Source organism: Pelobates fuscus, chromosome 3 (genome assembly GCF_036172605.1).
Source record: "Pelobates fuscus isolate aPelFus1 chromosome 3, aPelFus1.pri, whole genome shotgun sequence".
NCBI classification, from domain to species: domain Eukaryota; kingdom Metazoa; phylum Chordata; class Amphibia; order Anura; family Pelobatidae; genus Pelobates; species Pelobates fuscus.
In genome coordinates, this window is record NC_086319.1 from 260,521,949 (window position 1) to 260,810,306 (window position 288,358).

Below are 288,358 nucleotides of genomic sequence, written 5' to 3' on the forward strand. Positions count from 1 at the left end.
TTTTACCCCTTTTCCCCTTTCCAGAGCCGGGCGGGAGGGGGACCCTGAGGGTGGGGGTACCCTCAGGGCACTATAGCGCCAGGAAATACGAGAGTATGTTTTCCTGGCACTAGAGTGGTCCTTTAACAGCTAATCTTGTTACTGCTGATTGGGCATTGCGAGAATGTTTGTCTTTCTATGCACAGCAAAAATACTAAATAAACACAAACATATGCAAAGTGTAGGACCTGTAATTGATACAAATATTCTAGCTTGTGCACTGCAACAACAAAACAACATCTGCCAACATATATACTAGGAACCCTACGCAAAAAAAGTGGAAGTGGAACTTAAAATTTAATAAGCGAAAACAAAGGGTCATGCACTGTTTTACTCCCCTGTCTAAAATGTAATAAGTTAACACTGGACTGGCTACTAGCCATAAAGGGTGAGATTTGTGACATTTAAAAACAAACATTTTTTTTATTTCAGAGATTCTATAGCTAGATAATGTTCTAGAGTATAAAAAGCAACGGATTTATTCCTGCACTTGTGTTTAGCTGGTTGAGTACAGTGGCAATAGATGTCATAAAACCTGCTTTATCCCTTGAGTGCCAAGAACATCACTGATGTTTATCAGTTTATATAGTGCACGTGTTGTAAAACTAATATTTATTGGCCCCTGGAGCATGCTGCACAATAGGAACAGGAAGATGGAGTGATAAACGCTGCAGGCTCTCTCTGCTGACTGACAATAGGGAGTCTGGACACAAAGAACACCATCTTTAGCCATGGTGGCCACTGGCCCCCTTACAGGGAGAGAGAGACATAGCCAAATCATTCCCCCACTAGCCCTGCATTACCTTGTTAGTGGCTGGTCACAGACTGACGATAGCTGATAGAGAGGATGGAGACCTGCTGTGTTAGAGCACAGTCAGAGCAAGCCCCGTGGAATGCCACGCAGTAACCCCGTGCAGCTGGCTCTTATCATGGCTGGAATGCTGGAGATCTCTCACAACCAGCCTGACAGCATGTAAACGACGCTTACGTCACTCATTACGCTGACCAGCACATCTTAGCCCCGCCCCTCTGCACACGTGGCGCTCCCCGCAGCCCTGTGACCTAGGAATCTCCAGCCACGCTTCTTATAATATATAGACCGCGAGAACGAGAGGAGACGAAAGAGAATCTCCGAGGAACAGTGAATGCGTGTGCTGCCACCTGTCTGCTGCCAGAGGAAGTTCACGTTAGTGCTACTGCTTGTATTCATGCAGACAGAGAGGAAGGTGGCTGGAAGGAAAACTCACAACTAAACAATTTTATAATAATATTCCCTTAACACTGTCTGACCCAATGTGTGTGTGTGTGTATATTGCACTTCAACCTATTGTTCCTTTAAGTTTTCTTGTAACTGTCCTATTTATAGTTAAATCCCCCCCTCTAATAATATTGTAAAGCGCTACGGAATCTGTTGGCGCTATATAAATGGAGATAACAATATATAGCTAAAGGATCCAGTCATATACTAAAGATACAGATTCGTGTTCCTAACACTATATTGTCCTTTTAATGGGCGATTGTCAGGTCCAAGATATTTATTTTGCGAATACACATTATGACACTTTAAACATGATGTGGATAGTGAACAGGAGGATGATGATGGCAGTTACTAATTGGATGGAAAGGGGGCAAACCAGAGGAGTTACCACTCATTTTCTGGACTTGACACCTGGCTAGAACCTGAGAGAACTCTGTTCATTTTGTTCTAGGAACGGCTATTCAAAGAGATCTTGAATGAGCTTTGTGGATTGGAATATGAAGATAAGCATTAACTTGTAACTGGTATTTTTTACATAGGATGATACCAACTACCAACATTCCCATTCTTTAAGACATCACTGGAAAATCATAATTTGACTTCCACAGAAGTTCTCTCCAAATACTAGTTACCACACTGCTAAATATACACTGAAAGGACATCCCCATGCACTATAACCCCTACAGCCTGCCAGGAATAGTAGCCAACATTTGAAGAAAAAAAAAATCCCAGGGACTCTATGCAGCACAGCTATCCATTACTACCTTAAAAATTTACCACACCCACTGCCGCAAAACTCCACCCACTACGTCCAACCCACATAGTTAATCTCAGCCTACTTATAGTGCAGATTACAGGGAATGGAGATGGAAATTTTAAACTTAAGGCCAAAGTAGCAGAGTTGGAAACATTCTCCCATTCAGCTGCACTATTTCGACCTAAAGTTTGAAATTCCCATCTCAATTCCCTGCAATTCTCTCTTTATTGAGTAGAATTTATAACACCAAGTTCCCACCAACAGAACCATCATCCTAGGTATGCGATAGATACATTCGCAGCACAGCATCTATATCAGGCAGGTACATTTTATCACTTTTAGGTGAGTTGGGTATCAGTGGTGAACCCTGTCAGTACAAGGACAAATATAGAAAGTCCTTGTGCAGATGTGCTTCAGTCAGTTCACAAACAGACAAGCTCAGTGACAGACAAGCTCAGTGACACACAAGCTCACTAATTACAAGCTCAGTGACACACACATGCTCACTAAATGCAAGCTCACTGACACACAAAAGCAGTACCATCTTAACAGCGTTATGGGCCCCCGAGCAAAGCAGTGCACTGGGGCCCTTCCTACACAACAACTCACAGGAAAAAATTAAAAATAAATTCTGCTTATATTTATTGGTACCTCCAACAAATGCCATACATTCAAAGACTGCTGAACACACACACACACACACACAGACTGCTGAGTACATACACACTATACTGAATACACACACACACACAAACAGTCCCACAGAGACAGCTAAATACACACACAGACTGCTGAATACACACAGATTGCTGAATATACAGAGACTGCTGAATATACACACAGTGTAATAAACACACTGCAGTGAGGGGTGCTGTGTGTGTGAGAGGTAGTGTGTGTGTCACTTTGTGTCTGGGGTGCTGTGTATGTGTGTCAGAGGTGCTGTGTTTTTGAGGGGTGCTGTGTATGTGTGTGAAGGGCACTTTGTGTGTGGGGTACAGTGTGTGTAAGGAGTGCTGTGCCCTGGTGGTGGTGGTGAGTTATCTAGAGCCTTTAGCTCCTCTGGCTTCAGGCTGTCTTCACACCTCCCACAAGCAGAATGCTGTCGGAGCATTGCCATGGTAACACGCGGCAACGCTCTGCACAACATACTCGCAAGAGGAGTGCTCTGCCCTATTACTAACGAAGGTCCTTTGTGCAGGTGAGGGAGATCTTTGATATCCTCACCGGCCCGATAGTGCCCACAGCAAAAAAGCAGGTCTCCTTTGTCTGCTTGGGCACATGGACATAATGTTGGGGCCCCCATCATGCTTCTGTAGGCCCCAGGCAACTGCCCAGCATGCCCATGCGGACAGACGACCCTGCACACAAGTTCACTAAAGACAAGCTTGCTGACACACACAAGCTATCAATAGCAGGCACAAACACGGCTGAGTATATCAAGTCTACCTAGCACACACACGGCTGTTGCTGGGAGGTTAGGTAGCAATCTTGGGCCTCTTCCTCTTGCAGCAAGGTCTGCTACTTAGCAGGGGCGAAGCTTTCATGCGGAGGCGGAGCTAACATCCATTGGCGGCGCTTGCGTCGTGGGTATGGAACTTGTGGCCGCGAGGTGGAGCAGGAGCCTGTGTGTCAGGGAAGCGGCTGGGAATTCGGAAGGGAGACTGTCAGTGCTCCCTCCAGCCCCAGCAGCCTCAATGCAGCCCTCAGCAGCTCTCTACAGCCCCCAGCACCTCCCTACGACTAGACTAATTGGCCGGGACAGACCCCAGGTTGCCGCAACAAAAACGGGACAGTTGGTAACCATGCCAGTTGGTAATGGTACCAGTGATTATGGTGCCAGGAGTACCCTAGGCTCACTCAGAGTAAGTAGTCAAACCTTTTGCACAGTTTGACAATGTACCTGGGGTCCACCAGGAGCTTTCAGCCATTTCCTGTGGAGGCGGAAGCTCCTTGAAGTAACTCCATTGAGCTAAGCTCTGTCATGTACTGCACATCATTTGAAAAGAGCATCAACTGAGCGTTCTCCCCCAATAAACACCTGCAATGCCATGCTTAGTTCAGTGGAGAGCTGTCCGGCAGCATAAGAGGCAGCAAAAGACATCCAACAGACTCCAAGAAAGTTGCTAAACCTTTCGTAAATCGTTTGACTGCTAATCCAGGGAGGGCACAAAGAGGCGCTCCTTGTGCCATTACCACTACAGCAGGCTGTAGTGGCTATGGTGCTGGTTTTCAATACTAAAATTTCTAACAGAAAAAACACATAATTTTTACGCTTTGCATAGCAAAATTCAAACACCTTACCAAAGGTTTGGACCTGTTAAAAAGCTCAATCACTTTGCTAGTGAGCAAAAAGTGTCTCTGCCTAGATGTCCGAACACTGCCTTAAAGATGGGATGCCATTCCAGTGTGAGAGGGAAAGACTTTACCTAGATGTAGACAGTAGTTTAAAAGTGCAATAATATTTACCAGGAAGGATGCATTTACCTTTTAGTCATTTTCAAATACATCCTGGAGAAGAGTGCATGTACTATAAGAAATACAGGAAAGGTTATTCTTTATCAAAAACTTTGTAGCGGAGTTCCAGTACCCAACATAGGTATCTCCGCTATTCCTTACTCAAATTTTAAATTACTTACGTGCTCATGATTCCTGGAGTAACCCTTTAATAAGATTTCCAAAATATCACTAAAAACATTTCTGGAGCCCTTACTTATAGGCAACCCCCTCGCCCTCCAAAAAAACCAAAACAAAAACCAACCACACTTTAATCAACTTACTTATTCTAATGAATGGACAATTCCTTTAAATGTGTTTTGTTATACATATGTATAACAAAATATACATAATATAGCTTTTGAACAAATACTGTGTGTTAGTCTATTTTTTGCCTTCATTTTTCAGCCAGTAAGGCTATTTCTTTTATTTATTTATTTCAAATCTAAACACCTCACCTCAATGACAGCAGAGCAGGTTTCAGTAACAAGCTGGACTGTCAGAAGTATCATATATATATATATATATATATATATATATATATATAAACACAACCAAAAACACTATCAATTACACAGGTCTTGTGACACAGTCAAAATGACTGCCCTCACTGGCAAACTGGCATCTGTGAACATAGTAGCCCATTTTATTAAAACCTACTGAAATGTTACAGGGTTTAAAAAAGTGACTTTTTTTTTTTTTTACATTTACCTTCCCATAAAATAGAAGTGTCAGTTCAAATAATTATCTGGAGATTTAAAAAAAAAAAAAAGTTTTTTTTTTTTTTTTTTTAAATGAATAGAACTAAACCACGTTCAAATTTAAAATTTGGGAGACAAACATAACCAAAACAAACTATTTATGCTTTTTGAAAAACCCTGGAGAAATAAAAATTCACAGAAATATACATTCAGAACAATTTTTATTTAAGTCAACGAGCAAACTCTGAAATCAGCGGAATGTCATAAACAAAACAAAAAACTTTTTTCCTTTTTAATTTGAACGGCTAAAACACACATTTAAAACTGAAAACTTTTTTTCAGTAATGTAAAAAAGAAAAAAGAAAAAAAAGGCAATGTATTTTAATGTACAAAAATGATATGCACAGACATTCAGTGATTAGCTAAAGTGGTACAGGCCATTCTAAAAGTACTAGTGTAATAATTTTCTCTTTATATACAGTATAAATGGTCAGTCCCACTTAAGACAAAGAATTGCCAACGACTGATAAGTTTAACAAGTTGAACTTTGGTCAATTATGCTATTTGTTTATAGTACTTTAACTGATTTTATGTGCAAGTTTATATTATACATAAACTTATACACAATGCTTTACTATTCCCCCCAATGGAAAATGCAGAAGAAAACTTACAGATAATTAAAGTGCAATCGTCACAACTCTTTGTAAGATTTATCCCACCACATTAACACTCTTCTTTATACATTGAAGAGTACACTGCTTCTTTATACATTGAATAAAGTCTCTGGCATAATCTTTTCCATTGACGGGGTAGAAACAAACCAGATGAAAATGGATGGGACTTTTTATAAATATTATTGCCCTGATGAAGATGGGAAAAGTAAAAGTAAAAAAAAAAAAAAAAATAAAAAAAAAAAAAATAAACCAGCAAAATATTCTCAGGGATGTAATAGCAGATAATTTGTTTTTTTTCTGACCGCAACAATTGCCTATAATGACTGTTGTAACCAAGGTACAGTTACAATGAAATTCAAAGTTGTGCTTTTAACGAGCTGTTTATATACATTACTTAAAATACAAAGTAATAAATGAACCAAACGTCCAAAATGTACAAACATTTCAAAACTACAAAAAATGCTTCTAATTAAAATTTGCGTTAAACATCAAGAATTCTTTTACACACATCAATCTCACCAGTTCTCTTTAATCCTATGTGGGACTGACCTTAGAAACAAGCATAAATGACTTACATGTTGCAAGAAAACAGTTAAACAACTACAATTCCCCCCCACCCCATACACTGTATATTTTGAATTTTAATGCGGTAACATCAAGTCAAAAATACAGAAAAATTACACCCAGTTTCTGAATTATTTTTAGGCTAAATAAAATTTGTAATTAGTGCCTCTACACACTGTTAACACTCAAGAGTAGACAATCAGCCTTCTTAAGAATCTTATTTGTAATAGTTAACCAAATTAAGATATTCAGTCATGACATTAAGAAAAGTAAGAGCTAGAGTGAAATAGAGTTTTTCATTTGAAGAAGAAAAAACAAGACACTTTGGGGCACATTTAATTCAAGTTTCTAAAATCTTTAAGGTTATTCAGTGTACCAGAATATACCACAAAGTGGCCAAGGATTACAGATGTTAGGCCAAGATAGCGAAACTGTAAAAAAAAATCTCCACCTTCTCTATATTACAGATCTTTAATTTAGGCTAATATTAGCAAACCCTTGGTCAAATCCACATCGTTACTGGTCTGGTGAATAACTGCATTGCTGTAGTCAAGCCAGCTATTCTAGACTGATTTTTGGACCTGTTCTGACAGTTATGCAGACTTGGAAAAAAAAAAAATATATATATATATATATATATTAGAAGTGTTCGCAATACAATAAAAAGGTTTGTGATACACGGTTAAAGAAAAATAACATCGAAAATAGCAACACTCCATTGACATTTTTTCCTATTGACATTAAAGTCTAAAACATCATGTGTTGGGCAGGAGAGGACCTCAGGGTAATAATTAGTAAAAAGTAAAGATTTGGATTATGACAAAGTAACTCAAAATAGGGAATATTAAAATGGTGATACACAAGGATACAAAAATATATATTTTGCAAAGAAATGTGATCTCTAAGCCTATTTGTAGAAGAAACACAGACAAGAATAGTATGTGCAGAGCTGACATGAAAATGGTTATTTGAAAATGAATGGCGTTTTCCCATGACTATCATTTGTTACTTCATGAAATTGAAGTGTTTTTAGTATTTAGACATAATCAAATAATATACCTGCTTTAGCATGGTGTGTTGCCTTATCTGTTCTCAAAATAGCAATTGACATACTTGAACTCACAACTCTATGCATTGTCCCAGTTTATGTAGTGCACCATTATTATTTTCTTATAAATTGCAACTTGTCGATAATTATAGAATCTACTACTAAAGCAACCATCAACAGCAACAACATTGTATTAGCACTGCCTCATTAGACCTGTAAAGTATATTATTCAAACACGATGAGGTATAGGGTGCAGTTCCAAAGGAAATGCTATATTATATATGGAGTGTCAAACTTCTCTGGAGAACCAAATCTTTAAAACATAAATGGAAGGCCAAATGAAAAAAAAAACAACATTTTATATATATATATATATATATATATATATATATATATATATATATACACACACACACACACACACATACATACATACATACACATATTTCCAGTCCCAACAGCCGTATGGATACCCTTCGTGCACACATTCCCAGCATGCACAAACACATTCTCAACACATCCACAATTACAAATTGCACACAGCCACACTCAAAGATAAACACTAAACATACGGTACTCACAGGCATAAATACACAATGCACACATTTGTCATACACAGATACAATAACTCAGAGAATAAATGCAAAAAAAGAAGATTTAACAGCTGCTGAGCTAAAATCTAGTATTGACTTCTAAATGCCTGCACCCTTGCAAGAATTTACTTTTTTTTAATTATGGCACTACCAAAGTATCCATGTTACCGCTAAACTAAACAATCCACATCCAAGTACACATGTAAGGTTAGGGCCTGTGTCTTTATTGATAGGGTAACAGACTTAATTATTGGCAGTGTCAGTATCAATCCATAATTCACAGTGGAGCTCACTTTGTGGAAGAAGAGACAGAAAAGAGGAAAATCGTATTCATACAAGAATGGAGATATCAGGCAATATTTAAATTACACTTTAACTTCTGGGGTTTAACTTCTTTCTCCCCAAAACACAACTAACCAGAAAGGCCAAGTAGTCCTCAACTTGTCACTTTCTAACTAACCAAAATCTAAAAGAGACTACAGGGAGAATCAGCACCACCTCATATTCCAGTAGCTCTCCCTCTTCATTCTCCAGCCATGAGTACAAAGCACCACTGGGCCAACTATCTGGAATACGTACAGACAGAACCACCACAGATGTGCCAATACAGCAGGAACATCAGCAATAATCAGTTTAAGGAAATTAATCTTGAAAAAAGCTAAAGATCAAACATTTAGGCAGAGGCATCATGAACGAGCTGCAAGTTACCCACAGTGCTCTTATGTTAAGTAGCCTGGTGGATATTTTTTGTACTTCTAAAGTAGGAATAGGCTCTCTCTCTGCCAGTACTTGCTTTGGTAAATATGATGGTAAAGATGCAGCCCACACTATCTGGAAGGGCAAAGTTGAAGAATAAAGAAATTATTTAGCGAGTTTGCCTAGTTTGAACAGCCCCAGTGACAATATACCTACATTTTAAAATGGTATATTTAGAGTAAAAACACAAAACCAATTGAATTTCTGCCAAATAGTACAGAAAAAAGCAACAATGGCTGGGCAACTTAAGGCGCAAAAGCTCAAAATGGTCACGTCTGAAGTTATTTTATACTCCTGCACTGTACAAAATATAGATAAAGAAAAATAAAATAAAAGGCTGTGTTCATGTTAACATTTTTCTGTTTTATGATTCACTTAGCAGTGAATCCTGGAATTGCACTGTAACAATCAAGTAATTTTCATACAAAATCAGTAGTGTTTTAAAAGTATGCACAGTTTGCAGATTTAGATTTAAATCTACAAATGTTCTAAAATCCGCTCCACGTGCACAGTGCTCGTCATGGAAGTACAATTCTAGACTAAAAGCAGGTAAACACAGATTAAAGGAAATAAAAAAAAAACCCAAACAGAAAATATGGTGCAGGTATTAAGCAAATATGTGTTTGATTTGTTACTTACAAAAATCTTGTAAGTGGAGTTCACTGAAATAAAGCCATTATAGGTCTTGTTGAATAGAAATGTGACTATTGGGTTATATGCCAATGTTTTCAGTCTAAAAACCTGACCTCTATCAAGGAAATAAACCAAATTTAGCACCTGAAAAAATCCAAAACATTTATCTTAAAAAAACAAGTCTTGCAGTACCTCTTACATAGCAGCATCTACTGGTTCTTATGTGGACACTGGTTTTATTAAAACAAACAGAAATAACAGAGACCTTAACACTGTTCATACATCACAAAAACAAGACAGGATATGTATAATCTTTACAGTGAACTTGTACAACGTTAAATGGCACATTATTGAGAAACAATATTCAAAGTTTGCCCCTTATTAATCTCGGCTTAAAAGGCTGGTGTATTTGGCACAATGTGGACAGGATCTGTAGTTTTTATTTGCCATTTTAACTAAAACTTTTTGCACAAAAAAAAAAAATGATTACCTGCAAAATTTGTAGAATAAATGAAATAATATTCCAGTAAATTTGGCTGTGATTTAACCTTGAAAATGTTTGCAGCACAATGATGTAAAACAAACAAACTGAAAATACATTTGCCTGTAAAATAGGATGTCATGAAAATTTACAAAAGAAGCAGAGAGAGGAATTGGTTGGAGGAAAATTATTATGTAACATACCCTTATTACTTAGCAGCAGCCTGGGATGAATTTCATGCAAGGCAGATTAGACACTAGTATATAGCACCACTTATTTAAGAGAGACAGAGGTAACATGGGCATATCTTAGTGGTAAAGTCATCTGCTTACAAACTGTGGCCATTTAAATAATGTACTGTCACAGTGTGTATTGTTACATGCATCTATTTTCAGTGATGCCCGACAGACTTATTTAAAATATTTTTTAGAATCGTGTGTGTACATGTTATGGAAAGGACCTATTAATAGGTTTGTCTAAGTGCTCCTGTAATATAATCATAGCACTGGCATTGTGACAAGATTTACTATATCTTTCGCTCCAATAATCAAAAACAAAATCAAGGAAGACAAACGGCCTGTCTGGTGCAAACATGTTACGGTCGCAGATACACTCCATTATAAACTGTGGGGACCTAAGCAGGTTTCAGCCGATCTCAAAGTTTCTCCATGCTACTGAAGTCTGCTTTATTTTAACATAAAATCACATTATTGAAGACGCATGCTACATAATGATGCAGATGCAGCTCCAATGCAGTGAAAAAATGTCATGTATAATTAAAATTCATGTAATTTTATTACAAGAATATGCATATTTGACTATTAAAAATACAAAATTAAAAAGAAAAACGTTTAAAGTCTCTGTAACTGTACATTTTATTTTACTAGACTCACTGGGGCATGCATTTAAAACAAGATACCTGTCAAACACAGGAAAAAAAACGCTTTTCCTCAAAGGGATTATACCAGATGCGTGTATTTTTCAACTTTGACTAACAGACATAAACATAAATGTGCTTTAGGGGCTATCCATCAATAGCCATTACAGAATAGATATCTAATTATTGGGTTATAATTTGGGGGTGGATGGTTTTGGCACAGTCACCTCTAGTCTATGTATGACATAGGCCATTTGGAAAGTTGGGGGAAGCAATCTTCAGGTAAGTATCTTTCAGTTTCTACCGTGTCATGTTATATTACCAGCACAGTGCATAGAGCACATATATACTTACCACACTCACTACAAGCAAGTTTTGTGTTTTAATTGCACACATTTCCATAAGTTTACTTGATGGTGGCATACATTTCGAATATGATCCTGCCTTTTAGGATTACCATGCAAGAAATTCCATATTGTGATGTAAAGTATGATTTTGCTTAGTATTCTTGAAAACACACATAACAAAAGCAAATGTATGAAGCAAGTTTCAACCTGGACATTAAAAAAAAAAATAAAAAAATGTAATTCCAACCGCTAGTAAATACAGTAAAGGACTGAAAAACTCACTCTTGCAACAGTATTCTACCTACAGACTTCTTCTGGGGACATGCCTGCTTACAATGTATACTACTTGCCCCCTGCAGTATGTTTTTAAATTGCCTCACTGGGGAATAGGGACACTCTGGTCATTCCTTTTATGGAGATTTGTGTTTGTAAAGTGAGGGCGTCAATATCTGGCGGCTTATATGCTGGGAGCAAACATGGAGATATTTATGTGATCTAGGAATGGAGTTACTTTAAAGAATAGTAGATGATAAATGTACATTGTACGTTTAGGTAACTGTACACAGGTGCAGAAAAGCCCACTATGGAAAAATGACAGGTTGGGTGGTATGTCAATTGACACCTATTAAGAAGGCTGCCTTCCTGAAGGAATGTGACCAACATATTCCTCTTAACGTGGAAAGGAGGAATTCTGAATGACCTTGTTTGGTTTCCTGATTTCACAACGGTCACCATTCCTATTTTAAAGGGAAACTCCAGTGCCAGGAAAACGATCCGTTTTCCTGGCACTGGAGGGTCCCTCTCCCTCCCACCCCCCAATCCCCAGTTGCTGAAGGGGTGAAAACCCCTTCAGTGACTTACCAGGGGCAGCGACAGGTCCCACGTCGCTGCGTCCTCCTCCCCCGCCGCTCCTCCTTCTGCTTACGTCGGCCGGTGGGCGAGACTGATCTCGCCCGCCGGCCGAGGAGACCTCGGCCGGCGGGCGAGATCAGTCTCGCCCACCGGCCGACATAAGCATCCCATAGGAAAGCATTGAAAATGAATTTCAATGCTTCCCTATGGGGAATAGAGCGACGCTGGAGGTCCTCACACAGTGCTGTGCTATAGAGCAGGAAGTGTCCTCTAGTGGCTGTCTAATAGACAGCCACTAGGGGAGGACTTAACCCTGCAAGGTAATTATTGCAGTTTAAAAAAAACTGCAATAATTACACTTGCAGGGTTAAGGGTAGTGGGAGTTGGCACCCAGACCAATTCCAATGAGCCAAAGTGGTCTGGGTGCCTCGAGTTTCCCTTTAAGTATAAGGGCAGTAAACAAATAGGAAACTATACAACGTTGTTGTTGTGCCAAAGAAGTCAGTTAAAGCTTAATGCACACCACAACATTCTAATCTGCAATAAGGTGCGAGAAAGATATTTATACTCCACAGTAGGGCTATCTACCAAAAAAGTTTATCATCTTTAGTCAACTGATAACAGGCAACTTTTGGAGACCTGGACTTCCAGTGTGAGGTCACCTATAGAGCTCATGATACTTAAGAATGCAGATATATATATATATATAGAAGTAGGCAAACAAAGCGTAAAACATTATTTCTCAACATCTGCAACGTGCAGCTATGGGGTAAGTACCTATTTAATACCCATTCAATTGCAAAACATAAAAGGTACATCAAAAACACATCTCTAATTTGGAATACTTATTCTTGAAAAGTACTTTGTGAGGAACTTTATGGAAAAGCTTAGAAACACTTGGAAAAAAAATATCATTCAGTCATATTATAAAAGTGATAAAAAAATAACTGGAGACACACATTCCACTGCCCATCCTACTGTAAACCCTCAAAAACTAAAATAGCAATGAGGATGCTTGTTCTAGAAAGAATAATATCTTGAGGGGAACAAAAACAAACAATTAACTATAGATTGTTCAATTACAATACATATGTTTAAAATCTAGAAGTAACAAGATCCCAAGGCTTAGTAAAACAGTTCTATTATGTGTAGAAGGCAGTTGAACTGTTCTCTTTCCTAATTTTTAAGCAGTCCGGTGGTGTATCAGGTTGTTTAGTCTGGAACTTTAATGGAAAATGGCTGGAATTTTTCTTAATAAGATGGGTCAGGAAGCTGAAATGTCACTACATTGCAATTCCTCTAGAAGAATGGAATTTTCCACTGCATGTTCTGAGAATCCACAAACCTGCACAGAGCTAAGATGCTACCACAGTTGTCTTCCATTTCTTGAACAATGCTGCTTCTACAATGAATGTTATTTTCTTGGAAATCCCAGAAGCCACAAGGTGCTGAGAAACGTGTTGCATTTCACCTCAAGAACCAAAAAAAAATGGGACAACTGCCTGTGAGTCCCAAAGCAAGTCTTTCAGAAGGAACCATGTGATATGGAGGAGGTTGAATCTCTTGTTACAACTTGTTCAATAATATTTGAGATGCACTGAATCTCAACATGGTTTATCATCAACACTTAATCTGTGAAGCTGGTTACCAGCGCCAGACAATTTAACAATCCAGATTTTTTTTTTATAATAAATATAATAAATACAACATCTGCTTACCACAACCTTAGGAGAAAAGATCAGGGGACAGATTCACCATAAAAAAGAAAGACGAAAGAAGGAAAAAAAACATCCCCAAAACAAGAGGTTGTGTTGTCAATAACAACAAAGACACAGGCAGAATATGTAGGATCCAATCCTGACTCTTACTTCTAAAATACGATGTGCGTATTAGGAGTCCCATTAGAAATGAGGGAGACTTGTCTGCATTGTCCTGACAGAATACAATTTAATCATTAAGTGCATCACGCCCTTTAGAACTCTTGGGGAAACGAGGGATCTTCATGTTCTGTTTTGCATTTGATTTTGTTCCTATCCCCGTACGCCAGTGGGCATTTAGGGTCATGTTCAGAGCAGCAGAGTCTGCTTTCAACTGCAGAGACTTTCAATGCTTCCTTCTCATGTTCCTTGCAGAAAGATGCTGGGCAGAAGTCGCAGAATGAGGAAGAATTGGCCCCACAGATATCACACTGGTGCCACGGGCAATCCCATTTACCTGTAGTAAACGTAGGAGAGATAAGAGATATCGGGTTAACAGTGCTTAATATACATATGTTTGGGTTTTCTGGATACAAACAAAAACACACACCTTTCATCCCTAATTACATTCCATCATCTCCAATTACTTTTCCCTTTCGGCAGATGCTCAGGATCATGGTTTTGAAAGGAATACCATAGATTATCTAGCTACCTCTTATTTCTATATACAGAACTTTTTTATTTTTTTTGGTCAATCTTTCTTTTATTGAGGCAGGAGTTAAATGGGGTACAGAATAGAGAAGAGGGGATGCACAGTATTTGTACAGGATGGGATCACTTTAACACAATAGTACGCCTCATTTTATATTAAGCAAGCTTTCCAAAAAGGTAATAACACGTATAATGTAGCAGTTATGAAGGTAGCTTTGCAAAGACATATGGTGAATCTTATAACGTGTGTAACCAACATGTTTAGACGTCAAGGTAGTTATAGGGCAATCTACGAGTTAATTAGCTGGGTGCTCAAAACAGTAGCTAGATGCGTTCCTAATCACGCAGAGTATTATAGTGGGCACCAGCGTATATAAATGGATATATGACCACCTAGCCCGCCGGGTTTCCTTGCCAGCTTGGTGTCAGCCTGGATGCAGTAGCAATCCGAAATGTTTATCTCCATTAATGTATCTATAGTAGTAAGTCAGAGATGTAAGTTATACAATTATGGCGGCAAGACAGTCAAAAATGCCACCTGGTGGTCGCATGGTCTAAATATATATCTTCGAGATTACGCGACTGGCACAGCTAATGCCCCTATGAAAAATGGTTATAACTAGTAAGGCTTAAGTGCAGTACTTGGTAATACAAAACATGGGGATATTCATATCACGTAGGCAGGTTGCTTGGGTAACATTGCGCCAGGTAGTAAGTGTTCGTCAGCTTGTGGTCTGGCCTTTATGTCTGGGTCTTGGTTTCATTCAGCCGATCCCTGTCAGCATTATGGTTGATGTTGGTTGGAGGAGTAATCGGTTGTTCAGCTGCAGAGGTGTCAGGTGGGTCAACGTGGAGGAGAATGGAGTGCGGTGCGAAGCTTCTCCCCAGCTCCAGGCTTTAGATTGGGCCCACACTTCGTGTCCACAGACTCTGGTACCTCTCAGGGCCGGGTCTTTCCCATTGTGGGCGCTGTGGAGGGCCCTGATGGTTCTCCGCCGGCGGCGGCGGGCGACCCTCCTGCGGTGTGGTCGGTGTTTTGGAGTGAGTCTCCTGTTGGGCCCCTGCCTAGGAGGGCATTCCGCCAGCAAGTGTAAGGCGGCTGTGCCCGGGATCTGCCCTCTCCGTCTCGCGGCCTCCAGCTGCCCCATTACCTCATGTCGGTTGGGGGTTCGTTGAGCCCTCCGCTGCTCCAGTTTCTCCCAAAAACTTTGCAGCAGAGCATTCAGGCGTTCTTGAAGAGGCTGAGGGGACGCAGGCTCGGCGTTAAGGTTTGTGGTCGCCATTTTGTGGTACTCAGCTTGCTGGTTCAGAGCCTGCTGTGGAGTGTCGTCAGCTTTTGCAGCGTTTGTGGGCCGGCAATACATGCTAGTGGGGACCGGTATAACCCCCGCCGGTCCTGGGGGGGGAGGGAGGTCCGATACTGCGGGTGCTGCATGGATTGGTGAGCTGGGAGAGCGGCCGTCTCTCGTCAGCCCTGTGAGATGTAGGCCTCGGTCCTTCGGTCCAGCATCACAGCAGGCATTTAGGCATGCGAGGTGTCCCCCGGTACCCCTTCCCTTGTGTAGCAAGGCAGGGTGAACTGGGGTGCAGGATCTGTCGATTTCCCGCTGATTTTCGCCGAAAACCGGGTGCAGGCTCCGGAGCCTACAGTAAGCGTGTCTGTGCAGCTCCCCGGTCAGGCTGCACAGGGTTTTCCATGCCATACAACATGAAGAGAAGCCTACATGAAAGTTCATTGTTGAATCCACCCCAAAACCTCTGGTAAAGTGCTGGGGGGGGGGGGATTATGTACTTCCCAATACAAATGCAAGCAGGATACCTCCAGGAGCAATACTCTTGACAGTCGGTGTATTCAAATATTTAATTCAAATGATAATTGAATATATTAATACCAGGGGTTGAGTTTATTTTTATTATTTCTTATATTAACTGCCTTTTGCCTTATGTTAGTAAGAAGTGAGAAGCAAGTGCACATACATCAATAGGTGGTAGTAATATGTGCATCAATACTATATATTGTACAGACAAAGAAATAAACAAGATACAAATCACTGCTTAGATGAAGTGCAGAGAGGTAAGATACATAAATTGATATATCACAAGCTAAGATACAGCTCACCAAAATAAAAGAACAAATATGTGACCAAACACCTAGGCGATGGGGGTAACCTCAGGAATAAACTACTTAATATCAACAGGTAAGAAGGAAAAATACATAAAATATAACTTTTAATCGTCCACTATATTTAATATAACAATATATACACAGAAAAATTGTTACATATATTTAAATGTCCATGTATCAATATCATACAATCACATCCTTAATTTATTTATTTATTTTTAAATACAAATGTCTAGTAAAAGGGAAGGAATGGTAAAATTAATTGAACTGTTCTAGAAGATTATTTATTGTAATTTCATATATACTAAGAATTCATGTGTCCAGATTTCACATCAAATGGTGTCACAGTTTTTGATAAAATTATTAGCCTTAGCATATGTGCCACATGTAACAATACTCAACAGTTATACTATGTTCTAAAAGTATTACTATTGTATTTAAATGTATTGGCAAACTTAGTAACAATTCTAGTTTAATCCTTCATGTAGCACGAGGGGCGAGAGATTTAGAGTATATAAACTCCTTAACAGGCTGTATACTGTGGTCAAGCTCCTATATCGCAAAATCACAGAAAATCCCCTCAACACACATGTACTAGAAACAGGAGATATCCCCTAAATAGCATATTAGCCCAACGTTAAAGAATGGGATACAATTACCATAAAACTGATAAATAGTGATAATAAACATCCACTATCCGGATGTAAGTTAGTGTCAAAGGGATAGCAATATAGTGCAAAGATAAAATGGGAAAATAGGGTTTGAGAGCTTTTCCTCTTGTCTTTATTTTGTTGTGGATATATATTTAATTTTTAATACAGTGCAAGATTAAAAGGCATATTTTATGATTTTTTTCCCTTCATACCTGTTGATATTAAAGGAACACTATAGGGTCAGGAACACAAACATGTATATTGTTAAACCCATCATTGGCTAAAATCGGCAAGGGGGCATAGCCAAACCCTATTTTGGCCAATCAGCACTTCCTCATAGAGATGCATTGAATCATGCATCTCTATGTGGAAAATTCAGCATCTCCATGCAGAGCGTGGAGACGCTGAACAGCAGTGCTGCCTACTGTGCAGCACTGAGCCAGGAAGCACCTCCAGTGGCCATCTGAGGAGTGGCCATTCGGAGGTGTCCCTAGGAAAAGGCAATGTTTACATGAAAATGCCTGCATACAATGATTATACTCACCAGAACAACTACATTAAGCTGTAGTTGTTCTAGTGGCTGTAGTTGTTCTGGTGAGTATAGTGTCCCTTTAATTGCAAATGGATAGGTTGCAAGCAAACACATAATGTAAACATTGACTATTTAACAACTCTGAATAATTGACTACGCTCTTTAAATGCTTTGCACTTTTACCGTAAGGAGGTTGTGTCAGGTTAAGGCAGAGGAGGTGATAAGCTTTTGGACAGTCTTTCTTATCGCACATCACCAACTCCCCTCCATCTCCACAGCGGAAACAGAAATCTTCATGCATTTGCTTTTGTTCAGTCTTTATTTTCCGTTTTTTTGCCTTTAACCGAGCATTTTTGGCCTTCTCCTCAGTAGCTGTTGCGCATGCAGTCTGCAGTAACAAGAGAAAAGAGAACAAAGAAACCCCCCCAAAAAACCAAAAAACAGGTCAGCCAAAAGGACAAGTCTCTTTAAACCAATTCAGCAAAATAGCTCAACAAATCAACTTACCACAAACAAAATCTTAATCACATTATTATATATTATATTTTGGTAAATGTGCACTTTGAATTCTTGACAATATTCTCTTTAACAAATAACCCTGCATTTGTCTCGCCACACTAATCAACATCACGTTAGTGCTATTGCTCAACCAAAATAACCATACATAAAATTAATCCTCAAATCGAACCCTACACTAAAATAGCCCTTCCCTCAAATCTAACCACAACATTAACCCTTCCCTCAAACCCAACTCTACGCAAACATTAACCCTGCCCTCAAATCTAATCCTACACTAACATTAAAGGGATCCTATAGTGCCAGGAAAACAAAGCCGTTTTCCAGGCACTATAGAGTTAATAAGCCCCCCTTCAGCCACTTACCTGAATCCAGCACCGATGTCTTTCGGCACTGGGTCAGGCTCCGCCTAGGCTCCTCCGCCGCCAATGTCAGCCACGCGCTCATTAGACCTCCCCATAGGAAAGCATTTATTCAATGCTTTCCTAGGGGGTAAATCTGACACTGGAAGTCTTTGAAGATGTCCAGCGTCAAATAACGGACCAAAAGTCCGTTTGGATTCTGGAAGCGCACCCAGTGGCTGTCTGGTAGACAGCTACAGAGGGCAGACTTAGAGCTGGAATGTAAACATTTCAGTTCTTTGGAACTGCAATGGTTTACATTGTAGCACTAAGTGAAAAAGGGTCACAGCACCCAGACCACTTCAATTAGCTGAAGTGGTCTGGGTGCCTACAGTGTCCCTTTAACTCTTGTCACTGCTGACATTAACAGAGACTCCTCTGCTTACACAGTACAGAGAGCTCTACTCTGTGTGATTGCAGCATGACAGGGCTAGACCTTTTCATACTGCAGATTCATGCCATCCCTGCTGATCAACACAGAGTTGTGCATGCCACGTAACGTCGGGCACTGTGATCACTTTTGCCAGACGTATTTTGGGTAATTTCAAATATTGTGGGTATTCTCTCTCTCTGTGGTTGAATGTTATCCAACCAACGTGAATAAATGTATATGTAGTACTAAGGAATTTGAAGCCAACTATTTCTAGGAAGCAACGAAATGTTCCTAATTCCATAAAGCAACTAACAAATAGAAAGCCACTTCTTTTTCATGGGCTAGATAGCCGCTAACAAGCAGGACCCTCAGACCTTTGTATTGGTCTGTTGATATTGTACTGTCTTTCCCCCCAATTGTACCGGAATATGTTGGTGCTTTACAAATGCTATTAACAATAATCATAATAATGTTCGAAGGACCATAAGCTTTTCTTTACTTGTGTAAATTAAAATTATTTTCTATTCACTGAGTGAAATCACCTCACTTATGTACTGCAAGGAACAATGTATATGAACACTTTTCCCCAAGCCTTCTAAGTCTGGTGTGAGGTATTGGAAATAATTAATTTTGAAAGAGAAATTAAAGTGACGGATTTCAACAATCATCTCTGTTAAAAGAGGCCCATCATGCATTAAAAACAACAAGTTCCCTTTCTGTTAAGCATGCACATTAATATAACAGTATGCTAGAAGAATCTGCAGCAAATGCAAAGATACATACTTGAAAATGACATTTACCTCTATCAAGACTGAAAATGCAATACCATATTTTCAGTATTTTAATAAGGAATTAGCAATGCCATAGCTTGCATGACACAACCCTTTTATAATAAGCAAAGTGGTCCTGTGGAAACTGGTCAGCTTGTCATGTGGTTACAAAGGAAGTGCAGAAAAAGCACATTTTAAAGCATACCTTTGGCCGCACTCCTAAAAACCCGCTACAGTTCTCTTCCCCACAATGACATTCCGTCCGACCATACCCCAGGCAGTCCAAGTTGTAATTGAACGTCAGCTCGGTTCCTAGAATGAGGAATTTAGAATTTGCATATATCTGTTTCACTGGACATCAGGCATCATAGAGGACATTTTGTAACTACAAGATTTCATCAAAATAGCACAATTCATCTTAAAATTCAAACTTGGCAAATCTCATAAACTACATAAAAAGGATAAAAACATCACTCACATTACATGTCTTTTATGGAAAGCCTTTCCAAGTTCTGCCATTTAGGCAGACTACTATATAAAAATAAATTGCATACAATATTTAGAGGGATATAATGATACAACTGTTGCTTTTATTGCTGGGGATAGACTAGACATTGTAATGCCTTGGGTATTTCCTTTTCCCTTTTTCCCAGTGATCCATTGCCTATGCATATTATAAAAATAAAAAGAGTGCTAAATATGTTAGCACATTAAATATGACATTTTAACGGTTTCACATTTAGATGGTGACACAGGATTACTGAAAAGTTCCAAATAATATTTTCTTTGCAGAAGTAGTCAGTGAATATTTGTAAAGAATGCGATATTTTTTAAAATCACGTAAGCAAGAAAGGCTTTACCTTGAGGTATATCACAGAGTGCAAACAGCCCCACTCTGATGTCACCATTGACTGTCCACTTCTGTGTTTCACAGTTGGGATTACAGCTGTGGTTTATAAACCGAGAGTAGTTGCCCTTAGGGCCGGCATCAATAATACGATCCTGAAATTGGAGAAGATTAATCGTAAAAAAAAGGATGAAAGTAAAAATTCATCTGTATCATAAATACAAGGATAAAAATAAAGATAGTCTTGCATTGAACAATAGTTTAGACATAAATACTTTTTTGCTCCTAATACATAGTACACAGAGTTCTAGATGTTTCTGTAGGTTCAAGTTCTCACACCAAATAATGGTAAGGAAGCACAAGGGCTTAGAGAGTCCCAACAGCTATGGTCTATGCTAGAGCAGGTCACTGTATACAAAGAGCAACTGTTACTGACTCTTTGGAGACAGATTTAAAAATAAAAAATACAAAGTGTACAGTGCATAAATCAATATAGAGTATATTATAAATCCATATCCTTAACCATAAAGTGCATCACAGTGGCCCTAAAGGTGTATAAGTGAAGATGTTTATACCCTGTGTTCTGTGGCAGGTATCACTCCAGGGATTAAAAAAACAAAACAAAACAAAAAAAAAAACACTAATAGGGCAACATGGTTTTGTAATATATAAAACAATCACAGTTGGAGTCTTCTAGTTATCACACTCACATTTTTCTGAGCCTGTCTATATAAGTAGCTCAGGTAATTCAGCTTTTTTGTGTGGTACTGGAATTTCCACTGAAGTGTTAGGAATGACTTTGTCCTCAATGATAAGACACAGGAAAAACAGGTAAAAGTAAATAACATTTATTTCAAACAAATATAAAAACCCTACATTAAGGTAACTGGTATGCCACAGTCCAAATTCACTGCAAGCACAACGCGTTTCAACACTCGTCCTGTGTCTTCGTAAGGTGCATAAATTGATGTGTAAAGTTCCTGCTTTTAAATGTTTTTGCGCCATATTCAGAGCTAAGCTCCGCCCCCTGCTTCTAATTACTTAGAGCTCTATTTTGTACACTCAGGGCCGCCGTCGCAAGTCTCGCGAGTGTGCTTGACATCATTTCTGGTTCCGGCGGCCATTTTTGTACACATGCGTTCCATTACGTCTGCGCTTGCGTTCCAGCGGCCATTTTTTTCGCCCCCCGAAAGAAATGCCACCCCACACCATTACTGACCCACTGCCAAACCGGTCATGCCCGAGGATGTTGCAGGCAGCAGAACGTTCTCCACGGCGTCTAAAGACTGTCATGTCTGTCACATGTGCTCAGTGTAAACCTGCTTTTATCTGTGAAGAGCACAGGGCGCCAGTGGCGAATTTGCCAATCTTGGTGTTCTCTGGCGAATGCCAAACGTCCTGCACGGTGTTGGGCTGTAAGCACAACCCACACCTGTGGACGTGGGGCCCTCAAACCACCTTCCTAGAGTCTATTTCTGACCGTGTGAGCAGACACATGCACATTTGTGGCCTGCTGGAGGTCATTTTGCAGGGCTCTGGCAGTGCTCCTCCTGTTCCTCCTTGCACAAAGGCGGAGGTAGCGGTCCTGCTGCTGGGTTGTTGCCCTCCTACGGCCTCCTCCACGTCTCCTGATGTACTGGCCTGTCTCCTGGTAGCGCCTCCATGCTCTGGACACTACACTGACAGACACAGCAAACCTCTTGCCAAAGCTCGCATTGATGTGCCATCCTGGATGAGCTGCACTACCTGAGCCACTTGTGTGGGTTGTAGACTCCATCTCATGCTACCACCAGAGTGAAAGCACCGCCAGCATTCAAAAGTGACCAAAACATCAGCCAGGAAGCATAGGAACTGAGAAGTGGTCTGTGGTCACCACCTGCAGAACCACTCCTTTATTGGGGGTGTCACAGACTTCCTTGCACCAGTGATTATGTGGTGTACAAACTCGTTTGCCCGTGCGGTTTTGCATATGTGGGCAAAACTGACTTACCGTTAAGGGAAAGAATGCACAACCACCGATCGAGTATACGAATTGCATACAGAGACAAAGGGTCTGAACAACCTGTGGCGAAACACTTTTGGGAAAGTAGCCATCCCCTACCATCCATGAAGTTTATAGTGATTGATCACGTCCCGCAACCAACGAGAGGAGGTGACCGTAAGAAAATCATATTACAGAGGGAACTACATTGGATCAGGACTTTGGACACTGTGCAGCCCAAGGGCTTAAATTAAAAATATACCCTGGGTATCTTTTTATAAGGATACACCTTGATAATATATTTCTGATTGATCTAACTCTGGACATTTGAGCTATATTTGTACCCTGCCATATTTAGCTAGGGTCATTGATAACTTTGTACACTCAAGCTTGTGTTCCATATGTGCACATTGTGACCCCTGAGTGCCGTATACCAATAGTCAGTCCTTGGACGTAGCAGCTCTTAACACAGTAACCTGACAATTATGTATTGACTAACTTGACTATATTATACTATACTAAGTTTTTGATATAGTCCTCCTATTCCATTTCTCAATGGATATCACCATATTATCCTTTACATCATCTACCCTTCCAAATAGTACCATTCATTAATCCTTCACATAGGTTATGATATTCTCAGAACCTTCATTTATACAAAGGTCTAACTGGACTATATATTAATGCTTTGGTATGCACATGATTCTTGTAGTTCCTTAGTACTATTACCTATTATGAATTATGTTGCAATAAGTAGCAATGGATTAGCCATTTGGCTATGCAAATCTCATTTTGTCAGTGGGTATACTCTTAGGTATATCCACTCAGAGAATGCATGTATAATATGTATCTAAGTATCTCTTGCATAAAAAGAATTGTGTTAATCCAGCCTCTCTAGACAATACTACTATTACTCTGGTTCCTCCGGATGCCATGAAGGACCAGCTGGTCTTGTACTATATTGTTATGCAGTACTGTGCCTCCCTTCACACTTCCCCTGGGTTCTGTGATACACCTTAGCCCTTGGAACCAATCGCAAGTGCGATCGGGTTGTCGTCATGGCAACATACAAACATACGCCCCCTTGCGTCCCGGCCGGTTTCCCAGGCAACCGCTGGAACGCAGGGGTTACACAGCAGCAACAGCTGCTGAATACATGTAGCAGGGTCATTTTTGCCCGCGTTTTTTGCCGTTCAGGGAGCTGGTGTACACAGTAACTCAGCTGAACAGAATGTACATGATTTGATTGAGAATGTTATTTATTTTGTCACATTTGTTATGCACTGGTATCCTGATGAAAGTCCTGACATAGGACTGAAACGTTTATCACTTTTGGCAGTTGCTGAATAAAGTTTATTTTTTCACTTTATACGAAGTCCTTGGAGTGCTATATATATATATAACCAATCATTATTATGTATATATTTGTATCCTATGTGCATTATCACTATCTTGATAAAGACCCTGAAGGGTCGAAACGTTGATGCTGAGTTGTGATTAAACAGTTTATTCACATTTGAAAAATCCAAGCGAGTGCTCCTGATTTTCACCTCTTTATATATATATATATATATATATATATATATATATATATATATATATATATATATACCAAAAACTTTGTTTAAAAACCTCATTTTAGAATTATGCAAATACCTAAAAAGCTATGGGCATCAAACAGAAAAAATACAAAATATATTCTTAAAAGCAAATATCAAATCAACGTATCCTACACAAAATACTCAAAAAAATACCTGCGATACAGCAAGGAATTACTGTCATCTGTGGTGACTTTAATCAGGTTATAGACCCCAAAATGGACACCACCCTCTCGCTTCACAACACTAGATACAGACCCCTACAACGCCAGAGCAAGCCTATATAAAAACTCCTAGCAACACATCACTACTATGATGTGTGGATACTAATGAACGTATCCGAAAAATCCTACTCATTCTTCTCACCAGTACACAATTCCTATTCCAGAATCGACGGGTCTCACACAGGGAAATTCTCTTAACCAGATTGTCAAGTGTCATACAGGAGAAATTACCTGGTCCGATCATGCGCCCATCACCTTAGATATGAAGGACTTATAGTACTTTAAGCACCGCAGCCCATGGAGACTAAACACCTCTTTACATCATGAAACACAATTCAGAGACAAACTGAACACAACTCTCCAATATTTTTTCGAACACACCACCACACTGGACACCCCACATAGCACTTTATGGGTTGCACATAAACCAGTGATCTGGGGGCTGCTCATTAGGCAGGTGTCATATTTAAAAAAGCAAGCACAAGCTAAACTACTGCAATGGCAACAAGACTTCTGTCACCTAAACACGAAAAACCAATTACACCCCACTACCACACTGAGGGACCAAATTATGCACCTCACCAGGAAAATCCATCAACACTAGAACGCACTAATTTCTACCTTAAAAAACTGAAGGCCACAAGCTATACTCAGGGCAACAAAGCAAGCAGATTTTTAGCCACTAGACTTAGAGAGCAACAGGCCAAACATAAAATAGCATACCTCCTTAAACCAGATCTGACAAATACCATGAGAAATCAGTAATGAGTTCGCCAGATATTATGCAGGTCTCTATAACCTCAATAAAGACAAAACGACCCACCAACCTCTGGAAGACAACATTAACGCATATCTAGACACAATCAATTTACCACACCTGACCCCAACTCAGCAGGAAACTCACTAACCCGGTAGACGAAATGGAAGTTCGGGAAGCCATCACAGCCCTACCATCGGGCAAATTGCCAGGGCCGGATGGACTAGATAATTCCTATTACAAAACATCCCAGACAACACAGGTCCCACACCTAGTTAGGGCTTTCATGGAAGCAGTATGCTCAGAAACGCTTAGGAAATAAATATTGGTATCCAGGCAAGTCTCCCAACGTGACCCCAGAACTTTAGACCAATCTTGCTCTTCAACACGGATGCAAAGTTGTTCGCTATAATCTATGTATAATGATCAGGTAGGATTTGTTGACGGAAGGCAGGGCACGGACAAACCTGTAAGGTTTTATATATATTGCATAGCCTGCAGAAAAATAACGAGGGTGTGCTGGTTCTTTCCCTTGATGCGGAGAAGGCCTTTGACTGTCTACATTGGACATTTTTGGAGCGGGTACTTCTTAAGCTCGGATTCCCAGTAGAATTCCTATCAGTGGTTAGGGCATTGTATAGTTCACCGTCAGCACAAGTGCTCAATGCAGGCTTCACTTCTAGCCCATTTGATATTCCCATCGGAAAAACAACAGGGCAGCCCACTGTCCCATCTCCTGTATGTCATGGCACTAGAGATGCCCGTAGCCAGAATCAGGAATAACTCAGACATTCATGGTGTTCGGATTGGTACTAAGGAATGCAAAGCAAACCTATTTGCTGACTATGTACTGTTAACCCTGACACAGTCCCAGACATTGTTACCGAGCCTCATGGAAGAAATAACAGAGTATGGAAAACAATCGTAATATAAACTAAATGCAACCAAAACACAAGCCATGGGGGTAGGCCTACACAGGGATGTCATGACAGCACTACGGCCACTTTCAACTTAGACTGGAGGACAGACAATGTCACCTTCCTCGGGCTCACCATCACCAAAAACCCAGGCGCGCTATTCCAAAGCAACTACAGAAAACTGGCGGGTGATCTAGCAGCCACACTAAAATCTTGGGAGGGGAAATTCCTCTCCTGGCTAGGACGACTAGCTGTGTTAAAAATGACACTCATACCAAAACTCCAGTATCTACTCTGAACCTTACAAACCACACTTCCCAAATCATATATAAACAACTTATAGAAAATAATTACACAATTTATCTGGGGACACCGCAGAGTCAGGGTGGCGTTGACCACACTATACAAATCTCTAGGGGCAGGGCATGCCTAATGTACGCCTCTACTATAGAGCAGCTCTGCTTGCAACAGCGATTACTTCACATGCAACAGAAAACAGATCACAGTGGATGGACATTGAGTCCCACTAGTCCAGGCCACTCCGACGCAATACATGTTTTGAGTGCCAAAATCCCAGACACCCACAATGCCGGAGAGGCTGCCCACCACTGACCTCTTGCTTAAGACATGGGATACACACGGGAAGACCTTATGCTCACAAACTCACTGGTCCTTGGCTACCACCCCTCCAAAGTATACACTTGGCAAATCCCTCCTTCGACCATAGGCAATGGGTATCCGGGGGATGCACACACAGACACCTATATGAAAATGACCAACTGCTGCAATTTCCAGATCTACAAACACAATTTAACTTACCCTCGAGACTATTGTTTTCCTATCTACAGGCGAAATCCATGGTTACTGAAGCCGGCACAGACAACGCACAAACAGCGGACACAGTTGGAAAAATACTCTCCATGACCTATAATCTACTGAACGGTAAGGGCAGACAGACTTGGGCCAAACATATGACACAAACGACTGGAAAAGGGCATTCCCAGGACACAGAGGTAGATCTAGGTGCACATCGCACCTAGAGTTTATGCGGAAACTACAATACCGCTGGTATATGGTACCAGACAGACTTGCCAGGATATATGCAGGTGCCACCGACCGCTGCTGGAGGTGCTTAACTGGAATGGGGACCATGTACCACATATGGTGGGCATGTGCTAAAATTCAGCCATATTGGGAGATGGTGGGTAGAATGGCCTGCAGCAACCAATCACCCATTTTTCTGAATTGTGCTTGCTCTTCATGGCACTAAATAAGTATAAGAAACCAGATTACACACTACTCTTCCACATCTCGATTGCTGCCGACACGCTCATAGCAAGGGCATGGAAACCTACAGAGATACCTCTGCAAAGCCACCTAACAGAGCAGATATCCACAAACTTAGATTATGAAATTATGACCATGCCCCAGACACAAGCTTCCTAAGCACCAGAAAGAGATGGGAAACATACCTCTCCTCGCACAGCAGGGTATAGGACACGAGTTTGACTGCGTGACTTTCGGAGGAGAAGTGAAGTTCTAAGAGGGGTAGGAGGAAGAGGGGGTGGGAGAAGGAAAGGGTGTGGCAATTGAGGGAAAAGAGACAGACCAAGGGGAGAGGAAGCAAGGGCAACCACTCCTAACACTGGTTTATCTCCTGCATACCCAAGCTGTTGCAAAAGCTATTCAACGGTAGCACGAAGCACTCACACACACAGTGAGATCCCATGAAGAAATCCATAGTGTATATAGTTTTACTTTATTTTACTATTGCACTATCACTTATTATGATGCGCAAGTTCTGTAGCTTGCCGCAGTTACATAGGCCAAAGCCTAATACCACACAGTCATTGTAAACAAACTGGCAACTGATAAGCTAGGTCTACGCCAGAGCCACTATGAGTTCACTGCAATAAATGTTAGATTGTTGACTGCCAATGTCTAGGGATCGACCGATAAGCGGTTTCACCGATATTATCGGCCGATATTTCGTATTTTTGGCAATATCGGCCAATATAGATACTGTTGTGGACAAAATAAATAGCTTAGTAAAATGCCTATTTACTCCATTTAGTCATAATCAGTATTATTCAATAAATTACTAAAATGGGCATTAGATGTCACTCAGGAGTACCCCACCCATCAACTAAACACTCTCATTTTTAAGATGGCGCTGGAATCCGGGGGAGAGCTTCATGGCGGCAGTGATACCATATGACGTTATGCTTACTATATTTCCTCCCCCCCCCCCCCTCCTTGCTAAGAAGCAGGGAGGGGGGACTAAAAACATTTAAATATTTAAATAAAAAAATTTAAATAAAAAAAATGCCCCCCCATTTTACACAAATTACATCTCTACATGAACACACACACACACACACACTGCATTATATATACACACACACACTACACACTCAGTGCATGCACTATACACACACACTACATTCACTATACACACTACACAAACACTCACTGCATTCACTATATATACACACACACTACACAAACACTCACTGCATTCACTATACACACTCCACAAACACACTACAAACACTCTCTGCATTCACTATACACACCCCACAAACACACACACTCTGCATTCACTATACACACTCCACAAACACTCTGCATTCACTATACACACTCCACAAACACTCTGCATTCACTATACACACTCCACAAACACACACACACACACTCTGCATTCACTATACACACTGCATTATATACACACACACTGCATTCACTATATATACACACTACACAAATACTCACTGCATTCACTATACACACTACACACAAACACTCTGCATTCACTATATATACACACACTACACAAATACACACTGCATCCACTACACACACTACACAAACACACACAACACCCCAAAATCCCGGTATTTTATTACTTACCTAAAATTCACAAGGATAAAGACAGACCTCCAGGGAGACCAATAGTCTCTGGGATAGGGTCAATCTCAAGCAAACTATCCCAATATATAGATAGATGTCTACAGCCTATAGTTTGCACATGCCCCAGTTACTTGAAGGATACCATTAATATATTACAAGTAATTAAAGATATACAATGGAAAGAGGATTACTATTTGGTAACGGCAGACGTCAATTCCTTGTACACAATAATCTCTCATACAAAAGGCTGTGAAGCAACTAAGCACTTTCTGGAAGTCTCCAAGAAATTCCAACAGAAACAGATAGATTTTATCATAGAGGGGATCAATTGGATTTTAACGAACAACTATTTTTGGTACGATGATTTATTCTTTTTACAAATTTGCGGTACGGCGATGGGCACGAGGTTCGCGCCCAGCTATGCAAACCTGTTTATGGCGTATTGGGAGGAAACATTTATCTATGGTGACCATAGATGGGATGCGAACCTCGTGACCTATCGCCGCTACATCGATGATATATTTTTTATCTGGAAGGGAGACGAGACATCACTCACGTCTTTTTTAAATCACTTGAACAATAATGAGTGGGGTATAAAACTTACAAGCAATTTTAATAAGAATTCTGTGGAATTTTTAGACCTGAATATTTATGTTGAACAGAATATACTCAAGACCTGCACCCACTTTAAAAAGGTAGATGTGAACAGTTATATAGGGGAGAATAGCTGCCATTTCCCCCCTTGGCTGTTAAACGCCCCCAAGGCGCAGCTACTGAGAATGAAGAGAAATTGCACTGATTCACATAAATTTCAGGAACAGTCGGAAAAAATAATGGAAGACTTCAGGGAAAAGGGTTATAAAGAAGAACTCTTAAGACAAGCCCTTAACGAAGTAGAAACTGTAGATAGAACAAAATTGATAGAGTACAAAAGAAAAAAAGAAAATATGGAACCTCAGAATGTAAAGTTCATTTGTGATTTTAATTATAACAATAGACGTCTAAAGAAAATCATCCAAAAATACTGGCCACTCCTAAAAAATGACCCTATATTAAACTCAATACTCCCAGATACACCGGAGATTGTCTATAGGGGAGTACCGAATCTCAGAAGGACATTGATTAAAAATCACATACCATCTAGGAAATTAAGAAACCAGTTTTTTAAAGAAAAAACTGGATTCTACGGATGTGGTATGTGTGGGGCCTGCAAGGGCTCCAACAACAATAGGAGGACATTACGTGAATTCTGTCACCCACAAGATAAAAACAAAAGTTATAAGATAAAACAAATTATCACGTGCCATACAACCAGAGTAATCTATATGATCACATGTCCTTGTGGATTAGCCTATGTAGGTAGAACTAATAGAACTCTGAACACTAGGATTCAGGAACACATCAGAAACATCAAGAAAGGCTTCCTGAATCATAGTGTATCCCTGCATTTTAAGAATCAACATAACAGTAACCCCCAATTAATGGAGTTTATGGGAATTCAAAAAATAGTAGGTAATTGGAGAGGGGGCGATCTCAATAAACAAATTGGACAAACAGAGATGAAATGGATTTTTAACTTGAACACTATGCAACCATATGGTCTTAATGATGACTTCGAACTATGCCACTTTTTATAATTTGTACAATTTTTACATATAAATTATTTATATGAAAATTGCTATTTTGCACATATTTGATACTTTTCTATATATATTTTATATTTCTATTTTTAAGATTTAGTGGCTTAAAACATCATTAACACATATGTATCATATTATTAATCTTTTAATATACCCCCTTTATGCATTTTTGAATTTTTGAATTTTTTAATCTTTTAGCTTGTAATATGTCCCCCTCTATGTATAGATGTGTAGTATCACCTTGGTATATTTATAATCCATTAATGCACTTTATTGTCTGTCACCTATGCTCATTATGAGCATATTTCTAGGATTGAAGGATATTTATAATGCTATGGATGACCTTTCCGGTCTTCCAGGACTTTTGCCATCACTTAAAATGGACGTTTGAACTGTTATAAACTGACTAAAGGAGAGAACCTACGAGACCGGAAGTGACACGTATAGAAGAAAATGATTGAATCTCATAGATCAACAGGAGAAATACAACCCTTTCACATTCCCGGAAGTGACGCCGTCCGCACGATTATACGTGCGTGCGTGATGACGTCCGCATTAAGGGATAAATTAATACAGCTGGAAATACTCTGCCCTCTCTCGCAGCGACGCCCGTGATTGGATGACATCAAATTTTCGGCATCCAATCAGGACGGAAGGCGGGGTTTATAACCAGGAAGTAAGCAGGATGGAAAATACCGATTGAGAAAGCCGGACGGAACCGGCGAAACGCGTTTCGGATTCACCTCATATTGTATGTATCAGTTGATTTTATAATTTGTGGAATAAATAGTTTTTTATTAGAATACATATTTGGTGCATTTTCCATCCTATCAAAGAGGGTAAGAGTCATCCCTAAAAGGACTCATATGCTGATCTACTTTGAGCCAGGTCACAGGCTCTCTTCCAGGTGAGAAGCAATCTTCACCTATGTGCTTTTAAACTTGCTACCAGAGTACGTTAAAGATTTCAATACTAGGGCGATTTTCCCCTGTCTTTATCTCTCCCTTTTGAGGAAAAAATTTCGTTTGGAGAGTAAGGTGTGTGTCACCTAAAAGGACACAAGGCGCAAGTGATCAGAGCCAATCCTAATAGGCTCTAAACCACATTATCAACCCTTTATACTCTGAGGGATCTCCTGTGGAGTAAGTTCACTAAACTAAGCGCTACACACTCTCACTATTTCATACTGTGTATGTAAATTAGTGTATTTTTTACACACAGCTCCCCTGTCTAAACACACTGCATCCACTACATGTGGCATGTATATTTCGTGCATTTACGTTTAGAATTAAAGTTATCGGCTATCGGCCTGAAAGTTCACAGATTATCGGTATCGGTGTCGATCCCTACCAATGTCCTATTGTACCACAGTATCATTGTACCGCATGGGCCAAATGGATCAAATACACTTGTATTGATTAATGCCAACACGATGGGTAACTACTAATGCCTATGTGAATGTATTTATTAATGTGACTGAACTTGCTACGAAAACCCAATAAAAATGGTCAAAAAAAAAAAAGTATACAAAATAATTACAGAGATCAAAATCTATATTTAAGCCATTTGGAGAGAAGATCCATTTCCTCTCTATTTTATTAATTATCTTCATATGGTCACCTCCTCTCCATGGCTTTTTAACTCTCTGGACTCCAATAAAGTGCATTTGTCTAAAATCACCATTGTGAAATTCATTAAAATGTGCAGAGACCAAGTGATTTAAAAGTATTTTTAATATTCATCATGTGCTCTCCAATCGTTACTTTTAATGGTCTTGGGGTTCTCCCTACATATTGGAGACCACATGTACATGTCAAAAGATATATAACGTTGTTTGTATTACAATTAATAAAATCCTCCACTTTATATTCTTTATTCGTTACACTAGAAGATAATTTTTCTGTTTTTCTAGATAAAACCTTAGTATTCTTACATGCGCTACACTGACCGCAATTATAAAAAAACCTCTTAGAGCTTCTCCCGGAATATCTCTGTCTCGTTTTTCTTTTCCAGGGATATAACTAATTTTTAAGACATTTTTTTATTTTTAGGTCCTCTATATACAATCTGAGGTTTTTCTCCAATAAAAGCTTTAAGATCCTCATCTTGCTTTTAAATATACCAATGTTTAGATAAAACGGACTTTGGGAATTAAAATGTTGTTGTTCTACCTCCCCTTTTTTAAGAAAGAAGATTGTTCTATAAAAGGTACTTTCTTCCGTACAATTCATTTTAAGTCTTGTAAACTTAAAAAGGTTAAAATATCTCTAAAGCGGCACGGGCTCCTTTCCAAATAAAAAAATATATCATCTATAAATCTTTTATAGAGGACCAAGTTCGCCACCCAATCAAGTTGGGAAAAAACAAGAGTTTTCCCAAAAAGACAAATAAATTAGCACAGCTAGGTGCTAACTTAGTCCCCCGTGGCCGTGCCTCTTTTCTGTATTCACTCTCAAACCAATTTTTTTATTTTTTTATTTTTTTTTATTAAGGATGAAAAAAGCTGAATTACTTGAGCCAGTTATATAGACAGGCTCAGAAAAATGTGAGTGTGATAACTATAAGACTCCAACTGTGATTGTTTTATATATTACAAAAAACATATTGCCCATATATAGTGGTTTTTTTATTTTTTTATCCCTGCAGTGATACCTGCCACAGAACACAGGTGTGATAGTCCGCCTGGAACCCTGACTGGGTACCTCCGTCAATCGCTACTCCCTAGTCCTGTGAGCACCATAAGCATTGTACTGGAACACCATAACCACTGTAGACTCCCACAAACCGCCGCAGCTTGGTTGGGAATCTCGCAGTCCTCCACCCACCCTGGACCTAAGACCAGGATCCAGCTTCCAGTGTGTAGACCTCTCCTAGTCCAGAGAGCATAGCAGGAACAGCTCTTAGAAGAGCTAGTGATTATACTCAGGGGAGCAATCCCCAGAGTGAATGTAGATCTCCAATCCCCTAAACATGAGCCAAGACTTCATGAAGGGGTAAACAAAACACTCTTTAATGGGAGCCACACTTGGCCTTTTATGACAATCCCCATGTAAGGGATACACCCACACAGACCAATAAGAGCAGTGATTAAATGCACGACACTCCTATACACAGCACACAATCCCTCCCTTCTACTTGTAGATAATTGGATCAGTAACTGTACTAATTCTAATCTAATTATCTCCAAGCACAGAAAAAATACTCTTTTAAAAAATCCCCAAAAGTACATAAAATAGCCCCTGATAGCCCTGATCTGAGTGACCAACATACCCAAAAATCACCCAGATCAGTTTCCTGGAAGTCTTATTTTTGACCGACCGTGCAAATGGTCCCATGCCCAAAACAGTGCCAGAGAATTAGGGCTAACGGTCGGTCTCTCTGTCTGGAGTACAAAAGTACATATTTCACATTAACTGGGAGTTTTAAAGTGCATTGTGCAAGGTATATTGCAGGGCCCACAGTCCTGAGACAAGAGGCTTCTAGCAGGCCCCTCCAAGAACCCGTGACAAGGTTCAGTTCGTCACAGGGCCATGATCACAAGGTAGGAGGCTGGCAAGCAGGCCCCTCCAAAAGCCAGTGACTAGGTTACTTTCGTCACAACAGGGTATAAACATCTTCACTTATATACACCTTTTGGGCCACTGTGATGCACTTTATGGTTAAGGATATGGATTTATAATATACTCCATATTGATTTATGCGCTGTACACCATTTTGTATTTTTTTTGCTTTTATTTCTGGTGGGGTCCACGTGATTAATCCCACAGTGTATTCTAGCTGCATTTTCAACTTTTCGTAGCGCTATTTTATTACACACCAATATTTTAGATTTAGAAAAAAGTGTTTTGCCAAGTTTTTTTTTTCTATAATTAGAGAAAATACAAAAATGTCCATAGGCTAAAGGCTCATATATAGAGCTAATATAATATAACCTAAAAAGGTTTAAATGTCCATTGTAGTGAACCACTTGTTACTATAAAAGAAGGCAACATAAAGCCCTATGATTCAACACCACTATTATGGGAAAAACTGCATTGAACTAATGTGTAACCAATATAACAGTGTGGCAACACCAAATGTCAACTGGAAGTTTGTCACCAAGAGAGGGGTGCTTATATATCACCTCCAATAAACCATTTGTGGTTAGGATACAAGGGCAATTAGAAACCCTATAGAACCTTGCCACTATTATAGGTAAACTGTGTGCATCAAATGTAACCAGTATGACAGTGTATCAACACACCCTGTTATTTAAATAAATCTTACAAAGCCTGGGTTGTATATTGCAGAAAAGTAGAAGCCTTCTATAGACTAAGTAGAGGATCGACTTCATGGTCATTAGCTAGAAAAACAGAAGCAAAATAAAAAGGCTAAATGCTGCCTTACACCCAGATGGAGTAGATATAAGATACTCCCTAGATCCCCCAGCCCATCAGCCAAATTCCCTCCAATAGCATCCACATAACAACTAGTCTAGAGTCAAGGATATGCCCCATCAATTTATTTTAACTAAATAACCGTGGTGCTGTATAAAATAAAAGTAAACCAACGCGCGTTTCAACGCTACTAAAGCGCCTTCAACCGGGGCATTTAATAGAGTCGCTCACCAGGTCTCCTTATATTGGACAGAGGCAGCCGGTCACATGATAGCAGCAAACAATTGCAGCTCGAAGGGCGTGTAGGAGGCGTGCAGATTTTCATGTCCTAGATCCCACCCTTTTGTCAATCATTACACGTATCCCTGTGCTGTGTCAATGCACGGAGGAGGGTGGAAGGAGATCTGTATCGGCGGATAGGCAAATAAATGTATTAACCCCTTATAGTGTATAAGGGGAGATTAAAAAAAAGAGATAAAATGCTTATATGTGTATTGCTCGGTATATCCTGAGAAAAGGGAAGAGTTGGATGTATGCATGCACAAGCTGGTGGATCTGGGACACAAATACGGTGAAACAGCCTTTTATGACTGCCACCGTTCCTTTTCTAATAAAATGGCTGCAGCTCAGACTCCGTTTAACTACAGCATAAATTGGAGTAAGTTAGATACGGAGTTATTCTGCAGGCTCTTTGCATGCCGCAGGACTCCGGCTTGTGCATCCACAGCACATAGTACCAACCTATGTCCTAATACAGCAGAAGTTGAGCAGGGCCACTCAGGCCCCAACTCTGCAAGACCAACCAGAGTTTTGAAGGATAAGCTGGGTAGGGACAACGTCTTCCTGGGCAAATCCCAAATATGCAACAATTTTAATGCGGGCACTTGTGGTTTTAGTTCCTGTAGATTGTTACACATTTTTGCTCACTATTTCCGGGCTCACGCAAAAACCATGTGGTCTAATAAAATCTTTCCTAAACCATACCCAACTTGCATCAATGTCATGTTATTTGCTGTTCTGTTACGACACCAACCCTCACAACCCTTGGTTAAATTTCTCACCGAAGGGTTGTCTGAGGGGTTTCACACAGGTATCATTCACTTGCCATCTGTTACACTGGAATGCAATAATCTACAAACTGCAATGACAGATCCAGAGTTAGTGAGTGATCTTATAAAAATTGAATTGGAACAGGATTTTGTGTTAGGGCCATTTGTTTCCCCAACTTTCACTTCATGGAGAACTAATCCTATTGGGGTCGTCACGAGTAAAACACATAAACCCAGACTGATCATCGATTTATCAGCACCACATTCCTCCACTATCCCCAGTTTCAATTCCCTCATACCCTCTGACGAATTCTCTCTGCAACATGTCACTATTGACAATGTCATCTGGGCCATTTTGGCTGCTGGGACAGGAGCATGGCTCAGTAAAACGGATATTGTCAATGCTGTCACGTTACTTCCCATTCACCCCTCACTTTGGCATCTGCACGGCATTAAGTGGCAGGGTTTATATTATTTTTTTCTCTTGGCTCACGTTTAGCTCCAAGAGCAGCCCCCAAATATTTGATATATTCGCTGAAACCTTGTGTTGGTTGCTACTTAATGTGTGCAGCTGTCCGACTGTAATTCACTATTTAGATGACTACCCCTCACTACTCACTAGCAGCCTCAAACACATAAAAGAAAATGGTAGGTCCGGACACGGTTATGCATTTTATGGGGATTCAACTAGACTCTATTCATATGCAGGCAAGTCTTCCTCAGGACAGCTAGGTTCTTGTAACCGGAAAGAACTTCAATCTCTGCTTGGGTCGCTCAATTTTGCCATGAAGATCATTCCCCAAAGCAGAGCTATCATTTCCCGCCTACTTTCTTTATTCCCGGACCTCATCTCAGACAAATCGCGCATCACTTTAGACACTCACGCAACAGCTAACTTACTTTAGTGGCTAATTTTTCTCACATCTTGCAATGGGCAAGTCATGATCATTCCCCCTCTTTCCGACAATTCACCTACACTCGGGACAGATGCTGCGGCCAATATGGGCTTTGCACCCACATGTGGCAATAAGCGGCTTTGGGGTCCATGGCCTAGAGAAGTTAAGTCCCTACCTAGCTTCTCCACTACATCGGCCATGTTTGAATTATACCCAATCGTGGCCGCTGCTATTGCCTGGAGGCCAGACTGGTCTGATCACTCAGTCAGTTGTTTTTCTGGCAACCTAGCAATTTGCCACATTGTCAATAAAGGCCGGTCATCATCTTTGGTAATTATGTGGTTTTTAAGGAAACTCACATGGGTAGCGACCACTTGCCAATTTTTCATCACCTACATTCACGTTCCGGGTGTCACAAATATATCAGCTGATCACTTGTCATGGGCAGAGTCTGGAAGCCTGAAATCGAAACCAACGCTGGCTACCCCTGCCCCTTCATTCCAAGACATGCTCCTGGATTAGATGTCTTATTGATTCATGCACGTAATCATTGCACTTTCGGTTAACTGTAGGAAAACCTAGGATAGGGCCTTTCACATTTTCACTAAATTCATAGCGGAATTTCAAGTTCAGGGCATGTTTGCTTTGGAAACTATATTGGGATTTACTTCTTTTTGCCACCTTAACTTAAAATTATCTTTTAACACGATCAAACTTTTTCTAACGGGCATCCAACACCACATGCTATTACAACATCCTACTAAAACAGGATTCCTTTCATCATACCAGATAAAGACTTTAATGAAGCGAATCCAAAGGACAGATACACATCTACCACCTCAAAGACTACCCACCCACAAAAAAATATTCCAATCATTATGCGACTTGTTAAATACAGCTCCATTCGAACATATAACCAATATGGTAATTAAAACAGCCATCTATCTAGCCTTTTATGGATTTTTACATCCAAAGGAATTCACCACCAGTAATGTAACGGCCACCGACTACATTAAAATAGCCGATATCAACAAATCCTTAGATCATTACATTCTGTCACTTCATCACTCTAAAACTAGCCAGATGGGACACACGGTTGACATACCACTTTTTCCTAACTATAATAAATGGTGCCCCGTTTAGGTTTTGGACACCTATTTCAACACTTTCCATAAATAACCACACCAACCACTATTAGAACTACACAGCTCCATTCTCACTACCGCTAAATTTATGCTTTATTTCCGCATACTGTTGACTAGACTTGGCCTAAATGCGAATCATTACTCAGGACACTCCTTCCACATAGGGGCAGCATCATCTGCTTCCTCCAACCACATTCCAGCTCATATAATCAAACTATGGGACGCTGGAAATCTTCTGCTTAACACTCTATACATACCAAACCCAGTTAAAGAGTTTTTGCCCTCTTTATTACAGGCCTACTGCATTGTGGGTTCCGGCACACCACAACCGACTGGTGTTATTTAACTATGTTATTGTTCATTAATTATATGTTGCCTTACCATTACGGCAATATAGCCCTGACCACATATATATATCCCTCTTTTGGTGACAAACTCCAGTTGACAATTGGTGTTGCCACACTGTTATATTGGTTACACATTAGTTCAATGCAGTTTTTCCCAGAATAGTGGTGTTGAAAGGGCTTTATGTTGTCTTCTTTTATAGGTTTTTCTACTCCCATTCCCATCATCCTCAGCCAGCTTCCCACCCAGTCCCACATTGATTTTCCCCTTTAGATTTCAATATAGACAGTTATTTGAATATGACTCTTCTTGATGGGTTTATGTTGTTTGTCGTTTCTCCTTCCAATTAAATAAAGTTCATAATTTTTAAGATTATATTCGCTCTAGGTATACACAAGTAACGTTTTGTGCCCATTGGATTTTTATCCCATGGACATTTTTTTTATTTTCTCTAATTGTCTAGTTTAAAGGACCACTATAGGCACCCAGACCACTTCAGCTTAATTAAGTGGTCTGGGTGCCAGGTCCATCTAGGGTTAATCCTGCCTGCTGTAAACATAGCAGTTTCAGAGAAACTGCTATGTTTACTTTAGGGTTAATCCAGCCTCTAATGGCTGTCTAAGTGACAGCCGCTACAGGCGCTTCTCACTGTGATTTTCACAGTAAGAAGACGCCAGCGTCCATAGGAAAGCATTGAGTAATGCTTTCCTATGGACTGACTGAATGCGTGCGGAGGAGAGTCCCCAGCGCCAAGGGAGCCCGGCGCTGGAGAAAGGTAAGATTTTAACCCCATTCAGCCCGGTGGGAGGGGGGCCATGAGGGTGGGGGGGGGGAGGGGGGACCTATTAACACTATAGTGCCAGGAAAACGAGTTTGCCACTCTAAATTGTGTTTTCAGAAAAGCATATTTTTCAGAAAGGGGTAGAAACCGTTCACACCCTGTTACAACTATGGTTTTCACAAATGCATGACTATATCTCCCACATTTACTGACCTTGGTGATTGTTAGCATGTAGAAGTTTGTGATCCCGGTTTCATGGGCACGCTTCATGCGAAGTCGACACTCCTCTTCGTCAATTAGCTCACCCACGTATTCGTTTACAAACTCGCCCTGAAGCCGATAGGAATCAAGAGGTGTATATTCCAATTAGGTGGTGGAAGAAAATAGATACAGTATACACGTATAGGCAACATAGAGTAGAGCAAAATGTGAAAAAAACACAATCAATCCTGTACCACTCCAGCAGTAAATTACATAAATAGTGAGTGCGCTGTGCGCCTCAATATTACTCAAACATATAAAATAATCAAAAAATGAACACAGAAAATGAGCAATAACCCCAATATAAAAAGCAATCAGACTGTGCAAAAATAATCTAATTCATTTTTAAATAACACATTTATTATGTATATTATAAGTAACCACTAGGGAATGCTACAATTTTGTTTGATAGTTTTTTTATATTGGGATTATTAACCATTCTCTGTGTTTCTTTTATAAAGTAATTCTTAAATTATTTAATGAGTTTGAGTAATTCTGAGGCACACTCACGATTTATGAAATTTGATGTTCCATTTATAGTCTCTCTCATGGTGTGTTGCCCATTTTTTTTTTTAATGAGTTAACCACTGCAGTACCAAACTAATTTTTGCAGAAAGGGCAAATTAATTTTACCACATGACAGGAGGCTTCATATTTGCATATCTTTCTTTACTGAAAACTCCAGCAGCATAGAAACATAACCAATCAGAAAAAAAGATATGGTGCCCATAAAAGGCCCTGTCTATGACACCACTTCCTCTTTCTTTGCTGCTCCAGCCATACAACAGGTCAGAGTACTTTTACCTCTCTAGTATACTTATATGATTTGCACTTTATTGTCACTTTGTACTTAATATTACCCCTGGCTATCTATACCTGTCTCCCTTTCCCCCATACTCAGTGTATCCCCTGCAATTACTTTATATTCTTTGTCTCCTTTAATCTCTATTGCTGGTCTGGCATTCCGCGGGCGTCATGGCTGTCTGTGCCGCGCGGACCTGCCCTTCAGACACTCAGGGGACTGGGTGGGGATGGGTGGAGGGTGGCCGGGGCTAATTTTGCTTTTTTTCGCCGCGTTTCTTCTCACTCGCGGCCGCGAGCGAGTAATCTCTGCACACGCAGCTGGCGGCCATCTTGTATCTCACGGCTTGCGAGACCCACGACGGCCACCTCCCCTGCTCACACGGCGGTTCGGGAATCACCCGATCGCCGCACCCTACATCTGGATTAACCCCTTATGGGTCTCCTCCCCTCCCCCCCCATCCAGAGGATGCCTTACTCTGGATGATTATATATGTTGAAAGGGGTGGAGAAAGCATGCACACAATCTATGTATTATTATGAAGGCTATACAATATCACAGTTATACATTACATATACTGTACCTATAACTGGACCTACTATCTCACTGTACCCTACAAAGGGCATATTGTGTTACTGTACCCTACAAAGGGCATATTATATTAGGATACCCTACACAGGGTCATATTACATTACTGTACCTGAGGGTGCAAATTTATGTGGGTGTCATCTGGGTATTTTTTCATGGCACACCACCTGGGGTGACCCCCCCAGGTATGCATGCAAGGGCGCTGACAGACCATTTCAGTTGATGTGGGTGTCCTCTGGTTACCACGGCACACCACCCGGGGTGAACCCCGATTATATGCACAAGGGCCTACGCCATAGTGTCCGAGATACACGCATATAGCCCTGATTTTTCTTATTTACGTGCATACAAACGCCTTCTACATACATTTCACCAACTGGGCGCACCCCGGTTGTACCAAGAGTCTATCACTATATGTAAATGACTCTCCACCCACTACTTCCACTGACTTTTATGTTCGCCCAACAGGACGAAAAACACTGCAAGTCAGGGAAGACACCCAAGCAGTCAAGATTTCCAGGCTATGATCAATGCTGCCGTGGCGGCATCTGTGGAAAAGGCCCTCTTGAGGGCTCTACCCCACAGCCAAGGCGACACAAGCCCCCCAGAACGTATGGAAGCTTCGGGCTCCGAAATGTCTAAGGCAAAACAACAACGAAAGGCTTCGAGCCCCCCTTCCACTAAGACTAAGGGCAAATTGCCCGTCAAACGAATTAGGAACGCGGAACGACGACAACCCGCACCCCTCCCACTTCAATCCTCGGACGAGGAAGACTCCTATGTGCCACATACCTTAGACGTGGTTGACGAGTGGCACGGGGATGGCTCACCTTCAGATGACGAAGAGTGGCAAGACTTACCGCCCACCTCCTCGGCAACCAAGACAAGGAAAGCAACAACGACATCCCCACTGGTCAGACCGAAGACGGAGTGTTTCTGGATGACCAGGGGACACTGCTCTTCGATCCACGCATGATCCGACACCCACGGGTCCTCAGAATGGACTCTGCCGGAACACCTGGCAAAATTCATACACTACTGGCTGCGCAAACCACTGGAAAAAGAGGTACGGGCACGCCTCAGGGCCGAATGCCCCAGACCACTACTTCCCAACAAGCTTGCACTTACGTCTGAATTTGATGATACGATGGTGGTCTTCATGTCACGCTCGGGCCGAGACCCTCGTAAGGGGGTGGAGAACGGCATGAAAGCGGCACAGGACAAAGTGCTAGACTTGCTCGGCCCCATCGCTAAGATGCTATATTTCGCGGACCTAGCCCTCAGCCAGGATTCCCAACTGGACCCTCACGTCATACGTGAATGGGCTCAACGCGCGGTGTGCCTGCTGGGCAACGCAAATGCCGCACTGTGCATCGAAAGACGCAGGTCGGCACTGATTCGCATTGATAGCAAGCTCCTGGATCTCGGGGTTAAAGAATTCGGACCGAAAGCCCAAGGTCTGTTATTTGGCGATGCCTTCATCACTGAACTTAAAAGACACGTGAACCTATTCACCACCTTGAATAAGGCCCAAACCTCTCTCAAGCAGGTGTTCCACACCCCGACTACAATAGGTGTTTTTGGAAGGGCTGGTCGGTAGCGGAACCGTGCCACCAGCCGATTTTGGCCCTCAGGTTCCAGATAATTCCCGCAAACTCTGAGTTTCTTCCCGTCTACAACACGAAGACCCTCATCGTTCCGAGGGGCGGGAAGGACTAGAGGTTTCAGAGGTCGAGGACGCGGCCGCTTCTCCAATGGTGAGTCCACCTACATACCAAAATGTACCAAATGTTATAGCAGGCAACCTGTCCTTTTTCTTCCAGAATTGGGAGCTGATTACCAAAGACGCCTGGGTCCTCCAGGCGGTATGCGGTTTCGTCATAGAGTTCTCAGCACAACCCATACAAACCGCCCCCCCCCGATTCACATGTCTACGGAACAAAACCACCTGGTGGACGAGGAGATCCACGCACTCTTCGAGAAAGGCGCAATACAAGGTAGTTGAGGATCTAGGTTGAATAATTAGTCATGTACCTTGAATTATGTGGTGCTTTTAGTTTCTTACATGTCATTGCTTTCGAATTTATTTCTATATTGATAGGTTACACATTTTATTATCCATTGGTATATCAGATTCTTAATGTTTATTGTGTGCGGACATGTTATCACGCCAGAGACCTTTCACCTTTTTCTTTTTCTTGCAGCGTGAACGTCTTCTCATCAGGACAAAGGCTCACCTTCCATACCGCTGCATCATGGAGCTACTGGGAGTTGTTTATCCTAATATGTTGTTGAACTGTTGACGTAATATGGTTATTTTTTTTGTTGTTATTTATTGTTCGCTTCAAAGAAAGAGGAAGTGATGTCAGACAGGGCCTTTTATGGGCACCATATCTTTTTTCTGATTGGTTGTTATGTTTCGATGCTGCTGGAGTTTTCAGTAAAGAAAGATTTGCAAATATTTGCCTCCTGTCATTACTAAAATTAAGATTATTAGTACACTAAAGCTAATATAATCTTCAATTACATGGTTTTTATTTAGATTAATTTTACATCTTGGCAATAGACCGTATATTCATAAAATAATTATGTTGAGTCACCGAATCCATATGAAAAGGAGGAAAAATACAATTGCTATTTAATTTTTTTTTTTTTTTTTAGCAAATCTGCTGATCATGTAAAACTTACACAAAATAGTTTTTATTTTTTTATGGGGTCTTCCATTCACAATGGACCTATCATACTGTAGTATTATAGTTAATTCTTGTATCATGACACATTATGTGAATATATAACAGTGCTTAGAGACCAAATAACTCAGGTTGAAATGTACCATCTTGACATTATCAAACTCCAACCGGACTCTAACACGGTCACAATACCTTGCGGATATCCTTCTTGGTTTTGAGTCCCCAACCTCTCTTGTCTGTGCGGATAATCTCAGTCTCTGGGTAGAGTCGTTTGGTGAAACTCTGGTTTTGGCATTGTTCACCTGCTGGGCAGACTTGGGGATGACACTCATATTGTAGCATACGATTCAGGCATTGAGACTCCAGGCCACAAGGAGCTTCATCAGAGGGGCGGCAGTTGCAACGCGGGATTTCAGATATATCTGCCAGTTGAATCTGCACCTTTCCCACTGCTTTGTTGGACTAAGCAAACAAAAAAAGTTGGTTAAAAGGTTAAAATGTAAGTAGGCTAATAAATAACCGGCGTTCAAGAAAGGGAAACAAAAAAGGAAATTAACCCAAAAATACATCAACAAAAACAACAATGTGGTAGTTGACAGCAGTCAAACTGAATGTTGCAAATAATAGTTTAGTAGAGGAAGTAATTAGAGAAGTGTGGGAAGGATTATGTAAAAGAATAAAGATCTAAAATATAGGACGAAGAGTTAGAGATCACTAGGCCAAAGCCGAATTATCTACATATTGCAAGGCCAGAAAAGAAAGATTTCGAATGTTTGTGAATACCACCTAAATTAATTCAATAGGAACATGAACAAATTGCACACCAGCAGAAGCTAAAGGAATTATCCAAGCAGCATAACCACTACAGACCACTGTAGTGGTTATGGTGCCAAAAGTGTTCTCCCACAGTAAGTAGTAAAACTGTTTCAAAATGGTTTAACAACTTATCAGTGATCCGCTGGGTGACTGTTACCCTCTTCCCTGAGGCGCAAAAGATCTGCAAAGAGCTTTTATTAGCTCCACTAAGCCAAGCCCAGTCTTGCAGGGCCACACTGAAAGAATCAGCTGAACACTAAGCCAGTGGTTCCCAAACCAGCCCTCATACCCACCAACAATCCAGAATTCATGTATATCCCAGTTTTATTCCAATGAAGATACTGACAAAACCTGGACTGTTGGTGGGTCTTGAGGACTAGTTTACGAAACACTGGTCAAAGCCATTTAATGCCTCCTTGTGCACTGGAGGCTTATTTCAGTGGCAGAGCTTCAATTCAAACGGTATAACTACAATTGGTTGCAGTGTGTTACAATCGCAGTCATATGAACCAATTGACATAAGCCTTTTACAGTTCTTTTACGTTGGTAACAGGAGTACTAGGGTTAGGCTGTTGTGCATACAACTCTTTCTATTGACAAACTCAATACATGAGTATCTTTGTGTGTCACAGTCAGCCATAGTGAACCTGCTTTTCAGTTTCAAAGTACCCAAACTAAAATAGGATATAGCTTTAAAACCAGATGTTTAATAGACCTTACTGTCTGCAAAGAAACCTAAGGCTAGATTTAGTATCATCTGGTATTTAATATTCCCTACTAACACATGCTAACACAGTACTGGGATACAGAGATTGCTTGCAGTCCTACATGCATGATACATTAGCTTGGGATATGATTTGAGGATAATCAGGGTATGTTTGCTATTGAAAACAGGCTACTTCTCTTTTTTTAAGTAATGAAAGACGTAGACCAGTGAGGTAATGTAACATGTGTTCCATTACTCCCTTACCTTTATGTGCTTGTAAGGAGGAGGTTTTCTTGAATTCCGTTCCACTTCTATAGCCTCCTTACTTTCACGTTGAGCTTTCAACTCCTGGAATCTTTTGGCGGCCTCCTCCAGAGCTGAGGAACAGCAAGTGTGACATAAAGTAGGGGTAACACTTCATGATTAATTAGAAATTAAACCAACAGTTTTAGTGTGGACAGTCTGATAAAGGTAATATCTGAACAATATGCATGAAAAGATGCAATTTTTTATATTTTCCTAACTTTTTTTTTTTTTTTTTTAAATACAGGAGAGGCAACAGAGAATGCACATAATTTGAAATTGTACAAAGTATTCTGTTCACTGAAGAAATTAATAATTTCTACAACGTACAAACTTCCTGCACTTGTTTTAGCTTATCCTACCTTTTTTGAAGGTTTTATTAATACTGGTCTGGCCTTCGGCAAAACTTTTGTCCCCTTCAACGTAAGGGAACACCCGACCTTGATGCACCCAGTAGTAATCGTGAGACCCAAAGAAGAAGACCGGAAAGTCCCCTATATCGTGTTTTAGGCCCTGGATATTGAGTGGGACAGACCGTGGGTTGCAGATCTCAGCTGGCCACCACCTAGAATTCACAAACATGGCTTTATTGAGACTATACGTGGGAAGATCTAAACAAGTATAAATGAACAATTGCTAGCAAAGGTGGCCTTGTAACAATTTGTGGATGGTAGATCATCTTATCCTGGCTGAAAGTGAGCCTACGATAAAAATTAAGCTAACGTAAATTAAATGGGTAGTCCATCTGAGTCAGACTGAAAATGGAAATTTGAAAAGTATCAGAAGATGTATAGAAAAAAAACAAAACAAAAAAAAAACCCACCAGGATGGGAAATGGAATCCCCTCCCGCCCCCCACGACCATCACTTTTCTGTATACATTTTGTAATTTGATCCTTTATTCACCACAATTCAGTGTTTAGTGTATAAATTGAATTAATCTTTTACTGCTTTTTCTAAAAATATAAAATTTCAGTTAAAGAATTTAAAACCGTTGATGTTAAGGAACATTTTTTACCTCATTTACTTACAGTGTCCTTTTAACACATTTTACAGAATGGGATATATTATATTTTCTATTTATACAATTACCAACCATTCTTATCCCAGGTTTGAATGTCTGTTAAATGAAACTGTCAATGTCTTAAATTGTGAACTATTAGCAGCCCTTGAGGACTGGTTTGAGACACTCTAGTTAGAAAAGAACATGTGTGGTGAAGAAGCAGACCCTAACTGATTATATAGCATAACAGTTGTGGTTATAAAAAGCTGGGGATTTATTTCCTGACCCCTTCTGGGTCTTGCATTCAACACTAATAAACAGGGTGTAGAACCTGCCTGTAGTTGCCCAGCTTGACCCACACGATCTGCTTGTAGTGCAGTTTCTTCCCGGTCCTGCAGTCATTACAGCTCCAGGATCCTTGAGGCATCTCCATGTTGAGACAGGATGGGTGGAAGGCAGCCGGGCAGGATTCACAGCATAGGAGCTTGCCGCCTCCTCGGTTGAATAAAGAATAATCCGTTAAGTCTACTGTCTGGGTTGGCAGTGCAACCCTTTCACTGCTTAGGATTCCCTCTCCAAGAAATGGATAAGAGTTGGTAAATCAAAGGAGAAACCACTTATTTAATTGGAGGGCAAATTTAGCAAGACAAGAGATAGCCAATGCCTTTATTAAACAATGGGATGTCCAGAATGATCAATAAAGATAAGATTAAGACGAGGCTGAAAAGTATTAGGCAAATTAGAACCAGACCTTCAGAGGCAAGGTAACAAATAATGTTTACTGAATTAAACTTATCAGTGTTAATAATCAACAAATTTTAATGCTAGGGAAAAGGGATTCTGGCAAAGAAAGCATAAGTAATCTATACAATAGAAATATAATAAATGTATATTCATTTGTAAAATTATCTTTTTTTTTTTTTTTTAAGCCCGTTTCTCCATAAATAATAGATTAGCACATACACGACAACAGTGAGCAGGGTTTTAGAGAGACTGGTAGTTTATGTTCCTTTATGTACATTTGGAAACCAGGTAGAAAACTAGAGCAAACAGGGGTCATACATTATTTATCATTCTTGACAATATGAACCACATCTACGAATCACACATTTTACAATACCGTATTGCTAATACGTTGTTTTACTATTATTATGCATGTGATAAAATCTGACTATGGTCAGTGTGAGCAAACATCTTCACTACCTTTCTTGCAAATTTTTGATCATTTATCACCACTGCCGTAAGCCATAGGAGTGGGACTGAGGAAAATGGCAGGGAGATTATAAGTTATTTTGGCAGAGGAAAAGTGCTATTAAGCCGTTCACATATTGGGGAGCTGTATGCAATAATACGAATTTGGAAACAAAAACATTGATGTGGCACTGCAATAGCAGAGACTGTGTGGAGCAGCAGGAGTTCGAATTTAAGACTATCCATGACAATAGAAGGAGATATAGGGAAGAATTATGAAGCTACTGTAGGATTTAAAGACGTTTTTTGGCACTAGTAAAGGAGGATTACACACAGAAGCTTTATGGAGAAATGTAAAATGACTACATACTCGAAGTAGAAGCAGGCAAAGCTATTTAATTCTGTCTCCTTGAAAAGTCAACTTTGCCCCATAGGGAGAGAACTGAGCAAATAGATTATTGGCAAAACCTTAGAGCTAGTGCTGGTAGACATATGTAGACAGCAGTGTCAGAGATACTAAAGACATATTAACACGAAGAAGGCATTTCCAAAACCAGCTAATATTTTTGTGTTTCATTTAGAGCAATTATTGCCAGCACCATTTATAAATATATACTTGCACATTTCTGAGCGTTGTCCAAGTTCCACCTGTAGATGTCACTGTTGTATCACATTTCTCCCTGTTTTAACACCCTGTGCAATAAAATGAATATCCCCCCCCTCTCCAAAAAGAGACACGGGACAATTTTGTGACAATAACCCCTTACCATAATAAAGAAAAATAAATCAATATTCCCATAAAAATTATGCTGATAATTGCAGATTATTTCAGATTTATCAGGAATGTATGTCATTTTGATGCAGATTTTAGCAGAAATATATTCAGTAAATACACACCATAACAATGAACATATACACAGCTTTACAAACTTGCAGTTTTGCATTTAAAGCGAGATGCAAATATGCACAAGCAGAGGGCAAAAAATAATTTCAACTAAAAATAATTTTTTTTTATGTCCCAGTAGTAGAGAGAATTGTTCAACATTGAACAGAACCAACAATGCCAGACCTCTGTTAAAAAGAAAAAAAAGTGTGGAATATAATGGAGCTAACAAAAAGGATGTTTGATTAAAGGGATACTATAAATGCCAGGATTACAAAGCTGTATTTATATAGCTCCCTCTGCCTCCCCCCTTCCTCACGCACCCTCCAGTCAGTGAATAAAGGGTTAAAAATCCTTTATTAACTTGCCTTACCACAGCGCTGAGACTGGGCTCTGCCTCCTCCTACGTTCCATAATAAGCGGGAAATAAATCGCATGCAAGACAAAGGCCGCGTGCGCAATTAGCCCACCCCATAGGAAAGCATTGAATCAACGCTTTCCTACGGGGAAATAGCTGATACTGGATGTCCTCATGCAAAGCGTGAGGACGTCCAGCGTCAGTTACCGGACCAAAGGTCCGTTTGGATCCAGGAAGCGCCTCCTGTGGCTGTCTGTGAGACAGCCACTGGAGGCAGACTTGGTGCTGCAATGTAAACATTGTAGTTTCATTTTAGCATGCGTGGGATAGGCATAAGGCTATCCCTAACTATAAGATAAGGCCAGGGACTAATGAAAGTATTTAGAAAACTGGGCAGACTAGATGGGCCGAATGGTTCTTATCTGCCGTCACATTCTAAGTTTTTATGTAATGGTTGGAAAAACTACTTTGTTCATTCTATCTTTGCATAAGGTTAGACCCAATAAATGAATTTGCTGATTTCCTGATGTGTTTCTCCAGTTTGAACTTTTGATTCTCCGCCTCTCTGTCATGACTTCCGCAATGACATAGCGTGCATTTATAGCGTGATGTCATATGCACACCTACGTCATACACCGGGTGCACCAAAGACGTGCCTGGGACGTTCTTTCTTTTTGTAGGAAGTGATAGAACGCGAGTTATGGCGTCCCTATTCCCTATTTTGCATTATTCATATTTTTACATTCCCTGCATTTTATTTTTTCAGCCTACAGCCATGCTGTATCAGAGATGTTACATTTTTGTACATACAGTACAAATTGACACACAGTGAGTACGAAGTAGTGCAATTAATTATTTGGTGAATTTATTCACTAACTGTTTAAATGTATTATTGCATACTTTTTCATTGCTGCCTATAAATAGTTTGCAACTTACAGTGTGAAGTAGCTTGACAAAGACCCATTTGTAGGTCAAAATGTTGTGGTGTTCTCCTTGATCCAATAAATGTGCCTATAGAGCATCAGAGTGCCTGGACCTTCTTTCTTTCATTAGCATGTAAATTGGGACAATTTTGGTACATATTTCCAAAGTTAGATTTGTGCAAAAAAATAGTCCGTGGGATGATATTACAGATTCTCTTGAAAAGACAAGTATTTATTCAAGAAAATAAATTACTATCTAAAAGAGCACTATAGGGTCAGGAACACAAACATATATTTCTGACCCTATAGTGTTAAAGCCACCATCTAGCCCTCATGGCCCTCATGGCCCTCTCTTGCCTCCCTAAATATAGTAAAATTTTACTGGTATTCAAGTCTGAAACTGCTAGCTCGGCCCGGTCTGCCTCAAACCTGCAAGCTTCTGCTGACATCATCAGAAGTGTTGTTCTGAGCCAATCACAGTGCTTCCCGATAGGATTGGCTGAGACTGTCAAGGAGGCAGATATGGGGCAGAGCCAGCACAAGTCAAACACAGCCCTGGCCAATCAGCAACTCCTCTTTGAGATTAATTGAATCAATTAATCTCTTATGAGGAAAGTTCAGTGTCTGCATGCAGAGGGAGGAGACACTGAATGTTTGGATGCATTTTAGGCCGCCATGACCCAGGAAGGATCTCTAACAGCCAGCTCAGGAGTGGCCAGTGAAGTTATCACTAGGCTGTAATGTAAACACTGCATTTTCTCTGAAAATACAGTATTAACAGCATAAAGCCTGAAGGTAACGATTCTACTCACCAGAACAAATTCAATACGCTGTAGTTGTTCTGGTGACTATAGTGTCCCTTTAAAGCCTCAGTATGTTCTTACCCTTATTAAACCCTGTGACCTCATGGGGAAGCTGAGCTTTCTCTGACCAGTGCAAAACCTAGAACGGTATTACTTGCTCTATATTTCAAAATTTAAACAGGGTCATTTCACAGCTATCCTCAAGATTACCGCAAGAGGCAAATAGATGGTCGTAGAACGTTGTTCTTGAAAAACATCAACTTAGCCATTAAGCAGTTTTATATAAGCAGCTTCCCACAGGCTGCGGTTAGTCACAGTTTCTCACACAATGTTTAAAAACATTTAAATTTGCTTAATTCATATTTAAAAATAAAAAAGGTAATTAAAATATTCCAAATAGATTTAAAAGCAAACAGATTTGCTCTTTTGGAACATATTTATTTATTTTATGCATTCATTATTTTAAGCCCTTCAAGCCATTCCACACTCACAGAAATGTCAAAATTACACAACCAAAACACATTTTGCATTCATTACAAATTTGCGTGACGTGCAAAGCGATAAAGCTAGCGCAGGGGTAGTTTGCTAGGAAAAGGATTGAAAATAAATAAATCAAAAGACTCGAAACTTAAATAAAATCATAGGGTAGTTGGTTTAAAAAAAAAAAAAGGAGGGAAAAGCTATTTTCAGTTACCTTTCTCAGATTTCTTTATGAAAGCTGGCGAAGAGGAAGGAATCATAGGTATTTTCATCAACTCTGCACGCTTTGAGTCAGTCAGTAGAAAGTGGGACTTAAAGGACATAGAACTGACCAGGGAATATTCCTGAACTATCAGCCCTATACAAAACAAACAGAGAGATGCGGTCAATGAAAGCACCCATGATTCCACAAGGAGAAACAGAAGGAGGAAGAGGGTGAGGGGTAACAATGGAAAACGAGAAAATAAAAATAAATAAATAAAAAGAGACACAATGAGAAATTTGAATGAAAAGTGATTTAAAACGATGATATGAAAACACTCTAAAGGAAAATGATAGTGAAGTGTTACACGTGGCTCTAGACAAGGAAACTATTGGGAGTACTGTTCATTTCTTTTGTCACAAGCTAGTCCTATCTCACATTGTCAGCAGATGGACCTCTGCTCCAAATTTCTACTGGATATCTCCCTTTTCTCCTGTGTAATAAAACCTGCAGGTTTACGGCTAGGATTTAGACATAAAGTGGACAGGAAAGATAGATATCAGGTGTATAGAATAAAGAAATATTAGGACTGGCGGCTACATACATGCACAAGCGTCTAAAACTGAGTGGTAGCTCAAAAAAGTATACAGAAGTATGTGCGCTCAAGAAAGTGGACAGGGATGCAGAGCGTAGAGTTGCTACGCTCATTAACTAAATATTAAAGTACTGCCCATAGAACCTGTGGTTAACTGTGAAAACTAGCAGGTCCAGTGTATTTACTGGAAAGGTTATTTGTAGGAAATGGGGAAATAAACCTAGGACAGTGTCAAGAACTGTAAATTATTTCTAAAGTATGAGAAATTAAGTCTAAATTTGCTACACAGAATATAAAAAATGAAAGCTACAAATTGCAGAGTCAGTGATCCTACCCATATGTGGAATTGGCTGCCAGCACCAGAAGACCAAAATATGAAAATATATTTATATTATAGATAATATAAATCTTAATGCCATGGTGGAGACAGTACACCGCACTCTGCCATAATCCCTTCCAATAAACTATACACAACAGAAACAAAAATGTATGCTAAGAATAAAAAAAATAGATTTTCAAATGATGTGTATACACATCCATATCTTTTAATGTCCAGTTGCACACATCAATACAGTGACTAGATTTAAGTTCCTTCTAATTCTGTCAAAATTACACTAGGGATGAAGCTTTGCTATGCCACTCTACAGAAATATATTCGTGGGCGGCAAATGAAAACAAACCATGATATTTTATGTAAAACCTTTACAGGCAAAAAGGTCTAATTTTGTGGATTTTGGGCTCCAAGATCTCATTTAAGCTGATGAACCAGAAATCACCCTAATTTTGTCATACTGACTGTGGTGACAATAGTTGATTAACATGTCAATGCCAAGTTTCAAAATGGCACCAATTAGGCCAACTTATCACATCTACACTAAATACATGGGAAATGAGCAATTACAACACAACTTTAGAAATTATCTTTGAAATTCTCTGCCTTTTCTCAAAACCAATTAAGTCTTTTGGTCATGGTAAATCTTATTCTAGAGCCACGTGTGAGACAAACAGAAAAACTAAATATATATATATATATATATATATATATATATATATATATATATATATATATATATAAAAAATATAACAAACTGTATAGTAAACCAGTACACTTGATAACATTAATATAGCCTAACTCATATCTACCTATAATGTTATAAGTTTATTTGAAGCAGAAGGCAGAATCATCATGCAGATATTAAATTGTGTATCTATTTCATTGTATTCATAGATTTTATTTTACCATCTAGATTAATTTCAGCATAAAAGTGAAATGTCACCTCAACAGTACTTTTTAATACTATAACCCTTTCATTAAGTGTTGACAGATTGTGTATTAAAAAACATGCCTAACTTTACTATATGACAGGATCCTTCAGCCATATACATACACCTTGGGTCAGACAGTGTTTGAATTTGCCAATTAGTCAATCTGATGAGGTCACGCTGCACAGTGCAGGAAAGACCATAGAGACGGTCAGTTTTCAAACACTGTCTGACCTAAGTTGTATGTATATTGCTGAAGGATAATTTTTTACAAATACTTCATTTGACGAGTTATTTCATTTCGAAACTTGTTGACAGGATAATTTTTTAATCGAGTTGAGGTGACCTTTTTCTTTTAAAGGACCACTAAAGTCACCCAGATCACTACAGCTCAATGAAATGGGGTGGGTGCAGTGGTCCTGTCAACTTAACCCTTCAAGGTAAAACAATGCAGAAATAGCAATATTTAACTTGAAGGGTCAAACACACCTCCAGTAGCTGTTACACTTTCAGTTACTGGAAATGCAATAACCGAGTAAAGCGGCCACGTGGCACATAAGACCCCATAGGATGTATTGATTCAATACTTTCCTATGAGGAAGCTTGAATGCTTGCCATGCATACTGTTTCTATTGCTCCTCAGTGATGAGCATTGGATTGGAAGACGCCAAAGGAGGCCATGCTTCCTCCATGAAGTCACAAGAGGAGAGGTAAGCAGCACTGGAAAAATTGTAAACCTGTATTTTATATTAAAGGACCACTATAGTCAGCCAGCCCACTTCAGCTCAATAAAGTGGTCTGGGTGCCAGATCCCCCAGGTTTTTAACCCTGCAGCTGTAAACATAGCAGTTTCAGAGAAACTGCTATGTTTACATTGCAGGGTTAATCCAGCCTTTAGTGACTGTCTTCCTGACAGCCGCTAGAGGCGCTTCTGCGATGCTCAATGCGAAAATTGCATTGAGCACGCAGAATGTCCATAGGAAAGCATTGAGAAATGCTTTCCAATGTGCGTTTTTAATGCCCTTGCGGATATTGCCGCCCATGCGCATTCGGCTCCAGTTGGGAGGGGGAGGAGAGCTCACCAGCGTAGAGGGAGCCCGGCGCTGGATTAAGTTAAGTGGCTGAAGGGATTTTAACTCTAAGGATGATATAGTGTCAGGAAAACGAGTTTGTTTTCCTTTAATTTAGTACAAAGGAGTAGAGAATTTAGATACTAGTAGTAACATTACTGAAACATTTTTACACTAAAAGGGCACAGTTTTAATTCAAAGCAATGCGCCCCCAGTTTGCCATGTACAAGACAGAACATGGCACTGTTGGCACACAAGACTTTTGTAAGCTAGAACTTTGGTTCATTCAAAGAATGGTGACAATAAGGGCTGCTCATAATCCAAAATAATCTAAAGAAAGAGTGCAAGGATAACCAAAATGGGCTCCATTAATGTGTTCAAGTGGTTTCTCAATGTTGGCCTTCAAGCTCAAATATCATGGTTATTGAGTAGACTTATGGACAGAATTTAAGAAACCCTGGGTTGAAGGATGACAAATATATCCTGAACAACCACACAGCTTTAATAATGCAAACGGAATCCAGTGATGGAAAGTGAGGGTCACTGTGTATTCCCTGTCCCACACAGAAACGTTGAATTCTCACGTTAGTGAATAACCCTATCTGTGTGGAAAGAGAATTTTACATGGATAGGTATAACTAGATATACTAGAAATAAAAAAAAAAAAATCCTCTAACTCGGCTATGATTCCAGTTTGGCTTCGACTTTGAAGACCTTGCTGGGCACCTGCTTTACATAGGTACTGCCACCACAGAAATCAAGCCTATGTTCCAACTAAAGCTTCGCCCACAGTGTTAAGGACATTGTGGTGTGTGTTTATATATCTAACACACACACACACACTTGAACATGTGTGTAAACTACTCAGTTGAGCACATATTACTCTCACAACTCTTTTCTCAACACACAATGTACATTACTATAAAATATAAAAATATAACATGAGCACGGTGTGATACTGTTTGAACTATTAAAAAATCGATTTACAAAAAGTTAAAATCTTGTTAGGAATTAACTGGAAGAAGTGTCTCTAAATGTTGATTATGGATTTTGTAAAACCCCATTACCACCGAAATGACTGAAAAAAATAGATGCACACACTAAGCACCGACACACGCAACCTTAGACAATCACAGGGGGTATTCCTGACTGAATGAGTCTGGCAGTGTGTTCTGGTATTTGTGTGTTCATGTCTGACTTTGTGAATCTATGTATGTGCCTGATAGTGTGTGTATTCTTGTGTGTATCTCTGTCTGTGAATGTGTATCTCTGTGTTTGTGAGTGCATGTGTGTAGGGAGCTGCTTGCAGTGTGTAATGTTCAAGCTCTTGTAATTTCTCGCATTGATTAATGTAATGCTCTCCTAACTGGTCTATTCAGACACCATACTGCCACTCTAAAGTCCGCAATGAATGTTGCTGCCTGTTTTATTTTTCTCTCCCATCGCTCCTCTCACAAGTCACCTCCGTCAATCATTACATTTGTTTCCTGTATCCTATAGGATTAAATGTAAAATATTGGCTTTTAACTTCAAAGCTCCCAACAAGTCTACCCCCACTACATTTCTTCCCTAATTCATAGGTATGACTCTTCCCGGCAGCACTGTCAGCGATTTTCTTCTGTCTGCTGATCATACTGCTAACGAGCACTCACTGGACTTCTCACACATGGCTCTGTCCTCTCTGACCAGGAAAGAGCATCGGCAGTGATCTGCACTCACCCAAGATCTATGCCGAGATACAACTTCTGCTTTGACAAGATCAAACTAAAATGAGGTTACATGGCTACCTGTCTACACTGTATCACTAAGATTGTTTTTTATCTTTCATGGTAGTTTTACATGATATGTTGAGAATAGATTTGTAAGTAAAATACATACTTGGTGGAATGTGTGAAAAGGACACAATGTATATTTCACAGTTTACACTGTATAGCTGTTTACAGAGCACCTATCTGTATAATTTTTACAAACAGCACCTACTTGCACACATGTCTACATTAATAAAATATACTATACAACCATTACTTTCTATGTTAATGTTATCAAGTGTAACAGAGCTTTCTATTGCAAGAAATGACTGATGGATCAAACCATGGAGGAGAAAATAAACAATGACAGGAAAATGGATAAATAAGAATAAAAGGTTCTAGAATCTTCAACTGCTCTGTGGTTTTAAAAGACTGGCATGTACGCTGGGTCTACAACTTGGGGTATAGCTAAGATAATCATTTAAAGGGATATGGCCAACGACTGACAATTGTCATTATGCCACAGTATAATAATCTGAGAAGTAAACTGATTGTTCAGCCACCTCAAGTCATTCGAAGATTGAAAAGTATCCACGATTCATGAAGTAGCTTTACTAAATTGGTGACAACATAAAATGCAAATGCCTTCTTAATTCTTAACCAGTGAAAATAACCTTTACTGTACATAGGCATACATATTTCTTAAATACACAAGCATCATATCGGGGTAATATAATAGCATACTCACATGAAACTAATAAGTTTATTACATTTATACAGTGACTTAACATCTGTTAAACGATTACACAAATTCAAAGAAGAAAAAAAAACAAACATGAAATAAAAATACAAAAAAGTACATAAGACTAAAGCTCTTTCCAGATTCAGTATTCTATTTTCCGCAGTCCTGTGTCTTTCAATTATTTTCCCCACCACCCTTTGCCTGTTTTCTATTCTTGCCGTCTCCTAGTAAACCCACTGCACACATTCTGCTTCTCCTTTACATAAATTAAAGGATTCAGATAATGTCCTACATATAACTATTTTTGTTTAACAAGACCTTAAGACATAATGAATCACAAACCCATAAGGACCACCAATAAATCTATCTTTAAATCCTGCACTGCTGCTGGTCTTTGAGAACCACTGAGCTACATAATACTCTTAAGAAAAGTACTAGCCATCCCAAATAACACTGCATAGAAAAAGCTTACCTCGAGCGCACACAAAACAGAAGCCCACATTGACGGCACAGGATGAGTGTCCACTACGTTTGGAATGGTTGCTGCAAATAATGAGGCTGGAGGAAAGAATACGACACCCTGCAGCAACACAGCTATCCCCACTGTGGTACGCTACAGGACACCGAACGCAGCAAAGCATGCGGCCTGAAAGAGAGAACAATTAAATGGCAAGGGATGAGAGGTTTTGGTTTGCAATGCTATTCAAAAGAAAGCCCAGAATGATTACACTAATTAAGCATTAGTACAGAGTCTAACTGTAAACTGGTCACAGTCCACTCTTGTAAATATCTTGGTATGTGGTAAGATCTCAATCTCTCATTAAGATTTCATATTGAAAAACAATTATCCAAACTGTATCGCAAACCCGGTGCTCTGTACACTATAAAGCCAGCTTAGAGCTTCCCACGAGAAACAGACCTTACAATAACAAAACAGATTGTGCATCAAATGTTATTGCCAGTCAGACTAGCAGGGTGTAGCAAAGACGTCACACTGGACACATAATGTTGTTCTCCAGTATAACAACTGTACTGACATACAGTGATAGTTGAAACAAACAAGTTGATTAACACTCAAGGCCAGACAAAATCTACCTTTCTTGAGCATTTTCAAGAAACAAAAATGTGTACTTTTCTTGGTGTGGTGGGAAAATTATTTTATTTCTACTAATTCTACTGGGAACATGATGCTCAATTCTGTAGGTCTTGACCACTTCCTGTTACTTACTTTCCATTCCTTACCGCTAAAAGACTGGATGGCTAAACTGCTTTCCCCTATAGAATGTCAAGTACCTGCCAGTGAGAATCAAACCTACCACCTGTCTGCATCCATCTATCTCCAGTCAAAAAGCAACGTCATGCACTGTTAATAACACAATTACAGGTCTATTGTATTTTATGTGTAACAATGTATATTTGTATGTGCTCTCCATGACGTACTGTTGAAAATAAAGAGGAACCTGGTAAAATATTTTAGAAATAAATAAGTCCACACATTTTCTCATTTGATTTTCATTTATAGCAAAAAAAAAAAAAAATTGGCTCACCTTTATTAGCTCTATACGTGTCCTTGTCTGCAGTGCAAGAACTGCAGCAATGGTGTGGGCAACGAAAGCCCTTGGAATCGAAGACTGTGGCTGCATATAGTCGGGCACAAGTTTCATGGTAAAACTTGCTGCAGGATGCAACAGAGCAGCGTTTTACACTGGTACTGGGCAACTTGCAAGAGAAGCAGGTGTGGTTCCCTGTCCCAAAAAAAGAAGCACATATATAACATACAAAAAAACAAACCCATACAGTACATTTGATGATTTTAATATAAATAACCACACACCTGTTTTACACTCCATACATATGAATTTTCCTCCATCTGGCAGTGCATCCATCCCAAGACATTCAAGATGGAAGAGACGAGCGCATTCTCCGTCACATGACACCAGCGACTCCCCAAAACACTCACATATCTGATAGGAAAAACAAAAACAACCAGAGAATATATTGTATTGTTTTTCTTCTCACCTCCAACTCGAATAGAAACCGTGTCTGATCCACAATAGAGTTAAATAGATGCAGCTCAATGGGTTGAGCTGTCACTTTACAAATATTTTTGCGATACCATCAGCTTGGATTAGCATACCAAGTAATTTTAGAAATTAAGAAAAACAATGTTCTCCATCAGCCATGGATCCACACACTGTTTTTGTTTCCTTTGGCTTTTTTTTTTCAACCTCTTTTTTCATTTATTCCTAGTTTTCCCTGTCTACTGATTTCTTCTCCCTTTTATATATTTCTTGAAACATAAAACCTTGATTGGAGTCGGACATTGACTTCTCATTGTTTGAATGCCTTACATTTCAAAGTTGTAATGATAACCTAAACCCCAAACTTTTATGGGCAGAGACCCACTTTTGAAAAGTGTATTTTTTCTAGACCCACTTGCTTTTAATGCATATTTTAAAAATGAACACCATGGCAATCCACTTTAGAAGCATACAATTGGCACACCAGGTAATCAGCTTTAAATGCATACAATTGGCAGCCCATGACAATCAGTTTTAGATGCATAAACTTGGCACATCATGGCAAACAGTCTTAGATGCATAACGTTGGCACATGGCAACTTTAGAGGCATACAATTGGCACACCATGGCAATCAGCTTTAGATGCATACAACTGCAACACCAGGGCAATTAGCTGTAGATGCATACAATTGGAACACCATGGCAATCTGCTTTAGATGCATAAAATTGTCATATGATGGCAATTTTAGAGGGATAATTTTAGATATCATGGCAGTTTTAGGGGCATCATTCTGGGAAATCATGGCACTTTTAGTGCAATAATTTTGGTATATCATGGCAGTTTTAGAGGCATAATTTTGGGTATCACCACAGTTTTAGAGGCAGAAACTTGGTACATCATGGTAATCTGTTTTAGAGGCATACAACTGCTTACTCACAGACTCAGAATAAGAAGTGCTGTGTCCTGCGCTTTCATCCAGGCACCTCACGTTTATTATCCAAGTGGTGGAACTAATGTAGAGAGGGCCATGGTGCAAGTATGTTTTCTGCCCCCTCCCAATTCAAGTGTGGCCAAAGGTAGATCCCCATCTGTCGGAGAACTTCAACAATGCTATGTCATCTGGGGATCTACCATTTGCCTATTGTTGCAGGGTTATATTTGTGAGCAGTGTTTGAGCGTTTGCAAGCATGTATAACGTATATGTGTACATGTATGGGTGTATATGTTTGTACTGTTGTCATTGGAATGTAGTGGTGTCTAAAGTTTGCGTCTGAATGCAGGGGTATTTGTATGTAGTGTTGGACTTTAAATGCAGGTGTTCGTTTTGTGTGTAGTGTTGGTGTTTGAATGAAAGGGGTGTATATCATTTTAGTGTTTTAATACAGGGGTGTGTTTGTATGTAATGTTTGCGTTTGATTGCAGTATGTGTGTAGGGCTACAATGGCAGGGGCAGGGTGAGAAGGGGTTACAGTGTGGAGGCGGCAGGGAGAGAAGGGGTTGCAGTGTTGGGGGGCAGGGAGAGAAGGGGTTACAGTGTGGAGGCGGCAGGGAGAGAAGGGGTTACAGTGTCGGGGGGCAGGGAGAGAAGGGGTTACAGTGTTGGGGGGCAGGGAGAGAAGGGGTTACAGCGTGGTGGGAAAGGGAGAAAAGGGGTTTACAGTGTGGCGGGGACAGGGAGAGAAGGGGTTACAGTGTGGGGGGAAAGGGAGAGAAGGAGTTACAGGGGGGAGGAGGGCAGGGAGAGAAGGGGTTACAGTGTTGGGGGGCAGGGAGAGAAGGGGTTACAGTGTTGGGGGGCAGGGAGAGAAGGGGTTACAGCGTGGTGGGAAAGGGAGAAAAGGGGTTTACAGTGTGGTGGGAAAGGGAGAAAAGGGGTTTACAGTGTGGCGGGGACAGGGAGAGAAGGGGTTACAGTGTGGGGGGAAAGGGAGAGAAGGAGTTACAGGGGGGAGGAGGGCAGGGAGAGAAGGGGTTACAGTGTTGGGGGGCAGGGAGAGAAGGGGTTACCGTGTTGGGGGGCAGGGAGAGAAGGGGTTACAGTGTTGGGGGGCAGGGAGAGAAGGGGTTACAGCGTGGTGGGAAAGGGAGAAAAGGGGTTTACAGTGTGGTGGGGACAGGGAGAGAAGGGGTTACAGTGTGGGGGGAAAGGGAGAGAAGGAGTTACAGGGGGGAGGAGGGCAGGGAGAGAAGGGGTTACAGTGTTGGGGGGCAGGGAGAGAAGGGGTTACAGTGTTGGGGGGCAGGGAGAGAAGGGGTTACAGTGTGGAGGCGGCAGGGAGAGAAGGGGTTACAGCGTGGTGGGAAAGGGAGAAAAGGGGTTTACAGTGTGGCGGGGACAGGGAGAGAAGGGGTTACAGTGTGGGGGGAAAGGGAGAGAAGGAGTTACAGGGGGGAGGAGGGCAGGGAGAGAAGGGGTTACAGTGTTGGGGGGCAGGGAGAGAAGGGGTTACAGTGTGGAGGCGGCAGGGAGAGAAGGGGTTACAGTGTCGGGGGGCAGGGAGAGAAGGGGTTACAGTGTTGGGGGGCAGGGAGAGAAGGGGTTACAGCGTGGTGGGAAAGGGAGAAAAGGGGTTTACAGTGTGGCGGGGACAGGGAGAGAAGGGGTTACAGTGTGGGGGGAAAGGGAGAGAAGGAGTTACAGGGGGGAGGAGGGCAGGGAGAGAAGGGGTTACAGTGTTGGGGGGCAGGGAGAGAAGGGGTTACAGTGTGGGGGAGGACAGGGAGAGAAGGGGTTAGAGTGTGGGGGGGACAGGGAGAGAAGGGGTTAGAGTGTGGGGGGGACAGGGAGGGAAGGGGTTAGAGTGTTGGGGGGCAGGGAGAGAAGGGGTTAGAGTGTTGGGGGGCAGGGAGAGAAGGGGTTAGAGTGTTGGGGGGCAGGGAGAGAAGGGGTTACAGTGGGGGGGGGAGAACGGGGAGAGAAGGGGTTACAGCGTGGGGGGACACTGAGAGAAGGGGTTACATGTGGGGGCTCTGTCCTACCTTGATTAAAATTCCCTGTTGGTCCAGTGTCTCTCCCTGGTGGCCCGGTGGGTTAACTCTGCGGTCAGCAGCTCCACCAGGTCCAGAGCTGCAGACTGCGTGATAGAGGTCTTGCGAGCTCCCAGTGTTGCCATGGTAACGCTCTGGGTGCTCACAAAACTTCTATCACACGGTCTGCAGCTCTGCACCCAGCGGAACTGCAGACCGGAGGTGCTGGGCAGACTGATTGGAGGGAGACCGGCGGCATACAGGGCAAGCCGCCGGGGCCCCTCCTTGTGTTGGGCCTTTGATCACTGACCGAGGGCCTGACTAATCAGTCTTTCTGCCTGTCTCTTAGGTCCCCGTTGGCCCTGGTGACCTACACTTTGGGAAACCCTGACCTAGACAATACCTTTTGCTTTTTTGTACATGTAAAGGGACATTCTAAGCACCAAAACAACTTAATGAAGCAGTTTTGGTGTATAGATCATGTCCCTGCAGCCCCACTTTATTTCTCTGCCATTTCGATGTTAAATCACTTTGTTAATGCCGCTCTAGTCATAAATCCCGACTGTGACTCACCATAGTCTCTATGAAACAAAAAACAAAGATTACATTTTTTCCAGCACAGTCAGTGTTATTGACTAAAGTTGGGAATTCAAAGTGAATTTGAAATTTAAGGCCAAAATAGCTGAAATGGAAAAACTCTCCAAGTTGGGTATGCTTCCTGCTCAGCTAATTTGGTTGTAAATTTGAAATTGATTTTGAATTCCCAATAATTCTTATTTTAGTAAACAGAAAGGCGTGTTTTTACTTTAGAAGTTATTATATCTACTGTTCTTTTAACTGAATATCAATTACACACCAAAGACTGGTGTAGACAACAGCAGGATATAAGAAATTCTAGATTAAAAAGATGGTGCAATAAGGGAAGCTTCAAAAATGGGCCTCTTTTTCAGAAAGTGTGTAAAGGAGGCTGTGAGAGTTACAGCCAAGGGAGGAGTTGCTTTGTGTGCCAAACTTTCCCTCGATTCCTTCTTTTTTTATTTCTATTTTGTGATTACTTATTTTCGGATTAAAACACTTTTTAAATTTTTTTATTTACAATCCTAGGTACCTGGCAAACAGTGTCTCTTCGGCTTGACCTCCTTGATGTGCTGGAATCCACCGACTGGACATCAGAGGCATCTGCATCAACTGCTGCAGACGGACTATCAGATTGTTTCTCAAAACATATCTGTATAAAGCAGTGAATCAAGAAAAAAAAAAAAAATACATGTAAAACTTGTGTTGAAAAACTACACGGAATCTATAGAAAATGTGGAGATTTGAAGGAATGTACAATAAAATTGAATTGAAATATTAAATTAAATTTTCATACCTCTAATATAATAAATCTGTCAAACGAAGGATAATCAATTATGTTATAAATGTCCAGAAAGAGACAAAAAATTAAAAAATAAATAAAAAATAAAACTTATTGTGCTATATTGATTAAAAAAAAATAATCAGATTTATATTTGAGTATGGTGTGCTTACATGCAGTATTTCTAAGCAAGACGTTGTTTTCAATAATTAAACACTAGGCGTGACACCATTCCTTTTCTGTTCTAGGTAAATCTGTTGTACAGCTGATTACACATGTATTATAGCTTCTTACACCTCTACTAAACTTTCCCACTTGTTATTTGCACTATCGCAAAAGTATGTGACTTTTACTTTATATAAGCCTGATACAAATGACCATGCTTTCAAATGTGTAGCTTTTTAGATATTCCTTGTTGCCGTTTAGCAGAATTTTTACTGTCAATAATGGCCAGTAGAGGTTAGCCACTAAACTAAAGAATACAGAAAAGGTAAGGGGGGCGGAGCCTGGCAGCTGAGCTACACAGACGTGTGCTGCATGAGCTCCCGTGGCCAGCGCTTTAAACTCGACGAATACTCAAGCCACTTGTTTACCGGGCCGTAAGGCTACATCAAACCTTGTTCCTGACATGCCGGCGGTTCCGGGGATACCTCGTGCAGGACTCTCCTCCACTGGCAAATACACCTTGAGGCTTTGCGGCCTACCAGCAATCGGACCGAGGGGAGACGGCCGCTCTCCTACGGCCCCAACTGGCGGTGACAAGCGACTACAGCTATCCCCCCCCCCCTATGGACCGGTGGGGGTTATCCCGGTCCTCCTTGGCAAGCGGGACACAACCGGGCAACCGGGGCCTGCCACAAGCAACCAACATCCACAAGATACATGGGCATCTAAAATGGCGGACAAGGGCAACTCACTCACCTCACCATACTCCACGGAGGGGATGCTCCAACGCCTGGACGACTTGTTTGCCCGATTCTGGGCCAAGCTAGAAAAACGGGCGACAGTTACCAGCGCGCAGCGTGAGCTGCAAAGAGGAGTCCAGAGGGGCGCAGATCAAAGCATGAAAGGCCCACAAAGCGGCGCAAAACGCACCCGGCACGCCGTCAAACCCAAGCCCCACTCGTACAGAACAGGGGCCTCAGGAGCACCCAACCCGCAGCGCACACAGCATAGACGGAGAATAGCCCGCCGCAGGCGGCATCCAAGCACCAGGATCCTCCACCGCCCACACGGCGGACGGGACTCAGACTCCCCAGGTACTAAGGCTAGAGGCTCAACGAAAATGGTCCCTAAGCAAGCCCGAGACCAAACGGACGAGAGATGCAGCCCCCAAAACTCAGCAACCCGAGAGACGCTGTCAGCCCTCAGTGAGCATATACCCAGGATACACATGCACGCATCCAGCCTGCTTACAACTGGCGTGGGCTGAGAGGACTGCCTCCACCCGGTTCGAGACTTTATACAGGCCACGCACTTATATTTTCTGCCTCACAGTTTACCATTGTTTTACTTTACCCTACACGCTTGACTCTTACAACCCTGGCTAACCATCGTTCCGACCACAGAACTCTTGCACAGATGACCTGGCGGAGAATAGCCTGACTACACGGAACATAATGTACTCAAATAGCTAAGGTTCACTGTTTAGCATTTCACCCCAATTGGATAAGGGTCTCCCATAAACCTGTATGTGCTTTAGCTCGGGGTCCATTGAAAGCAGATCTTGCTAACTCCTCCCAACTAGTCTGACCTGTATCTAACAACTCACAGGCCATCATCATACTCTTCTTTAAATCTGTGTCCTAGTTCAACCTGACAATCACTCTGCCGGGCTGTAGCGGGGCTCACTCAATTAACAAAATTTTTGGCGCCTGGGTAGGCTCAGTTCCCTTAGTTTGCCAGAGTAACCTAACATGTGGCTGTCTTCAGCATGACATGTATGCCTTACATATAAGCGACCCCGGCACATTAGTTCTGCCTAAAATATGAGTGCTTTTAACATGATTTGCCTGCATAGCATTTGACAGCTTTTAACATGTTATGCCTGCCTAGCATATGACTGTTTTCTCCATGTAACTGTTCTCACCAGGATATATCTGCCTAGCATATAACTGTTTATACCAGGATGTGTCTGCCTAGCATATAACTGTGTACATCAAGACATGTCTGCCTAGCATATAACTGTTTATATCAGGACGTATCAGCCTAGCATATAACTGTGTACATCAGGATCTTTTTCCCTAGCATATAACTGCTCTTAGCGTGATCTATCACTCTAGCATAACTATTTTAAGCTGGAAAAGCCGGCCTAACAATTAACTGCTTGCCACACGACATGTTCCTTAGCATTTAGTTATCTCTTGTAACAATCTACGACCACCAAACTATTAAGGTTTCAACTCATGTTAACTTGTTTTAAACAATATGTACAGTTTTACTGTTACCCTTCTTTACTACAATTGACTATACCTACTCTTGTATTCACTTAAAAAAAAAAAAAAAGGTGCAACGAAACTTGAATCTGTCGCCAAAACGCGCACGATTACCAAATAATGTAACACCCATTGACAGCAATGTAACTTGTTATCTTCACTGCACCTTCAAAAATAAAGAATTAAAAAAAAAAAAAAAAAAAAAAAAAAGGTAAGGACAAATGAACTGAACTGTTGATATATTTAAGGAGGGGAATTTGTCATTACTATGAAGCTACTGCTAAACTGCATTGAATTTCCGCTAACGTAAGCCAAAAGAAAATCATGGTACACTAGATTATGATAAAGAGCTTCTAAGTTATCATATGGAAATAATCAAGCTGTATTGCTAACCTGTGTGTCATTAATGCCACGTGAATCAGAGTCGGATGCATCACGGTAAGAAGAATTGGCAAGCTCCACATCAGTGGAGGCTCGGCTCCTTTTCTTCAAAGGCTTACACGAATCAGAAATTTCACTGGCCCCTAGAAACATAGCAAAGAAATTGCTATTTTTAGAATGTTGACATAAGAAATAAATAGGACGTAAGGTACGGGTTATTTCTATGAATATTACTACATAAAACATTGTATTTGGCAAACATCCAAAAAATGCAAAAGGACTACATTGCATGGATAGTGGATTTATTAATGTAAATAATTGCTTAGTTTGCAAATGCCACTAATGAACAGGCATATAGATTTGTGGAATCTGTCAAATACAAAAATGGTCTTTCTTCTAAAACAGATGGATTATAATCCCTTCGCCCCTCCTACGAAAAAAACCAAACCAAAAAAAAACCACACCACCCCAAGAATGAAATGTTAAAAGCCATTGGGTGGATGTTTCACTGTAACAATACTCCAATATAAGAGCAAATAAAAACATCAAAACTCCCCACTTTTGAGATTTATCTTGACAATGGAAGATGAACTTACACTTTAGAGAAATGCAGTGCTACTAAAGGTCTGATTTAAATGAGTTCTGATACAGGACTGTTTTGTTTTACATTCACAAAAAAAATAAAAAATAAAAAAAATAAATGATAGAACATTCCTGAAAAGCTGCAGATTAAAAGGTCAGAGGATTAGATCTTTAATTATTGAAGACTCTTATTTTAATTTTGTGTGAATATAGGCCAGTAAAGCCTTTGGAACCCTTCTCACCTTTTTGCAATCCTATCTGTACCGCTGTAAGTGGGGATTCCTCAACCTAAAAAGATAGAAAAGCATAGTTCTCATTGAGAAATTAAAATTGCATATTTATACTGTGCTACGCAATATTCTCTTTGCCAAGTAAGCAAATTATCTATTAACATGCATTTTCTAAACAATACACTGCAAATAATCTACAATTGATTTGTCAATTGAATAATAACAATAATAGCGTTGGAAAAATGCATTTGTAAGCTTCCGGCAGTGCTTTGCAAAATATGCAAATTTGCAGACAATGCTGTTGAAGGATCACTATAGGGTCAGGAACACAAACATGTATTCCTGACCCTATAGTGTTAACACCACCATCTAGCCCCCCTGGGCCCCTCATGCCTCCATAAATATAGTAAAAATCTTACTGTACTCAAGCCTGAAGCTGTAAATCTGCATGCTGTTAGACTCAGAAAAACAAGCAGTCTGCTGACATGTGGTAGCCTGATGCAATCACATTGCTTCCCCATAGGATTGGCTAAGCCTGACAATGAGGCAGATCAGGGGCAGAGCCAGCATGATTCAAACACAGCCCTGGCCAATCAGCATCTCCTCATAGAGATTAATTGAATCAATGAATCTCTATGAGGAAAGTTTAGTGTCTGCATGCAGAGGGAGGAGATACTGAATCACAGGATGCTGTGCACAGTGCTGCCCTGTGCTCTGCTGATAGCAGATCTGAGTGGATGGAGGCATATTATGCCTCCATCAACTCCGAAGTCCCTCTGGTTCAGTCTGAGTGACTGCAACTGGAGGTGTTCCTAGCTTTCAATGTAAACACTGTATTTTCTGAGAAAATACAGTGTTTACATGAGAAAGGCTGCAGGGAGCTATAGATCTCACCTGAACAACCTCATTAAGCTGAAGTTGTTCAGGTGACTATAGTGTCCCTTTAATATTTCATATCCAAAAATCTGTAGGCTGTCTTCGCAATTACCTGCTGATTCAAAACATAGCTTTAGTTTAATAATAAAGCAACAAAAAAAAAAAGACCAAAATGATTGTCAGCTGTAGACACTGCTTTTGTGCATGCTATACAAAAACTGCACACTATAATTCAGAGCTTGTAATGCTCATGTAATGCGCATATCAATGACATTGGAAACATGGAAAATAAAGTGTCTGCATGTCATCTGATCATTCAGTGTTACCAAGCTTCTTGCCAGCCAGATGTTTTTGAGCAGTTGGGTGATCAGACATACGCTGTGCTTAATATAATGATATGGGGTGGTATGTTAATTGGAGTACTCTTTTAAAGTTATGGTGACTTTAAAAGTGACAACTTCTTACTGTTTAAAAAAACAAACAAACAAAAAACTATTTAATGTCAGCAATATGTTGCTTTTCACAATCAATAAATAATAATGAAAAAAAATTAGACAATACAGCTATGAAAAACTGTCTATTCAAAACAATCCAAAATGTCATACACGTAGAGACTCAATATTTGTCTTCTTGTGAAGTTCAAGAATTCTAGATTTTTTGGGCCTTTTATTTTATTATTCTGGACCATTGCTGGTAATATCCATCACAGTTCCGGTGTTTTTGCACGATAGATCACGTAGAGCCCTATCAAGAACCCTGTTCGGTATAAGCAGTCTTTTTAACATGTGCACTTTGTATTTTTGTGCAATGTGCTTACAATTACATGTTGTGAAGGAGTAGTGGGAGTTAGCTGCTGATTCCAGCGGCTTGTTAAGTATCGTGCACTTTCCCTTACTATAGTGTCTTTTGCCCTTTAGCAAACGCACTTTATAAAAGTACATCTTGTGTCATGTTTCATTAAAGTTGCTATCCTTAAGGTTTTTTTTTTTTTTTTTTTTTTTCAACTTTGGCTTATATATTGCGATATTTGCACATGTTTTGGGCTATTGCCTAATTTTTTATCCAATTAACCCCTTAACCCCTTAAGGACACATGACATGTCTGACACGTCATGATTCCCTTTTATTCCAGAAGTTTGGTCCTTAAGGGGTTAATAAATTGCATGTTATCTTTTTATTGATTGTTGCTTTTTTCTCACTATTTTTTTTAATGAAAAATCCTGTAAACATTTGCAACTGAAGTGACTGTGGCGCCCTGTTATCTGGTATTGATTTGATCTTATTCAGTTTTGGTTTCAAGTTTATTTTAGGTTAGGAGTGACCTCTAGACAGTGGCTTGCCTGCATTTTTCCCCTAACATCACTCTTTCCACCCACCTATCTATTTATTTTTATGAATATAATCTTTGCCCACTTCTGGTGGTAGCAAGAGCTCACACCAGCTAACCAATGAGCCTTGGGAGCTTAAAGCCCTACATCTCGGAGGCTTCCACTGAGTCCTCTGTGTAGGAACTCCACGCCTAGACCAGGGTGCATCCGTACAAGTTGGAGACACCTGTGCTGGTGCAACATAGAGAGGACTGCACAATTTACCTCCGGGTCAGTTCCAGCAGTGGACTTGTCCTGCTCAATCTCAAGAGGCCTCTGGGCTCATTTCCACATATTGTTCTGAGGCTCCTGAGGCCTATGCCATGGACCTTCCCACTCTATGAACCCACCAGGGACCTATTGGGTGTTAGGCTGATCGCTAGCAAGTCTACATATCTTGCTTGAACCGGAAAAAAATATGTGCAGCTTCTCTTGACATTTAATGCTCTAGTTATAAGCCTGTTTTCTCTCATTCTATTTGTAAATCAAATGTCTGTTAGTACCACTGCACTTCACTTGTTTTGTCATTTATTTTTGTTTATTTCTGCATTTAATTCTATTATCACACCTTACAAATACATATTTGTTAAAGGAAAACACTAAGCACCAAAAGCACTACATTTTAATGTAGTGATTTAGGTGCATGAAGCTTGTCCTTAAAAAAACCTCAGTTAAGTTTTTGTTTTCCCCTTTAGATTTAGGCCCTACTTTCTATAATAAATAAATAAGATGTGGGGGGGGCTGACCGCGGAGCCAAGCAGACGTGTGTGCCTGCAACTCCTACACTACAAGCCGCATAACAATGAGGGGAAGCTGTAAACCGACAATTTTGGCACCCAAACGACAGGGGACCACAAGACTTACTCGACAATACCACATACGTGGACCTACTCACTGACTCCACCAAAACGGATCTTGCGGCCTACAAACATGGATGGCGCGGGGGAGACTGCCGCTCTCCCATTGCCACAACATGCTGTACACTCCAGCCTGGGTCTCCTTTACCTCCCCTATGGACAAGCTGGGATTATCCCAGTCCCCAGCAACCCAATGCACAAGTCACCACAGGCCCCGGCTGTACTCTATAGCCCAAGTTACAAAGACAACGGACCTAGCAAGATGGCGGACGTGCCCCAACTGCCAGTGCCCACACCAACACAGCCTGGTGGAAACGGTCACGACCTGTTGGAGCACTCACTTCTGCAAATAGACTAGCTGTTCCCACGATTCTGGGACCGTCTGGAGCAACGGATCGCACAGAAATCACCTAACCCTGAGAGAGATGTGAGGGCATAGTCTGCTTCTTTTGGGCAATTCCTACATCCCTGCATCCACTACTCATTCCAAGTGCTGACCTGGCCCAAAGGCAACACTGAGAAAGCAGCATCGCCCACACCGCCGGCAGAACATCTGGTCCTTCCATAGCACCCGAAAGGGGGAAGACACGGTTTGAAAGAGCTCCCGAGTCTGTGGAACACAGGTGCTGGCCTTCCAGAGCGCATGGGGCTGGAGGGTGGCCTCCTCGCACCTGCGACTTGCCATCCCCTCTTGGAAACCTCAGGTTCAAAGTGCATCCATACACAGTATGGGTTTTGGTTGACTGCGCACTTCCTGGCCTGCAGAGCCTGCTTGCTGCCACCCTTAATGCGTGCTCCATTACTAGGATCGGACACCATCCTTGCCTGAACTGAGGAACTTTCCACTCATGGCAAGGAGACCCATATATTCATAAGGGGGGTGGGGGGTGAAGAGAGAGAGAGAGAGAGAGGGAGGGAGGGTGTGTGTGCGTGTTCAGTTTTTTTTTTTTCACTCACAGTTCATCTTAGTGCATATGATGATCCTATGTTTTCATATACTAATTTTTCACACATGCATTGTGTTTTTTAATATTTTTACGCTTTTTTTTAATCGCAGTTAATCTTAAGAGCATAAGAACATCCTATGTTCCCATAAATTCCTGTATCACACATGCATTGTTATTCTATAATTGGGGGTGGGGAGGAATGAGGCTGTTCTTCCTTGGAGCTTACTCTACTAGATTGTCTTTATTGTTCATGTCCTATAGCTCCTAATGTTATCGTATACTGTGTATTACTCAAATGCCTCAATAAAATAAAGACTGACAAAAAAATGTAAATAGTAGATGTGTGTTAACATTGTTCAATATGTTGTGTATGATGAAGACAAAAGACAAAAGAAGACCTTTCATTTGCATAGGTCTGCATGTGGAAATGCCCCAAGTGGATGCCTGTCTGACATGTTCTTGGGAAAGGTTTTACATTGCCACACAATGTATGTATCATTATGCACCAAAATAATTTTACAAAAAGTTGAATGTTTTCAGGTAAACAAAACCATTTATAATCTATGATGGTTTTAATTGCTGTATCGTCATTTGCAGATTTGGTTTAACACTGTTACTGCCAGCTCGCAAATGGTTTATATTAGAGGGGAGGACACAAACAAAACCCTATTCAGCACAAGGGTTAACCATGTGGTGGCAGACAAAAGCTTGGAGGCAGACCAAAGCTTGATAGCCAGTCGTCAAGAAAATAAATATATGGGAGTGGGCATAGATGCTAAACAGTGTGCAGCCATTATTACTAAATTAGTGAATGGGCAACTACTGCTGCCAGTCGCTAGAAAGGCCCCATTTCCAAAAGGCGGTGCTTGTAATTCCACTTAAAAAAAAAAAAAGGTGTTGCACAAAAAAATGTATTAAACTTTGCCACCTGAGGGCTCTGCGCTGAGTGAATCAGGAAAAGACTCATATTGACATGCCAGTCGGAGTGCTCTGATAGGCTTGTCTCTCTGGAAATATTCAGCAGACTAGCCCACACATAGTGGTTACGGTGCCAAGAGTCCCCTGGTGACCCCCACCCTCAACTAAAGTTGTCAAACCGCTTCCAGTTAGATTTCTTACTTTGAGTCCACAAGTCTCAGAGAGCCAGAAGCTCTCTGTTGAGCTACGGTGGTGCAGGGGTAGCTCAGGAGAGCTTCTAGAGGCCCCAGATTATTTTCCCATCTGACAGTTTAACACTTGGCCTACATACAAGCTGCTTAGTAAACCTCACTTATAAGCAAATCCCATGTCATGTTTTAGTCAGGTCACGTTAAGCAAACAGCTAATGTTTGCTTTCAGGGAATTGGTTAGTCTTGCCTAATAAAGAAGCAGCCTTTTAGGTGCGAAATTCATTATATAATTTTCTCATTGTGATCTGTCCTAGTTTTCATGTAGCTTTTTTTTTTTTTTTGGTGGTGTCACACTTTTTGAATAGGTTTTAAATCAAGGGAGAAAAAAAAAAATACAGTTGCAATCAAAATATTCAACCCCCATTGAAAATCAGGTTTATTGTCAAAATGGACAGACTTTGCAATGAACAAATCAAATATAAGCAATTGAAATAGCTCAATCCAACAAATGCTTCAAGTGGGTTCCCCAAATTCAACTGAAAATGCAACTTATAATGACTTCTCAAGTCTCAAAATTATTCAACCCCCATAATAGAATCCTTCACAACAGCACACATATGCAAAACAGGTGTTGTTTCAAGCACACCTGATGCAACTAATCAAGGGCTTCTTTAGCTGCACCAGATGTGCTTGAGCTGGAACACTCGAAATACCTGAACAGGCTAGGGGTTTGTTGACTGCATATTAGAAATATGGCAAAAGAATGGTCCACAAAGTTAAGAGAAGAGATCATCGCCCTTTTCTATCTTTTTGCATCCTGTTCCTTGTTTGTGAAGGGAGATGATCTCTTCTCTTAACTTTGTGAAAAATTATTTTGACTTAGCCATATTTCTAACATGCAGTCAACAAACCCCACTGAATGTTTCTAGAGACACCGTTGGAAACACAGTTTGCAAGTTCAAAGTTGAAGGAACAGAGGTTACACTACCTGGAAAGGGCAGAAAAAGAATAATTTTGAGCCTGGGAAAGTAATTTTAAGTTGCATTTTCAGTTGAATTTGGGGAAACCACTTGAAGCATTCATTGCGCTGAGCTATGTCAATTGCTTTTGTTTCATTTGTTCATTTGTTCATTGCAAACCGCTGAAAGTCTATACATTTTTATTTAAACCTGATTTTCAATGGGGGTTGAATAATTTTGATTGCAGCTGTAAATATATTGTAGTTTTACTACATCTGCCATCTGCGTTCAGGTGGACTTGGGTGCAGGCTGGGACGCCAGATCGAATTGTTTGAGTCATGCAAACAGCCAATCTTACATTACATGTCCATTTAAGCATATTACAGGTATCAAATGTTTATTTTGCAGTGTTTTTCTTTTTTTAAAGTTAATTTTACTTCGGTTACCCACAAAAATGTGGGTAGTTTATATTCCCTTTTCCTCTTTTCGATCCTCTCATATACCACAGGGTACTATAGAACGTTTATCCAATAGTACAGTATGATGCACCCAAGTAGGATAACACACAGGAACATCCTTTAGCTTACATCAACCAGAAAGTGCAAACCCAGGAAGTGCACTACACTGCAGAGTAAAAGGGTTCAATTTGGACTTTTGGACTATTTGTCAGGATTAAGTAGCTGGACCGTAATGGATTTGTTACGAATACCCTTTTCCCCTTACCATTTTTCTTCTGTCTTACATTGGTACATTCATTCAGAAATACTCATTGTATTTACGGTGGTTCATGGTATGACTGCATTTTACATTGCAATGCCAGGTGTTAACAGAAATGTTTGTTCGTGTTCAATACCCAAACGGTCCCGGTTGGATAGGTGGCCTTGCACCTTTTGCCTCCCAACAAGATATTTAACACAGCCTGGAGTGCTCCTAGATTTAAGCTCTACAAGTGCTAACTGGACTCTCTCCTTAATCCCTATGTATATTTAGACAAATAGACAAATGGAGGTCATTTAGTTATTCCAATGGCCATTGGAGGGAATGCCCGCCTGTCAACGTCAAGGCAGGCCCCCCTAAAGCGGGTCCAACACTGACCCTTCAGCCTGCTTCCTTGGGCTTCTGGCAAAGATATCTCTAATGAGACACAGAGGGATTTTTTGTATATACACCCCCATATACTTATTACCCCTTAACCCCTTCAGGACGTAGTCAATAGTACACGTTCTGATCAAAACAAAACGTAAACAAAAACTGGAATTTGCGCTATATGTCTGTTCAACCGTAATTCACCTCTTTCATTTTAAATGCACCCACACTTATTATATATCATTTTGTTCAGGAGAAACAGGGCTTTCATTTCATATAACATATTTATATATGAAACAATTTATTATAAATAAAATTAAAAAAACTGAGAATTTTTTTTTTTTTTTAATTTGTAGTTCCGCCTCACATTTTAGCTGTAAATGTCATAATACTGTTTTTACTGCAACAAAATGCACATATTTGTAATCAGCGATGTCTCACGAGTACAACAGTACCCCCCATTAACAGGTTTTATGGTGTTTTGGAAAGTTACAGGGTCAAATATAGAACGTTCCATTTTCAAATTGAAATTTGCCAGATTAGTAATGTTACCTTTGAGACGGTGTGGTAGCCCAGGAATGAGAATTACCCCCATAATGGCATACCATTTGAAAAAGTAGACAACCCAAGGTATTGAACGTGGGGTATGTTTAGTCTTTTTTAGTAGCCACTTAGTCACAAACACTGGCCAAAGTTAGCGTTCATATTTGTTTTTGTGTGAAAAAAAGCAAAAAACTAATATTTGGCCAGTGTTTGTGACTAAGTGGCTACTAAAAATGACTGGACATACCCCATTTGCAATACCTTGGGTTGTCTACTTTTGCAAATGGTATGCCATCATGGGGGTAATTCTTATTCCTGGGCTACCATACGGTCTCAAAGGCAACATAACTAATCTGGCAAATTTCAATGTCAAAAAAATGAAATGCAAGCCTTATATGTGACTCTCTAACTTTCCAAAACACCATAAAACCTGTACATGGGGGGTACTGTTATTCTCGGGAGATTTCACTAAACACAAATATTAGTGTTTTAAAACAGTAAAACATATTACAACAATAATATAGTCCATAAAAGTGCCGTTTGTTTGTAAAAAATGCAAAAAACATCACTTTTACTTAAAATATCATCGTTGTAATACAATTTACCAGTTTTAAACACTAATATTTGAGTTCAGCAAAGTCTCCCGAGTAAAACAGTACCCCCCATGTACAGGTTTTATGATGTCTTGGAGAGTTACAGGGTCAAATATAGTGCTTGCGAATATAATTCTCTGCACTTTCTCCCTGTGTTGTCAGGTATGTCAATCAAATTTTAATCAATCAAATGACATAATTATGTTAAAAAATTACTTAAATATACACGTAGAAGTTAAATATATATGCATTTATAGGTATATAAATTCTACGTGTATACTAATGTAATCTTTTATGTAATTATATGTATTTATCTCTATATATATATTTGCGGTTATTTGTATTTTATATATAGATAGATATATATAGAATGTCATTCTAAGTGTATTCTGTTTCCAATATATATATATTAATAACAAAATACATTTAGAATGAAATTACATATGAATATATAATTTATTTTACATTTTGTTTCAATATTTTATTTATTTATTTAATTATTTTATTTATTTATTATTGTAATTATACATACATACATATATATATATATATATAATATATATGTATATATCTATTATATATATAATATATATACATATTATATATATGTAACGTCATTCTAAGTGTATTTTAATACTAATATATATACTAATATTAATATTAAAATACATTACGTATGACGTTACATATATATAATATGTATATATATTATATATATAATATATATACATATAAATACTTTTATTTTATTTTAACATGTGTATTTAATTTTGTTTTATACTTTCCTACCAGCAGGGGGACTGTCTGATATTTTAGACAGTCCCCCTGCTGGCAGATCCATAGCCAGCTATAGGGGGCCATGTGATCGCTCTTTGAGAGCGATCACATGGCCCCCGGGGGCCTCATTTGCCGGAGGGGGGCTGCCTGGGCTCTCAGGCAGCCCCCCAGAAGAGGATCGCGGCGGAGGTGAGTACACCTCTGCTCCTGGGGCTGCAAGCCGTTACGGCGTTCTATGCCGCCGCAACGGCTTTAAAGCCCTTTAAAGCCGCGACGGCATAGAACGCCGTAACGGCGTTAAGGGGTTAATAGGGAACACATGGGATGGGCGGCAGCATTGTAACAAGGCTGTGTGATACAAAGTAAATACAAATACAAAAAGAGAAGTCCTGCGCTTACTCCCATCACTACTGGGCCGGCAGCAATGACTACAGTACACATCAGCCCCAATATATAGTAAAAAACAAGGTTTGGTTTTTACTATATATTGGGGCTGATGTGTACTGTAGTCATTGCTGCTGGCCCAGTAGTGATGGGAGTGAGCGCAGGACTTATCTTTTTGTAAGTGCTAACTGGAACCATGCCAAAACTCACTCAAATGTAACCTCCCGTCCCCTCTTCCAATTCCATGTATTGTACAAATATACTGGTGCAGGTGATGTGTTGGTTCCAGACCTTTTCACAGATTCTTATTCACTTTGTTAAATCACTATGTACATATAAAGGCCACAATGTTCCTCAAAGTGTGTTTTTTTTCCTCTTGCATCAAGTGCCTGGCTGAGGTTTGGTGGGGACCAGGAAACAGCCAATACCATTAAGAAGGAATTACTACAGGAGACTAATAACTTACTTGCCACTTCTTAAAACGATTCCATTAGCAAAGCACCTGTCATTCAGGAAAACAGGCAGACATTACGCAAGGCTACAGACTTGCACCGTGGTCTAACTAAACAATTCTGTTACAAGGCGGCTTGAATGGAGGGCTAAGTGTACTATATCTGAAACTACAATTTCCACAATGCACAGCCAAGGTTTAGGCCAGGGGTGTTGAACCTTTTCATGTTGGAAGGCCATAAATAAATCCACATTCAAGAAACTTCAGTTAGATATACTTACAAATTTACATTATTTTGTAAAAGTCTAACTACTTTGTACTTAATAATGTCAAAAAAATGAAAACTAAGTTAATTTTAAAGATAACTGACTTTTTAATGACTTTGCGGTCTCTGCTTTTTGTTGGAAAGCATTTGCATATTTGGTTGCAGGTCCACAGTTTCAGATGATCCTCTAGAGGAGTTGTTTGTAACTTACATAAAGTAAAGTGGTGGGGGACGGTAAAATTTGAATTCAGTCAAAAGGTCGCACTTAAGGAGTCATAAGGCCACAGGTTCCTCAAACTTGGTATAGGCTTTATTAAATAAGTGTTTTGCTGAGCGTTATACGGAAGGACCATGTCACCCTACTACCTAAAAGAAAATTTATCCGACCAGACAAACTTCTTCCATTGCTCCATGGTCCAGTTCTGAGGATCACGTCTCCATTGAAGGCTTTTTGGAGGTGGACAGGGGTCATGATGGGATCTCCGAGCCCCATAGCAAACTGATGTACTGTGCTCTGACACATTTCTATCATGGCCATAATTTTTTTCATCAATTTGAACTACAGTAGCTCAGGGTGATCAGTTCAGCTAGCTATTGCTCCTCACGTGGTTTAATGACCCTTAGGCACCAATGACCCCGATTCGCCAGTTGTCCTTCCTTACACCACTTTTAGTAGGTACTATCCAATGCATACCAGGAATACCCCTTGCATTTTGGAGATGCTCTGCCCAAGTATTCTAGCCATTATTATCTGGACCTTATGAAAGTCTATCAGATCTTTTGACTTGCCCATTTGTCCTGCTTCCAACACACAAAATGAACTGACTTAATTTGCTGCCCAATATATCCTTCCCACCCCTTGACAGGTGCCATTATAATGATATAATCAATGTTAATTACTTCACATGTCATTGGCTTTATTATTGTGGCTGATAAGTGTATTGGCGGTCCCTTTTTTTTTTTTTTTTGCAAGGGGAGAATAAATAAATACACACAGTTTTGATATGTTATCATTTAGCAGATTGGGGGCTGGAGGGGGAAGGTTGAGTAGCAGTGTATGTGCTAGTGAAGAGCAAAATGTATTGTTATTTGCCAACCTAATTTGCCACCTTGCTTGGATGCTTTGAGTTGACTACATAATATTTATTAAAGAAATTTACTATTTTTTCTTTTACTAATAAACAGTCTGCTACAGGTGTTCATGATATTTAAAATGTATCAATTACCATGTGAAGATGGCTTTAACCTCCCTGGCGGTATTCCCGAGCGTGACTCGGGGTTAATTTTCGCTGCCAGAAGCGGTAACCCCGAGTCACGCTCGGGGTAGATAAGATTTACTTACCTCCGCCGCGATCCGCTTCGGGAGGACTGCCTCACAGCCCAGGCAGCCCTCCCACGGCAAATCAGGCCCCCGGGGGCCATGTGATCGCTCTCAAAGAGCGATCACATGGCCCTCTATAGCTGGCTGTGGATCTGCCAGCAGGGGGACTGTTTGAAATATCAGACAGTCCCCCTGCTGGTGGGAAGTATAAAAAAAATAAAAAAAGACAAGTGTAAAAATAAATTAAATATATTTTTATATATATATATAATATGTGTATATATATATATATATATATTATATATATAATAGATGTACATATATATATATATTATATATAAATACGTATAATTAAAATAATTAAATAAAATAATAAAATAAAGAAATAAAATATTGAAACAAAATTTAATATAAATTATATATGCATATGTAATTTCATTCTAACTGTATTTTGTTATTAATATATATATATCGGTAACAAAATACACTTAGAATGACATTCTATATATATCTATATATATATAAAATACAAATAAGCGCAAATATATATATACATAGATAAATACATATAATTACATAAAAGATTACATTAGTATACACGTAGAATTTAAATACCTATAAATGCATATATATTAAAATTCTACATGTATATTTAAATAATCTTTTAACGTAATTATGTGATTTGATTAATTAAAATTTGATTGACATGCCTGACATGGGGGCGGAACTGGGCGGGTAATTCAAATGCAAAAAAATGGAACCGCTTTTGGTACAAAATTCTTGACATAATCATACCGCCAGGGAGGTTAAAGCTTACAGTTATTTACAAAAACTAGATTTTTGGGGAAATGAAAGTGAATTTCAATTTAAGTAAATTTTAAAAAAAAAATGAAATTTGCCAAGTCAGCTATGCTTCTTGTTTGGCTGCATTGAAAGGTGAAAGTTACTTTGACTTTACGAGTATTGGTCCAGGCCAGGCATATCCTGGTTCGGTAGGATAGGTACCATGAAGATGACTCTTCTACCCCGAATACTCTTCTTATTCCACACAGTACCCATCATGATCCCCAAAGCATTCTTCACTACCCTCCACACACTTGTACTAAAATTTAAATGGTGCAAAACCAAAGCCAGGATTAGCCACGACACCCTCACACGCCCCCAGGGGGCAGAAGGTGGACTGGCCCTGCCTGACTTTAGACAATATTACCTGGTGACGCATGTGCATAGAATAACGGAATGGACCAAGCAAGGAGTATCTAAACTCTAGAAGTCTGTAGAGACAGCACTAGTGGGACAACCAGTGGAAGTCCTACCTTGTCTAGACCCTATCCACTGTTCGAGAATAGCAGCCCCACATCCACTTATCAAAGCCACAACACATCCTTCCCCTCCCCATTATACCCAATAGTACACAACACAGCATTTCCCCCGGGACTAGAGGCGCGAGTATTCCAAACACTACTAAGACAGAGCCTCCCCCAACTTAGACACGCAATGGTACCATCAAACCCATGACTGACCACCCAGAACTTCATGCACCACTTCAGACACCAACAGCTGGCAAAATTTGTTCCCTCTATACTGCAAACACACTTCGTATTGGGGGAACCCACAGACTTCGAGGCACTATGCATGGAACGTGAGCCCATGGAGAGAGGAGTCTCCTTCCTCTGTCAATTTCTTATGCAATGCAGGAAACTGCCTACCCTGAGCTTCATGGGGAAATGGGAGGCCGCCCATACAGTGGTCACAAATCTGCACCTTCACACTCCACTGTGCACTATCCAGCAGGACACAAGAAACAGCGTACAGGTGCTAGCCTACTGGTATAGGACACCCCTACTACTACAAACCATAGATCCCTCAGGCACTGACCGCTGCTGGAGATGCAAACAGGCCACGGCCACGCTGCTGCATATCTGGTGGGATTGCCACCTGATAAGACCCTACTGGGCCATAATCCACAGAATTATACAGAAATTCTCAGACGCCCCCTCACCCCTGAAACCAGCATCACTTCTCCTACAGCACACCAAACTTTGTACGTTGATCTATAAGAAATCACTCACTATCAGAATTCTCAATATAGCTAAAAGTCTAATCCCCTTTACTGGAAACTGAGCATGGTTTAAAAAAAAAAAAATCTAGATTAAACAGACTGTACAATAAAGGAAGTTTAAATATTTGATTTCTCTTTACATAAGTGTTTAGGAAGGTTGTGGAAGTCACCTGCAGGGAGGTGCGACTAGACCTGTATAAAAATAAAAATACAAAAATATAAAAGTCTGAATGGCAGAGAATTAAGCAGAAAAGACCACAGTGGCACAATCTATACACTAAAACGGCTTACTTAACCTAAAGTTGTTTTGATGCCTAAAGTATCCCCCTTTAGCCTTATTTTACCTCCCCCAGCTGTTATTCAGATGTGCCCTTCTTCTCTGAATGTCCATTTTCTGAGAGATTTGACCCTCCTCATATGACTAGCTTCTGGTACCATGGGAAAATACGAATGGACAGTGAACAATTGTGGCTTTCAATAGGAGGATTTACAGTGGTAATTTTTTTTTTTTTTTTTTTTTTTTTTAAAAGGAAGCATGCAAATGCTATTCAAAACCGTGAACTAAAACAAAAAGTAAATAGTAGCAAGTGTCATTTTAGATGTGCAAATGATATTCCATAGATCTCCCTTCCAAGTGAATTGTTGAGAAGAATGGTGATAAATCTAGCTTGTCTCCCTCTTCCCCATTATATAAAGATAGGGGTGATGTTAAAATTCTGAAGTTTTCTTACCAGTTCATTTGAAAACCAAGCAGGATATCATGAAGAAAAATAAATATGTATGGTGTTTTTTTGTGTCATTCAAGATATATGAATACTCCCTTCAGAATCAGAAGTGAAAATAAAGTGTGTTGGCTTGTGAGTAATAAAATGAAAAAAAACATACATAGAAACCGATAAACACACCAACAACAAAAACCATAGTTGTTCTGAGTGAGGGGTAGGGTATTGAAGATGTGAGGTGGCAAAACAGAAACTTCCATGCAACCCACCTGCTCCTTTTTTATTTTCTTCTTTGGCACAAAGTCCATGGACTTCTCAGATTCTGACCGAGTCCTATTAGACCGCCGCTGATGTTTCTTCTCTGAGGTGCCTGACAAAGAAAAACTCTGTTGTGTATTAATCCATTAATGAGGGAGTCTTCCTGCAAACACAATGGACCCACAATATATTAATGTGTACCAATTATAAAGTAAATTTTAATGCTTCGCTTTTAAAGATGTCCATTTCTTTTAGTTCTTCCACTGTGTGCAGAACTGGTCATTGACCACACTGTACAATATACTCCGAAAGTAAAATGTTGATTGGTATAACCAAAGAATTTACAACAGGCACAACCCCGTTAAATAATGCAATTTAACATTTTAAATATTCGTTTTCACATATGGAGTTTCCCTCCAAAATCACAATACCCAAATATAAAAGGTACACCAAATGGCAATATTGGTTTCACAGCACAACACAGTTTCAGATTAAATCAAGGGTGTCCCGGCTGTAAACATTTCAGTTTAGACATTCACTAAATGTTATTACAATATGCATGGTTGTTTTTTTATACTGCAAGTTTCTTACTTATTTTAGAAATAGGTCTATAAAATATATAAGTAAAACGATTGCCCCTATAACAAATTTGCTTATAGTATAGTATTTGAGTTTTCTGTTTAAATGGTGACTCCTCACATAACCAGTACAGACCAATGTATTGGTTATGAATCAAGGTGTACCAAGGGACTATATCTCAGGTAACAGGGCAAACTGTTCCAACTGGGCCTGCTCTAAAATCCTGGCTATGTGCCTCAACTTCTGCTGAGCTGCAGAAGTTGATTGCAGATCCCAAAGTCATTCATAGGCTGAAAGAGTCACCTGAGAACAAGGGACCATGTACAATGCAAACTATGGAGGAGCTGTCAACATTTAGTTGGCGACCGTTCCTCTTTATCACAGTAAATGCTATTGAATTACTAAGATGAAGCGAACATGCAAGTGAACGGTGCTACCACACAGAGATGTGCACGCCTGGGCATCAGGCATTGTCCCATAACTTCCAGCATGCACATTTAGCCATATGGAGGCATATTCAGTATTTGTATATAATCAGGCTGATATTTCCATTGAGGGGATCAGAGATATGAATAGTTATTTCTGTTCAGGTTTACACTGTTCAGCCACAACTTTAAAAACACCTATCGTGCAAAACAGCTTTGATGCTTTAAGGCATGGACTTACAAGACCTCTGAACGTGTCTGTGAAGAAATCACCAAGTCATTTTGTTTATTTTATTTCTCTTCGTTCGGTAGCTGTAAGTACCGAACAGAGACCACCCCCCGTGGCTCGTTAACTTCAAAGCGTACCGTAATTAAGCCCTCTCCCTGTTCGTATTGTCGAACGCCACGTGGCTGAGAATATGGCGGCCATCTTGTTTGTGCGACCAAAGGCAGCGGGAATGGTAGTCGAGTGTCTGGAACTAAAAATCGGACACTCAACTTCCCGAACACCAGTCCGAACACACAAACGCTGGATCTTCATTTCCCAAACAGCAATAAGAGCGCTGTTCGGTACTTTTGTGCATTCGAATGAGGGGAACAATCGCTGCTAGGAGCCAGGGGGTACAGTTCGTGGATTTATTCACTTTAAGACTTTTTGAATGAGACCGTCAAAACCACTAAAACTTGTGGAACTGTTTTCAGCAGAAGCCTCGTGGGTAACCGGTCAACTAAGACATCCATGAAATTCGAAAACCCCTGAACTGATCTGGGTGATTTTTTGATATGTTGGTCACCCAGATCAGGGCTATCAGGGGATACCTTATGTTTTAAGGGGTGTTCGAAAAGTTGGGGAAAATTTGATTTTTCTGCCTGGAGATAATGAAGTTACTACTTTATCAGCCTTAATTATCTCTAGGTCTAGGGGAGGGAATTATATGTTTGTACTGGGAGTGTTTAACTATTTCTCTGTTTATGATTGGCTGTATGATTTATGTTCCTGTGGGAGGTCCCCTTGCACGGGGAATTGCATAAAAGCCAGTGTGGCATCATTAAACTTCAGTTCCGTTATACCCTTCATCTAGACTTTGGCTGATGTTTGGGTACTTGTCTGCTTTACTAAGGGAATCTACTTGGGAAGCGGTTATTCGTATGGGAATTGATTATTCTATTTCGTTGAACGGAGAGTTATAATTTACTGCTACTTTGGCCGTTCGGGAGGAAACTACTGAATGGGTATTGGTTATACCAGGTTTCCTTACAGTGTCCCGTGGATTCTGGCACCAAAACATTAGCAGCAGAGCCTTTAGGACCTGCAAGTTGCAAGGTGGGGTTTCCATGGATTGGATTTGTTGTTCCAGCACATCTCACAAATGCACAATCAGATTGAGATCTGGAAAATTTGGAGGCCAAGGCAACACCTTTTAACTCTTTGTCATGTTCCACAAACCATTCCTGAACAATGTTTGCAGTGTGGCAGGGTGCATTATCCTGCTGAAAGAAGCCACTGCCATCAGAGAACACCATGCCATGAATGGGTTTAGGTGGTCTGCAACAATTTCTAGGTAGGTGGTAGGTATTAAAGTTACATCCACATAAATGCCAGGACCCAAGATATCCAAGCAGAACATTGCTCAGAGCATAACACTGCCTCCACTAGCCTGTCTTCTTTCCATAGTGCATCATGCTGCCATCATTTCTCCAGGTATAAAAAACACACATGTACTCAACCATCCGTCTGATCTAAAAGAAACCTTGATTCATCAGACCAGGCAACCTTCTCCCATGGTCCAGTTCTGGATCTCATATCTCCATTGAAGTACTTTTGGTGGTGGACAGGGGTGTTCATGGGCACTCCAACCAGCCTGTGGCTATGCAGCCATGTATGCAGAAAACTGTGATGCACTGTGCCCATGATTAAGAGTTTCAGCAATTTGAGTTACAGTAGCTCTTCTGTGAGATGTGATCAGATAGCTTGTCTTTACTCACCACATGCATCAATGGTCTTGGGCACCAATGACCCTATTGCCTGTTCACCAGTTATTCTTTGCACCACTCTTGGTAGGTACTGGGAACAACCCCACAAAGGCTTGTTATTTGGAGGTGCTCTGACCCAGTCATTTATTGGGCCCTTGTCAAAGTCTCCCAGATCTTTTTGCATGCCAATTTTTCAGGCTTCCAACACATGAAACTCAAGAACTGCCTGTTCACGTGCTGCCTAATGTATCCTATCCTTTGAGAGGTAACACTGTAACAATATAATCAATGTTATTCACTTCACCTGTGCGTTGTTTTAATTTTGTGGCTGATCAGCAAGTTATTCACAAAAGATTGAGAAATTGGTAATGAAGGTTAGCTTACTTCTTACAAAAACAAGGCACTGTACAGTACATAACTAAAGCGATATAGTTCAAGAAGTTAGTAATTATACAGCTGTCAAATAACATTTTGTTATCAAACGCCTGTTTTTAATGTTAAAGGTTTTATTGTAAGCCCTACTGTATGACTGGATAATCATCCAATCATGGAACAGTCAGGGAGGAAGAATGAGAGAACAAGCATGAACAGTTAAAGCCACTGAAAGTGCATTCAACACTCACTTTATAGTTTGAGAATAATCGAGTATCGGAACACACACACACACACACACACACCTTGATGCAATTCTCAACAAGTAGGTATTAAACGGTACTTTGTACTACAATGGTTCTAATTATTATTATTATTTTTTGCTATACAATAATCTTGACAGGTTTATTTAGCAAATATAGATGACTGGGATAAATGCAGATAATGTAGTCATGGAAGGAAAAAATATATTAAGTCTAACAGTTTTGCAATCATGCTTAATATGCTACTTTTTGATTTCTCAACAAATTGTGCTTCCCCTCGATGATACTAAATGGTTTTTATGTCCAAATATTTTGGTATGACTCAATTCCTTTGTATTAACTGCTCATGCTGACACAGACTGTCAATATGGCATGTGTCCAACACTGGCAGCACTTAAAGAAATAGCAGCACATAAAGAAATAGTCTACCCCTATTTGTTTGTATTCCCGAAAATGATGCCAAGGAAACAACAATACTCTAAGTGTTGCTGGGTTCCAACTCATAAATGTTGCTAAATGAATCAATTCCCACTACCTGGTATACAGGGTGTTTCGAAGCTTTAAATGTGCACTTTTAGTACAATGTCCACCACAGCTCAATGCAGCAGTTCTTTGTATCACATCATTTGAACAGTAGGCAAGAAAAGATTTATATTTAAAAAAAAAAGAAAGAAGGGGGGGGGAGGGGGGCGGGGGCTTTCTGGGTTCCTAAAGCCTGTGCCATCCGACTCAAGCAGGACCATGCTACATCAAGTGGGTCAAACTGTAGGCCCCCTTATGGTTAAATTCCCCGTTAAATAATTAAACACACAAGAGATGAAGAACCTGCTAAATCATGTTTAAAATCTAGGAGGAAATAACAAATCTAAAATTGCCAGAGGGTAGGAGATGTAGATAGATCTGATGCTGGTTGCTAGTTAAGCTTGTGAAAGTGATGTGTGGCAAAACAGTGTTTCCATTGTCCATTTTACACTCCCGCTTTCCATTCTGCCAAAGTGTTGAGGTACAAGAAGGATATTATAATGATAAGAGTCAGCCAGGAGAAAGTAGGCTAAACTAAAGAGGAAGGTTTTCAGTAGCTTCTTGATGGATTGAAAGCCAAGAGAACTCCTCCTAGGGCATTTTATAGGAATGAATCATCCCTTAAAGTAACCCTGTAACCTCTTACCTTGGCCTCCGTTCACATGCTGTGTTCTAATTAGAGAGGTCCATCTGCACTCCTCTGCTCTTCACCGATTTGCCCTGCTTGGAAACACTCAAACAGAGCAAACCTCCTTTAAGGATGCAGGTGCACTGGCTTCTTATCAGTAATAGCATGTGTTTCCATAGCAACCTCATCGCATGCTATGGGTGGACATTTTTGCTCTCCATCAAGCTAGAATAAATGTATAGACGTAAATAAAGATCTAAAGTTGTTTTGGGCCTACAGTTGCTCTTTAAGATATCCTGAAGGTGAGCGTTTACAATGTGGGAATGAGCAGAAAACAAGAATTAAATATAAAGCCCTCAACAGTGACAGTTAGCATTACATTTGGTAAGTTGGTATCACAGTTTGAGGTCCGTTTCGATACAGGAAGCCCTCTAGTGGCAGTCTGGTAGACAGCCACTGTAGGCAGACTTAGTGCAAAGAGAAACTGTAATGTTTACATTGCAGCTCTGAAATGCAAAAGGGACACTGCATCCAGACCACTTCAGTGAGCTGGAGTAGAAGTTACATGATCTGGAGACAGAACTAGATGTGTGGAGAAAAGGCGAGACCTGAATGGAGAATAAACACAGGAAAGCAAATTTGGGAGTTGAGATAGTAGCGTTCCATTGACCTGCAGGGAGATAGAGGTGGAATATTTGTTCAAAAGTAAAAAATTAGAAGATTGAGTTTTTGAAAATGTGCATGGCACCCAAAGACTCTTTGTGCAATAATCATTACAATGAGCTTAATCAGCTCTAGAGATTATAGTGCCTCTTTGAATGGAGCATTATTAAATACATCTTGCAAAGACTTCTCCAGTCTTATTTTCATATTTTGGGTTACATCTTTGCATTATTTTACCATTTAATTATTACAAAATTGTGTCGGTGCAAAATAAAAAAACAAAAACAAAGAAGTAAAAAGAAAAGAAAGTACTCATCTCTATACCTAGAAAACATTTAAATAAGGGTCATGTAATTAGTTGAATGTAATTTATCAGTGTGTATTTTCTCAAAATACATAAATATGCTTCTGGAAGGCCCCATAGATTGAGAGCCTATCTTAAACAGCATCACAAAGATTAAAAAGCTATCAAAGCAAGTCTAAGGTTAAAGATCTAGAGAACTGGTTTGGTTATAAAGAAAATATCCAACACTTGTAGATGGCGGTTGCTCCGCCCAGTGTCTAAATAAAGTAAAGCGTAGGAAAAATACATAACACAGGGAATTTATTTTAATTCGAAATAGATAAAAAATAAAAAGAAAAGAAAAAGAGAAAGAGGAAGCGATTGGGAAAAAAAGGCAAGTACAGCGTGACTGTGCCGCCTTAATAAGCAGCATCATGCCTCTGTATAGATGACTACCAAAACTTAGTAAGCAGAAAGGAAGCACTAGTCAGAGAAGCAAGCAAAAGGCCAATTTCGACTGTGAAGGAGCTGTAGAGATCAGATAAATTATCCATGTGACAGAATAAAAGAATACAGTGTTTTGGTTAGGGAAGGAGGAGGCCTGTGAAAGTGACCAGGATTTAAGGAAAGATTAAGGGCGCAACACAATTCAAAATGAACCAGCAGGATAATGATTTTAAAAAAATGATTTAAAAAAAAATATATATATATATATATATATATATATATATATATATATATATATATATATATATATATATATATATATATATATATAGCCTAAGCTACTTAGGTCTGGGTTAAAACAGTTAACGCAACAGAATAGCTAGGTTAAAGCACAGAGCTCAGTGGAAACGTAAAATATGTGAAAAGCAACCAACTTGCTGTTCACCAATGGACCCCACTTGATTTAATAGAGCTGAAACAGTCTTGCATTATCTAGATGTACAAAGCTGGTAGAAGCTCGCCACAAAACATTCTGAACTAGAATTGCAGTAATGACAATTCTACCAAGGAGTATCACAAAGCAATTACATTTAAAGTTACTAGTTTTACCGACACCTGCACCTATTTCTATGTTAAGTACAAAGTCAGTGTACATCAGATGAACTGGATATTTTACAAGTGTCAATCATCCAATGCCTTCTATCCTTCAAGTATTACAATTACCCGCATTATTTTTGACCCATCCAGTGCCTGATGGATATTACCGCCACATCTCTCAAAGCCTGATCATCACCCCATGACATGTATATTTTAACCAGTCACAAATTCTCTGTAAACCTTTGCCATACTTCCTCCTTTACACACTTTAGCTATAATTCCGTCCTCATTCCCAATACGACCACTACATTATCTCTTTCAAATGTTTATTATAGATGAATTGCAGGGCAGCCACCAATGAAGGCGGCAGAGCATCTAAAATAATTAGAAGGACACATGTTCTGGTATACAGTGTTCAGTTTTCTATTATATAGGAGTCACTTTGTTTATACTGCCCTAGTAACAACTACCCCTGGCTATGACACAGCAGGGGCATGATCCACACACCAAAATGGCTTCATTATTGTAAAGTTGTGTTCATGTTTAGAGTATCCTTTTATCTTAGAAAAACTTGTACTGAAATTAAGAAAGAACAAGTTTAGGGGAAGCAAAAATGAAGTGTGCTCTTCACGGACAATGTGTAAAATCATACCCATTTTAGGAGTAATACACTAGGTGAAAAAGTGAAGCCTATAATCAGGCTAATACGGTATTTAGTACTGCCAAGATCACTTTCAGAAAAAGAAAACTAAAACTTGGCAGAACTCCCAGGCTGTTATAATATTAACACTTGGTAAATATTACAATATTAGTTTTGGAAATGTGTACTCATTTCAGTTGCACTCTGTGATACACAAATTTCAGAAACCAAGAACTGAAAGACTTGCTCAAAGTACAATGTTTTATAAAGTATTATTAGGTTTACACATAAGGCAAGGTGTTACTTGGAATTACTCATAGTTATATAGCTGAAAAGAGACTTGTGTCCATCAAGTTCAGCCTTCTTCACATATGTTTTTGTTGTTGATCCAAAAGTAGGCAAAAAAACCCAGTCTGAAGTGCTTCCAATTTTGCAGCAAACTTGGAAATAAATTCCTTCTTAACCCCAAAATGGCAGTCAGATATCCAATGTCAGCTTCAATCAATAGCAGAAAATGTCAAGGAACATGTGGTTAATGAGACTAGATGGACGTATTGCACCATCAACTTGTCTTGTGCCAAAGAAAGTCGGGTGTTATTGTGTCCTAACAATATTTGCTCTATTAATACTGATAAAAGCAGGTTTTAAAGAATACTTCCATGCTTAAAAGAACCACAGAGCACCTGATATGTCAAGATTTAGTGAAACTGTGGTTTTAATGTGTCCAGCAACATAATTAAATAAAATAAAAACAAATGTATTATAGTAACCACTAAACATTCACAAATATCTTAAATATTTAACCCGCAACTTAATTGAGGGGGGGGGAGGGAATCTGACATCAGTGTGCTTCAAACACTCAATACACGATGTACAGTGATGAGTAATAGGGTCTGTCCTTTATAAAAAGGGATGGGGCCATGGGGCCTGCCAACTATGTCTACCAGTTGCAATAGTGTTCACGCTTCAACTATTCACAACATTTTGAAATATTACTTTTTTACACTTACTTTCTCAGTTAACACATGTACATTCTGTTTCTGCAGCATTCCAGTCGCCTTGTTATGAGGCATAAATGACTTTCCTGGTGGTGGAAGCAGTACAAACTACTAAAAGCTGCATCCCTGTTTCCCTTCCTCTGGGCCAATAGTGGTTATTCCAGTCCCTGCCCTGATGCTGTACAACTTTCTACAGTACATCAGCAAGATCAGCAGCATTTATGAAAGACACCTAGAATGCTGCCATATACAATGCAGAGGTAAAGGAAACCTTTAAGACTAAAGGGCTAGTTTAGATAATTTAACATAAGCTGTGCAGGTTTCTCATTAAGGCTACACTGGAGGGAATGCACCAATTTCCCGGCTGTTAATATAACCAAGTTTGCCCTGATCCTGGTCGGAGACGGAGGCAACCCGAATCTGCATTCTGAGCTGCCAGATCAGACATCATATAGACCAAGCCAAGGACTGTGTTGGCATCTAACTGTTCCAAGATAGTCTTCCTGAAAGTGTGTTCCTCTAACACAGTCCAACACTCTTAGAAAAGGTGTGGGCTGAGGTGGCATGAACTGCTCTTCCAAGACCTATGCTTTGTTCATTGACACTTGTTTGATGAGTATATTTAACAGGTCTTGTCCTACATATAAGACACTATACCGTAGTTATGTGCACTCACTCCATCACTATTGCAAGGTCAAAAGCCTCAGCAGTAGCTTCCAGTTTTATTTTTATCCCATTAGGCTGGCTGACTATTTTATCGTGCATTTAAAATTAGGTTCTAGTTTATTTATTTTAACTATTCAGTGTATTTTGGATATATCTGCATAAAGAGGAATGATTGACCAAAAAGGCCACTAAAAATGAAGCCTAGCAAATGTAAAAACAAATCTTGCAGAAACATTTCAAAGTCTTGTAGAGTTTATGCCTACAATTTTAATCAGGCGGTTCTGTCTCACAGGCTCCCTTTTTCGTTTCCGCTTTTTTTGTACATTGATATTGCAAAAATTTCATTATTATATTGAAAAAATCTCATGGAGGCTGCTAAGTTTTAATGACGACAGCTCAAATGTATATACATTATCACAATTATATGTGATCATTAAGGTTCAGGAATTGTGAGCATTATATATTGGAATGTATTGTCCATTTAAATATAAACATTACAGATGACATGTAATCTACTCAACTGGGATGTTTGAAAAAGGATCATGGCTGCCTAAAGATCTACCAACACTGCTTCTCAGCTGACCATCTCTGCAAAGGTCTGAAAAATACTGCTACCATTATATGCAGAAGTGCAATACCATGGAGAGATAGAAAAGTGAAAGCAGTGAGGCAGGCAGAGTGTAAGTTTGTAAATCTTTTATCAGCATTTTTGTGGCCTAATTAAACTAAATGTCTTGAAAGCAGAATTATTTTTAACAGACTATCGGTAAACTTGAACATTCTATTTTAATACTAATGCAGGATAAGAGTTGACCTATGGGAGAAAATAAAGAAAGTGTGTGCATAAACACAAGACTACATTATCTTATTTATAAGTGTTATGCTTGAATGTATATAGTTGTACAGTGTGGGCAAGCAGTGGAGTCATTTATACAAACTGTCACACATACATATATATATATATATATATATATATATATATATATATATATATATATTAACATGGGGTAGTTCTCAAATGGAACATTGTGTGAATATCAGAAAGTAGATATAATGGAAAAAATAGATGCATGGGCATAGACCCATCAGTGCATTAACACAATGATTAAAAAGATACTCTATGCACCAAATAAACTCAAGCTTAATGAAGCCATTTTGGTGTATAAATTGTTGCCTGTAGTGTCACTGCTCAATTCTCTACCGTTTAGGAGTTAAATCACTTTTGTTTCTAATTATGGAGCCCTAGCCACACCCCCTGGCTGTGAAAATGGTTTCATTTTCAAATCAGATGTGACAGGACAGTGTGTTTTAACTCCTGCGGTGTCAAATGAACTTTAATCACACACAGGATGCTGGCACATGCTCTACCAAGCAATTAATAGACTTCTTTTTCAAAAAGAGTGTTGGAAGGCCCTATGCGAAACAGCCAGAGATGAGACAAGGACTGCATAAACAAAGGCATTTAACTCAAAAGGGCAGAGGGACTGCAGGGGCATGATCTACACACCAAAACCCATTGTAAAGCACAGCGGAATTTATTGGCACTATATAAATAATATTAATAAAACTATTTTATTAAGCTGAATGTGTTTTGGTTTTGGTATTAAGATACTAAGCAATGTATTAACCCACGCAGTATAGCAAAGTATAACTATCCTAAACTAAAAATATATTGCTAATTTGCCTAACACAATGTGTAGTTTTTGATTTGTTAATAATTTAGTAAAACTGAATAATTGTCTTTAACATTATACCCTGGTTTGTTTGTTGTGCCAACCTTTAATTCGTTTCATTAATTGATTGTTCATTCCATTATAAAAATTAAAAAAAAATCAATAAATACTATTTGAAAACAATGTGTAGTTTGAGTTTACTTACCTTAATTGGAGTCTTTGTAAACACACATTTGTGGATGAGAAGTCTACAACAAACAGTTTTGTGTGCAACTCGTTAACGTGTCCGTTTCAGTGCATCTCCTTTTAGAGATAGTTACATGTTGCTCAAATCAGGCCAAAATTATCTTGCAAACAAAGCGCATTGTGGAAACATCTTTGCAGGTATAGAGACTACCTGTAAACAATTCCCTGTCTAATGACTTGGGCTCAAACTAGCTAGTGGTCTACTGAAGAACCCCATGTGCTATATGCGATCTACAGTAAGTAGTATTAAAATATGGATAAAACTCATATGTAGTTAAACACAGACACACATGCATACACTTTGACTTTCATGGACGGTGAATGACCTGGAAGATAGCATTGATATTCCAAGATATAATTTTTGCACATGGAAATGCTTAATTTTTTTTACCTAAAAGTTATTTATAATTCACAAAAAAGTCCATTGTAGCTAAATGCAGTATCTTTAAAAGGGAACATCTCACACACCTAAGGCACTTTAACTTGCTGAAATGCTTCATCTAACATGTTGAAATTAGTGTTTGTTTATTGTTTTCATTTTACAAAAAGTGAAATAAAAAATTGACACTTTATAAACGACACCCCAGGCTATCAGACAACTGGCCTCTTACTTCCTGGTAGTTTAGCTCTGTGGAACTAAACTGAAGAGGCACCAATTGCCCAGAGCACCTGCCTTGCAAAGACGCCTCATTGAGCTGCATTGGACAGCCATAAAGTCTGGGCTGGCGTAGAAGGGGAGGGCTGTTTTTCAAAATACCCTAATAAAAAATAAATGCATGCGTGTTTTTGAAAAAAAATAAAAAAAAAAATTAAGAAATGTAAATAAATATAATATATATATATATATATATATATATACACACATATACATATACACACACACACACACACACAATGGTGATTTCTTAAATGCATTTTAGAGCAGGAGAGCATCCCTTTAACCCAGCCATGGCTAAAGAGTAATTTCTTTGTTATGTCTGATATTAAAGGTAAGGGGAGGTAAGGGGAGAAAGACTATCAACTACATTTCTCCTCAAAAAGCAAAGAGACTTTTAGCAGACACATGCCATTATGGAGTTAGATTTCTAGTAATAATTCTTTAAAAGAAGGATTATGAGCCTATCAAAGAAAAGGACACACTAATATGGATACCAATGTTCATTTTAGGAAAGGGTTAACAAATCCCACCTGGATTGTCATTCTACCATCACAGTCAGTAATTTTGTCTCCTTAAAAAATATATTAAAGATTAATTTATTAGACATATTGTTATATATATGATAAATAAAATGCTTAACTGAATGGTAACATCTTCTAAAAGGGTAAAACAAAACACACAAAGCACAATTAAAATGTAAACAAAACAAAAACACACAACCTCCCCCCCCCCCTCCCAAAAAAAAAAACACACAAAAAAAGCACCACACTATGAGGGTATAATTTTTGTCCAACATAATTTAGACAGAAACTTACCAGCTGATAGAAGAGAAGCAAAAACACTGAAAACCATTCAACTCCCATCTATTAGCAGTATGCTCTACACCTTTATATCCCTCCTCGTTGACTAAACGAATGCCAGATTGTACTAAAAGAACATTAACAATTCAGTACAGCTATATTTTCAAGTTTGGCTGTATTGGCATAATATGTGCAATTCCCTGGTTAATTCTTGACAATTACAATACTTTGATCTATGGCTAAAACAAGGAGAAAAGTTATATAAATATGTAAAGGGGGAAAAAATAGACTAATAGCTTTGTTATACATAATAGCAAAGTCTCTGACTGTACCGAAACATGAATAAAAAAAAATATTTTTATTTTCTATAGAGTGGCAGAATGTTTTATTCAAATCCTTAAAAACACACACAACCTTAATCGCATTCTCTTCGGATATCAGTCATTTATAGATAAGCTTATATTTAAGTACCGTATATACTCGAGTATAAGCCGAGTTTTTCAGCCCATTTTTTCTCTTTTATCTTAAGTGGAACTGTCACTTACCAGGATTTCTATACTATGCATTTAAGGAGTTTGAAAAATAAAAAATACAATTAAATGTAGAAACCTACACCTCTTCATCCTGCAAATTAGCACCTCAGTCTTAGCACCCTGACAACCATTGTTAAAAGTTCTGTCCTTTACATCTGCAAGTCAGAGTACAGAAATCATACACCAAAAAAAAAAATTATATAAAAAAAATAAAATAAAAAAAAAGATAAATGAAACTATGATGGAGGATTTATCAAAGTAATTTGAAAAGTGTTCTTTATTTTTGGTCCCTAAACTGTTCATATTTATTAAATGGTCTAAAGTTTTGGCTTTTCAAATTTTTTAGCAAATTGTCAATTTCAGAAAAGAACGGTAAATGGTGATAAAGCGGAATGAATCATAACCCTATTCTACCAAAAAGTGAGGGAAAGATTGATAAATACACAGCATCACTGAAAATCGTGAACATTCATAAAGTGACAGGGTGCAAAAGATGCAACAGATGAGATGAAACCGACGAGAAAAGAAAAGCAAAACAGATTATATAAACTATGCCTAAAAAAAAAAAACAACCTACAACACTGATACATTTGTGCCAGTGAAAAAGAGTAAAAAAAAAAAATGGCATTTGAATTCAAAGTTGTATATGGAGTGGCGCCAGAGTGTTTTAACCAATCAGAAAAAAGCAAGATTTCTAGTTACTTACTAGAAGAAGAAAAAAAAATTGGAAAAAATAAAAAAAATCAGACAAGAATAAACTTCCCTGACTGCTAAAATATAAAGTTGGGTTAAAACCTGAATGACTACTTATAAACAAAGTACAAGAAAGGCAGTCAGGTAGATTGGAATATTCCTGATCATTGCTCATTTGTTAGAATCGTGCTCACAATTGTTAATTACGTGTTACCTCTATTGTTTTCAGAACAGAAAAACAATAAAATGCAGTATATCATTTCGCACTTAACATGTGTCATAATTTAGATGTGTTTTGTATTTAAAACCATTATCCCACATAATGTATACAAAAATGTGTTACTTGATGTACAGATGACGTCTACTCTAAGAGATGCATGCAACTGTAAGAAATCATAATGTATTTTTTCTGCTAAATAACATTTTACTGTCTAACAAATAAAATAAAAAATGTAATGAAAAAAGTTTTAAACACATTGCAGAATTAAGATGGTCATTGATGTGAAGGGATTTAATAGCAAAAGGCACAGGGGCCAAAAGGAGTAATGATAGTGACAGAATTAAAAAATAAGTGGCCTGGTATATTCTTATTTCCGATTATTATATCTTATTACTAACGATTGTATGGAAATACACCCCCCCCCCCCAAAAAAAACTGTAATTTGATTATACCCCCCCCCCAAACTGTAATTTGATTATATACCCCCCCCCAAAACTGTAATTTGATTATACCCCCCCAAACTGTAATTTGATTATATACCCCCCCCCAAACTGTAATTTGATTATATACCCCACCCCAAACTGTAATTTGATTATACCCCCCCCCCCAAAACTGTAATTTGATTATACCCCCCCCCCCTCCCCCCCCCATTTCATTACAGCTTTCACATAATTTCAAGCATCAAGTTTCAGTAACATTTGCAAAGCCTATTACATGACAGATGCTATACATTTCCATACAATGAATGGACCTTACAAAAAAAAAAGTGTAAAATAACCAAAAGGTGAACAGATCCCAGATCCATAAATTCATCCAATAGAAAAATGAAGATAAAATTAGTAACTGGTTTAACATTTTTTAGCTACAAAGGGAAACTACAGTGCTAAAAACAGTACTGACTAAAAAGAAGCTACATGGTTGTACAACAACCAAAGAAAAAGCTGGTTAAATACTATGGGGGATGTAGTTCAGAAGCAATCCAAAATAAAAATTCCATCTAGATTCTGCACCCTCAAACAAAAGGACTGCTTAATATTTATACAAGAAATCATTTGGTCCCAGTGAATTCGGCATGTGATGAACAGCAAGGGATAATGTATACACTGGGTGAAAATTTGAATGCGCAATATTCTATATCGGTATAGTACAGCACACAAAGCCATATTCAGATACAATAAATCATCTTTTCAGGTTTTTTTGTAAGCTTTTACAAAATCAGTGTGTTTATCCTTTAAGTAAGCTTATAAGACATAACAAGTCTAAATAAACTGCTTGTTGTCTTTCTAACTAACCCCATGACCAAGGCCTAGGTTCCATGCATTTTGGACTGATGCTTTTGTTTGGTACTTCTGCTGCAAGACAGATAGGGCTTTCTTCTTCCACCCCATCAGTTATTCACTTAAGCAAGAATTCAAAGTGGATTTAATTTTCAAGGTAAAATAATGGAATTGGAAAAAAGTCTCCAAGTCTCAACAATTCTCTGAGGCATAATCTCAAATTTTAAATTCACTTTAGTGAATAACCCTGTAAATGTATTTATAAAATACTATGAATACAATGTTTTTTAATATAAATAAAGATGGGGGATGGGGGAGAACGAAACAAAACAAAAAAACCTATTTTGCCTATAATAATAATTTCTACACAACTAGTACAAATAAATAACAGCAAGTCAGAATATGACATGTCACATATGTCTAGGTCTTCAGTTCATTTTCTGGATGCTACGTGACAAGTATTAAAAGGAGTGAATTACGGCTTTAAAGCTAAACCTTTGCAAAACGTGGTCTGCTGAGATTAAAGGGACACTATAGTCACCTGAACAACTTTAGCTTAATGAAGCAGTTTTGGTGTATAGCCCCTGCAGCCTCACTGCTCAATCTTCTGCCATTTAGGAGTTAAATCCCTTTGTTTATGAACCCTAGTCACACCTCCCTGCATGTGACTTGCACAGCCTTCCATAAACACTTCCTGTAAAGAGAGCCCTATTTAGGCTTTCTTTATTGCAAGCTCTGTTTAATTAAGATTTTCTTATCCCTTGCTATGTTAATAGCTTGCTAGACCCTGCAAGAGCCTCCTGTATGTAATTAAAGTTAAATTTAGAGATTGAGATACAATTATTTAAGGAAAATTACATCTGTTTGAAAGTGACACCAGCTTTTTTTTCATGCAGACTGTCAGTCATAGCCAGGGGAGGTGTGGCTAGGGCTGCATAAACAGAAACAAAGTGATTTAACTCCTAAATGACAGTGGATTGAGCAGTAAAATTGCAGGGGAATGATCTATACACCATAACTGCTTTATTTAGCTAATGTAATTTAGGTGACTACAGCATATTGAATTTGTTCTGGTGTGTAGAATCATTACCTTCAGGCTTTTTGCTGTAAACACTCTTTTCAGAGAAAATACAGTGTTTACATTACAGCCTAGTGATAACTTCACTGGCCACTCCTTAGATGGCTAGAGATCCTTCCTGGGTCATGGCTGCCTAAAATGCATCCAAACATTTAGTATCTCCTCTTTCTGCATGCAGACACTGAACTTTCCTCATAGAGATTCATTGATTCAATTCATCTCTATGAGGAGATGCTGATTGGCCAGGGCTGTGTTTGAATCATGCTGGACCTGCCCCTGATCTGCCTCCTTGTCAGTCTCAGCCAATCCTATGGGGACCCACTGTGATTGAATCAGGCCACCACTTCTAACGATGTCAGCAGACTGCTTGCTTTTCTGAGTCTAACAACATGAAGAGTTACAGGTTCATAGCCAGGGGAGTTGTGGCTAGGGCTGCATAAACAGAAACAAAGTGATTTAACTCCTAAATGGCAGTGAATTGAGCAGTGAAATTGCAGGGGAATGATCTATACACTAAAACTGCTTTATTTAGCTAAAGTAATTTAGGTGACTATAGTGTTCCTTTACTAGCAGTCACAGAATCCACAAGCACAAAACAAAAATATATATTAAAGGACCACTCTAGGCACCCAGACCACTTCAGCTCAATGAGGTGGTCTGGGTGCCAGGTCCTTCTAGGGTTAACCCATTTTTTCATAAACATAGCAGTTTCAGAGAAACTGCTATGTTTATGAATGGGTTAAGCCTTCCCCTATTTCCTCTAGTGGCTGTCTCATTGACAGCCGCTAGAGGCGCTTGCGTGATTCTCACTGTGATTTTCACAGTGAGAGCACGCAAGCGTCCATAGGAAAGCATTATGAATGCTTTCCTATGTGACCGGCTGAATGCGCGCGCAGCTCTTGCCGCGCGTGCGCATTCAGCCGACGGGGAGGAGAAGAGGCGGATCGGAGGAGGAGAGCAGGAGGAGAGCTCTCCGCCCAGCGCTGGAAAAAGGTAAGATTTAACCCCTTTCCCCTTTCCAGAGCCGGGCGGGAGGGGGTCCCTGAGGGTGGGGGCACCCTCAGGGCACTCTAGTGCCAGGAAAACGAGTATGTTTTCCTGGCACTAGAGTGGTCCTTTAAGGAAGTAAAAACATTTTACTTTTCATGGGGAATTTCACAAATCTTGTTCATTCTCCAGCAGTAAAACCACAGATATGAAATCAGCAACTGCAGCCGGGTACTGCAATAACCCACGTCTCAAAACAGACAGATTTTTGAAGTTACAGGGATAATTACAGGCATGCCAATTTTAGTTTTCAAATATCCAATTTTCACAGATTTACTGTTCCCCTGTGAGTTTTGGGGGGAGGGGAATAAAAACCAAATTAAGTGGTAAAGTATTTTGTTTTTTTCCCTATACACATTGAAGTGTAATGGTAAACTTTACAGATCTATGTGCCCTACTACTTCAAAGAAGACCTTTGCCCTCTTATTTGGGCATGATGCTTGGTGACTGCACAACTGGCTTCTTCAGAGCTGCAGAAGCAGGATGCTGATTCCACCGCTTTGAGTCTTTGTGCCAACTGCAGTGGCTAAGAGCATCACCCGACCTCTCTCAGCCAATGAACAACCCTCTGTGCAAAGAATATGAACAGAATTAACATTAACTAGCCTGGAACCCTTGTTCTGGGCTGGCTAACAGGGCTGCCATCAGAAATTTTGGGGCCCCTGACAAAGCACAAGGTCTGGGCCCCCCCCCCCCCCCTCCTCCTCCCCCCCACCCCTCCCCCTCCTCCCCCCCACCCCTCCCCCTCCCTCCTGGGCCAGCCCACGCCCTACCTAGTCCGCTGACAATGATGCGGGACTGAATGTGGTGTGTATAGTGGAAGTGAATTAGAATGTGTGTAATGGATGTAGTGTTTGTGTGCATTAGATACTGTTTGTGCAGTGAATGCAGAGTGTGTTAGTGTAGCGGATGCAGTGTGTATAGTGAACGCAGAGTGTGTTTGAGTAGTGGATGTAGTGTGTGTACAGTGATGTAGTGTGTGTTTGTGTAGTGGATGTAGTGTTTGTATGTACTAGATGAAATGTGTTTAGTGGATGCAGTGTCTGTAGTGGATGAATTGTGTGTATTAGACACTGTCTGTGTATAGTGAATGCAGAATGTTTCAATTTGTGGTGGATGTAGTGTGTGTACTGTGAATACAGGATGTTTGTGTAGTGGATGCTGTGTGTACAGTTGATGCAGAGTGTATGTTAGTGTAGTGAATGCAGAGTGTGTGTCAGTATAGTGAATCCAGAGTGTGTGCATAGTTTAGTGAATGCAGAGTGTGTGTTAGTGTGTTATAAATGCAGAGTGTGTAGTTAGGGTGTAGTGAATGCAGAGTGTGTCAGTGTAATGAATGTAGTGTGTGTGTAAATTTGTAGTGAATGCAGAGTGTGTGTTAATGTGTAGTGAATGCAGAGTGTGTGTTAATGTGTAGTGAATGCAGAGTGTGTGTTAATGTGTAGTGAATGCAGAGAGTGTTAATGTGTAGTGAATGCAGAGAGTGTGTTAGTGTAGTGAATGCAGATAGTGTGTTAGTGTAGTGAATGCAGAGAGTGTGTTAGTGTAGTGAATGCAGAGAGTGTGTTAGTGTAGTGAATGCAGAGAGTGTGTTAGTGTAGTGAATGCAGAGAGTGTGTTAGTGTAGTGAATGCAGAGAGTGTGTTAATGTGTAGTGAATGCAGAGAGTGTGTTAGTGTGTAGCGGATGCAGAGTCTGTGTTAGTGTAGTGAATGCAGAGTGTTAATGTGTAGTGAATGCAGAGAGTGTGTTAGTGTGTAGCGGATGCAGAGTGTGTGTTAGTGTAGTGAATGCAGAGTGTTAGTGTGTAGCGGATGCAGAGTGTGTGTTAGTGTAGTGAATGCAGAGTGTGTGTCAGTATAGTGGATGCAGTGAGTGTGTTAGTGTGTAGTGTATGCAGAGTGCATGTTGTATTAGTGAATGCAGTGTGTGTATTGTATTAGTGTATGCAGTGTGTGTTGTATTAGTGTATGCAGTGTGTGTTGTGTCAGTGTATGCAGAGTGTGTTGTGTCAGTGTATGCAGAGTGTGTTGTGTTAGTGTATGCAGTGTGTGTGTAGTGTTAGTGTATGCAGAGTGTGTGTAGTGTTAGTGTATGCAGAGTGTGTGTAGTGTTAGTGTATGCAGTGTGTGTTGTGTTAGTGTATGCATTGTGTGTTGTGTTAGTGTATGTAGTGTGTGTTGTGTTGGTATATGCAGTGTGTGTGTTGTGTTGGTATATGCAGTGTGTGTGTTGTGTCAGTGTATGTCGTGTGTGTGTTGTGTTAGTGTGTATGTAGTGTGTGTGTTGTGTCAGTGTATGTAGTGTGTGTGTTGTGTCAGTGTATGCAGTGTGTGTGTTGTGTCAGTGTATGTCGTGTGTGTGTTGTGTTAGTGTGTATGTAGTGTGTGTGTTGTGTCAGTGTATGTAGTGTGTGTGTTGTGTCAGTGTATGCAGTGTGTGTGTGTTGTGTCAGTGTATGTCGTGTGTGTGTTGTGTTAGTGTGTATGTAGTGTGTGTGTTGTGTCAGTGTATGTAGTGCGTGTGTTGTGTCAGTGTATGCAGTGTGTGTTTTGTCAGTGTATGTAGTTTGTGTGTGTTGTGTCAGTGTATGCAGTGTGTGTTTTGTCAGTGTATGTAGTTTGTGTGTGTTGTGTCAGTGTATGCAGTGTGTGTGTGTTGTGTTAGTGTATGTAGTGTGTGTTGTGTCAGTGTATGTAGTGTGTGTGTGTGTGTGTTGTGTCAGTGTATGTAGTGTCAGTGTATGTAGTGTGTGTGTGTTGTGTCAGTGTATGTAGTGTGTGTGTTGTGTCAGTGTATGCAGTGTGTGTTGTGTCAGTGTATGTAGTGTGTGTTGTGTCAGTGTATGTAGTGTGTGTGTTGTGTCAGTGTATGTAGTGTGTGTTGTGTCAGTGTATGTAGTGTGTGTGTTGTGTCAGTGTATGCAGTGTGTGTGTTGTGTCAGTGTATGTAGTGTGTGTTGTGTCAGTGTATGTAGTGTGTGTGTTGTGTCAGTATATGCAGTGTGTGTGTTTTTTCAGTGTATGTAGTGTGTGTGTGTGTTGTGTCAGTGTATGCAGTGTGTGTGTGTTGTGTCAGTGTATGTAGTGTGTGTTGTGTCAGTGTATGTAGTGTGTGTTGTGTCAGTGTATGTAGCGTGTGTTGTGTCAGTGTATGTAGTGTGTGTGTGTGTTGTGTCAGTGTATGTAGTGTCAGTGTATGTAGTGTGTGTGTGTTGTGTCAGTGTATGCAGTGTGTGTGTGTGTTGTGGCAGTGCATGTAGTGTGTGTTGTGTCAGTGTAAGTAGTGTGTGTGAGTTGTGTCAGTGTATGTAGTGTGTGTGTGTTGTGTCAGTGTACGTAGTGTGTGTGTGTTGTGTCAGTGTATATAGTGTGTGTGTTGTGTCAGTGTATGTAGTGTGTGTGTTGTGTCAGTGTATGTAGTGTGTGTGTGTGTGTGTGTGTTGTGTCAGTGTATGTAGTGTGTGTGTGTAAATGTCCAATAAGGAGGGGGAGGGGGGCATTTTAACATTATTTAAAAAAAACATTTTTTTTTAATTAATTAAATTGTTTCTCCCCCCTCCCTGCTTACCTGTGTCTAGGGAGGGGGGAGATTCCATCCCCGGTGGTCCGGTGGCATGGTGGGGCCCCCCGGGTTCCTGTTACCGCAGAGGGGGCCCAGGCAGCACACTGCTTCTCCTCTTCTCTCCTCCAATAACTCTTGCGAGACCCGCGGAGCGTTGCCATGGCAACCGGGTCTCGCGAGAGTTATTAGCAGGGAGGAGAAGAGAAGAGGCTGTGTGCTGCCTGGGCCCCCTCTGCGGTAACAGGAAGCCGGGGGGCCCGCGGCTGCACACATAGATAGCGATATTCGCTATCTATGTGTGCAGGGAGGGAAAGTGGGGCCCGGGACTGCCAGAGCAGTGTCACTGTCACGGTTGTCACCCCCTGATGGCGGCCCAGCTGGCTAATGACATACTAATGAAGCTGCTGGAGGTGGGAGTTACATCTCTTACCGTAATATAAAGTAGCTCAGTAAATGCAGAGTATTAGATAAGGTTGCACATACAGACTTGCACAATGACCACTTCAAATCACTGAAGTTGTCATGGTGCATGCAATAACCCTTTAAGGTAAGGTGTTTATGGTGTGTACATACATTTGCAGTGCAAGTCAAACTAAGGTGTTTTATGAACTTTGTATGTTTATTAAGTGTTCTTGCATGGCAAGACCACTTACTATTATCTCACATATATATTATTATAGCCACATTTACCACCCTAACTCCTCCCACAGTTTTTACACTACATAGATAGTAATATACCAAAACGTGCGGATTGTTCCTGATCGGTGTGCTATTACTTTGTGGAACGTTTCGCCGAATGGTTCACGAAATATCGTCGTTTTTGTGGCGAAATTGGTCACATAGGAATGAATGGTGGAATGTTCAAAACTAGAGTGTAAGCTGACAAAAGCTAGAGTGTGAGCTGAAAAATCAGGACATGATTTCTAAACTGCCACAACTCCCTTATTTTCAAGCCCATCTACACAAATCTTATATCAAAACGTTCAGCTATCCCTGCTGCCACTAGAAATGTCCACGGCTAAGCCATAGTCCTGAAAGTTTTCACAATATGACCATTTGTTTGCAACTCACGCCGTCCATTGACATTCATTGAAACTCCACTCTAGCCACCTCGAATTTGAAGGGCAATTTCTAAACTGTGACTGTGCCTTCATTTTTAATATTTCAGAGACATACTACATCAAAATGCATGTCTGGGTCTTGTGATTCTCACAATATAAAGCTCCTCAGTGTAGGATTTATAGTTTTTAAACTATGACCGTTTGAAGATGGCAACCGCCAGTGAAGTGAGCAATTTGTGCAGTTTGTTTTTAACCGCTCTTCTCTGCCCTTGCTGTAGTAGAGTGAGTTGCCATAGGAACCCAGGTGTGTGAGCAGCCAGCAGAGTGTTCCAGAACACAGAGGCTGCTAGATGAAACACATTCTCTAAACTGCGGTCATTCCTACAGTTTTGATAACACAAAAGTGAGCACTTTCACATTTAATAAATCTATTTCCATGTTAGTCAATTCGTTATACCTGTAACAGAAAAACAGTAACATACAATGTTACAACAATACAGCTAATCAATGTTTCATCAAGTTACTCTGCCCAGTCCAACCTTTCCACAGTTACTCCAGCCACTCCAACCACACAACAGTTACTCAAGCCACTCCACCCACTCCAGTTGTTGACTACTGGTGGAGGCAAGAACACTTCACACAATTTCCCCAGAAATTGTAGCTTTTCTAGTTTTATAACAGTTGTGCTGGGAAAACAAGTGCATGTTATCTCTGCAGATATACATTCTATTAACATGGATTAAAAGAATTCAGCCTTATGCTGAATAACTGATCCACGTTTCATGCGGAATAGCCTTTGGACTGTAATGTATCTTAAAAAGAAAACGATCTTCAGACTTTTAAGACGTACACAATTAACTTGGTCTCCCCAGTCTCAAATTACTACTGCTAGCAGTGTAAGTGCTTTGCCACCAAGTGCTAATGGAAAGAGAAGTTTACACTGTACGTCCACTGCCATTAAGGGGTAAAATTCTTATCTAATCACTGCAATGTACTATATTATGAGCAGAAATTGTATGCATAGTATCTAGAATACAATAGTAATTTTGTCCAAATTCTTGCATATGCATTCATAAACATAATAAAACTGCAAACTTTGTTACGCATTTTAAATTTTTTTGACATTTTGTAACTGATCCCAATATGTCAAACTGCATGTCATGAAAAGCAAAAAGACGTTAAAAAAAAAATTCTGTCTGTATGTGCATTGAATTTATTAATATACATACAAGGATGAGAGGTGCATTCTGGAGACCATTATCGTGCTTTTTTTTTTTTTTTTAATAAAACAGATAATTAAGTCACTTGTGTTCATGTATATCAAAGATCAAAGAGATGATATATAACCTCTCTCCAAATCTAACCCTCAAAGAATACACAAGTTTAATGTTCCATTCCCAAACCCACATCTACTGTTTCTCAACATGACTATAGCTTATTGTACCTCAACTACTTACATGTAACGAATTAAAACAGAAAATCCATTCAAACAATGCCTTTTTATCTTTGTATTGTTTATTGCACAAAAAGCAGCATATAACAAAAATATCAGAGGGGTGACAGCGCATTTTTTTTTTTTAAAGACAAAATTACTGAGATGGGGGAATGTTCTCTCTCCATTTTAGTTTATAGATTTCCGAGGCGGACAGGATAGTCTCTTCCCCCCTCCCCCTTTCACTTTCACTTTGGCAGTAGGGGAGCTTGTGTTAGGGGCAGACACGTGCAGTTTCAAAGAGTGCCTACCTGTGGCCCCCGATGAGCTTTCGGGAGCTGGTGTATGTTGTGCAGATGTTTTCTCAGTCTTCGCAATGGGGGAGGGTGCAGACACCTTTTCTGCTGCTTTAACTGTGATTTCAGTCTTGTTACCAACTCCCTTAAAAATAAGTAAAAAACAATACAAATAAGACATTGATGATCTGCATCCACTTTGTACATAGTATTTCCAAATGTATACAATAGGAATAGTTCACCATAAACAAATTTTAATAAGACTCACTGCTGAACTGGCTGTATTCTGAACATAAAACTTGCAATCAAGTTATATTAAAATAAATAAATAGCAGTAGAACCGACTCATTATTAAATAGAACAAAGGTCACAATGATTTTTATTTTTGCATTCAATACACTAAATTAAACTAATGATGGGTACAGTAAGAGTGAACAAGGACGAGAGAAAAAAACAAAAAAAAAACGCACATCTACCTACATATCGGTCTCTCATATCTATCTATCTCAAGAACGTTATGGTGGGGAAAAATAGTGACTGAAATCCCATTCCACCTGAAGTCAGTGTAGAATTAATACATTGTTAAACAAAGATAAAACCAGTCAAGCATAAGACTTGCTTTTCCCGAGTTGTGTTTCAAAGCTGTTGTATGCAGCAAATATAAATATGCATACATACACAATCATGGGAAAAAGAACACCCTCTTTGAATTCTATGGTTTTACATATCAGGACACAATCATCATCTCTGTTCCTTAGCAAGTCCAAAAATTAGGTAAATACAAGCTCAGATGAACAACACATGACATATTACACCTTGTCATGATTTAACAAAAATAACCTGCTAAGGAACAGAGATGATGGTTATGTCCGGCTACATAAAACTAGATCATTCAAAGAGGGTGTACTTTTTCCCATGACAGATATAGAGTCCATAATATGCATGAAGACCTATATACAACATACACACACTTATATATGTATTACCACAACAAGTACACTTTAACACAAGTCCAATAATCATCACACTACACTGCTTTCCCTTTTTGTACTGATTTTATGCCAACATATATTTAATATTCATATAAGTATGTGGGGGTTTTATTTATTAAAATAGTGTTACTTCAGCTTAAAATGGCACTGAAGAGCAAACCGCAGACATCACGGAGAGAGGAGAACAATATGAAGGTGCCCAGGTACTGACATCTAAAGAATAGCTGTGGAAGTATATTTGGGGAAGGAACAAACCCAAAGACAATACCTTGGACCTCTGAAGAAACCAAAGGTGCTTATTAGTCTTATGGCTACTCTAGTCCACAAGATTTCTAAGGCACCCACTGACCATGCTTGAGATCTCCATGTGCTGGAAGATCATAAGCAAGGCATATTTTGGTTAAGCATGTTAGAAGTTTTCTTTTGTAAGGACAGGAAAACTATTGTCCTCAAATGTATTGAATATGCAATCATAAAGAATGAAATTCAAAAGACAGAATAGCCTGATCGTTGTATCCTACAGCAGAATTTAGTTTTTCCCCTTACGTTCTTTTTCATAATTTTATGTTATCACCTAGAAATGAGGCATTCCTCATAGCACCTGTCAAAACTTAGACTGTATATACTAAGTAATTAAATGGCATCTTAAAACTTCTTTACACTTAACTAATTGTTTTTTTCCTCACAGCGGAGATCTTGGGTTTTATAAAATTAAAACAGTTTTAACACCCAATGGAAGGATGACACCAAGGTATTTCAAACACTAGAACAACTTCAATGAGATGAAGCAGTTGCAGTGCCTACACAGAGTCCATTTAAACACTGGTGAGCAGACTTGGATTAGGGAATGTATCAGTGATCGGCAACAGAGGGTTGTAGTTAATGAAGTATATTCAAAGCATGGGCTTTTCACCAGTGGGGTACCTCAGGGATCTGTACTTGGACCCATTCTCTTTAATATTTGTATTAGTGATATTGAGAAGGTCTTGATGGTAAGGTATATCTTTTTGCTGATGATATTAAGATATGTAACAGGGTTGATGTTCCAGGAGGGATAAGCCAAATAGCAATTGATTAAGGTAAACTAAAAAAATTGTCCGAGTTGTGGCAACTAACATTTAATGTTGATACACGAGAGATAATGCATCTTGGACGTAAAAACCCAACGGCAGATAATAGGATGTTTGATACCCTACTAACCTCAACATCTGAGGAAAGGGATTTAGGGATAATTATTTCAGATGACTTAAAAGTAGGCAGACAATAGAGCAATAGAGCAGCAGGAAACGCTAGCAGAATGCTTGGTTGTATAGGGAGAAGTATTAGCAGTAGAAAGAGGGAAGTGCTCGTGCCATTGTACAGAACATTGGTGAGACCTCACTTGGAGTATTGTACGCAGTACTGGAGACCGTATCTTCAGAAGGATATTGATACTTTAGATAGAGAGTTCAGAGAAGGGCTACTAAACTGGTTCATGGATTGTAGGATAAAACTTACAAGGAAAGGTTAAATGAACTTAGCTTGGAGGAAAGACAAGACACGGTGGGATATGATAGAAACATTTAAATACATAAAGGGAATCAACACAGTAAAGGAGGAGACTATACTGTATTTAAAAGAAGAAAAACTACCACAACAAGAGGACATGGTCCTAAATTAGAGGAGCAAAGTTTTAAAAATAATATTAAGAAGTATTACTTTACTGAGAGGGTAGTGGATGCAAAGAATAGCCTTCCAGTTGAAGTGGTAGAGGTTAACACAGTAAAGGAGTTAAGCATGCGTGGGATAGGCATAAAAAGTTATCCTAACTATAAGATAAGGCCAGGGACTAATGAAAGTATTTAGAAAATTGGGCAGACTAGATGGACCGAATGGTTCTTATCTGCCATCACATTCTAGGTTTCTAAGTTTTACCATAAAAATTTCAAGTCAGACATGGTACACCTAAATGGTTTAGTGTCCTGTAACAATTTTTAACACCATGTTTGTACTTTTGTCATTTACAGACAATTACTTTTCTAGCACAACTGGAAGTAAAGTGTAATGATTTCAATTAATATTTTTATATAATCTAGAACATTACAATGTAATAAAGAGCAAGTTATTTGGATTAACTTACCTGTACGGGAGTAACAAAACAAAATTTAATAAACAGCACTGAGCAATTGGCATTCACAATTTATGCAACTAAAGCACTGAAGCCTGTTGCCGGTTACCTTGGTTGTGTATATGAACTGGTCAAAACCCTCAGACGTTGCATTGTGCAAGGCTAGAACATTCTCAATTTTAACCACCGGGGACATGTTGCACTTTTGCAGGTCTAGTGTACCCTTGTGTAATAAAACTGAAGCAGGAATTGACTTGCGAGCAGCAGCGGTCTTCCATGCTGTTTTGGCTGGTGCAGGTTGTGGTGGTGGTGGTGGCGGTGGTGTTTGTTGTTGTTGTTGTTGTTGTTGTTCTGGTGGTGGTGGTGGAGGTGACTGCTGCTCTGTCTCCTGAATCAATTTTCTCTGACTTTGCCTCCTGGGCTCAGGGGAAGAGTCTTTAATGTCTTGTAGCGGAGACAGTGTGGTTACAGGAGCTGCTGGTTGCTTTGGTGGCGAAGAGACAACGTCAGATGGACGTGCATGTTCTGCCTCACTACTTGATGTGGACCGCCGACTTCTTTTGCAAGTTCCTACTGATTTTTTAGGTTCAGGGGAGGTCTCTTGATCTATATAGATGAAAGTGTACTGTTCTATCCTTTCCTCCCTTGTCATTCGAAGTGCTTTCTCTGCATGAGCAATGCCAATTTCCCACTGCACACGTTCCTTTTGAGGCCTTGGCTTCCTCATCTAACACACAAAAAAGAAGTTATATACAATGTTACAAATCATATGTATTACATCATGCAAAAATTATTCACTCTCTGTCCCTTCCATAGTGTATGCTTCTGTGAGGGTGTGCAGGCTGTGTGGCGTGAAAGGTTTGCTGGTTGTATGTAGTGTGTACTGAGGTTCTTCCTCCCCGACACCGTATAGTTTGCTCCAATGGAGGAGGCCCATTAGAATGAGCAGTATCTGGCTTTACTGGCACAGTGAAGGGTAACCAACTGAACAGAGTGGAGAGTGAAGGGTAACCGGCTGCAGGTTATATTAGCTGTTGTAGAGGCAATATACAAGTCACACTACATGTTGTGGATTACACAACCAGCACCTCTCAATGCAAACATATAAAATTACAGTCATCTGAAACCCCAGCTCCACCCTCTGTACAAGCATTCCCTCCTGACCCGGCTTCATTCTCCCTTCAGCTTCTGATTCAGACTTCCCTCTAACTTCTGTTCCAGTTCTGCTCCAGAATACGGTTTCTTTAGTGAGTGCAAGACCGTGGAGACCGATAACTGTGGTCTGCACCCACCAGAGATGCAGACCACTTGCTCCTTGCTTGGACTATGTCCTCCCCAGGACCTCCCAGAGCAGCCCTAAGACTTGGCCACAGTAGGGCTAGAAACCTCAAAAAAACATATAGGAATAGAACTTGGATTGGTTAGAGGAGTGTCCCTGGAGTGGGAAGTCTGAATATGTGTATCTTTCATCCAGCATCGTTCTGGTGTCAAGCTTTGTCTACGCAGAGAATCACTAAAATTATCTCAGGTCAATCCAATACTTTCACCTTAAAGAAGCACTGAGAGCTCTGCGCACGCGCTGCACCAATAGCAATAGTGAGAAGCATTATTTATGTAGAGATTCAACTTAAGTGCCATCTTGATGGTATCTGACAGCCATAAGAGACATACTGACTGAAATGACAATGTTAACTTTTTCTTTCCTCCAGATTGCAGGCATACCATCTAGGTAACAATACCACTAAGTAAAGCTGTATTGTTCTGGTGATTAATTAATACATATAATTCAAAGGACATTTCACTGCATAAACAAACCGCTTTTATTCACAGCAATTCAGATACAATAACTTGGAGCAAGTCTGAAATGCAGTAATAAAGTTCTACACGAATAGGCATACATATTCTAACAGATTAACAGATTGTTCAAATGTTGGAAACCTGCTGCCGGAGGGGAAGCTTACACTGCCGGACACTTCACTAAATAGTACATTATTTGTAGAGGCTGGAAAGGGGGAATAAACAATTTTACATATAAAAGACAAACATGCACTACATAAACACACACTACATAAAGACAGACACTGCACCCACCACACACTACATAGACCATGCACACACCATAAATACACTGCACACACTCACTACTCAACAACTGCATGCACAACACACACCACATGCACTACACGACTGCACCCATCACAAAGACACTGCACCCACTACACAGGCACTACAACCACTACATGCATTACACAGACACTATGCCCATTACACACACTACACAGACACTGCATCCACAACACATATTGCATCAACTGCACAAACACAGACACTACACACTCGGGGTCTGCAATACCATAAGATGGCACAGGGAGTCACCTTTGGGTGCATCAGTCAGTGCTACAATAACCGGGCTGTGGGTGCCCGACAGGAGGAGAACACACAGCGCTCCACCTCCTGCCAATCACTTCATGTAGCGTGACAGAGCCAACCATTGTGGCCTTGGTTTTGGTGGTGCACGGGCAGCATTTCTTCCTTGGACCCAGGTAGCACAAAGTCTTGGGCCGGCCCTGTCCATGAATACATGTTTGTGTTCTTGACCCTAATGTGTTCTTTTAAGCAGCAACATCAAATTGTTATCTACTATTAGGCCACAATTTATCTCCAACTGTAATGAAATGAGCATTATTAGATCATGGCACCTTGAGTTTATCTGATTGATTGACAGCTTTTGCAGCATCTTCAGCCAACAGTTGTTCATACTGTTTTTGGCCTCTGTACTCCCGCATGCGCTTCTCATGTATCCATGCCCTTTCTGGCTCGTTACTGAAAAACTGCACATGATATTCACGGGCACCTGAAAAAAACAAATACATTTAATAAATTGAAGATATTGTATATCTTCTGCAAAACTGATGTAATAAAATATTACTTCCAAGGCCCAACAATATACATACTGCTAAACCCATGCATCACCAGTATCCTTTCTGTTGAATGATAGAGTATAGCAAGTTCACCAAGACTAATCTTTGGCACTAAAACGTTTGTCAACTGCATTTCCCATGATGTTCAGCCAGCAATCAGAATAAGCAGCAAAGTTAAATATATCAAGGATGCAATAAGTAAGTGTATTAAAACAAAACAAGAAAATGAGAACTCTCAGAGAAACCTCTATAGCTAGTCCTTCGGTTAGTCCCTGCTCACGTCTCAAAAATGTTTATTCCATTACAGAGAGAACCTTTACCATTTGCATATCAGACCGATTCCACCAATGAGGGCAGTTCAGATACTGGCAAGTTCCCTCTACAAAAAAGAGATATAGCAATCCCGAACAATTGTGTTGGCCTTCTTGGGACTCTTCAGCAAGGTGTAGCTGATAACCCTCATCAGACCTGAGTGGGGATTAATAGAATGTTATCCAATCTCGGGGTTCTCCTCTTCTCGTTTTTTGTAATGTAATAAATGAATTTTATTATTCTTTATTTTTATTTATAAAATATTTTACCAGGAAAGATACATTGAGATTTCTCTCGTTTTCAAGTACGTCCTGGGTCCACAAAACATTGCATTGATACAATAGGGTACAATAAAATACAAAAACAAAATGAATACACAATATATACAAAATTTTACCTAGAACAGGTAAGAAATATATCAACCGGGGGCGGGGCTGGACCGTCAAGCTGAAAGGAAGCCATCTCATGCAGCTCCGGTCCTGAGCCTGAATAAACACTAATTTACAGCTAGTAAACAGACCATCTGGCCCTCATCGTAGTATATTTGAACAGGGGAACACACAAGCATTAAAAAGAGACCAGTCTGGGGCTGAAGACCCCACAAATATGAGGATTCTGGAGCCTCAGGCCTACTGGAGAGCACGAGCCTGCAGCTTATAGCTGGACACGCTCAGCTAGTGTTTCATGAGACATTATAATATGGAGGTAACTGTCATCCCCAACATGCAAAGACGACCGGAGAGACCACGCTGCAGCCGGGGAGAGCATTCTGCTCAGGTAGGGTGGGAGCTTCCCAGAAAAGCTCTTAAACAAAGATGAAGGGTGCGTCTGGATTCCAGCGACAGCCAGTTTAGTCCTTTTAGCATTTCACAATGGTGGGTCATGTAATTACATTGTAGCACAAAGCGGCAGAGCGAGCTACACAATGTATTAAGCTGGGTTTGCGGTGCAGGTGCATATATTACATCCCCATAATCAATGATTGGCAGCAACATTTGCTGTACAATCTTTTCCTTTACTGAAGGGCTTAGGCAGGATTTGTTTATGTACAGGGCACCTAGTTTTGGATAAAGTTTAGATGCCAATTTTTCTATGTGGAGGCCAAAATATAGATTGGGGTCTAACAACATACATAAGTATTTGAAAGTGTAGACTGCGGTCAGTGTGATATTTGATTTTGTTCTGATGTATAGATGGGAATTTTGTAATTTGTGTAATTTAGGTACTGTTCCAAAGATCATTGTGATAGTTTGTCAGTGTTTAGGAAGAGTTTGTTTTTTGTGACCCACTTTTCTACCTCTGTGAACTGGTCTTGGAGCACAGCCTCAAACTGCGCTATAACATCACTGAGCTTGACAAAGACCAGCTCAGGTCAAAACGTTGCTGTGTGTTGTGCTCCTATAAAGCTGCGGTTTTGCCATCAATTTGAGTGCCTGAGCCACTACTTTATTTCATACATTTTACGTTGGGCCTGGCCTTGCCCTGCCCGGATCCGGTTCACCTTGATAGCCTAGTGAGTGAGGTCTCCTGTACCATAATCTTCAATACGAAAAAAGCCGGTGAATACAAAATTAATTAATGGAAACCAATTTAAAATACAATTTTATGGGGGAATTTAACAAGGGGAAAACGTGTGCCAAATAAAGAGTGATCAGTATGGAAACCAATAGACTGTCTCAAAATGTAGCTCTTTTCTTCCAAAAGAGCACCTGTTTTACCTTGATAAATGTATGTGTACTATGTGGTCATGAACACATCTGCGAAAATACCCTTTCCCAATGCATTTCCTGGTATACTTTTGCTCTATGGGGCAACTATTTCCACTTAATTAATTAGTTTACTATTCTGTTTACATATTCCTCTTATGCAAATGTTTTGGTGAAATTTGAAAAATATTTATCCTGGGACTGAGCACTTCCATCTAGGGTTGGAGTGACCTCCTCACAGAGGCTTGCCTGCACTTATTCCTTTCACTGCACCTCACCTACCTTTTACTTTCTTCCATCTAGGCTCTCTGTCAATTATAATTGTAAATGTGGGCATTTTCGGTCATCGAACATACCGTATTTATCGGCGTATAACACGCACTTTTTCTCCCTGAAAATAGGGGGGAAATCGTGGGTGCGTGTTATACGCCGATATCCCATAATTACTTACCTGTCTTGAAGCCGGCCCACGCCAGAATACTATGGGAGGGGGGAGAGAATACTATGGGAGGGGGGGGAGAGAATACTATGGGAGGGAGATAGAGAGAATACTATGGGAGGGGGGGAAGAGAGAATACTATGGGAGGGGGGGAAGAGAATACTATGGGAGGGGGGGAAGAGAATACTATGGGAGGGGGGAAGAGAATACTATGGGAGGGGGGAAGAGAATACTATGGGGGGGGAGAGAATACTATGGGAGGGGGGGGAGCGAATACTATGGGAGGGGGGGAGAGAATACTATGGGAGGGGGGGAGAGAATACTATGGGAGGGGGGAGAGAATACTATGGGAGGGGGGGAGAGAATACTATGGGAGGGGGGCGAGAATACTATGGGAGGGGGGGCGAGAATACTATGGGAGGGGGGGAGAGAATACTATGGGAGGGGTGGAGAGAATACTATGGGAGGGGTGGAGAGAATACTATGGGAGGGGGGGAGAGAATACTATGGGAGGGGGGGAGAGAATACTATGGGAGGGGGGGCGAGAATACTATGGGAGGGGGGGCGAGAATACTATGGGAGGGGGGGAGAGAATACTATGGGAGGGGTGGAGAGAATACTATGGGAGGGGTGGAGAGAATACTATGGGAGGGGTGGAGAGAATACTATGGGAGGGGTGGAGAGAATACTATGGGAGGGGTGGAGAGAATACTATGGGAGGGGTGGAGAGAATACTATGGGAGGGGTGGAGAGAATACTATGGGAGGGTGGAGAGAATACTATGGGAGGGTGGAGAGAATACTATGGGAGGGGTGAGAATACTATGGGAGGGGGGGAGAGAATACTATGGGAGGGAGGGAGAGAATACTATGGGAGGGAGGGAGAGAATACTATGGGAGGGAGGGAGAGAATACTATGGGAGGGAGGGAGAGAATACTATGGGAGGGGGGAAGAGAATACTATGGGAGGGGGGAGAGAATACTATGGGAGGGGGGGAGAGAATACTATGGGGGGGAGAGAATACTATGGGGGGGGGGAATACTATGGGGGAAGAGAATACCAGGGGGGGGGGGAGAGAATACTATGGGAGGGAGGGAGAGAATACTATGGGAGGGAGGGAGAGAATACTATGGGAGGGAGGGAAGAGAATACTATGGGAGGGGGGAAGAGAATACTATGGGAGGGGGGATAGAATACTATGGGAGGGGGGGAGAGAATACTATGGGGGGGAGAGAATACTATGGGGGGGAGAGAATACTATGGGGGGGGGGAATACTATGGGGGAAGAGAATACCAAGGGGGGGGGAGAGAATACTATGGGAGGGGGGGAGAGAATACTATGGGAGGGGTGGAGAGAATACTATGGGAGGGGGAGAATACTATGGGAGGGGGAGAATACTATGGGGGGGGGAGAATACTATGGGGGGGGAGGGAGAGAATACTATGGGAGGGAGGGAGGGAGGGAATACTATGGGAGGGAGGGAGAGAATACTATGGGAGGAGGGGAGAGAATACTATGGGAGGAGGGGAGAGAATACTATGGGAGGAGGGGAGAGAATACTATGGGAGGGGGGGAGAGAATACTATGGGAGGGGGGGAGAGAATACTATGGGAGGGGTGGAGAGAATACTATGGGAGGGGTGGAGAGAATACTATGGGAGGGGGGAGAGAATACTATGGGGGGGAGAGAATACTATGGGAGGGGGGGAGAGAATACTATGGGAGGGAGGGAGAGAATACTATGGGAGGGAGGGAGAGAATACTATAGGAGGGGGAAGAGAATACTATGGGAGGGGGGAAGAGAATACTATGGGAGGGGGGAGAGAATACTATGGGAGGGGGGGAGAGAATACTATGGGAGGGGGGGAGAGAATACTATGGGAGGGGGGAGAGAATACTATGGGAGGGGGGGAGAGAATACTATGGGAGGGGGGGAGAGAATACTATGGGAGGGGGGAGAGAATACTATGGGAGGGGGGAGAGAATACTATGGGGGGGGAATACTATGGGGGAAGAGAATACTATGGGGGAAGAGAATACTATGGGGGAAGAGAATACTATGGGGGAAGAGAATACTATGGGGGAAGAGAATACTATGGGGGAAGAGAATACTATGGGAGGGGGGGAGAGAATACTATGGGAGGGGTGGAGAGAATACTATGGGAGGGGTGGAGAGAATACTATGGGAGGGGGAGAATACTATGGGAGGGGGAGAATACTATGGGAGGGGGAGAATACTATGGGAGGGAGGGAGAGAATACTATGGGAGGGAGGGAGAGAATACTATGGGAGGGAGGGAGAGAATACTATGGGAGGGAGGGAGAGAATACTATGGGAGGGAGGGAGAGAATACTATGGGAGGGAGGGAGAGAATACTATGGGAGGGAGGGAGAGAATACTATGGGAGGGAGGGAGAGAATACTATGGGAGGAGGGGAGAGAATACTATGGGAGGGGGAGAATACTATGGGGGGAGAGAATACTATGGGGGGAGAGAATACTATGGGGGGAGAGAATACTATGGGGGGAGAGAATACTATGGGGGGAGAGAATACTATGGGGGGGGAGAGAATACTATGGGGGGAGAGAATACTATGGGGGGAGAGAATACTATGGGGGGAGAGAATACTATGGGGGGAGAGAATACTATGGGGGGGAGAGAATACTATGGGGGGAGAGAATACTATGGGAGGGGGGGAAGAGAATACTATGGGAGGGAGGGAGAGAATACTATGGGAGGGAGGGAGAGAATACTATGGGAGGGAGGGAGAGAATACTATGGGAGGGAGGGAGAGAATACTATGGGAGGGAGGGAGAGAATACTATGGGAGGGAGGGAGAGAATACTATGGGAGGGAGGGAGAGAATACTATGGGAGGGAGGGAGAGAATACTATGGGAGGGAGGGAGAGAATACTATGGGAGGGAGGGAGAGAATACTATGGGAGGGAGGGAGAGAATACTATGGGAGGGAGGGAGAGAATACTATGGGAGGGAGGGAGAGAATACTATGGGAGGGGGGAGAGAATACTATGGGAGGGGGGGAGAGAATACTATGGGAGGGGGGGAGAGAATACTATGGGAGGGGGGGGAGAGAATACTATGGGGGGGGGAGAGAATACTATGGGAGGGGGGGGAGAGAATACTATGGGAGGGGGGGGAGAGAATACTATGGGAGGGGGGGGAGAGAATACTATGGGAGGGGGGGAGAGAATACTATGGGAGGGGGGGAGAGAATACTATGGGAGGGGGGAGAGAATACTATGGGAGGGGGGGAGAGAATACTATGGGAGGGAGGGAGAGAATACTATGGGAGGGAGGGAGAGAATACTATGGGAGGGAGGGAGAGAATACTATGGGAGGGAGGGAGAGAATACTATGGGAGGGAGGGAGAGAATACTATGGGAGGGAGGGAGAGAATACTATGGGAGGGAGGGAGAGAATACTATGGGAGGGAGGGAGAGAATACTATGGGAGGGAGGGAGAGAATACTATGGGAGGGAGGGAGAGAATACTATGGGAGGGAGGGAGAGAATACTATGGGAGGGAGGGAGAGAATACTATGGGAGGGAGGGAGAGAATACTATGGGAGGGAGGGAGAGAATACTATGGGAGGGAGGGAGAGAATACTATGGGAGGGAGGGAGAGAATACTATGGGAGGGAGGGAGAGAATACTATGGGAGGGAGGGAGAGAATACTATGGGAGGGAGGGAGAGAATACTATGGGAGGGAGGGAGAGAATACTATGGGAGGGAGGGAGAGAATACTATGGGAGGGAGGGAGAGAATACTATGGGAGGGAGGGAGAGAATACTATGGGAGGGAGGGAGAGAATACTATGGGAGGGAGGGAGAGAATACTATGGGAGGGAGGGAGAGAATACTATGGGAGGGGGGGAGAGAATACTATGGGAGGGGGGGAGAGAATACTATGGGAGGGGGGGAGAGAATACTATGGGAGGGGGGGAGAGAATACTATGGGGGTAGAGAATACTATGGGGGGGAGAGAATACTATGGGGGGAGAGAATACTATGGGGGGAGAGAATACTATGGGAGGGGGGGAAGAGAATACTATGGGAGGGAGGGAGAGAATACTATGGGAGGGAGGGAGAGAATACTATGGGAGGGGGGAGAGAATACTATGGGAGGGGGGGAGAATACTATGGAGGGGGGAGGGGGAGAGAATACTATGGGAGGGGGGAGAGAATACTATGGGAGGGGGGAGAGAATACTATGGGAGGGGGGAGAGAATACTATGGGAGGGGGGAGAGAATACTATGGGAGGGGGGGAGAGAATACTATGGGAGGGGGGGGAGAGAATACTATGGGAGGGGGGGAGAGAATACTATGGGAGGGGGGGAGAGAATACTATGGGAGGGGGGGAGAGAATACTATGGGAGGGGGGGAGAGAATACTATGGGAGGGGGGGAGAGAATACTATGGGAGGGGGGGGGAGAGAATACTATGGGAGGGGGGGAGAGAATACTATGGGAGGGGGGGAGAGAATACTATGGGAGGGGGGGAGAATACTATGGGGGGGAGAGAATACTATGGGAGGGGGGAGAATACTATGGGGGAAGAGAATACTATGGGAGGGGGGAAGAGAATACTATGGGAGGGAGGGAGAGAATACTATGGGAGGGAGGGAGAGAATACTATGGGAGGGAGGGAGAGAATACTATGGGGGGGAGAGAATACTATGGGGGGGAGAGAATACTATGGGGGGGAGAGAATACTATGGGGGGAGAGAATACTATGGGAGGGGGGAGAATACTATGGGGGAAGAGAATACTATGGGGGAAGAGAATACTATGGGAGGGGGGAAGAGAATACTATGGGAGGGAGGGAGAGAATACTATGGGAGGGAGGGAGAGAATACTATGGGAGGGAGGGAGAGAATACTATGGGAGGGAGGGAGAGAATACTATGGGAGGGAGGGAGAGAATACTATGGGAGGGGGGGAGAGAATACTATGGGAGGGGGGGAGAGAATACTATGGGAGGGGGGGAGAGAATACTATGGGGGGGGAGAGAATACTATGGGGGGGAAGAATACTATGGGAGGGGGGAAGAGAATACTATGGGGGGGAGAATACTATGGGAGGGGGGAGAGAATACTATGGGAGGGGGGAGAGAATACTATGGGAGGGGGGAGAGAATACTATGGGAGGGGGGAGAGAATACTATGGGAGGGGGGAGAGAATACTATGGGAGGGGGGAGAATACTATGGGAGGGGGGAGAATACTATGGGAGGGGGGAGAATACTATGGGAGGGGGGAGAATACTATGGGAGGGGGGAGAATACTATGGGGGGGGGGAGAATACTATGGGAGGGGGGGAGAATACTATGGGAGGGGGGGAGAATACTATGAAGGGGGGGAGAATACTATGGAAAGGGGGGGAGAATACTATGGAAAGGGGGAGAGAATACTATGGAAAGGGGGGGAACACTATGGGATGAGGGGGGGAACACTATGGAAAGGGGGGGCACTATGGGATGAGGGGGGGAACACTATGGGATGAGGGGGGAACACTATGGGATGAGGGGGGAACACTATGGGATGAGGGGGTGGAGCACTATGGGAGGGGGTGGAGCACTATGGGAGGGGGTGGAGCACTATGGGAGGGGGTGGAGAATACTATGGGGGGAGAATACTATGGAAAGGGGGGGGGAGAATACTATGGAAAGGGGGGGGGAGAATACTATGGAAAGGGGGGGGGGAGAATACTATGGAAAGGGGGGGGGAGAATACTATGGAAAGGGGGGGGAGAATACTATGGAAAGGGGGGGGAGAATACTATGGAAAGGGGGGGGAGAATACTATGGAAAGGGGGGGGAGAATACTATGGAAAGGGGGGGGAGAATACTATGGAAAGGGGGGGAGAATACTATGGGAGGGGGGGGAGAGAATACTATGGGAGGGGGGGAGAGAATACTATGGGAGGGGGGGAGAGAATACTATGGGAGGGGGGGAGAGAATACTATGGGAGGGGGGGAGAGAATACTATGGGAGGGGGGGAGAGAATACTATGGGAGGGGGGGAGAGAATACTATGGGAGGGGGGGAGAATACTATGGGGGGGAGAGAATACTATGGGGGGGAGAGAATACTATGGGGGGGAGAGAATACTATGGGAGGGGGGAGAATACTATGGGGGAAGAGAATACTATGGGGGGGAAGAGAATACTATGGGAGGGAGGGAGAGAATACTATGGGAGGGAGGGAGAGAATACTATGGGAGGGAGGGAGAGAATACTATGGGAGGGAGGGAGAGAATACTATGGGAGGGAGGGAGAGAATACTATGGGAGGGAGGGAGAGAATACTATGGGAGGGAGGGAGAGAATACTATGGGAGGGAGGGAGAGAATACTATGGGAGGGGGGGAGAGAGTACTATGGGAGGGGGGGAGAGAATACTATGGGAGGGGGGGAGAGAATACTATGGGGGGGGGAGAGAATACTATGGGGGGAAGAATACTATGGGAGGGGGGGAAGAGAATACTATGGGGGGGAGAATACTATGGGAGGGGGGAGAGAATACTATGGGAGGGGGGAGAGAATACTATGGGGGGGAGAATACTATGGGAGGGGGGAGAGAATACTATGGGAGGGGGGAGAGAATACTATGGGAGGGGGGAGAGAATACTATGGGAGGGGGGAGAATACTATGGGAGGGGGGAGAATACTATGGGAGGGGGGAGAATACTATGGGAGGGGGGGAGAATACTATGGAAAGGGGGGGAGAATACTATGGAAAGGGGGGGAGAATACTATGGAAAGGGGGAGAGAATACTATGGAAAGGGGGGGAACACTATGGGATGAGGGGGGGAACACTATGGAAAGGGGGGGCACTATGGGATGAGGGGGGGAACACTATGGGATGAGGGGGGGAACACTATGGGATGAGGGGGGAACACTATGGGATGAGGGGGTGGAGCACTATGGGAGGGGGTGGAGCACTATGGGAGGGGGTGGAGAATACTATGGGGGGAGAATACTATGGAAAGGGGGGGGAGAATACTATGGAAAGGGGGGGGAGAATACTATGGAAAGGGGGGGGGAGAATACTATGGAAAGGGGGGGGGAGAATACTATGGAAAGGGGGGGAGAATACTATGGAAAGGGGGGGGAGAATACTATGGAAAGGGGGGGAGAATACTATGGAAAGGGGGGGAGAATACTATGGAAAGGGGGGGAGAATACTATGGAAGGGGGGGAGAATACTATGGAAGGGGGGAGAATACTATGGAAGGGGGGAGAATACTATGGAAAGGGGGGGCACTATGGGATGAGGGGGGGGAACACTATGGGATGAGGGGGGAACACTATGGGAGGGGGTGGAGAATACTATGGGAGGGGGGGAGAATACTATGGGAGGGGGGGGGGGGACACTATGGGATGAGGGGGGGGGATACTATGGGAGGGGGGGAAATTTCCTGGAATTTCCTTCTTAAAATGAGGTGCGTGTTATACGCCGTTGCGTGTTATACGCCGATAAATACGGTAGCTAAAGGAAGAGAAGAAACCAAACCAGCATTTTTGGTGTCATCTTCATTTGCAATATGTGCCCTGGCTGTGCCTGTACTGAACTGGATTGTAATATCACTCGATAAGGGTGGCGTTTAGCCCACCACACCTCCTTGGCAATCTCAGCCAATCCAATGCTTTACCTGTGGGAAAGCATTGGATTGGATTACATCATTAATTCTGATGATGTCAGACAAAGAGGCGGATTAGAGGCAGGGCTAGCACCTGCAGACCACAAAGAGCAGGAAATAAGGTAAGCTTTAAACCTTTCTAAGGAGGTGGGGGGCAGGCCACCTAAATGGTGGTTTTAACACTATAGGATCAGAAACACAGGTTTGTGGTTCTGACCCTATAGTGTTCCTTTAACACAAGCTATATCCGATTTTCAATAATTTGTTCAATGGTGTAAACTCCAAAAGAGTGAGTTATGCTTTAAGCCCTCTAGATATTATAGTATATAGTATAGTTCATCTGATCAAAAACTGAGCAATTAGTCAAGAGCTAGTGTAAGTTCAAGAATCCCAAAGTTGTATGCAAGCACCAGGAATTTAAAACATGCACTCAGAGTTGTTCTGACATATATAGTCTGAACGCTGGAGTCCCCATAGAGAAAGAGTAAGCCAGGAGATGCACTGAAAAGAGGTATTCATATTGATTACTGAAGTTTGAATGATGGTTACTGAAGACAGAAGCATGCAGTAGAGGTTACGCAATGAGTTAGCTGACTCATCAGTGCATACTTCTTACCATACAACAATACTAAGCACACACAAAGATACCTGGCATCTAATTTCCTTTACCTCTTGTATTTATTTTGCTGTGGACATGCAGTTGAGGGTCACAGGATACCATACAGGGCCACCATGGGTACGTTCCTACTTTTGACCATACCAAGTCTCCCACATGGAACCAAACACCAGTCCTGACTTCAGAAGAGAGTGGTGAAACAGGCAAGGACTGCTGAACCTAGAAAACATGAACATTGTTATGGTTACATTTCAGTGAATTAACATTTAAATCCACAAAACTATCCCAACAGATTCACACACACACACCATGTGGGAGGCTTCTTTGATGGCTCCTTAAGACAAAAACTCCTTAAAGGAACACTGGGAAACATTGTCAAAATTAAGTTGTAATGGTACCAGGAGATACATGGTGCTGGCTTACTTTTAGGTGTTAAAGTGTTCACAAGTGGTTAACCCCAAAGAAACATTTCTCTCCGTGCCCTCTCCACCTCTTTCTCAAAATGTTCAGAACTAGTGTCTAGGAGACCCACAATTTAGGGGTGCCACTAATTTGGCTTAGAGAGTCCATCAGCTCCCCATTTAAAAAATAAATAAAATAAATAAATATATATATATATATATATATATATATATATATATATATATATTGGGGGGGGGGGGTACCATTTTTTTCATATGGCAGTGATGGCACCTTTTATCCTTGATATTTTCCCTTATTTTGACTTTTAGAATTGTATTCTTTATTTTGGTCATTTTTTTCTCATTACTATTTTTTTTACAGTATGATTTTTTTTATATACTATATAACTTGCCTGATCTTAACAGGACACTATAGTCACCCAGAATACTTCATCTTAATATGGACCCTTTAATAAATATGTAAAGCAGTTTTGTTGTATAGATCATGCCTAATGAAATTGCTTTGTTTATGCACCCTCATCACACCTTCCTGCATGTGACTTGCATTGCCTTCCTAAACACTTCCTGTAAAGAGACATCTAATGTTTACACTTCCTTTACTGCAAATTCTCTCCTGCTCTGTTTAATCGCTTGCTAGACCATACAGGAGCCTCCTGCTTGTGATACAAGTTCAAATTACGGAGCAGGAAATAAAAACGTATAAAGTAAGCTAACATCCCATTGAAAATTAAACCACTTTTTAATGCAGGCTGTAATAGTCACAGCTAAGGAAGGTGAGGCTAGGGCTGCATGAAGAAAAACAAAAGTCATAACTCCTAAATGGGAGGGGTAGCCATACACTCACCCCTCATTGCAGGCAGTTTATTTTTTTTAATGAACCCTTCCTCCAAGTCCCCAATACTTCCCTCCGTTTCCTACCCATGTCTTTCCTGGCCAGAGCATGTGCATGTAACACAAGACAGAAATAGGTCCAATCACAGGCGTCTCTATGAGAAACCTGTGATTGGACCACGCGTGGGACCGTAGATGTGAGGATGGGGTGTTGTGACAAACTGCCCTCTCCAAGTGAGTTTGCCACGAGCTCCTGGAGGAGCCTGCTTGCCAGCCTCCTGACCACAGGCTATGGGCCCTGCAGGGAAACCTGTAAAAGACTACCAAACTTGACCGACCATTAGCACTGATTTCATGGAACTGTTTTGGGCATAGGACCATGTGCACGGTCTGTTAAAAGTATGACTTCCAGGAAATTCCTGAACCCCTGAACTGATTTGGGTGATTTTTGGATATATTGGTCACCCAGATCAGGGCGATGAGTAGATGTAACTGTTTTTGTGGGGATATCATGTGTTTTGGGGTACTTTGGGGACTTTTTAAAAATGTATGTTTTGTCTGTGCTTGGAGATAATTGGATTAGAATTAGTACACTTACTGATCCAATTATCTCCCAAGCAGAGGGGAGGGATTGTGTGCCGTGTGTGGGAGTGCCTCACATTGTAAATGTGTTATTATTTGTAAATTTATGTCCCTGTCCCCAACAAGGTCCATGTGGGCGTACCCCATGCTTGGGGACTTGCATAAAAGGCCAAGTGTCCCCCATTCGGCTCCAGAAAGGAGCGGTTCCAGGGCCCCAGTCAGCCCACGGCAAATGTGGGCAGAAGTGCTGCGGTTTGTCTCCTGTTCCAGCTAGGAAGCGGTCCTTGGCTGAGGTACCCAGCCGGGGTACAGGGAGCTCTGCTACAGGCGTAAAAGTCGCGGATTGCAGGAAAGAAAAAAAAACTAAACACAACAACAACAAAATAATAGGTTCATATTTAGCTGAAATCAAAGTAGGGAAACCCACTCAAAAGTGGCCAATAGAGCATTTGAAACAGAAAGGACCCCATGCTCCAGAGGTTTAAAGAAACCATTTAATTTTTATTTTTAATATCCTTCCCTGCCTACCACTACCCTCTTCCCTTACCAGCTCACAAGGTGTGCATGCGCTGAGCCAGTGAGATTGGCATAATCAAATGCTCTTTAAGAAGCATTTTATTGGACCTTGCAAGGGCAGCAAGGACAGAGTGGATGTGGAAGCCGGCAACAGGAGCTTCACCAGGGCTGGATTCAAGGTACTTTTATCTTCATCTTCATTTTACATTGTTTTAAATGGGATACAGAAGGGTGTACTTTAGGCACAAAAGCAGAGCAAATGCACTGGCAGCATTCCACAATTATTTGTCTGCGGTTGCAAACTAGGAAAGGAGGGCAGGTGTCAACATGCTCATCCACTGAGGAGCTCCATTCGCAAACTTGACTGCCATGCATCCCCACTCACGTGAAGTACAAGATCAAAATAATTCACAGTTTAATAACTTTCCAAGCACACACTGCTAGCAAAATGAGCAGATCAAATTGTGTTCGCTTTAAAAAAAGTTATACAGCATGTCAATTAAAGGAATACTATAGTGTTAGAAATACAAAACTGTATTTACTATAGAGTGTCCCACTATTTCCGCCCCACCACCCCAGAGCCAATGAAAGTGTTAAAAACCTCTTTAGCCACTTACCTGATTCTCCTCAAAAGTTTCTGTCTTCCCTATGGGGATTTTCAAGACACTAGACGTCATCATGCAAAGCGTTAGGATATCCAACGTTGTTTCACGGAGTTGAACTGCACGTGAATCAAGGTAGCGCCTCTAAAGCTGCAATGTTTTACATTGCACGGTTAAGGGAACAGGTACACTGCACTTAGAACACTTTAATGACATTAAGTGGTCTGGGTGCCTAGAGTGTACCGTTAAACTACAATTTTATAAATTTGATGATAATTTTGCAATATGTAGATTACATTTTAATCTCCATTGACATGTCTATTTTGGATGACATGTAAACATTATTTGAAGTGCAAAGTGTGCACTTCAGGAATTTTTTTATATTTACTATTTACAGGCTTGCCTACGTTGGAATCAAAATGAGCAGGCATTTTGTTGAAATACAAAAAGTTCTTCATCTTCCAAAATAACAAAATTAAATCAAAAACACATCTGACAAAAAGGTATAAAAACATTTCATTTCTAAAGATTGTCTACAAGTAAATAAATGGTTTGATATAATACCAAAACCACTACAGAGGTAAATCTGCATAACAAAAAGCTTTACCCATTTGAGAAATAGAACAAGTCAGTAATGTCATAAATAATTATGCATTTTTACTATTACTGAATGTACATGCACATGTCACATATAGGTAAAATCGCAAAACCTATTTAATACTCTATAAGGTGAGGGATGTTGAGGGATTTGTCATAAGGCGAAATAATGGAAATTAAAAACAGGAAGAGAGGGGGTTGTAAAATATGTGGCTTTGCTCCTGGGAAATTTGTTAAACTTTGGACAACTGGGAATGAGAAGCCTGGACAAAATAAGCATGTAAACAAGTCAAAAATGACACTGTGTAAAAAGAGCACGTGACCTGAAGCTGGTCTAGGTTAATACAGTAAGAAGGAGGAAAAAAAAATATAACTTGCTGAAAAGTATCACAATAAGCTTGTCTGAGAAGGTTCCATAAAAAAAATAGTAAAATTTATTTTAACACTGTTTAGGGAAACACTATGTACCATACCTACTACATCAAGGAGTTTGCAAGTTCCATGCCCTGGTAATCCGTTAGTCATTAGCTAGCATACCAGGTTTAAAAAGTATTAATTAGCTGAGAGTGAGTCGGTACAATAGTGTGGCAATATGACCTTCCTTTTTAAAAAAAAAAAACAAAAAAAAAAACTTTTTTTTTTTTTTTTTAAGGCCAATCATTTCATTAAAACCAATATGACAGCAGGCTATATTCAAGCAAGGTAAGTACCGGTATTTAAGCGTTTATCAACCACTTGACAGATTCTAGCGCCAATGGACTCTTGACAACATAACCTTTACATAAAGCATGTCAAAATCGTGGCCCACAGGCCCGCAAGGACCATCTTTGCGGCCTGGCAAGCCGCGAGTACATGCTTATTGTTAAAGCAGAGTAGGCACCTGCTTTCCCCACATTGCAGGTGCCTACTCTGCTAAAATTTACCCGGTCGGGAGGAGAAGTCGCTGGAGGAGCTCAGTCTTCCTGCTCCTCACTGCTCCCTCGCACGCGCCGTCTGTTGTGATGCCGGGCGCTGGAATATGACATCACATTCCGGCACCCAGCATCACTAAACTGCACGCGAGGGAGCAGTGAGGAGCAGGAAGGAGATCTCCAGATAGAAGATTCCCACACGAGCTCCCAAAGGTAGGGAACAAGTCTGTCAATTAGTCTGTCAGTGTCTGTGTGTGTATGTTGGGCAGTGGAGTACCTGGAGGTGCATGGAGGCATGCAATGCCACATCACATTCCGACGTGACATTGACGTGCTCCACCTTTACAGGGTTTCAAGAAGTAGCGGGAGGATCAGATTTGGCACAGGGTGCGGACGGCGCCATTTGGGGTATACCAAAGGCCGGACTCCGCGGTCGCACACTGGTAGCGGCAATGTAAATGGAGTATGCTTGTTGGCTAGAGGGGGGTACTGGGATTTAGTAGAGGGGGATGCCGGGTTTTTTTTTTATACTGTACTTTTCAAAATAAACCTACGTTTCTATGAAAATGTAAGGTGTGTTGTTTTTTTTTGCTGCCCCATTATTATTGCCATTTATATAGCGCCAACAGATTCTGTAGCGCCTTACAATATTATGAGAGGAAGAATGTAACTATAAATAGGACAATTAAAAGAAAACTTACAGGAACAATAGGTTGAAGAGGACCCTCCTCAAACGAGCTTTCAGTCTATAGGAGGTGGGGTATAAGACACGTTAGGACAGGAAATATCAATCAAATAGGGTGGGAGTGAAGCAGAGCTGGAGGAGAGAGTAAAGCACCGCCCTATAGGAGAGAGCAAGAGACAGGTATGTAAGGTACAGGTTACTCTGGGAGGCCATAAGCTTTCCTGAAGAGATGGGTTTTAAGGCTCTTCTTAAATGATTGAAGACTAGGGGAGAGTCTGATGGCGGTAGGCAGGCCATTCCATTCACTGCTGCTTATTTTGGTGGACATGCCTTGCTCACAATATTGTAATAAATCTGCACTATAAGGATACTCTTTCTCCAGAAGTCTTTTTTTCTTTCTTTCTCCCATTAAACCTTGTTTATGTGGTCCATGCTAGACTTTGAGTTTGACATGCTTCCTTCTGCATGTTTACCGTCACCCAGAAAAGAGAACAGGAAAAAATAAATAAAGCACTTAAAACACCATCCTAACCCTTGTTAACTCAGCCCCATAGGAATATCTAGTAGATAGTATCAAGTTTTAGGTTTCTTGTTCCCTTCCCAACTGTGTGAGGTTCCCTTGTATTCGTCCTAGTGATTGAATTTATTAAGGCTATTTATATTCCCTGCTTATTATTTTTCCTTTTCCAAAGGGGTGATCTCTAATTATTGGGGGTTTTTTGATCCGTGTTGAAAGTCCTTGGCCAGGTACTGGGTTCCCTCAAATAAAAAAAATTAAAAAGGGGGTTAGTTAGCTAAAAAAATGTCTCCATTGCTGCCATTTGTGTTACTAGCCTTGCATTACCTCCCTGCTCCTTTAGCCATATGAGGTGATTTAGCTTAGACCAATGCACTTGGGCTCTCTCATACTGAAGGGGGGGGGGGGGTTGTCATCCACAGGGATCCTAAAAGGGTTTGGGTCAGGCCCTCTTTTTTTTTTTTTTTTTTGCCGTGCAAAGAAATATAACAACACGCGTGAGGTACCCCAACGGCATTCCTCACGCCGATATTCATACTTTTCAACAATGGTGTATTTAGAATTACTTGCACATTTTCATTTCTTTTTTTTATTGAAGGAAATCACGGTTAGAGAATAGGAATTTAAGTAGTATATGATTCTAACTTAGCTTAGTAGATTTACTGCACTTTATCAAAAACTATATTGTCAGAGTAGTAACCGTGCTATAACATAGGATTAACATACTATGTGGCCTCAGACGTTCACTGTAAGTAATAAGCGTGCCATGACTTTTAGTTAAGCAAGCTTTGAGGGTTCAGTATATTATCGTTAGTGATGGACATGCTAGGCTGCATACAATCTAGTGTGTCATGCTTAGGTAGGTAGGCAACATACACAGATCTTTAACTGAGTTTAAGCTTCAGCTGGTGAGTGCTAGGTTTCACCCCCTCACCCCTACCCAACCGCTCGTTCAGTCAAGGTTGTTAAGGCTAAATCTGTGTGACAGAGAGACTTGCTTTCAAAGTGTCCTCATATGCCTCTTGGTAGTCTCGGCCTTCCTTGGGTTCAGCGTGTTCCCATTGCAGGTCGGCTGCCCGTGCGTGGTGTGACTCCGTCGGTGTCGCCTGGTAGGCGCCGTGCAGCAGACCCGGAGTAGCGTGCGGCTCTCAGCAGGGTACCTCTGGATCTTGGTGAGTCGGGGTAGTGGCAAGTTGCGGTTCCTGATCCTGTGGTCTGTTCCGTTTAGCTTGTTTTGCCTGCTATACTTCTCTCTCCGCTGCCTGTCGCGGCCCTGTTCTTCTTCGTACAGCCTCGGCCCAGTCTCAGCTTCTAGAAATGAGCAGTTTGTTAGGGCACGAGGGTGCAGGCGGGTGGATGGCTGCAGTAGTAGTCTGTGCTGCCGGTGCCTGCTCCCCGTCCTGTTTACTGCAGATGCGGGTGAGTAGCCTGTGGTGTCTCTGATCTCGGCGCCATCAAATGCGGCCTCAGTCATCTTGAATGTAATGTTTTAGTTGCGGGTCGGGTGCTTTGCGGCAGTCGGGGCTTGAGGGTGACGACCGGTATCTCCCCCCCGGACCACAGGGGGGAACGGGGCCGGTTCCTTGCGGGTCTGGCTCTTGGCTGAGCACCGATGGGCGGGATAGCGGAGCAGCGGCCGTCCGCTCCACTCATCGCCGGAGTAGGCCTCGTTTGTGCCAGTGAGAATTGTAGGCCCTCTCATTTTGACATTTTTAATAGTATGTATTTTAGTGACTGTGTCTGTATTACCTTCCTTTATGAATAAGAGTTACGGTTCCTTTTTTCCTTTTGCTGTAAAGTGCTCCTCACTTTAGGTTTCCTTGCATTTAGGAATTCTTCTTCGTATATTTAGTCAATTCTCAGAGAATATCTTGCTGCCCTGTGTGCCACTTGGGAACCACTGCGCTACACAATAACCTCCAGAAGGAACTGTAATTGTTACGAGTGCTCTTTAATGCTTTAACATTTATACGTTATCAATGTCAATTCCATCCAACCTGGATGGTGATGTTGGCTCAGATGGCTGAGATTTAGCTTTTACCCCAGCACTTTCAGCGTATCAGTGCAGTACAGGTGTTATACTGAAAATCAAGAGAAAACCAAAAGTAGAGACTGATTTGTATTCTGTAGGAGATGGTTTTTGGCTAAATGCGACAAAAATCGAAAACTCCCCAAAAGTCACACAGTTCTTGACACAGTTTATGAGCAACGACTTTTGGGAACAATTATGTTCTGTAGGTAGGCAACTCAGTGTACATACACAAGAAGATTCTTGCAGGGTCCAGCTGTCTAGTTGGGATCTATTATCAACCTCCTTTTTTCTACACTGATGTATGCTCAAGAGTACATGAGTGACAATGTTCCTAGGAGCTTCTTCTGCTTGCAGAAGTACAAGGACCTATTTTTTTGAAGATGGAGTCGCTGAGTTGCAAAGGTTACATGCAAGTACCGGTATATCTTTCCTTCATCCTCTCCCCAAACACCATTAAAGGAACACTATAGTCACCTAAATTACTTTAGCTAAATAAAGCAGTTTTAGTGTATAGATCATTCCCCTGCAATTTCACTGCTCAATTCACTGTAATTTAGGAGTTAAATCACTTTGTTTCTGTTTATGCAGCCCTAGCCACACCTCCCCTGGCTATGATTGACAGAGCCTGTATGAAAATGTATCTCAATCTCTAAATTGAACTTTACTCACATACAGGAGGCTCTTGCAGGGTCTAGCAAGCTATTAACATAGCAGGGGATAAGAAAATCTTAATTAAACAGAACTTGCAATAAAGAAAGCCTAAATAGGGCTCTCTTTACAGGAAGTGTTTATGGAAGGCTGTGCAAGTCACATGCAGGGAGGTGTGACTAGGGTTCATAATCAAAGGGATTTAACTCCTAAATGGCAGAGGATTGAGCAGTGAGGCTGCAGAGGCATGTTCTATACACCAAAACTGCTTCATTAAGCTAAAGTTGTTCAGGTGACTATAGTGTCCCTTTAAGAAAATATACAGGTCACAGTGGTGTCTTTATCGTCTATATTTAACATGTATGGTTTTGCAAGATCTGAAAGTTTTGTTTTAACTTACTTCAGAACACAAAGTGAATTCAATGTGAAATTCAAATTTAAGAAACACTATACCGTTAGGAAAACAAAACTGTGGGTAGGGACCAGAATAAGACGCTCCTGGTGTGGGAGCGATCTGCCTGCAGCTGATAACCAATGTCCCTTTGCAAACTTTTATTTCTTACTTCCGAGCCTCAGATATAAATAATGAAGAATTTCACTTAAAGTGGCACTGTCACCTCTACAAAATGAGTATTTCATAAACATAGAATCTTAGTGAAACACTCATACTGACGGTGTTGGAATTTCACTAAAATTTCAACCCAGTCAAGAGATATACTGAGACAAAGTAGGATCCCTTCTTTGTCTCAGTATTTTCCTACGACTTCTAGAAGTGTCACTCTCCCAGCCGTCAATAGTGACGGCTGCAAGGAATAGACTCTATGTAGAATCCTCCATAGACCTCAATGCTGTACTCTCATGCATGTAAAGGAGTGCAGCAGTGATGTTGGCTCCTGGCAGCAGAAGAGGACCGGCTGGAAGAAGAATGTGGTGCCTGCGAGGGACAGGTTTGAGGTAAGTTAAACTCACCTTTGCCTGCCCCCCTGGACACCGAACCCACAAGAACAATGTCATGGTTGGGAGTCTTTGTCTATTATGCAAAGTCCCCAGACAGTGCCGCATGTAACAAATTTTTGCATGCTATGCTAAAACCACCAAATCCAAGTTAACAGCGAACTGGCAGCGCAGAAAGGGCTGTGATTTTATGTGGCAGATCCTGCTAAAGACCACTGCTCACAACCCATTGCCGAGCATAGGTACCCAATGCATAAACATATTTTGATGGATAATAAGAAGTGAAATCATCAAATCAGCTATTAAGGAGAGGACTTAAAAGGAACACTGTAGGTGCTATAACCATTTGATCTCAATGCATTGGTTATAGTGCCTGGAGTCCTCTAGCACCTGATACTCTCAGGCAATCACGGCTGCCAATTGCTGCTCAGTTTCTCATTCGCCCAAGCAGGAAAGGATGGGTTGCTGGGAACTTGTTTAACAGTAAAAATAGTTACACAGAATAGAAGGATAGCATTTACTGGTTTAAGAGAAAAAAATGTGCCAATATTTTAAAAAGTGACAATTTTTATTTATTTTTAAATACTTCTAGATATAAATATTTAACACCAGACACCTCAATATTTTATATCCATTAGAATGCTATAGTTTTTAAACAATCACTCCCTGACAACCTTAATATTATCATACCAAAAAAAATATATAAGTTTGCTAGAGAGACTTAAACAGCCTCTAGATCAGTGGTAGTCAACCTTTTTCTACCTACCGCCCACTAATGCATCTTTTTGGTTGAAAAAAATGTCCTTACCGCCCACCAGTTTTCGCGCAAATGCGTTATATTTTTTAGAAAGGAGGGTGTTTAAAAAAAAAAAAAAAAAAATGTACGTACATTTATCTTTTTATTTCTACTTAATGCAGGTTTATAAGGTTTTTAACTTTATAAAGTTTAATGAGAAAACAATAAAGTAAATTAAATTACCTTTACTAGTGATTAATGAGATCCTTGAGGTTGATGCTGCGAGACTAAATATTTGATATGTGGTTCGATTTTCGTAAGGAACAAACGAAGGTCTCTTTCAGTGATATTCAGACGACTTCTCTGTTTGCGCATAATATGATTTCTCATTTGTGCGTCAGCTCATCTCCTCGCCCTCCTCAATTCCCCTCCCCACCTTTTTTTTCCCCTTTTTTCTATTTTTTAACCTTCCTTGTAGCAATGCCCAGTAGGAAGGCTGAGCTAGGTAGCCCACTTACTATAGTCCACTATAACAGACAGGCACACATACAGACACACACGACACCCATACAAGACACATCCGACACATACATCGACACATACATACACACATACATACACACAACACATACATACAGACACACATACCAACAGACAGTCATACATACATACAGACACACACATAAGACATACATAGACACACACACATGCAGACACACACACACACACACAAGACATACATAGACACACACACATGCAGACACACACATAAGACATACATACAAACACACACATTATATTTAAGTCACCCTCCTGTTTCCTACCTTTTAGATTCAGGAGGGTGACTTTCCCTGGGGTCCAGTGGTGGCTGAGGTGGATGGGAGTCAGAGTTCCCACTCTGACTCCCTGGTCTTCCTCCCGCGCGGCTCTCAGTGTTAGCTGGGAGGAGTGACGTGCAGTCACTTCCTCCCAGCTCTGTGATGTCATCACAGGGGGCCCGGTCGCGCTGTTAAAGCGCCCAGCGCTGACCGGGCCCCCTCACAATCCACATCCATCGGGTGGCCCTGACAGCATGGGCCACCCGATGGACCCCTCCATATGCGGCCCCGGCAGTTTGCCGCGCGGGCCGGGGCCGCAAATGGTCACGGCTGTACCCAGTCGCAGGGGTACCGCCGGCTCGCACCCGGTCATCAAAACTTGGAAATCCCTACCGCCCACCTGGAATCCTAAAACGCCCACTAGTGGGCGGTAGGGACCAGGTTGACGACCCATGCTCTAGATTAACCCAGGGCTTGACAAATCCCAGGCACCAGGTTGCCACGCAGCCTAGGATTTTAAGTCATCTAGCTAAAGCGGCAGGATGGGGGAACAATTGAGCCGGCCAGTCGCCCTGAGTAGCATGGAGGCGGCAGGCTGTAGGAAAGCATTGGGAGGTTTGTTCTCTATGGGTAACATTCATCACCTCCATGAAGAGCGTGGAGACGCTGAACATGAGTGGCACTAGAGGGGTTTCTAGGCAGCAATGTAAACACTGCTTTTTCTATGAAAAGGTAATGTTTACATTGAAAAATCATCAGGGACAGGTTATATGCACCAGAACAACTACATTAAGCTGTAGTGGTTCTGGTGATTACAGTGTCCCTTTAAGAATTGTATATTTCTGGAAAATTAAACTTCGCTAGTTTAAAAAAAGGTGGGGGGGGGGGCCGGACCGCCGAGCTGAGCGGTCGCAAGAGAGACCAGCTCCTGCAACTTACAAATCTTTAAGCATGAAAAACATGAAATTCGATCTAAATACAGAGCGACAGCATTGGACCTCAGTGCTGAGGGGTCACTGGATCCAGGGCGAAGCTGACTCCCCGAGCTTCAGTCCCCTGGAGTTGAGACCTTCGACGACCCAGTTGAGGCCTACTCCGGCGGTGAGAGGGGTGGACGGCCGCTGCCCCACTATCCTGCCTAACGGTGCCCAGCCTGAGACCCAGACCCGGGGGGACCCGGCCCCATTCCCCCCCCTATGGACCGGTGGGGGTGATCCCGGTCCTCAACAAGAGGCTATGTGTCCAAGGCCCAACGACACCACCACCCCGCTCGAGGGCCCGGACGCAGCACACAAGATGGCGGATGCCATGCGCTCGGGAATCAGCGGAAAGAACTGCTCTTCCACCGAGCTCTCAACAATCAGCGAGATGCCCGGAAGGACTGATGAGTCCGTGACTTTCCCACCCCGCACCGCAGCCCTACAGGCGATCTATTACCTGTCCACTACACAAGCCAAGTCAACAGCGAGCAGCGACAGAAACCAAGCCAGACCGATAATAGCTGCGGGGCTAGAGGAACGGGACATCGCACCGCGATTACCCCCGCCGGCGACTACCAAACCTGCCGCCAAGCAAGGTACTCCTACAGCAGGGCTGACCATACACGCACCTTACGCACATCCTGCAGAGCGGCGGCCCCAAAGAGGGAATAAAAGTAGCACCCAGCAACAAGCTATACTGAGCTACGACCAACTACCCATCCCGATGGACACTAACCTCCTGATGCCCAGATTTGGCAGTCTTAATCCGACAAGGCTGCGGCCCAAGAGAAACCAAAGAGGAGCCCAGCGACACGTATTGCTAGACTTCGCCCGACTCCCAACACTGACAGACACTCGAGCCCAGCCACACCGACACGGCAGAACGGGCATTGGCTAACCCCGAGTTTACTGCAATATGCGAAGACTCGGCTCCTGAAGCTTGCGTCCGCTCACAAACTCTTGACCAGCCAGGGTGAAAAAACTACATGAAGCTTACGGTTTAGACCCATCATGTTTCTATATTGAGCACCATGATATAGCATATCGTTAAAACCTTCTACTACACACGCTAGGCATGCACTTAGCGCAACACAAATGTTTTATCTTGTATTAATCGACTACTCAGCGACATTTGTTTTTTCTGCATGTATAATCTTACCTGTACACCATACAAAAAAAAAGCGCACAACATCTTGACCTTTTCAGCATATACCTGTGACTATACTTCTTGTGAAATACATATGTCATATTTTGAGCTTGTACTTAACATTGCGCTTCCAAAAATAAAGAATAAAAAAAAACAAAAAAACTGGATTCCAAACAAATTTGTCTGGCCTGCTTTCGATAGAACCCTGCAAGAAATTGTGGTCTCTCAACCATTGCATTTGAAGTTGGCAGAAACCAATCAAAAATGATGGATGCATATTAATAAATAAATAAATATATACCGTATTTTTCGCTCCATAAGACGCACTTTTTTCCCCCTCAAAAGTGAGGGGAAATGTCTGTGCGTCTTATGGAGCGAATATGAAGCTTTACTTACCTGTCTTGTAGCGTTTCTCGGCAGCACAGGGCGCACCGCGGTACTGGAACTTGAATTTGATGTTCCGGTTTCCGGCGGGACTGAAAGGAAGTGCGCACTCAACTCAGTGTGCGCACTTCCTTTCAGTCCTGCCGGAAACCGGAACATGAAATTCAAGTTCCAGTACCGCGGTGTGCCCTGTGCTGCCGAGAAACGCTACAAGACAGGTAAGTAATTATGGGACAAGGGGAGGGGGACAGTATGGGAGAGGAAAATATGGGAGAGAAGAGAAGACTATGGGGAGGGGAGGGGAGGGGGGATGAAGACTATGGGGAGGGGAGGGAGGATGAAGACTATGGGGAGGGGGGGATGAAGACTATGGGGAGGGGAGGGGGGATGAAGACTATGGGGAGGGGAGGGGGGGATGAAGACTATGGGGAGGGGAGGGGGGGATGAAGACTATGGGGAGGGGAGGGGGGGATGAAGACTATGGGGAGGGGAGGGGGGGGATGAAGACTATGGGGAGGGGAGGGGGGGATGAAGACTATGGGGAGGGGAGGGGGGGATGAAGACTATGGGAGAGAGGAGAAGACTATGGGAGGGGGGGGGGCACTATGGGACAGGGGAGAAAAAAATATTCTGTACAAACTGTCCCATAGTAAGAAACACTATGGGACAGTTTGTTCAGAATAATTTTTTTCTGGGTTTCTTCCTCTAAAAACTAGGTGCGTCTTATGGTGAGGTGCGTCTTATGGAGCGAAAAATACGGTATATATATTCATTTACAGTAATTTCACTAGAACAATACACAGTTTACATTTACACACTAAATTGGATCAGACACAGTTATGCACAAATTTTGTGTATGGAATACACTTTGGAGGATTATTGCCATAGGTCAGGGTTTTCAAATACATACATATTACAATGATGGGATTTTATGCGGTCCGCCTACTGATGCAGAGCTGGCGCTATCCAAAGATCAAAGATCTCACCGGCCTAAAGGCACTTCACTGAGGCGGGGGGGAATGGGAGGTTGAATGTTAATGAATTGAACTCTGCCTGCAGCCAGAGGAGCTGCAGGCTAGAGTTACTGAATACCACTGGATCACCAGAGCTTGCATTGTACCCGCTCGCTGAGAAAAAGGTAAGATTTTTAGTTGCGCTTTTTTTTTTTTTTTTTAAATATGCATATTGGCTCCTAACCTCCCCCACACAATATATAAAGGCTCTATAACTTCCAACAGTCACACACTGCACCCTCTTTAGACACTACATCCTGATTTTTACATGGTATGCCAGCACAGCCACAATGACAGTTCTTCTTTATTAAATAGATGTTATCTTGTATGGCTGCTACACCTATATAAGTAGACTTAAAGGGACACCGTAGGCACACAGACCACTTCAGATAATTGAAGTGGTCTGGGTTCTGTGTCCCTTTTGCACTTAGTGCTGCAATGTAAAACATTGCAGTTCCAGAGAAACGACAATGTTTACATTGCAGCTCTAAATCTGCCCCCCTGTGGCTGTCTATCAGACAGCTACTAGAGGGCTTCCGAAATCTTTTGGTCCGTTATCAGATTTTCCCCCTTAGGAAAGCATTCTTATTAATGCATGCGCATTAGGTCTCCCCCACCGGCTGACGTCGGAGCATGGGCGGAGCCTGACTCAGGCATTGGATTCAGGTAAGTGGCTGGAAGGGGGCCCAGAGGAAAGGGGGGACCTAATATCCCTATAGTGCCAGGAAAACAGCTTTGTTTTCCTGGCGTTATAGGATCCCTTTAATAAGTGCTAAGATATGACATAAGTAGTACACAATGAATAGGTCTAAGGAAACAGATAAAAAGATTACATGTTCAGTGTAATGTTACAACATGACAATTTTTAAATCTTTAAAATAAGTTAATTGATCTCCATTTGTTCATGTAAACCTGAATAGAATAGATACAAATGGCTTCTTATAAATATTAAACTGGAGCTCAACTTACAATCTCCTCCTCCTGAGGTTCTAGTTTCGCTATCTTTTGTGGCTGTTGCTCTTCAAACTTCACCTCCCCACGATGGTGGTGATGGTGATGATGCCGACTGCTCTTTTTCCTTTTTTCCCTCCTTTCTCTCCTACGCTCATGTTTTTTCCTGGTGTATTCACTGGCTTGAAATTCATGAAGGAGATCCCCGCACAGCGAGGATTCAAACATTTCCCTCCCATTCTGGATAGTCTTAGTAATTCTCAGTTTTATTTCTGGGGAGCCAGTCTTCTTTTGAGGGGTGGAAGTGGAAAATGGAGGGTACTGATGAAGACTAGGGGGGGAGGTGGGCTGTGTAGGAGATGTTTTCACCAGACCCTCATGGGGCCGCATGGCAGCAGTATCCAGAGGGTAATACTCCAGTGTGGTAAAGTTCCTGGTGCCATAGCCATTGGCTGAGCCATTAGGAAATTGTGAATATGTTTGGTACTTGCCCTGTGGCTCATATCCCAATGATGGTTGGTAGCCATTTGTGAGAGGAGGCAAATCCTCAGTTGTGGGAGTAGGATACTGGAAGTCCGGCTGCAGGCCAGAATCATAGGGCGTGTGCCCGCCCTCATCAGCCTGATCGCTGCTATTGGCATCATCCTGCCGGTTGTTGGCGGAGTCGATGAGTTGAGGGGGTTGCTGGATTGTATTTCCCATGATCCCTTGCATGAAAGAGAAGGAGAAATCCATTGTCGTGCTCAGGCATCATCAGCTTTCCCTTTCTCTCATAGGGCCTGTGACAAAAAAAAAAAAAAAATTATTAGAAGCAACCCCAAAACCTTTATCTCAAGTACATATGGTTTTATACAGTATTTGCCTTAAGACATACAGTACAATAAAAGCCTTTTTTTTCCAACCAGCATGGGATTACGTATTATTCTTGGTTCAATGGTTTAAAGTTAAAGTTAATACTTTGCTTAAACACTTCAAGTCCAGAGTTTAAACGTATTTTACCAGGGCTGTGAAGTTGGAATTGTGGTGTCAGAAGCAATTTCGGGTTACTGGAGTCATTTAGAAATGTACCGGCTGTGACTAAATGTACTGTATATGCCAGTGTAGAAGTCAACCCATAAAATGTATAAGTGTTATATATAGGTTTAGGCCTATTTGCCAGATAAATCAACATTAACACCCAAAAGAACGTGCAACTTTTGGGCCCAAGCTAGGCCTGTGGACTGCTAGACTTAAAATGTGGTCCTAGGCTAGGTGGCAGAAGTCAAATAGTCTATTTCATATAACATTTTAAGTGTTCTACTTACGATAACTTGTTATACGATCCAATTAATATGATGGTCAGAGTTTAAACAAACAAATCATTAGTGTATGGTTCAGGTAGACAGCCACTAGAGGCTGGATTAACCCTTAACAAAACCATAGCAGTTTCTCTGAAACTGCTATGTTCACAGCTGCAGGGTTAAAACCAGGGGGATCTGGCACCCAGACCACTTCATTGAACTGAAGTGGTCTGGGTTCCTTTAGTGGTGCTTTAAGCCAAGACCTTATTTTTGTCTTGGCCCTGTATCAACAACTTTAAGTTTGGTTATTAGTTAACCTCTTGTTTTTGGGATATTTTCTCCCACTTAAAAAGTCGACTCATATGCCAGCATATAAAGAAAATTTGCAATATGGTAATTGTAATCTAATTATACAGTATATCACACAAGTAAATCAGAAGTATCTTAAATAGAAGATTTTGAGTCTGAGTCAAAGGTTTTGAGAACAGTTTCCACAGCCTCTGTGTTCACGTTCAAGTACTTTACAGCACATAATTTAACCTCAAGTGCCCCTATTTACACTATAAGAATGATTACCAGCCTATGGAGGAACGTATTTCTCTTCCTGGAGTCACTAGTTACTCAATTTTACTTTCTGTTGCCATTTTCAGCAATACATAAGCTATAATAAAACATTTGAGTGTGCTATTTGACCAGTTTTTAGACGAAACTGCCGAATTGCATTCTAACTGAATGAGAACAGTATGTTCGTTTCTTTTAGAACACAATTCGGCACTTTGTTTGGATCGCAATTTAATTCTAATGAATGAAACTCCGATCCTATTTATTGCCGCGGCTGCATCTTGCAGCCGCTTAGTAGATAACTCCCTAATTCCCACGGTATTAGGGAGCTATCTACTAAAAGGCTGAAAGACCTAAATTGGTCTTTCAGCCAAATTTACTAATACTAAGTAGAGATTACTTAGTATTAGTAAATAATATGCCCCTACTCGCTATACCGCGAGTGTAAAAAAAATAATAATAAAATAAAAAAATCTACTGTCTTACCCCCCCAGCCCCCACCCCTGAGCAGTGGGTGGGGGCCCTAAATAAAGATAGGAGGGGGGGGAACCTACTGTCCTCCCCCTGGCCCCCACCCCTGAGCGGTGGGTGGGGGCCCTAAAAAAAACAATAGGGGGGGGGGGACCTACTGTCCTCCCCCCCTGACCCCCACCCCTGAGCGGTTTTCAAGCCATCCAATCACAGTGCTCTGTGTCATTTTACACAGCGTGGGAAAATTCCAAAGAACTTTCCCACGCTGTGTAAAATGACAAAGAGCACTCTGATTAAACCCACCAATCAGAGTGTTCTTAGCCTAATTGCAGGGCGGGGCAAGGCTTTATAAGCCTTCCCCCGCCCTGCGTAGCTCAGTTTGAGTGGAGCCCTCCATGGGTGAAGATGGATTCTTTTTTTGCGCTCGGGCTTTTTCTTTTTCGTCAGGTTTTTTATTTTATTTTAAGTTCGACGGGTATGATGGCTTTTTATTTGGCCTTTTTTGGGCTGAAAAATTAAGATTTTAGAAAAAAGAAGACGTCAAATGGCAAGTTAATTTTTTTTTTTTTTTTTTTTTTTACAGGTTAGTTATTTTATTCCCCCATCACTATTTTTAGGGTGAGGGGGGTAGGTAGGGGATAGTTTGATTTGGGGGGGAGGTGGGGGTGACTAGGGGCTTGGGACCCCTAGTCACCTTGATGGGGGGGGGGGGGGGAGATTTTCATTTAGGGCCCCCACCCGCCGCTCAGGGGTGAGGACAGTAGGTCCCCCCCCTTATTGTTTTTTTAGGGCCCCCACCCACCGCTCAGAGGTGGGGGCCGGGGGGGGAGGACGATAGGTCCCCCCTCTCTTTATTTAGGGCCCCCACCCACCGCTCAGGGGTGGGGGCCAGGGGGGAGGACAGTAGCCCCCCCCCCTTATTGTTTTTTTTTAGGGCCCCCACCCATCGCTCAGGAGTGGGGGCCGGTAGGTACCCCCCCTCTCTTTATTTAGGGCCCCCACCCACCGCTCAGGGGTGGGGGCCAGGGGGGGAGGACAGTAGCCCCCCCCTTATTGTTTTTTTTAGGGCCCCCACCCATCGCTCAGGGGTGGGGGCCAGGGGGGGAGGACAGTAGCCCCCCCCCCCCTTATTGTTTTTTTTAGGGCCCCCACCCATCGCTCAGGAGTGGGGGCCGGTAGGTCCCCCCCGACCATGCTTATCTAGGGCCCCCACAAACCACCACTCAGGGGTGGGGGCCAGGGAAGGACAGTAGGACCCCCCCTCTTTATTTAGGGGTGGGGGCCAGGGGGGGAGGGCCATTATTAGAAGTGGACTTAACCATGCAATGTAAACATTGCAGTTTGTCAGACACGGCACTGCTCTTCATTGAGATAAAGTAGCATCTTTGCCTATCGTGCCCCTTTAAAGCAGCTCTGTCTTGTTCCAGGGTTTTTGCATGTTTTCGCCAAAATTACTCTGCAAAAGTAAGGATACGTATTTGGAAGAGGATGTAATTTATCTATTGGTGGGTTTGAAACAAAATACTTTTTAAAATTGATTTAAATTTTTTTTTCAGAAAACCAAAAATTGTGCAGAAATAATGTTGGAGTTGGAACACGGTGTTCCAAAATAGTATACTTGGAAAAATATTTCCAAAATGGCTATATTGACCTTCTGTGATATTGGACATGTACTTCCCTTTGCCTGTATGAGACTGTGCACAGCATGTATACTTTTGAAGTAATGTGTTTTTTCTATTTATTTAAATTTATAAGTGTAAGTGGAAAAGACAATTATAAGTGACTGTTTTTATATAACACAAGATAACCTAAAACTACACAGAGAAAACAAGGCTTAACCAAAAGATTTATTTTTTTGTGTATATACAGTGTATGTATTGAAAACCGTAAACAGTAAAAAAAGGCTCTCATTGTTAGAGAAATGTTAGAGTAATTATTCAATGCTTAACTATGGGGATTCCAGCAAGCAAAACGTTGTTTAATACCCTAGAAGTCCCTCTAGTGGCTGTCTGTTAGACAGCCACTAGAGGAGGACTTAACCCTGCAAGGTAATTATTACGGTTTATAAAAACTGCAATAATTACACTTGCAGGGTTAAGGGTGATGGGAGTCAACACCCAGACCACTCCAATGGGCAGAAGTGGTCTGGGTGCTTGGCGTGTCACTTTTATCTATGTAATGCATTCAAAATGTTGGGTCACTTCCAGCATGGCAAGTTCCTTAAACTGCCTACATTCACCATCTATTCCTACAACCAGCATTCACTGTAGGACTGCTACCTTTTGTGATTTATTCAATTAACTGGGAATTGTGGAAAATTTATATTTTAAGGCAAAACAGACAACATGGGAAAATTCACTAACTATTTTGTCCTAAACGTTGCATATCCTTACAATCCACAGTTTAGTAAATAAAACAGGCTTTATTCAGAGTACAGAAATGATATATTTAAAGTATGATCAAGCCATCTAGAGCTTTGACAACATTCAAATGTTTCTATCAAACAGTAAAAGCTGACCTGCCTAGTTCAGGATTTTAATTAAAAGGTTTATTAAAAACCGCATCTTATGTTTAATTACTTTTGAATTCACAGTTGTAATGGCTTGTTCACTTTATGAGATGGCATTTCATTATGCTGTCAAATATAGTTTATCACTATAAAATTATTTATATAATAATTTTAGGAGATGTTACTTACCCCCTTCTCCAGCTAATCTACACCATCAACATTGCCCTCTATATTGAGAATTAAAGAATACAAATTGAGGTACAAAAACTTCTGTGGTCCTTATTATTATTGGTATTTATATAGTGATAACCTATTCAGCGGTGCTTTACAATATGGCAAAAGGGGGAAATTTAACAATAAATTAGAGAATTACAAATTGTTACAGAAACAATACGTTGATGAGGACCCTGCTCAGACAAGCTAACGGTCTAGAGGAGGGGAGTATAAAGACACAATAAGGTCTGTCAATGGGAACAGCAAACAACAAGGTTGAAAAGCAGCAGAACTAGAGGCGAGAGTGGACTATGGCACTTCAGGAGAGAGAAAGAGACAGGTTTGTGAAATAGAAGTTCCACTGGGAGGCCCAAGCATTTCTGAAAATATGGATTTTGGAGGGCTTCTTAAATGATTGAAGACTAGAGGAGAGTCTGGTGGGGTTAGGCAGGCGGTTCCAAAGGAAAAGAGCCGCCCACGAAAAGTCATGCAAGCGCGAGTTAGCAGTAAGGGTGCGAGCAGCGGACAGGACGTCACCAGCAGAGCTGAGAGACTGAGAAAGAGGCAAAATTATGAATCAGTGCTTTTGTTGTTTAGAGCTTTATAGTTAAGGGTTAGTATTTTGAATTGACACCTATAGGATACAGGAAGCCACTGTAAGGATCAACAAAGAGGCAAGGTGTGAGAGGGGCGACAGAAGAGATCGGCCTGGCGGCAGCATTCATTACAGATTCTAGTGGGGAACTACAGCTTCTGAGGAAGGATTACCATAAAAGAAAAGCTAATAGAGAATTTGAAAAAGTTTACTCCTTGGCTGCTAAGGTCACTATCATCTCACAGATGACACAATGAATTCAAGAGCCACTAAATTTCCACGAGTACAATTTTTTGCTCACAGTGAACCTATATAGAATAGAAAGAAGCCACACCAACCCTTTCAAAAAGTGCAGTACACATACAAGATTATATGCATAGTCTCAAAATCTATAGGAATACAAAATCCTCAAAGCCCAAGACACTATTGGCTAAAAGTCAAAAACCCATCTGCTGACACAGTGTGCCACCTGATCCACCTTCCCCGGAACACGTTACAGAGTTAGAGGAGTAAGTGTATTTAATTTTTAAGACACAAAAATTCTTTAGAGATACATACAGAAGAACACAAATTTAGGAAATGAAAAGTAGAAGAAATGAGAACCCTGCTCATGGCTGCCTGGACTGGATTAATTCTCTTAAACAAGACCTATTTTAGGTTTCAATAATTTACTAAAATGCAAACAACTAATAATGAGCACTTTATTTTCACTCACTGTACATACACCTTTCAATCATTTAATCAAGGAGAAGGCAGAGTACTTTCTTTGACACAAGAAATGGAGTTGACTTAAAGCAGCACTGTCATGCCGCTGTCCTACGCTTGACTTTCTTTGACCAAAGGATGAGCTTAAAGGATCACTATAGGGTCAGGAACACAAACATGTATTCCTGACCCTATAATGTGAACACCACCATCTAGCCCCCTTCGGCCCCTCATGCCTCCATAAATATAGTAAAAATCTTACTGTATTCAAGCCTGAAGCTGTAAATCTGCATGCTGTTAAGACTCAGAAAAACAAGCAGTCTGCTGACATGTGGTAGCCTGATCCAATCACATTGCTTCCCCATAGGATTGGCTGAGACTGACAAAGAGGCAGATCAGGGGCAGAACACAGCCCTGGATATCAGCATCTCCTCATAGAGATGAGTTGAATCAATGAATCTCTATGAGGAAAGTTCAGTGTCTGCATGCAGAGGGAGGAGATACTGAATCACAGAATGCTGTGCACAGTGCTGCCCTGTGCTCCGCTGACAGCAGATCTGAGTGGATGGAGGCATATTATGCCTCCATCAACTCCGAAGTCCGTCTGGTTCACTCTGAGTGACTGCAACTGGAGGTGTTCCTAGCTTTCAATGTAAACACTGTATTTCCTCAGAAAATACAGGGTTTACATGAGAACGGCAGCAGGGAGCTATAGTTCTCACCTGAACAACCTCATTAAGCTGAAGTTGTTCAGGTGACTATAGTGTCCCTTTAAATCAGCTCCATTACCTGTGTCAGGGATAAGGGCGAGTTCTTTCTGTGACAAAGGAAATGGAGCGGACTTAAAGGAACACTATAGTCACCTAAACAACTTTAGAGTAATATAGCAATTTTAGCGTATAGATCATGCTGCTCAGGTTTCACTGCTCTATTCACTGCCATTTAGGAGTTAAATCATGTTGTTTCTGTTTATGCAGCCCATGTCACACACCTTCCCTTGCTCTGATTGACACAGCCTGCTTTGGAAAAATAAAAACTGGTTTACTTTTTAATCAGATGTAATTGACCTTAAACAATTGTATCTCTTTCTCTGTAAATTGAACTTTAATAACCTACAGGAGGCTCTTACAGGGTCTAGCAAGCTATTAACATAGCAGGGGATAAGAAAATCTAAATTAAACAGAACTTGCAATAAAGAAAGGATAAACTTTAGATGACTTTACAGGAAGTATTTAGGAAGGCTGTGCAAGTCACATGCAGGGAGGTGTGACTAAGGTTCATAAACAAAGTGATTTAACTCCTAAATGGCAGAGAATGGAGTAGTGAGACTGCAGGGACATGATCTATACACCAAAACGGCTTCATTAAGCTAAAGTTGTTTTGGTGACTATAGTGTCCCTTCTTAGGTTTTAAAGAAATCTAAATCAGAAATAAAGAAAAGAAAAACAGATTCTAAGAGTAAGAGAAGAAACAATAGAAGAAAGGTAAGTTTGGCGAAACAGGGCTGCTTTAACCCTGCAGTGTAAAACAGTGCAGTTTTACAGAAACTACAATGTATACACTGCTGGGCTAAGACTGTGTTCTAGTGGCTGTGTCAAAAGACAGCCACCAGAGGTGCTTCCTTCAGTTTCACAGAGCTTAACTTGTGAAATGACGCTGGGTGTCCTCACACTGTGCAAATCCCCACAGGAAAGCAATGCTTTTCTATAGGGAAGGCCTAATGGGTGCATGGCACTTGCTATGCATTAGGTTCCCCCTTGCATGAACGTCTGTGGAGGTGAAGATTGAGCCAGCGCTGGAACCAGGGAAGTGGTTAAAGGGTTTTTAATAGTGATAGACCGACTATAGGTCCCGCCGATTATTAAAGCAGATATTCAGCATTTAGTCCTTTCCCAGTCACCACACACTGTCTTCTGCATCCAGAAACTCTAGTGTCTAGCCAATGAAACACCATGTTGGGACACCACATTCCCCCTTTCTCTGAGTCTACGCTTAAGGTAGGGAGGTAAGAGTTAAAAATCTACAGCACTGTACTGTGCTGGCAGACAGAGTGGTAGGGACGGAGGGACACTATAGTGTTAGTAATACAGCTTTTTATTCCAAACACTAAAGTGTTCTTTTATTACTCAAATGCAGACATTCTTTTTTTAGATTATGTTGCAGTTTTCAGGAAGCTCTACTGCTAATAATGTATTCTTAGTCTTTAAAAAACACATAAGCTAGCTATAGGACAATTACTATATATTTTTTGCACACCTTCTGTAAAAACAAACAAACCATAATAAACGTGTTTTTACTTTTATATTAACATTATAGATCCTGTGGGAAATATTGCAAGATAAAGAACATTATATAAAGTCTAAAGCTTGTCCTCCCCCCCACAACCCAAAAAAAAAAAAAATATTCTATAAGGGATATAGAACAACCAGAAATGTTTGGGATACGGCTGTAAATCTAAAACAAACAAAAAGCATACATAGCGTAATCCAATTTTTTTTAAATAAGTTGTGTTAATGAAATGCACTCACAGAGTTACGTGAAAAATAGTGCTCAAGGGTGCCTCCCCCTATAGCAGTGGGGGGCCAACTGATCCCTCTTGTTGCTCCAATGGTGTACACACACCCACACAACACAGGACTCCAGGGATGGCAGGAAAAAAGTATAGCAGCTTTATTTACAGGATGAAAATTCACCCAACAATAATAAAATATAAAATATACAAACGCTTTTTATATTTTATTATTGTTGGGTGAATTTTCATCCTGTAAATAAAGCTGCTATACTTTTTCCTGCCATCCCTGGAGTCCTGCGTTGTGTGTACACCATTGGTGCAACAAGAGGGATCACTTGGCCCCTCACTGCTATCGGGGGAGGCACCCTTGAGCACTATTTTTCACGTAACTCTGTGAGTGCATTTCATTAACAAAACTTTTTTTTTTTTATTGATTTACGCTATGTATGCTTTTTGTTTGTTTTAGATTTACAGCCGTATCCCAAACGTTTCTAGTTGTTCTATATTCTTGTTGTGTAAAGGTCACTCATTCTGGGTAGTGACCTGGGAGGCTCTCACTTTAAAATTTTAAGTATTTTCACTTTCTAACACACATTAAGTGTTTACACATTGTTTGTATTCTATAAGGGATGTCTGAACAACAAATAAATGAAAATTGTGTAAAGTGACATCTTTTTATTTTTTTTTATTTTTCTGAAAGGCAATCTGCAAACAAAATTGCTGTTTTGATATATGTTTATAGTATAGTTAAATGGACAGTTTAGTCACTTTAAGGCTCCATAACAACATCAAAATTAAGTAATGGTGCCAGGAGGCCCCCTGCGCACTCTTACCTCAAGGTATTAAACCATTCTCAAATGTTTAAACCCCAAAGTTGCCTCTAGGGCCGATCTCAATTACCCCCAGGCAGTACAAGGTCAAGCCAGTTTTGTTAAAGGACCACTCTAGTGCCAGGAAAACATACTCGTTTTCCTGGCACTAGAGTGCCCTGAGGGTGCCCCCACCCTCAGGAACCCACTCCCGCCCGGCTCTGGAAAGGGGAAAGTGTTTAAAACTTACCTTTTTCCAGCGGTGGGCGGAGAGCTCTCCTCCTCCCCGTCGGCTGAATGCGCACGCGCGGCACGAGCTGCGCGCGCATTCAGCCGGTCACATAGGAAAGCATTCATAATGCTTTCCTATGGACGCTTGCGTGCTCTCACTGTGAAAATCACAGTGAGAATCACGCAAGTGCCTCTAGCGGCTGTCAATGAGACAGCCACTAGAGGAAATAGGGGAAGGCTTAACCCATTCACAAACATAGCAGTTTCTCTAAAACTGCAATGTTTATGAAAAAATGGGTTAACCCTAGAAGGACCTGGCACCCAGACCACTTCATTAAGCTGAAGTGGTCTGGGTGCCTAGAGTGGTCCTTTAAGAGAGAGTCACTGATTGGTTGAGAGCGTCAGCTGACCTCAGTCAATCAGCGGTGCTTCTGCCCACCACCAATTCTGAAAGTGGAATTTCAGAAGCCAGTTGCCGCCTGGGGGTGCAGAGATCGGTACTGGAGGCAATTTTGGGGTTAAACCATTCAGGAACGGTTTAACCCCTTGAGGCAAGAGTGCACCGGCGCATGAAATATTCCTTTAAACATTTAGTTTGTTTACATGCATCCCTTGTTTTAAACAAAGGTCACCCTAACAACTTTTCAAACTGTTTCAAGGGGTTAATCAGGCTGCCAAGTATTGGTTGAACTAATCTCTTTATTTTCCTTTGAAAAAAAAAATATTAAAATTTTATTGTAATTAAAGGAACACTATAGTCACCTAAATTACTTTAGCTAAAAAAAAAAAGAAAAAAAAAAAAAGTAGTTTTAGTGTATAGATCATTCCTCTGCAATTTCACTGCTCAATTCACTGTCATTTAGGAGTTAAATCACTTTGTTTCTGTTTATGCAGCCTTAGCCATACCTCCCCTGGCTATGATTGACAGAGCCTGCATGAAAAAAAAAACTGGTTTCACTTTCCAACAGATGTAATTTACAGATGTAATTTACTTTAAATAATTGTATCTCAATCTCTAAATTGAACTTTAGTCACATACAGGAAGTGTTTATGGAAGGCTGTGCAAGTCACATGCAGGGAGGTGTGACTAGGGTTCATAAACAAAAGGGATTTAACTCCTAAATGGCAGAGGATTGAGCAGTGAGGCTGCAGGGGCATGTTCTATACACCAAAACTGCTTCATTAAACTAAAGTTGTTCAGGTGACTATAGTGTCCCTTTAATAAAAATAGATATTGCTTTGTCTACATAACCCATTAAAAAAAAATGAAGAAAAAAAAAAATAGCAGGTTTTTTTATGTATACATATGTATAAACAAGCTTATTTGTTTTGTACTCAATAGTCATCTGTTATAAATTCTGTGTAATTATATCTAAACAAGTATACAAATCCTCCCACAGGGCCAATCCAGTGTCTAATTATATTTGTGCATTCCTTTGACAGCAATTACAAAACCCCAGTGGTATGAAGAGTAACATTTTCAAACATGGTACCTTCATGCTGTAAGAATTCTTTCACAGAATATATACCAAAACTAGTTGCAGTTCACAGGTATTTCCCTTGATATTAATTTGGTGTCTTATATAATAAGCCAGGTATTTTTCTGGGTTTCATCTTGTGAAGCTGGAGGAGATTAAACATCACACTATCCCTTCATGACCAAGGCCATTTGATACCTTAAACAGGCACTAAGCAACAAAATTACCACAGTGAGCTGCAGTGGTTCTGATAAGTATATAGTCCATAGTAGTGGTCTAACAGACTTAACTGGCCCTTCCAAATCGATAGTCCAGAACACATCTGCATAACTGTGGCTAGCATTGCCACCGCGTGCAAGATTGTAAGGTTGCAAGGGGTGGGGGTTCTCTATCCTCCTGTGCAATCCAGTTCAACAAAATATCTTCTCAAAAATAAGTTATTTTTTTTTTTTAAAAAACACAGGTCTCAAACGTTACCTGCCATTTCATGCCACAGCATACTCACCCGGGGTGAATTTCTGCTCACAACAGCTATATTTTCACTTGCATTGGCGAGTCAACATTTTGAGCCCCAGTTCTAAATATATATATATATAGTTGAGTACCATTAAATTGGGTGATAGTAACAACCCCTGGATGTCGGGCAAAGGTAACATCCCCAGGACATACTTGGAAACCAGAGTAATCTGAATGTACCTTTCCTGGTTAAATACTTTGTTAATATATATAACAAAATATATATATATATATATATATATATATATATATATATATATATATATATATATATATATATATATATATACGTAAGAACGTATTTCTATTCTATTTAATTTAGCCACTTAATTTAGGCATTTTAAAACCATATATGCCAAACATTCTGGCATTGTTCTTTTGCTTCTTTTCTAAAGCCTAAAGCCGTATTCCTAACACTATAGGGGTCCCTCTGCCATGGCTGAAAACAGTAAAGCATTTTACAGCACTGCAGGAAAACACAGAATTGAAAGAAAATAAAGTAATCACAAGAATGTGCGCTTTTTTAGCTTTACTGTACACTTAACTTGTTTAGCTTCCTAGAGTGTGCCTTTAATGGAAAATTGCTGTAGTTAAGATCTTCTACCAGTTAAAGGGACAATATAGTTTCCAAAACAACTTTAGCTTAATTAAACAGTTTTGGTGTAAAGATCATGACCCTGCAATCTCACTGCTCAATTCTCTGCAATTTAGAAGTTAAAACATTTTGTTTATGCAGTTCTAGGACATGCAGTTCTGAAGCACCAGGAGCTGAAGAGGACTGGCAGAAAGAACATGGCATAAGCCTTGAGGGACAGGTTCCGATAAGTATTACACACACACACACACACACACATCCCCTTCACCCTGCAGCCACCGGACACCCAGCAGAGTATTCAACATTGGAGGTATTTGCAAATTATTCAAAGACCCCAGATGGTGAGAGTGTTGCTTTAAGACCAGTGTGGTCCATTACACAATAAGTTGTCATTTACTTGACTAAAAGCCATCATTGCTGTACTGCCCAAGTCTGTTTACTGTAGCCTTTAAAAAAATATTTATATTAATATGCAACATATGAGAGCACAATACGTGCAAATGTGTGAAAAAATAGAACACTGCAATAATCCCAGCAGAAATGAACTGGTCCTCAAAGGGTCAGTCATATTGCAAAGTGCATGGTTGTTAAAAGTACCCTGAGCCCTTCCTCATATTTTAGATCAGGAATTTCAAGTCCTATGCTAATAATCAGGTCTAAAAATTACCCGCCAAGCATGCATTCAATCAATCGCTTCTAATAGGAATGTATTCAATTCCATCCTTCAATGTAATGTAGGAAAACTGGTTTGGGTTGAAATAAGGACTGATCTCATAAGTGCTGTGTGTGTGGGAGATTAAAATGTAGAGTTAGTTCCCATATAAGCTTTTATCACTGTAGGCAACTCACTTTCCTAAGAGTAGCATTTTGTCACATGAGTTTCACTCTGTTGTTGCTCAGGAAGCTCCTATAATGGCTGTCTGTAAGACGGCCTCTGAAGGCGTGTTTAACCGTGCAATGTTAACATTACAGTTTCTCCAAAACGGCAAAGTTGTATTTACACTGCAGGTTTAAAACTACACGGCTAGTGCACCCAAACCACATCACTGAGATGAACTGGTCTGGGTGAGTTTAGTGGTCCTTTAAAATTATCTGGTAATTTCCAGGGGGTGGGGGATGTGGGGGCTGAGCAGGATGCTTAAATTAATAGAGCATCATCCTACATAGACTTATTTAATTTGGCACAGCCACTTAGGTATTGGTGTTCCGTTTTTATTAAAAGCTCATACCAAAAACAGACTGAGCTTCTTCCATCATATCCAGCTGTTTCCCACTAGTCAGCAGTCACAACAGGTAATGGGAATCTATATTATCATGACCTATGCATACCTTATGACTTGAGCACCATATTCCATAAGCACAAATCTATTCATTTCTGTACACAGTCTCACTCACAAGAGCACACACATTTTGAGGCTGCTGACAGGTGAAGCCACCAAAAGATGGAGATTAGGCAAGTATTACTCACCATCCACTACCCCCGGACAACACCACAGGTGACATGTCACCTTTGGGGTATTTGCAGATAAAATGCTAAATTCTTGCAAGTGTCAGTACAGCTTTGATTTTTCTTATATTTCTCAATTGTTGCTAGTTTTTGTGGGCCTGTTACTTTGCGGCTCAAATTCCTTTTTTAATGGCCTGGTCCCATAATATTAAAGGACGAGTTTGGCCACATAACAATTTACTCAAAATGAAGTTGTTATAATGCCAGGAGGTCCCTGATCGTTCAGCTTTAGCGGTTAGACCTTTCACAAACGGTTTACCCCAAACATCTGTGCTCCAACACCGGAATGCTGTGCTGTCTGGTCCTTCCACTTTGTGAAATCCTAGATAAAGAAAGGTTCTGACAGAATAGGGCAGGGGTGCCACTGGAATAAAAGGGAATCATGACATGTCACACATGTCATGTGTCCTTAAGGGGTTAAAGAGGTCAGCTGATACTGTAAGCCAATCAGTAACTCCCTATTCACAAAAAGAGGTGAGTACCTTATTTTATGAATGAATAGTTTCTGATTGACTTAGAGCTTCAGCTGATCATTCTAAACCAATCAGCGTCCTCCATGCCTGAACTTTATGTTATCTAGGATTGCAGAAAGGGGGTCAGAGCGATCTGGCAGTGGAGCACAGACTTTAGAGTTAAATCATCAGGGAAAGGTTTAACCCCTAAAAGAGAGCCCACACCAGGGACGTGCTGGCAACATAACTTAATTTTGAAGAAGTCGTTATGGTATCCAAACTGGTCCTTTAGAGAGGCAATCTATGCATCATAACCATAACACATGACTTATAGTGAAAACATTCTCTGGTGCCATTACCCCACTTGTGATTTTTTTTTTTTTTTTAGTATGACCCCTAGCCTACCACTCTCACAATGTTGAAGTCTACTCCCTCCAAGGTTTGTGCTTACATTATCCAAGTGGTAGGTGAGGGGCAGTAATTTATATCCTGGGGGAGAGCCTTTTTTATCAAACAGCTTAAAAATGGTCTGACCAAAGTTAATGTGATGGGGATGGCATAATGAGCTGTAGTAATTATTGTGCTTTTAGATTCATATAAATGTATCAGCAGTCCACAGCCACAAACCGCACAGTAATATGCAGCATGAACACATCATAGAGGCACATCTTCATGATTCCCTGGGCAAGGACTCTCCAGCCAGACTGCAGACTGAGTACAAGGCAAGACATTTTCCTCCATAACATAGTTAAGTTACATCTGCTGCACTGGTTAATTGTTTGTATGAATCACTGAGCTCCACAACAATTAAACCTACATTAATGCACAGTTTCAATGAGCACAGACAAAACTTTCAAAAAGTACAGTTATATACCCGCAGCCCTGAACAATAATGATCTGAGTTTTACTCTGCACTGAATTTACATTTTACAAAAATAAAGTTAAATCTAACTGTAAACAATTTGCACAACTAAATAAATGGTTTGTTAAAGGCCATATGGAAAATTAAATTAGTCTCCCCTTTACAACAACACTTCCTAAAACAAGGGTCCCTCTTCTTTTCCCAACATCAGTAGATTAGAACCATCCCTTTAGAGTGCAAGCTCTCTGTGATAGTTTGTCATCTGTCACCAGCTAATCCCACCCACTGTGTCACCAGGTGAGTAGTAATGATGACACCAGAGCCAGCCAGCTAGGTAGACAGACAGACACTGGCCCAGATATTACATTATACCATGTACTATATACCATGTACTCCCACACACATCACCTTCAGTATGTTCCATTCTAGATCAGGGTGTCTCGGACTCAGCCACAGGAACCCGAGGGCAACAGCAAAGGGGCGCCAAAAAAATCGGGTGTGTGACGTAATATCCGGGGGTAACCCCCCTAGTGACAGAATCCAGTATTTTGTCTTTTTTTAGGGTAATCTTAAAATGGCGGCCGACGTGTAAGGTGCTGTATGGTCCGGGTGTCCGCTCGGGCCCTGTGCGGAGCGGGCTGCCTGTTGTCGGGCGGCGGTGCGCTGCGAGGGCCAGGCGGGCCGTCCCGGGTGTTGTGGGCGATCGGCGGGTGTGTTTATGGTCCCAGGCCGCAGTGTGGGTCCGGCCGTGGCGCCGTATTGGAGTTTCCTTTCCAGTAATGTCCCCCCCACCCCAGGATAGGGACACCCCCTCCCTCCCCCCTTTCACGGAACACCTTTTCCGGGTGTGACTGGGTCACCGCCACCCGTTTCCTCCTCGCACAAAGCCGCCCGCGCGGCCCGGCAGCGCCAAAAAAAAAATAAAAAAAATGAATCCTCAATATCGTATTGGTTGTAAGGCCCCCCTGAGGCACGGTGGAAGTTGTAGTTCTCCTCGTCTTGTTAGGATTAGCATAACCAATAAAGTTAGATGAAGAAGCAGAAAAAAAAATTGTATGAAATTAACTGTGTGAGTCTTGGAAGAGTGACACCTAACGGCTGGCGGAGTTTACTACACTCGCCAATAACAGGCTGTTTATCTGAATAAAGGGAAACATTCTTACAGGGTTATTCACTAAAGTCCATACCACCCAAGTGTCCATATCTAAAAGGGACAATCCCGATTGTGGTCCGAACACCCTCTGTTTCTCTTTAACAATCCTAATGCCCCCTTTTCTAGGAGCTTCATATGGTTGGTGTGTCTGATGTGTATAATACTCACAGTACGTATCTTTAAACTACAATACATTTGTTTAGAAATCGGTCTGTGTCGATCAGATACAGTTTTCTTGTTCTGAATTACATTTTAGTTCCATAAATTTTTAGGTCATGCTACAACCATGGCCCCTAAAATTAAAATCTCCCTATTTTTCATTTTGAAATGTTTAGCGTTATGGAATGGTTTAAAATAAATACATACAAACATTTTTGAAATTGAAGCACTATCTTTTTCCAGTTCAGTTATTTCCCTCATTAAAAGGACAACCATCACCTCAAAAACTTTTAAAGCAACTACTTTGTCTCTGTATTTCTCCTCCGCCTGACTTTTAGACTCAAAGCAAAGTCTATGCGTCAATCCCGACAGCAGTCATCACTAACAGCTGCAGGGAATTTACCACATGACAGGAGGCTTCATATATTGCATTAACTTTCTTTACTTAATCCATAGCAGCAAAGAACATATAATAAAAAAACACTCAGATAAGTACAAGGTATAATAAGCACCTCCCACTGAGGGATTTCCTCTTTCTTTGCTGCTCATCACAAGTCTGGTGGTATACAGCATTCGGCACAGTGTTCGCTTTAATCGCCCAGATTTGCGCGTTCATGTTTTTTATTCACACGTCGACCGCTTTTCTAACGCGTCCACGTGGTTAATTTTTGACTCAGCCCTTCATCTTTCTGAGGTAGATGAAAGGAGTACCATTAAATTGGGTAATAGTAACAACCCCTGGATGTTGGGCATACGTAACATCCCCAATAGGTAGTTGGAGACCAGAGTAATCTGAATGTACCTTTGCCCTTTCCTGGTTAAATACGTTATTACTTCTGCAGTCGCAGTCTTGCTTGTTCAGCAGTTTGCTGAAACCGTTCGCCCATTTCTTAGGCGTTTTTTTTTTTTCTTTGTTTCTTATGGTTTTGCCATTCAATAGTTTGCTGTACCGTTCGCGAGTTTCTCGAGCGTTGGGTTCTTTTTGTTCCCGCACTTTTTTTTTCGGGAGCGTTTTTTTGGCGTAAGGTCCCAGGTGGCCATTTTGTTCAGAGTTTTTCTCTGCTACTTGCTAGACACTGATTTCAACTCTCTCCTGCAGTTTCAGGGATTCCAGGTTATTATTTAGTTTTCATTACATTATTTCTGCCTCACCATCTACCAACTGCCTCCTGGGACCTTGTTAAGGTTGGGGTGTGGGATGGCCAGTCAGTTTTTAATACCCAGTAGTCCAGCCTGGGGTGAGCCCCCATAATTTAGTGCTGCCGAATGGCAATTGTCTACGCAACCTCTGATTTTTTTTTCTGGGTGAACCCTAGTGTGTCACTTACTCTGCATCTCTATAATTGTTGCTTGGAAAGTACCCTTGTGTGTCCCCACTACCGTTCCTTGAGCCTCTTTTGCCTCATTGATGTGCCAATCTGCTTTTCTAATTCTGTTATATATTTGGGTGAACCCTATATTTTTGCCATACCAATTGAGCGTGAAATGGAAGATTCACAAATTCCCACTGACTTATAAGCCCTTATTAACGTGACTGTGGCAGCCTCAGTTGAGAAGGCTTTGGCCAAGGCTCTTCTCATGGGCCCAGGAAAATACCAAATAAACGACCAAACACCAGGAGGTGTCAGAGGAATCAGATTCCTCCTCCAGGGAACAATCCCGCCTGGCTAAGCGCCACTGGAAGGGCGAGGGATCTAAGGCGGGCCCTTTCAAGAGAAAGGCCCCTCTTAAACATGGGAAACGTTCACGTCCATAACCCCTGCCAGTGTGTGATCTTTCCTCTGCCTTCTCTCTCCATTCTGAACCAATGGCAAGCAGAAGTCTCCAAATCAGAAGACAAGTTGTGGGAAAACAAGGGAGACATTTCTGGGTGAGCCCCAGACATTGGAGGGTACTTACAATACAGTCATCATCGAACAACCCAAAGGTGAGATATTCCTCAATTCAACTAGTCAATGCATGTTTGTCCACAGAAATATTCGCCACCCCTGCTCAGGGGATTTGTCACCTTCATAAGATCTTATGAGGTTCATGCATTTCTGGCTGAGGAAGTTGTTAGACAAGGAAGTGTGGAAACTGCTACGTTCCGAATGTCACTCACTACTGGATAAAGTGGCATTTACGTCAGAGTTTGACCAGCTTATGCTGGCATTTATGGTCAGAGGGGAAAGAGACACATGGAAAGTGGTTGAACGGTCATTCAGAAGAGTGCAAGACAAGTTCTTGGATGGGCCACTGGCTCGTGTGATGACACTGGCGGATGATGACTACGCTCAAGTGGAATCTTTTACGGCGGACACTGCACGCTAATGGGCACACAATATCTGCGATTAGGCCCAATGCTGCTTTTGTTTTCTGGGCATCAAAAATGTGGCTAAACTGGCAGATCTTGGGGCCAAAGAACAGGGCCGCTAGCTGATTCTGGTTGTAAGGCCCCTGCATTTCACACACACAATCCTTCTATCCAGAATTGGGAGGTAGACAACCATTCCACTATTCAAGGGGCTCGGACAGAGGATGAGCTAGAGCATGTTTCACCACAGGTCAGGGCCGTCTTTAATATTGATTGGACCCTGGGCAAGAATTTACTTGGGCCCCCTGGATCCCGTCTTCCCACACCCTAGCATGCAATCACGCCCTCCACCACAACACACACACACACATACAAAAAAAAAAAAACACACAACTCGTAGAGTAGTAAACTTTAATAATGTAAACATAAAGAACTGGTTCACAAATAAGTCCTTAGCTTGACCTACTTGCCACCTGTAGCTTCTTTTAACCTCGGTCTTATAGTATATTTTTATTAACAGTTATATGTTGTTGGAAGAACAAGCATAATAACAATATCTTTCAGTAACAGTGCAAATCAACATTATTATGTTTAAATTGTAAAATAAATAACCATGTTGGCTAGTAATATCACAAAAAAATTAATAAATAAAATACAACAATTAACAATGCAATGCAATTAAATAAACAATATTAAACCTTATTGTATAATCCAAGTGCACATTTCCCATTCCAATATGGAGAATAGGGAATACCAGTACCAGTGTTAAATGGTCAACCTTATTATAATTCCTGTTAGGCACCAACTGCCGAAGTAGCAGACTATTATAAAAGAATACGTAGTTTAACAACCATTAATGTAAAGTGCAGAGAACCATTAACGTAAAGTGCAGAGAACTTTTACATAAAATAGTAAATAAATATTTTAGTGCAATTTAAACAATGAGTCTACCTGCTTTCTGAGCAGCAAAGGTCTTTGTAATGTTTGAAAAATCAAGACCGCAAAGTATATCAGATTCAGCAGACATTATAGTTTGGTGAGACGGCTCTGGCTCATGGTTGTGCGTTGTAAGTTTTTTATCAATTTCATTTTTGAAAAAGATCGTTCACCTGAACTGTTAGAGATCATTAAAGTAAGGTAGATTTTTAAAGCAATTTCCGTGTTCGGAAAAGTATCTCTTACATCCTTGTCATTAATTGTACTGTACATGAATTGCTCTATGCTGCAATCGTCTGGTTTTTCATCCAGGAAAAGAGAAATGAATGACTGAAATTTAATTAGTTCATCACCAAATGTTGTGCCCAGATCATGCTTGTAGAAAGCAGACAACTTTTCTGCTGCAATGTTAATGGATTCAGAGTCCATCGCTGGAAAGTTTATAAAGAAACCAAATAAATCACGCACTTCACTGTAGGCTCCTAGGCGATGTTCCAGACACATTAAAAGTTTGTCAACACATGGGAGAAAGGCCTTAGCATAAAAGGTCTCCTTTGGCGTTAATTGAGCTTCTTCACTGTGTCCATAGTCAAGTGGCTGCTGACGGACATTCCGACGTTTAAGACGGCGGTGTTCTACAATATACTCCTCAGTATCTGTTAGATGCTTGCCAGCTTCTTCAAATGCATCAAATTTAGTACGCTGTTCATTAATAAAATCTTTTAACGATTTCAAAACACCAACAGCAGCATTTAGGTTCAGCTGAACAGACTGCAGAGTCCAGAATTCTGCAAAAATTCCTGTCTCGAGTTTGCTTATCTGATCAAATAGTCACGTTGCGGTATTACGGCACTCAGATTATTCTTCAATGTCAGTTGCAAATTCAAACAAAATGTCCATTATATTGTCATAGCCATAGACCAATGCTTGACAAGCATCTGCACGACATGACCAGCGTGTGTCACTTAGTTTTTTTGGCATGGACACAGAGAGGCCTTTCTCATCAAGCTGGTCTTTAAGCTTCTTGTAGCGCCGAGTTGAACCACTAAAGAATTTATAAAGAAATAACAAATAAACCGTGCTATGTAGGCGCTCAGAATATAATATAGTGAAGAACCTGATTCCACTAAGCAGCTCACAAACGTGAAGGTACCTCCAAACCTTAACACAATAACATGCAAAAAAGTGGGGTAATGAAAGTGGGGCAGAAAGGTCACAGCAAACAAGACCCAGTGGAGCGCTAATCTAAAGAACTTGACTCACCCTTATAATAAGGGGTATGGAATATGAGAAAATCTAGAGGGAAAAAAATATAATGGAAACAATAGTGTAGTATATCTGGACTTGGTATTCTTAGAGAGCAGAGCTGTAGATATAACAAACTCACATGGTTCAGAGCCTGAGAGGGATAGGCTCAGATCATAAACGCAGAGGTATTTTAAAGCAAATACCAAGCTTCTTCAATAACTGTACGGTAATCCTCAAAGAAAGGGAGAGAAAAGAGACAATGGACCAGAGTCCTAGTGTATTATCCTTAGCCCAATATGGCAGAAAAACAAGTGCAAGTGCTTGCTCACCTTGGAGAGAGCCAATCCAAACTGGGCTCTCAGTATAATAGGTAATGTGCCTTTAAGAGGGCACTACTCTTCTTTGTTTGCAGGAGAATAGATGCAGGACGTAGGCTCATATAAACAATATAAAACTAATTTATTGTAAAACACTTACATAAAATACAAAGTAAAAGTCCCATAAAATAATGGTGAAGAGGAGGGGCGGGGCCTGACAGCCAACATGGCCGGACGTGTTTCCTGAGAGCTCCTGCATCAACGGGTGACTAACGGCGACTACTGCAAAACCTACCCAGGATAGCGGTACAAAAAGCCGCACGAAAGGAGCAGAACTGCACAAGGAGCATACTGATACCAGTCATGTCCCACGGCAAACACTGGGCACACGGACCGGCCACGCGGCCTACAAACGAGCGGAGATTGTGGCCTGGGGGAGGCGGCCGACCCCCTGGCACGACTCCCGACAACCGAGCGATGACTACAGCCCTGCTACCCCCCCCTTCTGGACCGGCGGGGGATATCCCGGTCCTCGCTGGGGACGACTACCCCCAAAAAGCGGACTAACCAAGCAAATATGATTGCACCCCACAGAGTCAATGGAAGCGCAAGCAAAATGGCGGCAAGGGCGCGCCCGACGCCACGAGGCACCCTCATTCAGCCACCCAAGCACACCCATGAGTTTTATGCCCGGCTATGCCACAGCCTATGGACAAAACTCCACCACAAGGGCCAGTCCCTCTACCTAGCCATGAAAGCAGCAGCGGCATGGATTCGGCCATCCACACGGCGGCGCCTGTGCAGCAACGCAACACGGGCCTCTGGGCCGACCTCCAGCCAGAAACGGAGCCGGGAGACAAAGCGGCGGGAAACGAAGAAAAAGCCATCCAACCCTGTTACACAGTCTCGCACGCACCACAGCGGGACCACCAAGTCCACTTACCACTCTGCAGTGACCGTAACCGTTCACCGGCGAGAAGCGCCCCCACAGATGGAGATCCGAGCGCTCCAGACTCAAGCCTGCAACAGACATCTGCGAACAGCCTCCCCGAAACGAAGGGAGAACGGAGCCCTACAGCAACAACTATCCCACCGTTGTCCTCAGGGCAACCGCCAGTCCCCCATCGCAGACAGACCGGAACGGGTCACGCAGAGACTAAATGCAGGAATCGGCTGAGTACAGATAAGGGGCCATCAAGCTGCAACTACCTGAGCATGGGACACAGAGATTAGCGGCTGCTAACTCTATATTACGAGACTCTTGTAAGCCAGCTGGATGTAGCACTTAAAATAGTTATTATACTCATATGTTTTATCCGTAGCCCATAGACTGCATGATGACTCTAATTATGCGTAGAAAAGTACAGCTTTCAGCGAGTGCTATACTCTCAGATGCCTTGTTATTTTTACTTGCATTTTTTCTTAACTTTACTTAAGCTAACGCACTCTTACTAATATACCACCTAACAGTTAGGATCCAGCTATGTCTAATCCTTTAGGCAATCAGATCTGATAAGATACACTTTTTTTCTTTTTAAAAAGAAAATGTGCGCTTATCCATATAGCCCCATGTACAATCAGCACATGTGCTTAGCCTACTTATGCCATGGGAAGACCTAATAGATTGTGGTCTGCTAGGCGGACACAGTAAATGTTGACAGGATCATAACTTTTACTTTAAAAATGGTAACCTAGCCTATGCCGCGCTTACCTAACTTACCTATACATAGCGACTAATCTCAGCCTACGCTACACAAACTAAATACCCACCGAGCTTCAGTTTACCTATCAGAGGTGTATATTGCACCAGCATAATTTAGACCACTTCAAGCTAAGTGACTGTTCCTACCTTATGTTTACTCTGACACAGCCAACCTGTCAAGCATCACTCAATTTATTTTATTTCTTACTACTATGCTACGAGCGGCTTACAACTTGTACCCTGGTATATGTCTCCTGTTAACAGTCCAACTAAACAATCATAACCCAATCTAATACAAGAGATAACTGCTAAGAATCAAACTATTTTAATCACTCTAAGAGTTTAATTGTTCTATAACATTGTCAGACTTACTTTTATGTACCTCTAGTTTACTGAATTGACAATTTGCATGTCTTAACTGTTTTCTTGTTTATATACTGCCTTAAAACGAATAAGCTTGTGGCTTTAAAAAAAAAAACTATACGATAACTGTGATATGTTTAGACTTACAAACGCTGTTGTGGCGTGGTAAGCCATCTTGTACCTTTCATGCACGCAAAAATAAAGAATTAAAAAAAAAAAAATGGTGAAGAGATGAGTCCTCGTCCGAGACGCGTTTCGCCTTATAGAAAGGCTTTTTCAATCGGTATCCTGCTTGTATAATCCCGCCGGTTTAAATAGCCAGAAAATGCTTTTCTATTGGTTCTTGTTGTCTTCCGGATCACCAAATAAGGAGGGGGGTGTTCCCATCATCTGTTGTAAATGTTCATGATTCCGGAAGTGACGTATCGCACTTGCCGCAACGTCACTTCCGTTTTGATCGTAGCCACCATTTTTATTATTGGCCAACATGCAATCTTCGAGCATACTCTCATAGCGTTTATGTGCTCGGTATTGCATATGAAATATGAACATAGAAGAGAAGAGAAGGGGGGGTCAGTTTAATATCATGACTTCATAGATATTAAAATCCAAAATAAATATAAACAAGGAGATGTCACTTCATTGTAACGAGCAACATTGCATGTTATCTATGTAAAGCAGCTTGCCCTATTCACCTTGTGTATAGGGTACATGAATACATAAAGGAGTCTTCAATAGCATTACTACTTTAAAGAAACACACATCCAATTAATGATTAACAAAATATAAAGATAAATTCAGGCTTGTATCATCCGTGTGAATCAACTTGCCCTGTCAACCATATGTATGGGGTACATGAGTACACAGATTAATCTTTAATGGAGTTATTACCTTAAAGAGGTACATGGCCGATTAATTATTGTCAAAATACAAAGATAGATTCAATTACAAGCATCTTGGTTCATCATAGTGCAGACTATATGGGAAGGCAGAGAGGAAAGGCTGAAATTTTTTTTTTTTTTTTTATAAAAAAATGACAAAGTTCGAAATCATAATTAAGACATCTAGGATGTAGAGTATCTAATTCAAAAATCAATTTCATCTCAGCCTTACCCATTTTCCTCACCAAATCGTCACCTCTCCAGTCTGTAACAACTTTCTGAATGCCCATAAATTGCATACCTTTTGGATCACTATTATGTGTGTTTTTAAAATGAAGTGACACGTTATGTTTTGCAAATCCATTTTTCACATTTCTGACGTGTTCCTGTATCCTCACCTGAGGGCGTGTGGTCCGCCCAATATACAAGAGGCCACATGGGCATGTAGATTGCTTTTTTAGTATGACAGGTAATGATATCCTTTATTTTATAGCTCTTATTAGGATTATTGGGATCTAGAAATTCCCTAATTGTTCTTTTATGGTTGCTGGTATTTTTACAGGCCCCACAAAACCCACATCCATAAAAACCTTTGGACTCATTAAAGGGGTTTGTAGCTTTAGCTCTAGTCGAATTGTTGTTGGAAAGGCTGTTTTTAAAGTTAGATACTCCCCTATAGATAATTTTAGGTTGTTCCGGTAGAAGAATGTTTAATATCTCGTCATTTTTAAGAATAGGCCAATGTTTATAAATTGCCTTTTTGACTTGTTTGCTCTGAATATTGAAGTCACAGATAAAAGCCAATTCATTATCTACAGAAGTAGTTGGTTTCACCTTGTATTCTAAAAGAGTTTCTCTCTCTCTAAGACTTATCTCATCATAAGCATTATTGAGTAGCTGTTTATTATAACCCTTATCTGAGAAATCTGTCATAATTTTTTGAGCTTGTTTGTGAAACATGGCAATATCAGTGCAGTTGCGTCTTATTCTGAGCAGTTGCGCCTTTGGTGCGTTAAGAAGCCAGGGTGAGTAATGGCAACTATTGCCTTCGATGTAACTGTTTACATCGACCTTTTTGAAAAAGGTGCTGGTCTTGATAGTATTATTTTCAATAAAAATGTTGAGATCAAGGATTTCGACAGAGTTTTTACTGCTGTTTCTGGTAAGTTTAATACCCCAGTCATTATTTTCAATATGTGAGAAAAAGACGTCAAGGGACTCACTGCTGCCCTTCCAAACAAAAAAGATATCGTCTATATAGCGATGGTAGGACACCAGGCTTGCACCCCATCTATTGTCGCCAAAAATAAAGATATGTTCCCAGTATGACATGAACAAATTGGCGTAGCTGGGTGCAAACCTGGTGCCCATCGCTGTACCGCAGATTTGTAAATAGAATGTTTCATTAAGCCAAAAGTAGTTCTTGTGGAGGATCCAATCTATTCCCTCCAAAATGAAGTCAATCTGAGACTGTGGGAAGAGTTCGGATCTCTCAAGAAAAAATGTGGTCGCTTCACATCCTTTATTGTGTTGTATTGTGTTGTGTCCTTATTTGGTGATCCGGAAGACAACAAGAACCAATAGGAAAGCATTTTCTGGCTATTTAAACCGGCGGGATTATACAAGCAGGATACCGATTGAAAAAGCCTTTCTATAAGGCGAAACGCGTCTCGGACGAGGACTCTTCTCTTCACCATTATTTTATGGGACTTTTACTTTGTATTTTATGTAAGTGTTTTACAATAAATTAGTTTTATATTGTTTATATGAGCCTACGTCCTACATCTATTCTCCTGCAAACAAAGAAGAGTAGTGCCCTCTTAAAGGCACATTACCTATTATACTGAGAGCCCAGTTTGGATTGGCTCTCTCCAAGGTGAGCAAGCACTTGCACTTGTTTTTCTGCCATATTGGGCTAAGGATAATACACTAGGACTCTGGTCCATTGTCTCTTTTCTCTCCCTTTCTTTGAGGATTACCGTACAGTTATTGAAGAAGCTTGGTATTTGCTTTAAAATACCTCTGCGTTTATGATCTGAGCCTATCCCTCTCAGGCTCTGAACCATGTGAGTTTGTTATATCTACAGCTCTGCTCTCTAAGAATACCAAGTCCAGATATACTACACTATTGTTTCCATTATATTTTTTTCCCTCTAGATTTTCTCATATTCCATACCCCTTATTATAAGGGTGAGTCAAGTTCTTTAGATTAGCGCTCCACTGGGTCTTGTTTGCTGTGACCTTTCTGCCCCACTTTCATTACCCCACTTTTTTAGAATTTATAAAGAGCTTGTACAAAATTAAAAAATCTTACAGCCTCATTACACGAATTTGCAGCATCCTTTCCGACAAGATTTAATGAGTGTCCAAAACAAGGTATATTCTTAGCATATTTATTCATGTTAAGAATTCTTGCTTGCATACCCTTGTAGTGGCCAGACATGTTGCTTGCATTGTCGTAACTTTGTCCCCGGCATTCTTGTATGGTAAGTCCAACGCTATTAAGAAATGCTAGGAGCGCATCTGCCATTTCTTCTCCTTTATGCCCTGTTGAGGGTAAAAAAGTAACAAAACGCTCCACAGGTCGATTTTCTTCTAAGTATCGAAAAATCACGGTGAGTTGGTCAGTATGAGAAGAATCCTCCGCTGAATCCACAGAAACAGAGTAGTATTTTGCCATTTTAATACGGTTGATGACAACTTCTAAGATCTTATCCCCAGTAATTTATATGAGTTCCTCACAGACATTTGCTGATAAATAACTTGTACATCCTTTGCCTTTGTTTGGATGTGTTGTGCTAGGAAAGCATCATACTCTGACAGTAATTCCAAAATACAGAGACAGTTGCCATTATGTGGGGATCCAATAGTCTGATCATCACCTCTAAAAGCCAATCCTCTCTCAGCAAGAAAAACGATGACACTAAGCAAACGTTTTACTAGGTTTTGCCCATAGGTGGTCAGCTCTTCAATTTGCTGTTGCATTTTATAGTCAATCCGACCTTCCAGTTTTGAAAATTTGGCTTATCAATCACAGCGCGTATATGATGTTGAGACTGTTCATGGGATGAAATTCGTTCACTGGCATGTTTCCAGTCGCTGAAGCCATCACTGGAAAATGCATTTGTTGATGAACTAAATAATTTGCAGTCAAAACAGTATATTCGGCCTCTGTTATTTGAGTAACAAAGCCACTTCCTTTCAACTTTGTCCCCATTGGGACAGTTACGAAGAAACATATCTGCTGTACAGCAACGTCCATCTTTAAATGATTTTGGAAATCCTTCATTGCGCAGTTTTTCCAGAGGTTTCCTTACTGATGAATTTCCATTTTTGGACCAATACTCCCGCATCTCAAGAGTAGATGAGTTGGGCCACAAACCAATGTCAGTTAGGAAACCTGACTTTTCCATGGATTTTGGCAGTATATCAACTGCTTCAGCAGTTGCGTCTTGTATTTCAACAGTATGGAAGCTAGGTTTCTCAACTTCCATGGGAACTGGAGTGGTTTCTAGTGACATGGGCTGATCAGAGGAATCCACTGTGTTGACTTCAGAGCCATATTCTGATACACTTTGAGTAGGAATCTTTTCCTGAGAACATGTACTAGCATGTTCTTTAGAAGATCCACACGCAGAAGGCTGTGCAGAAGATCCACTTGTAGGTAAAAGAAAACCAGTTATTTTTGGAATTCTACATATTTTTCCTCCAACTCCAACTCCTGCTTCTTCTTCCGCTTCTGAGCACCACTCAGAGGTTTGGACATGTTGAGGGCAGTCAGGCTCCTGAATAAATAAACGTGATTGACACTTCCATAAATAAAAGTCAATAGAGTGAAAATGCATATATTTTAATAGGATTTTTGCATATTTAAAATGTTGATGTTACAGCCAAGCATGCTGTTTAACTTACTACAGATGCAAAGTTCCCACAGCCGCTAGAGGCGCTTCCACGCTTCTCACTGTGAAAATCACAGTGAGAAGACGCTAAAGTCCATAGGAAAGCATTGAGAAATGCTTTCCTATGGACTGAACGTGCGCGCGGCTCTTGCAGCGCATGTGCATTCAGCGCTGACGTCGGAAGAGGGAGGAGAGTTCCCCAGCACCGAGGGAGCCCGGCGCTGGAGAAAGGTAAGAGTTTAACCGCTTCCTCCCCTTCAGCCCGGCGAGAGTGGAACCCTGAGGGTGGGGGGGACCTAAAGACTCTATAGTGCTAGGAAAATGAGTTTGTTTTCCTAGCACTATAGTGTTCCTTTAATATAACTTACAGTAATGTGAAGTGTATCAGTGTATCGCATGGCTCCACAGCAATACAACTCACAGTAATGTGCGATGTGCAAGTACATCACAGATCACCTCAGAATAAAATGCATAGAAAAGTGCAGTGTGTGAGTATCACAAGCTCTACAGCAATATAACTCACAGGAACGTACAATTTGTGAGTGTATTACAGATCACCTCTTTAATACAATGCACATGAATGTCACATGTCACATATATGCACATGTATATCATACCCAACCCACTGCTTTCCCATAGAGAAGCATTGGGAGGCTATTGCGCATGCATGGCCTCATAGAGATGCTTTGAATCAATGCATTTCTATGAGGAGTGTTTAGCGCGAATGCCAGTGTTGCACGTTGTGCAACATTGGATTAGGAAGCACCTCTAGTGGCTGTCTGATGAGTGGCCACTAGAGGTATTCCTCGGCAGTAATGTAAATACTGCCTTTTTTCTGAAAAGGCAGTGTTTACATTAAAAAGCCTGCAGAGACATGCTATAGACACCAGAACTACTACGTTTAGCTGCTGTGGTTCTGGTGACTATAGTGTCCCTTGAAAATAGAGGGGGGGGAAATGATCAGCACAAAAGTATTAAATAAAATGGCTGTATCATTATTATAAAAATTAAAAAAGCACAACTTCTGACACAAATATATAGTATTTAACAGATTACTTTATTTTTAACAATGTGATAGTACTGTACTACTAACCCCCTCCATCCACCCCTCCCTCCCCCTTCTCCAAACACCCCTCCCCCTCCCCTCACCACCCCTCTAACCATCCTTCCCCCTCCCCTCTAGCCACCCTTACTCCCATAAAACAATATATATTACTGTAACTACTGTAAATACTTACAGTTCTGAAGACTCCAGCAGGCTCAGGATCAGTTGGGCAGCTGAGCTCAAGGCTGGAGTGGGTGCCGCTCTGCCGTTCAGGAACACGCCGCTCTGCCGTTTAGGATGTTGCCGCTCTGCAGTTGAGGATGGTGCCGCTCTGCAGTTTGGGAAGGAGGCGGAGTCACGGCAATGCTCACCCTAGCGTTGCCGTGACTCCGCCTCCGCGTGACGTCACAGTGCGCGGCGCGGCATACGCAAAGGGCAGGGGAGGTCGGGAGGAAGAGCAACAAGTAGGCCCTTCACTATGCAGCAATGCCGCTCGCTCGCATAGTGAAGGTGAAGGATTAGATCGGGACACAAATTTGTGGGCAGTGGCCAGCGGGGCTCAAGAGGCAGCTGCCTTGGGCCCCCAGGAGCAACTGGGCCTGGGGAAGCTGCCCCTTTTGCCCCGCGTTAAAGACAGCCCTGCCACAGGTAAGCCAACTTTATGTACGAGATATGTCACCTGTACTAACCAAGGCACCCACTGCAGTCCACCTTCCCCTTTTTTTCCCCCCAGAGTTAGGTAGAACTGTCCGGATGCATGGGTTTTACAAACCGTACCCGGCTACCAGATTGAATTCTAATATACCAATACCAATTCCACATCAAGCACCCCCTGCCCGTCCATTGCACTTTGCGACAGCAGAGCTACGGCTCAGAGTAAGAATTACACTACCTACGGGTGAAAGGAGCTATCTAACAAGCCATGGGGAAAGGAGATTTTTTTTATCAGCATATTCCTTGTGCGGAAAAAGACGGTACTTCTGTCCAGTCATCAATTTACAGGACCTGAACACACACACATGGTTTATCTACATTTCAAGATGGAAGGCATCCATCTATTATGAGATCTAGACCTCAAGGACACCTACCTCTCGATTCCGGTGCACATAGACAGTTGTCCCTTCCTGCGTTTTCTATGGAACGGAGCTCCATGACAATTCACTTGGCTTCCGTTTGGCCTCAGATCAGCACCATGGTGCTTTATGAAAATTTTAAAACTAGTAGTGGTCCACCTCCAAAAAAAATGATTTAAAAATCCTATGCATAATTTACTTGGACGACATTCTGCTCTTTTGTCAGATCCACGCGCGACTTCTTTCACACACACAACATACACGGTGGACTTACCGGAAGCCCTGGGATTCATGGTCAATCGGGAAAAGTCGGCACGGATTCCCTTTCAATGTATCCAGTTCCTGGGATGCGATATAGACTCGCAGTCCTGTACTCTGCGACTACCATCAACAAAAGTTCCGGTCATACGCAAGGAGATTCGCAAGATGGGACATGACCCCCTCAGACTCCTTGCATGGATCGTGGGATTACTTTCATCCTCGAATTCAAGCGATATTCCCAGGTCCACTATATTATCGGGCCATGCAACGTCTAAAGGCTCATTATCTCCAGAAGAACCCTACTTACGATCAACCAGTCCGGGTGGCAGAGGAAGTTCTCCAGGAACTCGCATGGTGGCTCGAATGCATGCAGGCTTGGAACGGTCGAGCCATTTTCGGCACTCGCCTGGATTTTGTCCTGGAATTGGATGCCAGCCAATTTGGCTGGCGAGCCACTGATGGGACATCCACAGGAGGTGTATGGACGGCTTGGGAACTTTCCCTGCATATCAATTGTCTAGAACTACTGGTGGTAACTTTTGCAACTAGCGGGCCTATTACAACTGGATATCTTCGCATCCCGCACCAACAATCAACTACCGGTCTTTTACAGCTAGTTAACAGACCTGGAGAGTGCAGCAGTGGATGTGTTTCTACAGACGTGGCCACGCCGAGGTGCCTACGCCTTCCCTCCATTTGCGAGAATCCTACATCACATTTGCCTACAGAAGGTGAACGTGTGCCTTCTGATCCAGTGGTGGCTGAGCCAACCTTGGTGCTGGATCTCCTCACTCTCTCTTGCGAGCAGCCTCTTTTCCTGCCAGATGACCCCCTGTTACTCAGGGATCCATGGGGGAACCCCCATCCTATGATACAAGACGGATGCCTCTCTTTGTTGGCCTGGAGTCTTTCAGGGGTGCCTGGAGTATCGAGGAATTATCGCCAACAGCTAGAGACCTCCTTTGGGACTCCTGCTACCTCTCAGCATGGCACTCCTGGAACAATTGGTGCGTGAGATGGAATCTCGATTCATTTACAGCCCCTGTTTCCTCTATATTAAACTTTCATATATATTTCATATTGCTCTATTAATGTGGTTCGTTCATCCATCTCAGCTGCCCACGTTCTGGTCCAAGGAAAACACGTGGGCCAAGATCCATTAATCTGCCGATTACTCCTGGGTATTGGACGACCATTGGTACCTAAGTACACGACCCTATGGGATGGTGGCACAGTCTTTCGCTTCTTGAAAGATTGGCCTTCTAACAACGGACTGTCACGGTGTCAAATTATGACTAAAACGACTTCTTTGTCTTGCTTCATTACAGCAGGTCTAAGACGTACGCTCTTTCGACGTGGATGCCTTCTCCTTTTCTCCTGAAAGGTGTCACTTTCTGCATTTCCCGCTGTACTAAGTCAAACTTGTTCTACAGGATGCTACATGGACATTCTTTCAGGTACCGTTTATGCTTTATTTATCGTTGATTATTATGAGACTTTTGATTTCGCTTTGGCAAGAGGAAGTACCTCGGTAGGAGGGGCTTATTATACCCTGTACTTATCTCTGATTGTTTTTTTATTTCTATGTTCTTTGCTGCTATGGAGTAAGTAAAGAAAGTTAATGCAAAATATTTGCCTCCTGTCATTACTAAAATTAAGATTATTAGTACACTAAAGCTAGCATAATCTTTGACTATGGAGAATCCCACGGTCTAATGTAACCCTCCATAGACCTCAATGCTATACTTTCACATACACAAGAGTACAGCAGTGACGTTGGCTACTGGCGTTGAAGCGCCAGGGGGTGAAGAGAAGCAGACTGTCATCTATTCATCCGCACATAAAAATATGGTTAATGGCATTTATTTTCGTGACAGGAAAAGTTGTGCCGAGCAACATTACCGTCCTGACAGGAAAAGTTGTGCCGAGCAGCAATCATGCACATGGAAACCTGGTAATTACTTTTGGGGTCAAAGGCCGGTCATGGCCAATCAAATCCACAGGAGGGTTTGTGCTGAGCAGCAATCATGTACATGGAAACCTGGTAATTGCCTTTGGGGTCAAAGGCCGGTTACAGCCAATCGAAACCACAGGAGGGGTATTGAAACTCAATTCTCCTCTTGCTCATTGCCCTGTCGTGGTTTCATGCCTATGGTTATCCGAGAGTGCGTTCCTGATCTTGATTTTCTGGTATTTGACTTCCCTGAAATCTGGTATCCTTGTCTTTTGGCATCTCCTCATCTTTGTGTCTGATTCTGTGTCCCTTACCTTGGCAAGTATTTTGACTATTCTTGGAGATGTTAAGTCCGGTCATTCTAAGGTCCTCTTATACGTTATCCTTAGTCCTAGGTGTGACACACTGTGTGCTGGATCAACTTGTAATCCTGACACAGACTGAATAAGATGGTGGTGCCTGCGAAGGACAGATTCAGGTGAGTAAACCTCACCTTGCATGCATTCCCCCTGGCCACGGTCACAGTCAGGGGTCTTTGCAATTTTGGCAATTATACTTCCAGAAGAAAGAAAAAATCCTCATCCCTACCTTTAGTATATTCCAGGATTCTTGTAAGGTGTTGGCGGGTCAATGGTGTTGCTTCTAGTTTGTCCACCTATACTGCTCCTGGGATTGCATTTAGTGAGTTTTTGACTTCCATGCATGCCCATATTTTACGTAATATGGAAGAAATAATTCTAATAAGGTAGCGCCTGTGCGAGTAGGCTATATCAAATAAATCAATGTATAAAATAAATATATAAAATAACTTAAAAGAGTCCAGGTAACTTGACACTAGCCCAAATGAGGTAGTTCAAAGTAGTAGAGGAGGGTCTTTGTGGAACAGCAAACTGGTTTTGATGGTGGTGGTGGTATCACAGAATAGAACTTGAAATCTAATAGGACATGTGGAGAATAAACAGAAAAGAAAACACCAATGGTATGGTATGTATATACACTAAATGCAGAGGGTATATAGATAAAATATTATTCACAATCTCCAGAACTACAATCCAGCTCTGGTTTTGAAAGCGTGAAGTGGAACAATCCCCACTCAAGGATATATGTAATTCTTTGAGCTTTTTTCTCGAGTAGCAGCAAAGTGATCAAACCCAGAAAATAAAAGGGGGTAGAATATAGTGCTCACTGCATCTTTAAATGTGTGAGTAAAATATATTAAATGTACTTACAATTTGCTGAGCAGACTCACTGCTCGGTTTACAGCGTATAGGTAGTATAATCCCCACCTAGGGATTCTTGGTGCTTGGAAACAATAAAACAAAAAAAAGGGATGTCAGGTAGAAAGTAATAATAAAAGCTAAAAAAGGAAAAAGGAATATGGCAAATTATATATATATATATATATATATATAGCCACAAAATTCCTTTATTAAGCAGAAATATTTAAAAAAAGGTTTCTAAACGCGTTTCGCCTACAGAGGCTTCTTTATGTAGAAACTGATATGCAATAAAGTTTTTATGCTTTCAAAACCAGAGCTGGATTGTAGTTCTGGAGATTGTGAGTAATATTTTATCTATATACCCTCTGCATTTAGTGTATATACATATTAATATTGTAAAGCGCTACGGAATCTGTTGGCGCTATATAAATTGCAATAATAATAATAATATCATACCATTTGAGTTTTCTGTTTATTCTCCACATGTCCTATTGGATTTTAAGTTCTATTCCCACTTCTCAGTACATGCCACTGGACCACCAGGGAATCCCATATCCCCCTTCCCTGGCCAGGTAACAAGCAGGGAGGGGGGACAAAAAAAAAAAGTAAAAAAATTAAATATTTAAATAATAAAAATAATAAATAAAAATAACATCCCCCACCCAGTTTACACACACTACACAAACACACTCTGCAGAGGGGGGATTTAACTATACATAGGACAATTACAAGAAAACTTACAGGAACAATAGGTTCAAGAGTACCCTGCTCAAACAAGCTTACAGTCTATAGGAGGTGGGGTATAAAACACATTATGACAGGAAATATCAATCAAATAAGGTGAGAGTAGAGCGCTGCCCTTTAGGAGAGAGCAAGAGACAGGTATGTAAGGTAGAGGTTACACTGGGAGGCCATAAGCTTTCCTAAAGAGATGGGTTTAAAGGCACTTCTTAAATGATTGAAGACTAGGGGAGAGTCTGATGTGGGTAGGCAGGCTTTTCCATAGGAAGGGAGCCGCCAGCGAGAAGTCCTGCAAGTGAGGTGCAAGCAGTGGACAGGAAAAGGTCACGGGCAGAGCGGAGGGACAGAGAAGGGGCATACCTGTGGATCTGTGAAGAGATATAAGAGGGGCTAGAATTGTTCAGTGTTTTATATGTATGGGTTAGCACTTTGAATTGACTCCTATAGGATACAGAAGGCCAATGTAAGGACTGACAGAGGGGTGAGGTGTAAGAGGACTGACTAGAGAGGAAAATCAGTCTGGCGACGCCATTCATTACAGATTGTAGCGGGACAATGCAGCTTTTGGGAAGACCAATCAGGAGAGGGTTACAATAATCCATGCGGGAAATTACTAGAGCATGGAAAAGCTCCTTGGTATCATCATTTGTAAGAAAGGGGCGGATGTGGGCTATGTTTTTGGTAACAACAGCAGACACCTCTGTTTCAAGACATGCTTGTTTTTCACATTGATGGGGCAAAGCTTTTGTGTTTTTTGACACTGGTCTATATGTTAAAACATAATTAAACATTGACAAGAAAAGGGACTAATGTGCTTGTTTTGCTCTTTAGTGTTTTACTTCTCCAATGTGTTTTTACGGTCTGTCACTATGGTTATGGGATTAGAGGACCTTTCCAAGCCATTCATTTAATGCCAGAATTATTGCAAGTAATTCTCCTTCTCCTATGTCATATGTCTTTTCTGTGTCTGACTTTTTAGGTTAAAAACCACATGGATGTGTAACATGTTCATCCTCACCTTGCAGTATCTGCGCTCAGCGGCTATGCGTCAGTGTGCCTGACTCCTGCAACATGTTGATGGATGCCGGCCGCTGCGGATCCACACCAAATTATAGCCCCACGTCCGACCACGTTGATGACGATGTCGCCGTGTGTATGATGTCACGCGTGAGACGCGCACGCATTTTCTTGGGTCAAAGGCCGATTACGGCTAATCAAAGTAAAGGGAAACATATTTAAACTCCTTTCTTACCTTTCCTCATTGTACTGTCGTGGTTTCCCTAGTGGTTGTCCGAGAGTGTGTTTCTGAGTGTTTATTTCTGGTTATCGACTTTGGCTTCGTTTGACTTCCCTGTATTCTGCTATCCCTGACTTTTGGTTTTCTCTCATCGTTGTGTCTCATTATGTGTCTCCGACCTCGGCAAGTATTCTGACTATTCTCTGGTACGTTGAGTCCGGCCATTCTAAGTCCCGGTAAGACGTTACCTGTTAGTCCTAGGTGTGATACAATTCTATGTGCTGGATCAACTTGTAATCCTGACATTATGTAAGAATTTAACAAAAATACGCCCCCCGTGGGAAAGTATAGAGAGAAGGGTGGTGGAACACAAAATAAAATACAGAGGATACAACCTGAAAGTCAGGATGGAATATAGGAATAAAAAGATAGATCTTAAGAACTTTAAAAATTGGCTTAAATTAAGACATTGATTTAGCAGGACTTATTTAATCTGATTTATCTTTTCACCGCCTCTCAGTCTTGGTATTTTTGGGTTGCTCCTTATCCTTCACCCATGTTATCCTTACATTGTCATTGAGTGTTCATATTGCATTCGATGTATATATTTGGGTAAATAAGATGCTGATGAAATTATAGATAAACACAGCATAATATTTTTTCCATTTCATTCTGTATAGGTTCCTTATATGTATACTTGGATCGTTTTAATATATATTTTAGTATATATTTTTTTCTGTTGTTTTTTTTATTCTATTTTTGAATATAATATTGTTTATTCACTATGGGACCTTTGGAATATATTTATATAGATGTGTTTGTCTATGGTACCAGAAAGCATCATTTGCTCATATATTATGTAAGAACCTGAGCTCTGTGCCCTTGTTCCCATGCGTTAGGTTTTTGTGTTGCACCATCTGTTCATGCAGAAAGGATATGATAGATGGTATTTTTTTCTATTTTATTCTATGTTATATTTGGGTTGTGTCATCAATTTACGGCATTGCGTTCCACGGAGGAACGAAGGAACATTTTGTATCACACTAATACTGGAACTAGAAGTTCTGATGTATACCATGTGGAGGAAACCAGAAATACACATATGCCGGTTCCGAATCTTCGCTCTCCACGGTGGAATGCATAGGATTAACAGGAAACACCTATAAACACTTCACGGACCGTTATAAAAAACAGGTTTTTACGAAATCAATATCCCTGAGGAAGTAATTCTATTTGACGAAATACGTTGGATACCTGTTGGTCTTTGATACATTTTTTTTTTATGTCTAATTTTATTTTATTTTTATTTGTATTTTTGGTACACTATCATATCTCCCAAAACTGGAGGATTGTCCAGTGGAAATAAGTCTGATGATTTCATCTTTGATGTAAGTGCAATCTGTAAATAAATTGTTATATTTTTATACAGTATTATACTATTTGCACTTTTTTGTCCTCTTGAGGGTTCATCTAGCTGGGAGGATTTCCACCACTCACAGATACCCCTGGGGGTAGACATGCGCAGATCTTCTATCTTTTTATTCCTATATCATTCCATCCTGGTTTTTAGGTTGTATCCTCTGTATTTTATTTTGTGTTCCACCACCCTTCTCTCTATACTTCCCCACGGGGGCGTATTTTTGTGAGGTACACTTTTTGTAGGGTGGTTGCACTGTTTTTTTTGTGTTTATATATAGTACATACCTTTTTGATCCAGGATGTAAGAATTGTTCTGGACTTTGGGACAGTACAGCTCCTACCCCGGTCTCAGCGGCATCTACCTCTAGTAGAAAAGGAAGATTTGGATCAGGGTGTACCCAGAGTGATGCAGAGGGAAAATATTTTTTTAAGGGTCTCAAATGCTTCCAAAACATCAGGTGTCCAATTTGTGATTGGTCGAAGAGACATTTCTCAAGCTTACAGTACAATGAGTCTTTAATGAGTCTGTGATGTATATCTGTCAGGGAATTTCTACATAAAGTCTTGGAAGAAAGCTGGGGCATTACATCGCCAAAAGGGCATCACCATATATTCAGAATTCCCATATCTGGTGTTGAAAGCAGTCTTCCATTTGTCTCTTTTTCAAATTCTGACCAGATTGCATGCCCCTCAGAAATCCAGTTCTGTGAATACTGTGAAACATTTCAAATAACTCAGTTCCTAAAGGAATATAATAAGCATTCCGCACAGAAGTTCTATTTAATCCTTTAATAGGTCTGAGATCACTTTATTGGACAAAGAAAAAGCCTGCCCCTGCAGGTGATAAGGACCATCTAATACGTCTTTTTCCCCCTCAAATTTTCCTCAATATATTCCTCTAAGACTAGATTATCTTTGGCTGAAAGAGGATACAGAGTACCCCTAGTTGTCATTGTACTGGGTAATAGGTCTACAGCACAATCATAAGGACGGTGTAGACTCTTCCCTTGTCAAATACTTATTTGATATCAAAATGTAACTCAGGAACTTCTGTTGACAAGGGTGCATGGTAAGAATATTTATAAGAATAGGTTTCACATTGGTAATACACATCTGAAGACAATGCAAGATGCAATGTCTCCTTTTTTCCCCAATCAAGGGATCATAGACACACCCAAAACATGTTACTCCTAATTCCATCAGTTTAGGAACGGTCAAGGCCATAGAGTCAGCAGGGTTCAACAATGGAGCCAATCTAATAGAAGTCATTCTTGGTCTCTCTCTAGTATTTTGCCTATGAAGTTTATATACGGGATGTAATGAACCTCAAGTACCCAGAATGGTACATTTGTCTGGAATCTCCTGAATTCCCCCAAGGTTCATGTAATTAAAACCGCTCAATCGCATACCCAAACATCAGTTGAGACTAGATGAAGGGTGTGACAAACTGCCATTTGCCACTGGGCATTGGAGAGGACTTATTGCTAGCCTCCTGCCCTGCGACTATGGCCCTGGAAAGTATTGCCCTTTGAGACTTGTATTTGGGCACAATGGATATTTGTATGCTGTTCCTGACCCTTAAAATACTTGGAAGCAGTGTTCAAACTTTTAAACTGGCATTTCGGATGCAGTCGAAGTGCCGAAGCCGTCGAAGTGCCGAAGCCGTCGAAGTGCCGAAGCCGTCGAAGTGGCCGCCATTACAGTCGAACACGTGGCGGCGGCCATTTTAATCCAGTGCTTCCCTTAATCCTTCCCTTACCCTTCGACACTGCGGCTGGAGACTAAGTCCCGTTCGAAGACTCGAACACACGTTCCAACGGGACTGTCATTTCTGGGTGTAAAACAGACCTCTGGTAGACACCACGGAAACCACCCTGGTTTCACTTCGACACTTCGGCAAAAGTTGAAGTTGAAGTGAGTTCGACGGTTCGAACACCGCCTTCGGATGGGACTTTGTAACTTTACAGGGCAGAAATAGACCGACCGCACAGCCTGAATCTGTGGAACTGTTTTGGGCAGGGAAATGTGCTTGCGGTCGGTCATAAGGGACTTCCAGCTAACTTTTTAACCCCTGCATGGAATTAGCTGAATTTTGGATATGTTTGTAGGTAAACTATGCTGAATATTTTATGAAGATTGAATGCATAGTTTTGGAGTTATAGAAATGTATATTTTATGAAGATTGAATGCATAGTTTTGGAGTTATAGAAATGTATAGAAATGTATGTTTAAATTGTATGTTATAATTGGGTTACCTCTCAGGCTAAGGGGATGGAATCTGTGGGAGGTAACCATTGTATGATTGGGTAATGCTTAATTGGATGTGGGCGTCTTCCTTGCAGGGGAGCACTGCATAAAAGCCCCTGTCATTAAACCAGAGTTCTTCTTGACCCTCAATACGTAGCCTTGTCTCGTTATTGTCGGGAACTGCTATATCACACTGGGGATTGCTATGCTCTGCATACTCCCTTGAGCTTTAATCACTTAGTTCTTGTTCCTGATACCCTCTCCTGGAGGAGAGGTCTTTCCCACACGGTCCTGAATGCTGGAGGTTCATTCAGGGTGGAAGGAAGATGGCGCGGCTCCAGTTAAGCTACAGCGGTTGTGGAGTCTGCGGTGGTTGTGGTGTCATCTGCAGTGCTAGGAGTCCTCAGGAAGCGCTAGAAGCATCCGTCAATGGAAGAGGCGTCCGTTACAAAGGGTACAAAAGATGAAGGGTACATGCAGACCCCCAGCATGGGGGCTCCAGCAAAAACACAGGTAAGGCCGCCCAGGCATCTGTGTCTGGGAGATAAGGGAGTTTGTTTTGCTTAAACTAATCATTTCCCCAGGCACTAGAGGTACAGTGCATAAATCACCAGACACCCCCAAACATGTACAATATTAATAGGAAACCCCAGATCTGAGAGCCCAAGTTGTCCAAATAGCGTTCAGATCCCTGTAGTGTAGCTGAATCACCACCGGGGTAATGTTTTGACCGACCACACGTGGCTGCTGCCCAAAATAGTTCCATAAGAAAAGGGGGTAGTGGCTGGTCAATCTTCGGGAGCTCCTACACGAATTTATGCGAAGGTTCCCCCGGGCTCATGGGGAGCAACTGTTCCCCTCGTTTGGGAGTATCTTTTCCCCGAACAGAGCTCATCTGGCTTGTCTGTGAGAGAAGCAGGCGATGATACAAGGTTACCGGGGTTCGTGAGTTCAGGTATCAGTTGTACAGTTCTACTCACTCGACCATCAAGTACCACTGCCTGCAATCGGGAGACAAAATGGCCGCTATTCACTGTAGCACGTGCATTCGGTTATAAGAAAGGCGGCAACAAAGAGAGAGCACTTGTGGTTTTCTTTGAAGATAATGAGCCAGGGGGTGGTCGGTGTGCAGTAGATAAAAGTACCGAACAAAGGGGAAACAATTTGGGGTCGGAGAAAATGAAAATAGTTTCAGGGCAGTTTGTCACACGGGATACGCAAGAAATCAAGTCCTCTAAGTTCTTTGGTGGCTATCTTGTCCAATATACGATCAGACATAATTCAGAAAAACTTCAAAACGCCTGATTATTCCATTGTACTTCTGCTGATATGACCTGAATTCTAAGGTGTAATTGACCAAGGTCTATTACCTTGTTTCAGGCGAAGGAAGGATCTGGCTGCATTAGCTTACCTATCTGGAGGATCAAATTTTCTCCTAAAAGAAATGCCAGATAATTATAGACTAAAGGTTTATCATTTTCCCACAAGGTTGGCCCACACCAATGCTTTATCTATAACCAGCCCTATTGTGGCTCCATCAGTGGGATAGGCCCTAGATTGTAATTTAAAGACGGTACTTATCTGGTTCAGAAAACCATTACAAGTATTAGGCGCTCCACCACAGCGTATTAGTAAAGTCCATAAGATTCAGCAAAGTCTGCAAAGCATGAGTACACTGGTACATACCCTTAAAACTAGAATCATATAATGTCCCCTGCGTGTTTACATTTGCAGGGTCCATAAGGCCTTGTTGTAATGTAAGGAATATTGAGAGACCCAACACGCAGTATGTAAATGATATAGCTATAAATGTATACCAAACCTAAGAGTGGCCAGGGCTTAAAGGGACACTCCAGGCACCCAGACCACTTCTGCCCATTGGAGTGGTCTGGGTGCCAACTCCCACTACTCTTAACCCTGCAAGTGTAATTATTGCAGTTTCTTATAAACTGCAATAATTACCTTGCAGGGTTAACTCCACCTCTAGTGGCTGTCTACTAGACAGCCACTAGAGGGAACTTCCTGATTTATGGCAAAGATTTCCTTTGCTAGAGCGTCGCTGGACGTCCTCACGCTGTGTGAGGACCTCCAGCGTTGCTCATTTCCCCATAGGAAAGCATTGAAAATCTTTTTCAATGCTTTCCTATGGGGAGCGCTAATGCACATGCGCGGCATTGCCGCGCATGCGCATTAGGTCTCCTCGGCCGGTGGGCGGGATCAGTCTCGCCCACCGTCCGATGGCGTCAGTAGGAGGAGCGGCGCGGAGGAGGAGACAGCGACGAGGGACATCGTCGCTGCCTCAGGTAAGTGACTGAAGGGGTTTTCACCCCTTCAGCAACTGGGGATTGGGGGTGGGAGGAAGAGGGAACCTGCAGTGCCAGGAAAACGGATTGTTTTTCTGGCACTGGAGTTTTCCTTTAACTCAGACAAGCCAGAGTCAGAGAAACCAGGAATTAGAAATAGTGAGGAGTCACAGCAGCTGGCATTTAGAACTCTGGAGAGAAGGATCATGAGGAAGTTCTCAAACAGCCTGCAGGCCTCCCCAGGCTGTGTTCCTGCATGCAACAAACAAGGTACCCTGACCTACCGGTTTTAAATAATTTAATTATTGGGCCACGGATTAACCATGAATTCTTGGTTGCTTACTTTCTGCTGCTGCTCTTCGGTTTATTAAAATAAACTTGCAACCTAACCAAAAGCCCCTGCCCCCCCCCCCTTCCCCTTTGGACCGGAGGGGGTTGTGACAATCTGAGCCTCGTCACTGGTTCTTGGAGGAGTCTGCTGGCCAGCCTCTTACCCTGTGACTATGGCCCCTGCAATACCTGCAATAGACCTGGCTAAAATACTTTAAAAGGCTCTGTTCATATGAAGTATGTATTATTATTATTATTATCGCCATTTATATAGCGCCAACAGATTCCGTAGCGCTTTACAATATTTTGAGAGGGGGGATGTAACAATAAATAAGACAATTACAAGAAAACTTACAGGAACAATAGGTTGAAGAGGACCCTGCTCAAATGAGCTTACAGTCTATAGGAGGTGGGGTATTAGAAACATTAGGATAGGAAATATCAAGTAGGAGTGAAGCAGAGCTGGAGGAGAGAGCAAAGCACTATCCCATAGGAGAGAGCAAGAGAAAGGTATGTAAGGGAGAGATTACTCTGGGAGGCCATACGCTTTCCTGAAGAGATGGGTTTTAAGGCCCTTCTTAAATGATTGAAGACTAGGGGAGAGTCTGATGGCAGTAGGCAAGTTATTCCATAGGAGAGGAGCCGCCCGTGAGAGGTCCTGCAAGCGCGAGTTGGCCGTACGGGTGCGAGCAGCGGTCAGGAGGTGGTCGCGGGCAGAGCGGAGGGTACGAGGAGGGGCATACCTCTGGATCAGTGAAGAGATTTAAGAGGGGCTGGAATTGTGCAGTGCTTTAAATGTATGGGTTAGCACTTTGAATTGACTCCTATAGGATACAGGGAGCCAATGTAAGGACTGGCAGAGGGGCGAGGTGTGAGAGGACCGACTGGATATGAAAATCAGTCTAGCTGCAGCATTCATTACAGACTGTAGCGGGGCAGTACAGCTTTTGGGGAGACCAATCAGGAGAGGGTTACAGTAATCCATGCAGGAAATTACTAGAGCATGGACAAGCTCCTTGGTAGCATCTTGCGTAAGAAAGGGGCGGATGCAGGCTATGTTTTTGAGTTGGAACCTACAGGACTTGGCAACAAACTGGATGTGAGACTCAAAGGTGAGACCAGAGTCAAGTATGACGCCAAGACAGCGCGCTTGTAGGGATGGACTTATGTGGATATCACTGACTTGAAGGGAGAGTGAGAGAGGAGGATCAGTATTAGGAGGAGGAAATACAAGGAGTTCAGTTTTAGAGAGGTTAAGTTTGAGAAAGCGTGACGACATCCAGTCAGAGATGGAAGAGAGGCAAGCAGTGACACGTTGCAGGACGGCCGGGGAGAGGTCCGGTGAGGAGAGGTATATCTGAGTGTCATCAGCGTACAGGTGGTAGTTGAATCCAAAAGAGGCAATAAGTTTTCCAAGAGAGGCAGTATAAAGAGAAAATAGAAGGGGACCAAGGACAGAGCCTTGGGGAACTCCAACCGAGACAGGGCGAGGGGAGGAGGTATCCTTGGAAAAGGAGACACTAAATGAGCGTTGGGAGAGATAGGAGGAAAACCAAGAGAGGACAGAGTCACAGAGACCGAGTGATTGAAGAGTTTGAAGGAGGAGAGCATGATCAACTGTGTCAAAGGCAGCAGAGAGGTCAAGGAGAATTAATATGGAGTAGTGACCTTTGGATTTAGCGGAGATTAGGTCATTAGTCACTTTGATAAGAGCGGTCTCAGTAGAGTGGAGAGGGCGGAAGCCAGACTGAAGAGGGTCAAGGAGAGAGTTGGAATTAAGGAAGTGAGACACACGGGTAAAGACAAGTCTTTCCAAAAGCTTTGATGAGTAAGGGAGCAGGGATATGGGACGATAGTTAGAGGGGGAGGACGGGTCAAGAGATGTTTTTTTTCAGGATAGGTATTACAGTGGCATGTTTAAGGTCAGCAGGAACAGTGCCAGAAGAGAGAGAGCAGTTAAAGATGTGTGTTAGGATAGGCACAAGACAAGGGGAGAGAGATCTGATGAGGTGAGATGGGACAGGAACAAGTGGGCAAGTGGTGGGGCGAGAGGAATGGAGAAGTGCAGCCACCTCTTGTTCAGTGTAGCGGAGAGTTGATTTCTCGCAGCTATTCTCCACTTCAGATCCCAGGGAGGCTCAGGAACAAGTCATTAGTAAATCCACAGCAGATGTTCCAACAGGTAAAAAGGTACAGCAATATCCCCACAGCACTCCCAATAACTGGACGACACACAGTTTCAGGAGTAGAACTGACAATCGTTTATTCCAGGGTTTCTTATAAAGCCTGCTCCCATGCAAGGGAGGGATTCACATTAATTAGGACAGTAACCAATACAGTGCTTGTTACCTCCCACACCTCTCCTCCCCTCAGAGTGACTCATAATCCCCTTAACTTGCACAGTAATTTACCCCAAACCTGGATGTACCCCTAAACCATCACATAACATTAATATTAGGGTACCGCTAGGTAGCCCTGATCTGGGTGACTATTATATCCAAAATTCACCCAGATCGGACCAGTGGTTCGGTAGTTACGTGGAGGTGAAGTTTGACCGACCGCACACGAGTTGGTATCCGAAAAGGGTTCCATAAGTTTGGGCCCTGCGGTCGGTCTCCGTTCGGCAGTTAAAACATACACTTACAATTGCCATCCATACTTCCATCCGCCTAGATATTGGTTCCCTCATTCGGTACTTTGTTTCTACCGAATGGGGATTCGTTAGGACTCTCCGTTCGGTAGTTACGGAGCTCTGGAGGTCTCAGCGGTGTTCGGTTGTTTGAGTGTCCGATTTGAGTTCCAGACACTCGACGACCAAACACCGCTGAGATTTTCATGCGTAAGATGGCCGCCGCCACGTGTACGCATGCCGAATGGCGGCCACCCAGATACAATCCTAACGAGCTTGTTAACTTGCGGTTTAGAAAGTATGCGAACCTTAATTGCTAACACACTTCTCTCTGGGGTGGTCCCTCCGTTCGGTAGTTTCCATATGCATATGGTACGGATGGAAACTACCGAATAGCATACAATTCACACAGAAAACATACGAATAGGAAAATTAACACAGGCAAAATATACCGAATACAATCACACAGGCATTTTACAGGACAGGCTTACTGCATTCCGCTAAATTCAGTAGCTGGGGAGAAAGTCTGAAGGGTAGGGAAAGCATGATTTATGTGTGGTTGAGAAAGAGAACGGCAAGGAGGGGAGAATTGTTTCCTTAGCTGTTCAATCTTGTCAGTAAAGTAATATGCAAAGCTATCAGCTGTAAGGTTAGTTTGGGGGTGGCCACAGCAGGGCGGAGAAGGGAATTAAAAGTGTCAAAGAGACGTCTGGGATTGCGGGAGCATGGACTAATGAGAGAGGAAAAGTAGGACTGTTTGGCGAGGGCAAGGGCTGCGCTGTATGAAAGCAACATGAATCTATAATGAAGATAGTCTGCCTGGGTGCGGAACTTCCTCCAGGAGCGTTCAGCACAGCGGGAGCAACTCTGCAGATAGCGTGTTGATTTATTATGCCAAGGTTGGGGTCGTGTTCTCCTCGAGGTGCATGTTTGGAGTGGGGCTGCAGTGTTCAAGGCAGATGTGAGGGTAGTGTTATATGTGGAGATGGCTAGTGAGGGACAGGGGAGGGAAGGGATGGATAGCAGTTGTGAATCAATGTCAGCCGACAGCTGCTGGAGGTCAATAGAGTTAAGGTTCCTCCTGAGCTGAGGGGGGTTAGGCTGAGGTTGTTGGGTGAGGGGGTAATTGAGAGCAAACGATAAGAGATGGTGATCAGAGAGAGGAAATGGAGTATTGCAGATATTAGATAATGTACATGAATAGGAGAAAATAAGGTCGAGGGTATTGCCAGCTACATGAGTGGGAGAATTAGCCCACTGCAATAGTCCAAGGGAGGAAGTAATTGAAAGTAGTTTAGAGGCTGCTGGGGTTAAAGGTGGGTTAATGGGAATATTGAATTCTCCAAGAATTAGGGATGGAATGTTGGAAGAGAGGAAGTAGGGTAGCCAGGCAGCAAAGTGGTCAAGGAAGAGGAGAGGGGAACCAGGGGGACGATAGATGACGGCAATGTTAGCAGAGAAGGGTTTGAAAAGGCGAATTGAATGAATTTCGAATGATGGGAAAGAGAGGGAAGGGGGGTGGGCAGGGTTTTAAAGGAGCAGTGGGGTGAGAGAAGAAAACCTACACCGCCACCTTTAATCTCCGCTTGTCTTGGATTGTGGGTAAAGTGAAGACCACCAAAGGACAGTGAGGCAGGGGTAGCAGTATCCGAGGGAGAGAGCCATGTTTCTGTTAGTGCAAGTAGGTTTAGGGAGTGTGAGATAAATAGGTCATGGATGGAAGTAGATGGATGGAAGTAAATAGGTCATGGATGTACTCTTGTACTCCAGACAGAGAGACCAACCGTTAGCACTAATTCTCTGGAACTGTTTTGGGCAAGAGACCATGTGCACAGTCAGTAGACATGTGCATTTCGTTTCGGTCTGAATATGAATTCGGACGAATATCGGACAATTCGGATATTCGGGTACTTTTTTTTTTTTAAACAGTGAGCAGTCACAGGCTGCTCACTGTTTACTAGACATACCCCTACTCGCGGTATAGCGAGTAGGGGCAAAATTCACTAATACTAAGTCATTTTTACTTAGTATTAGTAAATATGGCAGAAAGACCAATTTAGGTCTTTCAGCCTTTTGGTAGATAACTCCCTAATACCGTGGGAATTAGGGAGTTATCTACCAAGCGGCTGCAAGAGAAGTCCCGAGGTGCCGAAGTCCCGAAATTCCGAAGTGGCCGAATTTCCGAAGTGTCGAATTGCCGAAGTCCCAAATTGTTTAAATCCCGAATTTCGGAATGCCGAACCGAAATTTTTCCCCATGCACATGCCTAACAGTCAGTCAAAAATAAGACTTCCGGGGGCGGAGCTTGACCAGCTAGCCGAGCAGTCGCATGTCGGCTGGGCTCCCACCGTTCGAGCTGGAAAAAGGGGGATACTCGCCAAACTCATGCCTCAAGACATACCGGAGTGCGCTACCCGACCTGGGGGTGCCCTGGTGAACCTCCTGATACCTCAAACGAGAGGTCCCCACAGACAAGAGCGGGAACAGGGAAGCCGCGGCCTACAGGTGATGGAGCTGGGGAGAGGCGCCCGCCCGACAATGAAGAGGGAGAGCCAGCCGACTGACAGTCCCATCAGCCCCAGCCAGCCACCCTCCTGCAAAGACAAGGTAAGAAACAGGAGGGTGGCTGGAAAATGAGCTCTGTGTGTGTGTGTGAATGTATGTCTGTCTGTTTGTGTGTATGTATGTCTGTGTGTATGTCTGTCTATCTGTGTGTATGTCTGTCTGTGTGTATGTCTGTCTGTGTGTATGTATGTATGTGTGTATGTATGTTTGTGTGTATGTATGTATGTGTGTATGTCTGTCTGTTTGTGTGTAGGTATGTCTGTGTGTATGTCTGTCTGTCTGTGTGTATGTCTGTCTGTCTTTGTGTATGTCTGTCTGTGTGTATGTGTCTGTCTGTGTGTGTATGTATGTCTGTCTGTGTGTATGTATGTCTGTCTGTGTGTGTATGTCTGTATGTCTGTCTGTGTGTATGTATGTCTGTCTGTCTGTGTCTGTGTATGTATGTCTGTGTGTATGTCTATGTCTATCTGTATGCATGTCATTATGTGTATGAATGTCAGTGTATGTATGTCTGCATGTCATTATGAATGTGTGTCTGTATGAATGCATGTATGCCAGTATGAATGTATGTCATTATGAATGTGTGTATGTATGGATGTCAGTGTCTGTATGAATGTATGTATGCCAGTATGAATGTATGTCGGGAACAGGGAATGTATGTCGGGATCTGTATGCATGTCATTATGTGTGTATGAATGTCAGTGTATGTATGTCAGTATGAATGTCTGTCTGTATGTCAGTATGAATGTGTCTGTGTCTGTGATGTGGAATTATTAAAAATCTTTATTGTGCTTGTATTGAATTATCGTACTAACTCCATTTTAACTTTATACTGTGACTTCGTCCTCCATTTTGTCCTCCTAACCTGACTTCTTCAATCCTCCATTTTGTCCTCATGACTTAACTTGTTCATTTTAAAACTACATTACGTGACTGAACTTCTCAACCCAATTAATACAGTAGACAAAGACCGTGTTTCCTTCAAGGACAAGTACCAGGAGGTGCTGGCTACTCCTTAAGACTTGCTGGCTACTCCTTAAGAGCTTGTAAGATAGTATAGTTTGAAGGCCACAGAACACAGTAGTAATGAAATGTTCTATTCATAAGAGACCTTGCACCTGGACATAAAGCCTGATATCACTGACCGCGTAAAATGACGCTTAGGACCCCCTTGTCCCCCACCCGTGTCCAGAATAATCCCACCTCTGATGGGTGGGCACGGGACTAACCTCTTAATTTTACTAACCAATAGGTAAGACACTAACTCCGTCACTTAACAATTAATCCAATTGATGATGTTTATTTGCTGATATTCTAATAATCAATGATGACGCAAAATGCCTCTTAAAAGGGCCTGCGCGCCCGCTTTTTCTTCACTTGCCAATAAACTTTCTCGAAGTTATTTTAACCTGAACCTCGTGTGTCAGACTTAATTACTTCAGCGTATATACGCAATTTAATTTTATTGATTTGGACAGGAACAGATAGACTCTGAACATTTTGGTTTACTTTCAAAAAGTACCATAACAACTTGGCGCCCAACGTGGGGCATCGGGCTATGTCTGGCCGGTGAGCCGTCCTAAGGAAGACAAGGGTGGACGGAGGAATCCAGGGGGAAGGAAGGGAGACTGATCACCTCCAGATACACGGTAGAGACTTCTGCAGAGCCACCGGTACGTTCCAGCCCCTTTGATTGACCCGTCCACGTGTCTGTGACTGCTTCCCGGGAGGACATCAAAGACAGGTAATATCTTGCCCGGTGTCTCGTTACTCACTTGTTTACCTGCATTTTAGTCTATCTGTTGCCTGGGTGTGTTTGAATTGTTTGCCTGTTTCCCCATTTTGAGATAAAGGGGGGGTGGACCTGCAGGGGATTTGCCTGGGGTTCTGTCTTGCTTGTTTTCCCCTTTTTGGGATAAAGGGGGGTGGACCTGAGGGGACTTGCCTGGGTCTTCAGTGTGTCTGTCTGTTTGTATTTTACCCCTTTTGGGATAAAGGGGGGTTGACCCGTGGATGTGTTCCTGGGGGGTCTTCTGTTGCCTGTTTTACCTCTTTTAGGAACCACGGTGCTGTGGTTGTAAGGAAAAAGAGGGGTTGACCCGTGGATGTGTTCCTGGGGGGTCTTCTTTGCCTGTTTACTTCTTTTAGGAGCCTCGTGGCTGTGGCTGTAAGGAAAAAGAAGTTTGTGGAACTGTGGGATCTGTGTAGAATCACAGTTTCCCTGTGATCCCGTTTTGTGTCACTTTGATAGCCTAGCTAGCTTCACTGTGCGCGTTCGGACTATCCAGCTCTGGTTGAGTTGGGGACGTCCTGACCCGGACCATCCAGCTCTAGTTGAGTTGGGGACGTCCTGACCCGGACCCTTCGGCTCTAGTTGAGCTGAGGGCCCACCGATTATTTAATTGTGGTAGGAGACTTAGCCTTGTGGCAGGGGACTTTGTTTCCTGGGGGAATTCAGGCAGGTATTGCTTGTTTTTCGCATCACGTAGTAGTGAGACTTATAAAGTGGGATTTATAGGGGCACTACGGGAGTGAGGATAGACGTGGCCACATTCTTGTGGACTGCAGAGTAGAGGGAGGCTGGAAAGGATTTCGGACCGGTGTTAGCTGTTATCCTTGGCCGCTGGTAGTGAGACTTATGAAAGTCGTTCTCCGAGCGGGGACACTACGAGGTTGAGAAAGGTGACTTTGGAGTAAGCACATGTAGAAGGAAAGGGATTATTGTTGATTTTATTTGAACTGTAATGCATGCACTGTATTTCAATTGTATTGTTGTCTTGTCTGTTTTATTAGGAGTCTCATGAACTCCTGTGTCTGTCTCTAAGGATTTTTCCTTACCTTTCATCTTTTCTAAACTTCCTATATTATTATACTGTCCACTCCCATTTCTCTTGAAAGAGAAGTGATTGGTCACACACTTCTCACCTCGCTCCAATCCGTGTCTACCACCCCGGGTAGGCGGATTCAGTGACTAGTCTACGTTTTGGGAAGACGCACCTGAGAAAATCCCACGATTCTCGGGTGGCAGTCGAGCATTGTAGACGTTCTTGTTCAGTTTTCCTTCTCTCTCCCTATATCTAGGACGCTGGTATAGGGGTAAAGGGATTATGGGACAGGATTTAAACAAGCCCAGTAAGGGCTGGTTAGCATGTGATTTAGTCGAAGACAGAGAGGGTGAGGAAATGGTTAAAGGTGTTGAAAAGATTGCAAAAGTATGTAAAATTGCTGTACCGACATGTGGAAGATTGCAACCAGAAAGTTGGCGTAGGTTACTGACAGAAAAGAAAGGCAAGCTTACAGATAATGGTCTATTAAAAACTGCTGAAGCATGGTATAGAGTAGCGAAGGCTATTCAGCTAGAAGGTTGGGTTGAGGAAGAGATAAATCACAAAGGTGTGAAATTGTTTGTGTATCATAATAATTGTGTTGCTGGGGTCTACCCTCAGCCAGCGCCCAAAACCGGCGCCCAGGGAATGTCTATCCCCAAGGTTCAGTCAGCCATAAGTGATAGCCAGCCGACTATGTTCCCCACTCCCAATCCTCCTAACACCCATCCCATTACCTCCCCTGTCTGCCCGGTCCTGAATTCTGATGGATCTTTCTTTTCCCCTTCCCCATCCTTGACATTCCCATCATCCTCATCCATCCCTACGCTACCTGCTATACCTTCCCCTACCATTTCATCTGCCATCCCTTCCCTACAATCCCTCTCCATTAATGATCCCCTCCCCTCTGCATCCGCCCAGCCAACCACCTCGTCCACCCTCACCCCGGCTCCTCCCTCTACACCCACCCCTACCAATCCCTCTCCGTCCCCTCCCATCTCCGCCCCAGCCCAATACCCCACCTCCTTTCCCTCCCCAGCCTGGCCCTACCCCTTCCCTTATCCCATGGCCCTGCCCTATCCCGGATATCCACTACCCCTTCCACAAGCCACTCCCCAAGTTCCGGTTATGCCCAGTCCGGCACAGGTTGCTCCGGGTGTGCCCACATCTAACATGGCCGCCACTCCTTCCCTTAACCCTAATGTAACACCTTTTCCGGCCACCAATATGGCGGCCCCCAGTTCGGCCCTGATGCCGGTAATTCCCGGTGACTACCTATCCCCAGGTTATGACTCGCTAGCCACCCCTGCATCCGGGGCTCGTTCCCAACCACCGATCCTTTCACCTCATGCGGGCCCTGCACCACGCAAAAGAGCCAATATCATAGAATTCGATGATGACGAGATGGACAGGGTGTCCCATGTCTCATCGGAACTTGCCGCGGGAGCCCCAACTCATCGTTCTATCGATGACCCCTTTGGCCACAAGGGTCGGGGAGAACAGGCCCCTCCTAAATATGTTGCTTTTAATCCCACTCAAGCTAGTGCTCTAATGAAATCACTCCCTGACCCAGAAAAGCAGCCTATGCCCTTCTACCGAGGGATAGTTCAAATTCAAAAGACTTATTCCGCCGCATGGCGTGATTTACTGAGCATTTGTGCTATCAAAGCAGGGGATGCGTATTGGCCAAGTATGGCCCGACACCTCAGTACAGATCTGCTCAGCAGTGATGTTGATTACCCCTCTGGAGTAACTTTTTGCACCCAATTAAGAGAATGGGCTAAGGACAAACTTGCAGATCAGGCTGCTGGCCTTACTGATGTTATTCAAGATAAAGGAGAATCAGTGGAAAGGTTTCATGCAAGACTGTATCAAATGTTCACAGATTTGGGGTTTGATCTTACAGATAAGATTCATTCACAAATGCTGTCAGGTGCGTTTGTCCAAGGTGTTAAAGACTCTATACGCAAAGGAATCATTGCTGCACGTCCTGAATACAAGGTTGTTCCCTTGGATACCCTGCTTTTAGTTGCTAGAGGTCTGGAATCTGTTCAGACCCCAAGAAGACCCAATCCAGCTCCACTCATGGTGGCCCGCGCTACCCCCATCACCTCTGGCACCAGGGGTGCCAGGTTAGAGGATGTAACTTGTTTTAATTGTGGGGCTCAGGGACACTACAGAAGTGATTGTCCGGAACCTAAAAAGGAACCCGGGGCACCCAGGAAGTTCTCTAAGCCTGCCCCAGGCCCCAAGACCGAGAAAAAGATTCCAATTATTGAAGAACCAGATGATTAGGAAACTGGCAAGCCTGTGTCTGTAACCCCTATAATGGCAGCGTCTATAGGGGATAAGGGAGGGCCACTTGCCACAGTGACTTTGCCCATTGAAGACCATCCTACTACATTTCTAGTTGACACAGGTGCAGCCCGTAGTGTTCTACGAGAACAAGACCTGCCAGACCCATCCTTCCTGTCCAGTATTGATGTCTCTTGTGTTGGAGTGGATGGCCAGCCAAGACGTAGCCCTTTAACAACTCCACTACGAGTTGGCTCTAGCCTGCTTGCTCGCTTTGTAGTATCCTCCACATGCCCCATTAACCTGTTAGGTGCTGATGTTCTCTCACGCCTGCAAGCATCCATCACCTTTACCCCGGATGGGCAGGTAGAAATGTTTACACCTCTGTCTGTATCAGACACTTCAGCCCTATGCTCTTTGCCTCTGATGCTGCATTTAGAAAAGCCCCGTGAGGAGGCAGCAGAATTAAGGTCTAATTTCCCAGAGGAATTAAAAACACAGGTGCCCGCTAAGTTATGGTCCTCAGGCCCAGAGGACATAGGTCACCTAAATGTTCCCCCTGTGGTGGTAAAGCTTATTTCAGGAGCTAAGTTACCAAGGAAACCACAATATCCATTAAAACCAGCACAGTCTGCTGCAATTTCTGTCCACATCAAGGCACTCTTGGAGAAGGGTGCCCTTGTCAAATGTAAATCTGAATGCAACACCCCGTTATTTCCTGTGAAAAAGAAAACTCCAAAGGGTGAGCCGGAAAAATACAGGATGGTCCAGGATCTCCGTGCCGTTAATGAAGCTACCGTCCTGGACACCCCTCTTGTACCAAATCCTCACACTCTGCTCTCTGGAGTCCCACCTTCTGCAAAATTCTTCACAGTTATTGACCTGGCTAATGCCTTTTTCAGTGTCCCACTGGACCCATCCTGTCAATACCTGTTTGCTTTCACTCATGAGATGCAGCAGTATACCTGGACTGTCATGCCCCAAGGGGCACAAAATTCTCCAAGTCAGTTTGCTAAGGCCATGGGCACCATCCTTGACCCATGGCAAGCTGAGCACCCAGAAGTTGTCCTGCTTCAGTATGTGGATGATCTCTTGCTATGTGGAGATGATGTACCCACTACTGAAAGGTGTTCACTTAGTCTCCTTTGCTATTTGGCAGAACAAGGATGCAAAGCTTCACTCATCAAGCTACAATTCTGTCAATCTTCAGTGATCTTCCTTGGACATTGCCTATCTCAAGGTACCAGACATCTTACTCGGGACCGGGTAAGAGCTGTTCTGGACATTCCACCTCCAAGGACTTCAAAGTCTCTTCATGCCTTCCTAGGCCTCATTTCCTACTGCAGAGCATGGATCCCTGAAGCCTCTCTGCTTATGCAACCTCTCTATGATGCTCTTAAGTCTGACCCGTTCTGTCTGACCAATGAAGCCCTGGCCAATTTCGATGCTTTAAAACGGGCCATTGCTTCTGCTCCTGCCTTGGGCCTACCTGACTACTCCAAACCCTTTAAATTGTTTGTCTCTGAAAGACAAGGCCACGCAACAGGAGTACTCACCCAAACTAATGACTTAAGAGGTCGCCAGAGGCCTATTGGATATTTCTCATGTCAACTGGACATTGTGGCCAGAGGGACTCCTTCCTGTCTCAGGGCTGTTTTTGCTGCAAGAGAACTCATTGAAAGGACCTCAGACCTGGTCCTTGGCCACCCTCTGGTTGTTTTGGCCCCTCATGACATCTCTGCCATCGTCAACCAAGTCCAGCTCAAGCACGTGTCTCCAGCCAGACATCTGCGCTTACAGTGTCATCTTCTTTTGCCTGACAACATTTCCATCCAAAGATGTCAAGTGCTTAATCCGTCCACTCTTCTTCCACTCCCTGAGGGGGGTATCTACTATGGATTTATCACGGATGAAACCTACATTCACCTGCTCTGTGGATGTATCAAGAAAGTCATGCATCCACATTTGACATTTTATGAAGGCGAAAAACCTCTCTGTGAGGGCCCAGATCACGCCTTCTGTACCATGTGGTACAAACCGAACATTACTCCTGAACCTTGCTATGAAGATGAGCTTTACCACCGGACCGATGTAAAGCTCACTGCACAAGACTTCTATTGTGACTCTGAAGGCAATAGCATGGTCTTGATCCAGCTACCTCAACAACTTAACTACCTTTACCGTCATTGGGATACTGCTATCCCACATATTCCTGTTACCAAGTTGAAGACAAGGTCATGGAATGATCTTGGGCCTATGGCAAAACTATGGGCCACCATGAACGAAGAACAGCTACAGGAAAATGGTATTGTCAAATACCCAACAACTGACCTTCTAGAAGCATGGCCACGCCATTTCCTGGAAAAGGAATTCCAAGATCTAGTCATAAAGAATGATTATGACCCAGAAACACCTCATGACTGTTTTGAACAGATGAAAATGGAAACAGTGCACTTACCAACTGTGCATGAGAACCCATTACCAGATCCGGATTTTACCCTGTTTGTGGACGGATCGAGATATGCCGATGAAGGAGGAACATATCACACAGGATATGCCGTAACCACAACAGATGAAGTCATTAAATCATCATCCTTACCGCCAGCAATGTCTGCGCAAGAAGCTGAATTACAGGCTCTGACTTCAGCATGCAAAATTTCCGAAGGAAAACGTGCTAACATCTATACAGATTCAAGATATGCTCTGGGTGTGGCACATGACTTCGGCCTTATTTGGAAGACTAGAGGATTTCTTACCACCGCCGGTACACCAGTCAAACACTGCACTGCAATCAAGGAGCTAATGGATGCCCTCCTACTCCCCAAAGAGGTGGCCGTTTTGAAAGTCAAGGCCCATGGGAAATTGGATACAGATGAAGCAAAGGGCAACCATTTGGCTGATCAAGCTGCTAAGTTAGCGGCCAGGGATTTGCAGGAAGTGGATGAAGAAGTGTCCGGACAGGAAGAAGAAGAAGAAGAAGAAGAAGTCCCTATTTTTGCTTTGCAAACTCTTCCTACTGATTTGCGAATCTTACAAGAACAACAAGCTGCAGTCACTCCTGAGGAAATCCAGAAATGGAAAAAGAAAGGAGCTGTCCAAAAGGACGGAATATATTACAACAACTTCAAATTTTGTCTTCCCAGAAATTTATACCCAGCAGTGGTCCAATGGGCACATGGGCCTGCGCACCTGTCAAAAGAATTGATGGCCGCCCTCATACAGAAGTATTATGAAGCACCTGGAATCACAACATTGATCAATAGCTTTTGCAAGGCCTGTGTCATCTGTGCAAAATGCAATCCAGGAAGACCAATTAAGGTGCCTGCGAAACACCTGGCAAAGCCCATGTACCCCTTCCAACGAATTCAAATTGACCACATCCAAATGCCCAAGAGTGGGCCCCATGAATATGCACTAGTCATAGTGGACATGTTCTCAGGATGGCCAGAGGCATACCCAGTGGCCAATATCACTGCAAAAACAACCGCAAAGCGCCTACTTACAGATATTGTATGTAGATTCGGACTCCCAGAAGTTATTGAGAGTGATCAAGGCCCAGCCTTTACAGCAACTGTGACTAAAGAAATTTGGACTGCTCTAGGGGTGACTCTAGCCTTCCATACCCCTTACCACCCACAAAGTAGTGGTAAAGTGGAGCGCATGAATGGCACTCTAAAAACCAGAATGTTAAAAATGTCACAAGAAACAAAGATGCCCTGGCCAGAAAGCCTACCAATAGCTCTATTTAGTGTTAGACACACACCTAGAGGGAAGCATTCACTGTCCCCATATGAGGTTCTATTTGGGACAGCACCCAGACTAGGTTGTTATTATCCGCAGCAGTTGCAACTCCAATCAGATGTTTTAGTAGACTATGTAACTGAACTTGCAAATGTCCTAAACAAAATACATGCCCAAGTTTTCTCTTCAATTCCAGATCCCGAATTGGATACAGGTTCCCATAACCTACTCCCCGGAGATTGGGTCCTGGTTAAGAAGTTTGTGCGGAAAAATACCCTAGAACCGAGATTTGACGGTCCATTCCAAGTTCTCCTGATTACCGCAACCTCCGTCAAATTGGCCGGTAGGCCAAATTGGATCCACGCTTCCCACTGCAAGAAATCTCCTGCCCCAGAGGAAGCGAATATCGCACAAACATGTATCTCTGGTACATCTTCTCCTTAATTAGCCTTATGAAGGCCCAGCAAGTAGCCATTACCAAAGACATTAGTGGGTACACCTTCTGGTATAATTCATCATGCACCCAGGTGGCTACTTATACCTTTGACTATTGTGATATTGTAGAATGCCCATTTCCCACACCACAAATCCAGAGCATCTATAGAGATATCCCTCATTCGAAAGACCCATATGTTTGTGTAGTTGACAAACAATGGGGGCACAATTGTGACCATTGGGGGGCGGCGGGGTGGAATGCCGGGCCTGCCTGGGGTTACAAACCAAAAAGTGCCGTAGCTAAAGTAGATGATCATGGTAGATCCCTCCTCCAGAGAATGACTTTGAGAAAGCCTGGGGGGAGTACACCAATGAAATTAATCCTTAACATTGAGCATCCAAGCCCAACAGATGCAGACCAGTATGTGATGGGAATGTATTGGAAAAAGGGTTCCTACCAAAAATTAGGGCATTTCTACCTTAAAGATATGTGCAACTCTTCTGAGTGGCAAGGGGCCACCCATATGGTCCCTAACCCATTAAAACCTCATATCCAGACCTTTCAAGACATGATGGCCATTGCTAACCCCACCTTTGAAGATACCATGGCCGCTGAAACAGGTTTTAATGATGTAAATTTATGGTTAGAATGGATGAAATATAACGCTAATAAGCATAATAGAACTGCATGTTACGTGTGTGGAGGTGCCCGGCCTCACCTGGGTACCGTACCTTTAATCCTACCTGTAGATATAGAAGAATGTATTTTAAGCCTTTTTGCCTATCACTATAATTTTAACAGGTCCATATGTATTGCATGGACAAAGGAGTATCCTCTCCTAGCCAACGATGTCAAACCCCCTGATGGTATTACCGTATATAAAGGTAATTACACTTGCTATGCCATGTACGATGGTATTGGTAAATTTGTGGGTAACTTTTCCAAAGGCTATTGTGCTACATACAGAACTGTCCCTGTACGTCTGCTGCAACATCACACTAGGTCACTAGGGGACATTTATTGGTTGTGTGGGGATTTACAGCTAAGATCCAGAATGGACACAGAATGGTGGGGAGAGTGTACTTTGACTAAGGCCATTATGCCTATACATATTATTTCTGACACACACCTCAACACCCATGAGTTCAGCCACACTAAGGTTAAACGTGACGCCCCAGTGAAAGGAAGTTTTGATCCTCATGTATATATTGATGCCATTGGAGTGCCCAGGGGGGTGCCCAATGAGTTTAAAGCTAGGGATGAAGTTGCTGCAGGATTTGAATCAATTTTTACCATAGTTACCGCAAACAAGAATCTAAATTGGATAAATTACATTTATTATAATCAACAGCGTTTTGTCAATTACACCAGAGACGCCCTCCAGGGGTTGGCCGAACAGTTGCAGGCCACATCCCAAATGACTTTCCAGAATAGAATGGCCCTAGATATGATCTTAGCCGAAAAAGGAGGGGTTTGTAAGATTTTGCCCGACACTATGACATGTTGTACCTACATCCCAGAAAACACAGGCCCTAATGGTAAAGTCACACTAGCTATAGAAAAATTAAATGACCTGTCTGAAGAGTTAAAAAGGAATTCTGGGATAAAGGATCCCTGGGAAAGATGGTTTGGTTGGATGACAGGATGGCAAAAGGCTTTAATGCAGATTGGTATGGCTATACTAATTTTTCTTTTTATCTTTGCTCTTCTCTTTTGTTGTGTCCTCCCATGTCTGAGAAAATCCCTCATGAAGACTGTTGACCAAGCAGCACCCACTTTGACCCATCTCGAAGTTGATGACCAAGAATTCCAAGACATCAACTCACCCTGTCTGCCGCTGCAAACATTCCCTTTTGTCGATAAAGTGCAGGAATTCTAGGAAGGGACTAGCTCAGGGACAGCATCTGTCAGTGAATGGTAAAGGCCCCATGTGGAGAAGTGGTGGGTTAGCTGCCATGGGATACCCTTGGGTGTGAAGCGTTCGAGAGCCATACTGACGGATGGTTAGCCTATTAGGGTCAGACCTAGGGACAGCCTTGCACTTTGCATTAACACCTAGCTAGCGGCCACGGGGTTTCTGTGCCTTTGGGTTAACACGTCTTCTGATACTAATATAATAAAGTTTTATCTCTTAGAATCTAACATTTCATAGGGGGGACTGATGTGGAATTATTAAAAATCTTTATTGTGCTTGTATTGAATTATCGTACTAACTCCATTTTAACTTTATACTGTGACTTCGTCCTCCATTTTGTCCTCCTAACCTGACTTCTTCAATCCTCCATTTTGTCCTCATGACTTAACTTGTTCATTTTAAAACTACATTACGTGACTGAACTTCTCAACCCAATTAATACAGTAGACAAAGACCGTGTTTCCTTCAAGGACAAGTACCAGGAGGTGCTGGCTACTCCTTAAGACTTGCTGGCTACTCCTTAAGAGCTTGTAAGATAGTATAGTTTGAAGGCCACAGAACACAGTAGTAATGAAATGTTCTATTCATAAGAGACCTTGCACCTGGACATAAAGCCTGATATCACTGACCGCGTAAAATGGCGCTTAGGACCCCCTTGTCCCCCACCCGTGTCCAGAATAATCCCACCTCTGATGGGTGGGCACGGGACTAACCTCTTAATTTTACTAACCAATAGGTAAGACACTAACTCCGTCACTTAACAATTAATCCAATTGATGATGTTTATTTGCTGATATTCTAATAATCAATGATGACGCAAAATGCCTCTTAAAAGGGCCTGCGCGCCCGCTTTTTCTTCACTTGCCAATAAACTTTCTCGAAGTTATTTTAACCTGAACCTCGTGTGTCAGACTTAATTACTTCAGCGTATATACGCAATTTAATTTTATTGATTTGGACAGGAACAGATAGACTCTGAACATTTTGGTTTACTTTCAAAAAGTACCATAACATCTGTATGTCCTTATGCACGTGTGTCTGTATCTATGTTAGTATGTGTCTGTCACTATGTACGCCTGTGTGTCTGTATATGTGTGTATGTCTCAGTATTTGTGTGTCAGTATGTATGCCTATATGCGTATCAGTATGTGTGTCTGTTAGTATGTATCAGTGTGTGTGTGTGTGTGTGTGTATCTGTGTCCTTTTGTATCAGTGAATGTGTTTGTGTCTGTGTGTGTATTCCTGTGGGCGGGATTTGGAGGCGGTCTCTGTGGGCGGTTTTGGAGGCGGGCCCCCAGGGGCCCAGACCCTGAGCTCAGTTAGGGGCCCCAAAATTTCTGGTGGCGGCCCTGATGCACATCATACTCTTAAAAGTAACTAGCTCAGTTATAGGACTGGCTCTGTTGTAGGCACGACTAGCCTAGCATTTCTACGCTGCACAACTAGTGAAATACAGCCTGTTACCTTCATGTTTTGTAGTTTTTGATATTTTCATATATAGTATGCTAGAGAGCTCAGGATCCGTAGCAAAACTACCCAGCATGTAATGCAAGTGTTTATTCTCATTTATACTATTCGCATAGTCAGTCAGTATAGCCTGATTATTATAATCTGTTGTTTTATCGTTCTACTTAATTTAACAAAAAAAATTGTGCATGTTTTCTCACTGCCTTACTGCTTACAAGCTATGTATTTTGTCTCCTGTCACAAGCTGTTGGGGCGTGACAAGTCGCATGTAATTATCTGCACTTCAAAAATAAAGAATTAAAAAAAAAAAAATAAGACTTCCAGGAAATTCCTGAATCCCTGAACTGATCAGGGCTATCATGGGATGTAAGATTTGTGGGATTTTATGTATTTTTAGGGTACTTTTGGGATGTTTTTAAAAAAAAGTACGTTTTCTGTGCCTGGAGATAATTGGATTAGAATTAGTACAGTTACTGATCCAATTATCTCCCATCCAGAGGGGAGGGATTGTGTGCTATGTGTGGGGGTGCCTTACATTGTAAATGTGTTATTATTGGTTTGTAAGCTTGTGTCCCTGTCCCTAACAAGGTCCATGTGGGCGTACACCTTGCTTGGGGACTTGCATAAAAGGCCAGTGTGGCTCCCATTAAAGAGAGATTAGTTTACCCTTTCATGAAGTCTTGGCTCATGTTTGGGGGATTGGAGAACTACATACACTCTGGGGATTGCTAGATCACAATACTCCCCTGAGTATAATCCCTAGCTCTTCTAAGAGCTGTTCCTGCTACGCTCTCTGGACTAGGAGAGGTCTTCCCACTGGAAGCTGGATCCTGGTCTTGGGTCCAGGGTGGGTGGAGGACGGCGAGACCCCAACCAAGCTGCGGCGGTTCGTGGGGTTTACGGTAGTTATGGTGTCTGGTGCGGTGCTTATAGTACTCAAGAATTACTAGAAAGCAGCGATTGATGGAGGTACCCGGTCAGGGTGCCAGGCGGTCCGTCACAGGGGCCATCTCAGGAGTTAATTTAACGTTGTGGATACCCACCTTGCAGTCAGACAGTCCCATGTTGCAGATAAGATGGTGGTGCGAGGGGCCTGTTCTTCACCCTCGATGTGGGAAGAGTCCACTGTCTGTAAACTGGAAGCTTTGAGAACTTTTTTATGCGAGATTTCGAGCAGGAGTGGGAAGTTACTTCTCCATCCTGATGGGGTGTGAAGGAGAAACCATTGCATTGCAACCTGCCATGTAACCTTCAGGCGCTTTTGCCTGGGAGTGTCTACCAGGCCTTGTACCCATGCTTTCAAAAGGCATAGTCCCTTACCAGCTTTCCTGTCTTGACATTTTTGGGGACTGGGATTATTCTTCAGCAATGCCCAATATTGAGTGAAAATCTTGTGTACTCCTTTGTCACAGTCCTCCAGCACAGTAACTACTTAGTGATAATTTATCCAGGCTTTCCAAAGGCTGTGTCATCTCAATCTTCGCTGGTAGGCTGGTTGTCCTATGCACAGAGGATTGGCTGCTTATAACGTATTGTTTTCCCTCTACATCCCTCTGTCTTGTACAGACTTTTTTTTGTCTTGCTATATGATGCATAATATTCATATAATTATAAAGAATGCATAAATGGTGAATTGTGATTCAACATAGTTTTGTGAATATCACGTGCCTCATCTTTTAACGTTTTGATTATCTTGCTGTTATTTGGCTGCTCTTTAGGTTTATTTTCTTATCAATTACCTGAACATAAATCAGCTATATTATATTGCTCTTTGACATTTATTATAATGTATTCTTTGTCATGAGTAAATAAAGTTGACAAAAATAAAATATAAAAATATCTCCAATTTTGCTACAGTCACACCGTGATTATTTTGTGTATTTATAATTTTGTTTTCTGAGTTTATAATTGCAACAGAAGTTCCATGCCCCCCTACAGACCATTCATATTTTGTAATCCATTTAGGAATCCCACATGTTGTTGGTAAGTGTGTGTCAGCACTGTGACTGACTGCTGACCTGGGATAGATACTCCTCCAATGCTGTGCAATCAGCAAGGAGCAGCCTGTTCACCGCGCATGCGCAGACCACAGCAACGCACGTAAGAGTAAGACGTCTTGAGTGACGTAATAAGACATACCACACTATAGCCAGTTCCAGCCAATGAAATTACGGTCTGTGGTTTCCAGCCGCTGATTGGATGGCCGAGGTGTTGTTGGTGCAGTTACGCTGCCTGTGATTGGTTGCGCTGCAGTGGCCGCGGCCTGCTCCTCCTTGTTCTCTCCCGGGGACAGAAAGAGGAGAGCAGATCCCGGGGTGATCGAGGAGATCCAGCTGGGAGAGGTACGCGAGGCCGCAGGCTGTAGGCGAGCTCGGGAAACCGAGCCAGATGTTATGTTATGAATGAGCCATAGCCCTGTTAGAGATCTGTGTCAGCGCTAGACAGTGGGTGTAGGAAAACACAGAGCATGAACATCAGACCGGCACCTTCCTATTGCAACATAACAGGGGGTGGGGGGGAATGTATCCTGGGAACTGGGTAAAACACAGCGACATTAACGGCAGAGATAGTGTCCTGGTAAAACACAGCGACATTAACGTCAGAGACACAGTGTCCGGGTAAAACACGACGACATTAACGGCAGAGACACAGTGTCCTGGTAAAGCACAGCGACATTAACGGCAGAGACACAGTGTCCGGGTAAAACACGACGACATTAACGGCAGAGACACAGTGTCCGGGTAAAACACAGCGACATTAACGGCAGAGATAGTGTCCTGGTAAAACACAGCGACATTAACGTCAGAGACACAGTGTCCGGGTAAAACACGACGACATTAACGGCAGAGACACAGTGTCCTGGTAAAGCACAGCGACATTAACGGCAGAGACACAGTGTCTGGGTAAAACACGACGACATTAACGGCAGAGACACAGTGTCCTGGTAAAGCACAGCGACATTAACGGCAGAGACACAGTGTCCTGGTAAAACACGACGACATTAACGGCAGAGACACAGTGTCCTGGTAAAACACGACGACATTAACGGCAGAGACACAGTGTCCTGGTAAAACACAGCGACATTAACGTCAGAGACACAGTGTCCTGGTAAAACACAGCGACATTAACGGCAGAGACACAGTGTCCTGGTAAAACACAGCGACATTAACGGCAGAGACACAGTGTCCTGGTAAAACACAGCGACATTAACGGCAGAGACACAGTGTCCTGGTAAAACACAGCGACATTAACGGCAGAGACACAGTGTCCTGGTAAAACACAGCGACATTAACGGCAGAGACACAGTGTCCTGGTAAAACACAGCGACATTAACGGCAGAGACACAGTGTCCTGGTAAAACACAGCGACATTAACGGCAGAGACACAGTGTCCGGGTAAAACACAGCGACATTAACGGCAGAGACAGTGTCCGGGTAAAACACAGCGACATTAACGGCAGAGACACAGTGTCCTGGTCACGGCGACATTAACGGCAGAGACACAGTGTCCTGGTAAAACACGACAATATTAACGGCAGAGACACAGTGTCCTGGTAAAACACGACAACATTAACGGCAGAGACACAGTGTCCTGGTAAAACACAGCGACATTAACGGCAGAGACACAGTGTCCTGGTAAAACACAGCGACATTAACGGCAGAGACACAGTGTCCTGGTCACGGCGACATTAACGGCAGAGACACAGTGTCCTGGTAAAACACAGCGACATTAACGGCAGAGACACAGTGTCCTGGTAAAACACAGGGACATTAACGGCAGAGACACAGTGTCCTGGTAAAACACAGGGACATTAACGGCAGAGACACAGTGTCCTGGTCACGGCGACTTTAACGGCAGAGACACAGTGTCCTGGTAAAACACAGCGACATTAACGGCAGAGACACAGTGTCCGGGTAAAACACAGCGACATTAACGGCAGAGACACAGTGTCCGGGTAAAACACAGCGACATTAACGGCAGAGACACAGTATCCTGGTAAAACACAGCGACATTAATGGCAGAGACACAGTGTCCGGGTAAAACACAGCGACATTAACGGCAGAGACACAGTGTCCGGGTAAAACACGACGACATTAACGGCAGAGACGCAGTGTCCGGGTAAAACACGGCGACATTAATGGCAGAGACAATTATCCAAATATTAAATATTAAGTCCTGTGTGTGTGTGTGTGTGTGCAAAACAGAGACATTCAAATTTATCGGGCGCAACATGTTGCTGAATTAGCATAAACTACTCTTTTCATAGTGACATATTCTGTTTGTTTTGTCCCATTAATATATGTTTTTCTTTTTTCACAGATTAACTGAAAACTGTAACAAGATGGCCGTTTATACATGTAATTTTATGCTTGCTTCTCTCAGATCTCGGTAAGAGTATTTTTCTACATTTCTATTGACTTGATATAGTTAGATGTGATAGCATTTTGCTGTAGGTTTATTTAGTATTTTTATGCGGGGAAACTTTTTTTTTTCTGTCACTTTACTTGAGTTTATGAATCCAACGAAATTGATCACTGGCAAATATATCTAAAGACAGGCAGAAACTGCTGCCAGATTAGGCAGAGATACTTTTTTTTTTTTTTTACCTTTTATGATTAATGTAACTGGTGTAAAGTTCAAAATGCATACTAAAGCAGTATATAACAATGACACTGTTTCAAATAGTACTCACAGCTCCAGTGTTCACAGAGGAAGGTCCATCGAAATAATCATGGCCATGTAACAAAATTATGAATTACCAGAGATTGTTTTATTATCCCTTATAGGGTATTTGAAGCAAAATATTACATCACCATTAATAACAAAATGTGTATGACTGTGATGCAAAGCAAAAATTGATAGCTATAGTCTACATTTTTAATTGATTAACTTTTTCAAGACCTCTTTGCACCACTGCTAACAGCAGACTAAATAAGACCTCAAGATAGCCAGTCTCCACCCTGGTTTATTAATTGCTGAATGATTGAAAATTTCTCTAAGACTAAGTAGTAGAAAATGTCTACTAAGACCCATTAATCGCTGCCCAGAACTGTAGATGCTAATATCCATTTTGCTATCCCCTACAAGAACTATGCACCAAATAAAAAAAAAAACCATAAAATCCGTAAATGCAAATAGCAGCATATGAATGAATTGTACTAACAGATCATGGTCGCTACTATAAAATAAATATATATAATATCCTTCCTTTACTTGCGATCAGAGGGATTCTCTTCATCTTTTTAAGATTTAGTGAATGTATTCATCTCATAGTAGCGATTGTGATCTGTCGATACATACAATCCATTCATATGCCGCTATTTGTATTTATGGATATTTTGTTTAATTGATTAATGGCTCTTAATGAGACATTTTCAATCAGTCACCAATATATTAACTGGGGTGGGGATTAGCTATATTGAGGTCATATTCAGTCTGCTTTTGGCAGTGTTGTAAAGAGGTCTTGAATCGGTTTATCAACTAAACGCTTAGAATATTTATAGCTTTCATTGTTTGCTCTTCATCGCATTTATACACTTTTTACTACTCATGATGAATAAAAAAGATTTGTTGAGTTTGAAGACTGTCTCTGTGAGTTCATGTTTTTGTTTACACGACCATAGTGTAATTGATGACAAGTGCTGGCAGGGTTTTATGGGGTATGCTAAACTCTCCAGCTAAAAACAGTAGGAAGCTTGGTATTAGCTTACAAATACTACCTACTTATTTGTATGGGCAGAGGTCATGCAGGCATTGACCTCTTGGGTGTTGTGAGTTCTTGCTTTTGCCATTTTAAAGTGGCAGTTGTGGTTCTTAGCATCTGGGATTTTTATGCTTGGACAGCCCTGGTCTAACCATTTTATGAAGCCTTTGGATGATTTTCATAGACAAGCTATGCTCTCTATTCGCCTAATGAGTCACTGTGAGAAGAGCCTTATTGATATCCATTCAGGAAAGTTTCCATTAATTCTGCTGTACATATGTTGTTTTTGATTTTGCATACATTTTTGGTTGCCTGTTTTATTTCCCTCCCGTCAGATGTTTAATGTGGGTATTACCCTATTGTGATGCTGCCATGGATTGACAAGGAACATTTTGCCACACTAACTGTAATTTTCTTTTCCTGCATATACCCATGCCATCCCTCCTCATTACTTCTTTCTTAGGAGTTTGGAATTTAGACTTGGGAACCTATCTGGTAGGAGGGCTATTTATAGCTGTAATTTCCTAAACAGTCAAGCAGGCAGAGCTAACCATACTGTGATGCTGCCATGTATATATCCAGGAAAAGAATGACACAAAGCATGTCTAAATTTTCCTTATTTATACGTAATTTATATAAAATAGTATAGGGTCACGGTAAAGCTGGCATCTTTTGTGTGAAACCCTCTATTTAAATTGTGATAAGCCTGCAAGCATGAATCAAATACAGAGAACTTGGAACTTTCGAAAATATTATGTTTCTCTACAGATTATTTTATATGTGCATATTACGCACACAAACAATGTTCCACTGTAAGAAAAATTCCTTTTGTAAAAATACATGTGTCCTCAAAATCTCTTTGCTTGTTCAAAGCGTTGTAGCATTACAACATGCAAATCATTTAACTTACTAACTTTCATAGTCAGAAATTGACCTGTATGCAGGTGCTAAGTTGTAACTCATTTATGGCATGGCATCTAAAATATGATGGAGTTTTATATTGTAAAAAGAAGCACACTACTTCTACAGATATAAAAACCTATTCATAAGAATGTCACACTATAAGGTTACATAAGTTCCCATAAATCTAAATTCTTATCTCCTTAAAACATTGAAATGATAAACATCCTAACTAACCTTAACCCCTTAAGGACCAAACTTCTGGAATAAAAGGGAATCATGACATGTCACACATGTCATGTGTCCTTAAGGGGTTAAAGGACCACTATAGTGCCAGGAAAACATACTCGTTTTCCTGGCACTATAGTGCCCTGAGGGTGCTCCCGCCCGGCTCTGGAAAGGGGAAAAGGGGTAAAACTTATCTTTTTCCAGTGCTGGGCGGGGAGCTCTCTGCCTCCGATCCTCCTCCGTTCCGCCCCGTCGGCTGAATGCGCGGCAAGAGCTGCGCATTCAGCCGGTCGCATAGGAAAGCATTATCAATGCTTTCCTATGGACGCTTAGAATCACGGAAGCGCCTCTAGCGGCTGTCAATGAGACAGCCGCTAGAGGCTTTGGGGGAAGGCTTAACCCATTTATAAACATAGCAGTTTCTCTGAAACTGCTATGTTTATAAAAAAATGGGTTAACCCTAGCTGGACCTGGCACCCAGACCACTTAATTAAGCTGAAGTGTTCTGGGTGCCTAGAGTGGTCCTTTAAGATATCTCTCAGTAATCAGGAGATCATTGCTTTATATGAAGTGAAAATAAGACCTGTTAAAAGGACACTGTAGTCATTATAACCATTTAATCTCATTAAATTGGTCATAGTGCATCGAGTTATAGGAATTCTCTATTAGCATTAAACCATTAAAAACTTGTTTAATGCTGAATTAAATAACGATACCAGGGGACTCCAGACACTATAACAAGGTTAATGAGATGAAGCAGATACAGGGCCTACAGTGTCCCTTTAATGATTTCAGCTCCCGTGTACATAAGCCTCATTTTTGTGACAGTTTTTGTAGCAACACCTTGTTGATGGTTTCTTTCTCTCCTCCTAAAATAATTATTGTACATGTTATTTATTTATTTCTTACAGGGGTTCCCACCTTGTCCTACAGAAGAGCTGTTGTCCTATTTATACTTCCATGATCTGCACTCAAAATGGTGTTTTTTCCCCAAAGAAAAGGTGCTGGGCTCCGGCTACTGCAGTATACTACCCTACCATAAGTGAGCGTGTTTACCACACCTCTAGATTACATCTCCAGAACAAACCTCCTTCTCCTCCTCCTCCTCCTCCTCCTCCTCCTCCTCCTCCTCCTCCAGAGCTACCTTCACTAGAACCAGAGAAAACTCCAGAAGTTGTGCGGAAGTCCCTGGGCCAGAGAGTGATGGCTGAGATCAAGCACTACTACAATGGCTTCCATCTTCTCTGGATTGATACCAAAGTGGCTGCCCGTATGGTTTGGAGACTGTTACATGGACAAGTGCTGAGTCGTAGGGAAAGGAGAAGGGTATTTTAAGACTTATTAAACATACCTTCTCAAAGTTTTCTTGTTACCTGTTAATCCCCTATATGTTATTGAAATATTTATGTTCACGCTGCTAAATATTGGAAATAAAAAGTAGGGATGCACCAAAATTTCGGCAGCTGAAATTTTCGGCCGAAAATGGTCCTATCCCGTTTCGTCCGAAAACTGGTCAAATTTGCCGAAATGTAAAAAAAAAAAATGTAACAGACATGCTTGCATTAACAATTCAGATGATTATATATCACAATGAAAGATAGTAATGATGACATGAATAGTCAAGAATACTGCACTTGGGACAGGGGAGGGGGGATAACACTATGGGACAGGGGAGGGGAGGAGAACACTATGGGACAGGGGAGGGGAGGAGAACACTATGGGACAGGGGAGGGGAGGAGAACACTATGGGACAGGGGAGGGGAGGAGAACACTATGGGACAGGGGAGGGGAGGAGAACACTATGGGACAGGGGAGGGGAGGAGAACACTATGGGACAGGGGAGGGGAGGAGAACACTATGGGACAGGGGAGGGGAGGAGAAAAAAACACTATGGGACAGGGGAGGGGGAGGAGAAAAAAACACTATGGGACAGGGGAGGGGGAGGAGAAAAAAACACTATGGGACAGGGGAGGGGGAGGAGAAAAAAACACTATGGGACAGGGGAGGGGGAGGAGAAAAAAACACTATGGGACAGGGGAGGGAGAGGAGAAAAGAACACTATGGGACAGGGGAGGGGGAGGAGAAAAGAACACTATGGGACAGGGGAGGGGGAGGAGAAAAGAACACTATGGGACAGGGGAGGGGGAGGAGAAAAGAACACTATGGGACAGGGGAGGGGGAGGAGAAAAGAACACTATGGGACAGGGGAGGGGGAGGAGAAAAGAACACTATGGGACAGGGGAGGGGGAGGAGAAAAGAACACTATGGGACAGGGGAGGGGGAGGAGAAAAGAACACTATGGGACAGGGGAGGGGGAGGAGAAAAGAACACTATGGGACAGGGGAGGGGGAGGAGAAAAGAACACTATGGGACGGGGGGGGGACACTATAGGACAGGGGGCATAAACTATGGGACTGGGGAGGAGGGAGGAAAGAACACTAAAAAAGAGGGAGGGGAGAGGAACACTAGAGGGGGGAGAGAGGAAGATTAAGGGTGGGGGGACCACTAAAAGAGAAGGAAGAAGGGAAGTTTTTCACATTAGATTAATTAAATTCATTAAAACGTCTAATATTAATAAAATTATAGGAAAAAACATGTTTATAATCATTTGGGGGGGAAAGTCATTTTCAGTTTCGGTTTCATTTCGGTGCATCCGTAATGAAAAGTGTTTGAGTACATTATAATATAAAAATATATTTTCCTGAGTACCCTGACCTCTGTAGTAATGATAGTGATATAGTTAGTTCGTTTTATTTATAATGCCTGAAATGTACAGGACATTCCAATGCTTTACCATGGAGACATTTTATCAACTTACATATCACCTCTCTTTAAAAGAAAAAGGTTCTTGCTCATAAAAATAAAGCAATACTATTTACTAGGACATACTAGGTGACATCACTAGAGTTGAACATGACAGTAATACAAACATAATTTTTCAGGACCTGTTTCTGCTATATCTGAGTGTAATTGCTCCCTCCATTCCGAGTTGATTCATACTAAATTAAAGGAACACTATAGGGTCAGGAGCACAAACATGTATTCTTGACCCTATAGTGTTAAAACCACCACCTAGAACCCCTGGTTCCCCTTACTCCTCCCAATATAGTAAATCTAACTTTTGTTCAAGTCTGCAGCTGCTGGCCCTGCCCCTGATCTACCTGCTTGACTGACATAGCCAGTAGTGTTGTTCTAAACCAATCACAATGGTTCACATAGGATTGGCAGAGTCAAACACAGCCCTGGCCAATCAGCATCTCCTCATAGAAATGTATTGAATCAATGCATCTCTATAAGGAAAGTTCAGTGTCTGCATCTTTAGCAGCCATCTGAGGAGTGGCCAGTGGAGGTATCCCTAGGCTATAATGTAAACCTTGCATTTTCTCTGAAAGCACAGTATTTACTGCAAAAAGCATGAAGGGAATGATTCTACTCACAAGAACAAATATAATAAGCTGTAGTTGTTTGCGTAACTATAGTGTTCCTTTAACCCCTTAAGGACACATGACGTGTGACATGTCATGATTCCCTTTTATTCCAGAAGTTTGGTCCTTAATGGGTTAAATAGAACAGTTGTTGATTTTAGCAATACTGACCTTTTACAAAACTCTTTCCCAAGCAATACAAAACTGACTATATTATTACTTATGATCTTGCATTGTTGTTTTTTTTCCCTCTCTTTCAGCTAATGAGGACATGTGCAGATCTTTTCAGACTTTTGCCATTCATGGTATTTGTAATTGTACCCTTCATGGAGTTCCTGCTTCCCGTATTCCTTAAACTGTTTCCAGAAATGCTACCTTCCACATTTGAGACAGAATCAAAAAAGGTTGGTGATATTCTGCTTAAATATTTATTGGGGGATCAACCGATATTGATTTTTTAGTGCCGATACCGACACCAATAGTCTGTGAACTTTCAGGCCGATAGCTGATAACTTACCGATACCGATATTCTGTACATTTACCAACTGAAAAAAATAAACAATTTGTACACAAATCTACTGTTAACTGAACATGTTTATTATTTATTTATTTGCAAATCTTTTTTTATTAAGGTAAATGCACAAAATATACTTGTTTTCAAGAATATATGTGTATGTGTAGTGGATGCAGTGAGCGTATTTGATTACTGAAAGCTGTGTGTGTAGTGGATGCAATGTATGTTTGTGTAGTGGATGCAGTGTGTGTGTGGGTATAGTGAATGCAGTGTGTGTTTGTGTAGTGTATATATAATGAATGCAGAGTGTGTTTGTTTAGTGTGTATATAGTGAATGCAGAGTGTGTTTGTTTAGTGTGTATATAGTGAATACAGTGTGTGTTTGTGTAGTGTGTATATAATGAATGCAGAGTGTGTGTTTGTCTAGTGTGTATATAATGTGTGTAGTGTGTGTGTGTGTGTGTGTATATAATGTGTGTAGTGTGTTTGTGCAATGAGTGTTTGTATAGGTATGTTAAGTGTGTAAAATGGGGGGGGGCATTACATTTTTTTTATAAATATTTAATTTTTTTTTTTTATTTAGTTTTAGTGTGGGGGGGATATGGCATTCCCTGGTGTTCCGGTGGCATGGACTGTGCAGAGGGGGCCCAGCACACTGTTACTTACCTTCCCAGCAGCTCCTTTCAGCTCCCCTGTCTAACTCTTGTGGCCTATGTGCCGCACGGAGTGTTGCCGTGGTAACCCATGGCAACGCTCTGACGGCCGCGGGACTTGCGAGAGTTAGACAGGGAAGCTGAAAGGAGCTGCTAGGAAGATAAGTTAGAGTGTGCTGCCCCCCCCCTTTTTGCCATGTGTTTTTGTGCCACAAACTGCAAACTATTTTTTTTTAATCTAACTCTGAAATAGATGTCTGGATAATGGTGTTAGAAGTGTGACAGTATGTAAGTACTACTTGTACATTTCTAATTGAACTTACATAAGATTGGGCTCTCCTTTCAATATGAAAAAAGTATATTTAATCCTTGTTTATGATACTTGCTTGTCCTGTGAAACACTGTGTAAAATAACCACAGGACAATGAGAATTTTAAGAAAAAAATTACAGTAACACTTCAAATGGACTATACAGGCACCCAGACCAGTGTATCTCATTGAAGTGCCCCTGTCACCTTAACCCTGCAATATAAAACATTGCAGTTTCAGATAACTTGCAATGCTTACATTGCAGGATTAAGACAACCTCTAGAAGCTAGCTGTCTCCCAGGCGGCCACTGGAAGCTTTTTTTCTGGTGCCTCATGAAGTTTAACTCTGTGACATTACGTTGGACGTCCTCACGCTTTCCATTAAGATTATCAGAGTTTTCAAAATCCCCACAGGAAAGCATTGATTCAATAATTTACTATAGGAAAGGCCTCATGCATGCGCATGCGCATGCTCATTAGGTTCCCCCATCGGCGTGACTTTGCGGGAGGGGAGTACCGTATATATATTCGAATATAAGTCGAGTTTTTCAGCACATTTTTTGTGCTGAAAAACCCCAACTCGACTTATACTCGAGTCAATGTCTGTATTATGGCAATTTACATTGCCATAATACAGACAATGGGGCTGTGTGCGTTTACTTACCTCTCCTGCAGCTCCTGTCAGCTCCCTTCTCCTCCGTGCCGGTCCGGTCATCACCTCTGTCAGCTCCCAGTGGAAGTCTCGCGAGAGCCGCGGGGTCATAGTGCGGCCGCGAGACTTACACTGGGAGCTGACAGAGGAGCAGACCGGACCGGCGCGGAGGAGAAGGGAGCTGACAGGAGCTGCAGGAGAGGTAAGCGCTCTCTGCCAGCCCCCCTCCACTGAACTGCCAATGCCACTGGACCACCAGGGAGTGAGAGCCCCCCCTCCCTGCCATGTATCAAGCAGGGAGGGGGGACGAAAAAAATAAATAAAATAATAATAAAATAAAAAATAATAACATACAAAATAAAACAACTAAAAAATAATTACAAAAAAAAATTATAATAAAAATGCCCACCCCCCACCAAGGCTCTGCAACACATACACACACACTGCACTCATACACACACACTGCACTCATGCACACACACTGCACTCATGCACACACACTGCACTCATACACACACTGCATTCATATACACACACACACACTGCATTCATTATATACACACACTGTAAATAAATATTCAATTAATATCATTTTTTTAGGATCTAATTTTATTTAGAAATTTACCAGTAGCTGCTGCATTTCCCACCCTAGTCTTTCCCTGCTTTTTGGGGTAAAATTAGGGGCCTCGCTTATATTCGGGTCGCCTTATACTCGAGTATATACGGTACTTTAGTTATGGGGAGAGGGGCAGTATAACGTTAGTCATACAGGTTTGTATCTCTAATGCTGTAGTGTAGATAGATTTGCAGAATAACAATGGGATTAAGGTATTGCATGTTTATTTTATAATATTTCACTGTGAAAAAGGGAAAAAGTGCATATTATCTATGCAGACAACATGTAAATATTGCATGAATATACAGCCTCATGCTACATAACTAATCCACATTTCATGCTGAATAACCCTTGAACTATAATGTGTCCTAAATAGAAAACTATCTTCAAAAGCATTGTATGACTTGTCAAATTTGATTGCCTAAGCAAAAAAAAGGTTTGAAATTATTTATATATATATATAATAATAATACAATGTGTTTCCTTTTTTTTATTGCTGATTTTTATCAACCATGGTTAAAGGGACACTATAGTCACCGGAACAACTACAGCTTATTGAATTTGTTCTGCTGAGTAGAATCATTACATTCAGGCTTTTTGCTGTAAACACTGTCTTTTCAGAGAAAATGCAGTGTTTACATTACAGCCTAGTGATAACTTCACTGGCCACTCCTCTCATAGCCGTTAGAGATCCTTCCTGGGTCATGACTGCCTAAAATGCATCCAAACATTCAGTATCTCCTCCCTCTGCATACAGACACTGAACTTTCCTCATAGAGATTCATTGATTCAATTCATCTCTATGAGGAGATGCTGATTGGCCAGGGCTCTTTGTCAGTCTCAGCCAATCCTATGGGGAAGCGTTGTGATTGGATCAGGGTACCACTTTTGCTGATGTCAGCAGGCAGTGGGCAGGTCTAAAGGAAACACAGACAAAGTGGGCAGCTGCAGACTTGAATACAAGTAGGATTTTACTATATTTAGGGAGGCATGAGTGGACCAGGGGGGGCTAGATGGTGGTTTTAGCCCTTTAGGGTCAGAAATACATGTTTGTGTTCCTGACCCTATAGTGCTCCTTTAACTGTAACCCTTTCTTGTCTTCTTAAGAAATTGATATCTATTTTATCATAGAATATAGTAATAAATAAGCCTGTCTTATTTTTTTGAATGAGTTTATCTGGAATACAGGAGAACGTTGTTCGTATGGTGTTGCCCCCTGAATTATCAGATGTACCTGCATGTTATGTAATTTTCCAGGCTGTTGTAACTCCTTCTTGGTTGTTGTCATTACAGGAGGAGAAGATGAAGAAGAAGCTTGCTGCCAAACTAGAGATGGCTAAATTCCTTCAGGAAACAATATCTGAGATGGCTAGGAGGAACAAAGCTGAAACAGGGGGAGACAGTCAGCAACAGTTCTCATCTTTTTTCCAGCAGGTACATTTGTGAATAGATTTGTTCTTTAATAACTATATTTTCATCTAGGAACAGCACACTGGTAATTTTATGCCAAATATTTTACTGAGTAGAATTAGGTTAACTTTAACAAATATCATAAAAGAAGGTGGGTCAATTGCATTTGGGCACATACATGTAGTGGTCATGGTGCCATTAGACTGTGTGTTCTGTTTGCTGATTCTTTGTCAAACCATTTATATATTTATTTTGAGCAGTTTGACCAAAATTAGGGGTCCCTAAGTCTTCTACAATCTGGCCTTCACTTGCCGTATTTGCTCACGCAATCGTTCTTCTGTATTAGCAGGGCTATTCATTGGTCAGATTACATAGTGAAGATCTGCATTTATGGAAAAAAGTTAAATGGTTATTCCAACCAAAAAAATATAAACTTGCCTGCAAACCCACACCAAAGTCAAGTTCTTCCTAAAGCCTGGTCCTTCTCTGGTGATATCACTTCCCTTTGCGGCAGAAGGAGGGACATCCTGGAAGGTAGGTTGAGGGATGGCCCTGCAACCATTGGTTGTCTGTCACCCACTTCCTATGCTGATTACAGGCAACCAATAACCACAAAATGTTTGTTTCAGACTGGCGGAAGATGCTGCCATAGGAGAAGTTACACCACCAGTAGCAAGTGCTTTAACTCTGTATGTGCAAATTAAAGTGCTGTGCATACTAACTCCAACCACTATGACTACTTCCAAACGCTGAGAAACCCTTTAAAAATGTAATCTGTACATGTACTTAAATCAGCAGAGAATTTTTAAATTATATCTTCTCAGCTGTGGCTTATATCATTATTCACACTTAAAGGAAGTACAAGAAATTGTGAACCTGAACCTTTAACCCCTTAACGCTATTATATAATACTATGCCATCCTGCACCACGTGGGCTTATATGCTGTTACGGCAAACCAGGCAGTCCCTCTGCTGCCAATCTGTTCCGTCCGGGCCATGTGATTGCTATGACTTGCATATCACATGGCCGGGGCAGCAGTTTGAAGCACTTTTTTAGAATGTTACAGGGCTAAATATAGGGCGTGCAAATTAAATTCGCTGGCTTTTCTGCATGGGTTGTTAGGCAGTCCCCCAAGTTACAAATAATAATAAAAAAAAAATAATATATATATATATATATATATATATTATACCTCACAAATATATTTTTATATATAATAAGAATGAAATGAAAAATAAACTAATAATATATATGTAACCAAGTGTGTGTGTGTGTGTGTGTGTGTGTGTATGTATGTATGTGTATATGTATATATATATATATATATATATATATATATATATATATATATATATATACTTTTTATTTTTGAGATAGATATCTCAAAATACACTTAGAATGAAATATAGAATGACAGACAGTAGAATGTCACCTTTGGCTTTATGTGAGGAAGAAAATGTGTGCATCCACTGTAGAAATGATACTGTTTTTGTTTGTTTGTTGGTGTGAATTGTAACCTTATATAAAAATATAATTTAGTAGTTTTGTATTTACACTGTCTCAGCTTCCTCCAAGAGGTGGTGGATGTATTAGTTGTTGGAAACCTTTCATATTTACCCTATGTGCTTTTTGACCCCTTTGTATAATTTGCAGGTTCGAGGGACAGGGGAGCAACCAAGTACCAAAGAGATTGTTCGGTTTTCTAAGTTGTTTGAGGATGAACTGACCTTGGAGAATCTAGAGAGGTCACAACTTGCTGCTTTGTGTCGGCTGCTTGAACTTCAACCAATTGGCACCAACAACTTGCTCCGCTTTCAGCTGCTCATGAAACTCCGGTCTATACGTGCAGATGATGAGGTAAGGTTAAAGAAAAGAAAAACACAAACTACCAACATACATTTTAAACATCTGTCTTGCGCTGTTTGTACAGATCCTCCATTCACTCCAAAAGAATTCTAGGCTCCACCGAATGGACAGTGGGCATACACTATATCAATTTGTTTCTTTTCAACTGGTATAATAATAGTGTATGCCACGTTTTTTGAATATGATCATTGCCCTGTGTATACTGATCTCTGAATCCAGAATGATGTAGGGTTTGAGCTCTACCCAGTGTATGCTACTTTTGTTTCCAGTTTAAAGTTTCATTCTAAGCACCAAACTAACTACAGCTTAATTAAGTGGTTTTGTTGCATAGATCAATAGATCATGCCCATGTAGTCTCACTGCTCAATTCTTTACTATTTAGGACTTCCCTGGCTGTGCTATGCACAGCCTCCCTAACTTCCTGAGTGTTATATCCAATGTTATATTTATATTCATGAAAGTTTTTTTTGTTTTTGTTTTTTTTAATGTGTGTTTATGTATTTGTTTGGTTCAGCTTAATTGCAGTATATGCAGAAGAGGTAGAGAATATTGGGGAGTTAGGGATATAATTTGTTCAAGTGTATTAAATAAATGCAATTCTGATCCTAGCCCTTCCCTTTAATAGTGTATACTCACTGCTTAGTTTATCAATTGGGAAACAGAGCAGCATTCTCTAATCGGTGACCATATATACTATATCATTCCACAGGTAAGAGGCACCATATACTGGGCTGTGAGTATAGTTTGTATCAATATGGAAACGGACAGCAGTGATTATTATTATTATTATTGGTATTTGTATAACGCCAGCTTATTCCGCGGCGCTTTACAATAATAGGGGAATTTACCAAATGATACAATAACAAAATGTACAGGAACAATAGGTAGATGTGGACCCTGCTCAAATGAGCTTACAGTCTAGAGGAGGTGAAGTATAAAAACACAATAGGAAGGGTATTGAGATAGACAGCAAATAGACATGGTGGGTAAGAGTGGAGTGTGGCCCTATAGGAGAGAGCGAGAGGAAGGTTTGAGAGATAGAAGTTACTCTTGGAGGCCATAAGCATTCCTGAAAAGATGGGTTTTGAGGGACTTCTTAAAGGATTGAAGACTAGGGGAGAGTCTGACAGGGGTAGGCAGGCTGTTCCAAAGGAAAGGAGCCGCCTGTGAGGTGTCTTGCAGGTGTGAATTTGCAGTAAGGTGCGGGCAGCAGACAGGAGAAGGTTACCTGTAGAACAGAGAGACCGAGAGGGAGCATACCTATGAATCAGTGAAGAAATGTAACAGGGGCTAGAGTTGGTTAGTGCTTTATAGGTAATGGTTAGTATTTTAAATTAATACCTGTAGGGTACAGGAAGCCGGTGAGAGGAGCGACAGGAGAGAAAGATCAGCCTGGCAGCAGCATTCACCACAGATTGTAGGGGGGTAGTACGGCTTCTGGGGAGACCAATTAGGAGAGAAATACAGTAATCGATGCAAAAGATTACTAGAGCATGAACAAGCTCCTTAGCAGTATCTTGCGTAAGAAAGGGGGGGTATGCGGGCAATGTTTTTAAGTTGAAATCAACAGGTTTAAGCAACAGACTGGACACAAGGCGCAAAGGTGAGGCCAGGATCAAAAGTGACACCAACACAGCAAGCTTGAAAGGATGGGGTGAGGCAAGTGCCGTCAACCTGCAGGGACAGTGAAGGAGGAAAAATTCATTGTATGCGTCTTGCTGACTGTGAATGTTATTGTCCATGCTGCTATCTGACTTTTTAGAATACTACATTCTACTGTAATTACACGTTTTTTTCAACAGTGAATATATGAAAATGTCAAAGTGAGATGAACCAGCTGCTAGTATGCCTCATTGAGTATGCACAAATTATCAGAGAATGGTTGCTGAAAAGCAGAAATCCTCACTTCTTTCCCTTGCCCTTTACCGTAGATGATCGCTAAGGAAGGTGTAAATAACCTCACTGTGGCCGAGCTTCAGTCTGCAAGCAGGACCCGCGGAATGAAATCTTTGGGCCTCACTGAGGACCAGCTAAAGGAGCAAATGAGTCAGGTATTTTAGACAATTGGTATCACTATTCATTCATGCAAAGTCATTCAGCTTGTAGTGATTTAAATTACACCTGTATTTTGTTGGACTGTATTGGCACATGAAGAATATTCAATACTGCATGTTCTCTATCCGTCGATAACAGTGATGGATAATATTTGACACCGCAGCTGTGTATTATATGTTTTGCCTGCCAATTATTAATGCTGTGATGCTCAGCCAGCCAAATGTTCACACAAATAATCATTCTCATTTCCAATAAATCTGCTAATCTAAGCTACACTTAATATATCATTAAGATATACTTTGATCCAGATAATCAAATTTATTTCCACTTCCCCAGTGGCTGGACCTGCACTTGAAAGAGAATGTTCCTCCATCTCTCTTGCTCCTCTCTCGAGCCTTTTACCTCACGGATGTAAAACCCAAATCAATTCTGCCAGTGAAACCGACTGTGGAGGTAAGCCACCAAGAGCAATACATGTTTTGAGATGCTTGAACTTTTTTGAGTACATTTTGTTTTTTTAAATTGTATCCATCTCTGCTTTTCTTTTCCTCCAAACACCCTATTTATATATTTATACTGTCCACATGTTTAAAGTTTAGAACTCCACCATGTTGGACACACACAATTATAAAAAATAAAAATAAATCAATTATGACAAATCCCCCACCCAAACATGCCCATCTGTTATTGCACAACCTAACCTCCATATGTAAAAGTCTATGACGATCAGGATCTGGAAAGTGGCAAAAGAGCCGGTACCTCTCTTTTGGAGACAGACTAGCAATTGACCTCAGGGTCTGTGGTTCCAACGCATGGAGGAATTATGTATCATGGAGAACCTTTAAGCTCCTCAGGGCACACTCAAACATACTTGACAATATGGACCCGCTGGCTTCTTTACACAGAGTCCCCAAACCTTCATGCTTTGTTTCTATAGACAAAGAGGGTACTACACAAAAATAATAGGTCAGAGGGAATGGTTTGCCCAACCCTTCCTGTAGGTACCTAGATAAACGTAAGACTCCGAAAGTTTAACCGTAGAGGGAGTTAGTTTTTTGTTTTCTGTTGACTCAGTCACAGTTTCAAAAATATTTTATTGATGGAAGTGGAAAGTTTTGCCTTGTTCTGATCTTTTTGTTTTTTATTGGACCGTCCGTACTAGAGATAACCAAAGGTTACATTTCGCTATTGAAAGTGATATGTGTAAAACTGTATTTGACCTATCAAATGGACATTGAGACTGTATTTCTCTTTGAAATTGAATAACAATTTTGATTTACATACTGTTCCTGGTTTGAAAAAGCACAAGCATTCCTGTAATGTTACAAAATGCATTGAGCAGACGTGGAATCATAATACATATTGTGATAACAAGGGAGCCTTTGGTTGTCATCATCAAAAGTGTGTTTTAAAGTCTGGGGGCTGACTCATGTTATGAACGCATGGCATCTCTGTTGCTTGAGTGATTGCTCTCATATATCAATGACTTTGAATAATAGATATTTATTGAGCAGAATTGTGGAACTGTTCGCCCCCTAGTGTCTTGTAGTGTGATTTACATCCTTATGTACACATCTCCAATGCTTTGTAATCCTGTAAACAACATTTGCTGTAACCCTCAATTAATGTTATATATGCATTCCTTAGGTTACAAAGAATACCTCTCCTCTGGCCGAGCCCACAGACACTGCGGATAAACTAAATGACCCTGCTCCAACTGTGAAGGGTGTAGAGGTAATTATTGTTCAGATTTCTTCTCCTTCATCCACTATCATTTTTATTATGACAACATTACACCATTTCTGGGGCAACAAAACAAAGCATTTTATGTATATCTTATCGGTTTGTTTGATTATTTATTTTTAATTTTTTGTAGCATTTCCTCAAAATGTGTCCACAATTGCAACAGTTTATCTTGCTGCATAACAATCTTTCTTTCCTAGTGTATCCATGTACTGAAATTTAGTAAATGGTATTTCTAAGACAGAAAACTATGATCTAATTTCTGTGATTGATATCTGAATTTGTTAAAGGGACAATCCAGGCTAGAACTGAACCACATTTGTAATGCATTACATATATGCAAATATAAAATAGTTTTAAATCAAATCACTTACCTACTGAAGTTTCTGCATTTGCAAATCAGCAGGAGTTTCAGATTGCAGACCAAACATGGTACTAGTTGATATGATTTATTGATTGATGTCAAAGTAAAGACAAATAAGTCAATGGGACCTGATGGAATACACCCAAAGCTATTAAAATAGCTTAGTGGTGTACTAGCAAAACCATTAACAGATTTATTTAACCAATCATTGTTAACAGGAGTAGTCCCAGAAGATTGGAAGTTAGCGAATGTTGTGCCCATTCACAAGAGAGGTAGTAGGGAGGAGTCAGACAACTATAGGCCAGTAATCCTTACTTCAAAAGTGGGGAAAGTGATGGAAACCATGTTAAAGGATAGCATTATTGAACATCTAAAACCACATGGATTTCAATATCAGAACCAACATGGGTTTACTTCAGGGAGATCATGCAAAACTAATCTTTTTTTGATTGGGTTACCAAAATAACAGATCAGGGTGGCGCAGTAGACATTGCTTACCTAGATTTCAGTAAGGCTTTTGACACTGTTGCACATAGAAGGTTTATCAATAAACTGCAATCTTGTAAGTTTGGATTCCAGTATTGTTGAATGGGTAAGGCAGTGGCTGAGTGACAAGCAACAGAGGGTTGTCAATTGAGTATATTCGAAGCATGATCTTGTCACCAGTGGGGTATCTCAGGGATCTGTACTTCTCTTTAATAATTTGTTATTAGTGATATAACAGAAGGTCTGGATGGTAAGGTATATCTTTTTTGCTGATGATACTAAGATATGTAACAGGGTTGATGTTCTAGGAGGGATAAGTCCAAATGACAAATTATTTGGGTAAACTAGAAAAATGGCCAGAGTTGTGGCAACTGACATTTAATGTGGATAAGTGCAAGATAATGCATCTTGGATGTAAAAACCCAAGGGCAGAGTACAGAATATTTGATAGAGTCCTAACCTCAACATCTGAGGAAAGGGATTTAGGGGTAATTATTTCTGAGATCCGGGATTAGCAGTAGAAAGAGGGAAGTGCTCATGCCATTGTACAGAACACTGGTGAGACCTCACTTGGAGTATTGTACGCAGTACTGGAGACCGTATCTCCAGAAGGATATTGATACTTTAGAGAGAGTTCAAAGAAGGGCTACTAAACTGGTTCATGGATTGCAGGAAAAACTTACAAGGAAAGGTTAAAGGAACTGAACATGTATAGCTTGGAGGAAAGACGAGACAGGGGGGACATGATAGAAACATTTAAATACATAAAGGGAATCAACACAGTAAAGGATGAGACTATATTTAAAAGAATAAAAACTACCACAACAAGAGGACATAGTCTTAAATTAGAGGGACAAAGGTTTAAAAATAATATCAGGAAGTATTACTTTACTGAGAGGGTAGTGGATGCATGGAATAGCCTTCCAGCTGTAGTGGTAGATGTTAACACAGTAAAGGAGTTTAAGCATGCGTGGGATAGGCATAAAGCTATCCTAACTATAAGATGAGGCCAGGGACTAATTAAAGTATTTAGAAAATTGGGCAGACTAGATGGGCTGAATGGTTCTCATCTGCCATTCTATGTTTCTTTAAATGTTCCCATTCTCGTTAATGGGTAAATGCTTGTTCAACAAAAGCTGTGGGTTATGCAGTTCAGAAATTAGCAATTCCTTTCATAGAAAACTTTAAATGGAACTGCAATCCATGCAGCCTCCGTGTTGCTGATTGGAAGTAAAGATATGGCCGCTGTCTGGTTACAGAAAGCTATTATGAAGCAAATCTGACTTGTGCAGACTTGCTTGTCTTGCTTGAGGCCTGCAGGCACATGCTATCCAAGCACTTATATAGTCTTAGGGCAGAGGTAGGCAACCTTTGGCACTCCAGATGTTGTGGACTAAATCTACAATGCTCTTACGGCCATAATGCTGACAAATCATTAGGGGAAATGTAGTCCACAACATCTAGAGCGCTAAAGGTTACCTATGCCTGTCATAGGTTGAATGATTACGTCTTCTTGTGATAATTGGGGGGGAGATGGGGGGGGGGGGCATAACCAATGCATGAAGTATGTATGGCGCTTTGTTTATTTAATTTTTTTGGTAACTCTTTTTTTTTATTTTTTAAACCTTTCTACAGGGTGAAGACCTTTCGATAAAACCTCCCTCAAGTAAAGCTGTTGATCAGTCAAAAGAAAAAGTAAGTAATTCAAAAAGTTTTTATATTTAAAAGCAAAATGAGGTTCCACTATGACCTGTCAAAATATGTTTGTTTGTTTTTTCTTTGTTTTCAGTAGTTATTACCTGTCACTTTTGTGCATAACCAGGAAAAATATTATTTTATATTTGATATGTATTTCAACATTCTGCACAGTATTCCGCCCTAACGGCTTTTAAGCCCACATTGTGCTGGGCACATAGTACGCCGTAACAACATTAAAGTGCTACTGTTGCCTTTGGTGCTACCTTCTTTCCTCAGCAGCTCCGGACAACCTTGCCAAAATTTACTAAACTTTATGTGTTCCTGTGTGATTTTCTCACAGGAGTGAAAATACTAACTGGTCCCGCATGGTAGATCCTAAATTAATATTTGTAGCTGTTCCTTCAGTAAATTATTCTGACCTAAATAGATGGCCTACCAATTTTTAAATATTATGGATAAAAAAATGAATAAAAAAAGACTAACACAATTAAGTCAGTTTTTTTAAAAATTTTATTTGTTTGTCATTTTTTTTTTTTTTTTTTTTTAGGGGTGGGTTAAAGGAATACTATAAGCATTACAACAACTTTAGTTATTGATGCGGTTTTAGTGTAGATCATGCCCATGCGTCTCACTGCTCAATTCTCTGTCATTTAGGAGTTAAATCACCTGTTTCTGTCCATGCATGCTTAGCCTGAGTGACTCACACAGCATGCATGAGAAAAATAATTTCATTTTCAATCAGTTGTTAACTTTCTATAGAAGTTTTATCTCCTGTTCTGTAATTTGAACTTTAATCACACACAGGATATACCTACTAATTGACCAGGATTAAAGATTAGCAGCTATCGTGAAAGTTGACATTGTAAAACTGGTCATTATGTTTTATTATGAATAATTTATTTTAGTTTTGTTGAGTTATCTTGATTACACATTTTTCTTCCAGAAGGCTAAAGCCAGTGCTAACGGGGTGTAGGTTCAATGTGTGGCTGGAATCACAACATATCCAAAGATCTGGCTGTTCATACTTTGGAACCAAATCACCAAGAGGAAATGCATTCTTACATCTTCTCTCCAATAAAGCCTCCTGCAAAATATGCCTTGTGACAGATCTACTTCAACAAATGACCACTGCGGTAAAAAGTGTTTAGAGGATTGTGACATTTTCAGTGAAGCTGCCTTTGTTCCTCTATTTAAAGGTGCTTTGTATTGCTATACAGTTTGGACTACTAGCATTGAACTTAATGTGATTGATCCAATACGGATTTTTCTCTCTATTTAAAGTCCAGTGCACCAAGTAGAAAGGTTTTTGTTTGACACTGTGTACTTCCAAACCTGTATGGACAATGGGAATATGATATACTGTATAGTGATCAAAATATTTTGTGTACAGAGTCTGGTTGCATATTTGGGCAGCATGTTTATTTTTATAAAATGTTTAAAGTCAATCAAAACCCTAGCCATTTCCAAACACATTAAGTAGAAGCTGCTTTTATGTAAATGAACTCTTTATATTTGTCTTAACTTATACTTTATGTAAATATGTACATATGTTTTTAGATCATGGAAGTTTAGAACATTGTACATTTTACACTGATTTGATATTCTTGTATATACAGTGTTCCTAACGTCTGTTATAGCACCTTAAATATAACATTTCTTTATTTCCTTACTATTGGTGTTATTCTTCAAATTAGCTTGTGGGTGACTCCATCATTTTAAAATAAGCTAACATTTCCAGTCCCATGCCAGAAGCACCTATTTGGACGAATTGCACAGCTGATGGTAAATGGAATACAATGTTTGCCTTTTATTTGGAAATGGATCAGGCATAACAATGTTCATCCATTGAATGCAATTACCAATGTTCTTGTCAGAACTTGTATCAAATCTGTGGTGTTTGTGCTTTTTTGTCTACTTTTTTTTTTTTTTTTGGTAATAAAATAATTTACCATTTTGTTTGGATTTATCTATTTAAAGAGATTGCTGTGTAAATTAATACAGACTAATCTCATTACATTATAAATATGTGTGTATCTATATCTTTTTTTTTTTTCTTCTTTTCTTTCCCAATCAACAGTTTTCTAAAATTGTCATTCTCACCCAGGAGGCAAATAACTCAAAAATATTGCATATGGTTGCTGTACCTTAGTTTGCTACACATATGCTGGGTTATGCAATAAAATATCATGAATTAAAAATATTGTAGGGCAGATTACATAACATTCCATTTATCTATTTTGCTTTAAAATTTCATAATGCAGGCAAATACAAGACTAGACATTTGTTACCTTTTTGTAGGCAGCTATTTTGGCAATGCAAGTTTCAGCTCATGCAGAAATCTTTCTCAAGCTAATAAAGTTGACTGCTATAAGTGTGTGTCAACTGATCAATGTGCCTTGTCTATTAGCACCATTGCCCTATTACTAATTGACTTGTGTCTTTGTATACATAAACATTTTTTTTTTTTTTTACTTATCATAAATTTCTTTTTCCATAGTCCAATCGGCAGTCATAACAAGTGGGATATAGTTGCCCATTTCTCAAAGGACAGATAGTCACATTGAAAAGGTTAAAACAACAAAATGCGGTCCCATCCCCCAGTCTCCTCTCCTCCTAGGCTTATAAAGGGCTACTCCACCCTGAGCTCCCCAGTATATAAAAGCCAATAGAAGGATATAGGTTTAATTTTTTTTTAATCTATAGTAGAAAGGAGGGAAATCATGACTGCCGCTTGGACTATGGAAAAACATATTTACGTAAATGTAAATTTTAGGTTTTTCCAAACGTCCAAACGGCAGTCATAACAAGTGGGACGATATAGCAAGATAAAAACACAGGGCGGGAACAATTTCACCTAGAGAACCCACCATACAGGAGCCTGTGGATTATGGCTCCTGAATCACAAAGAATACCATCCCCAGCTGATGGGACTGCCTACTGGAGTTATTCCAGAGCCGCGCGCGCATTAAAAACGCCCATAGGTAAGCATTTCTCAATGCTTTCCTATGGACGTTCTGCGTGCTCAATGCGATTTTTCGTCGCATTGAGCGTTGCAGAAGCGCCTCTAGTGGCTGTCAGGAAGACAAATTTTTGTTTTTGCCTAGGGGTGCAAAAATCCTGATGATATCTCACCTTTTTTTGAATGCTATTTCCTGTCCTATTGTATTTTACATCCCTCCTCCTATAGAATGTAAGCTCGTTTGAGCAGGGTCCTTTTCAACCTATCGTTCCTGTAAGTTTTCTTGTAATTGTCCTATTTATGGTTAAATCCCCCCTCTCATAATATTGTAAAGCCCTGCAGAATCTGTTGGCACTATATAAATGGCAATAATAATAATATAAATTTGACATGACCCAGGTAAAGTGAGTGGAGGTTATTAAAAGAAACTAAGAAAACGAAATGCTCACTATGGACATTAAAGGGACACTATAGTCACCTGAACAACTTTAGCTTAATGAAGCAGTTTTGGTGTATAGAACATGCCCCTGCAGCCTCACTGCTCAATCCTCTGCCATTTAGGAGTTAAATCCCTTTGTTTATGAACCCTAGTCACACCTCCCTGCATGTGACTTGCACAGCCTTCCATAAACACTTCCTGTAAAGAGAGCCCTATTTAGGCTTTCTTTATTGCAAGTTCTGTTTAATGAAGATTTTCTTATTCCCTGCTATGTTAATAGCTTGCTAGACCCTGCAAGAGCCTCCTGTATGTGATTAAAGTTCACTTTAGAGATTGAGATACAATTATTTAAGGTAAATTACATCTGTTTTAAAGTGAAACCAGTTTTTTTTTTCATGCAGGCTCTGTCAGTCATAGCCAGGGGAGGTGTGGCTAGGGCTGCATAAACAGAAACAAAGTGATTTAACTCCTAAATGACAGTGGATTGAGCAGTAAAATTGCAGGGGAATGATCTATACACCAGAACTGCTTTATTTAGCTAATGTAATTTAGGTGACTACAGCATATTGAATTTGTTCTGGTGTGTAGAATCATTACCTTCAGGCTTTTTGCTGTAAACACTCTTTTCAGAGAAAATACAGTGTTTACATTACAGCCTAGTGATAACTTCACTGGCCACTCCTTAGATGGCTAGAGATCCTTCCTGGGTCATGGCTGCCTAAAATGCATCCAAACATTTAGTATCTCCTCTTTCTGCATGCAGACACTGAACTTTCCTCATAGAGATTCATTGATTAAATTCATCTCTATGAGGAGATGCTGATTGGCCAGGGCTGTGTTTGAATCATGCTGGACCTGCCCCTGATCTGCCTCCTTGTCAGTCTCAGCCAATCCTATGGGGACCCACTGTGATTGAATCAGGCCACCACTTCTAACGATGTCAGCAGACTGCTTGCTTTTCTGAGTCTAACAGCATGAAGAGTTACAGGTTCAGGCTTGAATACAGTAAGACTTGTACTATATTTATGGAGGCATGAGGGACCCAGGGGGGCTAGATGGTGGTTTTAACACTATAAGGTCAGGAATATGTTTGTGTTCCTGACCCTATAGTGATCCTTTAAGTAAAAATAAAACGCTGTGAATTTCTAATACTAGCAAGTCTGGATTTCATACTAGACAGGAATACACATCCTAAAATTGTTATATGTATAGTCTAAAATATAAACCTAGGAAACATGAACATTTGATTGCTTCAAGGGAAGAACTACACCTATTACCCAAAGCACAGCTAAGATGGAATTTAGAAATCAACAGAAAGGGCTCACAGGCTGCTGCTTAAATGCTCAGACGCTGACTTGGTAACAGTCACTATAGAAAAGAAAGAGAGAGACTCTTAAGACAGCCTAGTGCCCAAGTACCGGAACTCTTGCTTTTCACCTGACCTGAATCTGACATATCAGAAATGTGAAATAGGCAATCAATTAAATGTAGGTGTAACTCAATTGTATTAGTAGTCAACAATGTAACCCTTATAAAACCAGGCCAGCATAGAAAAAAACATTCATCCACAACAGCCCTTGAATTCGATTTTAGATACACCTTTCATAAGTAGCATAAAACTAGATCTAAAATTTACATAGCTGAAAAGAGACTTGCATCCATCAAGTTCAGCCTTCCTCACATTTGTTTTTTGCTGTTGATCCAAAAGAAGGCAAAAAAAAAAACAGTTTGAAGCACTTTTAATTTTGCAACAAACTAGGAAAAAAAATCCCTTTTTGACCACAGAATGTCAGTCAGATTAATCCTTGTATCAAGAAGCTATTACCCTACATTGAAAAATTATAACCTTAAATATTCCTTTTTTGCAAGTATGCATCTAGTTGCTGTTTGAACATATGTATGGACTATGATAAAACCACTTCTTCAGGCAGAGAATTCCACATCCTTATTGTTACAGTAAAAAAACATTTCCTTTGCCTTAGACGAAATCTTCTTTCTTCCAGTCTAAACGCATGACCTCGTGTCCTATGTAAAGTCCGGTTTGTGACTAGATTTCCACACAATGGTTTGTATTGGCCCCGGATATATTTGTATAATATTATCATATCCCCTCTGAGGCGAAGATTTTCTAAACTAAAGAGGTTTAAATGTGTTAACCTTTCTTCATAGCTGAAATGTTCCATTCCTTTCATTAATTCCTTTCTCCCTGCGTAGTGTCAGTAGCTTGGCACCATCGCTCTGGAGCCGTGTAAGTTTGTGCCTGGCCTCTACCACCTGTATCTCCGCGATTATGGTCGCCAGTCTAGCAGCCTTTGCTTTTTTCATGGCTGCGCTTTTAGCTATGAAGTAGCCTCGTATAACGCATTTATGGGCCTCCCACACGCAGAGGGGTGTCACATCTGGAGTAACATTGTCAGTGAAGTATTGAGTAAGTTTGGTTCGGGATTCCGTGGTCACCGTTAGGTCATTAAGTAGGGCTTCGTTCAGTCGCCAGTTGCTGCACGTCGGTTTGTAGAGGGGAGATGTCAGCGTCATGGTGAGTGGTGCGTGGTCTGACCATGTCGCGGTTCCAATCGTCACAGACTTAACATCTGTCAGGTAGTAGTGTTGTAGGAAAAAGTAGTCCAGTCTGGAGTACGTCTTATTTGGAGTAGAATAGAAGGTGAAGTCTCTGTCGTCAGGGTGTGTCGCCCTCCAACAGTCGGTCAGGCGTTGGTCTCTAAGGGTTTTGTTGATAGTAGTCAACACATGTCTGGGTATCGTCGAGGTGCCCGCAGATGTGTCTAGGCTTGGTTGAAGGGCCACATTAAGGTCTCCTCCCATGATCAGACAACCCTCCGTAAAGGCCATGATGGCTTTCAGCGATTTAGTCATAAAGCGGTGTTGAGCAGTGTTAGGAGCATACAGGTTGGCTAGCGTGTACGTACGGTCGGCTATCGTTCCCTTAACGCATATAAACCTTCCCCAGTCATCTTTCAGGGTTGCTGTGGGTGTGAAATGAAGGGATTTATGAAGGAGGATGGCCGTGCCTTTGGATTTCCCTATTGGGTTGTTGCTGAGATAGCATTGGGCGAACCTTTTGTCAGTCATTCTAGGTGTCAGACCTTCCTTGAAATGGGTCTCTTGTATAAATACTATGTGGGCTCTTTGGCTGTGAAAGTGGCGGAGCGCCTGTGATCGTTTCTCAGGTTGGTTAAGGCCCTTGGCGTTAATAGAGATTATGTTGATGTCTGCCCTGGTTAGCGGTTTCGGGGTCTGCATGACGGGAACTCCGGTTGACCTCTCTGTCAGGGGTAATGTGGGCAGATAAGTGGTGGGCCTACGGGCTGTGTTACTACCCAGGTGTTGGGTGGGTGCAGGGGAGGTGCTAGTCAGAGGTGTAGGGAGAGGGTGTTACCTGGACGGATGGTCCTTGATGAGGCCCCTTCCCGAGTCCCCTCGCGGACACCGCAGCCGGACTTTGAGTGCCTAGGAGTAGGTACAGAGACAAAATAAAATAAACACTATGTGAACAATAAACAAAAATATATACAAAGTAATGGCTCGGGTGTAGGCCGAGGTGGAGTCGTCCCGTCCGTACTAGCGGTTCGGTCGAGTCCCCTTGCCTTTCTTCCTGACACCCCGGCCAGGTGGGAACGTGGCCTACTGGTTACCAAATGCCTCTCGGATATACCCGGTCCCTCACTAGGGTCCCGGTTCAGAGAGGGGAGAGGAAAGAAGGAAAAAAAAAAAAAAGAAAGGGAAAAGAACGGGGTGTTTCCCCGCGGGGTCACCTATAGCGGTGACAACGAAAAAAGAAAAACTCCCACGTGGAAGGCCCCTCTGGTTTCCCCCTACCCGCCCCGCCCAAAGAGTACTCTAGCCCCTAGGTTATCCGAGATCTTGTGAGTGGGGTATCTGAAAAATTATGCGTGTTGTGTGGACCAGGCTTCAAGCCTTATGAGTCGTGTGTGTGTGTGAGCTTCATGGCGTGTCTAATTAGGTGGCGTGTCGTAGTGTGGCCATGAGCTCTAGCGGCAAGTGTGCGTGTGGTGGCTGTGTCCCCCTCCTGTCTACCCTTCCTCATGTTATATACCCGTCCACTTCGATAAAGGGAGATGTTGGGCCCTCCGACAAAGACCCTATATCTCCGCTACCAGTATTCACAAAATGTGTCGGTGGCACCGAGTCTCCACGTCTCTGTGGCTTGTGTTTGGTGATGTGACAGAGTCAATCCCTTTACGGCAGCTCAGCTGGTCAAGAGAATGGTCCCTATCGGGGTGGTAGTCGGAGCATAGTGCAGGCCGCAGGGTCGTCAAATCCCCCGTTTATGCCCCCCACCCAAAAGTGAAACAAGAAAGGGAGTCCGGCAGTTCAGTGTGGTTAGTGAGGTACCTAGTGGGAAGCTCCCCAGCGGGTCATAGTTCGTAGACAGATACCTCAATCGGTGGGTCTCAGAGTCTCTCAGGAGCCGCGGGACTCAACGGGGGTTGCCGGCTGGTCGTGCCGTTTCCATTCTGGGTCTGGTTCTTCTTTGTGGCAGCGGGTCGTCTCGTGCCGGCCTTGGTGGGCCAACGTAGAAGTCTAGCGGGTCCGGCCAAGTCATGTTTAAGGGTGATAGCTGGAGCTCGACAGTGAGGTCTTGCAGGTCCTGTTGATTGCGTACCGGCGTGGGACCGTTGGGAGTGTGAGCAATTAGGCCGGTCGGGAAAGTCCATCGGTATCTCACCTTCTGAGCCGTCAGGGCTCGAGTGAGGGGTTTCAGAGCCCTGCGGTAGCCCAATGTGGCCGGGCAAAGATCAGGAAATATCTGGATAGGGTGATCCTCATGGGTGATGGATCCCGCATTGCGAGCCGCCTGTAGTATGTCTTCTTTGAGGGAGAAGATAGTTAAGCAGCATATTACATCTCTTGGCGGCGCTCCTTCAGGGCCTCTGGGTCTTAGTGCCCTGTGTGCGCGGACGAAGTCGATCGGCGTGTCCGTAGGACGGCTTAGAAGGTCGTTAAATAAGATGGTAAGTGTGTCAGTGAGCCGGGTTGAGGATTCTTCGCCTTCAGGTAGGCCTCGGATCCGCAGGTTGTTTCTGCGGCCCCTGTTGTCGAGATCTTCGACATGGCGCGCCATGGCTTGCATGTGGGCAGTGTGGCCTTGAAGCGTGGACTCTGTGGTTGTGTGGGCCACATTAGGTTGTCTTGTTCCTCCTCCAGCCGCGCCATGCGGTCTGCCATACCTTGCATGTCCGCTCTCATCAGTTGGAGGTCGGCCCGGATCGAGGCATGGAGGGCTGATGTGGCTTGGGTGAGATCGGCTCTGGTGGGCAGTGCTCTCAGCAGGGCCATCCAGTCTGCCGGTGGGTGATCTGTGGTTTCTCCACTTGCTTCGCCGACCTGGGAGTTCGGACTCATGGATGAGGCCTCCGAGTACAGGAAGGCCTCAGCGGAGGCCTGGGATGAGAGGTCCGGCTGTGTGGTCATGTATTGCCTGACCGATGCCTGGATTGCAGGTGGGCGGGTGGCCGCTGGTTTGGGGGTACCCCCAGCCTTAGTGTGTTTCCCCATAATTGCGTTTGGGGCAGCTTTCTAGCGATTTGCAGGGCGAGTACGGAGGAGCTCAGAGATTAGGCAGCCATTCCGCTCCGCTGCTAGGCCACGCCCCCCATTTCTCAAATATTTTAATAATGGCTGAATGAATACATTTTATATAATTTTTTTTAATTGATATAATTTAAATGTTTAAGTTTGTCTTCAAATCAATCAAAATGTCTGTGTTCTGATATGTTTAAATGCTGGCTATGCACCACTTGCTTCAAATAAATGTTATGCTAATATTTTTTTTATCAAAAAGTACTAGGAAGTAATGGGGTTAAAGCAGAAACCGGAGATCTGAACTAAACACAGATCCTCCAGCTCCCCATCCATTTAGTTCTCCCCCATGTCCATCGTGGTTTTTAAAAACAGATTTTAAAAGGAATTAAAAAACAGTCTACATTTGCTATAAATGCATGATGTGCTTATTCAGTCCCATCCACATCAATACCAAACAAGAGAATGTAAAATGAAACTGGCACGTGTTAGCAGGGAAGGGATTAAAGGGACACGCATGGCACCAATACAACTGTAATGCATTTGATGCATCAGCCTCATTAATATGCTGTATTTTTTGTTTAAATATTTTTTTATCTTGTTTATAGTAAGAGCAATCAAATAGTAAGTTACGAGTGCGGTTGTACTTTTGCCTATGCAGAGGCTAAGTACAGCCATAGATATCAATAGCATATCATGTAACTGAGATTAATTACATTAGGTTTCTGAACTGATTGGCATCAATTTGCCAGAAGAACATTGTAGTCACATGCAAACTAGTAGAACTGTCAATAATAAAAAGAAACGTAGATTTGAGTCATTGCTTTGAGGACTGAAGCACATCAATTGATATTACTTTTTAAGTAACAACAAAGAAGGAAAATAAACAAAAAATTTAAAAAGGGGGGTCTATTAATTTTCAGCATCTCTCTATAATCTATTTTATGAGACTGCTACAAACATTTTAAGAACGTATTAACTTTTGAAACCATGCATGGCGACGGCGTTTAGATCCACATGAACGGATGTTTAAAGCAAATGACAGCATTAGACGTAAATTAGACTGCATTTCCGCAACAATAGAACTGGGTGAATAGTATCTATCATTCTCTATATCATATGAACTGAGCTTTACACAGATTTTTTTTGTTATTACAAGTCAGCTTAGACCATGGGTGTCCAAACTGACCTGCATCTGACAAAAGTGACAGAATGACACGTAAAGCCAGCAATAAAATAAGAATGTGGATTTGAGTCATTGCTTCGAGGTCTGAAGCTTATCAATTGGTAATAACGAGGAAAATAAATAAATAAATAGAAAAGAAAAGAAAAAAAATTATAGCAACACAGGGCTTTGGAATAGTCGGAGAAGGGCCGTCTATGACACAGCAGCAATATGCCCTCCAGTACGCAGAGTCTTGATTGGTCCTCCCAGGGAAGTCCCAGCCCACCAGCAGGGCTTTCTGTGGTTCTGTGTGTCACGTATTCATCCGCTTATGAAAATGTGGTTAATGGTATTTACTGTCCACACACGAAAAGTTGTGCCGAGCAGCAACCAAATCCACAGAAGGGCTAATGCTGAGCAGCAATTATGCAAATGGAAAACTGGTAACTGCCTTTGGGGTCGGTTACAGTCTATCAGATCTAGAGAAGGGGTATTTAGGCCCAGTTCTCATCCTGCTCAGTGCCCTGTCGTGGTTTCCATTGTGGTTGTCCGAGAGCGCGTTATTGATTCTGGTTATTCTGGTTATTTGACTTTGTCATTGTTTTTGACTTCCCTGTTTTCTGGCATCCCTGACTCCTGGCTTTTCCTTATCATTGTGTCTCTTTCTGTTTCCCTTGACCTCGGCTATTCCTGACTATTCTTTGGTACGTTAGTCCGGCCATTCTAAAGTCCGGTATATACGTTACCTATCAGTCCTCTGTGTTACACAATTCTACGTGCTGGATCATTCTGTAATCCTGACACTGTGGGCACACAGAGGTGAAAACCGTCCACTGGACCCCCGCACCAAGAGTCTGTGAGCTGTCTGCCCCCGGCACCTCCCCAACACCTCTCAAGCCTTTGTGGAGTGTGTGCCTCCTTGTCTCTCCTGGCGCTGGCTACACTCCTGGGGATGGTGCACATCATTCACGACCACCGGTCTGCACATTCCTCTCCGGGGACCCCTCAGACCCAGAGGCCAGGGCACCTACTACTGCCGTGGGCAGGCAGCCAGAGAATTCATCCGGAGACCGGCAGCATATAAACTGTCCAGGCCAGCCCCTCATGGTCGGTGAGTATTCCTCCCTGCATCCCCATCCAAGATCATTCAAGTGATCAGTTAAACGTTTCTCAAACAGTGGGGGACATCCAAACCAAAGTCCTCATGCTCCATAACCACCCATGCTGGTGTCAGCATTGATTCGAGGGCCGGAATAACCTCCACCAGCTGAGGGGGGGGGGGGGAGGCGGAGCCGAACCACTGGCCCAGTCCAACACCGGGCAATGCAGCTTCTTGTACAGTTGCCGTTCTGCGACTAGCCATCGGTGTCAATCTTCATCCACTGATCTGCATATCAGCAAAGCAAGGCCGCAAAGTAGGCCCATTGGTAACATGCAGCGAGCGGAACCATACTCGGGTCAAACAGCGGCCATAGAGTTCCCATAATAAATGCCGGTAGTTTGTCTTGTTTTAGAGGTTGTGGGAGAGTTTTATTAGCCATTTTTGGGGGGCCCGAAGTTTGCATTTTCAAATCTATATAATTTTTCACAAAAAGAATAAATGCTTTACAGAATGATGCCCTATAAGCCTGTCTCTTTAGCCACACACCCTCTTTTCAGAAAAAGTCTTCCTCATCAAATGGATCCATACAGCTCATCCAGTGACAGCAAAACAGTTATTTATTTATTTATTTTTGTGCATAAACTAATACAGCATGTTAATATGGCTAAATTCTATCAAATGCATTAAAGTTGTATGTGTAACTGAGATGTCCCTTTAACTTGACTCAAAGAAGCATACTGGTCCTCAGAACAGCATCATCTAGTCCTTTATCCGCATTCTGGTAATTTAACTATAATCAAATATACAATAATAGTGTGAAACGGTGCTAGTATTTAGTATTCAATACAAAATTTTTTTTGTGTTTGGAAGTGGAAAAACTACCACAATGGCCTCTATAAATGGAAATGATTGCGAGTCCATTGATGTGCCTAAAATTGTGGAGACACCATGCATTATGGGATAAGGTGTGTGGCATTTAGGCCCTGGTGGTGGTGGACACTAGTGCTCCAAAACATTTTCATTGGGCTTCTTGAAGGAAGCAGACACAAGGGAAAGTAATCTTTATAGGTACTTGAGATTGTGTATACTTGCCAGATGTTTCCTATCATCCACATATTCTTTGTATTGTATATGTTTAATTTCAAATGTGTAAATTTGTCTTGTACATGCTACCCAGGACATTTCTGAAAACCAGTCTTAGTATATTCCACGTAAGGCTCTATATAAATCAGTTATCTGACACAGGGCACCCAACTTGATGGATATTAAACGGTATGTAGAATTTATTTTTCCTTCAAACAAATCCTGCCTTAGGTCACTTTATGTTTGAGACATGATTGTTAATTAATGCTAATTAGATTGCGAGTTGTTCCTCTGTGTTCCCCACTGAAGGCAATTTAATTATTAAGAATTACAGTTGAACACTTACTGCTTTTTATTGTTATTTTTTTTAGGTCCTGATCAATTTGTCTCCATTAATGCTCAGGGAAACAATTGAAAGCTTTCTACCAAATGAATCCACGTTTCTGTAAAACACAGACATCAGCTATCGGAGCTGTGTATTTAAATACACTACAAATTACCCTTAATATTTTGTCATAACTTGCATGCAAAATACAATTATATGTCTATAATAAATACTTAATTATATATTGTGCTAAAGCAGTGTTCTACAGTCTATAATAAATAGTTAATTGACTACGAGCGTGGCATTTTTATGAAAATATTTTAGAAAAATATTTTTTTTCAAAATAATAATAACTATACGTGTAATAATATGTATGAATACTTCAAATAATGCCCTGCAATTATACAATGTTAGGGGACGTGGGAAATATGAAAAATTACATATATTGTACATAGCTAGAGGCACACTCTCAGCACCAAAACAAGCATGCCTTACACCCCAATTCTTTGCCATTTAGGAGGTAAATTGTTTTGTTTATGCAGGATAATTTTTTTTTTTTGTAGGAAACCAGTCTGGACCTGATCAAATCCCAGCAATGCTGTTGAAGCTCAGTGCGCTGGCAATTGCTAAACCTGTCACAACCCTAATTAATGAATCCTTGGTGTCTGGATACATACCCAAACTTTGGAAGACTGCGAGGGTAGTGCGTATTCATAAAAGTGGTGACACTACTTTGGTTTCTAACTATCGCCCAATATCATTGCTCCCAGTATTGTCAAAAATCTTAGAAAAATGCATCCATACGCAACTATGTGAGTATTACCAAAAATCAAACTATCTGACCCCTGATCAATCAGGCTTTTGCCCGAATCACTCAACTACAACTGCCCTCTTAAAAGTTTGCAATGACATCCAAACTGGCATGGAACAAGGAGACCTAACTGGAGCTATTTTCCTTGATTTTGCAAAGGCCTTTGACACAGTAGACCACAACATTCTACTGCACAAACTAAAAAACTCAGGTATCTCAGGTGATCATCCGCTAACCTGGTTTTGATCATATGTATCGGATTGATCACAATATGTGTCCATTTCTGACAGCTACACCCTCCCTCTCCCAGTAATGTGTAATGTTCCCCAAGGTTCCATTCTCGGTCCCATACTATTCACATTATTTATAAATGATCTGCCTAATGTCTGCAAATCTTCAAATGTACACCTGTACGCAGACGACACAGTAATCTATGCGAGCAATTCCGATCTACCGCAGCTTGAGGCTGTGCTCCAAGACCAGTCCATAGAGGTAGAAAAGTGGATCATAAAAAACAAACTCGTCCTAAACACTGATAAAACGATGACAATGATCTTTGGAACAGTACCTACATTACACGATTCCCACCTATCCATCAAAACAAAATCAAATAGTACACTGACTGCACTGACTTTCAAATAATTGGGTGTGTTGTTAGACCCCAACCTATCTTTTGGCCTGCACATAGAAAAACTTGCATCAAAACTTTATCCAAAACTAGGTGCCCTGTAGAGAAACAAATCCTGCCTAAGCCCTACAGTAAAGGAAAAGATTGTACAGCAAATGCTGATGCCAATCATTGATTATGGGGATGTAGTATATGCACCTGCACCGCAAACCCATATTAATAAGCTTAATACATTGTATAACTCGTTCTGCCGCTTTGTGCTACAATGTAATTACAGGACTCACCATTGTGACATGCTAAAAGAACTAAACTGGCTGTCGCTGGAATCCAGACGCACCCTTCATGTTTCCAGCCTTGTGTTTAGGAGCTTTTCTGGGAAGCTCCCACCCTACCTGAGCAGAATGCTCTCCCTCGGCTGTTCCCACCTCCTATAACCTCCGATCCAGTACCAGCACTTTATTTAATCTACCTCAATACAAAAAGAAAGCGGCCCGATACTCCATTTCCTACAGAGCGCCGCAATTATGGAACGACCTCCTGCACACTTTCAAATATTCCCCAAGCCTAAAATCCTTTGAGAAATCCCTCTCTACATATCTCAAAACAGAATGCAACCTGTCATGGTTGATTGTATATTTCTTACCTGTTCTATGTTAAATTTTGTATTTATTGTGTATTAATATTGTTTTCGTATTTTATTGTATCCTATTGTATCAATGCAATGTTTTGTGAACCCAGGACATACTTGAAAATGAGAGAAATCCCCAAATATTTTATAAACAAATAAATAATAAATAAATACAGTAATTGTGTGACCAAAACTTCAACAGCATTGCACACAGACCACTTAATTGGGATGAAGTGGTCTGGGTGCCTATAGTGTCCCTTTAATGTTTCCATTAACTGTTCGCAAGGTTATTGTTACTTTGTTCTGCTTGGATGCTACAACATGTACCTGATTATTCCGCTATGTAATGAATAAACTGTTTGCCAGATGTCTAATTTATTTGGTACAAGCCAAGTTACTGAAAAAGATTTCTCAAACAGTTGTGTCCCTGAACTATTGCCTAAACAAACCAAATACAATAATGTCATACTTTTTTTTTTTTTTTTTTTATAATTCTTTATTTTTGGTGCAGTATAGGTTACAAACATTCCTGTGATGCCACAACAGCAGGCACAGGCAAGGCAATGTATACAATGTCATGGCGACAAGCAGTTGCACATTTTTTATTTATAAGACAGGCTATATGCACGATTAAATTCGTTGCGAGTAGATTAGTTATGCCGGCAACTGTGAGATTCATTAATTTTTAGTTTCTCAATGTTGGTTTGGTTATGCTCAGCTATGCTTATCTATGCTTGAGAAAGGAACATGCATTCTATACAGTGGCATCTGGTCTAAATAATCATACATTTATCCTGTGTAAGATTACATGAATTTCTGAGTATGAGTATATGAATGAGTTAGGTGACTAGAAGCATGCCTATATATATGCTAAACAATATATCACACTGGAAAGATTAAAACACGTTGGTAAGAAATGATAATCTACGAGTAGTAGCATAGCAGAGGTATATCACCCTGGCTGGTCTAGAGTTCTTGGGTTGATTTTATACTCCAGGGGCCGTTAGTTTGGTGGGCCTGAGGTCTTGTTTGTGGTCTCGGGTCCTTGCTTAACTGTGTCGGTGTGGCCAGGAGTGGGTGTCCGTCGGTGTTCGGGTAGTGCTGCTAGTCTCCCCAGCTAGCAAAGTGTGCCTCCTCTGGACGTCCGGCGGTGAGTGTCCATTAGGGGGGATGCTTGGAGGCTCATTGATGCATCTGTGTGTTGGGGGGGGGGCCCGTGGGAACCTCTTCTGGGCCGCTGTGCTGCTTGATGTGTGCAGGGTGGGTATGCAGTCGGCCCCGTCGCGGGAGTACCTTATCCTGTTGCAGGGACGGCAGTCGCTGGTATGGGTGAGTAGTGTTCGGTCTAAGCCGGTGCCGCAACCATTATGGTACATTATGGTACAGCTCGTGAGGAGGGTTAATGGGTGGTTGCTCGCGGGGCTGCGGTGCTTGGTATAATGGGCCTGAGTTCTTTTTGCCCCCTGGGCTCGATTATGTAGGCCTTGTTAGTCGTTTTGTTCTCCATGATGGAGCAGTCACCCCCGCCGGTCTTGGCGCACATGGCATCCGCCATCTTGGGTGGTGCGGTCAGGCGCTTGAGCGGGATGGCCCCGTCTTTGGGCCCTGGATGTATAGCCTCTGGGTGAGGACCGGGATCACCCCCACCGGTCCATGGGGGGAGGGGACAGGGCCGAGTCCACCCGGGTCTCCGCTTCCATTTCGGCACCATGAGGCAGGATAGAGGGACAGCGGCCGTCTGTCCCTCTCACCGCCAGCATAGGCCCCCACTCGGTCGTCGAGGGCCTCGCTTCCAGGGGACTGTAGCTCCAGTAGCCAGCCTCTCCCTGGCTCCGGTGTCTCTGTGGTACTGATTACCCGTGCTGTCGGTTTATTAGGTCGTTTGCCATGTTTTGGGTGTATAATTGTGGATGTGTAGCAGGAGCTAAACTCGCATGCGACCGTCCAGCTCGGCGGATCGGCCCCGCCCCCTAATGTCATACTTATTTTAACCAACCGTCAAGCAATGCTTACCGTCAAGCAATGTTCCATTCCCTTCATTTGCTGCCCTTGGAACACATAAATAATAATAATAATAATTAAAACAAATCTGAAAAGAAAGCAAATGGATGAGGTCCATAGGCTGCAAATTAATAGATTTGATTAATAGATCCTCCTGCATCAGCAGTGAAGCAAGGTTGTTCTAGCAAAATATGACTCTATTATTTTACCATATTGCAATTGCAGTAAATCACAAAAACAAGGTAGGAGTGACATATCCGCTCAGCAGTGTTGATAATCTATTTTTGTAGTTTGTAATGTTGAAGGATCTGTGTTACCTATAGTCATCAGTAGGTGGCGCAGTGGTGAAGCAAATATCTTTCCTTACTAAAGTGGTAAAGAATTTTAGTCTGTTTGCCAACTCTGAGTTGGAACAGGAGAAGACTATAATTTATGAGTAGACAGCAGACACTTTACCTGCTTGCAATACGAAAACAAGGATGTCTTTGTCCTGTTAAAACATTCCCCCATGAAAGAAAAAAATCAAATCATCTCCCCACTATTTTATCTCAGTCTGAGATTTCACTGGCAGCAGTTTCTGAGATCCAAGGAACATCTGTATCTAATCACCTCTTCTGGGTACCTACCCAATACGTCAGCCAATGGGCGTCATTTGTATAGTTAAGACGATCCAACCTTTATCTTGTAATGCATTGTTACATGTGTTTTGTTTTTTTGGGTCAAAAAAGATAAATCTATGAAACATCTATGTACTATTTGGCAAATAAAGCACAATATTAATATATCTGTTACATGGTTGATATCCGCAGTTATTGTCATAAGTTTGGAACCTATTCTTAATTCAATACCAGAAAATTTGTAATATATGTATGAATGGATCTATATATCATTTTCACCAAGTCCAGAAGGTGGCCTGGCAGGAGGGAGAGCTTCCCTCCTGCCGGTCACTGAAATCTTGCGCCCCCGTCTTATGGACGCGCCGGCCCTGGGTGCGTGTGCTTAATTTACCTGGGAAAGAGATGGCAGCACGTTGCTCGGTGGGAAGAAGATAGGCCAGCGGAGGCAGTGATTTGTTCTGGGAAATAAAACCTTGGGTCCTCATGGTAATGTGGATGTTACTTTGGCATATGCCACCTACCTAGAGATTGCTGCACACCATGTACACCCCTTCTTGGCAATAGTGTTCTCTGATGGCTGTGGCCTCTTTCAGCAAGATCATGCATCCTGCCACACTGCAAAAGCTGTTTAGATGGCTTGAGGAACATGACAAAGAGTTCAAGGTGTTGCCTTGGCCTTCAAATTTCTCAGATCTCAATTCAATTCAATAAGCTGGAACAACAAATCTGATTTATGGAGGCCCCACCTCGCAGGACTTAAAGGATCCACTGCTAATGTTTTGGTGTTTTATACCACAGAACCTGTTCAGAGGTCTTGAGGAGTCCATGCCTTGACACATGTGAGCTGTTTTGGCAGCACGAGGGGGACCTATACACGATATTAGGCAGGTAGTTTTAATGTTGTGGCTGATCAGTGTGTGTGTATATATACTGTATATATATATATATATATATATATATACATATATATACACACACACACATATATATATATATATATATATATACACTTGAATCACAACACTTTAAAGTATTTATACCTTTAAAATATATATTAGGCAAGTGCTATGATTTTTAGTGTGGTTCTCGGAATCGCTGTTATTGTTTCAAGTCTCATCAGACAAACATTCCTTAATTTGCATTGGAAGAGTGATGGCTGACAGCAATGGACTTGTATGAATCGATTTCTAAATCCTATAACAGCTTCATCTGTCTAAAGGGTTGGAAGGAACAGCTTATGAATAATTCAGACAGCACAGTGTCAGGCACATGGGGTCGGCCTCTGTGGAAATGTACTTAAAAAAGGCCCCCGAAACTGAATTACTCTGATAAATGCATTGCACTACTTTTTCCAATGAACATTTAACCCCTGAAGCTATAAAATAAAATGAATGCTTTATACTACAAAGGGAGCATAGAAACTGCAATTGTGTATTTCAATGGTTAATCGTGTGGTTTTCTTTATGTGTAAAGCTACTATGTGACCTGGGCTAACCTGTTAAAGAGAATGTGAGTCAATCTCTGCTTCAATAAGTTGCGATAGACAGACAGACAGACACATACATACATACATACATACATGCATATATACATACAGGGAGTGCAGAATTATTAGGCAAGTTGTATTTTTGAGGATTAATTTTATTATTGAACAACAACCATGTTCTCAATGAACCCAAAAAACTCATTAATATCAAAGCTGAATATTTTTGGAAGTAGTTTTTAGTTTGTTTTTAGTTTTAGCTATTTTAGGGGGATATCTGTGTGTGCAGGTGACTATTACTGTGCATAATTATTAGGCAACAAAAAACAAATCTATACCCATTTCAATTATTTATTTTTACCAGTGAAACCAATATAACATCTCAACATTCACAAATATACATTTCTGACATTCAAAAACAAAACAAAAACAAATCAGTGACCAATATAGCCACCTTTCTTTGCAAGGACACTCAAAAGCCTGCCATCCATGGATTCTGTCAGTGTTTTGATCTGTTCACCATCAACATTGCGTGCAGAAGCAACCACAGCCTCCCAGACACTGTTCAGAGAGGTGTACTGTTTTCCCTCCTTGTAAATCTCACATTTGATGATGGACCATAGATTCTCAATGGGGTTCAGATCAGGTGAACAAGGAGGCCATGTCATTAGATTTTCTTCTTTTATACACTTTCTTGCCAGCCACGCTGTGGAGTACTTGGACGCGTGTGATGGAGCATTGTCCTGCATGAAAATCATGTTTTTTCTTGAAGGATGCAGACTTCTTCCTGTACCACTGCTTGAAGAAGGTGTCTTCCAGAAACTGGCAGTAGGACTGGGAGTTGAGCTTGACTCCATCCTCAACCCGAAAAGGCCCCACAAGCTCATCTTTGATGATACCAGCCCAAACCAGTACTCCACCTCCACCTTGCTGGCGTCTGAGTCGGACTGGAGCTCTCTGCCCTTTACCAATCCAGCCACGGGCCCATCCATCTGGCCCATCAAGACTCACTCTCATTTCATCAGTCCATAAAACCTTAGAAAAATCAGTCTTCAGATATTTCTTGGCCCAGTCTTGACGTTTCAGCTTGTGTGTCTTGTTCAGTGGTGGTCGTCTTTCAGCCTTTCTTACCTTGGCCATGTCTCTGAGTATTGCACACCTTGTGCTTTTGGGCACTCCAGTGATGTTGCAGCTCTGAAATATGGCCAAACTGGTGGCAAGTGGCATCTTGGCAGCTGCACGCTTGACTTTTCTCAGTTCATGGGCAGTTATTTTGCGCCTTGGTTTTTCCACACGCTTCTTGCGACCCTGTTGACTATTTTGAATGAAACGCTTGATTGTTCGATGATCACGCTTCAGAAGCTTTGCAATTTTAAGAGTGCTGCATCCCTCTGCAAGATATCTCACTATTTTTGACTTTTCTGAGCCTGTCAAGTCCTTCTTTTGACCCATTTTGCCAAAGGAAAGGAAGTTGCCTAATAATTATGCACACCTGATATAGGGTGTTGATGTCATTAGACCACACCCCTTCTCATTACAGAGATGCACATCACCTAATATGCTTAATTGGTAGTAGGCTTTCGAGCCTATACAGCTTGGAGTAAGACAACATGCATAAAGAGGATGATGTGGTCAAAATACTAATTTGCCTAATAATTCTGCACTCCCTGTACAGTACTTTCACTGAAAAAACTAAGGGACAGAATCGGCTGAGAAACCTCAGCCACCTGATAGTTTTTGCTTTTTGCAAACCGTGGTCATTTGCAACAAAGAGGGACAGTTAGAGGTGGGTGTTTTTATTTATTTTGTGCACAAATTTGAATGCAATAAATAAGTGGAAAGAATTACAGACTGTTAGGTCACATTTAGCCCATCAATATAATTGTCCTGCCGTGTAGTAACGTTCTGTGCCGCAAAAAAACTCAATGAAAACAGCATACTGTAAATGGGTATTAGATTCAACCGTAAACTGTATCCATAGCATTCAGTGCACAAACACCTACCAACATTACCAAGTCAGTAAAATTAAATCAGCTGTCCTATTGTACAATGGATGGTTTAGAATTGCTTGTATTATACATATCTCTGCTACAAAGCAGCATTACCACAAAAAAACAGTAATAATGCAGGCATGCGGCTTTATTTGGGTTACGGAACCTTAGAAAGTTATTTAATAATATATTAGAAGAAATAAAAGGAATAGTGAACTTCCTGTTTCTTTGGGATACGCTCAGCTCCCACTTAAAATAATGGGAGTATCGGGGCTGGTGGAGTCATATGTATATGACTCCACCAGCCCCGATACTCCCATTATTTTAAGTGGGAGCTGAGCGTATCCCAAAGACTTACAGTACATGTAGTTCAGCATTTCCAATCATGAGATTAGATGTACTGCTGTCTAAAATAATATCAGCTGCACGGTGACTGCTTTTAGCTTGCTAATGGCTTCATTCGCAGTTTTGTGAGCTATCCTAAGCTTCGTCCTGTGATGTCTGTAACTGAGCCTGTTGGCGTCATGAGAATTTCGTGAGGCTAACTGTATTGAGGACGTCATTGGTAAATTATTGTAGGTGATTCCTAGAATCTGGTGAAACAGCAAAGACTTTGTATTTCATTGTGTGCATGTGACTGAAAAATCTTAACGTATTTACAAACCCAATAACTAGGGATCTGGGCTTTAGCATGACTACCTTTTAATTACAGGGTCAATTTCAACCATTACCGGAGCACAGAGAATCGAGACACAACACAACCCGGAGATTGCACAATTTGCATTCAAGAGAGATTTGCTGACTTCAATTTTGTGAAATGTCTTAAAAAGTATTTCTAGAGCAGGGTAAGGCAACCTTTAGCACTCCAGTTGTTGTGGACTACATTTCCTATAATGCTATTACAGCCATAATGCATGGACATGTGGTCCACAACACCTGAAGTGCCAAAGGTTACCTACCCATGTCCCAGAGCATAAGATAGGAAAGACATACCATGTTTGCTACCAAATCAAACCTTGATTCCCAGTGATACCGGAGAAACTGACGGAAGCCAAGCACAGAGAGATGGACACAGGTTTCTTCAGGAAGGAAGAGATTCTTTATTGGATCACCGATCGGGACTCAGAGGGACTAGCGTCACCAAAATACAGCAAAGTCTGAGCCCCGGACAATAGTGCAGGCTCCTTATATAGGCATATAACTCCTCCCATATTAAGCTCCACCCGCACATTCTCTTAACCAATCAACACAAATAAGAATTAACTTCCTGTTTGACCGCATGGCTTGTCCAGCACAATGGAGGAGGGGGAATACTATATCCTGTATTCTTGCACATGCTCCGTACACTACTGATCGTATCTTGCCTCGTGCAACCAACTGATCGATACGTCAGCATATGCACGTACACATGCCACGTGGTAATCTCGGCCTACTAAATTTATTTTTACCGAGATTCCACCACATTCCCCCCTTTGATGCCTCTTGATATTTTACAATTACTTGAGGCATCACATAACCTTAGTTTTGCTTACACCACAAGTTACCTTGAACCAGACCAGACTTATCTTATGATGTGAATCTTTTAACACTCATCTTCCTGCATTTGTTCTCCTTGATCTAAAGCCTTATACTTATAAATCGCCATTATCTGTGCAGCAGCCTTCCTCTCTGCTATACTTCCTATCAGGCTTTGCACAGACCTAACTACTAGGGGTATAAGACACGGTAGGAGTAGACACAACAGTAAAATCAGTAGGACTCCACCTACCACTGCCTTAAGCCCTAAAAACCATTCATACCAGCTACCAAACCAACTACTTGGATTATACCCTTTCCATACCTGAGTAGGCACATGCGCTAGTTTAACCATATGGCTAGTAAGCTCAGCTATTGCTTGCCCTTCGTCGTCTATTTGAAGACAGCAATTGCTTAGGTTAAACTTCCCACATACACCTCCCTCTACTGCCAAAAGGTAATCCAAGGCTAATCTATTTTGGTAGACTGCTGTCCTCATCCTGGTGTTATGCTTCGCTAGAAGATTGAGCGCTTGTGATGTCTCATTTGTGATAATCTCAACCACCGCCTGTAATCTTATAATACGGTTGAGCATATAAATAGGGGTTCTATAACCAAAGGTACCATCCTCAGCCCACGTGGCTGGCCCATAATAGTCTATGATACGCTGGGGAGGCCATTCATTATCTTCCCAGGTGCCTATCTCTATGGGTCCCCTTTTCTTCCTATGATTCACATCATACACTTTAACACCTAAAGTCTCACCTGTTTCAATCGGTAACAAGAAGAAGGATGGTTTGAGCATACCCAACACACATGCCCCTTCCCAGTCCTGTGGCAGCTCCAAATAGGCTTTCTTACCACAGATCCAGTACAAATTTGCTGGGGCTCTCCAGGTAGATGTGATGGATAGATCAAACCACACATCCTTTAAATTGGCGTATCTAGCAAACGGGTTAGATGGTTCTGAGACATTTGAAGCCGACCACCAAGTTGTATTCTTTGTATCATCATCATAAGCTTTTTGCCCTAGACAAGTTAATTCTCCTACAGAAGTATTATACATTATTCCTTTCCTTGCTATGCAAACATAACCTATGATGGAGGTCTTTAATCTCCACTCAGATTTACCTCTAACACTCATATGATAATCGGCTTGTGTAGATATTAGTTGGTCAACTGCCTCAGAACCGGACATTACCTCCTTTGCTTCCCAAGGCCATTGGTCTCCCATGTTAGTACCTCCACACACATAGCAGTTGGTAACATTAAGACTACCGGCAATACTTTCAGCTAGATCGATGAACAGGTTTTTAGCGTTATGGGGGATCTTATTATCTATACTCATCTCTTCATAAAAGGAATGGTATACTTGATGAGTCTGGGAGGATACCGTATCAGTCTCTATCCCTATAAACAATAATGTCCCAGGATCTAAACCCGTCCCGTATATCTGAAACCCAAATAAATTTCCATACTTATCTAAGAACTTGTCGGGGTTATTAATAAGTATATGGACTGGGTTGCATTCCATAGACTTACAATAAGGGCTAGTCGGCAACTTAGTCACTATCATGTCTTTGTCTACTGTCTGTCCCCAAGTCGCCCATCCCACACAAGACCAATATGGACAAAAGTTATAGTCTTTATTTGGGCATCTAGGACTCACATATTTATTTTTGCTACTGGGACAAATATATTTATCGTTAGACCCATACGTCCTCTCCCATCTAAGATCCCCACATACATTCCACGGCTTTCTACCACTCGATATCGCTTTGCACGCATCAAATAGCAGAACACCCGAAGAATGTACGGATTCTAATACCGTCTTATTAATTAGGGTCCCCTGAGGATGTCCATTCCTGAGAGTCAACCAAATTGTACGAGGCTGATACTCCGGACTGAAGCACTTAGGTTCTCCTACTCCTAAATGGCACACACTATAATCTATATTTAAGTATCTACATCTCGATACATCTCCTTTACACTCGTATTGTGAATGCCAAATTAGGGTTTGGGAAATATGGTTACCTGTTCTCGTAGTCTTAATGCATACCTCACAGCTAGGAGTGTCGGTACCTCTACCTTCCTGAATATAAAAACACATGTAAATAAACACAATCAAAAGCACATCTTTCGCCGCCATCCTCAGTCTTCGTCCGTGCGATGGAACCTCAGCTTCCAGGATGTGAGGGCTGCAGGGAATGGAGTTCTGCTCGTCTTCACAGGTGTCCCTTCGAGACTTTCCTGGCTTATACACTATGTGATGGTAAGCGGACAGGCTTTATTATGGCCTTCTCACTCACACCTGTAACAATAAAATTTGTAATCCACAATAATTCCTCGTTACTCCGACTGAGTAGTGCGTTTTAACCGGATCTTGCAGGGGTTCTCTGGATCTGCTGTAACTTGCCAAGAATCGACTGCTGCTGGTTTAACCCTGGAGTGATGTATCCACGGAGTCACTTCTGCTACTTTTATCGCTGTAGGGGTAGACAAAAGAACAACATAAGGACCTCTCCACTTGGGCCCTAACGGTACATTATTCCACTCTTTAATCCACACTTGGTCTCCTGGATGATAACTATGAACAGGGGGATAAATATTCACAGGTAATCTATCTTGTACCCATTTCTGTACCTCCTCCATAGTCTTACCCAACTCTACAACCTGCTGCCGGGTAATTCCTTCTCCCAACTGACTCAAGTCCCCCCTTAAGTTACCAAGTACGGGAGGTGGTCGCCCATACATAATTTCAAAAGGAGAGAGGCCCATCCTTCTGGTAGGGGTACTGCGGATTCGCAATAGAGCTATAGGTAAGAGAACGTTCCACTTAAGTTGGGTTTCCTGACACATTTTAGCCAACTGGTTCTTTATAGTTCTATTCATTCTCTCTACCTTACCAGAACTCTGGGGTCTATATGCAGTATGAAGCCTCCACTTTATACCAAGCATATGAGTCAGTTGTTGTAGGCACTGATGAACAAAAGCTGGACCATTGTCCGATCCTATAGAACAGGGTAGTCCATATCGGGGTATTATTTCTCGTAGCAGGAATCTCACAACTTCTCCTGCTTTCTCTGTACGAGTAGGACATGCTTCTACCCAGCCTGAATAGGTGCACACAATTACCAGCAGGTAACGATGTCCACCCGATTTAGGCATCACTGTAAAGTCTATTTGTAGATCGGACATGGGGAGTCCCCCCATAAACTGGACTCCTGGTGGCTTTACTGGTCCTTGTCTTGCATTATTCTTAGCACACGTTACACATCTGCGTACAATGGCCTGAGTCAAGTTGGACAATCTTGGTATGTAGAAATGTTTTCTAAGAGATTCTTCAGTACTGTCTCTCCCAGAATGTGTCCCGTTATGATAGTTCTGGACAATTTCTACTGCTAGTGATGCTGGTATAACTATTCTTCCATCTTCTAGCTGATACCACTTGTTCTCCAGATACTTTCCCGGTTCAGTCTTTAACCACTCCTCTTCTTGAGCTGTATAAACTGGAGTCCATTGGGACAGTGGAGTTGGTATAAGAGCAGCTATATGCCCCACATACTCCTGTCTTCCTGATTCAGCAGCACGCTTAGCTGCACTATCTGCCATCCGATTTCCTTTGGTTACATCACCATCCCCTCTCAGATGCGCTCGACAATGTATAATACCGACTTCTTTCGGCTCCCACACTGCTTCCAATAGTTGTAGGATTTCAGCTGCGTACTTAATTTCTTTGCCTTCTGAATTCAGTAGTCCTCTTTCTTTATACAAAGCTCCGTGGGCATGAGTGGTTAAGAACGCATACTTAGAGTCCGTATAGATATTCACTCTTAAACCTTCAGCCAATTGTAACGCTCGTGTTAGTGCTATTAATTCTGCCTTTTGTGCTGATGTTCCTTTCGCCAGTGGCCGAGCTTCTATCACCTTGTCTATTGTTGTCACTGCATATCCTGCATAGCGGATCCCTTCTTTCACATAACTACTGCCGTCGGTATAATATTGAACATCGGGGTTCTGGATGGGAAAATCACGAAGATCTGGTCTACTTGAAAATACTTCATCCATTACTTCCAAACAATCATGTTGACTTTCAGTAGGTTGTGGCAAAAGGGTAGCTGGATTTAAGGTGTTTACAGTCTCTAAATGCACTCTTGGGTTTTCACACAACATTGCTTGATACTTGGTCATACGGCTGTTACTAAACCAATGATTTCCTTTGTAATCCAACAACGTCTGTACTGCATGTGGGACTCGTACATAAAGTTCTTGACCCAGAGTGAGTTTATCGGCTTCAGCTACTAGCAGGGCGGCTGCAGCTACGGCTCTTAGACAAGGTGGAAGTCCGCTGGCCACTGCATCCAGTTGCTTAGACATGTAGGCAACAGGTCTTTGCCATGATCCCAAGTACTGTGTCAATACTCCCACAGCCATTCTTCTTTGCTCGTGTACATATAAGTAGAATGGTCGTGTGTGATCAGGTAGACCTAATGCTGGGGCACTCATCAAAGCCTTCTTCACATCTTCAAATGCCGTTTGCTGTTCTTGGGTCCATAAGAAGGGGTCGTGCTCTGTACCTTTGATGGCTGCGTACAGAGGTTTTGCTAGTATCGCATAGCTGGGAATCCATATCCTACAGAAGCCTGCTGCCCCCAAGAATTCTCGCACTTGTCTTCTATTCTTGGGTATTGGTATTTGGCAGACAGCTTCTTTTCTCTCTGGCCCCATAATCCTTTGACCTTCAGAGATATGGAATCCCAGATACTTGACAGTTGGCAAACACAACTGAGCCTTCTTTCTAGACACCTTGTATCCTGCCTTCCAGAGAATGTGTAGTAGATCGTGCGTTGCTTGCTGACAGATTTCTTTTGTAACTGCTGCTATCAACAAGTCATCTACATATTGTAACAAGACACACTCTCCTGGGATGGACTCGAAATCCAATAGATCTTGACTTAGGGCTGAACCAAATAGGGTAGGTGAATTTTTAAACCCTTGGGGCAGTCTTGTCCAAGTCATTTGGCGTTTTGAGCCCGTTACAGCGTTTTCCCATTGGAAAGCGAAGATACATTGACTTTCTGCGGCAATTCGGAGGCAAAAGAAGGCATCTTTGAGGTCTAAGACTGTAAAGTAAGTAGCCCCGCCCGGAATTAAAGCAAGCAGGTTATATGGATTGGGTACAACTGGATGTATACTAACAACCGCATCATTGACTGCTCTTAAGTCCTGCACAGGTCGATACTCATCTGTACCGGGCTTTTGAACAGGCAGCAATGGGGTGTTCCAGGGGGAAGTACAGAATTTTAGGATACCATACCGTATGAACTTATCCAGATAGGATTGGATGTTCTTCTTAGCCTTCTGTGGGATGTGGTATTGTCTTAGGCTCACTGGATAAACCCCAAGTTTCAGTTCAATTTTTATAGGTGGAATATTGCGGGCCAGTCCTGGTGGGTTGTTCTCTGCCCAAACTCCTGGTATGTTAAACAATGTCTCATCACTCCTAGGGTTTTGGCTAGTCAACACTGTATAAAGTCGCCACTCTTCTTCCTTTGGTACGGATAAAGTCATAATACCTGAAGGTCCATTAAACTTTAAAGATGTTGTTCCATTTGGTAGGAACGTAATCTGCGCTTGTAATTTTGATAGCATATCACGTCCCAGCAATTGGACTGGACATTCAGGCATATAAAGGAATTGGTGTTTTACTACGTGGCCTCCCAATGTACAGAGTCGACTTTTAAGAACCGGTCTTTCAGCACTTCTTCCAGTTGCTCCTATCACAGTAATAGTCCTTCCAGATGGAGGAGCAACTAGATTAGTCACCACTGAATGTTCAGCACCAGTGTCGATCATGAACGCACTCCTTTTCCCCCCTATTGATACATCGACCATAGGCTCCGCTCGACCAAGGGGGATGGAGCCCGGTCGGTATCAATAGTCCTCCATGACCGTGTCAGCCAATCCTACGAAGTCCCTACCTTCTCTATCGCGGGACCTTTGCGCTGCTGGAATATACCTATCTTCCCTAACACTTCCTCTGTTCCCATTACTCCCTCTATAACCATTACTCCCTCCGGGGCCTCCTCTACCTCTCGCTCTGCCTCTAAAGTTTCCGTAACCTGTCCTAGGTCTGTCTCTCTCAGACTGTTCTCTTCGAGGACACTCATTTCTCCAATGCCCTTCTTCCCTACAGTAAGCGCACTGATTTTTACTTAGAGGTTCCTCATTCCATCTACTATCGCCTCTATCTGGGCCCCGTCTATCTACGCCTGCGATCGCTACCGCTAGCATATCAGCCTTTTTACGCATCTTGCGCTCTTCCTCTTTCTTACTTTCTGTATCCCTGTTCATATAGACCTTATTTGCTACCTCCATTAGTTGGGTGATGGACATACCTGCAAACCCTTCTAACTTTTGTAGCTTGCGCTTAATATCTCCGTAAGCTTGGCTGACAAAGGCGGAGTTAACCATTCGGGAATTGTCTGCGTCTTCCGGATTAAAGGGGGTATACAAGCGGTATGCCTCCAATAATCGGTCATAAAAGACACTGGGCGCTTCATCGCTTTTCTGAATCACCTCAACTGTCTTCGACATGTTAATGGCTTTCTTTCCTCCGGCTTTCATGCCAGCAATTATAGCATCTCTATAGGCTCTGAGTTGAACCATATCAGCACCATTTACGTTCCAATCGGGATCAGTATTGGGATAATGTGTTGCGGCCCATGCTGCTGGATTAGCTTGATTCAAAGCACGGGCTCTATCTTCTAATGCTTTAATGGCTGCTTGATTTATTCTTGTCCTTTCCTCATTGTTAAATAAAGTCATTAGTAACTGCTGGCAATCAGCCCATGTCGGATTATGCGTCTGTACTATTGAGGTGAACAGATCAGTCATGGCTTGTGGTTTCTCAGTATACGAGGAATTATGGGTCTTCCAGTTTAAAAGGTCGGTAGTGGTAAATGGGACATATACGAAGACTGGGTCAGCGTGTGCCATTTGACCTGCGGCATCGATATAAGCTGACCCGGGATTTAGGCGAAGAGGCATCTGATAGTGCTTTAATTGTTGGGCACCAGTCAACTGTCGGGTTTGGATGGGGCTACGTAGAGAGGCGTCAGTCATGGGTTCCGGTCGGGGAGAGATAGGGTATGGGGATGTGGGAGGTTGGTTTTGGGAAAAGGTGGTAAATAGAACACTTCGAGCCGAGCTAGATGAAGCTTGACCGGAAGTCTGAAGTGGCGCCAAATCAGGATATTCGTTTCTAATGGGGGTGGGTTCTGGTTCCGGAAGGGGAGATTTAGTACGAGGGGGGGTGGATCCTGTACTGGAGGAGGAAGCGGAAGTGGATGAGGGTAATGAGGGGAGGGGTGCAGGACTTCCTGCGTTTGCGTCACTTCTTCTTAACGGAAAGTAAGGGGGCGGCAAAGGGATCTCGGACTCAGGGGGCGTGTCCAAAATGGGCCTAACACCAGTCCTAGTGGACGAACAAGTCCTAGCTACCATGAGGCGACACTGCTCCTCGTGGCATGTCTGGAGCCATTTTGGCGAGTCATTTACGGCCTGTCTCCAACAGTCAATATAAGGAAACTGGCCGTAAAGTTCAGGCCTACCTGATACAGCCACGTGTAAGCGCTGTACCAGAGTTGGATCCAAACTGCCACGTGGCGGCCATGCCGCAACCAAAGTAGGCCACTCCCTAGTGCACAAAGTGACCAAACGTACAGGAGACATCTTAACCCCAAAATCACAAACCTTGAATCCCTTTTTAAAATTCTTAACCATACATCCTAAGGGATCCGGAATCGTTGACTGCGACGCACCCATACTTAACAATGGAACGTCGTCGACAACGAATACTATACACGCGTACTATTCAACAGTCACACCCGTTTCCTCTGGCAACAGCACCACGTGGTACGGTTACCAAGTGAAACGTACACAATAACAATAATCACTCAGGGAATTCCCGTACACACACAGCTGTTACACCAGTCACTATATAATCAATATTATGCCCTTTGGCGTAACTATACAGTCACCCACGCTATAATTCTCTATATACGAATTACCCGTCTATAACACACCCCAGTAACATCGTCTTTTACAAATAGCGGTTACAGTACAGTTAGCATAGGTCAAAGCACAAGTTAAGGTCACAATACAATTATTAGTGGTTATGGTGTTAAACATGCAATAGACGACAATGATTAGTACTTATTATACAATGTCAGTAAATATACAGGGTTATGGTACCGTGCACTATAATACAGCAACACACTATTAACACTCTCGCTAGACGGCTGAGCTCGCGCTATCTAACAAGATATACACTTTACTAAATAATCGCTAACACATTTACAATTCCCAACTAAACTATTGGCCAGTACCTTGAATGGACTACCTAAAAACAATCTACATACGTTTTGGTTAGCCACACTGCCCAATCACCACATATATAGCGAGCTAGAGAACCGAATTTACACAGACGCCTCTTAGTCGCACTATACAACGAGCTAGAGGACCGAATTTACACAGACGCCTCTTAGTCGTACTATCAAAAGTCTAGTGGGTTCCAAATTTACACGCCTTCCCACTTAGCCCAGATAGGATGAGAACTAGCGAACCGGATTTACACAGACGCCGCTTAGTCTCCCGGTCCCTCCGACCTAGCGAACAAAATATACACCCTAGAACGCTAGTCTAGACAAGACACCGGTGTCCGGCTAGGGCTTATTTTACACCAGAGCGCCCTGCCTGACTAACCAAATCAAACGGTCTGACTAAAGAGCGTTCGATCGAGCGGTGCGCCTTCGCTCCTTCCCTCCGACAGAGGGGGCAGATACAGATTCAAAAACCCCTTTGGGCCTACCGCACAATCGGTATACCCCTAGCGGGTCCTGCCGTCTAAAACAGCAGTTGTCTTACCTCCTCGTTCCTGAACCTGAGTTCACACTCATCGACGGGGACACCCCAGCACTTCTCACGTAGAGGCCGATGATCTCCTGGACAACAGACCAGTGGCGCCGAGACGAAGGGAGGTCCACGCAGAAGTTCAGGGGTGCAGCCGTAGAGAACGTGGGCAAAGATAGACCGTCTCACGCCTCTGCCTCTCAGCTACCGTTGAACGATGAGCTTCCCGGCCAATGCACCAAATGATACCGGAGAAACTGACGGAAGCCAAGCACAGAGAGATGGACACAGGTTTCTTCAGGAAGGAAGAGATTCTTTATTGGATCACCGATCGGGACTCAGAGGGACTAGCGTCACCAAAATACAGCAAAGTCTGAGCCCCGGACAATAGTGCAGGCTCCTTATATAGGCATATAACTCCTCCCATATTAAGCTCCACCCGCACATTCTCTTAACCAATCAACACAAATAAGAATTAACTTCCTGTTTGACCGCATGGCTTGTCCAGCACAATGGAGGAGGGGGAATACTATATCCTGTATTCTTGCACATGCTCCGTACACTACTGATCGTATCTTGCCTCGTGCAACCAACTGATCGATACGTCAGCATATGCACGTACACATGCCACGTGGTAATCTCGGCCTACTAAATTTATTTTTACCGAGATTCCACCACACCAGAGGTAACTAGAAAGGCTTACACTGGGAGGAGAAGCACCTGTACAAAAATATATTTTATTGTGTATTTTTAGCCAGGTTTGTGAAAACATAAAAACTTTGTTATCCATTTTGAGAGCCATCTTGAAGTTGCATTGGGCTGTCATTTCCTTCACCAAAAGCTCTCTTGGAAAGTGAGTGACAATGACAGTAAGTACAGGGATTTTCTTGTTCATTTTTCTCTATTTTATCTGCTTGCTGTCAGGATTACTAGTTGATCCAGCACGTAGAACTGTATCACACCTAGGACTAAAAGGTAACGTCTTACCGGGCCTTAGAATGGCCTGACTTAACGTACCAAAGAATAGTCAGAATACTTGCCGAGGTCGGGGACACAGAATGGGACACAACGATAAGGTAAAGCCAGAAGTCAGGGATACCAGTATACAGGAAAGTCAAAATAAAGCCAAAGTCATAAGTCAATAACCAGAAATAAATGCTCAGGAACACACTCTCGGACAACCACTAATGGAAACCTCGACAGGGCAATGAGGAGAAGTAAAAATGCGTTTAAATAAGCCCTTTACAAATCTGATTGGCCGAAATCGGCCTTTGCCCCCAGAACGTGCACACGTGTCTCCCGCATGACGTTACATGCACGCTGACGTCGTCATCACTGTGAGCGAACGTGGGGCTATAATTAGGTGTGGATCCGCAGCGGCCTGCGTCCACCAACATGTTGCAGGAGTCAGGTGCACTTACGCATGGCCGCTGAGCGCAGATACAGCAAGGTGAGGATGAATATGTTACACTTGCTTGGTGAATTTTGTATTATATATATATTCTTTAATTCTTTATTTTTGCAGTGCAAGGAAAAAACATACACACTTATGGATACATGAGTATGGATACTGTTTTTTGATAGCATGCAAAGAAGGCACATATAATAGTTAGAGAAAATAATAACAGACTAGGAATGTAAGATATGATAAGCATAGCCAATGGAAACACAGCAGAGTACACTGGGGGTATGGGTTATAATTAAGCAAAGAGCAATGGGCAATCCTTTATGAGTAAAAGCCTATCAGCCGATTCCCCTTTTCTGGGCCAGCAACAGTCCCACGTGTAACCACTCAAAATCACAGAACCTTCAGCCATTCACCACATGGTTTGCCGCTCTACCGCAGATCAACTTTGTGAAAGCAGCGCCCGCTCGTCAAGCTAGAAAAGGTAGCACTTCAGCCAAGGGCCTAGGAGTGATGCCTCTCTGTGGTCCCAGACCGGAAATCACTAGAGCTCGAAGGTAAGGTCAGATCTGGAAGTACAGGTGGACTAGGAGATGTTCGCGATTTAGGCTTCTGTCACATCAGAGCATCATTGGAACTTCCACGGAGACGCTACTGCAGAGTCACTCCGGCAGGGCGGGCAGTATACAAGCTGCGTCCCACTCTGCGAGAAGCAGCTGAGAAAGTCTGTGAAGATTTGCTCTAGTCTACGGTGCGTGTCGCTAGGGTAGACAGAGGGGACAGAGTAGGCCTCAGACGTCGCCATTTTGTCCGCTACAGGGCCTTCAGCCATTAGTGCTGCAAGTGCCCGCGGGTGTAAAATTCCCGGGACTGGGATAATCCACCCGGTCCAAAGGGGGGAGGGGGAGAAGAGGGCAGCAGAAGTAATCACCAGACTATGCTGGGTACAGGCGAGCAGTCATCCCTCCTGTACTGAGTCAGCTAGTAGTAGTAGGCTGCCAGCAGTGCAGTGCTGCAAGAAGGTGATATAAGGCTGCAGAAGTGGTATCACTGTGTTCACAAGAGGTTCCAAAACAGGGATGTCTGGAGAAATGGTGTGAAATCAGGTAGATTCAGTAAAAAGGTTGAGAAAACCAGGTCAGTTCAGTGGAGCTGCAGCCATGTGCTTCCTCAGCCCTTCCTCAGCCCGCCTCCCTTTGTATTATATTTTAAATGTATGCACTGTGACTATTTTTTGTTCGTAATACATTTTCCTTTATTTATGCACTGCCTTTCTCTGGTATACGAATCATGTATAGAAGCGACAAACATAATAGTATTGTGTTTTCAAATAGATTTTGTTTCTAAGCAGTGTTTTTAATCTAATTTGGCCAGGGTAACCTTGATGTATAGTCATTTTTAACTCTTGCACCCAGTGAACTAAGTCACTTGCATCGCTGGACTGGCCTTGTTCGTGACATTGAGCTTATAACTACAGTACAATTAGCTACATGTAAAAGCAATTTTATGCAAAGATATGGGGAGCTGATTGCACCATAACCTATTCAAGGAGAATAAATTATAATGACGCAGAAAGTGCACGTTTAAAATGAAGGTTATGTAGTGAACACTTTTTGGCACTTACTATTGTTAGTTATAAAGTTTCCTCACATACCACAGCACAGCTGTTAATAATCTCTTTTGGTAAAGCCACTACACTTGACATACTAGTAAATTAGATTAAGATCTTCTATAACCCACATGAAACCCTCTGTTGAATTCATCAGTGTAACTGGTACCAGAGAGACCTATGAACATCTTAAATTTACTAAGCATGTGTTGTGCAACAGGAAGTACAATATATATATCATGAACTTGCACTCAATCTCCTAGTCTTGATCTTGCCTTGGTGCAAAGCTTAAATGTTGTGTTATATAATATCCCAGAAAAAGCGCACTCAGAAAGCCTTTGTAAGTGAAATACTTGCTTTTATTAATTGAGTGTAGTTCAATGTATATACACAATAAATTGTTTAGTAAATAAACTCTTGCTGGCAAGGTCAATAAAATCATTGCCTGTACCATCACTAGCTTCCCATTCACAAAACTGTAAACTGCTAAGCCGTCTGCATAATTTTGAAGTTAAAATATTTGTGCATGCAGGGGGGCAGGACCTGACTGCCATGCTAAGTAGTCGTACTCTGTTTGAGCTCTTTGAAGAATCTTGAATTATGTACCTTTTTAGTGGGCTTTTGGTTCACAGTTCTCAACACTGACGTTTACAGAGCTCTACTTTAAAGGAACACTATAGTCACCTAAATTACTTTAGCTAAACAAAGCAGTTTTAGTGTATAGATCATTCCCCTGCAATTTCACTGCTCAATTCACTGTCATTTAGGAGTTAAATCACTTTGTTTCTGTTTATGCAGCCCTAGCCACACCTCCCCTGGCTATGATTGACAGAGCCTGCATGAAAAAAAACTGGTTTCACTTTCAAACTGATGTAATTTACCTTAAATAATTTTATCTCAATCTCTAAATTGAACTTTAATCACATACAGGAGGCTCTTGCATGGTCTAGCAAGCTATTAACATAGCAAGGGATAAGAAAATCTTAATTAAACAGAACTTGCAATAAAGAAAGCCTAAATAGGGCTCTCTTTACAGGAAGTGTTTATGGAAGGCTGTGCAAGTCACATGCAGGGAGGTGTGACTAGGGTTCATAAACAAAGGGATTTAACTCCTAAATGGCAGAGGATTGAGCAGTGAGGCTGCAGGAGTATGTTCTATACACCAAAACTGCTTCATTAAGGTAAAGTTGTTCAGGTGACTATAGTGTCCCTTTAACTTGCGGACTCATGTATGTACGTAGTGGGGAATCGCGATGCAGCCTAGTACATAAACTAACCCCATTCAACCCCCCAATAACGACAGACAACTTAGTATGGATGAAACAGGCCACCGCATTTATTATCACAAACTAAATTACTGCATAACACATCCATAACTTTAGTTATTAAATCTTCTTTTTCTGTAACCAAAAACATTAGACATAAATAGGCATAAATTAACATATATACATATATGACTCCACACACGTGTTATACAGTGACCCAACCGTCCATGCCAATAAACATACAGTGATTCCTAATCACAACTTCCTCTCACTTCCCCCCCCTCGTCATAAATATCATATCTTTCCAATGTCCGCCATCAGCCGACCTTATCCACGCTCGATGGGCACGACACCTCAGGTAACCTAATGTTAACCGTTTGAAGCAGGGGAGGTTGAGACCATAAAAACTTGTTCGTCTCATTCCATGAAATGTTACCCCTCAAACTCAATTGGCAAGGTGTTTTACACCTAAAATCAGTGGGGGACCCCACCACAACCAGCTATGGCCTGTTCCACCACTTTTTGCAGCGCTAGATTAACATAGGCCTAGTCCGACTTCCAGCAAGCGCACCCATTCCCTCGAGATAACTAGGCCACATCCGGCCAAACCCTAAGGTGAACTGGAAGCCCCCAAGACAAACCTAGAAACCCATCTCGTCCGATTTCCGACAGCAGCGCACCCGGGCACTCACATTGCTGAGCGCACTGTCAACAGGAATGGGCGATAGCCTCAGCCCAGCCCCTGAGAACCACTGGGAAGAAACAGAATGCGTAACATGTCCAGATTTAAGGGCACCTAAATCCCAAACCGTCACCGAACCCAGGTAATTTCACCAAGAGATGACAAAACCCCCGGAACCCCCTGGAGGCGGGACAGCTGACCCCGGACGAGGAGGAGCCACACCCTACTCATGTATCTGGTGCCAGACAACCGAACCTCCGCTCCCGAAGGCGTAAGATCAAACCAATCGCCCCCCGCCTCCTGTCCCAAATGACATATGAGCATCCCACCCTCCTTATTCCGGGGGGGTGCGTAACCGCGGAGGGAAATCCATTCGGAGACCGGCAGGGTGAACCCAAGGAACCTACCACCCTGACCCCCACCATTCAAGCCCTTTGAACCAGTGGCGCAAGCACGCCCAGCGTGGCGGCGTATGTAGCCGCCCCTAACCGGACTGAATGCTCCCTGAACTCTCCACCATCCTTACCCAGGAATTCTAGCCCCAATTGGAGCACCCCAATGACATGGACGTTGGAGATAAAACCTGGTTTCGAGAACCAAAACAAGGGGTGAGGAGGCCGAATAACCCAGGGGCGGAACAGCCCTCACAGAAGGAAAACAGGACACATGTCGGAACCCGGCGCTCCCCGAATCGGAGCGGTATATTTCCAACTATCCTGGGAACCTAGCACATCCTGTTAGGAGCCTAACCATTACCCTGCGCATTCCACCTATCTCAAGAGAAAGCAGAAAGGGCCCGGTTATGTCAACCCAGCAACGTCCAAGAATGGAACAGATTCTATTGATGAATCAGCCAACCGCTACCAACTTACCTTTCCCAAATACCACAGCCGTCAAGCGGCGAAAGCCTGAAGGAAGTCCATTCCAAAGCTTACTCGATCCACCAAAAAACCCCTCCCACCTGTAGATGACCGTAACATGAACGGGAAGCCGCCAAGGAAATGCTCTCATCCGGCCCGATTGCTCACACTTTACTGTAGTGGGCCCCACCGACCCATGGACCAGCTTCATCAGCCCCCAGACCAAGCGACCATGACTCCACTGCCTTACAATTTGGCCCCACGGAGCCCCCGTCCGAAGTTTGTCCTACGGTGAACAAGATAGAGCACCTGCCATTACCTTATGAACCCCCGCGAAAACCCCGCCTGACCAGACACTTCAAGACTCAAACACCGCCGAGCTAGGCGCCGGAACCAGAGTATCCACGGGGTAAAGGGCACTGTCACATGATATAGACAGCCTGTGCCACCTCACGATTGTCTCAATGAAAGAACTACCCACCTGTCCGCGAGCTGGGTACTCCACGCCTATAATGCAACCCGAATGGGAAGCCCCAAGGCAGCCAGAGTCTGCAAGAGCCCCGATGCTTGCCAGCTTACTGGGCAAGAGTCAGCACACCATGGAAAAACCCCAAATGGCCCCAAAAAGCCCCGGGCTCCACCTCCTCAACCGGGCCCGAGGAACAGCATCAAGGTGGGGTAGCAGAGCTGTCGGGCGGGAATGCCGGCCGGCACCATCGCGGCCCCCAGGAGCAGGGGCCACAGGGAAGGCCCCAGATGGATGAAGACAGGCCGCGGGGGGAACCCACACCGGCAGCCACCCAGGGGAGAGGGGGGGCAGGGTTCACAGGGAAGGCCCCAGAGGGACCCAGGCCGCGGGGGGGGGAGCACCCAGACCGGCAACCACCATGGGAGAGGGGAGCAGGGGCCACAGGGAAGGCCCCAGATGGAGACAGGCCGTGGGGAGGAACCCCACACTGGCAGCCACCCAGGGGAGAGGAGAGCACCTGAATCAGGAGTTGCCGCCATCCATGCTGCAGCAGCTCTGAGGAAAGCCAGTGGGCCTCAACCTCATCCCTCAAGCTGTGTAAAACTACAGGCCCAGGCAAACAGGAGCAGGAGGACAGGAAGCTGTTTGCTGGCCCGAATCCCAAGTGGCACTGAGGTAAGACCAATCCCACGCATCTATCCCCACACTCCTACATGTGCCCTTGTCCGCTTAGCTGCGCTATCTCCCCAGGGCCTGCACTGACCTTCAGCCTATTTTCAGCCTTATAGGTGGCTGAGGCATTGGAAAGCGACCAATCTCTTGGTCACTGGCCTGCCTGGAAGTTGTACCTCGGTGGTTTAGCCCCTTTGTCCCGCCGCCCTTGCCGGCGAGGGTTATCCCAGCTTTAAAGGACCACTATAGGCACCCAAAGTAGATGGTGGGAACCGCACTCAATCCCAGCGGCCAAGGGTGCTCCGGATCAGGACCAGCAATCCCAGAATTATACACGAAAGAAGAAAGGACCACAGGCACTCCAAATTGAAACCGTATGCAGATTTATTAGGAAAAAATTGCTTGGCGTTGCATTTTTTCCTAATAAATCTGTATACGGTTTCAATTTGGAGTCACTATAGGCACCCAGACCACTTCAGCTCAATGAAGTGGTCTGGGTGCCAGGTCCCTCTAGGATTAACCCTACCTGCTGTAAACATAGCAGTTTCAGAGAAACTGCTATGTTTACAAATGGGTTAATCCAGCCTCTAGTGGCTGTCTCACTGACAGCCGCTAGAGGCGCTTCTCACTGTGATTTTCACAGTGAGAAGATGCCAGCGTCCATAGGAAAGCATTGAGAATTCTTTCCTATAAGACTGGCTGAATGCGCGCGCGGCTCTTGCGCGGCAGAAGGAGGAGATTCCCCAGCGCCGAGGGAGCTCAGTGCTGTAAAAAGGTAGGAATTTAACCCCTTCCTGGCACTATAGTGGTCCTTTAATCAGCCTTGGGACCTCTGGAAGCAAAGCTTCTAGAAGTGGGGAGCATTGTCCCGCCGAAAATGGCAGCTGCCACATACCAACAGAACCCTCCACTCTGCACCCTTTCTAGGCTTGATCGAATCTCTGCTAATTTCTGGGCAAAGCTAGCCAGCATGATGCAAGCTCCCATATACAAACTGTCAGCCGATGGCTTACCTCAGACGTGTACATGTGTACTGCGAGGAGGCATGTTCAGCTTCAAATCAAAGGCCTTTGTGACTCGTGGCTCCTTCACATGGACCATCCCGGAAACCCAAGAGATCCCAGTATAATCTGCCTAACCGTTCTCGTCACAGTTACAGCAACAGCTTCTGCTGAACGAGGGCATGGTACAAGACTTACCCTGAGGATCTTGATTCATTGAAGCCACGAGGTGGTGAGAGGTCGGAGAGCTTGCTGAGCCATTGGCTGGGGAATAGTAGGCCTTCGTCTGCATTGTGGGTCTGTGCCTTGCCTACACTGGGTGTTGGCTGACCACAACCTGAGACTGTCTAACCTGTAATTTTGGGATTTACTCTATTTCCACCAGCTGCTTTGTTGATACATGATGGCACCCAATGGTCTTACCTTCCTGATCTGCATGTTTCTTATATTTTATTTTTTAAGCAAATCGACAAAATCACTCTTGTTCCCTTATTTTCTTTTGTTATTTTACTTAAAAATGAGATGTGAATATCTGCCAGTTACCTAGAATGGGTATCATTATCAGTGGCGTCACTAGGAGGGGGCCATGCCCCCCCCCCCTACATTATGCAGTGCCCCCCCTAATTCAAATTAAAGTCGGGAGCTCTGCGTCTCCCTTCTCACGCTGCAGCAGCACTGTAACTGGTGGACTTTTCCTGCCTGCGGCCAGAGGGGGCGCTGTGTGCTGGGAGGACTTCCTCCAGGATCACAGAGAGCAGCGCAGGGGAGAGACAGGGAGAGGAAGATCAGCTCTGCACAGAGGCATCCAGGCAGCTGCTGGTAAGTGTTACTCAGACTGTGGGGTGGGGAGTGGGTCAGTCTATGTGTGTATGGATGATCAGTCTGTGTGTGTATGGATGATCAGTCTGTGTGTGTATGGATCAGTCTGTGTGTGTATGGATCAGTCTGTGTGTGTATGGATCAGTCTGTGTGTGTATGGATCAGTCTGTGTATGTATGGATCAGTCTGTGTATGTATGGATCAGTCTGTGTATGTATGGATCAGTCTGTGTGTGTATGGATGATCAGTCTGTGTGTGTATGGATCAGTCTGTATGTATGGATCAGTCTGTGTGTGTATGGATCAGTCTGTGTGTGTATGGATCAGTCTGTGTGTGTATGGATCAGTCTGTGTGTGTATGGATCAGTCTGTGTGTGTATGGATCAGTCTGTGTGTGTATGGATCAGTCTGTGTTTGTATGGATCAATCTGTGTGTGTATGGATGATCAGTCTGTCTGTGTATGGATCAGTCTGTGTATGTATGGATCAGTCTGTGTATGTATGGATCAGTCTGTGTATGTATGGATCAGTCTGTGTGTGTATGGATCAGTCTGTGTGTGTATGGATCAGTCTGTGTGTGTATGGATCAGTCTGTGTGTGTATGGATCAGTCTGTGTGTGTATGGATCAGTCTGTGTGTGTATGGATCAGTCTGTGTGTGTATGGATCAGTCTGTGTGTGTATGGATCAGTCTGTGTATGTATGGGTCAGTCTGTGTGTAAGGGGGTCAGTCTGTGTGTAGGGGGGTCATCCTGTGAGTGTATGGGTCAGTCAGTTAGTGTATGTGTGGGGGGGAGTAAGTCTGTGTATGTATGGGTCAGTCTGTGTGAAGGGGGGGTCAGTCTGTGTGAAGGGGGGGTCAGTCTGTGTGAAGGGGGGGTCAGTCTGTGTGTGGGGGGGCAGTCTGTGTGTGGGGGGCAGTCTGTGTGTGGGGGGCAGTCTGTGTGTGGGGGGGCAGTCTGTGAGTGTATGGGTCAGCCAGTGAGTGTATGGGTGTGGGGGGGGGGTCAGTCTGTGTATGTATGGGTCAGTCTGTGAGTGTATGGGTCCGTCTGTGTATGGGTGTGGGGCGTCAGTCTGTGTATATATGGGTTTGTCTGTGTAAGGGAACAGTCTGTGTGTGGGAGGCAGAGTGTGTGTGTATGGGTCTGTCTGTTTATGTGTATGGGTCAGTCTCTGTAAGTGCTTGAGCTCCAAGAGACAGAACTCTCATCTCGTGACCCCCTCTGTACCCGATGGATAGGCAGCCTTCTCAACCACCATGGATCTGATTGTGACACCCCTCCCTGCAAGGTAAGATGAGGGAAAGGGGAATACAGTATTCTTTTTTTTTTTTTTGTAAACAACTATTAAAGTAAAAATTGTAAAGCTGTTCACCGTCCCACTCTCTACACCCCCTGAACACAGTACACCCTCACATACAGTGAAACCCCCCCACATATAGTACACTCCCACCAACATAGAGTACACCTTTGCATACACACACAGTGCACACCTCACACATCATTTCTTCACCTACATGAAAATCACAGTGAGAAGACGCTGACGTCTTCAAGGATTGCAAGGATTTTGCAAGGATTTTGGGCTACACAGGCGAAGATTAATTTTGCCGCCCCCCCCCCCACACACCCACACCCACACACACACACACACACACACAATAAGATGTATCTTTAGTGGTGTCTCATATCCAGGCTTTTGAAATCCCCATGTAGTGTATTGTACCCCCCTTTAATGTGTCTTACACCCCCTTGTATGTCTCTTACAACCCCCATGTGTATCTCCTTTCCCCCCAGCCCCTTTGTGTGTGTGTCTTTCTTTCCCACAGCCCTTTTCTGTGGGTCTCTCCCCTCAGCCTGTTTTTTGTGTGTCCCTCTACCCCTCAGGCCCCTTTGTGTAACTGTTCCCTCCCAAGCCATATAGACATAGATATATAGCTACACACACATACAGGCACATAGTCACAGAAATATGCAGGCACAGAATCAAACAAACACAGCCATACAGGCACACAGTCATACAATCAACACATACAGGTACACAGACATACAGTCATACAGACACACACACAGAGACATGCAGACACTGGCATATAGATAAATAAAGACACAGTTATACAAACACAGACATAAAGATGCAGGCATACAGAGATATACAGAACAAGGCATACAGATACATACAGGCATGCAGAGACATACTTACACAGGCATGCAGGGACATATATACACAGACAGTCACACAAAGATATACAGAACAAGGCAAACAGAGACATATGGATACGGTCATACAGAGACATACAGACACAGGCATACAGTGACATTCAGAAACACACGGACACAGTCATATAGAGACATACAGACAGACATACATACACTTTCATAAACAGACAGACATAGTCATACAGAGACATGCAGACAGGTATACAGGTATACAGAGCAGGGGCAGATCCAGAACCTAATCTTGGGTGGGGGGGGGGGGTGGTAGTGAGTTTTAGTGGGGTAATAGGGGCTCTAATTGAGGAGTTAGGGGCTGTAGTAGGGGGACAGGGGCTGTAGTTGAGAGTTAGGGGCTGTAATTGGGGGCTTAGGAAATGTAGTGGGGAATTGGGGCTGTAGTAGAGGGTTAGGGACTGAAGTAGGTTGATGGCTGCAAGTGGGAACAGGGGCTGTAGTGTGGGGGATATGGGCAGCAATTGGGGGAGAGGGGCTGTAGTGGGGATAATGACTGTAGTAAGGGAATAGGGGCTGTACTGGAGTTATGGGGGTGTAAAAGGGAGTGGAAGGGATGTGAAGTAAGGGAGTTAGGGGCTGTATAAGAGAGTATAGGGGCTGTGGTGGGAGCAAAGGGGCAATGTGGTTGGAAACTGGCAGTATGGTGGGAAACGGGCAGTAGAGGGGGACACAGGGGCAGTATGGTGTGGGCACAGGCTGTAACGAGGGACACTGAAGGATTAAAGTGGTGTCGCAGGGACAGTATGGTGGGGGTAAATGGGAAGTAGAGGGGAGGACAGGGGCTGTAGAGGCGGGTAGTGGAAGTAGAGGGGGGAGACGGGCAGTAGAGGCGTGTGAAAGGGGGGCAGAGGCAGGGGGCAGGGTCTGTAGAGGGAAATAGAGGAGGCACAGGGTATAAAGAGGGGGGCACACAAGCAATAGAGGGGGGCATTGGCAGTATAGTCGGGACAGGGGCTGTAGAGGGAAAGAGGGGCTGTAGAGGGGGGTCATGGGCTGTATAGGATGCGCATGGGCAGTATGGTGGGGCAGAGGCCTTAGAGGGAAATAGAGGGGCTGTAGACAGGGCAGGGGCTGTAGAGGGAAATAGAGGAGCTGTAGAGGTGCAGTATGGTGGGGCAGGGGTTATGGAGGGAAATAGAGGTGCTGTAGAGTGGCACATGGGGCAGTAGAGGAGGACAGGGTCAGTATGGTGGGGGCAGGGGCTATAGAGGGAAATAGAAGTGCTGTAGAGGGGCACATGGGGCAGTATGGTGGGGCAGGGGCTATAGAGGGACGTAGAGGGGACATGGGCAGTATGGTGGGGGCAGGGTCTATAGAGGGAAATAGAAGTGCTGGAGAGGGGCACATGGAGCAGTAGAGGGGGGCTGGGGCAGTATGGTGGGGACAGAGGCTATAGAGGGGTTGTTAAGGGGCAGGGGTAGTATGGTGGGGCAGGGGCTGCAGAGGGGGCAGGGGTAGTATGGTGGGGCAGGGGGTATAGAAGGGACAGGGGCAGTATAGTGGGGGCAGGGGCATAGAGGGGCTGTAGAGGGGGCAGGGGCAGTATGGTGGGGCAGGGGCTATAGAGGGACATAGAGGGGCGGGGGCTATAGAGGGGGCAGTGTGGTGGGGGCAGGGGCTATAGAGGGAAATAGAAGTGCTGTAGAGGGGCACATGGGGCAGTAGAGGGGGCAGGGGCACTATGGTGGGGCAGAGGCTATAGAGGGGCTGTAAAGGGGGCAGTATGGTGGGGGCAGGGGCTATAGAGGGACATAGAGGGGCAGGGGCTATAGAGGAGCTGTAAAGAGGGCAGTATGGTGGGGCAGGGGCTATAGAGGGAAATAGAAGTGCTGAAGAGGGGCACATGGGGCAGTAGAGTGGGCAGGGACACTATGGTGGGGCAGGGGCTATAGATGGGCTTTAAAGGGGGCAGGGGTAGTATGGTGGGGCAGTAGAGGGAGCAGGGGCAGTATGGTGGGGCAGGGGCTATGGTGGGGGCAGGGGGAGTATGGTGGGGGCAGGGGGAGTATGGTGGGGGCAGGGGGAGTATGGTGGGGGCAGGGGGAGTATGGTGGGGGCAGTATAGTGGGTGCAGGGGTTGTAGAAAGGGGCTGCAAAAAAACTTTTGATTTAAAAAATAAATAAAAATAAACATTTCTTCCCCCACCCCCTTCCCCTCCCAGAGGCTTACCTTGGGCCAGGGAGGGAGAGCCTTACCCCTGGTGGTCGGCTGGGACAGGCTGCACTGGAGGCTGGAGCTGCAATCAGGACCGCTGGGGACTGGAGTCTGGGAGCAGTAGACGTCCCGCCCTCTTCTGACATCATCAGAGGAGGACGGCTGACTTCACTGCCCTGCTCCTGCTGTGTGCTGGCTGCAGGGAGAGAGGTGAGTTTACAAATCCGAGTCTCCAGCCAGAGGCAGGGGATTCGGATTTTTGCGCCCCCCCTGCTCTGGCGCCCTAAGGCGGCCGCCTGTGCCGCCTTATGGACGCGCCGGCCCTGTGTCCATAGGAAAGCATTGAGAAATGCTTTCCTATGGGCGGTTTGAATGTGCACGCAGGTCTTGCCCCGCATGCGCATTTGGCGCTGACATGGGCAGAAGGAGGAGAGTTCCCAGCGCCGAGGGAGCCCGGCGAAGAAGAAAGGTAAGTGTTTCTAACCCCTTCAGCCCAGCGGGAGTGGAACCCTGAGGGTGGGGGGGACCTAAAGACCCTATAGTGCCAGGAAAACGAGTTTGTTTTCCTGGCACTATAGTGGTCCTTTAAATATATATATATATAAAACAACAACTCCTTAATAAGCACACAGTGCAACCCCAATACACATATAATGCACACACGCACACACTTTACAGGCCCTTTCAGCACACACACACATATTTTCTCACACAATTTAATATTTTTGTTTCCATTTTTTTTTTTTTAATTCTTTATTTGTCATATTTTGAGTTGTTTTCAGTGTCATTGGGGTAGGGGTACAGAAAAAAAAACAGGGGAATAAGGTTACGAGGTTACAGTTACAGAGATCTCGGAGCTTATTTCGTATTTGGATGACAATCTTGCGTAAGCGACAGGTTAAAAACGGTCTGTCATTGTTGAAGTATCAGAGGTTGGTTAGTGCATTTGTACTCTGTATATAGCATTCGTTGCTGCTCTGGATCTGAGGGTTAGGGAGGGGTGGGGTAGGGGTACAAACATAGGAAGTGGAAAGGATAAGGATGCCCTATTGTTTCTAGTTCCTTATTTATAGAATTGGTATTCAAGGGCAGGGGTACAGCATACAAGAGTAACAAGGGGAGGGAGGTTGTGGGGTCCAGACATGTAACAGCAGGTGTCAGGCCTGCGTATATGCATTGCGTGGTCTTTATTGCGTTGCTGAGTTAGCTCTTCGAGTTGTTTTGGCCGTGTACGGCCTTGTCGGTCTTCACGTCAGGGTGGTCCTTGGGATGAAAGGTGGACGTCTCGTGGGGTGGGTACTTCGTCTGTGTAGGTGTGGTCGTTTCGTCGTGAGTGGTCCTGTGATTACTGGAGTGGTACAGCCGGTGGGTACCTCTGTCTGGGTGTGGTTGGGGTGTCCTCGTCTGGCTGCGTGGGGGGGGGTCGTCGGTCCGGTGAGGTCAGTTCGTCGGTGGGGAGTGAGTGTTCGTTTGCAGGGTCCCACGGCCCCCCCGGGAAGGGAGTGGGGAGGACGGGTGGGGGGTGGGTACACCTCGTTGCGTGTCTCAAGTAGCGTTGGTGGGCTTGTAATTAGGTGAGGGTCGTGGTTTGTGTTTTGCTGGTGCTAAGTTGCGGTGTGTGGTATGTGTCGTCTTACCAGGGTAAGGATGTGTCGGCCATAAGCCAAGGGTCCCAAGTCTTGTGGAACTGTTTGGTGTTTTCGTGGATGTGGGCTGTGAGCCTGTCCATGTCCATGTGATCTTGGATTTTCCTAAGTATTGTTTGTTGGTTAGGTGTTGTGGTTGTGGACCATACTTCGCCTATTGCTCTGCGTGTGGCAAGGGCCACTCTTGCTATCAATTTGTTTTCGGCTCTTGTGAATGTGTCCATCGGTTTGGATAGGAGCATGGTCCATGGGTCGAGGGGGCATGGGTTGTGCAGGACTCTAGTGAGGATTGCTCCCACGGATTGCCAGAGGGGTTGGAGTTTTGGGCACGTCCACCAGCAGTGGAGGAAGGTGCCTGTTTCTCCGCATTGCTTCCAGCACTGGTTTGTGGGTAGTCTGTGCATGCATGCCAGCCTCTGGGGGGTGAGGTACCAGCGGAATAGCATTTTATAAGCCTGTTCTTTAAATGTTACGCATATAGTCAGTGATGCGGTGGCTTCCCAGATTTCTGCCCAGACTCCTGTGTCGGCTGGTGTGCCCAGGTCTGTTTCCCATGCCCGGATGTATGGGAGGTTGATATGGGTCGTGTGGGTTGCTATGGAGAGGAATATGTCAGAGATTTGTCCCTTTCTGGCCGGGGCTGTGGTGCAGTCTCGTTCGAACTTAGTGGGCTGGGATTTGCCTGCTTGTTGGATGCAGGGTGATGCTGCCAGGCTGCGGAGTTGGATGAAGCGGAAGTAGTCGAACGTGGTGAGTGTGGTGGGTTCGGGTAGGTTCTCGTAGGTGATGGGTTGGTTGTTCGTGTATAAGTGGCTTAGTCTGGCAATTCCCCTTCTCTCGAATTGGGCGAAGTGTTGGGCTGTGAGGCCCGGGGGGAAGAGTTTATTCCTGAGAATCGGGGTCATTGGGGAGATTTCCGAGGAGAGGTCGTATTTCAAGTGTACTTTGTCCCAGAGGTCAAGTGAGTGAGTGATGGTGGGTGTGGTTGGGGGGGGTAGTGGGCGGTGCTGTCTGGGGGTCCACATGTATTGGGAGGGGTGGTCATGACCAAAGATTGAGTGTTCAATGTCCACCCATCTTTTCTCCATGGGCGGGAGATGCCACATTTGGATTTGGGATAAGTGGGCGGCATATAGGTAATGCATAAAGTTGGGTAATCCAAGGCCTCCTGATCGCTTAGGGACGTATAGTGTTTCACGCCTTACTCTGGGCCTTCGGTGGTTCCATATGAAATTGTTAACCGCTTTCTGTAAAGCTTTTATGTCAGCCACTCGAACTGCTATGGGCAGTGTTTGGAATATGTATAGCATTCGTGGTAGGAGGTTCATTTTGATCGAGGCAACTCGGCCTAGCCACGAGATCCCTAGCGGGGCCCATGTCTGGAGGTCGGCGTGTGCCTTTTTGAGTATGGGTGTGTAATTAGTCTGATACATGGTGGAGATGTCGGCTGTGAGCTTTATGCCTAGGTAGTCTATGGCCGTTGGGCGGATGCATAATGGGTATTGGTCCTTGATGTTGGTAAGTTCATGTGGGGGTATGTGTATCGGCATTAGGTCAGATTTTGTGACGTTTAGTTTGTAGCCGGAGATGCGAGAGTAGGAATGGATCAGTGCCATAAGGTGGTTTATGGAGGTGCTTGGGTTTGTGAGGGTGAGGAGGATGTCGTCCGCGTAGGCGGATGCCTTGTAGGTCTGGTCTCTGATGGTGATTCCTCCTATGTCTGGGTCAGATCGTATTGCTTCCAGTAAGGGTTCTAGGGATAGGGCAAAAAGTATAGGTGATAGAGGGCACCCCTGTCTCGTCCCGTTAGAGATGGTGAATGTGGGGGGGGCGATGCTGGGGAGGAGGAGGGATCCCTGTGAGTGTGCGTAGGCTGCGTCTAGGAAGGCGATGAATTGTGGGGGGAATCCGTAGTGGGTCAGGGTCTGGTAGAGGAAGGGCCATAGGAGGCGGTCAAATGCCTTCTCGGCGTCTAGGGAAATTATGGCCGTGGAGGTGTGTTTGTGGGTGGTGTACCAAATTAGGTCTATGGCTCTTCTGGTATTGTCGGACGCTTGTCTATGGGGGATGAAGCCCACTTGGTCGGGGTGGATTAGGGTTGGTAGTAGGGGGTTTATGCGGTTGGTCATGACTTTTGTAAGGATTTTAAGGTCTACGTTTAGGAGGGATATGGGTCGGTAATGTCCTGGTTCGTCTAGTGTCTTGCCTGGTTTTGGGAGGAGGCAAATGTTTGCTGCTACCATGTCTGTTGGCAGCTTCTCGCCGCGCAGCATGGCGTTGAATACCGGGCAGAGGTGTTTGAGCAAGAGGTGGCTGAAGGTTTTGTAGTATAATGCCCCGAATCCGTCGGGGCCTGGGCTTTTATTGGGCTGGAATGCGCGGAGGGCTAGGGTTATCTCTTCCACTGTCACGTCATCTGCGAGTGTTTGGCTAATCTCTGTGGTTAGCTTGGGGAGTTTAAGTGCGTTTAGGAATGTCTGTGTGAGGGTTGAGACGTCTTGTGTGGTGTCTCCTAGTGGTGCCGTGTGGTTATAGAGTTGTTGGTAGAAAGATTGGAATATGGAGCCTATCTGGTCAGGTTGGGTGCACATGTTTTGGTTTGGGTCTCGTATGCTCGTGATTTTATTGGCCTCGATGCGGCGTTTTAGGCGTCTTGCTAGCATGGTGTCAGCTTTATTGCTTTTTTCGTAATATTTCTGTTTGAGCCACTGGAGGGCTTTCGCGGTGTCCTCCATGGTGAGGCGTTTTAGCAGGGTTCGGGCTTCGGTCAATTGATCTAGGGTATTGTTGTCTCTGGTCTCTTTGTGTATAGCTTCGAGGCGGTGTATCTCCGCTATTGCGTCTGTAATCTGTTGTGTCCTACGTTTTTTCCGGGCTGAGGCTAAGCTTATGAGTTTGCCCCTGATGACCGCTTTGTGCGCCATCCATAGGGTCGTAGGGGATGTTTCTGCTGGGTTTGAGTTTAGTTCGAAGTAGTCTGACAGGTCTTTGGAAATGGCGTCTGTGATGGGGAGGTCATGTAGTAGTATGGGATTTAGTTTCCACGTCCATGGGCGTGTGATGTCTGCAATGCAGAGTGTTAGGTTGATGTCGGCGTGGTCCGACCATGAGATTGTACCTATGCTCGTGGATTTTGTCTGGGAGAGGACATTGGGGGAGATCAGAAAGTGGTCAATCCGCGAGTATGAGTTATGGGGGTAGGAGTAGAAGGTGAAGTCTTTGGTGGAGGGGTGTTGGGCGCGCCAGATGTCTATGAGGTTTCGAGAGGAGAGGAACTGCTGGAATAGTGTGTCGTTTCTGGCTGGTCGGTGTGGGGGTGGTGCATGGTGTGTTCTGTCCAGGTGTGGGGAGTGTGCTGCATTGCAGTCCCCGCCTATGATGAGGCGAGTGTTGGATAGTGTGGCTATGTGTGCGGAGAATGTATTCCAGAAGTCTGGGTCTGGTTGGGTAGGCGCGTATAAAGAACAGAAGGAGTATTGAGTGGTGCCTATTCTCCCTGTTATTGTAAGGAAGTGTCCTGAGGGATCAGGGTGTGCGGTTATGTCTGTTAAAGGGCTCGTGCCTCTTAATATGATAGCTACCCCTTTGGTTTTGGGCGTTGGGGAGTTGGCTAAGAAGCTAGTTTTGTATGTCCGGTTTGTAAGGGGGAAGTGTTTGAGTGCGGTGAAGTGGGTCTCCTGGACTAGGAGGATGTCAGCTTGTTGTCTCTGGGCCCATCTGAGTAGTGCGTGGCGTTTTTTGGGGGAGTTGAGGCCCTTTGCGTTAATGGAAGTGCATTTGAGGTGGGTTGGCATGTTGCGTGGCTGCGTGTGCGAGGTGTCCCTTGGGGAGTGGGTATGTGGGTGGGTGTTGAGGTGGGGTAGGGGGGTATGAAGGGATTACGGAGGGGCGTGGGTCCCTGCAACCCGGGCCAGCCGGGTCAAGTCTGTGTGTGTGTGTGTGTTGCTGCTGGACTTACAGTTTAGGCCAGCAGGCGGTGGGGAGTGTCGTCTAACGTTCCGTAGGGAGTCCGGTCGGGTGTTCCCTGCAAAGGGTGTGGCGGAGTTAGTAGGTGTGTCGTCCGCAGTGAAAGTCTCCGTGGGGCCTCTCTGAGCTCTCCTGCCCGTCTGGTCCGTCGTTTGTCCATCTGGGTTGTCCCCCTCCTCCCCCTTAGTGGGAACAAAACATTTCAAACGTTAAAGGCATTATACACAGAATGGTAGATTAAAACGTGTTATATGCTAGAACCTAAATGCGAGTATAGGATAAAGAAATCAGGTTAAGAACATAATAACGTGAAATAAAATACATTTGATTTGGCAAATCTAGACATTTCCTGCCCTCCCTCCCGCCTCCCCGCCGGGTCCCTCATTATGGTTCACCCATGTTATCGTTGCTGTCTTCTGCAGAGATGTCGGTGCTATGGGTCAGTGGTTTCCCCTTATCCCTCCCTCCCTCTACCCTATCTCCCCCCCGTGCATATTTACAAGCATTTCATGCGTGTTGGTTGGGCCAAGTAAGGCAATGTCCCGGTTCTGTGGAGCTTGTGGAGAAAGTTCGTGGGCCCTGGCGGGCGTGCGGTCCCCGGGTTTAGCTTTCTTGTCCGTCTGGGCCTGGTAGCCGGTGGTCTAGCTACAGGTGGTCCTGTCGGTGGTTAGTGTCCTTTGGGTGGTTGTCTGTGGAGGAGGGATGCAGGCAGAGGGACGTTGGGGACAAGTCTTTGTGCGCCGGTGGTAAATTAGTAGCCGGTGAGTTGTGTGCCCGCCTGATTGTTCGCCTCTTATCCATATCATCAGGGTCTTGGTTTAGGGTGCCGCGTCGTCTTGCTGCTTTGGGGGTGGCAAGTGGAGTCTCTTGGGGGATGCGGAGGGTGGTTGCAGGAGGGAATGGTCCCGGTTGGTCGGTTAGGCGGTCGGGTGTGAGGCAGGTGCCCGAGCCTAGGATTAATGTTGGGATTGGTCTCTTCTGGAGAGTCTGCGATCCCTCTGTTGAGATTGCCAGTTTCTTCCTGCAGTGGGTGGCAGTTCTCGACGTTCTCGTTGTCTGTCTGGATCCGGTTCTAAGCGAGGTAGGCCTAGTTGGGCCGCAAAGTCTGCAGCGTCCGCTGTGTCGTGGAGAGTGTAGGTCCTGTCTCCTTTGCGGACCATTAGCTTGAAGGGGTGCCCCCAGGCGTACCTAAGGTTCTGTCTCGTGAGGGCTTGAGTCAGGGGTCTCAGGGTCTTTCTTTTGAAAAGCGTGCTAGGGGCCAAGTCTTGGAATAATTGAACCTGGTGTCCTTCAACGTGGACTGGGGAGTCTCGTGCGGCCCTCATTAGTGCCTCTTTCACATGGAAATAATGGAGGCGGACAATGACGTCTCTAGGCTGTGTGTTCGATGGAGGTTGGGTTCTGAGAGCTCTGTGTGCTCTGTCGATGATGAGTTCAGCTGGGGGAGCTTCGGGGAGCATTCCGCTGAATGTTTCTCTGAGGGTGGTGTGTAAGGTGTCAGGGGCAATGGATTCAGGGAGCCCCCTGATCCTGACATTATTTCTGCGCGACCTATTGTTTAGATCTTCTTGCGCGCTTTCAAGGGCTTGTACCTGCGCTTGGAGGTCTTGGATGGCTGTGTCATGTCTGCTAGTCGTTGTGGAGATGTCCTCCATTTTGTCTTCCACTGCTAGAGTGCGTCTGGTCAGGTCTTCCAGGCCTTCTCTAATGGGGGCCATGTGTCTGGCTAATTCAGCAGCCATGTTAGCGTTAATGTCCCTGAGTAGTCCTTTCAGGTCCCCCTTGGTAATTGGAGTGAGGTCTGCGGTACCTTTTTCCGCCTCGCTTGTTTCAGACTCAGAGTCCGTTTCCCGCCGGTCCTCTGCGCCTGTGCGGCTTCTGTCAGCGCGGCCGCGGAATATCGGCGCGACCATCGGGTCGGTTTTCGTTTTTCTACCCATTCTGGGGTTGGAGCTTGCTTTGGGGGAGTCAGGGGGTAAGCCTCGGTGGTTTTTTGGCGGTTGAGCGTGCTTAAGGTAGCTGATTTAGGGCCCTGTTGTACGGAGCTCTTTCAGTGTGCGGCCATCCGTACCGGAAGTCAGGCGCCGCCCCCCTATCCTCATTTTTGTTTCCATTTAAATCCACCCAGCCTTTGGGAGAGCTGAGTGGATCTTTCCCTGGCGTCCAGTGTGTCTACTCCCAGTCTTCCTACAGTTTCTCTCTGCTCCTCTGCGCGCTCTCTGAAGTGATGCTGGGGGCGGAGTGACGTCATGTTACTAAACAGCGCACAAGGGAGCAGAGAGGAACTTCAGGAAGGTTACTGCTCCCTCACGCACCATCTCCATGCTCTCTGCGGCGGCCGGCTCTAATGTTTCCTGCGCGGCTTAGCAAAGGGCTGACAAATGCAAGGTGCCAGGGTGAAATGTCTAGTCGTCATGGCGACCTGGCGCCTGGAATTTGACGAGCCCTCTGTGTGTGTATGTATGTGCCCCCCTTATTTTGTCTCTGGCCCCTTATGTGCCCCCCTAAGTATGAATCCTGGAGACGCCACTGAATGTAAGGCCAGAGTAATCAATCTGAAAGCATAGCTGACTTAGGGAATCATTTGCCATCCTCTCCAAATCCCCCTATGTCACTGCTATCCCTTCCATATCCCACATCACTTTCTGCCATCCTTCCTATGTACCTGATGTGTCTCTGCCATCTCTCCCATGTCATGTGTCACATGATCCCTCACATTCTCCATTCCCACATGTGTCTTTTCCTGCTCCTACCTGGCTTTATGTGACAGCTACAACGAGAGGCCTTTCTTCCCCCTCTATTTCCTCTATTCCCTGAGAAATGTCTCAGTCTAATAGATAAATTATTGGAAGCAAAAGTGGGAGCAAGGCCTCCAGATTATCAATCTAATGCCTCGCTCTCCTACCATATAACCTACATTTATATTTGTATTTATCTTCCAGGGCTGCATGGTGGAAGGTATTGGTGGTTGGCACTTTTCCCAGACTGACACTTAGGATGTGCAATGATTTGCAGTGAAACAAATGCAGGATGCACTGTTCGAGTAACTTACATAAAGAAGTTGCAGATTAAGGACCAGGCACCCGAGTTATGTCTAGGATAATACACAAATATAAGAGTTGTGTGTTCTATTTCCATTAGCCAATGTAATGGCCAGAAAGGTATAGCTGGTCATCAGGTGGGGGATACTGATCAGTAAAGTTATTAGTGAGAAGAGAAGTGTTACTACTGGGAAAATGAAATGGGAATTGAGGGAGACACTAGACTTTGGCATTTTTTTTTTTACTTTTTATTTGCTTCTTTGTATCTGTACCAACAAGTCTGTGTTGCTATTTGCTCCCTGTGCTGCTCCAATCCGGTGCCTCGTATTCTGCACATTATTTGAAAAACCGTAAAGCACACTTTGTGGCCTCCACCTTCAACCTTTAAATGGACCGTCCATTTAGGACTACCAGCAACTGACTTAAAGCACCATGGAGCCTGAAGTCTGTATGTGCTGTGCTTATTGGCTGCCTCTTATTTAATCACCGTGTTAAAAACTCCTTCCATAAAATCTGTTTACATGAAAGCCGCTTTGGTGCAGGTATCTTCATCCATACATCCATTAGATCATGCCAGCAGTCAATGTGTTTTACAACTATGGGGTTTTTAACACCATTTATAATATGTTTAAATTAACACTCCAAACACCCACCATTAACACTATAGCATGCTACATTCAATCACTACAGAAGCCAGAAGCTCCTGCTTAAGAACTTCCAATAATTTACAGGATGTGCAGGGCTATGTCATTGGCTGAGAGAGTAAGCTGATCACTGTCAGCCAATCAGCTAAGCTCTGCACTGCCAGGATTAGAACAGACAGAGAACTTCCAGCCCCTCTGTCAGCTGTACTATTGGCGAGGGACAGTGACCAGAGGACCCCAGATGGGAAGTCAACCCGTTCTAAAACCGTTCTTAGGTTAGGTTGAAGCCATGGCACTCCTGGCACCAAAGCTTCTACAGAATGCTGATGTTTTGAAGTCTTCCTTTAACCCCTTAAGGACACATGACGTGTGTGACACGTCATGATTCCCTTTTATTCCAGAAGTTTGGTCCTTACGGGGTTAAATATTTAGTAAATCAGCCCTGGAGTTGTGTTGCAATAAAAGAACACGAGAGAATAAAATATTTATTAATGTTTTTATTTATTTATTTATAATGAAGAAAAAAAAACTTTTATACAAAAAGGAAAAAATCTTCATGAACAGTTTATTCGCTAAACTCTAAATCATAGCAAATTAAAATCTGATGGCAAAATGTAGGCAAAAGTAATTATAGTCATTAGATGTCATAGTCATAACTTGGCTGTTTTTGGCTAAATTTGACTATTGACAGGGTTATTCATTAAAGTCTCATTGGCCCCTTACAAAACCATATGACTGTATATTCTGTGTATATTCTGACTGCAAAATAAAGACTTTCTTCATAAGAAGTCCGAAGTTTGTCTGGATTTTGCCAGAAAGCTAAAATGCATAAAATGTGGGCATCGGACACGTAAAAGGACACTATATTCACCAGAAGAACTACAGCTTAATGTAGCTGTTCTGGTAAGTATAGTCTGTACCTTCAGGCTTTTTGCTGTAAAAACTGCCTTTTCAGAACACCTCCACTTGCCTGGGAACACCTCCAGTGGCAGTCACTCAGTCAGCCACTAGAGGTGTTTCCTGGATTAGTGCTGCACAATGCTCTGCAGGAAGTCACTGAACTTTCTTCATATAGATACCTTTATTCAATGCATCTCTATGAGGAGATGCTGATTTGCCAGCATGGCATTTGACTTCACCCCACCCCGCCTGTAGGAAAGCATTGGATTGGCTGAGATTGTCAATTCTGATGATCTCAGCCAGTGAGGCATATTGAAGAGGGAGCCAATGTCAGCAGAACCTTTGTAGCACTGGAGTAAAGGTAATTAAAAAAAAAAAAAAAATCCTCTTATTTAAGGGGGCAAGTGAGGGCTGGTGACCTGAATGGTGATTTTAACAATATAGGGTCAGAAATACACATTTGCATTCCTAACCCTATAGCGCTCCTTTAAAATCCAGGCTCATATTTTAAATCTGTGAACTATTTCCCTGCTAGGCAACATAGTGTTAAAACATAAATAAATACATCAAAAAATATATACATGAAGTATGGAGTGGACACACCATTGTCCATTCTCCTAAATGAGGTAAGTATTTACAGGTATTAGATTTATTGTGCCTGCCCTCACTGTTATTAGGGTGAGGAGGCAGATAGAAATTTCATAACGGTGGGGATGGCAAGGGGCGTGTGGACAATAGGACACCTGGGGTTAATGCAGGGCATTGCACCCTCATGAACAATGTCATGTTTACTAGGGATCGACCGATTATCGGTTTTACCGATATAATCGGCCGATATTTTCGGCAATATCGTTATCGGCCAATAGGGATACCGATATTGCCGATAATACCTCCCAGGACCGCCAGGCTCATTACAAGCCCGGCGGTCCTGGGGGCGCAGGCAGCAAGCGTTTACTCACCTCCCAGCAGCTCCTCCAGCTCCCCAGTGTAAATCTCGCGAGACCCGCGGCCAGCTCTGACGGCCGCGGGTCTCGCGAGATTTACACTGGGGAGCTGCTGGGAGGTGAGTAAACGCTTGCTGCCCGCCCGCCCCTCCCCCCCCCCCCCCCACAGCTAAGCCAATGCCACTGACTGCCACTGACCCCCCTCCCTGGCAAGGCAACAAACAGGGAGGGGGGACAACAAAAAAAAAATAATAATAATTAAACCTATAAAAAAAATATTTATTTAATATTAAAAAATGCCCCCTCACACACATACTCTATTATTATACACATACACTACACAAACACACTGTGTATATAATTCAGTGTGTTTGAATAGTGTGTGTGTGTATATAATGCAGTGTGTGTTTGTATAGTGTGTGTATATATAATGCAGTGTGTGTTTGTATAGTGTGTATATATAATGCAGTGTGTGTTTGTATAGTGTGTGTATATATAATGCAGTGTGTGTTTGTATAGTGTGTGTGTATAATGCAGTGTGTGTGTGTGTATAATGCAGTGTGTTTGTATTGTGTGTGTATATAATGCAATGTGTTTGTAGACACACACACTATACAAACACACACTGCATTATATACACACACACTATACAAATACACACTGCATTATATACACACACACTATACAAACACACACTGCATTATATACACACACTATACAAACACACACTGCATTATATATACACACACACACATTATACAAACACTGCATTATACACACACTATACAAACACACTGCATTATACACACACTATACAAACACACTGCATTATATACACAGTGTGTTTGTGTAGTGTGTTTATATAATTCAGTTTGTGTAGTGTGTTTATATAATGCACACTACACACACTCTGCATTATATACATACACTATACAAACACACACACTCTGCATTATAAAAACACACTACATTCACTATACACACACTACACAAATACACACACTCTGCATTCCTTATATACACACACTACACAAACACACACTTTGCATTTAGTATATACAGCATTCACTTTACGCACACTACCCACACACTAGACAAATACACACTGCATCCACACACAAACACACACTGCATCCACAACACAAACACTACACAAACACACTGCATCCACTACACAGACACTGCATCCACTACACACACACTAAACAAACACTGCATCCCCTACACACAAACATACACAGCTCCCCTGTCTAAACACACTGCATCCACTACACGTGGCATGTATATTTTGTGCATTTACCTTTAGAAATAGTTTTTATTTTCCAAAATAGTAAATGTACAGAATATCGGCAAATTATATCGGCTATCGGCCTGAAAGTTCACAGAATATCGGCATCGGTATCGGCTCTAAAATATCTATATTGGTCGATCCCTAATGTTTACATCTCTTTATTTAGTTATAATAGTTCTAAATATATATAATATTAGTTATAATATCTATTTAATAGGCTTGGCACCCCTAGATATCTTGGGTTATTGGGGGATGGCACCCTCTTTGGGAGTTGGACAATATGCACTTCCTGAGGTTGAAAGACTCTCCCAATAATTTACAGGATGTGACCTTGTTAGCCCTTGGGCAAACAATGCATTGGAACCTACATGTTGGAGATTAAAAAAACAAGGTAATTTGAGCATAAATTAAATAAATTAGAAACATGTAGTTAATTTACATTATAACCTTTTACAAATAAAGTAAATAAATAAAGATATATATATGTGTATATATATATCTCACATTATTAGGTATTTAACAAGTTCAAGCACAATACAAAGGAGGAAATAATAATAATAATTATACTACTACTAATAATAATAATAAAAAAAACTAGATCAAAGGGAAACCTTTTGGATTCATAAATTAAAGGACCAATAGAGTCACCCAGGCCACTTAATCTCAATGAAGTGGCCTGGGTGCAGTGGTTGTGTCAATTTAACCCTACAAGTTAAAACACTGCCATTTTGCAGAAATAGCAATGTTTACCTGAAAGGGTTAAACAGCCACTGGAGGAGTCTCCACTGCGCTGATCGGTCACGTGATATGGAAGCCCCCATAGGAAATGGGGAAGCTTGGATACGCGTATGATGTTCGCTGTGCAAGTGTTCCCCTACGAGGAGCATTGGATTGGACTACGCCAGAGGAGGCTATGAAATTGCGGGAGGAAGAGAAGTAATCGGTGCCAGAAGAGCAAAAACCCGACCTGACCTATATAACTAAGGTCAGGAACACTAACAATTTAGGAATACAGGTTGGTATCCAAATGTTTTAGTGTTCCTTTAAAAAAAAAAAAAAAAACCTTCAGCCACAGAATTAAATATAGACATTGACTTCAGGCTTTTTTTTTTTTAAATCAACAATTATTCCTCTGAGATGTATTCATTAATATATTTTTCAATAAATTATTGCTCTTTTAGATATTCAATAAATCATTTTCATTTTTTATTTTTGGTATTCTCATATTTGTTTTTGATTTTTTCTTTCTTTTTTATATATTTTTTCTGTTTTATTCAATTAGTTTTTTTATTGTGCTCATATTTTTATTCTTGCTCTTTTTTATGTTTTCTTTCTTTTATTCTTTTCTTTCTTTTTTTCATTCAGCTATCTTTTCCATATCCGTATATATATTTTTTTATTTTGTTGTATTTTAATATTTTTTTTCATTAACTTTTTCCTTTTTTTGTTGTTCTCATATTTTAATAATTTTATTCATTTTTGGTTTTCTTTCACTCTTTTTTTTTTCTTTTTTTTTCATTCAGTTATCTTTTCCATATTAGTTTTTTTTTTTTTTTTAGAAATTGCCCTGCAATTGGGCCTTGGCATTATATTTATGAATACATACTTACAGGAGAATGAGGGGTATATATTTTAGAGTCAATTTTATATACTGCAGTTTATTAAAGGAACACTATAGGGTCAGGAAAACAAACGTGTGTACCTGATCTTATAGTGTTAAAACAACTATTTAGGTCCCTTGGCTTCACCTTGACTCCCTTAAACACTGAAAAATGGCACTTTATGCCTGTAGCGGAACGCAGTAAGCCTGTCCTACAAAATGCCTGTGTGACTGTAATTGTTATATTTTTTCCTATGTTGAAAGTGCCTTTCGCCTATTTTAATATGTGAATTATATGTTATTCGGTAGTTTCCATCCGTATTATATACTTATGGAAACTACCGAACGGAGAGACCACCCCGGAGAGAAGTGTGCCAGCAATTAAGGTTCACATTCTCTCCAAACCGCAAGTTAACCGGCTCATTAACAGTGTATCTGGGTGGCCGCCATTCGGCATCCGTACACGTGGCGGCGGCCATCTTACGCATGAAAATCTCAGCGGTGTTTTGTCGTCGAGTGTCTGGAACTCAAATCGGACACTCAAACCACCAAACACCGCTGAGACCTCCAGAGCTCCGTAACTGCCGAACGGAGAGACTTAACGAATCCCCATTCGGTAGTTACAAAGTACCGAATGAGCGAATCACTATCTAGGTGAATTAGAGTATGGATGGCAGTTATAAATGTCTGTTTTAACTGCCGAACGGAGACCGACCGCAGGGCCCATTCTCATGGAACCCTTTTCGGATACCAACTCGTGTGCGGTCGGTCAAACTTCACCTTCCTGTAACTGCCGAACCACTGGTCCGATCTGGGTGAATTTTGGATATTATATTCACCCAGATCAGGGCTACCTAGCGGTACCCTAATATTAAGGATATGTGATGGTTTAGGGGTACATCCAAGTTTGGGGTAAAGTACTGGACAAGTTAAGGGGATTATGACTCACTCTGAGGGGAGGAGATGTGTGGGAGGTAACAAGTACTACATTGGTTACTGTCATAATTACTGTGGTTCCCTCCCTTGCATGGGAGCAGGCTTTATAAGAAACCTTGGAATAAACGATTGTCAGTTCTACTCCTGAAACTGTGTGTCGTCCAGTTATTGGGAGTGCTGTGGGGATTTCGCTGTACCTTTTTACCTGCTGGAAACTCTGCTGTGGATTTACTAATGACTTGTTCCTGAGCCTTCCTTGGATCTAAAGTGGAGAATAGCTGCGAGAAATCAGCTCTCCGCTACAATGCCAGTGCCGCACAGATCCGGCGGCGCTGGTTCCAACCCTGATCCTCCTTGGCTGACATCATCAGAATTGATGATCTCAGCCAATCACAATGCTTTCCCATAGTAAAGCATTGGATTGGCTAAGATTGTCAAATTTAGTGATTTCATCCAAGGAGAAGGGTGGGAGCGGAGCCAAACACCGCCCTGGCCATTTAGCATCTCCTCATAAAAATGCATTGAATCAATGAATCTCTGTGCGAAAATTTCAGTGTCTCAATGCAGAGCGTAGAGAAGCTGAACGTCAGTTCTGCACATTGTGCAGCACTGACCCAGGAAGCACCTCTAGTGGCAGTCTGAGGAGTGGCCACTAGAAGTGTTCCTAGACTGTAATGTAAACACTGCCTTTTCTCTGAAAAGACAGTGTTTAAAGCAAAAAGCCAACAGAGACTGACTACATTCACTAAACAACTATTTATCCGCTGGCAGCACTAGATGCCTTTGGGCATAGTGTTCAAATAAATAAATGGACATGCCATTTATCACCCCCTACACATGGCTATGACCAGGGTATTTATACATGAAGTATGGAGTGGACACACCATTGTCCATTCTCCTAAATGAGGTAAGTATTTCCAGGTATTAGATATACTGTGCCTACCCTCACTGTTATTAGGGTGAGGAGGCAGATAGAAATTTCATAACTGAGGGCATTGCAAGGGGCGTGTGGACAATAGGACACCTGGGGTTAATGCAGGGCATTTTACTCTCATTTGTGGGGGTGAACAATGTAATTTTTACAGCTCTTTATTTAGTTAACACACCCCACCCAAAGCCCATGACCTGTTAACCACCCCTGATTTATTTACTAGCCCTCACTGATGGTTATGTATATCTAATATCTATTTAATAGGCTTGGTACCCCTAGATATCTTGGGTTATTGGGGGATGGCACCCTCTTTGGGAGTTGGACAATATCCACTTCCTGAGGGTGAAAGACTCTCCCAATAATTTACAGGATGTGACCTTGTAAGCCCTTGGGCAAACAATGCATTGGAACCTACATGTTGGAGATTAAAAAAACAAGGTAATTTGAGCATAAATTAAATAAATTAGAAACATGTAGTTAATTTACATTGTAACCTTTTGCAAATAAAGTAAATAAATAAAATATGTATGTGTATATATATCTCACATTATTAGGTATTTAACCTTAATCTCAATGAAGTGGCCTGGGTGCAGTGGTTCTGTCAATTTTACCCTACAAGGTAAAACACTGCCATTTTGCAGAAATAGCAATGTTTACCTGAAAGGGTTAAACAGCCACTGGAGGAGTCTCCACTGCGCTGATCAGTCACGTGATATGGAAGCCCCCATAGGAAATGGGGAAGCTTGGATACGCGTATGATGTTCGCTGTGCAAGTGTTCCCCTACGAGGAGCATTGGATTGGACTACGCCAGAGGAGGCTATAAAATTGCGGGAGGAAGAGAGGTAATCGGTGCCAGAAGAGCAAAAACCCGACCTGACCTCAGGGCCGGACTGGCCCACCGGGATACCGGGAAATTTCCCGGTGGGCCGCGGCACCTGGGGGCTGCTCTGGCAATATATGTGCCACCGGGTGGCCGGTCCGGTGGCACACACTTTGAGGGGCCGGCCGGCAGGCGGCCGCATTGCACGCTGCAGCCTCGCCGGTCCGGCGGCACACCTAATGCTGAGGGAGGAGCATGTCTCTCTACCATGCTCCCTCGCGGTTCCCACAATCCCCAGCAGCATCCGTGCTGGGGATTGTGGGAACCGCGAGGGAGCATGGTAGAGATATGCTCCCTCCCCCTTCAGCCCTCAGCATTAACAGTGCTGCCGGACCGGCGAGGCTGCAGCGTGCAATGCGGCCGGCCCCCTGACTCCTCTCAGGTGGGTGGGGGGATGGAAGTGGGGGTGTGAAAAGAGAGACAGAGGGGGGGGTGAAAAGAGAGACAGAGGGGGGGGGGGTGAAAAGAGAGACAGGGGGGGGGGGTGAAAAGAGAGACAGGGGGGGGGGTGAAAAGAGAGACAGGGGGGGGGGGTGAAAAGAGAGAGAGACAGGGGGGGGGTGAAAAGAGAGAGAGACAGAGGGGGTGAATAGAGAGAGTGACAGAGGGGGGTGAATAGAGAGAGTGACAGAGGGGGGTGAATAGAGAGAGTGACAGGGGGGTGAATAGAGAGAGACAGAGGGGGTGAATAGAGAGAGAGACAGAGGGGGGTGAATAGAGAGAGAGACAGAGGGGGGTGAATAGAGAGAGAGAGACAGTGGGGGGGTGAATAGAGAGAGACAGAGGGGGTGAATAGAGAGAGAGACAGAGGGGGGTGAATAGAGAGAGAGAGAGACAGTGGGGGGGTGAAAAGAGAGAGAGAGACAGAGCGGGGAAGAGTGCCACAGGGAGAGGGGGGAGAGTGAGACACAAGGGGGGAGAGAGGGGCGAATAGAGAGAGACAGAGGGGGAGGGAGAGTGCCACAGGGAAAGGAGGGATAAAGAGACAGAGGGGGGAGAGTGAGACACAAGGGGAGAAAGAGGGGCGAATAGAGAGAGACAGAGGGGGAGGGAGAGTGCCACAGGGAAAGGGGGGATAAAGAGACAGAGGGGGGAGAGTGATACACAAGGGGAGAAAGAGGGGTGAATAGAGAGAGACAGAGGGGTTGGGAGAGTGCCACAGGGAAAGGAGGGAGAAAGAGACAGAGGGGGGAGAGTGAGACACAAGGGGAGAAAGAGGCGTAAATAGAGAGAGACGGGGGGAGGGGGAGTGCCACAGGGAAACTCTAGCCCTGGAGCTATGGGCTAGAGTTCACTCTCACCACTGCGACCACCAGGGATTCCTGGGGGTCCAAGTGGTGAGAGTGAACTCTAGCCCCATACAAACACTGCCCACACACACCATACACACACACACATTCCCCTACACACACAGCCACCCATACACACATTTCCCCACGCACCCTACACACTGAACCTTTCACACACATTGCACCCCTCACACATTGCACCACTGCTCCTATACCCTACTACAGCCCCATATCCCAGCAGACCCCAGGTAAGTTGTCAAACTGTACTTAAACGGTTTGACTACTTACTCTGGGAGCGGGTCCTGGCACCATACCCACTACACAGAGCAGTAGTGGTTATTGTGCATGGATTATTTCTTTAAATAATCTATAGGTGCCCCTCCTGAGATCAGGCTCTGGATCCGCCACTGATTTATATTATATATATATATATATATATATATATATATATATATATATATATATATAATTATGCCTAATATATTTACACATATATTAATGTACATTTATATTTGAATAATACACTAAGAAATGTAATTGATATGTACAATATGTAATAAGCAGATATTGGCCCAGTCTTGTTGCTAGGTGCATAATCCAGCACAATAACATATTTAAAGTGAAGAGTGCACCCACAGGACCTCAAAATAAACAAGATAACATCATTTTTTACAGTTGTGCCCTACATACATTCACCATTTCAGTCCCATTACCAAGCTTTCCTTAATATGTCATGGTAGTTGGACTGAAACATTGGTTATATGCAAAGGCACGTCTGCTTAAAATAAATCTGCACTCTTTTTTTTTAAGCATATATGTGCTTTTTTTCACGTTGGAGTAATAATTTTAATTTTAAGTTATCTTTTCTAACTCTGTATCTGCACACTATGCTGGCGCGACGCATTATGGGGCTGGTAAATATTTTTTTTCCAGGGCTGCTTTTAATTCCCAGTCCGGCCCTGCCTGACCTATATAACTAAGGTCAGGAACACTAACAATTTAGGAATACAGGTTTGTATCCAAATGTTTTAGTGTTCCTTTAAAAAACAAAAACAAACAAACAAAAAAAAACCTTCAGCCACGGAATTAAATATAGACATTGACTTCAGGCTTTTTTTTTTTTTTAATCAACAATTATTCCTCTGAGATGTATTCATTAATATATTTTTCAAGAAATTATTGCTCTTTTAGATATTAAATACATCATTTTCAATTTCTACTTTTTTTTATTCTCATATTTGTTTTATATATTTTTTTCTTTTTTATTTATATTTTCAGTTTTATTCAATGATTTTTTTTATTTATTTTCTCATATCTTTATTCTTGCTCTTTTTAAAGTTTTCTTTCTATTATTCTTTTCTTTCTTTTTTCTTTTTTTCATTCAGCTATCTTTTCCATATCAGTATATATATATATATATATATATATATATATATATATATATATATATATATATATATTTTTTTTTTTTTTTTGAATTTTTAGATTTTTTTCATTAACTTTTTTCATTTTTTTTGTTAGTCTCGTATTTTAATTTTTTTGTTAATTTTTGTTTTTCTTTCATTCTTTTCTTTTCCTTTTTTTTCTTTTTTTTTTCATTCAGATATCTTTTCCATATTATTATTATTTTTTTTTTTTTTTTAAATTGCCCTGCAATTGGGTCTTGGCATTATATTTATGAATACATACTTACAGGGGAATGAGGAGTATATATTTTAGTGTCAATTATATGTGGCCTTTTATTAAAGGAACAATATAGGGTCAGAAACACAAACGTGTATTCCTGATCCTACAGTGTTAAAATAACTAGGGTGAGCGGAGCCTGAGATACGTGCTGATCAGACGTGTACTGGGCGAGCTCCCGCTTTGCTTACTGAATTTTGGGGGATATTTTTAGCCACTGCAATAAAATATGGGCGATTCCACGCAAACTGAAGTGGGGTAGCTGTGATTAACCCACCGATACCTAACTCGGGATCCTGTTGAGACTTGCCGTGGCCTACAGGCTGCTGGGCTGGGGAAAGGCAGAAGAGTTCCACGCTCTCAAGCTTGCTGTGCAGGCCACCTTGACTTCTATCCCCCTCTTTGGACTGGTGGGAGTTATTCTGGGTCCTGCTGGACTGACCTACACTGCTACCCATTCCATAGCAGACAGCTGTTGCCACTAACTTGTGAACGCCTAAGCTTCCCAAGATGGCGGAAAAGTCTTCACCGATGGCACAGGTCCTGACACAGACTTTTGTTGATGCACACAGCCTTACTGGCAATATTTCAGGACTTTTGGGCCCCATTGGAGAGGCACTTAGTGACTGCCTCGATGCTGCCTCAAAAGCAAATCCAACGAGGACTATATCAAATATGTGGCAGACTACTTCGTGGTGACATGCACCAACAGGATCCTGCTCCTCTACTCACACACTTACCCAAGATGCAGAACAACAGGAGCTTGACCCTTCTACATCTGCCACGATGGCAGAGAGCGGCACTCCACTGCTGCATCAGTATGTTCCATCAGCCAAGACGATGGAGATCTGCACTTCATCAACCGCAACAGCGGAGAATTGCAGTCCACCTGCCACTCCAACACAGTTCTGCACACTATCTGCCACAGCAGTGGAGAAACATTAGGCGCATATGAAGTTAAGGATTGAACTTTCTATGTGAACTTTCGAGTGCAGTGCAGAGCATGGAGAAGCTGAACCTCTGAGGAGTGGCCACTAGAGATGTAATGTAAACACTGCATTTTCTCTAAAAAGACAGTGTTTACACAAAAAGCCAGTAGGCACTGACTATACTCACCGGAACAAGTACCTTAAAGGGACTCTATAGGTACCCATACCACTTCAGTTCAGTTAAGTGGTCTGGGTACAGTGTCCGAGATCCCTTAACCCTGCAAAAACTGCAATACGTACCTGCCAGGGTTAAACCCACCTCGAGTAGCGGTCTACCAGACAACCACTAGAGGAACTTCCGGTCGTTAGGTGACTTTTGGTTGCCTAACTGGCACTGGATATCCTAACACTATGCATGAGGACATCCAGTGCCACCCAAGATCTCATAGGAACGTATTATGCAACACTTTTGTATAGGGGAAATCCCAATGCAAGCACCGAGATTTCCGCTCATGTGCAGTAGGTCCTAATGTCGGCTTATTTTGGCGGAGGAGAAGCGGAGGGGCATCGGCGCTGGAATTAGGTAAGTGACAGAAGGAGTTTTTAATGCTTTGCCTACAGACAGTACAAAATGCAGCAGCCAGACTACTAACCAACCAAACTCGATCATGTCACATAACACCTGTTCTCACTCCCTGCATTGGCTTCCAATTAAATGGCAAACATATTTTAACATTGGCCTTTTGATAGGCATTCAGTCAGCTCTTCTGACTGTCAGAAACGCTTAACTTTTTTTTTTTTTTTTTTAAATTCTTTATTTTTGCAGTGCATATGAGGTTAACATACAGGCACGTGGTACCCCAAAGGCAATCCACATGCACATTTCAAAACAAAGAGTACATAACATGGAGAGCATTGGGGTATGGTAGTACAATGCACTATTTTTATATTTAGGAACAAGCTGAAATCATGCTAATTAGGTAGTGTATAGGTTGAGATTCTAATGCAAGAGTCAGGTTAATCTACAAGTTGGTTGGCATTATATACAGGCTATTCATGTTTAGAGTTATGTAGAGTAGGGTGTCTGTCATACATAGCAGCCTTAGCGTTAATCAGACAACAGGCGACCATAAGCAAGGAAGATAACTTTTATAGATTTCTTTTATGCAGAAGACACAGATTAGGAGTGACACTGCAATTTGACTCAAATTAAATCAAGAGTGGCTGGCAACTCCAGTGCATTGTGTCTGTCTGGGGTGCTGCTCCCCTTGTGAAAACCAACTATAGAGCCTGATGGGTAATGTTTAAGATGTAGGATTAGAAGAGGCAAAAGTAAAACCAGGAATCTTACTTAACACGTTAACTGAGACTTCTGTATGAGGGTGAAAATAACTATCCCTAGCATCACAGTACAGATATGACCTTAACTGAAGGGTTGGGTTGTCTAGAGTCCTGTGATAGCCGTGTCGAGGCGCAGTAAGAAACAAATAAAAATAAAATAACAATAACCCTGATGATGGTTATTTGCTGAGGAGGGGGGACCTGAAGCTTGGTCAACCCTTGCCTGTTCGGGGTAGATCGTAGCCCCATGGTGTAGTCAGTGTCCGGAGAGCCCGCAGCTCAGACATGACCGCGAGCCAGGTGCAGGTAAGGTGTTTGCTGGGGTGTAGTGCTGTGTGCCTCAGCTGAGGTCTGGGGTTGTTCCACTTCAATCCGGGACCATGTTCCTGTCGTTCAGGGTGTTGCTGTTTGTAGGGTCCCCGGGTGCTTGTCACTGTGGTTGGCTTAAGCCTCCTCCGGTGTCTGCGTCTCGTGGATGCAGGAGCTCGTCGAGGTCGCATGGTGCTGCGTTTGCTGGGGTTTAGCTGCCTCTGTGCTGAGGGGTTAGCACGTGGTTTAGGTGCTGGCGGTCGAGGAGCGGATCGTGAGGGCATCTGTGGATTATTCTCTGAGGTATGTGTTTGGTGCCCTTGAAGTAGGTTCTCCAACTTCACCCAGAATGCTTCAAAGTGTTTTCGCAGGTTTGTCACTATGTCGGGTGCTTTGTCATTAATTCCACTGCCACAAGCGTTATTCGCCATCTTGTGTGGAGTGCCCTGCGCGCTCTCGGCTCTTGTAATGTCACTTTGCTCTTCTGCCTGCTTTGCGTTGTGTCTCTTAGGTGGATCGGGATCACCCCCACCGGTCCAAGGGGGGGGGAAACGGGGCTTGCTTGTTTTGTGGACAGCGTCTAGGCAGCTCCGGGTCGTGGGAGCGGCCGTCTCCCCCCTCCGTTGCATGCCAGGCCGCAGTCTCTGCCACGATACCAGCGGGTCTCGGTCGGGTCGCGAAACACCCCACTGCTCTCCTCCCGGTATGGGGGGCCAGTGGGTGCTCAGATCCCTTGCTTGGTTCGCTGAAGCCAGCTGTAGTATGTACAGATTGCTAGATTTGTGCGGGAGCCCATGCGAAACACGTCTCTCCGCCATGATGGTTAGGCCCCGCCCCCAGAAACGCTTAACTTTTATGTCTGCTTTATATATTTGTAAAGTGCTTTGAGTCTCACAGGGAGAAAAGTGCTACAAAAATCGCAAATTATTATTATTGTTTTAAATGTATTTTTAAGGATTTATATTTGTAAGAGGTCATTTGTCTTTTTATTATTGTAAACCATAGTAATATAAAAGTAACTAATAAAGTTTTCTAATTTTATTTAGTGAATTTATCTTTAATAAATTTGTATTTAGCTTACATACATTTTAATTTTTTTTACATTTTATAAACATTATACTGTGAGGAGTTTCAAGAATACAAAAGACTTCCAGATAAAATGTGATGTTTAGTGAACAACCCTGTCAGATTTTTAATTTGCTACAATTCAAAGTTTAGTGAATAAGTGATCCAGAGGAAGGCGAAAAAACTTGGACATACCAATAGTAATATTAAATATGTCCAAGCAAAAAATTCCTTCCTGACCCCATAATAAGGCGATCGGCTGCAAATCTGTCCCTGGATCTGTATTAAATTGATCTATTATTTAATTACTTTATCATCACTCCATCCTTTTATACATTACCATCCTCCTCCAGATCCTGTTTAGGTCCATGCGGCAGTAATATTGCTTGACAGACTTCATGCTAGGAAATCAAAGACATTGAAATATTAGCATTGTCCATATTATCCTGAAATATTCAGTTTGTTCTGATAATAGATATAAGATTTGATGAGTACCTGTTGACGATGTAGTCCTAGCTAAACACTGACTGGCTTCAGAAGGTGCAAGCCTTTGTTACCTGCCCTCAGCTGTTTATGATGTAAGATGCATGATGACATCACTGTAACCTTATAAGGTAAATGGGCACAGTAAATGGCCTGGGCTTTTTATCCTTTAATGGAAATCTATTAATACAGTTTGTACGTAAACATGTAAAATCTTACACAGAAAATTCTATTTGTTTTTTATATTTTCATTTTATTTTTTATTTCAGAATGATCAGTTAGTTATACCCTAATTGTTTTAAATGTTTTTTTTCGGAATAGGAACACTGCCATAAGTATTCAAAGACAAATAGCTGTAACTATCCAAATATAAACCAAAGATTATCATTCATAGTTTATAATGTCTGCCTGCTGTGGGACTTCCATAGCGTAAAATTACACATTTATTATGAATCAGTCCTTTTACAATTTTCTCTGACAGCCCATCTAATTCACAAGACTTTTTCAGCT

General features: G+C 42.4%; 3 protein-coding genes across 6 annotated transcripts in view; 1 reads left to right on the forward strand and 2 right to left on the reverse strand.

Moving 5' to 3' along the window:
• PLPP5 (phospholipid phosphatase 5) overlaps positions 1–1,049 on the reverse strand; it is a 12,295-nt gene extending 11,246 nt beyond the window's left edge. The window contains exon 1 of the mRNA XM_063445499.1: positions 843–1,049. The gene's annotated coding sequence lies outside the window, so the exon portion shown is untranslated. The remainder of the gene's footprint in view (positions 1–842) is intronic.
• A 12,734-nt stretch (positions 1,050–13,783) lies between these two features.
• Positions 13,784–153,097, reverse strand: NSD3 (nuclear receptor binding SET domain protein 3). 2 transcript variants are annotated; one of them, XM_063448423.1, is made up of 23 exons: positions 152,712–153,097; positions 137,026–137,786; positions 121,735–121,900; positions 110,730–110,884; positions 108,140–108,757; positions 104,947–105,076; positions 81,308–81,408; positions 66,733–66,778; positions 65,921–66,051; positions 62,844–62,963; positions 58,581–58,710; positions 58,294–58,491; positions 57,219–57,392; positions 51,341–51,484; positions 46,824–46,980; positions 45,849–46,051; positions 45,448–45,560; positions 43,854–44,123; positions 39,534–39,650; positions 20,712–20,853; positions 20,057–20,163; positions 17,975–18,179; positions 13,784–14,287 (listed from the first exon to the last, which is right to left on the reverse strand). In XM_063448423.1, exons 2-23 carry the CDS (start codon positions 137,740–137,742, stop codon positions 14,046–14,048), a joined length of 4,386 nt encoding a protein of 1,461 aa, XP_063304493.1. In that variant the 5' UTR covers positions 137,743–137,786; positions 152,712–153,097; the 3' UTR covers positions 13,784–14,045. The 2 variants fall into 2 exon arrangements, with proteins under 2 accessions (XP_063304493.1, XP_063304492.1); XM_063448422.1 differs by having other exon boundaries at positions 46,824–46,983.
• On the forward strand, positions 152,581–221,479 carry LETM2 (leucine zipper and EF-hand containing transmembrane protein 2). 3 transcript variants are annotated; one of them, XM_063448425.1, is made up of 11 exons: positions 152,581–152,600; positions 201,278–201,346; positions 204,701–205,115; positions 207,475–207,618; positions 211,252–211,392; positions 213,023–213,226; positions 215,167–215,286; positions 215,627–215,743; positions 216,938–217,024; positions 219,519–219,578; positions 220,525–221,479. In XM_063448425.1, the coding sequence occupies exons 2-11, from the start codon at positions 201,300–201,302 to the stop codon at positions 220,552–220,554; spliced, it is 1,365 nt and encodes a 454-aa protein (XP_063304495.1). In that variant the 5' UTR covers positions 152,581–152,600; positions 201,278–201,299; the 3' UTR covers positions 220,555–221,479. The 3 variants fall into 3 exon arrangements, with proteins under 3 accessions (XP_063304495.1, XP_063304496.1, XP_063304494.1); XM_063448426.1 differs by lacking the exon at positions 152,581–152,600 and adding an exon at positions 199,129–199,299 and having other exon boundaries at positions 219,519–219,582; positions 220,528–221,479; XM_063448424.1 differs by lacking the exon at positions 152,581–152,600 and adding an exon at positions 199,130–199,299.
• The last annotated feature ends 66,879 nt before the right edge of the window (positions 221,480–288,358 follow it).

What these genes read in the sequence shown, in the direction of transcription:
- NSD3 (XM_063448422.1), bottom strand. Translation starts at nt 137,742, where the DNA reads ATGGATTTCTCCTTCTCTTTCATGCAAGGGATCATGGGAAATACAATC. An exon ending in AAGCTCATCGGGGGCCACAG is followed by an intron (nt 81,409 to 104,946) that starts GTAGGCACTCTT and finishes TTTCTTTGTCAG; the next exon opens with GCACCTCAGAGAAGAAACAT. An exon ending in GTCAAGCTGGGCAACTACAG is followed by an intron (nt 46,052 to 46,823) that starts GCAGGTTCTACA and finishes TGTGAATTCTAG; the next exon opens with GTGGTGGCCAGCTGAGATCT.
- LETM2 (XM_063448425.1), top strand. Translation starts at nt 201,300, where the DNA reads ATGGCCGTTTATACATGTAATTTTATGCTTGCTTCTCTCAGATCTCG. An exon ending in TTGAGACAGAATCAAAAAAG is followed by an intron (nt 207,619 to 211,251) that starts GTTGGTGATATT and finishes TTGTCATTACAG; the next exon opens with GAGGAGAAGATGAAGAAGAA. An exon ending in TTGATCAGTCAAAAGAAAAA is followed by an intron (nt 219,579 to 220,524) that starts GTAAGTAATTCA and finishes TTTTTCTTCCAG; the next exon opens with AAGGCTAAAGCCAGTGCTAA.